Source organism: Macaca nemestrina, chromosome 8 (genome assembly GCF_043159975.1).
Source record: "Macaca nemestrina isolate mMacNem1 chromosome 8, mMacNem.hap1, whole genome shotgun sequence".
Classification (NCBI taxonomy): domain Eukaryota; kingdom Metazoa; phylum Chordata; class Mammalia; order Primates; family Cercopithecidae; genus Macaca; species Macaca nemestrina.
This window is the reverse complement of record NC_092132.1, coordinates 55,294,958-55,537,400: the sequence shown is the minus strand read 5'-3', so window position 1 is coordinate 55,537,400 and position 242,443 is coordinate 55,294,958. Positions and strand designations below refer to the sequence as shown.

Genomic DNA, 242,443 nt, shown 5'->3' with positions numbered 1-242,443 from the left:
TGAAATTCTGCTAAACTTCCCTAAACTTTGTGAATATGAGTAATAACTTCTATACTTTGGAACACTGACTTCCATTCTTTAGAATCTGTGCTTCCCAAGAAGCCTGGCTTCAAACTTTGCACTTGAATCCACTCTGTTTAAACTAGATTCTGAGTCAGACATGGTGGCTCACGCCTGTAGTCCTAACACTTTGGGAGGCTGTGGCAGACGGATCACGTGAGGTCAGGAGTTTGAGACCAGCCTGGCCAACATAGTAAATCCCGTCTCTACTAGAAATCAAAAAAAAAAAAAAAAGGTTAATCAGGCAATCCCAGCTACTTGGGTGGCTGAGGCAGGAGAATTGTTTGAACTCAGAAGGCAGAGATTGTAGTGAGCCAAGATCACACCATTCCACTCTAGCCTGGGCAACAGAATGAGACTCGCCTAATGTCTTTTTTCTGCTCCAAGATCCCATCCAGGATGCTGCTGAGGTGTGGAAAATGATTCCCCAGCCTATGGGGCTTGGGCATGCTGAGTGTTTTGAAAATTGAAAGGCCTCAGAAACAAGGTCCTGTCTAACCTTGTGTTGTTTCCCCAGCCCACTTCACCTCCCAGGACAGGAAGGGACTCTCTCTGGAGTTTCCTCATCTGTTCGAAAAAGTGTCTTACAGAAAAAAAAAATAAAAAAAAAAAAAGCACACAATTGCCTTCTATCTGCTTCCTAAAATCTCATTATCTATTGCAGAAAAAAGACAAGAATGCAACCACACCTGGACAGGCTTGTTTTTAACAAGGTAATTCCTGCCTCTGGAGCTGAGAGAAAAGTTCAAAGAAAATCCTTTACAAGTTAATTACTGTTCCCCAGTCCATGCGTTCTCCCTAATAGTCATTTACTGCCCCTCAAAGAATTGCCTATATCCCCCAGTGCCTCCCTCCCCTAGGAAAAAGGGCATATAAGCTGTACCCCATTGGAAGATTGGGGAAATCACTTTGTGATTCCACCACATTAATACATTTGTATGCCTTTTCTCCTATTAATCTGCCTTTCATCAATTGATTTTCAGCAAACCTTCAGAGCAAAGGGCAAAGGGGAAGTTTTCCCCTGGCCTCTATAATACCACATTACATTTGGTTGACCTGTCTCCTCAAACCTTTGCATGCTTTTTGACCCATCAATGAAAACACCTTTGCAAATATTATGACAGTGAGAGAACACTAGCATGACTCATCCCCTCTTGCTTCTAGTCTCACAGGCTGGCTGTCTTCACTCATTCCTGGGCATAGACCAAGCTAATCATGGGAAAATTTTAGTATATGGTTTAATTTTGAAATAAGGATCATAATAGTCCTTCCCTAAAACTGACCCCTGCCTTGCTCAGAGACCAAAGCTGGCTTTGTAAAATTAATGAAAGTTTACGACTTTAGGATTGTGGGAGGGATCTGAATTCTGCTAAAATGTAGGCATAGCTCCTATATTCCCTTACTGCTCAGGAGTGGAGTCATGTGGCCAGAGGTTACAAGATCTGTGACTTCCCCACTTGCTCCTATAGATAGTGTCACTATTGTAGAACCTAAGATTGGTCTTCTGAGATGTTTTTCAGATTTTTGCAGTCTGGCAACTGACTGATCCCACCCAGACCCATGACTCATGACTCAACCGGTTCTACGGCTCTCACTCAGAGGCAGACACAGCACACAAGGACTGTTTTCCACACCCCTATGATTTCATTCCCACCCAATCAGCAGCACCCATTCCCTATTCCCCTGCCCACCAAATTATCCATATAAACCCTATCCTCTGAGTTCTTGGTGAGACTGATATGAGTAATAACTCCAGCCCTTTCATTCGGCTAGCTCCACATTAATTAAACTCTTTCTCTACTGCAATACTGCAGTCTCAGTGAACTGGTTTTGTCGGTGCAACAGGCAGGAAGAACCCATCAGGGGATTACACGAATTCAATATCCAAGAATTTATTCTAAGGAAATAATCATAGGTGTGTGTAAAGATTAAGCCATGATGATATTCACTGAGGCATTGCTTAAAAACTGTTGAGAAACAAAAATTTTTTGCTTTTAGGGGTTATATCAATCCTTATTTGCCACTAGAAGTTAAAACTGAGAAGTCAAGAATATATTAATTCATTTAAAAACAATAATGAAAAATACATCTTTATGAAGTTAAGATGTATTTTTCATTTTTCATCCAAAATGAAAAACAGTTGATGAGAAGAGCCACATTATTTTACAGTTTTGCATATCTATTTGAATGTTTAAAAAAGTAAGTAAATAGAAGCAAACTGAGTTTTCATATCTGCATTCAATCTGTTGCAAAATCACATGTCATGTAGCCTCTGGAAAACTCCACTGTTCACCTGTGAGCGTATGAGAGTAATAAATGCAATAACATCTCAGAATTATTATGGAAATAGTTTTGACCTAGCAGACCCCCGAAACGTCACAGAGTTTCTGGGTGATACTTTGAGAAATGCTGGCTTAATACAACAAAAAGTTTAAAACAACATAAAAATTTCAAATAATCAAAGATATTATAAATGACCCTCAATACTATTAAATGAGAATAAACACAATTCTTATTAACTAAATCATATGCATATTTTTATCTTTTTATTCTCTTATTATGCTGGCAGAATTACCCCTTCTCCTGCTAAGAATAATCCTTTGTTTCTGCATTTCTCCTCCAGCTTATTAGATGACTCTCCCTCTCACTTCACTCCAACCGTTCCCTTAGATAGTTTCCTTCTAGAAACACTTAAGGCTCCCAAGAGTTTCTCATTTAAAAAAAAAAAAAAATCAGCCCTTTCTGTCTACTTCTGTCTTTCTCTTTCCTCTTTCCATTAACAGAGAGGATTTTTTCTTCTTTTTACCTCCCTGCTTTCTAAATTCACAGTCTAGTGATTAGGTGTTCAGATTTTGTTTTTCGGTAAACTAATTACACATTCTGTTTTGGAATTTGCTTCTTAAATATTTATATGTCATTACATGTAAATTACATTATTTTTTAAACTATTATATGGTGCTTCATTATATTGATGTACCAATATTAAATCTATTTCCTCTTGATGAACATTTCAATTTTCCTAACTTTCTGCTATTAGAAAAAATATGAATAGGTATGGCGTATATATTATTATGTTATTCATTTATATGTAAATGAATTTATATAAAATATAAATTTAAATTAATTTATATACTTTTTAAAAAATTTTACTTTAAGTTCTGGGATATATGTGCAAAATGTGCAGATTTGTTACATAGGTATACATGTGCCATGATGGTTTTCTGCACCTATCAACCTGTCATCTAGATTTTAAGCCTCACATGCATTAGATATTTGTCCTAATGCTTTCCCTCCCCTTGCCTCCCACCCCCCAACAGACCCCGGCATGTGATGTTCCCCTCCCTGTGTCTGACTTCAAACCATACTACAAGGCTACAGTAACCAAAACAGCATGGTACTGGTGCCAAAACAGAGATATAGACCAATGGAACAGAACAGAGACCTCAGAAATAACACCACACATCTACAACCATCTGATCTTTGACAAACCTGACAAAAACAAGCAATGGGGAAGGGATTCCCTATTTAATAAATGGTGCTGGAAAAACTGGCTAGCCATATGCAGAAAACAGAAATGGGAATCCTTCCTTACACCTTTACAAAGATTAACTCAAGATGGATTAAAGACTTAAATGTAAAACCCCAAACCATAAAAACCTTAGAAGAAAACCTAGGCAATACCATTCAGGACATAGGTGTAAATTTTATATATATGTGCATTATTATTATTATTATTATTATTATTATTGAGACAGGGTTTTGCTCTTTTTGCCCAGACTGGCATGCAATGGCATGATCTCAGCTCACTGCAACCTTTGCCTCCCAGGTTCAAGCAATTCTCCTGTTTCAACCTCCTGAGTAGCTGGGATTACAGGCACGCACCATCATACCTGGCTAATTTTTTGTATTTTTCGTAGAGATGGGGTTTCACCATGTTGGACAAGCTGGTCTCAAACTCCTGACCTCAGGTGATCCACCCACCTCAGCCTCCAAAAGTACTGGGATTACAGGCGTGAGCCACTGCACCCAGCCCATACTTTTTAAGTATTATGGCACAGGTCTAGAAATTGAACCACTGGGATCAAAGAGTATGAACATTTTAAATGTTAGTGAATGTTGGCAAATTCTCTCCTAGGAGTTGGTATCAATTTACATTCCCACCAAAAACTTAATTATGGCTGGACTTCTTGGGAGAGCTGTCTATAAAAATTATCACTGTTACACTTCCCCAGTCACTTGATTCACTCCTCAGTCCATTTAATCTGGCTTCTGTCTGAACCACTCCACTGAAATTGCTCTTGCCAAAAGTGACTAACACACCCTCCTAGTTTCTGAATCCAGGGGAAGTTTTTCAGTCCTCTTCCTATGTGATGTGGCTGAATGCCCTCTCCTTTTCTAATGGTTATCTTCCCTTTTGTGACACTAGATATTCCTGCTTTTCCTCCTATGTCTTGGTCTTCTGGTCAGGGGCTTTAGGTGTTTATTCTTCTTACTCAGGTTCAGTCTGGGCCTCATCTTCTTACTCCAAACCCTTTCTCGGATCTACCTCATTCGCCTGCATGGTCTTATTGTCATCTAGACATCAGTGCTCCCAAAGTCAGCCCTTTCTCCTAAACCTGAGATTCACTTCATACCAGACCTGCCAACTGGCATGCTCCACAGCAATCTCCATATTCCAAAGCTGACCTCTTCATTCCTCACTGCAACATACACCCCAAACTTGATTTCCTTCTTATGTTTCCTTTCTCACCATCTATCCACCATCTATACCACCATCTATCCAGATGAACTTCAATCTTCTGTCCCTCACTTCCTTCTTTCTCTCTATGCTCAAACCCCCCACCATCCATATCCAGTTAATCACAAGTCCTATTGATTCTACCCCCAAAATATTTTTGTTTTCAGTATAGCAATGTCAGGGGCATGTGAACCAGAGCAACCGTATCTTGAATAGGAGCTGGTAAAATGAGGCTGAGACCTACTGGGCTGCATTTCCAGATGGTTAAGGCATTCTAAGTCATAGGATGTGATAGGAGGTGGGCATAAAATACAGGTCATAAAGACCTTGCTAATAAAACAATTTGTAGTAAAGAAGTCGGCTAAAAACCACAAACCAAGATGTCAATGAGAGGGACCTCTGGTTGCCCTCACAGCCACAATCCCACCAGCGCCATGACAGTTTACAGATGCCTTGGCAATGTCAGGAAGTTGCCCTATATGGTCTAAAAGGTGAGGCATGAATAATCTACCCCTTGTTTAGCATATAATCAAAAATAACCATAAAAATGGGAAACCAGCAGCCCTCAGGGCAGCTCTGTCTATGGAGCAGCCATTCTCTTATTCCTTTACTTTCTTAATAAACTTGCTTTCACTTTATGGATTCTCCCTGAATTCTTTTTTGCATAAGATACAAGAACCTTCTCTTGGGGTCTGGGTCTGGATGCCTTTCCTATAACAACTTTTTCCATCTCCACTGCACTACCTTACTTCTGATCAACAGTATCTCTTTATCAGATAACTGCATCCACTTAAACATTCATCTAGTATTAAAAGCAAATCCACCCAAGTCACCCTCTGGCTTACTATACTTCAGTGACTTCTCATTATGCTTAGAAGAAAAACCTGCAGGAATCTGCTAGAATGAGTTAAGATTTGTTGGAAGGGCATGACTGTGTTTTAGAATGTGAGGACATGAGATCTGGGAGGGGCTAAGAGCAGAATGATATGGTTTGGTTTTGTCTCCACCCAAATCTCATCTTGAATTGTAGTTCCCATACTCCCCATGTGTCACAGGAGGGACCAGGTGGGAGATAATTCAATCATGGGGGCAGTTACCCCCATGCCATTGTCATGATAGTGAGTAAGTTCTCACGAGATCTGAGGGCTTTATAAGGGGCTTCCCTCTTCCCTGGACACTCTTTCTTCTCCTTCTTGCCACCATGTGAAGGACATGTTTGCTTCTCCTTCCACCACTATAAGTTTCCTGAGGCCTCCCTAGCCATGCTGAATGGTGAGTCAATTAAACCTCTTTCTTTTATAAATTACCCAGTCTCAGATATGTCTTTATTAGCAGCATGAGAATGGATTAATACACCTACATAATAGAATATTTATATATCCTTAACATGGAATTATAGAAAAAGTATCTAATGTCATTAAGAAGTGAGCAGAATATATTTAGTGAAAAATGTGAGTTTCCAAAAAAACATATTCACTATGATTCAAAATGTATAAATTATATATGTACTATGTGTAGCATATACAAAAAATTTAGTAGCAGTCACTAGATGTTGAGACTGTGATCATTTTATCTTAACCTTTTAAACTATCTGTACTTAAATTTGTTTCTGCAATGAACAGATATTTGTTTTGTAATAGAAAAATATGATGCTTTGAAAAGAATGCTCTTCAACAATATGTAAGCTGACCATGCATCAATAACATAATACTGCTCTTAAAATGGTAAACTCTTGCACAGGGATGAAATTAGTAGCTTCTTCATGGAGAGAAAAAATCAAACCTATTATTTCTAACATTTTCAGATGAATTATTTAATAATTAGTATTCCTTTACCAGAAGGCAAAAAACAAAAGTCTTCAACTGAAGTGATTTAAAGAGCTTCCCTCTCTTTGCTGATATCTCTTGTGCATGTGTAAAATAATCATTAGGGAAGAGCACTAATGCACTTCAGAGCCCTCAAGTAACAGCCCTATTTGGCAGCCATTAAAGGAGTTAGGCTTCTAGGAGTCCACCAGTAGGACTAAGACTGAGCTGAAGCTCCAGAAAACAAGAAAGCCAGTGCATCATCTGCCAGGTAAGAGAAGAAGCTTCAGATTCCAAAGGAAATAATTTCACAATTGCTGTTCTTCACACTGGTAAAACCCCTCACTAACTGTAACTATTTCCCATATGGAAAAACCAGATCTCCTTTTCTTTCTTTTTTATTTCCTGTCCCAAACCACAGCCCCTCTCTCTCACTGCTTCTCCCTGAGAATAGATGCAAGATTCCATGTGCCCTGTTTTAATAATAAAAAAAAAAAATACTGAGCAATTAGACACAATGTTCTGGGCTTTCCAATCATATCATGGGCAGAACCTGTGCTTTTCTCAGGTCAGGGCTCCAAAGAAAACTCCACTTCACTAATCAAAGAACTCTCTTGTGGACACAAGACTGCAATCTGACTCAGCTAATGCCCAACTCAAGCTAGATGGGGCAGAGGCAGCATGACTGGATTTTCCCCCAGGAGAATGAAATTTGACTATTTCTATCAATTACCAATCATAGTAACATAACTCTTTGATTGTTTGAACAGAGAGAAAAGTACAAAGGGTACTTTTCTTTGGGGAATTTCTAACAGCTGTTCTTACAAAACCAAGTGGCATATGTAATGTATTTGCTCTGTGAAGCTTTCAGTTATCTTTAAAAAAATGCATAGTTTTTACTGATTTATGATGTGGTTAGAGAGTAAGCATGTGGCTTAAACGATCAGGTGTTCTGATTGTTCAGAAAGGATATAAATAGATTGATATATCATGGATTCATTTTCCTGCAGTTTACTAATCTGAAATATTGTTCCATCCTGTTGACCTTGTGTTTTTGCATGATTGATTGACTGATTGATTGACTGATTTTGAGACAGAGTCTCACTCTGCCACCCAGGCTGGAGTGTAGTGGCACAATCTGGGCTCACTGCAACCTCTGCCTCCTGGGTTCAAGTGATTCTCACGCCTCAGTACCCCAAGTAACTGGGACCACGGGCACATGCCACCATGCCTGGCTAATTCTTGTATCTTTAGTACAGACAGGGTTTTGCCATGTTGGCCAGGCTGGTCTCAAACTCCTGACCTCAGGTGATCTGCCCGCCTTGGCCTCCCAAAGTGCTGGGATTACAGGCGTGAGGCACTATGCCTGGCCAGATTTATTAAGATAAATCTGAGTAACCGTGTGTTCTGGATTTTGAAAGAGAGAACCTATTCTTTGCATAGGCTGTCAAACCTTAATTTTTGTCTTACTGAAATGGAGTAAGAACCATACCAATTTCTATACCATGTCCATATCATAGCTATGAGTGTTTTGAAAGTTCTTATGGCTGCAATGTCCTCCCCATTAACTTTTCATTCAATGAGTTTGCAGTGATTCATATGTCATGTCTGGTCTGGATGAAAGCATTTTTGAGCCTTAATACAGACTGTCTTCAGGGACTCAGAGAAAACCTCTTGTATGTTTGCATCCAGGTAAACTTAAATTTTGGCATGATTATATTTCAATTCAATGACAATATACAAAAATGCATCCTTAGATATTTTTGAATTTAAAAATAATAAAGTATTTGGTATGTTAATATAGAAAAATACAATACCAGTGAGTGAACTGTAGTGAATTTAGTACCTCTTACTGGAAAATTTTCCTTGAAGAAAAGCCAACCTATCCTTTGAGACTGTAAATTTTTCACTTGAAAACATTGTGGAAATTCCCAATGGAGTAGCAGAGAAATAAGGATGTAAAAGTAAGGGCTTAGCTGGAATCCTCGGCACACTCTGCTAAGAAAGACACACACATACACACACACAATTGCCTTACACAGCATTATCCACATTGTTAGGTTTCATGACTTCTTGCTGATGTACCCCCCTCCCCAACAAGAAATGTAATGATTATATATACTATTTACTCATTCCAGAATTGATAGTGAACACTAAGCATATGCCAGGCACTGCTCTAGAGAGTAGAAATGCAATGAAAAACATAAAATTCCTATCTTCAAGGTGTTTGTATTCTAGGAGGAGAGACTGGCGATACACAAACATTGTCTTTTGTCAGAAAGGTTGGAATGTATGAGAATGTATCTAAGTAAGAGATTCTGTTAGATAGTGATTCATGTTATGAAGAAACCAACTTAGAATAATAAGTTTCAGATGGATTAGGGGAAGAAGGACCTACTTTAGGTTAAAAAATTGTTAGCATACTTTATTTAAAAGCAAGCCCTGAGAGATTCTCCCGATGAAGAGAAGAAGCATGCCAAGTAAAGATTTGGAGGAGGAGGAGCTCTTAAGGGAAAACAACAGCCGATGTTCTAATGGGGGATTAGCTTCCCATGTTTAAGGGACCAAAAGGAGGCCAGTGTGATTGGAAGGTAGTGAATGAGGGCGAGGGAGCTATGAACTGAAGCAGAATAGTGTGCAGAAGCCAAAATAGAACAGGGCCTTTGGTGAAGAGTTTGGATTTCATGTTATGTGTAATGGAAGCCATCGGTCAAGAGAAACGATATGGTGTTGTCCGATTTATGTGTTTGAAGATCACTAAGGCTGCTGTGTAGAGGATGAACAGTGAGGGACAAGAGCAGGGAGAGCCATTTAAGAGACTGCTCCAAAGATGATGCCTTCTCCGTCAGAGGAAGGAATGGTCAGATTTCAAAAGCAGAACTCATAAGATTTGGGAAGTTTCTTAAATTACTTATTAATAAATGCCCAGCAATTCAATGTTAGGCTTCCTCCATCTTTCTAAGATAGAGTTTATCATGCCACATCAGTTTAAACTTCAAACGTCCTAAATATTCATAGGATAGAGGCCAATCTCTGTATTGTAAAACTCCTTAAAGTTATATTATATATTATCTATTACATAATATATATTTATTTATATATAACTGCTAACTTTAAGGAGTTTTCCTATATATATTAGTTATATTATATAATGTATTAATATATGTTATATATATTATAGTATATATAATAAATATATTTTATAATACATTAATATGTTATATATAAACACATTAATAATATCTATTATAAAGGCCAGGCACGGTGGCTTACACATGTGATCCCAGCCCTTTGGGAAGCCGAAGTGAGCAGATCACTTGAGGTCAGGAGTTCGAGACCAATCTGGCCAACATGATGAAACCCCATCTCTACTAAAAATGCGAAAATTAGCCAGGCATGGTGGTGCACACCTGTAATTCCAGCTACACAGGAGACCGAGGCACAAGAATTGCTTGAACCTGGGAGGCTGAGTAGCAGTGAACCACAATCGCACCACTGCACTCCAGCCTGGGCAACAGAGCAAGACTGCATCTCAAAATAATAACATAAATTATATTAATATATAATATGTATATGCCCATTAATTAATAAATGTATAATATATATACACAGACATTTTCAGGTTCTATTCCTAATACCACCCTCTCTGTGTCCTAAACTTCAGCTGCACCAGGTTACTAGGTCTTTCTTACATTATTGTCTTGCACATGCTGTAAACTTTACCTGCCATGCCACTTTTTCCTCCTCTTTCATGTACCTGAGGAACTCTGAGTCATCATTCCAAACCCAAAAGGCACTCCCATAATCCCAGAGACAAGTTACTTGCTGCTTCCTCCAGGAGCTCATTGCAGCCCAACTAATCTTTTACATTGCATTTTAATTTTCTTCAATAGGCTAAGATCCCTGGGGCAAGGATTATGTTTTATTTGCATTCCTAGAACTTATGTCTCTTGAGTCCTTTAACTGCTTGTTGAAATGGATAAATGAATGAGTAAATCTTGCTAAAAATAGTCATTGTATTCATTTGGTGACAGCATATTAGAACCTTCTAGAGAATTATTTAACTACTCTTCACATTGACTGTTGGTTTGAGAGTTGCCAAGAAATGTTTTCACCACTTCTTGTGCGGTCTTATTAATAGCATTTCCTTTCTTCTCAAAACCCACAGGTGTGATTTCAACACAAGACGACTGGTCTTTTTGCTATAATGCCGTGGTGAATGTGCCACATCCAGTGATGGAGAACCAGCAGAAGGCAAGCAAGACGAGAACCAAGAAGAAAAAGTCCAAATGAAGCAGAACACCACTTTATTGAATGGTTTCTGTCTCACGTGGGGCATATGGTTGGCTCAGGTGTATTTGTGTCTGTCAAGGGAGTTCTGATGCATACCGCCTCTTACGGGCTTTCCCTGATTATTTGGCCATTGCTGGATTTTTTTTCACTGTTTGGGGCTTTACATTATGCAGAGCCAGGAAGCTCATTCCGAAGTCAGGAGCAAGCTGTACATACATCATGGAAGCCTTCAGTGGATTAATTCTCTCTACCCAACCTTGGTCGTCTTTACTCCTCACTGAGCCAACAGGACATGTCATAAAGGCAATCAATCAAATTTATAAAATATGTCATCACACCACTTTGACCAGACTGTGAGTCCCCATATGAGGCAGTGAATTGGATCCTGGCCACTTGCCTATGTGAATGTAGTACTTTTCCCTTCAGACTCTAATCAAGGAGATTTCATAGGCTTTTTGTTTTTTTTTTTTTTTTAGACAAGAGTCTCGCTCTGTCGCCCAGGCTGGAGTGCAGTGGTGCAATCTCAGCTCACTACAATCTCTGCCTCCTAATTGCAAGCAATTCTAATGCCCTAGCCTCCCAAGTACCCAAGTAGCTGGGACTACAGACATGCATCACCACACCAGGCTATATTTTTTTTTTTTTTTAAGTAGGGACAGGGTTTTGCCATGTTGGTCAGGCTGGTCTCAAACTCCTGACCTCAAGCAATCTACCTGTCTTGGCCTCCCAAAATGCTAGGACTACAAGCATAAGCCACTGAACCCAGCCCATAGGCTATTTTTAAAGTCCTATCAACCTAATATTTTAAATTGAGCTGTGAGCCAATCTAATTGTGGGAAGTAGCTGTTTCTACTTCTAGTAATATTCAATTTTTTAACTTAGAGCCTTTTATCACCCTGAAAGTTGTATTCATTTGTTGCAGATTATTTTAATTACAAATTTTATTTGGAATTTTATTTGAATTACATTTTATAAAAAATAATTGGTCACTTCAGGTTCATTCGTCACTAATGGTTTATAGTTAGTGGGTGATGAACCTAGAATGAGAATCTAAATCTTGATAGTTTATTTCTGTTCCATTGCATTTCATTATGAATCATCCATATGTTAAAAACTGTGGGAATATAAAAATAAAGTCTTGCTCAATGAGCTAAGACACATATACATAGCTTAAGCAAAAATAATATTCCATCAGAAATGTATGAACAAGTACTGTAATATTTCAAAGGTGAGACAGAGAATATATGAATTACTTTTAAGAAACAGTTTCTTAGAGAAGGTGACTTAAAGATTGGATTTTGACAAACAAGAAATATTAGGATATATACAAGAGAGCATTTCATGAGCAGAGTGAGCAATCTAACAGTGGGAAGTGGTCAGGAGCAAAGGCATGGCAACAGAGAAATAAGAGCTGTTTTCTATGTGAATGGCGCGCCTGGAGTTGTATTAAATACAAGGTAGCCTTAGTTTTCTCCACATAAGTAGAAGCAAAGCCTGCTGTGGTTCAGCTCAGGCCTTTGGACCTAACTCTGAGATCTCCTTTATGAAAATTTTCAGAGCTCATGGAGCCACTCTATCATAGGGTAGGGAAGGGTAGGAAAGATAAACTAAATAGATAAGTTTAAGAACTACTATGCAAAATCTATTTCTTTAGCATATAGAACATAGTTTCATCTTTTTAAACATAGATTTAAGAGTTTTATTTTTTAAACAATAGACTTTTGTCCTATTGAAAGTTTTCCATGAACACTGATTCTTGGAATAATGTGTTCCTGTGATGTAATTAGCATAATGTAACATTTCACTTACTATATTCATTTTCTCTATTTATTAACTGCCTAAGTTTGAAGTGGGGGAACAAAGTGCAGTATATCTTCACGTATGCCAAGGTCTTCACCCTCATCTTAACTATACTGTAGGTGGCTATTTCAATATTAAAGGTAAGACCAAAAGTTAAGTATATGTAAGTAAATAAGCAAAAAATACTCATGGAGTTGTTAAATAAATATTGGTTATATATCAGTGAATATTAACTACTATATTACACAAATATTAACCTATGATATAGTTTTTAGAGACTAAACTGATTAGTAAATTCTAAGTTAGCTAATATTACAATTTAAAGAAATGTAAACACATATGCAAATTTGTGAAGCATTTCATATTTTTGAGGATCATAAAACTACCTATCAAGTACTATGCTTATTACCTTAGTGATGAAATAATCCATACACCAAACCCCTGTGACATGCAATTTACCTAACAAACCTGTACATGTACCCTCAAGCCTAAAATAAAAGTAAAAAAAAAAAAGGCCAGGTGAGGTGGCTTATGCCTGTAAATCCCAGCACTTTGGGAGGCTGAGGTGGGAGGATCCCCTGAGACCCAGCATTTGAGACCTGCCTGAGCAACATCTGAGCTCTATTTGTTGCTCATCTCTATTTTTAAAAACTTTTTAAAAACAAGTATCAGAGCTTACTTTAAAAAAAAAAAGAAAGAAAATGTAATGACATGTCAGATGTAGCCACTATTAAATGTCCTAACTATGAAAAAAGTAAATCTATTTAACTTTTCAATTTTCAGTGGCTTTTTGGCACAATTATCTCATTCAATCATCAAAACCAATCTGTAGTATAAGCAAAGCAAGTATTATTCCCACTTTATAGATCAGGAAAGTGAGAATTAAGATGACGTTTTTCCCAAAGTTACCCAGGAAAGCCATTCACTAAACCTTTTGCTTGAAAAATGCTAGCTCTGGGCCTGGCACAATGCTAAGTGCTGGCTATACAAAGACAGATAAGACATACCCCTGTCCTTCAGGAACGACAACGCCATCTTGAACATGTCTTCAAAATCTTAGATATGTATAAAACAAACTGCCAAGGCAACAGACTCCGTAAAAACACTATAACACCAAGTCAGGAAACAGATTCTAATTCAACTCTAGTGGTTTAGATCAGTTTGAAAATATTACTGAAACCATGCCAACTTTGTTTTCTCAACAATTAAATAAAAGTGACCCTGAGGTGAAATTCTTAGGACCTTCCAGTGTCAAAAATTTAATGAACTGTGTAGAACATTAAGGATTGATACTTGAGGCCAGGCATGGTGGTTCAGGTGAGCCTGTAATCCCAGCACTTTGGGAGACCAAGGCAGGTGGATCACCTGAGGCCAATAGTTCGAGACCAGCCTGACGAACATGGTGAAACCCTGTCTCTACTAAAAATACAAAAATGGCCAGGTGTGGTGGCTCATGCCTGTAATCCCAGCACTTTGGGGAGCCAAGACGGGCAGATCACTTGAGGTCAGGAGTTCGAGATCACCCTGGCCAATATGGTGAAACCCAATCTCTACTAAAAATACAAAAATTATCCAGGTGTGGTGGCATGACCCTGTAATCCCAGCTACTAGGGAGGCCGAGGCAGGAGAGTCACTTGAAACCAGGAGGCGGAGGTTGCAGTGAGCTGAGATCACGCTATTGTACTCCAGCCTGGGTGACAGTGAGACACCGTCTCAAAAAAAAAAAAAAAAAAAAAAGAGAAAAGGAAGAATTGATACTTGGAGGTCCAAAGTCAAATTTATATCATTGTGGCCAGGTGTGGTGGCTCAAGCCTATAATCCCAACATGTAGGGAGGCCAAGGCAGGAGGATCACTTGAGCTTAGGAGTTGGAAGGAAGTTACAGGGAGTTGTGACTGTGTCACTACACTCCGGCCTAGGCAACAGACTGAGACTCTGTCTCTAAAAATTAAAATTAAAAAAATTTTTTTATCATTGTGTGATGAATATACCATGTCTTATTAGCTTGCTACTTTGGTAAGGTACACACTTTTTAAAAACCATTCTGATAACAGCGGTTGTTTTATTTGTTACTAAATGGTTTAGACCATGCAAATTAGCACCACCGAAAGCTCAGATAACTCAAATTAAATAAAAAGTTTTGAGACACTATTTTTTCACCAAACATGCATTGAACTCTCAGAGGAGAATAAAATAGAAAGAAGCATTCTTGCCCTCAAGGAGATCAGATTAGGGATAAAAGAAGAAAACGAAAACATAAACAACCAAATATAATGTACCTGTCTACTAGGAAAAATCAGGTCTTAGGAGCTGGAAAATCTTCACCAAATCCAAAATGAAAATTAGAGAGAAAGTGGCATTCTGACTCTCAGTTTTGTAAGCTCAAACACAGATTTTGGCATTAGGCTGAGAATAAACTTTTTTGTTAATAAAATCAGAATGCAACGCCATTTTTAAGGACAAGTAATAGAACTGTTGCTGGGCTTCCATAATATCTTGAGGAATACTTTCTCTTCTAGTAGTCAGATTTGTGTTCAAGCCTAAATTGTAAATAAAGGAACGTAGATGGGGGGTGTCTGGTCATCTTCCCAACAGAGATACTGTAAATGAGGCTTTAGACTTGAGTATTTGCCCAAGAAATGCATGAATGGATACTACAAGGGTCACTTCTCTGACCTTCTGCCACCAGTTTTAATTAGCTCATTCTTTAGGTATGTTAATACTTCCTGGAAAACTAGCTGTTTTTCAAATTTTAAACTATTTCAGATGTACAGAATATAACAAGGATTTCATGTACCCACATATAAGGTGTTAATATTTTACCATATTTGTTTCCAGATTTTTTTTTTTTTTTTTTTTTTTGAGACAGGGTCTCGCTTTGGCACCAAGGCTGGAATGCTGTGGCATGATCATAGTACACTGCAGCCTTGAACTTCTGGTCTCAAGCAATCCCCCTGCCTCGGCCTCCCTAAATGCTGGGATTACAGGTGTGCACCACTATGCCAGCCTCTTTGAGATTTTAAGAAATAAAACACTATAAATAGAAGGAAAGCTTCATCTCCTCATCTTTCTCTCATCATCACCACCTTTTTTCTCCTCAGATTAAACAACTATCCTGAGGTAAATATGAATCATTTCCAAGTAGTTTTTACAAATCTGACTACATATGAATATATCCATACATAATGATGTCATTTCATAAAACTACAGTGATGTCATTTCATATGAAACTACACTGTTCATATCCATTTGCAACTTGAGGTTTTGTCTCAACTTACTGGATGTGTTGAGGCACATCCATGTCTCTATGTCTCGCTGCATTTGGCATAGTGCACACGGTAGAAAAGTGGAAGAAGCTGAACTCTACCTCAGGAGGGGAGTAGCCTATTTCTTTAAGACAACTGCAAATCTCTCCTCTAATCCTTCATGTCATGACTTTTTCCCCACTCTTCCAGTAAGTTTTTATTATCAGTTAAGTCATGATTCAGGGTCCCAGGATGAGCTCACCATGTACCCAAGTCTCCCTTTATCGCCCTGGGAGAAGGACTTAGGACAGAGGAAAGGTGGGGCAGAACCCATTCTCATCCTTCCAGGAATTGTGGCTTCTGGCCTGTGGTCACCCCAGGTTGAGACCCAGGATATGAAGCTGGGGGACTTGTCCACATTCCCACTCCCGTTTGCACACAGAGACATCCCTCTCTTCAGCCATCATCACCTTTTCACAGTGGTAGAAGTCCGGGTAGTTCTGCCAGCAGTTCCTGATCTGGTCCTGGTTGGGGAAGCAGCTGTCAAAAGCGGCAGTTCTGTAGTTCTTGACGTGGGTCTCGATGTATTCTGCTATGTTGCTAACTCCTAAAGACGCCCCTGATTACCTCTCAGCTCAGTGTGACCCTCAGCAAAGACTATCGTGACTTTTAATTCATTGGGCAGAGAGAAATCTTATTATCAAGCTCTTGAAAGAAATAGCCTTTTTGCCCCTGGTACTATTCATACAACTAACACTTGCAAAAGGTCAGGGAAAATGAGTAGTGTACATTAATAGCCAGGAAGAGATTAAAATTGAAAAGATGGCCCTACATGTCTTGGGAAAATTGTCTTCAAACTACTGATCCTGTGAAACATTTTGAGAATGTTGTTATATTTGAAAAAGCTCATTGAAAATACCTGGGGAAATTTTTGAAAGGCAAAGAGTTAGAAAATGAACTAACCTCATATCAAGTTAAAAAGCTTCTGTAGAGCAAAGGATACAGTCAACAAAGTGAAGAGACAACCCACAGAATGGGAGAAAATATTTGCAAACTACCCCTATGATATCCAAGTTGTAAGACAAACTCCTCTTTACTCTTCCCTCTCCTCTCCCCAAGCAAAGAAAGAATTCTCTTCTGGGGCTGTGAGCTGTACTGCCTTGGGATGCAGGGAGGGGTGGTATGCACACTCCTTTGACCACCCTGGCTGATGTCTCACTGGGTCATATGCCTGCCAAATCTGATCCTGAGCCCAGCACAGCACCAGGACTTGCCCAGGAATCGCAGTTCTTGTGGCCTAGATTACCTTTCAACTTTATTTAGGACCCAGAGCACTTTAGTCCACAGTGGCGAGGCTTGCCAGAACACAGGTTCTGACTACTGGGATAGGCTACCCACTCTGGATAGAGCTGGTCTAAATGCTCCCTCCATGGGTGCTGACTGAGTTCTGTCCCATGTTGCTTTTCACTGTGACAAGGTAGCACCGAGTTCCAATGCAAAGTCCACAGATGCTGCACTCTCCCACCCCCAAATGCACAGCCTGTCTTTGTACCATGTGGCCGCTGCTAAGGAATGCTGCAAGAGCACCGTCAGCAATTTAAGGCTGTCTTTCTTATCCTATTCAGTGCCTCTTTCAGTAATGTGAGGTTAAAACCAGGTACTGTGATCATGCACCTGCTTGTTTGTCATGTAGGTCCTTTTTGTGTAGATAGTTGTTAAATTTGGTGTTCCCACAGGGAAGACTATTGGTGGAGGCTTCTATTCAGCCATCTTGCTCAGCCTCCACAAATGCTTTCTGGGAATTTTTTTTAAAGCAGTCAGGTATAGAGAGAATAAAACAGTGATTACCAGGGTTGGAGTGTGGGATAGGAATTGGGAAGATATTAGGCCAAAGCATACAAATTAGCAAATATATAGGATGAACAAATGGAAAGATCTAATATACAATATGAGGACTATAGTCAATAATAGTATGTTATATTAGGATTTTTTCTAAATGAGTAGATTATAGCTGCTCTTGTCATGGGGGATAAATGAGTAACTGTGTGAGATGATGGATATGTTGCTTTGTTCCACTATAGTGACCTTTTTACTGTATATGTGCATCTTATAACATCATGTTCCATATCTTAAATACACATACTGATTTTTTTTAAAGAGTCAGCCTTTTCCAGGATGTGGGAAAGGATTTGCTTGTAGCAGCTAAGTAACATCACATACTGTACGTAGTTGCTGGTCAGGATTTACATAGCAAAGCACTTATGTGGAAAAATGCTGAGTAGACAAATACAAAGAGACACGAGCCACCTGATGAGCATAGCAAAACAAGCTGTGAAAAATAAGTACACATACATACCCTCTGCTCTAATGTTCTTAAAATCCCCTCCTGTCACACACTGCAGTTCCCTGTTTGGCCATCTCAGCTGCCCTAAAGCTGGCTAGAAAAATGATGGGCAATTAGAAAGCTGCTCAGCAAACCAATTACAAAGAGAAATAAGAATATTAGAGTATGGACAAGTTTGGAAGAAGATTTAGGGGAAACCTTTCTAGCTTGAAATGGTGAATATTAAAGATGGAGCAGTTCCCACAATCATTTGAGTCTATTTTTTATTGAAATGATAATAACAAATTAGCTTTGCTAATCTGATTTCATTTACTACAACAAACTCTATGAAATTTTTGCTGCTGATGGTATCATTGTCCTTATCTTTGAGATGGGTGAACCAGATCATTCACAGCGATGTAAAAGGGATTTATCCAAGACTATATGCCAGTGAGTGGGAGAGTTCAAGGCTCAATCTCAGACTTTGTGTGTGTGTGCGTGTGTGTGTGTGCAGTGATGGGATCATAGATGACTACAGCCTAGAACTCCTGGCCTCAATCTCCCACAGTGCTGGGATTGCAAGTGTGAGCTACCACGGCCAGCCAATCTCATGTCTTCTGACTCCAGCTACTATGGCATTTCTGCGACACTATGCCTTTTCTTGCCAGTGATGAGTGAGGTCAGCTGCTACCCAGTAAATGAAATGGCTCCAGTTTTTCATTTCCTCTTGATTATCTTGTCTAGTGGTTGCATTAAATCTGGAAATACTTGGTCCTGTCCGCCTCCAGCCTACTGTTCCCCTGACTCCTGATAAGTGACTAAACAAAATGACAAGTGCAAGGGGATTTCCAGTCCTATTAGCATGTTTCTTTGTGGTCTTTGATTTTTCAAGAGTAATGAGAAAAAAAAAAGCCTCTTCTATATGCAATCTGAATTTCTCTCCCTTTCTTACCATGTGTAATTACACAGAAATACCAGTTGCTGTGTTTACACAGCACCCAGCTGATAACAGCGAAAGCCTCTCATTCTTCACACCCATTTCCCAGGCTCTTTCATATGGGCTCAAGAGAAGGGCACCTCCCCTGCAGTTTAAGCATGATCCAAGTGGAATGATTCACACCAGGCCCTGCTCTTCTTTTCAATGTAAGTAAATCTGATGTGTATCTTACAGAAACGGTTATTGGCAAGAATTCCTCCCCTGTCCCACTCATGTTCTATATTCATATTTCTGAGGATATTCACAGATCTCTACCCAGATTTAAATTAAGGGAAGTGCATCTTAAAGCTTCTTAAATCTATGACAGACCTAAGATCCTGGGCCAGAGACTGACCAGAAACAAGCAGGACGTAGGGTCTGAAGAAGCACATTCCTCCCTCAGGTCCTCTGCACACCTTCCTTCCCCTTTAATGGGACAATCAGGAGGCAACGTCATATCTGTCCTTCTTGAGTTCTTGCTAGTTTTTTTTTTAAATCTATTTATTTATTTATTGACTGGATTATGAGACCAGCTAATTTTTTTATTTTTGGTAGAGAGGGTTTTTTTTACCATGTTGACAAGTCTGGTCTTGAACTCCTGGGCTCAAGCTATCCTCCTGCCTCATCCTCCTGAGTAGCTGGGACTACAGGTGCATGCCACCATGCCCGGCTAATTTAGAGATGGGGTTTCACTATGTTGGTCAGGCTGGTCTTGAACTCCTGACCTCAAGTGATCCACCCACCTTGACCTCCCAAAGTGCTGAGATTACAAGCATGAGCCACCGCACCCAGCCCCATTAGGTTTTGAGTTTGTAATCTTAATTACAGTATAGTCATATAAACATTAGTTTTTCTTCATGAAATAACTGTAATTGAAAGTCGTTTCTTCCCCTGACTATACACTATCCTTTCAGGTTATACTTGTGTTTTGCTGTTCTTGCTGCTGATGCTTTATGGATTTCAGAATGAGGGAAAGGGAAAAAAGCATAGGGAAGCTGATCCTCTTCCACACCCAGAGGGCCATTTGGCTGCCTCTCTTCCAGCCACAAAAGGAGATAGAACAGACATTCATGTGGCCGAATTCCTAATTTTCCATTATAGCTGTCTGCCTGTGTGAAAACAAGGATAAAAAACAAAGACTTACGTTAATCTTCGCTTCAGTCTATTTGGCACTTCTTGCACTTCCAAGTCTGAGGGATGAGTTATCTACCACAGCTAGGAAAATTTATCTCTATGCATTTACATTTGAACATTTTTGCCAACTAAATAAAAGATAGATTGCTCTTAACTACTGCAAAAAGATGATTACTTTTTTCTAATATATAAGACTAAAATTTCTGCCCTATCTAGTTTTTTACATAGAAAGATTAATTTCTATGAACCATTGCAAAGATAAAAAGAAATTTTCTGATTAAAAATATTTATTCAATGTAAATACTATAAAGAGAGGATTTTAATATCGTTTCTACCAATGTAACTTGTCTTAATGGAAAACATCAGTGGATCATGGCTTTGAGAATCTCAGACTCATAATAATTACCACCTGTTGTGTGTTTGCAATGTGCCAGACATGGTAGTAGTCATCAGGATTTCAGAAATAAGTTAGATGTAATTCTGTCCCCAAATAATTTATGCCTAATAATAAAAACAGGTTTATGCCCACTTTGGAACTAGTTGGAAGCCAAGTTTTTATTATTTATTTATGAGACAGAGGCTTATTCTGTTGCCCAGGCTGGAGTGCAGTGGCACAATCTCATCTCACTGTAACCTCACTGTCCCAGGTTCAAGTGATTCTTGTGCCTCAGCCTCTCGAATAGTTGGGATTATAGATGTGCATCAACACACCTGCTAATTTTTGTATTTTTAGTAGAGACAGGGTCTTGCCATGTTGGCCAGGCTGGTCTCAAACTCCTGGCCTCAAGTGATCCATCCACCTCAGCCTCCCAAAGTGCTGGGAGTACAGGCATGAGCCACTGTGCCCAGCTGGAAGCCAAGATTTTAATGCAAAATAAGAATTATCTAGGGTGAAGCTATAATATTGTGAAGGGAGTACAGAGCTGGCTTGAGATTAGAAAGGTTTTCTAGAGAGGTCACCCTCCTTGGGCCCAAGGGCATGCTCACTCACCAGCTGTGTTCCAGCGTCTGTGTGCTGCTCCTGCCCTCCTGCCTCTTCTCCAGCTCCACCGCTGTCTGTTCCAACAGAGCAGACACAGCGTCCTGGTGCCTTTGGATAATTTTAGCCCTGAGTATTTAACCTGCTGTGAGCAGAGCTGAGCCTTTGGTTTGGAAACCTTGTAGCCACAGGTAGCAAGGAAAAAAATTTCCTTTTTTTCTTTGTTCATACCTAGTCCTTCACATCTTATTAAAAATTTTTTTAGGTAAAATAAATGCCTATGAGAAAGAGGCCAGGCATGGTGGCTCACACCCATAATCCCAGCACTTTAGGAGGCTGAGGTGGGCAGATCACTTGGGGTCAGAAGTTTGAGACCAGCCTGGCCAACATGGGGAAACCCTGTCTCTACTAAAAAAAAAAATCAGCTGGGCATGGTGCTGTCGCCTGTAATCCCAGCTACTCGAGAGGCTGAGGCAGGAGAATCACTTGAACCTGGGAGGTAGAGACTGCAATGAGCCGAGATCACGTCACTGCACTCCAGCCTGGGTGACAGAGTGGGACTCCGTCTCAAAAAAAAAAAAAAAAAAAAAAAAAAAAAACTATGAGAAACAAAGACAACTTTTTAAAAACCTAATCTTTATCAAACATACATACCTAGGGATTTATCCTAACGACAAAATTTAACAGAATTGAAAAGATAAGTGTGGCAATGTTAACTTGTTAACTATACTTTTATTTGTGAGAATAAAAACAAACAATAACAAAATAAACTATGCATCAACTTGGTGGAGAATTCCATGGCTGACAAAAATGATATTCCAAAAAAAATAGAAAAATATTTATGATTACATATCAAATGAAAATAGCAGAGCCTGACACGGTAGCCTGTGCCTAGGATCCCAGCTATTTATGAGGCTGAGGCAGAAGAATCGATTGAGGCGGGGTGCAGTGGCTCACGCCTGTAATCCCAGCACTTTGGGAGGCCAAGGTGGGCAGATCGCCTGAGGTCAGGAGTTCGAGACCAGCCTGGCCAACATGGTGAAACCCTGTCTCTACTAAAAATACGAAATTATCTGGGCATAGTGGAGGATGCCTGTAATCCCAGCTACTTGGTAAGCTGGAGGAGAATGGTGTGAACCTGGGAGGCGGAGCTTGCAGTGAGCCGAGGCCACGCCCCTGCACTCCAGCCTGGCCAACAGAGCGAGACTCTGACTCAAAAAAAAAAAAAAAAAAAAAAAAAATCGATTGAGCCCAGGAGTTTTTGAGTCTGCGGTGAGAGCTATGATCACTCAACTGCACTTCAGTCCAAGTGACAGAGCAAGACCTCGTCTCTTAAAAAGAAGAAAGAAAAAATAAGAGAATACAAAAGAACATTTGTAGTATAGCATGTTGGGTCAAAAACAGATTTTTGGAATATGACAATCCTGATCCAAATCACATTTAGTTACTTATGAACTGTATGACTTTGGGCATTTTCCTTATCCATAAAGATAAGGCTCTGTTTTCTCATTTGTAAACTAAGAATACCAATAGCACTAATTCTATCACACAGGAACAATTCTTTTGTTAACTGAAATTCACATTTAAAAATTTTATTGGAATGTCCCCATTAAAAATACTCATTTGAAAGTCATTTACACTAAAAAAATTTCACCTTCTTTGCAACATACTTTGTATTTTAGATTTAAATTTTGTGTTTCATCATGAAATAACTGACAGAATCTACTGATGTGTTATCATATGTTTTGCAGAACTCGATAACTCTACAATCTTCATGGTGAATAAGCCTTAAAAATTAAAACTAAGCAAGTAAAAATAGAGTGCTAATTATTTAGTGAAGTTATGGCTCTCATTGTTTTTTTTTTCCATTGCATTCATGGCTCAAAATCAAAGCCATTTTTCTTATGAAAGGACAGCAATAAAGTTTCATTAGAAAACTTAAGAGATGTTGAAATATTTACAGAGTAGAAAAGAAGGAAATAATGATAAATCACTTAAAATGGGAAAAGGAAACAAAATGAGTGAAAGAGTACTTGTACAGAGAACAGATGAAATGGGTTAATGAAATGAAATAATAAATCTGTGTATAACTTTCACAGACGGCTATGATTCCAGATATGATATCTACATGCAACATTTAGTATACTTGATAGTTTCATTTTAACTCAGCAATCGTAAATCTATAAAATTTAGAAATGCTGAGATAATATGACTTGCTGTTTCTGGCTCATGGATTTGTTATTCAAGGCTGTGATACAAAATACATTATCAAGCTTACCAGGCTGCCTCTTTCATTTAGTGGCAGAAGGTTGTAAATGATACCATATTCGCCTACAAATGTTAACTAGCTCATTCGCTCCTGCATCATTGGCAGCACTTGATGAATATCATAAATACCAACAGGCATTTCTATTTCCTCTTTTACAATAAGTTTATTGAGATATTTATACTCTTTTACCTAGAGATGTTTTTGATTATCATCAGTGCTACAAATTGGGACAATTGCAGTAGTACGTCCCAAGGGATTTCTATCCTGATAATTGGGGGTGGAAGTAGATGTGTTTGTTAGTTGGAAGGCACAGTTAAAAGTAATTTTAGTGGGCCCAGTGCATCCACCTACAGTCTCAGTCACTCAGGAGGCTGAGCTGGGAGGATCACTTGAGCCCAGGAGTTTGAGCTCAGCCTGGGTAACACAATGAGGCCCCCACCTCAAAAAATAATAATAAATAAATAATAATTTTAGTTTCTCATTCACTTGATGCTTTTCGTGATCAAGTGAAGATTGGGCTAAAGATTCCAGTATTAGGAGGTTCCTAAAGACAGTTAAGAGTTGTATTTTCACAGGATCAATTTTCCTGGGGCTTAGGGTGATCTTAAAAGTCACAGTGAGCTCTGAATTTGTTGCTACACAAGCAAAACTAATCTTATAAATCTGGACCCAATGCTATATATCACTTACATAACAAGATGGGGCCATGCAATGGAGTAGAACAAGGTGACTATAATGGAAGAAGCTGTAAACATCTTAACCTGGGAAAACAGTAGAATAAAGAGCAGTGTCAGAGAAAATAGGCCACGTGGTAGCTCCAACATTTATGTAATCATTTATTTCGCTTCCTTGTATCCCTAGCTAAGCCCCTTCTTCCTCTGTGTGTGTGTGTGTGTGTGTGTGTGTGTGTGTGTGTGTGTGTTTGGTTGTGTATCCTCTTCCTGATGAGATTCCCTCTTTACACTGGTACAATCAACTCCTTAATTGGAATTAGAATTTATCTGCCTGGAATTTATACATATATCTTGGGATTAAATTTACCAGTAAAAAAAGACCTTCAAGTTTACAGAGACTATATGGTAAGAAATCTAAGCTTAATTTTCCTTTCATTGCACTATTTGACTTACGATGGTAACCATGCAAATGGATTTATACTTCAATGTGTAAAATGAAAGAATTTTCCTCCTTCACTTCGTACATGTACACATGCACAAAACAGACACTTAATGAATGTTACTTTCTGTTTCCTTTTGTAGGACAGTGTGTTAGCCACCTATTCAACACATTAAGAAATTAATAGGCAAAGCAAAAGACCAAGAGAGAATAGAGAGACTAGCTCAGTAGTTAGAAATATGAGCTTTGGTTTCAGACCTGATTTTGAATTCTGGCCTTACCATTTAGCAGCTCTCTGTCCTTAGAAAAATAACTTAAACTCTGATTCTCAGTTTCCCCTGGTACAAAGTGAGGATACTACTACTTAGCCCATAGGATGTTTGTTAACAGTAACAAGCTATTGCATGCATGCAACACACAAAGCACAGTTCCTAGAACATAATATGTACTCAATTATGAAAAGAATTTTAATTTCTTTTTAAAAAGGCATACCCACTAATCATTAGAATAAAACACAAATCAAAACCACAATGAGATATCACCTCATACCGATTAGGATGACCACTATCAACAAACCAGAAAATAACAAGTATTGGTGAGGATAAGGAGACATTTGATTCTTTGTGTACTGCTGGTAGAAATGTAAAATGGTGTAGCTGCTATTGAAAACAGCATGATTTCTCAAAAAACTAAAGATAGAATTACCATGTGATGTAGCATCCCACTTCTGGGTATAAATACAAAAGAATATAAAGCAAGAGCTCGAAGAGGCATTTGTTCACCTATATTCACTGCATCATTATTCACAAGAGCCAAGATGTGGAAACAGCCTGAAATTCTGTTTGTAAATGAATGGATAAAGGAAACGTTGCATATACATATTTAGCTTTTTAAAAAAGAAGGAAATTTTGTTATATGCTACAGCATCGATGAACCTTGAAGACATTATGCTTAGTAAAATAAGCCAGTCACAGAGGAAAAAATACTGTATAATTCCACTTATGTAGAGCTATGCAGAGTAGGGGAAACCACAGAAACAGCAAGTAGAATGGTGGTTTCCAGGAGCTGAGTGGGAGGTGAAATAGAAGTTGTTATTTGATGGACAAAGAATTTCGGTTTTGTAAGATGAAAAAGTTCTAGAGATCTGTTACCCAGTAATGTGGATACAGTTAACACTACTGTAATAATGCACTTAAAATGGTTAAGAGTAGCCGGGCGTGGTGGCTCACGCCTGTAATCCCAGCACTTTGGGAGGCCGAGGCGGGCGGATCACAAGGTCAGGAGATCGAGACCACGGTGAAACCCCGTCTCTACTAAAAATACAAAAAATTAGCCGGGCGCGGTGGCGGGCGCCTGTAGTCCCAGCTACTCAGGAGGCTGAGGCAGGAGAATGGCGTAAACCCAGGAGGCGGAGCTTGCAGTGAGCCGAGATCGCGCCACTGCACTCCAGCCTGGGTGACAGAGCGAGACTCCGTCTCAAAAAAAAAAAAAAAAAAAAAAATGGTTAAGAGTATAAATTTATATTATGTGTTTTTCACCACAATTTTACCAAAAAAAATAGGGCACACTGAAAAAAAAAAAGTGCATCTGTAAGGATGTTCTCTATAGCTCTTCTCCAATGCCAGAATAGAGAATGGGGAGGAGAAAGGAGAGATGAAAATAAAGTCAAAAACCGTTTTCACAGTTCTTACATTATGTGTATGGGATTCCTTCAGGTTAATTAGGAAAGAAAAATCTGTGTAATTGATAGCAAAGCTAATTTGAAGCATCCTTTCTCCCTCAGCTTTGGGAATACTCAAAAGAGGGGACTAGAAATCACCCATTAGAGATAAGAAATGTCTGTGAATGTATTTATACAAATGCTTTGCCTTAGAATTGGAAATAAGAATAGTTAAAAGGAAGGAAACAAAACTTTGAAAGGGAGGGAAGGAAGAAGGCACTGCAGAAAAAGCTTATAGTTTGGAGTCAAGATGATGAGTTTGAATCCTCTTCCTACTTGGTTATCCTCTCTGGGGATGACTTTGTCAGTAAAAATGGTGATGATCATACTTTTCTAATAGAGGTGTTGTGAGAACTAACTCAAGATATTGTGTTCAAAATGTTCTTTTCATCTCATGAAACACAATCCACATTTTACTTGTGATTTTACAGACAGGCAAACTGTAGCTAATTACCACCCCAAGGAAAAACAGTAAGCAATTTCTACCTTCCTACTCACTGGGCTACTCATTTATTATTTTGACACTTGTTGTTAGTCTTGTTAATGAATGTCAATATTAATTCACTATGGGAAAGGGTGGGAAATTTCTGTCTTCAAAGTGAAAATGTGACAACAAACCCCCTGGGCATTAAAGGAAATAAATCAGAGCATTTACTAAAACAAGGAAGCAATGTAATGTTTCTTAAGGGCAAATAAGTACCTCGAATCATAGCTCAACAATGTGATTCTATTCATGGTTCTCCCTCTTTCTACAGATAATCTAAAATATTTAAAAAGGTAATAACCAAACTCACTTCCAAAGACAAAGGAGGGAATTTCACCATGAAAGAGAGGAAATGAAAGAATTTTTTAATAACGAGGCTGATAGAATTATGGATTTTTTCCAAAAAGGAAATAACTAAATTTTTTTCCTTGGGGTTTTTAATGAAAGGTCTTCCACATCCTAAAGTATGATGGGGGGAATGTCCATTGGAATACCTCTTGGAGTTAGTTCACAATACTTAGAATTAATGTTTCCCAAAATTGTGTTTCAGTAATGCTGCTTCCTATGTTTTCTTTTTTCTTGTATGTTGTAACTCCAACAACAAAATACACTTAGTCGTTTTATTACCCTTGACTAACAGATTTGGTTGGTGAACAAGAAAAAACAGAAGAAAATCTAAGTAGAACTCACTGGATATTAACAACCATGTGCCATTTTCTAAAATAGCCCAGACTTGTCTACAGCCTTGTTTCTTTTGTTTTGTTTTGTTCTCGCTCTGTCACCCAGGCTGGGGTGCAATGGTGTCATGTCAGCTCACAGCAACCTTGGCCTCCTGGGTTCAAGCTCAGGTGATCTGCCCACCTCAGCCTCCTGAAAGGCTGGGATCACAAACGTGAGCCACCATGGCCAACTATAGTCTTGTTTCTTGATCAGTTTTGCTTGTTGGTTTTTTTTATTGGCAAAGAAAACTCATCAGTTGGGGGTGTGTGTGTGTGTGTGTGTGTGTGTGTGAGATAACCCTTTCTCTGCTGGAGTTGGTTTACTTTACCTACTGAACTTTTAAAAATATCTGATTAAATATTTTATATTAATATTTATTTTTGCTTTAACATGAAAATTCAACCAGTATAATTTGGGCAGGGGGGTGCATACTTAATATTAAAAGCACTCACTTATGATCTTAATGAGTTAACTAAAGGAAAGTTATTAAGTAATATTACCATAGTAAAAGTAAAATAATTAAACAAAAGTTCAGCTCTATCTTCCAGTGGTTATTGCTTTTATTAGCTCACAACGAACCAACATTAGTTTCTTTTGCCAGTGTCTCTGAATACTAACTACAAAGCAGTTCCACTGGTTTCCACTTCACTGATCTACTCTTGATTTATATCAACAGTGAACCTTTCACTTAGTTACCTCTTAAACTTGCTTTCCACACATCCTGTTTATGTGCAGTCAGCAGGAAGAAAACAAGAATGTGCATATGAGCAGGAAGGGAAAGATGAAGAAATAAAATGCTTTCAGAAAAGTAGAAATTTCTATGAAAGTCCCCAGCATATTTTTTTAAAACACTGGAAACAGTCTTTGTGAATCATCCAATCTGTTAGCTGTCATCCAGCAAATCCTTGAAGATGAGGAACTTGAACATTTAAACAGAAGTCGATGACACATTCTTTGTCATGTTTTCTTATTTCTCTAACTAAACCAAGAGTTTGCCATGGAGATGTTCTTGAATTAGGCTTCACATCCATGGCATTATGGTTTAGAGAAATAAACCAGACTCCCTAGAATTGGAGTCTGGATTCTGGCTAGACATGACTGTCTAGTGATGTGACCTTGGCAATTTTCCTTAATTCACACGGCCTTACGTACTCTCTGGAGTTACCTAAAATTTCTGCCTTTAGAGATTAAGGGATACTGGATTTAACAAGAATTCATAAACCCATAAACAAGAATTCCAGAGATAAAGGGATAAACAACCCATAAACAACCAATTCCAAATTGGATTGATTGCCCTATTGGATCAGGAAGAAGCAGAAAGCTCCACCATGAGGTGTGGGAATAAAGAGCAGATATAGTTGATTGAGGTTGAAGCGTGTCAACAAAAGGAGAAAGGTGGTGGGTTATCCTGGCATCTGTATACTGCTCTTCTTTACCCCAAGGCCATTCACGGTTGGCTGAGATACCCAGGAGTAACATGGCTTGAGAACAGGTTTTTGAAGGATGAAAAGAGGATATTTGCCAAAAGTGTCACCAGGAAGCAGGGAGAAAGCCTTTGTCCTGGTACTTGGCAATAAAGTTCAAGAGTAAAGACTGTATCTGAGATTGCAAAGAAAGAATAGCAGGTTAAATATGGAGGCATGGACATTATAAAAAGTATATCTTTATTCAAGTAACACATACTTATTGTTGAAAAGTTAAAAGGTACAGATAATCACAAAATAAACTCACTACAGATAAGTGCAGAAATAAGCACTGTGAACATTTTGCTGCACATCATTGCAGGCTTTTCATAGATAAACCTTCTGCAGGTATAAAAAGTATCAGATTCAAATATCTGTGGGTTGTGCTTGCTAGACAAGTCTTAAGCTGTGTATTGTTAAAATAAACTTTATATAATTTATCGTAGCTTATTCTGAAAGGGTCAAGAAATCAAGATAGCTGTTTCTCTTATTTCCATTAAAAATCTATTCATTTCATGTTAGGAGGACAGTTAACTTGTTACCAAGCAGAACTGTATTTAAAAAATATTTGAAAACTGTTCATAGCCTATATGTATCTAGTCCTGGTTAGAGATGAAGCTTCACAGTGCTATTTTATTCATCACATTAACCAGCTATAAAACACAGGCCTTTATCTATAGCAGACAGATAATTTCGGGATTTATATACAGATACCCTACAAAGTCACATGATTTTAAAATCAGTGTTTTGTTATTTATTTATTTTCAGATGGAGTTTCATTCTTGTTGCCCGGGCTGGAGTGCAATGGCGCGATCTCAGCTCACCATAACCTCCGCGTTCTGGGTTCAAGTGATTCTCCTGCCTCAGCCTCCTGAGTAGCTGGGATTACAGGCATGTGCCACCACGCCCAGCTAATTTTTTATTTTTAGTAGAGACGGGGTTTCTCCATGTTGGTCAGGCTGGTCTTGAACTCCTGACCTCAGGTGATCTGCCCGCCTCGGCCTCCCAAAGTGTTGGGATTACAGGCATGAGCCACCACACTCAGCCTTCAGTGTTTTATTATTAAGAACTCTCAAGTTACTTGTAAAACTAATCTAATTAAAAGTGGGTCTAAATATTTTCCAAAAAATAGGTTTATGTTCTATATACTGGTTTTTAATTGAGGTGGAATTCACATAACATAAAATTAATTAACATTTTGAAGTGCACAATTCAGTGGCTATTAGCATATTCACAATGTTGTGCAACCACCACATCCATCTAGTTTTGGAAGTATTTCATCAACCCAGATGGAAACCAGACCCACTAAACAGTTGGTCTCCATTCCTCCCTCCCCCTACTGTCTGGCAACCACTATTCTATGTTCTAGCTCTAAGGATTTACCTACTCTGGATATTTCCTATAAATAATCATACAATGTCTGACCTTTTGTGTCTAGCTTCTTTCACTTAACATAATGTTTCTGAGATTCATACATACTGTACTATGAATACTTTTGTAAAAAGTTTTAATACTTACTATGGTTGAATAATATTCCACTGCATATATATATATACACACACACACACACACACATATATATACACACACACACACATATACACACACACACACACATATGTATCTCCTGATTTGTTTATCCAGTCATCTCTTGATGGACATTTGGGGTCGTCTGCATCTTTTGGCTATTATAAAAAGTGCTGCTACGAATGTGCGTGTACTTGAATTAGTCTGAGTACCTGTTTTCACTTCTTTGTTAGTTTAATTATAAAAAGCATACGAAATTTTAATTAGAGGAATTTGTTCTAATTATTTTTAAATTATTGGTGTAGGATTCCCTAGTTATTTAGACTATTTCTCCTCTTCCTAAAGAGAAAAAAACAAACCAAAAAACAAAAAAAAACCATATTTTCCAAAAGTTGGGAAACAGCCTATAGCTACAAACACAACCAGTCCAACCTCCCTCTAACCCCCATCCTCACCCCCACCCATGTCTTGCTCCCATCTCCCACCCCAACACTCACTCTAAAAAGTTAACCATGGCTGGGCACGGTGGCTAATGCCTGTAATCCCAGAACTTTGTGGGGCTGAGGTGGGCGGATCACCTGCATTCAGGAGTTCAAGATCAGCCTAGCCAACATGGCGAAACCCAGTCTCTACAGAAAGTACAAAAATGAGGCAGGCATGGTGGCAAGCACCTGTAGTACCAGCTACTCGGGAGGCTGCGGCAAGAGAATCACTTGAACCCAGGAGGCCGAGATTGCAGTAAGCCCAGATTGCGCCACTGTACTCCAGCCTGGATGACAGAACAAGACTGTCTCCCTTAATCAGGCTAGCTAAGCGGCCCATGGAAGGTAAAAAATAAAATTCATTTTAAGTAAAATTTTCAAAATGCTTAAAATATACACAAGTATTAGGTCCACTAGATCCAATGCCTTTATGTCAATAGTAAGATGCACATACAAGACTTGGTGAGGATATAATTGTTTGCTACAGACAGTCCCCTACTTAAGATGGTTCAACTTGCATGTTTTCACTTCACAATAGCTCAAAAGTGGTTCACTTTCTGTACATTCCTCAACTTAAAATGGGCTTGCTATGGTATTCTCAACTCATGATGGGTTTATCAGGATGCAACTCCATTGGTAGTCAGGAGCATCTGTATTTGCACATATCTAGGTAATGCTTAGCATTTCCAGTTAAGCTTCCTAAATTTATTTTAAATGGTTGGTATTACTTTGAATTGTGTTCACTAATACAATGTAACAAAAATGTTTTAAAATACAATGATAAATAAGTTTAAGCAGATTTTAAATGGGTTAGTGAAAGCACCAGAGTATTTCTGCCATTTTCTTTAAGGAAACTATGCTTATTTTGGAAATGTGAAAGTCTATCTCAACAGATTTCCTCTTTGAATAGAGACAGGGCCATGCTGTGTCACTCAAGCTGGAGTGCAGCAGCACGATCATAGCTTGCTGTAACCACGAACTCCTGGGCACAAGGGATTCTCCTGCGTAAGCTTCCCAAGTAGCTGGGATTACAGGCATGTGAAATTATGCCTGACTAATTTTTTTTTTTTTTAGTTTAGTTTTTGTAGAGACAGAATCTCACTGTGTGGTCCAGACTGGTCTCAAACTCCTGGCTTTGAGTGATCCTCCTGCCTCGGCCTCCCAAAGTGCTGGGATTACAGGCATGAGCCACCACACCCGGCCATCAACACATTTTTTATTACACTAGGCATTTGGTTACATTTCTTTCGAATTTCAGCTTTTGTTTTGAATAACCTAAAAGTGCTTCTCACAAGGCAAAAATAACATTCCATGTTAAGTTCCATAGAGAATATCACTTTGGATGCTGCAAGCTTTTGCCTTTTAAAAAAAATTAGAAGTTTTAATGGATGAAAAGAAGCCAGAAAAGGAGACTGAGAAGAGCTGGAAATGTAAGAGGGAAATCAAGAGCATGTAGTATTGATAAAGCCAGGAAGGAGTTTCAAAGAAGAGAAACAGTGATTACAGAAGAACCAGGGAGAGAGGTGCTTGTTGCACATTCCCACCTGCTGACCTCACTTCCCCTCCTCTCCTGAACCCTTTCTCTATGCCTGAAAGCACAGTCCATTCTCCCCTGGCTACCAGTATCCTCCTTCATTCAAAAATTGTTATGAATGGCTGGGCGCAGTGGCTCACACCTGTAATCCCAGCACTTTGGGAGGCCGAGGCGGGTGGATCACGAGGTCAGCAGTTCAAGACCAGCCTGGCCAACATGGTGAAACCCCATCTCTACTAAAAACTACAAAAAGTAGCCAGGCATGGTGGTGGGCACCTGTGGTCCTGGCTACTTGGGAGGCTGAGGCAGAAGAACCGCTTGAACCTGGGATGCAGGCATTGCAGTGAGCCGCAATTGTGTCACTGTATGTACTCCAGCCTGGGCAACAGGGTGAGACTCTGTCTCAAAAAAAAAAACAAAAAAACAAATTGTTATGAACATGGGAGGTTAAGGACACCATTCCTATTGGGGGGAAAAAAAAGAAAAAGAAAATGGGAAGGAAATGTACGTGTAATAGCATATCTGAAAGAGCTTTGGAATATATCTATAGGACACCGTGTACATGATGGAAGTCAGAGAAAATGTCTGCTGGTCTAGGTGACTCAGATGTATCTTTCAGTGGAAAAGAGTTATAACAACATGGGTCAGATGTGACAGTGAATCTACCATCTCAGCAGGAGGTACTATTACATGTGAAATGGTTCACCAGCAAATTCTTCATAATTTGCGATTCATATTGCCTGTATTTCATCACCAATGATTCACTCCTCATTCTCTGACCTTTAGTTTCCCCCTCTGCCTTAATGCCCTTGTGCTGTGAACATTGTGCAGAGTTCTTTCAAAAGCTCAGATTTTAAATGGACAGGTACACAAATTTGTAGCAGAGGTATAAAATAAAAAACAAATTGAGAGTCATGACTGGACCTCTACGAATAATGCTAGGGTGCCAAATCTTTAAATGAGTTCATGAAGCCAGGAGTTCTAGGTAAGCCTGGGCAACATAACGAGATCCTCACTTCTACAGAAAAAAATCAAAAATCAAAAAAATTAGTGAGGCATGGTGCCACGCGCCTGTAGTCTCAGCTACTCAGGAGGCAGAGGCAGGAGGATTCCTTGAATTCAGGAGTTTGAGACTGCAGTGAGCCATGATTGCATCACTGCACTTCAGCCTGAGTGACAGAGCAAGACCCCATCCCTAAAAATAAATAAATAAATGAGTTTAGACTTGAGAAAGCAATTGTTGAGAAATAATGAAGACAAGAAGGATTTCTTATCATTAGTGATGGTAGTGCAATGTTTAACAGGTGAAAATAAACACTTAGAACTACACAAGTTCTGTCTGATCCTCTTCTTTTCTATCAAGAAAAATAACTTCAATGAAAACTTTCAGCACTTGGAAAAGATAAAACAAGCACATTTAAGAAAGACCCAAAGTTCATTTGATAGATGAGGAATATGAAGTCCATTTAGTTATTTTCATTGTTCAAGATAAATAGTTTTCAGAGTACTAAAAGGAGTTGTCCATGTCAGCACAGGTCTGTTCTCAGTAATCTTTTAAGAATTTCAAAGAAGGGATATAAGCATGATTTAATGTAAGAGCAGAAAAAAAATTCTATCTTCTAAAAAGCACACACTGGACAAGGTTGCTGTGATTCCCAGTGCAGCTTTCTAGTAATTGGTTACCATGGAAAGGAGTAAGTGGCTTCCTGACACAGCTGGTTGACTGGATGCATGCATTTACCTTTCTTCCCAAATCCCATAGAAATGTCAGGAGAGTAAAATTAAATAAAATTAATCTCAATACATTTTAGAAAATTCAGAAGTGGTTATTGGAATATATTGAGGAATTTCTGGAATATATTGATGCTGAAATATAACAGAGTGCATGAATCCAGACCCATGAACAAGAACTTTAAAAATAAAAGATTGCCCAGCAGAATTCAGCAAAAGTCTCACAATCAAAATAAACAGGCTGACTGGCAGAAGGAAGCCCTGGGCAGGGGCCAGGCAACAAGTAAAGGCAGAGCTGGTCCTCGTGCCACCTAAGGTCCAATGCGGATGTGTGCCCTAGGCTGTACATAGTGAAAGCTTCTGTATAAAAGATTCTCAACATGGACACTCAGTCCAGAGAATTAGGGCCTCGCCACCAGCTAATGATAGCTGCATATTCTGTAAACAAACCATACTCACATCTTAAAAGAAAAGCCCATCTTCTCTCTGCCACACATAGCTGCTTGAGTCGGACCTGGTTTACTCCAAACTTAAGCTTCTAGCCATGCAAACAAGAATTCTTTTATTTTATTTATTTACTTATTTATGTTTAACTTTTATTTTAGGTTCAGTGGTTCACGTGCAGGTTTGTTACATAGGAAAACTCGCGTCATGGGGGTTTGTTTTACAGATTGTTTCATCACCAGGTACTAAGCCAAGTACCCAACAGTACTGATCTTTTCTGATCTTCTCCCTCCTCCTACCCTCCAGCCTCAAAGTAGACCCCAGTGTCTGCTGTTCACTTCTTTGTGTCCATGTGTTCTCATCATTCAGCTCCCACTTATAAGTGAGAACATGGGCATTTGGTTTTCTATTCCTGTGTTAGTTTGCTAAGGATAATGGCCTCCAGTTCCATCCATGTTCCCACAAAAGACACAGTCTCATTCTTTTTAACAGCTGCATAGTATTCCATAGTATATATATACCACATTGTCTTTATCCAGTCTACCATTGATGGGCATTTAGGTTGATTCCATGTCTTTGTTATTGTGAATAGTGCTGCAGTGAACATTTGCATGCATGTCTCTTTATGGTAAAGTAATTTATATTCCTTTGGTTATATATCCAGTAATGGGATTGCTGGGATGAGTGGTAGTTCTGGCAAACAAGAATTTTTACACTCTCCAGAAACCAATAATCTTCAAATTAGTATCCTGTCTATTAAAATGACCAAACAACCAAGAATCAACAAACAACCAAAAAGATGTACAGAGTGGCCCGGCACCGTGGCTCATACCTGTAATCCCAGCACTTTGGGATTACAGCCAAGGCGGTCAGATCACCTGAGGTCAGGAGTTTGAGACCAGCCTGACCAACGTGGAGAAACCCCATCTCTATTAAAAATACAAAAATTAGCCAGGCATGGTGGTGTGCACCTGTAATCTCAGCTACTCAGGAGGCTGAGGCAGGAGAATAGCTTGAACCTGGGAGGCGGAGGCTGCAGTGAGCCAAGATCGTGCCACTGCTCCAGCCCGGGTGACAAGAGCAAGACTCCATCTCAAAAAAAAAAAAAAAAAAAGAAGAAGAAGAAGAAGATGTACAGAGAAGCAACAAACTCAATAATCAGAAACTAAAACCTGAGAAAATGCAATATAGGGCACAGAATAAGGTGCTGAAATAAGTATGTTTAATGTCTTCAGAGAGGTTCTAGGGGGTTCTGAACCCACAAAAATTAAAATAAAAATGGCCACTAAACACTAATAAAGATGTTTAAGATTATTAAGATATTTACAATAAGAAAAAGAGTTGGAAAAAAGGGAAGCAGTGATCATTCCAAGTCAGTATGAACTGATGAAGCACAAGTCATGCCTCAATCATTTCATTTCCTGTTTTTAGAGGTCATCGGACTAGTAGATTGGGGAATGCCAGTGGCATCATATGTCTTGTGTCTGAAAAGCCATTAAATTATTGTTTCATGATACTGTACTCTAAAAGCTAATTGTATCTTACCAGTGATTGATGGTTAGAAAAGTAAGCTAACAGAAATTTCCATCACCTCGTATACAAATTTCTAATTATCCCTCTAGATTGTAAACTTCTTGAAAGAATAAAACATTTTCTGTATCATATTCAGCCTATCTCCATTGCCTAGAACAATACTCAGGAAATGACAGAGACTCATTAGAAATGTATTGAATGATAATTAAATTTAATTGTAATTAATGCAAAGTCTGTGTTTAAAAGCATGTATGAGATGAAAGGGAAGTAGCTGTCTTCTCAGTTCATTTGGGAATAATTTAGGGGTTTTAGTTGATTGTCTACTTAATGTTGTCAATATTGTGACATGGTGATTAAGAGAGATATAGATAAAAGGCTATGGTCATTGACAAATAGTGCAGAACACAGGTACAAGAGCTCTGACAGAGTGTATTTTTCCAAACAATATATTTCATCCCACATGCTTTCTTACAATGTGACTTTGACTTTCACACTTCTCCCACTGACTGGTGGCGGTCTACGTTTCTACCCCTTGAATCTGTGTGGGTTTGTAACTATGGCAGAAGTATGACCATTTGACTTGCTAGGCCAGATCATAAAAGGCCATATAGCTTCTTCCCAGTTCTCTTGGGATACTCACTCTTGAAACCCATGATGTTACATCAACAGCCCCAACTGAGGTCTCAATTGACAGCCAGCATGAACCGGACATGTAAGCAAACAAGCTTTTAGATGATTTCAGCATTAGCCATTACGTCATACCAGCCTTCAAATGTCCCCAGCTGAGGTCCCAGACAGAATAGGCAAGCCATTCTTCTGTGGTCCTTTCAAATTCCTGACGCACAGGATCTATTTGCAGAACAAAATAGGTTTTGTTTTATGCCACTAAAATTTGGGGCAATTTGTTATGGCAGCCATTGATAACTGGAACAATAAGGAAATAGATATGCAAATGGTTCTGTATATACTCAACAGAATATTATGCTGCCACAACTAGAAGAGTTCATGTTGAAATAGAATGTTTATTATTATTATTCATTTACTCATTAAAGAAACATTTTTGGCCGGGCGCGGTGGCTCAAGCCTGTAATCCCAGCACTTTGGGAGGCCGAGACGGGCGGATCACGAGGTTAGGAGATCAAGACCATCCTGGCTAACACGGTGAAACCCCGTCTCTACTAAAAAATACAAAAAACTAGCCAGGCGAGGTGGCGGGTGCCTGTATCCCAGCTACTCGGGAGGCTGAGGCAGGAGAATGGCGTGAACCCGGGAGGCGGAGCTTTCAGTGAGCTGAGATCTGGTCACTGCACTCCAGCCTGGGTGACAGAGCAAGACTCCATCTCAAAAAAAAAAACCAAAAACAAAAAAAACATTTTTGAGCCCACTACGTGCTAGGGGATGTCTGAGGATACAACACTGACCCAAACAAAGTCCCTACTGAAAGTCCTCACCCTGGCCTGTACATTTTGATGTCTCCCATTATTAAGTCCTCAGTTTTTATGGTTTTAACCACTGATGATGTTCAGAATTCTGTCTTCAGTTCTGACCTCTATCTTGAGCTTCACACCTGCATATTGAATGCTTACCTGCTGTCACTAGTTGGCTATCCCATAGGCACCCTAAACTTTAGTCAGTGTCACTAACACCTACACATGGTCCTGAACCAGCACCCTGGGAGTTATTGAAGATTTCTCTCTCTCCCCTCATCTCCCGCGACTTGACAACCTTGGCTCTATAGCCACAGAAGCCACTGAGCTTACAGCCACATTATCTGAACGCATCCCCTTTTTCCATCGCACTGCCACTGCCTGGGTTTATGTCATCATTTTCTTGGGTCTCCAAAACAGTTTCCTAATTAGTCTTTCTGCCACCAGGAGCCTCAGATTACTACTATACAATGCTGTTATAATGCTTTTTCATAATATACAAATATAATTGTTACTATCATGTTTAAAATGTTTCACTTATCCTTCTTCAGAATAAAGTCCAAGATTCTTATCACTGACATATAAATGGAAGGAAGTTACAGAACAGCATGCAGAGTATGATCCCACTTTCTAAACATATGTAAACATACTCACACATATATGGGTATATGTATGTTTATATATGTATAAAGTTACTGGATGTTCAATAAAATGTCAACAGGTGTAATCTCAGAATGAAAGATTTCAGATGATTATTATCTTTTTCTTTGTACTTGCATGTATTATTTTAATACATACAATATGAAAACCCTTTTCAAAAAATGAACGTTTCATTTTTACAGAAACAAGAAAACATTAAAAATATTAAAGAAAGAGACTCTTTGATATCCAGTGTTGGCCTGTTCAGCTTTGCAGTTTCCCTCTCTTCTCCCAGTCCCTGATACCATGTTGATCACTTTCATTATCTCAGCAAATTTGCTCTCCAGAGCCTCCAGTCCTTCAGACATCCAGCTTCTGCCTGGAAAGCACTTTCCTTAGCTTTTTGTTTGGCTGATCCCTACACACTGACCAGAGTTGAAGTCAGTTATCAATACTTACAAGAAGCTTTTTCTAGTCAGTCTCCTCTCTAAGCTCCTATGTTGACTTCTACCACCACCTATTACATTGCTCCATAACCATCTATTGGCCTCCATCTTTATAGTTAGTCCTACACACCAAGGTATCCACAGAACCCACCACAAGTCTAGCATACTGAAAGCATTCCATCAAATGTTTCTCAAGGAACTCAGTGAAATACTATTTGGGGGAAACAAGAAGGGTCAGTGGGAAAGGTTTTGGCATTCTGCTCCTTGGGTTCAAACGTCTAGTTCTGTCACTTTCCAGCTGTGGGACCCTAGAAAAGTTACTTAACCTCTTTGTACCATAGTTGTGACATCTATAATATGAAAATAGTAACTATGTCATAGGGTTGTTGTGAAGATTAAGTGATATAAAGTGTAAACAAGTTCCACTGATGGCTTCACTACTGAATTCTACCAAACATTTAAAGAGGAACTAATACCAGTCCTTCTTTAACTTTTCCAAAAAATTGAAGAGGAGGGAAACTTCCAAACTTGTTTTACAAGGCCAGCGTCTTCCTGATACCAAAGACCAGTAAAGAAAATTACAGGCCAATATTCCTGATGAACATGGATGCAAAAATCCTTAACAAAATATTCACAAACCAAATTGAACAGCATATTAAAAGGAGCATTCACCTTGATGAAGTGAGATTTATCCCTGGGATGCAAGGATGGTTCACCATAAGTAAAATCAAAAACTGTGATATATCACATCAACAGAATAAAGGACAATAACCATATGATAATCTCAACAGATGCAGAAAAGTTATTCAACAAAATTCAACATCCTTTAATGATTAGGAAAAAAAACCTCTCAAAAAATTAGGTATAGAAGGAATGTACCTCAACACAATAAAGGTCAAATAGGACAAGCTCATAGCTAACGTCATACTCAATGACCTATAATCTTCTATGAATTATAAAGAAAATTTCCACACAGTGCAAACCCTATCATCGTGTCATTTGTGAAAACATGGATGAACTTGGAAGACATTATGTTTAGTGAAATAAGCCAGACACAGAAAGACAAATACCTCACTTATGATCTCACTTATATATGGAGTATAAAAAAGACAAACACATAGAAACAGAGAGTAAAATGAAGGTTACCAGAGGCTGCAGTGGAGTGGGGAGACTGAGGAGATGGCAGTCAAGAACGCAAACTAATAGAGCTTGAATATTGTCTTTTTCACACTCTGCTGTATTCACACGAAGTATTTTCAGTTATTGTAATTTCTACTTTTAGTGATCCTTTAGAATTACAGTTTTACTAAATGTTTCCTTAGCAAAATTTCTGACTTGATAAATACCTGTTGTATAAAATGAAGGGGAAATGAAAGCAACTGAATTTAACAGAATTAAACATAATTGAATTGAATTCCGAAGTATGCGAAGGTATTAAAGTACTTAAATGTAGCTATATTATTGTCACTAGGGGGAGCTCAGCACTTAATTTGTATTCTAAAAGAGTCCACCCTGCTGGCAATCAAAACAGCAGTTTGTATCCCATTGTGCTGTGTGCGAGGAGCTTCTAAAGAAACTAACAGCATTATTTTCCTAGAAACTGAAAGCGACTGAATACATTAGCTCTCATGCTTTTCACGCCATTTGTAGCAAGAATAAATGGTTCGTCTCTGTGGCGCCACTGTCAAAATAACACATACACTTCTTTGAATGCAGCTCCAAAATGGCTCATGCTTTCTGCAATGGTCCAAGATGGAACAGAGGAATAAAGATTAGAACACGATGATTGAAATATGCTTCAGCACAGAGATCTCAGTGGGAGAGTCTATGCAGGTCAGACAGCAGAGTAACCACAGGAACAAGATCTGAACCTCAGGAGATTCTCCACCTTTAAATCTGTATCATTATTACATGTGAACTTCTTATAAGTATACTTGTTACAATAGATGCCTTTTTTTATAAGCAAGGGTGCAAGGGAGACCTCTATTTTGTCGCCACTCCTTATGGCCAAAAGCCATGAACTTTGGATTCAAGCTGTTCTTTAAAAAGCTTAGATGAGATGTTTAAAAGACAGTAAACCTTTGCCACGTCCTGGAGCTGACAGATTTGGAACAAAAATAAAAGATGGAACTAGTTTTCACGAGAATAATTGAATCAAATGAGCCTGTAAATAAAATTAAAATAATAACATCACATATTTTTTCATAAGCCTGATTTCTAGTGAAGAAGTTAAAACATAATAAAAATAAGAGATCCAGGCATTCCTTTTTACTTTCCCAGCCAAGAGCCAGTAAATACGAGCCTCAAAACACTCCAAACATGGCTATGTGCAAGGCCTGAGGGGAGGTGTTGAAATTCATGAAATCACAGACATAAAATCTGGAAAGAACTCCAGAGCAGCTGTCTACCACTCACCTACACAGAAGTCCCTCATGCCATCTCTGATCCCTGTGCCTTCTAGGGCAGTTGTGCTGTTCACATAGCAAGAAGGGGATCCCACCCTGTGTTCAGGCAGCCTCATCCCATTGGATGTCTCTGCTTCCGCCAGAGAAACTCTTCTTCAGAAGTGGAATTTCCTGCTGTATAACATCATACTTTTATTCTGATTCTGCCTTTTGGCAGAAGGTTAAAAAGTATCTTTTCTTGTTCTCAGGGAAGGTGTTGAATATAAACACGGACACAAGTCCTCCCCAGCTACCACCTTCTTTTCCCCGGTCTTATGACCCCTACCACCAAGACTTTTTATATCCAGGCAAAATATTACAGGTTTAATGACTTTTTAAAATTAAGATGTACTCTTCTCATTTTTTCCCTTGGTACAAAACTTTGGAGAAAAATTAGAAAATTCAGACATGCTAAATGAAGAAAATGACCTTACTGCTCAGAAGTAATCTTAGTTATCTGATTTTCTATGTCAACATACATCTCTGTATTAAATTTTTTCATAAAATAGGATATTATTATTTTCAGCTCTTTTTCGTATAATCAATTAATCAATTACCTACAAACACATTTCTAAAGCTGAATAATACTCTACTGGGTATTTGTACCATATTTATTTAAATAATTCACTACCGTGGGATATTTAGGTAGTTTTGAATTTGGGCTATTAGAACAATCACTAAAAAATTATTGTAGAAGCATTTTTTGCAAGACACTTGTATTATTTTCTTCCATATTCATTTGCTAAACTAAAATTTCTAGTTTTTAGCGGTTAAACCTTTTAATTCAAAAGAAAAATATGTTATTTCCACAACAACTTCTTATGAAACATAGTCCAACTCCATCACTGTCCTCATCGACTTCAAAATTGTAAAAAGTGTACCTCTCTTTGGGCACTTTTTCTGAAAAGCTGCCTCTCTCCCTCAGTATCATTTTGTCAAAGAGGTTACCTGAGCTCCTGGTCTAGATTAGGTCTCTGTTATAATGCCTCAGCACACCTTTTACTTGTCCTTCATGGTATTTTTCATTATTGTAACTAAGCAGGTGATAGTATGATGATTTATTTAATTCCTGGCCTGTTAGAGTCCCACAAGTAGAAACCATGTCTGCTATTTCAGTGACTATCAAAAAAATATGTACTAAATAAAACACTTATTGAATAAATGGAAATATTTCTATATTTTAGAGCAGAGTGTATGCAGACCAGTGAAGTCTACCACATGATTTAATGTGCTATATTCACAGCCCTTATTCTGCAGGGCTGGCAGAAATTTATATTGAGGGTTTCTACTTCTTGTCACCTCACCTCCTGATGAGTCATAGTTTAGGGATTTTCTACACAGGGCTAAGGCATTGAAGAAGTCCTTCTGGTCACTGATCATCTGTTCATAGACATTACCTGGCCACTGTTCCTCTCTGCATGGCCTCTTTACGTCTGTGGCTTTTCACAGCTTCTGTGATATGTCTGGGACATGCTGGTGGGCATGTAAAGAAGTCCTATTTTAAGGTAAATAAAAGCTGGCTGAAAACTTTTTGTTCTCACTCCATAGCTGTTCTAACCCAGGTGCTTAACATGTGAGGGAAAGGTATTCAGATGACTCTTCCCTCAGCAGCCATCCAAATGCAGAAATCACCCAGCTGAGCCCATCAACCCCTAGAACAGTGAGAGATAATAATAAGTCACTAAATATGCAGTAGTTTAATATATAGCAAGAGATAACTAGAATACACCACTTGGGAATATAATTTGACAATATTTATTAAACTTTTAAATTAATACATACCTTAACTCCAGAATTTCATATATTTACTCTATAGATATACGAAACACATACAAAGTAACATGTAACAAGATATATGCTGTAGCTTTGTTTACGTTAGCAAAAGACCAGAAATAATCTATACGTCTCCACAGAGGACAGGTTAAATACGGTCTGGTAAAGAGAAACAATGGAATATGCTATTTAAAAGAATGATGAGTTACAGTATACACTAATATGAAATCATATGGAATAATCCCCAAGTTATTTGTCATTTTCACAGCAAAGTGCAGGACAGTATGTTTAAGGTGCAATCATTTGTGCAATAAAAATAATATGCATATGTATACCTTTGTAAATGCATGGAAAATCTCTAGAAGAACACTTAAGAGAATGGGTAACAACTGTCTCTGGGAAGGGGACTTGGACATTTGAAGGACAAGGCGTGAGAGAACAACTTTTCATGTAAACTTTTTCAATTCTGTACTATGAGTATGTATATATTATCTGTTCAAATAACTTTCACATAAATGACCCAGTTACACCAGTAGACTATCTTCCTTTTTTTTTTTTTTTTTTTTTTTGAGACAGAGTCTTGCTCTGTCATCCAGGCTGGAGTGCAGTGGCTTCTATCTCAGCTCACTGCAACCTCTACCTCCCAGGTTCAAGAGATTCTCCTGCCTCAGCCTCCCAAGTAGCTGGGATTACAGGCATCTGCCACCATGCCAGATAATTTTGTATTTTTAGTAGAGATGGGGTTTCACCATGTTGGCCAGGCTGGTCTCAAATTCCTGACCTCAGGTGATCCGCCTGCCTCAGCCTCCCAAAGTGCTGGGATTACAGGCATGAGCCACCATGCCCAGCCACTATCCTCGTTTTAAAGATGAGAAAACTAAGCTCTAAGAGCTAAGGTGATTTGTTCAGCATCTGAGAGCTAGCCAGTAACAGAGCAAGGTCTGGAAATGACTCCTCAAGTGGAGCTCTTTTGTTTGGCTAGAATCCCTTAAGTTTATCACTTTTTAGTAAGTCCTTTATTTTAGCATTTCCAGGAAGAATATTTTTCAGCCTGTTCTACTTCCAGACTAAAGTCCCTTAGAACTAACTATATGTGTGTTGTATTAGTTTCCTATTGCGGCTGTCACAAATGACCACAGACTTAGTGGCTTGAAACAACTCAAATTAATTTTCTTACAGTTCTGGAGGCCTTAAGTTCAAAATGAGTCTTACTAGGATAAAACCACAGCATTGTTAGAGCTGCATTCCTTCTGGAGGCTCCAGGGAAGAACCTATTTCCTTGTTTTGCCCAGCTTTTAGAGATGGCACGCATTCCTTGGTTCATGGCCCTGTTCCTCCACATTCAAAGCACATCATTCTGACTTCCACTGGCCCATTTCCTTCTTTGATCATCTTTGATCTTCCTGCCTCCCTGTTTTAAGAATCCTTGTGATTATATTGGGCCTACGTGGATAGTACATACAGGATAATCTTCCCATGTCAAGATTCTTAATTTAATCACGCCTGCAAAGTCCCCTTTAAGATGTAAGGTAACATTCATAGGTTCTGAGGATTAGGATATGAACATGTTTGAGGGGCCATTATTCAGCCTACCACATTAGACCTAAGTTTAGGGAAGTCTCATAAATGATGTCTCCGTTTCTCCATCTATAAAGCAAGGATAAGAATGCTACCTATTTTATATGGTTATTTTGCAGATTACATAAGTTAATATATTTAAAGAGCATGGAACATTGCCTGACACATTGTAAGCACTGGATATATGTTATCTGTAATAGTAGTTATTGTTTACTGACCCTCTAGTTGATAGCATGTTAGAGCCTTTCATCAACAAGATTAATAATCTTTTATATCTTCCTTTAGATCTAACATATGCTAAGAATATAAAAAAAGAGGCTTTTACTTAATTTTAGCAAAACACAGTGTAACAAAGTCAGTTTTGAGGGAAATAACACACTCAACAGATGAATAGAATTAATTTAGAATAATAGCTAACATTTTATATAGTATCTTCCATCTGTGCATTTTCAAGTATATAACATACACAGTGAGCCCTTGTAATCAATCTGAAGTGTTTGTTGAGAATTTACTTAAGGCTCTGTACAACAGGGATAAAAAAGGCAGAGACATTTCAGGTTATCCTGGATTTTAACAGCTGAGATAAGTGAATCTCAAGGAGACCAACTTGCAGTGTCACACAGCCAGAACTGGAGCTGAGAATGTGACTCAGGAGATGAACTATAAACAGAAAAAAAAAATGGGAAAGACACTGCACTATATGATATAATATGTGCTAAGTGACTATAAGTGTGAAGAGATTTCAGATTAGGAAGAATCCATTAAGATGGATGGATCAGAAAAAGTATCATGAATAAAATGCATAACTTTTGGAAAAAGAGAGTAAAGAGAGAGAAGGGAAAAGAGAAATTTTGAGTGTGAGCCAAGACACAGAAGAAAATATCCCAGAAATGTGCTGGAGAAAGTGTGCATTGAGTATTTATTTGTAATGAAGAGCAGAGATAGAAAGAAAGCAAATGACTTCTCCATCACTTACACCGTGGGGCGAGGATGAACGAGAACTACATGTGGGAAGGGAGGCTTTTGGCCAACTCTTCCACAGTGCAGGGTGAGGTCTATAGGACGCCCCATCTCCCAGGCCATTCCTGATGCAGCAGGAAGCCAAGCAACAAGTGGCCAAAATAGTTCATTTTAGAAGAAGGTAGAGACAAAGTTGTCTTTCTTGAAGCTTAAGACATTACGTAAGCTCTGCTTCTTGATATTACAAATACACGTACCTGGCCAGGCGCAGTGGCTCACGCCTGTAATCCCAGCACTTTGAGAAGCCGAAGTAGGCAGATCACAGGAGGCCACGAGTTCAAGACCAGTCTGGCCCACATGGCAAAACCCTCTCTCCACTAAAAATACGAAAACAATTAGCCGAGTTTGGTGGTGCATGTCCGGAATCCCAGTTACTCAGGAGGCTGAGGCACAAGAATCACTTGAACTCACCAAGTAGAGGTTGCAGGGAGCTGAGATCACGACTCTGTCTCTGAGAGCAAGACTCTGTCAAAAAACAAACAAACAAACAAACAAACAATCACCCGGCAAAACAAAAACAAATACACCTACCTATAAGGTAGAGTTCAACATGAAAGCTAAGGCCCAGGAAAGTTTGATAACTAATCTTCGAAAGATATGTAATTACTACGATTATTGGACATTTCAAAAATGCTGAGAACTGTGCTATCACTTGTTTTACATATATTAAGCCCTTTTAAACCCCCCTGAGGTAGGCATTATTATCACACAAAATGAGATAGTTATGAGAAGCCAGAAAGACAGCCAAGAAGTTAGTGTTCGTCCTCTACATAGCTGCACTGCACTGAGCACCCTACATTTCCCACCCATGGCAGCCTCTCTCCATTCAGTGGTGGATTCTTGACATATGAAATAAATTCTTCCCTAGCTTTTTGTTTCTTGAAAAATATTGCAAGAGATTTCTGTAAACTGACAAAGTCCCAGAAAAAGAAATGTAATAAATGCTAGATAATCTCTATGTTGAGTAACCTCAAGACCAAGAAGCTTGATTCCTCTACATCTGTACTGATAAGATGGCAAGGAGAGGGGAGAATGACAGCAGTGTTTCCTTTTCTTTTTGCTTCCTCCAATCAGATACAGCTGAATCTAGCAATCTTTGTCTGAGGTGCATACCAAGAAGTTGGGAAAGGTTTGGGATAGATCGCAGATGAGTCAGGAACGATTCTATCTCCTATTGCCAGGAAGAAATAGCTGAGCACAGGTGGGCAACCTGAGCCCCATGTAATTCTGTTATAGCTAAGAGGACCCAGAATGTCTGGGTCATCAGCTTATTGACTGCTACCTCTAATGCTAGAAGAAATGAGTGTTTTCTCTATGAAAAAAATTGTTGAAATGCATTTAAAATTTTAATGAAATTCTTCCCCACGCTACCCCCACCCAACTCCTCTTCCAAAGCAAAAGTACCCAAAATATATGGCTTTGTGATACCCTTAGTGTCTCAGTATTTTTATCATATGCCTCAGGCCAAAAGAAATACCTAATAGGCCAGGTGCTGTAGCTCACGCCTATAATCCCAGCCCTTTGGGAGGCCGAAGTGGGCAGATTACTTGAGGTTGGGAGTTTGAGACCAGCCTGCCAACATAGTGAGACCCGTCGCTACCAAAAATACAAAAATTAGCCGGGCCTGGGGGTGCATGCCTGTAATCCCAGCTACTTCACAGGCTGAGGCACAACAATGGCTTGAACCCAAGCGGTGTGGGTTGCAGTGAGTCAAGATCGCGCCACTGCGCTCCAACCTAGATGACAGAGTGAGGCTCTGTCTCAAAAAAAAAAAAAAAAGAAAAAGAGAAAAGAAAAAAGAAATACCTAATAGGTAGGCTTATTAGGTAGTTAGGGCCAATTTAATTTGACAAATACATTCTTATGTCTTATCAATGTAATGGCCATTTGAAAAAAATCAGAAACATAAATAAAAGAAAAAATTATACTGTCATTTTGCTCTTAAAGGGCCTCAATTACTTACTGAGGGGATGTGTGTGCTGGCTGGGGATTGGGCAACTTCTCAAAACTCAGACACCACCACCCTCAGTTTCTGGTTACACATGGATTTTTCTAAGAGTAACTACTTTTTATCAGCAACTGCTTTTATTTCAGCAACAACTGAAAATGCAACCTCGCAAAAATATTACAGGATGATTAGCATGATCTAATTTTAAAACTGAACTATTTTCAGCTTGGAATTTACAAATAACACTGTGATCCCCTGTGAGTTCATTGAGGGTGCTAAGGCACACAGTTTGGGATCTGTGCTGGGAAGTTAAGCTACTGAGGTTGAAGTCTTAGAAGAGTACATGAAGTAGAACTTCCCCATTTTCTCAGTATTTGTTCGTTTTCCCCGGGGAACACATGTTCTAGAGGAGAACACAAAAAGGAAGTAGCAGCCAGATGCTGAGATCCACCAGGTGCTGAGATTCCACCAGGTGCTGAGATTCCACCAGGTGCTGTTTTTAGTCTGATCCTTAGAGAACCATCCCTGCCAGGCTCTCAGACCCACCACTGCTTGCCAATATCTAGCATGGAGTGGTGATTTTTTCATCAGGCTATCTCTTTTTATTCATATAATCCTTTCATTAAAAAAACTCGATGTTGTAGAAAGAGAGCTAGATTTACAGATGATTGATTGGGGTCCTTTTTGTACCACGTCATAAGTAACCTTGGGCAGGTCACTTACTGTTTCCAAACTTTAGTTCTGAGGATAATCCCTTTCCATGTGCAATCCAACATTTTATTTTATTTTGTTTATTTTTTGAGATGGAGTTTCACTCTGGTTGCCCAGGCTGGAGTGCAATGGCGCGATCTTAGCTCACCGCAACCTCCGCCTCCTGGGTTCAAGCGATTCTCCTGCCTCAGCCTCCTAAGTGGCTGGGATTACAGGCATGTGCCACCACACCTGGCTAGTTTTGTATTTTTAGTAGAGACGGGGTTTCTCCATGTTGGTCAGGCTGCTCTCGAACTCCCAACCTCAGGTGATCCACCCGCCTCGGCCTCCTAAAGTGTTGGGATTACAGACAGGAGCCACCGTGCCCGGTCGCAATCCAATATTTTAATTGTAACTATATAACACATTTGAATGAGGCAAAATATCTCTAACTCAATGTGTATAAGAATCATTTCAGGGCCATGGTTAAAACGCAGAAACCTAGGCTCAATTCTCAAATATTCTCATATAGCAGGTCAAGGATGGGACCCAGGAGTCTGCCCTTTTAACACGCAGCCCCCACCCCACAGTGACGTAGACTCAGGGAGGCTAGGAGTTGAAAACATTAGTAAAAGGTATTGTTTATTTAAATAGTTGCATGTATATAATTTCATCTTCTCAACTAACCCTTTAAAGTAGTTGGACTGGCATTATTTTCATTTTACAGAAGAAGAAACTGAGATTGTAAAAGTAGGATGACGGTGGCAGCCCCGGATCTTACATGCAGGTAGGGCATTGGCATGGCAACCTGGCCAGAAAGCTGGAGAACTGGTTTTGCAGACACCATTGCATAGCAGATACACTATTTCACTAAGATTGGATGGAGCTTGAGGCTGCTGATGGCCTCTCCCAAGGTCCCACACCTCCCAAGGTCCTTGGCCCTATTCCATTAAGCGGTTTGCCCAACTTCTCTCAGTCACTGTGAGGCAGAGTTAGAACCAGAGCCAGAACTCCTAGTCTAGTTCTCTAACCATTACTACCACACATTGACACTACGTTTGTTTTTGGAAATACAATATCTGTCTGACTTTATGCTATCTTTTTAGTTAACACTCTGCCTTATTTACCCTTAGTAAATATAGAAAAGTAATGTATTCTTCAAAAGTAAGGTATTTAATCAAGGCTTAGGGAACTTTTTTCCTAAACGTTTACTTTGCCTACCCTAGAAGGGGTCACTAACCAATATTATCGTTATTAAAGTAATAGCATTAATAAAAGACCAACTTTTCTGATCTTTCACTCTGTGCCAGGTAGTATGCTAAACCCCTTTACAAATAGTATGTCTAATCCTTACATCAGCACAATCAGAAAAATGTCATAGCTTCATTTTAAAGATGAGGAACTGAGACTCAGCGAGACCAAATAACTTAAATTCACATGGCTTGCTAACATACATAGAGTCATCATTTAAAACCGGGTCTCTGGGATTCTAACTTCCTGATATTTCCTCTGTATCACTCCACCTCCTTGTGTTAGTAGATATTATTCTAATGATCAGAGCGACTGAACTTGTCTTATATATATATATAACATACCTAATACGTAAATGTCTGTCCAGTAAACTGCATATTCCCTGAGGACAGCATGTCTTATTCATTTTTGGATTTCGCGTACCTAACAAAGTGCCTGGCACATAGCAAATGCTCAATAAGTGTTTAACAAATTTAAAAAAATTTGAGTATACAGATATATCTAATATTTCAAACAAAGCATACTTTAAGACATTTTTAGTTTTTCTCAATCAATACAACTTTGGACGAAATAAAAAAATCTCTGTCAAGCTACAGTTTTCACAAAATATAAAACTTTCTTTGTTTCCTAATAGCTGAGCTACAAGTAACTTTCTCACAGTTGGGGAAAGATCATGAGGTCACTCAGTCCACCCTGGAATGGAATGCCCACTTGTTGCTTGTTCAGGGAACTGATGATGCCAACAATTCTTTGTCTTTGGTATAATCAGACTCTGAAGTGGGTCCAGCCCACTCGGTACAGGCTGCCAATGCAGGCAGCATCACTTCCAGATAATTGCCCTCGGCTCTGCTGACTCGGAAAATCAACTCCCAGTCAGACAGGGGGCCCCTATTCAGATAGGACCAATGTTTCTTAACCTGTTTTTAGGGGTTGGGAGGTGCTGGAGGAGATGCATGAAACACTTTGAAATAAAAGTGGATTCATGTGAACCCTGAAGCCAATGTCAATGAACACCTAAAATAAGATTAAAAGTAAACTATTTTGCAAAACCAAGCATTTTCTTTTCCCACTTTTAAAATATTTTCTCCTGGAAACGATTTGAGTTGGGTAAAGTATAGCTTTCAGTGGCTTATCTAATAGATGGAGAGACATCAGAGTGATTTCTGACACTCCTTATGACCCAAAATATTATTCAGCAGCAGCTTGTCCTGGATATTTGTTCATTCTATTGTTGGCATTGGCAGATCTGGGGAAGTTCGTATTTCCATCGAAGAAAAATACAGATTAAAAGAAAACTACATAGTAAAATTTTATTTCCACTGAGTGAGCTTGACAAGCTATTACAACTTTCACTCCTAAGCTCAATGTATAAGATGTTAGTTATCTAGAGGTTATAAATCACTTCCTACACATTTAAAAGCAGCAATACATGCTGAGTTATGGCTATGAAGAATCTCCCTACAGCTGTTCCAAGAGTCAAGACAGTGCCCTGACCACCATGTTTACAAGCGTTTTTGACTTTGCAGTATCTGCAACTACAGATGGCACACACAAAGTATCCCCAAACACTTTTTGGCAAAACCAGTTTGGAAACCTTTATCTTACTCATGAGGCATGTTTCTGTTATGTAACACAGCACACTGTGAAGAATCACAAGGCCTGGAAGGACTGTACCCTCTCCGGAATTTCTAGATCAGAGGTGAAATAACAAAAGAATATGAACTGATAAGACTATAAAGAGAAAATGTTTTATCAAGTTGTAGTTGAGGGAAATTGTAGTGATCCACCCAAAGGCCTGTTATTTGCTCTGGTAAATATTATCATTTTACTGTTTTACAACTGAAGAAGCCAAGTTTGGGAGAATATAAGTAACTTTCCCAGTAGCACTGCTAGATAATATGACAAAGGTAAGATGACAAAGTCCAATGATCCCATATTCCAATACCACATGGATTCTAACATCCTTTCCTTAACTGAATATATGTGAAAAATACGATTGTTTAGTTATTTCAGATACTATGGGAGGCAACATTAGTGTGAATAATAGAGTGTAAATAAAAGAAACATTTTCTTAAACTTTGATATGTGTTTCCATATCTGTGTTTGAATATGGATGTTGCTGAAATCCTGAAACTTCATAAAACTGCCTCATTCCCCAAAGTCAGGATAGAAATTTAGGTATTTTGATTTCAAAGAAAATCTCATATTTCTTTCCTTTTCAATGGCTTTTGGATTTGGAATTTCCAAGGCACAAAATGAGATTAATGTACTTATGGGGATAAAATAACTGATTGGAAATCAGAATTGTCTGAAACACATGGTTACTGTTTTGCAAAATATAATCTAGGGTTATACACAAGAAAGGTGATAATGTTAACAGAGAAGTTACTAGATCTGAGCTCGTGAAAATGTCATTGGAAAGTTAAAGACAAAATTTATTTTAGATAAGTCTGTATTGTTTATGCATTCACAGGACTAAGTAGGTGATACTTTAGTAACATGCCTTGCTATTTCTAAATCATGGAGAGACAGAGAATGCTTGGAACTAAAAAGGAAGTTGAACTAATTAATCTGCAGTGATGTTTTCAGAATGAAATGTTATATTCTACATTTCGGAAAGAATTACACTTTGCAGCCAGCTAAAGATCTTGGAAAGGAATACAAATATTAAACATCCTGACAAATACGTTCCTATCTACAAGGTATTTAAATTCCTACAGCATATAACAATGGAAAATCTAGATAACTAAAACTGTATTACACGATATGGGGTTGTAGTTTTCATTAAATAATAATACAACATCAAAAATATTAAACTAACAATAAAAGTAGTATATACTTTTAGAAATTAAAAAAATTAAAAAGAAAATTTTAAAATTCAATATACTGGAAGGTAAAGAGCAAAAACAAATATCAAACCATGCCAAACACAGATAAAGATAACACGTTGATATGTTTTCTTCCTATCTTTTTTTCAACTGTAAGGCTTGGGCATTTTTTAATTCATATAATTGAAACCATGCAAATCTGTACACTTGTTTAGAATTCTGTGTGAATCTACCCCATCTTATTTAACCATTCTCCTATAGTCAGACATACAGAATATATTTATTTTCTTCAAATATAAGTAACATTGTTACTACAATTATATTGAAAAAAAGATTGTTTCTAAGAATCTTTTGTTGCTAGCAAAAGATGGTTGCTAGCAAGAAGATCAAACTATATGTCATTGAAAATTTTATTCAACATTACAAACTGTATTTCATTACTTCTATGATGAACTTTTTAAAATATTTTTAAATTTCTGAATCTGTAATGCAACATACAACCAACCCATGCTGTTAAATTTCACTTTTGGCTAGGCAGTAGTTTTCATTGCCTTTGTCTGTGTGAACTCAGTGGGTACACCTGGTAGCAACAACTGGATCACAGTACCCCTCCACATTTTGGTTCACAAACTCTAAAGGGGATCATTTGAAGAAGAAATAACAGTCTTGGCTATTCCCTCAGAAATTTCTATTGACATCCTTCTGGCAAGATCAGGAACACACATTTCAAAATTTACATACTGGGATTTAGCCACTCTCACTGAAAGAAAGACATAACATTTTATCCTTGATAGCACAGGAGACAAAATTATTTAGAGAAATGTGTACACAAACAACTCCAATAAAAGAGTAACACAGAGATTTGGATTCTGAATATAAAGTTGTTTGCTTATATTTTTCGTTTTATACATGCATTAGAAATATAAATAATAAAAATTCATGTCTAAAGAATTCTAAAATAACTAAGTATAAAACAAATATTATAAATAAGAAATTATTGTGTTAAAGTACCGGCAGCTTTAGTTCTTCCTTAGTGATAAATAAAGTTGCATCTTAAAATTGAAGGAGTTAAAAAAATATGACATTCTGACTACTGACTATTTAGGTGAAAGGCATTTGAAAAACAGCAGGTGCAAAAAGATCACTCTGAACTCTGTGCTGTTTCTTAAATGCAGAAGATGAAATTCCCACGTGAAGGATGCAACATCCTTATCCTCAAGGACAAGAAGTCAAGACCAAGAGAATTATATACAGACCTGTTAAAAGAATTCTTATCTTTGAAGCTCCCTACATAATTTAGTTGCGTCTTCACAATTATTCTTTGTCCAATTCAGTATGTAAGTAACTGACACTTAACTGGTTCTTTAGGTCTTCATGTCTTTATGAAGATGCCAGTGCAATATAAACTTGTATTAAATAGATTTGTGTGCTTGTCTTCTATTGATGTATCTTATGTCGATTTAATTTTCAGACTCAGCCAGGATCCTAAGAGGATGGTGGCAAAGTTTTTCCATTTCTACGGTTTCTTGGAATAAAGATGGGAATCTAAAAGACAGGAATGCCTACTTAGGAGGCTGAGGTGGGAGGATCACTTAAGCTTGGGAGATCAAGACCAGTCTGGGCAACAAGGCAAGACCCCATCTCAAACAAGCAAACAAGACTGGGTTGCTCCACTTGCTCTGGAGCCTGAGGAGGTGATCCTGGGAGAACTGACAAAAGCTGGCAGAAGGCAGGAATTCTTAACAAAGTCAGTTATCCTGGGTCTCTGTCTATAGTGTCTGGTTGAGAGAGGAAGACAAAAAAATTTTCCTTATTCCTTCCTTTCCAAATTCAGATTGGCAGAAGAAAAATCAGTTCTTTGAATTGTGACCCTTTTGAATTTGGATCTGGCTACTCCTTGGTCATTGATCCACACTTTCAGGAATGGTCCTTGTTTTCCTTGTTTCTCTTTGGTATTATTTGTTATAAGGAGCAAATTCACAGTAAGATTCTCCTTTTATTTTATGTCTTGAGAGCTCAGCTTTGTGACTAGTGAAAATATTATCTCTGCTCTCTGCCAGGCATTGGGGGTGCAAGTTGTTAAGCTTGCATCAGGCGGCTCAGCTAGCCCACTGGCTAGGTGTCAAAAATACAAAGTGTCTCTTAGTGTGACTGACCATGCCATCTCTCAGGAGAATTTGTCTTAATTGTCTCAACCTTCCATGCCTTGTTAACAATGGAGGGCTTGGCTTTCTCAGGCTATTTTTAGGAGTAACTTTGGATCTTGAGGTGGACTGCATCTTTTGCACCCTCTTTGGAACGCATTCTTGCATTTAAGATTAAAAGACTTCCTGATTTTAAGCCATAAAAAAAGCTTAATAGTTTTTAGTCAAAATTAAAGTAGGTATAATTATTTAGTAGATTTGCTTTTTTTTTTTTTTAACTGAAAGTATTTTTATGGATAGCTCTCATTCTACAAACAAAGAAAAATACCACCAAAACTGTCCTATTGTTACCTATGGGAAGATATGTTTTAAAGCAAGAAAATAAGTGCTTACATAAAGTATTATCTCAGGACAAATAAAAACTAACCTAAATGTTCTTTAAGGTCATGAGATCTGAGATAATCCCTGGTTTAAAAAAAAGCTAGTTTAAGGTTAGTGGTTTAATTAAAGCAGGCATACCTTCAGAACTGTCAACATTAAATATAATGCATACAACTTATTCTACCTGGATTTACTAATAAAAAATCTTACATATGTATGATTGTAAAATTATAAATTCAATATAAGAATAAAATGTACAATAAAAGTAAATTACCTAATGTATGTCGAGCATGACAGTAAAACAGAAAAAGGAAAGGCTGAATGTTTAACTTCGTAGGTGCTTTACTTCAATAGTGTTTAATACTTGCCTAATATATATAGATAAGGATAAAAACAGTCAGTAAAACAGTAAGTTAATGATGATATGTAATGTCTCATGAAGTGTTCACAAACAATTCAAGTATAATTGTTAAAGTAAATTAATAAATGTAAATAGAACAGTTTATAAATAAACTTTTCAACACTGATATGTTTTATAAGCCATGTCTACCTAAACATAGTTTCCAGAATCTTTTCAGTGACTTAAAACCTTAAGTTATATTAACTGAAATGATGGATATTCATGGAATGTCTAGATCATTTCCAAATAAAATATAATACTCAAACATTAATTGCTGAAAATAAGTTTGTCTATGTTTGACTTATTGTTACAGAGGAACAAAAAATATTTGGGTCTATTAATAAACATATCCTGTGCCACATTGACAAATTGTGCTGTAAGACAGCATTTATTTCCATAAATTAAGAAATAATATATTCACTGATTTATGAAAGACAATGCTTGCTTCCGAGTTCTCACTAGAAACTAAAGTCACTAGGAGTTAAGAATCTAATTAATGTATATACTCAAAATTACTAGAAATAATAGGGGAAACAACTTTGTATACAAAGTACACAAGGAAAATAAGATATTTTTGGTAAGAAAAGTTATAAGATATAAAAGATATATTTTTGTTATGGAAAGAGTAATTTTGCTTTAGTTTAGAGGTATTTCAAAGGTTGTTTCAGAAAGAATCAATGAATAAAAGATAAAAACTGAAAGAATACAGAAAGTCAAAAAGAGAACAAAACAGGAAATCTTATATAATCAAGCTGAGTAAATTGAATGAATTTACTACAAGTTTTTTTAGAATAAGCCTTAATATAAGGCGTAAACTGATGTAAAACTAGAATTTGGTTTTCTCTGTTAAAAGAACAAAGTTTACTTGGAGATTAGTCTGACATTGATAAGAAAATTATAAAACCATTTTACCTTTTAAATAATTTGCCTACAAAACAAAGATTTTGTGTTTTTTCAAAATAATTTCTTGTGTTTCATGTTGTCTTTTATAAGGTCTCAACAATTTTAAAAAACTGAGCCCTCTCTGTTAAAGAAGTTAAGCTTTTCCCTACAACCTTTTTTAAGTTTCCATATTTGCCTTTAAAATCTTTTGTTACTCTGGTATGGTTTCACAGTTAATTGTGATCCTCTTTAATCAAGTGTTTAAACATTTTGACACTTTTGACAACTTTCTGAAATCAAATTTTTCTTTTCTTTTTTCTTTTGAGAGGGAGTCTCACTCTATTGCCCAGGCTGGAGTGCAGTGGCACAATCTCAGCTCACTGCAACCTCTGCCTCCAGGTTTAAGCGATTCTCCTGCCCCAGCCTCCCAAGTAGCTGAGATTACAGGTGTCCACCACCACACCCAACTAATTTTTGTATTTTAGTAGAGACGGGGTTTCACCATATTGGCCAGGGTAGTCTCGAACTCCTGACCTCAAGTGACCCACCTGCCTCAGCCTCCCAAAAGTGTTGGGATTACAAGCACGAGCCACTGCACCCGACCAGAAGTGTTCAAAATGGGATCCTGAAATGTCTCAAAAGCATTTATCCTCCTCCTTCTAAAAAGAGAGATCCTAAACTAGGCTTATTTGGTATGCTAAATGTACATGATATGCATTGTTAAATAATAAATTATATTTAACCTTCTTTGAGCTATATTTGTTGTTATTAATATTACTATTTTCAAAATACTCATATTACTAGTTTCCTCTAATATTTGACTACAACTCTCCAAATTAATATTTCCAAATTTCTCCCATCCTTCTGACTTGAAATCACTAAAAAGTTAAAATTGCCCTTTTCCTAAGACCCTGAAAGCTGAAATGGACAACCTGATATAAACTTCAGAGAAATCATTCTATGAGATCATGTGTGAACAACTTTCATGCCTGCTGCTATACAGATCACTTAGAAAGTTCATCAGAACACCCAATGGCATTACCAGAGATATTCAGACTACAAACCAGGAAATTCATCACAATTGCCACTACTTGTCCTCACTCCTCGATCTAAAGATGCTTAGAGCCCAGCATTTAAACATCTTCTCAACTTACTGCCCATTGGACTCAAAAATTGGGTTTACAACTTGCTCCAACTATTACACTTTTCCTTTTTTTCTCCCCCCCAAAGAAATGCCTCCTATATAACACTTGTTTGCTCACATCATCTAGAGGCCTAACTTAGATGGGAGCCCACCTACAACACTGCCTCCTAAAATGAGATACAGCTGCTTAACTGGACTGAACTATTCTCATAACTAAGACTGATCCATTAAGATTTGGGACAATATACTTAGAATTGTTATCTTCTGCTTGCTCCAATTAATGTTCTTCTCTCCCTTTGCAGATATTTTGCTACTCACCTGATTTTTATCTTCACAGCTAGTGATTCAGCTTTTTAATAACTTCTAGGGAAGTTCCTGAGGGAGGAAAATGTAGTTAAAATACTGGCTATTTAAGTTAAAGGCACTGGAAAAACAGTAGGTGTACTCTGATCTTTGTGCTGTTTCTTAAAAGCAGCAGATGAGATTCCCATGTAAAAGATGCAACATCTTTACCCTCAAGTACAAAATCAAGAGCAAGAAGTTTACACATAACGTGATAAACTAACTCTTCTATCTCCCCAAATAATTTATGGTTTCTTCATAACTTACTATTCTTTAAGTGACTGTGTTTCTTCAGGTCTTTGTTTATGATACCTCCAATGCCACCTAAAACTTGTACTAAATAATTTTGCATGCTTTTCTCCTATTGATCTGTCTTATGTCAATTTAATTCTTGGACTCAGCTGGGACCCTAAGAAGACGGAGGTGGAATTTTGCTGCCCCTACAAGATCAATGACGTTTTAGATCCAACAAAGCACAGTGTATTGCCAAATTACTCTTCAAAGGTGTTATATAAATTTACAAACCAGTGAAGTGTGATGGTGGCCAAACAGTTAAAAATTTTTAAATTATATTAAAATATTTTAAAATTCTATATTACATATAGAATACATTAGGAAATGAAAATAGGGTAATATAAAATACAAAAACTTATTAAAGCATTCATATTATGAAAGATTACTTAAATATAAATTTACACACATCTTTCACCTTGTGCGAATTAGGTGCATAAGAAATATTTGTTGATGATAATGTGCTTCTTAATGCTATAGCAGCAGTGTTAAAGTATAATATTATTGAGGTAATAGTTAAACATGACATATTTTGACATTAAAATAGTCTGCCTTTTGGCCAGGTACGGTGGCTCATGCCTGTAACCCCAACACACTGGGAGGCCAAGCTGGGCAGATCATTTGAGGTCAGGTGTTTGAGACCAGTCTGACCAACATGGTGAAACCCTGTCTCTACTAAAAATACAAAAAGGTTAGCTAGGTGTGGTGGTACACGCCTGTAGTCCCAGCTACTCGGGAGGCTGAGGAAGGAGAATAGCTTGAACTCGGGAGGCAGAGGTTACGTGGGCCAAGATTGCGCCACTGCACTCCATCCTGGGCGACAGAGACTCCGTCTCAAAACAAAAACCAACCAACCAACAAACAAAAAACAGTCTGCCTTTTAAAAGGTATTTATAGTAAAGAAGAACTTACAACAGATTCACCCTCACACCCTTCACAACTAATACGTCATAGTTTTTCTAAAACTGTGTTTCTTTAATTGTCAGAATAACAGCTGGATTTAAATTAAGATGAAGCAAGATCTGGAGGTTCTAGAGAATATAATAATAAAAATATAGAATAAAATAATTTAAGCTTTCATTTATTAAGTATCTATAGAATCAGGCCAAATACACACATCGTATCAAATAAAAATTTCATGCAGTAGGTATTATTATCCCTAGTTAACAGAAGATGAAACTGAATCTCAGGCCAAGTATTTAGAGCGAAATCACAGTGGCAGTCAATGGCAGAGAGAATTCAAACTTAGGTCGCTCTAACTTTGAAGCATTTTATAGTTTATTTTAATCATTACATTCCCAATTTGTAACTAAATACTAACTCTCCTCTGTACCCAAGCAAAATTCTGATCTCCAAATTACAGACACAAGACCTAAAGAAAATACTTCCAATATGTAAGACAAATGATTCATATCCCTTATAAACAAATCGCTCCCACAGACAAGGCTAATGATAGTCACAGGTATGACCAGGCAAGTCTAGGAACATAAATACAAATTGCTAACAAATAGTTAAGTAAATATTTAAAACATTTTATCTTACTAGTGACTGGAGAATGGCAAATTGAAGTAAGATACCATTTTTATTTATGAGACAAAAATTCAAAACATCACAATGGAGGCCAGGATTTGTGAATTAGTACCTACAAAAATATGTATTACTATTTTTGGGACTATAAAACAGTACCTATTTTAAAAAGTCAAGATACAAATACCTTTTGGCCTATTGGGACTATTTCTTGGTATGTATCCTATAGAAATATTAACTCAAGTGGGCCAGGATGTATGTCTGACAATTTTTTTTTTTTTTTTTTTTTTTGAGACGGAGTCTGGCTCTGTCGCCCAGGCTGGAGTGCAGTGGCGCTATGTGGGCTCACTGCAAGCTCCGCCTCCCGGGTTCACGCCATTCTCCTGCCTCAGCCTCCCTAGGGCTGGGACTACAGGCGCCCACCATCACGTGGTCCAGCTAATTTTTTGTATTTTTTAGTGGAGAGGGGGTTTCACCATGTTAGCCAGGATCGTCTCGATCTCCTGACCTCGTGATCTGCCTGCCTCGGCCCTCCAAAGTGCTGGGATTACAGGCGTGAGCCTCCGCGCCCGGTTTTTTTTTTTTTGAGACAAAGTCTTGTTCTGTCGCCAAGGCTGGGGTGCAGAGGCATGATCTTGGCTAACTGCAACCTCCACCTCCCAGGTACAAGCAATTCTTGTGCCTCCCGAGTAGCTGGGATTGCAGGCATATGACACAACACCCAGCTAATTTTTGTGTTTTTAGTAAAGTAGGGGTTTCGCCATGTTCGCCAGGCTGGTCTGGAACTCCTGGCCTCAGAGGGGTGATCCACTTCTGTCGGCCTCCCAAAGTGCTGGGATTACAGGTATGAGCCACTGTGCCCAGCCATATGTTCGAGAATATTCTTAACAGCAGTGTTGAAATTATAAAAGGACAAATTAAATCAGTTGGGGACAGATTAAATAAATTGTGGCACATTCATTAGAATATAATTCACACTTTTAAAATAATGAAGTAGATATACAAGTAGTGTAAGGATATCTGGATAAAAAAGCAAGTTGCAGAATAATGTGTTAGTTATGATACAATATGGTTAAAAAAATAATGTATGTCTGTATTTTACAACAAAAGGTATAGCAGGATAGAAACTGAATTGTTAAAAATGGTCACATCTGGCTAGGTGTGGTGGCTGATGCTTGTAATCCTCGCACTTTGGGAGGCTGAGGCGGGATGATCACTTGAGCTCAGGAGTTCAGGACCAGCCTGGGCAACATGGTGAGACCCTGTCTTTATTTTTAAAATAAAACAAACAAAAAAAAAAATTAAAGAAAAAGAAAAAAAAAGGTTACATCTAAGGAGGGAAAGTTGCAGGGAAAAGTAAAGAAACATCCTAATTTTGGTAAAATTTACTAATTTTCAACTATTATCATCATCATAAAAATATTTTTAAGTAAAAAAGATAAACTTTTATTATTTTATTTTTTATCGTACATTTTTTTGAGACAGGGTCTTGCTCTGTTACCCATGTTGGAATGCAGTGGCACTAACTCAGCTCACTGCAGGCTTGACCACCAGGGCTCAAGTGATATTCTTGCATCACCCTCGTGAGTATCTAGGACTATAGGCAGATGCCACCGTGTCTCAATAATTTTCGCTTTTTTTGTGTGTGTGTGGAGACTGTATTTCTCCATGTTGCTCAGGCTGGTCTTGAACTCCTGGGCTCAAGCGACCGGCCTATCTCTCTCTCCCAAAGTGCTGGGGTTACAGGCATAAGTCACCACACCCGGCCTGAGAGAAACATGTTTAAAAGTGAGAGAAGTACATTCCTAAACGTGTTGCATGGATAGAAATTGATTTGAGAAAAATCTCAAGGAGATCAAGTTAAGGAGACAGAGTTGCAAACCATTTAGTCCGACTGTCTCACAGTTAAAATTCCTCCAATTTGAAGATGCTATCTTCTGTTACCTGACTTTCTCATTGAAATTATTGGAGCGTAATTTATATACAATAAATTTCAATCAGTTTGAAGAGTACAATAAGTTTTTACAAATGACAGAAACACTACTATACATTTAGTTTTAAGGCTTCTGTGTCACTCTTGCTATTATTTCAGGCATATTTACACTTTAACAGAATTCTGTTCACATCCTTTAAACCAAAGGGATAAAACTCTTGTTAGGATTCTTCTACTGAAGCACTTTATGTCAGGACAAACTATCCATGTGCCATAGCCCAGGCCACTCATGAAAGCAAGATACAAATAAGTATCTGAGATCTCTAGGGTCTAGACGAGTACTCAGATTCTAGAAGATAAATTACCCACTGGAATTCCCATTCATTTCCTATTTGTTCCCAATTCACTTGCCCCTGTCAATTCTCTATGCCCCAGCTTCTCAGTTCAGTAGCCTCAGTTTGATAGTTCACTTTTTGCTCCCTTTGATTTTGGGTAACCTGTGAACCCTCCCCCTATTTGCTGTTTTCACCTTGGCTGGCTTCTACAGTATTTGCTCACTTCATTCACAGGTGCATCTTCTACCCCCACCTAGCCACTTGGAATAAACTGTCTAACCCCCAGCATGAACACTTAGAACTTAGCTCAATTTTTTAAGGATAAAAAATATTTAGGGACTTTTCCCTGTCAACTCACATCATACTGTGAAGAACTCTTCTGTGTTCATGGCTAAAGCTGATCCTCTGTTCTTCCTTTTACATCTTTTAATTTTATATTTGGTTTGCTCTTAATACTAACTAGGCTCTTTGACCCAATCTCTAACTGAGCAATCTTTAAACTTAAATTCATATTTGGGGGTAGAGATATATTATTATTATCATTTCTTAAACAGGGTCTCACTCTGTTGCCTGGGCTGGAGTACAGTCGTGAGATCCTGGCTCAGTATAGCCTTGACCTCCCAGGCTCAAGCAATCCTCCAGCCTTAGCCTCTCAAGTAGCCAGGTGTGGTGTTTCACGCCTGTAGTTACCCAGTTAATTTTTTTGTATTTTTTGTAGACAGGGTTTTGCCATATTGGCTAGGCTGGTCTCGAACTTCTGGGCTCAAGTGTTCTGTCCGCCTCAGCCTCCCAAAGTGTAGGGATTACAGATGTGAGCCATGGCACCTGGCCTAGGAAATGACATTATAAACATCTATTTCAGTTGACCTTTTTTTCCCAAGCAGCCTGCATTACTTTTGCAACTTACTGTATTATGAAAAATCACTTTAAGACAAGAAGAGTAAGATGGAAAGTCACAGCTATTTCAAGGGAATCATTTGCCAGATCTTGACTTCATCTTCATGTGAACTGTTTCCCAAGAGATTTTTACCATGGCTCATCTCCCTCATTACAAAAGAAAGGCAAATTTCTCAATCATCCTGAACTTTACTATAATGCTTCAAGTATAAACACCTCCAGCATACAAAACGAAAGGAAAATCTGAAGTAGTAAAGTTGGCATTGAGAAAGTGGATTATTCTAATGACAGGGTAACAATAATCTTTGCAAGTGAGGGGTTTTCCCATTCTTTTTTTTTGAAACAGAGTCTCGCTCTGTCACCCAGGCTGGAGTGCAGTGGCACAATCTCAGCTCAATGCAACTTCCACCTCCTGGGTTCAAGGGAGCACACCTGACTAATTTTTGTATTTTTAGTAGAGACGGGGTTTCATCATGTTGGCCAGGCTGGTCTCAAACACCTGACCTCAAGTGATCTGCCCACCTTAGCCTCCCAAGGTGCTGGGATTACAGGCATAAGCCACCATGTCCAGCTGGGTTTTCCAATTCTTTGCTTTCAGCAGAACTGGAGGAGGACATAATCTATTATGTCAGCTGACATATATTAAAAATAACTCTTTTTCCTTTTCTTAAAACTACATGTTAGAGTTGTGAGAAAAAAATAACTTAAGTCATTATGTGGGTTTTCTTTTTGAGGCATAACTTGGAAAGACTTCAAAATGACATAGCTACAGTAAAACTTTTTACATTTGCATCTACTTATTTATGTAAGCACAGTTTCTCAGGATGTAAAATATGCATATTAAAAAGTAAGAATGGAATTTATGCTGAAACTTGTCTCATTCTAGCAGCTAGTAATATTCATCAAGGTAAAATTATCCTAATTTGAAATTTAAAAAAATAGATCCACCCATCTCCTTAAGGGTGAAATTCCAATAAAAATTTAGCTTTTGTTTCTAATAATTGCATACATTTTATATACTATACTTCTCTTATGTACCAATGTATTATTTCATTGAAAACTCAAGAAAGAAACTTTAACACTCAGAGCTTTAGGATCACAAAATGTCATTTTGTAATTCAATTAATATGGATATTATTGTTACAGAAAAGTATGATAGGGTGATCAAAATAACATTTTCAAGCTTAAAAACTACATTAAGATAACAGTATAAAGGGAGAGTAGAATGAAAATCTGAGCTCAAAGAGAAGGAATTATGTGGTAATTACGACTGTTAAAGGGGAAATTGTTCATTCATATAAAAACACTTTTATTATGGAAAATTTCAAACATATACAAAAATAGAGAATGATATAGTAAACCCCTACCACCTGGCTTTAACAATTACTAGTATTTTGCCAATATTATTTCATCTATTCCTCCTTTGTTTTTTTGGCTGAAGTTTTAAAGGCAAATTTTAGATATCTGTTTATAATAAATCATGTATTTGTAAAGCAAATTACGACAGGTATTAATTTAGTATTGTACTTTGAGTTAATTAGAAACATTACAAAAGAGTAATATTTTTTAAAGTCCTTTTTTTTTTGAGACAGGGTCTCACTCTGTTACCCAGGCTGGAGTGCAGTGGTGCCATTTTAGCTCATTGAAATCTCTGCCTCCTGGGTTCAAGCAATTCTCCCACCCTAGCCTCCTGAGTAGCTGGGACTACAGTGCGCCTGGCTAATTTTTTGTAGTTTTTATTGAGACGGGGTTTCACCATGTTGGCCAGGCTGGTGTCAAACTCCTGACCTCAGGTGATCCACCTGCCTTGACTCCCAAAGTGCTGGGATTACAGGCGTGAGCCACCACACCCAGCCTAATGTCAAGATTTTTAAATGTCAATATTTAAAATATATAATATACAAAATTTACAATATACAATAATTAGACTATTTTGTTGATTCTAAGAAGGACATTAGTTAAAAAGGATAAGCATGACACATTGCTCTTCTTAAATTATTTTGCTTTTAAAAATACATATTTTGTTTTGGACATAAGTATAAATTATAACAAGAGAAGAATATAATATTTTGCAGCTTTAGATGCCTTGTGACATCATTATAGTCTGTCCCTTCTTTACAATTCCAAAATACAAGAATTCTGAACACTAAATTTTTCGTAAATTTAGTGTATGCTTATTGGGCAGCAGAATCCACCAGAAATGATGTGAAGTTAATTCACTTACTGTGAATATATTTTTTATTGCAAATATATTCACTATGTTTGACTAGAGAGTGCTGCCTCAGACCCTGATGGAGTATTACATGCATGATGAAAGGTAGCATATGTTTTTTAAAATGTCTGAAACATTTTTAACATGTGACCTCAAGGGTTTCAGGTAAGATGTTCTCACTTGTAAGTGGGAGCTAAACTATGAGGATGCAACGGCATAAAAATGATATAATGGACTTTGGGAACTTTGGGGGAGGGCGGAAAGGGGATGAGGGACAAAAGACTACACATTGAGTACAGTGTACAATGCCTGGGTGAAGGTGCACCAAAATCTCAGAAATCACCATGAAAGAACTTATCCAGGTGACCAAAAACCACCTGTTCCCCCAAAACTATTGAATTTAAAAAAAATTTTGGCCGGTCATGGTGGCTCACATTTGTAATCCCAACACTTTGGGTGGCCGAGGTGGGCGGATCACAAAGTCAGGAGTTCGAGACCAGCCTGGCCAATATGGTGAAACCCCATCTCTACTAAAAATACAAAAATTAGCTGGGTGCGGTGGTGGGTGCCTGTCATCCCAGCTACTCGGAAAGCTGACAGGAGAATTGTTTGATCCTGGAAGGCGGAGGTTGCAGTGAGTTGAGATCGTGCCACTGCACTCCAGCCTGGGCAACAGGGCAAGACTCTATCTCAAAAACAAAAAGCAAACAAACAAAATTTATTTTTTAAAGTTTCAGGTAACAGGTTGTGAACCTGTAGTCATATATTTAATTTAGCTGTAAAAAATTGACATGGTATATTTTCAAACCATTTATTGCATTATTTACTTTGCAGTTGGCAGTCTGCTCTCTGTTGAGTTAACGAAATGGAATATAGTATAAAGCAAATAAGCACCATATTCACATAGCCGAGGGCCACAAAAGCAGAAAGAACTATGCTTATAAGTAAAAATACTAGGATCTTTAAATGTAACTCAGCTAACACATGACAACTTTTTTTTTTTTTTTGGTATTAAACTTATTTTGTCTAAAATATAATCAAATGCTAAAAGCCTGTATTATTATTAGAACCATTTCCATCTAGAAATAGCAACTGATTGGTGAAATCACTAAAGAAACTCCATGCTGGAAATCTTAACCATTTGAGTTATTTCTTAAACTCCTCTTTGCTTCAAATACCTCATACTTCCCAAGCCCTACAGTCCCTCCTTCAAATAATATAAATGGGACCTTTATGGCTTAAGTAAACAATGAAACACGCTTTGTCTTTTAGAAAAACGTTCTGCAGAAATTTTCCAAAATAGAAATAGTATGCCTTCTTCACATTTTGACTGTGGCAAATGTTCTATTTGTACAATCTAAAAAAAGTTTCAATTGTTCAGTGTTATATCTGACAATCTCCAAGAACCAAAACAATAGTGGGTGTCAAAAATAGGCTGGGCACAGTGGCCCACACCTGTAATCCCAGCACTTTGGGAGGCCAAGGCAGGGGGATCACCTGAGGTTAGGAGTTCAAGACCAGCCTGGCCAACATGGCGAAATCCCGTGTCTACTAAAAATACAAAAATTAGCCAGGTGTGGTGGCAGGCACCTGTAGTTCCATCTACTTGGGAGGCTGAGGTAGGAGAATTGTTTGAACCTAGGAGGCAGAGGTTGTTGCAGTGAGCCAAGATAGTGTCACTGCACTTCAGCCTGGGCAACAGGGCAAGATGTCATCTCAACAACAACAACAACAAAAAGTAATAAAATAAAATAAATAAAGCCACAGCAGTAAGCATGTGAATAACAAAAGAATCTTAAAATTTGTTAGGCCAGGCGTGATGGCTCACGCCTGCAATCCCAGCACTTTGGAAGGCTGAGGCGGGTGGATTGCTCGATTTCAGGAGTTTGAGACCAGCCTCGGCAACAGAGCAAAACCTCGTCTCTACTAAAAAAAGCTAGTTGTGGTGGTGCATGCCTGTGGTCTCAGCTACTCTGGAGGCTGAGGTTGGAGAACTGCTTGAGCCAGGGGAGGTCAGGCCTGCAGTGAGCAGTGATTGTGCCACTGCACTCCAGCCTGGGGGACAGAGTGAGCCTGTCTCCAAAATAAATAAATACATAAAAATAAAATAAAATTTGCTTAACAAAGAGCATAACACTAAAAAATAGCAAAAATTAAAGTATTATTTAAGCCAGCTTATTGGATTTATGCTTTTTCTTAGGTGTTCAAAAATCAATTCTAGTTCTTAATAAGAATTACCTAAGTTATGGAGTTGTATTTACTAAGATATCTAAAATTAAAATAACATCATCAGGATGCTAATCAAAAGTTGTAAATTCTAAGATCAGTGAAAAATGTGAACCATAAGGTTTTATACTTTCTTCTAGTCTGGCAGGAGGTTTGGTTATTATTTTATTATAATTCATTTCTAGTCTCAGAACTGTTGTGTTAACTGAATAGTCACAGGACTAGGAAGAAGGGAAGATACTTTTTCCCTCCTCTTTCTCTAGCCTAATATTCTGGCTAATTTTTAAGTGATTTTTCTATTAATCACATGCCTACTGCTGTGATTTTACTTTTCACTGGACTATACTGCCTCCAGCCCTACTTCAGAGTGATCACTCTATCCCCTTATCCTCACCATTTAACAATCTCTCCCCAACATTTGTCCCTCATCTGTGGCAGTGCAAGAACCATGGCAGTCAGAGGTACCAGGGTAGTTGCAGTAGCAGCCACCGATTTAAAATAAAAAGCAGTGGAGAAGCAGACCACAAACCAGCACCAAGTCAACCAACAGGCATAACCAAACTTCTCTTGACTGCTGTCTAATGTTCACTGTCCCTTGACCCCATCTTGTCCTTTTTTTTTTTTTTTTTTTTTTTTTTGAGACAGAGTCTCGCTCTGTCGCCCAGGCTGGAGTGCAGTGGCCGGATCTCAGCTCACTACAAGCTCCGCCTCCCGGGTTTACGCCATTCTCCTGCCTCAGCCTCCCGAGTAGCTGGGACTACAGGCGCCCGCCACCTCGCCCGGCTGGTTTTTTTTACTTTTTTTTTTTTTAGTAGAGACGGGGTTTCACCGGGTTAGCCAGGATGGTCTCGATCTCCTGACCTCGTGATCCGCCCGTCTCGGCCTCCCAAAGTGCTGGGATTACAGGCTTGAGCCACCGCACCCGGCCGACCCCATCTTGTCCTAAAACATACACTCTGAAAAAGGCATGTAAAGAGTCAGCTCTGGGAGTTCCAACAGTAGTGAAAAGTAGTAACATAACATCATCATCAAGGAAGATATCATAACTGCTAGATATTTATGCTTAAAACAGTATCTTGTAGCATTATACAGGTTCATATATATAAGATCATTTCCCATGCTCAACAATTTTCTAAGGCAGGTAAATCCGGGGAGGAAAAGTAGAGAAACTGAGATATGCAGTGATTTGTCCAAGTATACATGACTAGGTGCATATGGCACTGATGTTTTCAGAGTATAGTGGTTTAGAGTGTACTGGGGGTCCAGACTTTAAAGGTTGGAATCTTGACTTCACCATTTCTGAACTGTGTGATCTTGAGTAAGTGATTTAATCTCCTTACACTAGATTTTCACTGGGTTGTGTCAGGGATTAAATATATTAATATACATAAAGCACTCTGGGATAGTGGTCAAGCAAAGTGTGTGCTTCTATTCACTTCCCAGGAAATAGCATTTTCTAATCCCTTGATTTGTTTAAGTAAAAAGAAAAGTCAACATTTTTGCTTCTGGCTTATACTGCTTGTCCAATCTTTAGATAAATAGCCAGGTAAGATTCTAAAAGAAGCAACTAGTCTGGGAGAAGCAACTATCCTAGGAAGGCACTAAATATAGAAGGTAAAAAAAGTAATCACTCACCAGTAATAAGCTCAGAAGGCAAAAATCCACCTGCTCTCAGAATGTAAATGAGAAGCCTGGTCGCTCTCTGAGCTGTTCAGGCTGCACCCTCTCATTCTGCATTAAGTAGTAATCCACCCATCCTTTAAAAACTACTGTTAACACTCTATTATCTGAAGGTAACTCAAGAATTAGATCCTCCTTGGCTTCGTTTATGTCCAATGATATACAAACATGATTTGTTATTATTAGGAATAAAATATATTTTATAATAAAAATATTTCCTTGGTGGTGTGAGGCTTACATGGATTAATATGTATAATGCTCTTAGAAGTGTTTGATGAGTATTCCAGAAGTGTTAATTATTAGTATGTGCCCTCTTCCTTATTTTCACCCACTGACCCCTGACAATCATGCCAGTCACACACTCAACCCTGCTTTTGGCTGTTTTCACTAAATTAACATAATACCTCTGGGACAACAATCTCAAGATGTAGTTCACTGTTCTAACTTCCACATTATCCGAGGTCTCATTAAAGGTTCATCTAGGGAAGAAGCCTGTGGGGCATTTGAGATATCTGGAAGTGGCTAGGTGTCCTTGCTGTAAACCCAGTCTGTGTCCTCGGGTAGAGCCCTCCCCCATTTCAGTGAGGAGCGGAGTCCTTGCTGAGGGCTTTAGGAATGGACTGTTGTGAGCTTTCCTTCTCACTCCCGTTCCCATCCAGCCCCTTGTGCTCCCATTACCAACCACGTTTCTAAATTTTCATTTGGATTGCTTTATTTCTGATGTAGCTTAGCTAGCCATGAAGCTCTGTCTTATTTACATAATTATGAGATTGATTTTTAAAATATATATATAAGAGAAATATGAGTCTTAAATTTTTCTTAAAAATTTTTTTCTAGCTGTTTGTCCACGTCTCCATGTTTCCATTTTCAAAACAAATTAGTTTTTCTTAAGACATTCTCTGCAGAAAGACAACACTGCATACTCAAATTCTTTAATTCATTTAAAGATTGTGTGATTCCAGATAAAGAACTTGTTTTTCTGGTAAGAAATAACTTACCTTAAATGAATTCCTTACTTCTCTTAAAGCAGGGAGGAGCCTGATCTGTAATATAATCTGTGGATGTAACATTCGTTAGAACACAACATGGTTTGCTTTCCACTCTTTCATTTAAAGAGTTTTTTATTAGACCTTGGCCATATATTTGGAGAGAAGGAAGAGAACTGTGATAGAGATATGGCCATGACCATCTAGTTTTCTCAGTGGAAAACTGGATTTGATACAAAAAGACCTCAACTCTGAGCCAACCCAAACCTGTAGTACACTGGGGGATAAAAACACAGAAAAGAGCCAGGCGTGGTGCCTCACGCCTGTAATCCCAGCACTTCGGGAGACTGAGGCGGGTGGATCACGAAGTCAAGATATCAAGACCATCCTGGCCAACATGGTAAAACCCCGTCTCTACTGAAGTACAAAAATACAAAAATTTGCTGGGCGTGGTGATGCGTGCCTGTAGTCCCACCTACTTGGGAGGCTGAGACAGGAGAATCACTTGAACCCAGGAGGTGGAGGTTGCAGTGAGCCAAGATCGCGCCACTGCACTCCAGCCTGGACGGAGCAAGACTCTGTCTCAAAAAAGAGAAAACAAGCAAACAAACAAAAAAACACAAAGAAAAGAGTTCAGAATGGGGCTTACCTGGTTTAGATGTTTAAGTTAGTAAATCCCATGTTTTATGCCTAAAGGCTCAACAGGAAGGAACATAATTAAATATGTTATGATATAAAACAATAGTGTAACTATTTGGAAATTATTAAAATAAGATTTTAAGAGAATATTAATAAAAGCCAAATTTTGAAAGTATGTATATATATATCCAGTATATGTTTATATGGGTACATATATGTATATTACAGAAGGAAATATACAAAAGTATTAACAGTTGTTACATTTAGCAGTATGATTCTTATATCTCTAATTTTCTTTTATTCTTTCTTTCTTTCTTTTTTTCTTTTTTTAAAGAGTCTTGCTCTGTCATCCAGGTTGGAGTGCAGTCACGCCATCTCAGCTCACTGCAACCTTTGCCTCTCATGTTCAAGCAATTCTTGTGCCTCAGCCTCCCAAGTAACTGGGACTACAGGCGTGCACCACCACGCCTGGCTAATTTCGTATTTTTTTGTATAGATGGGATTTCACCATGTTGGCCAGGCTGGTCTCGAACTCCTGACCTCCAGTGATCCACCCACCCTGGCCTCCCAAAGTGCTGGAATTACAGGTATGAGCCACCACATCTGGACTCATTTCCTTTTTTTTACAGAAATATATGCCCTTTTTCTTAATTTCCTGTAATAACCATCTATTACTTCTAAAGTAGAAATTTAAATATATGTTAATGGAAGAGGGTTATTAGCTTAAACATGTTTGAAAATTATAGAGAATAAATGTTTTTGTTTTGTTTTTTGTTTTGTTTTTTTGAGACGGAGTCTCACTCTGTCGCCCAGGCTGGAGTGCAGTGGCCAGATCTCAGCTCACTGCAAGCTCCGCCTCCTGGGTTCACGCCAGAGAATAAATGTTTTAAAAACATTCCAGGCTGGGCATGGTGGCTCACGCCTGTAATCCCAGCACTTTGGGAGGCCGAGGCAGGTGGATCACAAGGTCAAGAGATCGAGACCATCCTGGCCAACATGGTGAAACTCTGTCTCTACTAAAAGTACAAAAATTAGCTGGGTGTGGTGGCACACGCCTGTAGTCCCAGCTACTTGGGAGGCTGAGGCAGGAGAATTGCTTGAACCTGGGAGGCGGAGGTTGCAGTGAGCAGAGATCATGCCATAGCACTCCAGCCTGGCAACAGAGCAAGACTCTGTCTCAAAAGAAAAAACAACAACAACAACAACAACAACAACAAAAAAAACAAAAAACCTCTCCAGATATTTGATAAAGCCACAATGTCTCTTCCTAATAAAATTCATTTTTCAAGAATTACTAAACTGGCCAGGTCAGTGGCTCACACCTGTAATCCCAATGCTTTGGGAGGCCAAGGCAGGAGGATTATTTGAGGCCAAGCGTTCTAACCAGCGTGGGTAATGCAGTGAGACTCTGTTTCTACGAACATTTTTTTTTTTTTTAATCAGCCAGGCATGTTGACATGTGCCTATAGTCCTAGTTACTCAAGAGGCTGAGGCAGGAGGATCACTTGAGCCTAGGAGTTTGTGAGGCTACTGTGTAGCCCAGGCAACAGGGTAAGACCCTGTCTCAAAAAAACAAACAAAAACAAACAAACAAAAAAACAAGACAATAAAAAACAAACAATCCAATAATGGGCAAAAGATGTGAATACCCACTTCACTAAAGAAGATATATGAATTGCAAATAAGCACATAAAAAGATGCTCGGTCAGGCGCAGTGGCTCACGTCTGTAATCCCAGCACTTTGGGAGGCCAAGGCGGGCGAATCACGAGCTCAGGAGTTTGAGACCAGCCTGGCCAACATGGTGAAACCCCATCTCTACTAAAAATACAAAAAAGTACCTGGGTGTAGTGGCGGACACCTGTAATCCCAGCTACTGGGGAGGCTGAGGCAGGAGAATTGCTGGAACCCTGGAGGTGGAGATTGCACTGAGCCAAGATCGTGCCACTGCACTCCAGCCTAGGCGACAGAGTGAGATCCATCTCAAAAACAAAACAAAACAAAAAGATGCTCAACAGTATTAATAATTCATGAAAAGCAAATTAAAACCACAATAAGATGTCACCACATATCACCAGAATGTCTAAAATCAAAAGACTGACTAGCATTAGGTGTTGGCGAAGATACTGAGTGACTGAAACTATCAAGCATTGTTGGTGAGGATGGAAAATGATACTGGCACTTTGGAAAAGAGTCTGGAATTTCTTATAATGGTAAACATACTCTTGGCTGATAACTCAGCATTCCCACCCTTAGGCATTTCCTCAAATAAAACAACATATATATTTACCCAAAGACCTGTATACAAATGTTTAGTTTTTAAAATTTGTATTTATGAGCCCCAAACTGGAAACAACTCCAATGTCCTTTAACTGGTAAATGGGTTGTGGCAGTTCATACAATGGAATTCTACCTCATAATAAAAAGGAGGGCATTCCTGGAAAAAAGGATGCCTGGCACAAAGGCTCAAGACAAGAAATAGCTTGGTGTATTGATGTAACTACTAGGATTTCAGGATTGCTGGAAGGTTGTGTAAGGGGTAAGCCATAGTTAAAACAGACTACATACATTGTAGAGTATGCTAAGACATAGGGCTTGTATTCTTGGTGAAGGGCATAACTTCTACAATGGGATTTGGGCAGAATAAGATAAACAGGCAGACACTGAGATGAACAGAAAAGAAAATATTTGTTCAACGAGCATGAGTTAGCATATTGTCAAGGAATCCTAACCTGCACAGGTAGGCTAGGAAGTCAAAGACAGGGAAGGGAACAGTGGCATCCTTCCTAATTTTCCAGAAAGTATAATTTACAGATATACGACAGGTAAGCTCTACATGTGTTTCTATGTAATTTCTGCATGCTTGCATTAGATTTACAGTTTCTCTTTCAATGTTCAAGTTAACACATTATTAAAATCAGAGTAGTGACTATATGGACACTATTAGAAATTCAACACTTTCCAAGTAATCAAAAGACTATTGAGGGAAAAAGAACATAATATTTTCTTCTGTCGATAGAGTTAACAGGGCAAGTGCAGTGGCTCACGCCTGTAATCCTAGCACTTTGGGAAGCCAAGGTGGGCAGATCACTTGAGGTCAGGAGTTCGAGACCAGCCTGGCCAACATGGTGAAACCCCATCTCCACTAAAAGTACAAAAATTAGCTGGGCATGATGGCATGCGCCTGTAATCCCAGTTATTTGGGAGGCTGAGGCAGGAGAATTACTTGACCCCCAAGAGGCGGAGGTTGCAGTGAGCTGAGATTGCACCACTGCATTCCAGCCTGGGTGACACAGCGAGACTCTGTCTCAAGATAAAAATAAAATATAGTTAATAAAGTTTTAACGCTATTTTACTCCAGGTTTTGGCAATAAAATATATCTTCATAAGATGAAGCTAAGAAGCATAACGCATTTCTATGTAAATGAATTACACAGAGTTTATAGGCCACCATTCAATTTAAGAAATTTGTTGAACAAATAAAGCCCATTAGGATGGGTTGGCCATAGCTATAGGAGTGTCCCAGATAGAAATCTAAAATAGGAAGTAGCTGGATCATGCTCATCAGGGAAAAGCTGGAACTAAAGAAGCAGAGGAGCTAGGGGAAGCAGCCATCAGAGCTGTTCCCAGAAAGACAAGTTATAGTAATGGAGACTTCTTGCTACATGTTGCCTTTACACCAAGTTTCCCTGGCAGTCCTGCGTGCTCTGCATCATGTGAACGGAGTAACCAGACGGCCATGCTGGAAGGAAAGAATGCATATCTAAAGGAATGAATAAGTAGGGGACTGAAGAGAGAGTGTAAGACAATGGATCAGTTCCAATGGGCTATACCACTTCTCTAAGAATATTTAACTAACTGGACTCATGTAACTTGTGGCTGTGACATGTATGTCTAAACTTAGCTCAAGCATGGCTTTGTCCACCTAGTGTCCCAATTCTGGTAACTAGGTTTCTATTGCAAGCCAAAACTCCTGTGTCCACTTTCACTTAATTCAGATTTAAAAATAGGTCTGCTTTGTTCCATGTGTCAGTGTCAAATGTATTGGTTTTCCTAACAGTTCAGTCTATTTAGAACTTTCTTGGCTTTTGCTAGTCCTACTCTCATGGAATGGAATTCTGACTCTGAGTAATGAATAATTAAATGTAAATGATTCTGCTAAAGTGGTTTCACTGGCTGTAACTAGATGCCAAATAATAATAAAGGTATTAAGTATTATGCATACCAGTAGTGATTTCAAGTTCAAAGTTCTGGCTTGATCCTTTTGGAAAAAAAATAATTTTACTGTGCCCGAGGAATGATGGTCATTTAGAAACCACATAATATTAGACTAAACTGAGCCAACTATTTCAAGGGGGTGAGAAACAAAAAATTCTTTACTTATCACCTTTGTATCCATGATACAAGTAAATGTTATTATAATTAATAGGAAATGATTAATAAATCCAATCAGAACTCCTAAGAAACAATAATATAATGAAAGATTAGAAAGACTTGCAAATATTTAATAAATAAGTGAATTGTAGGTTAACATATCAACACAAGCTGATATTAGAAAGACCTCTTCCTCCCAATACAAACACATGGATCAAATATAATAATGGAAGATTTGGTTGTAATGTCAAGCTTGAAATTGACAGGAAAATCTCCAAACTAAATTCCCTGCATACAACCATGAAATGGAAGAAGTTCAGCCACTGACCCTGCCTAGAAAACTGCAAGTAAGCTTTGCCCCCTGTCTAAAATATTGGGTGGAAAAGAAGTCACCCACTGGAAGCCAGCACCTCTGCCTGCGGGTAACTGTGGAACAATCCTAAACTGAGATGTTTGCATTGTAACTGGTCCAGGTATGGCGAAATCCATCAGCCTAGGCAGGGGCAAATGTAAAACTACCCTATGGTTCAGATTCCATATCCTGAGTACATAACAAGAACGCCCAAATCAAACCCCTGCTGGAGAATTTACAGTTGGAGATTATAATCTGCTTCAGGAAATGAATGAATCACTGTAAGACAGTATTAGCCAGACACAACAAATAGGAAAATCCGTAAGCCAAGGAAGAGAAAGAAGGATATAGTTTAGTTGTAAAGATACTTTGACATAAATATTTGTAAGGAAGGAAAGAATACAATGACAATGAAAGAACAAGGCTGTATGGTAAGAGTAGGCAGATTTGTACAGGAGCCAAATAGAATCCTCCTGCAAATAAAATATATACTCATGAGAAAAAAAAATACTTAAATGGATAGAGTTCAAATCTCTTTTCTTTCATTAGTTTATCTACAGCTCTGGTGGTCTTTTGTTACTTAACTCTGGAGATTAACTCTTACATACATGTTTTTTTAAACAGGAAAGACTGATTTCCCCTGCTACCCTGGAATTGCACATAGAAGACTAGATATGCTTTACACCCTTCTTTGGAAATTGATTGCTAACTCTAATTTTGAGCGCTGGATGCCACACTAAATTTCCAGCATACTTGGCAAGAGTTTTCATTTAATTCTATTAAATTAACATAGAAATACACACAAGCACATTTCTTAGCACTCTCCCAAAAAGACACACTTTTCAGACATTCTAGTTATAGTAAAGTAACAGGTAATTAGTTAATCAAATCATCATTTTAACTGTGTTATGACTGGTACATATTCTAAAACAAAATTTTAAAAATAATTTACATTTATAATTAAAGCTATGATTTCTGGTACTTATAAAATCTGTTTTTAGTCTCAGAACAAGGAAAAATATGGATATTCTAGTAATACTATGTAATTGATAATATCACTATTACATAAATGACAATTATCTTATTTTTAAAAGAGTTTCGCAATTTACCTTAAAATGCCAAGTTAATAATTACTCTCCTACCACAGAAACGTATCAAGAATAAATTATATAATGGTGGAAATTCATGTTTTCTTTGCAAATAACCTTATATTTGGTATATTTGGCATTACAGTTGTTTCCTTCAATTCTATAAAGAATAAATGCAAAATTGTAGTGGATGTTCAACAGGAATGAGAGTCTTCCAATAAGTCACTGTTACTTGTTAAATACCTCTTGTGACTAATATCCAAATCAAGAAGCCGTGTAACAATGAATATACATACTATACATATGCAAGAACTGCTAGGTCAGACAAACTTTGACTGGGGAGACTAGTCTTTTAAAATTAAAAGAGAATAAAGGGCAAAATAGCAAAAATATACTTAAATGGAAAAAAATCATATCAGTGTCTTTATAAAAGGCATCCTATTCAGTGGCATAAATTTAAATTCTGAAGGCTCTGGGGTGAAATGTGGAAAATGGGTCCCTTTCCAAATATAAGTTTGCATCTTAAAATTTTCCCTGATTTAAAGGACAAATTAGCACTGAAGAAGATGATTAGGTAAAAAGAACATCAAAAATACAAAGAACAGTTGTATTCTTTTTTTTTTTTTTTTTTGAGACGGAGTCTCGCTCTGTCTCCCAGGCTGGAGTGCAGTGGCGCAATCTCAGCTCACTGCAACCTCCACTTCCCAGGTTTAAGTGATTCTCCTGCCTCAGCCTCCTGAGTAGCTGGGATTATAGGCATGTGCCAACATGCCCGGCTAATTTTTGTATTTTTAGCAGAGACAGAGTTTCACCATGTTGGCCAGGCTAGTCTCAAACTCCTGGCCTCAAGTCATCCACCCAACTTGGCCTCCCAAAGTGCTCAAAGTGCTGAGATTACAGGCATGAGCCACCGTGCCCGGCCAAGTTGTATTTATTCTAACGTTTTTTTAAAAAAGATAAAACAGATTAAGGGAAGGTAATGTACTTTGCAAAATACTGATTAGATAGGTTTATACAGCACCAACCATACAGCAATATTTAAATCAAACTCTGATTAAAATAAAATGAAAATAATCAATTTTCCAATGGTGAATATTCTTAATAACTTTGCTAATAAAGGCTGAGAGACTGAATATGCAAATGGACAATGGCCAAAACATATATAAAAATCAAACTTTGACCAACAACCTTTAAAAAACCTGTCCAGGGAAGCAAGCCCCTTATCTACAATAAACAGTCCAGAAAGTCAGTCTGATATAAGTCAGAATTGCAGGAAGCCAGGTTGCTCTCTCTAGTGAAAATCCAGGAAGCTAAACAAAACCAAATCGTTAGGACTTGATTAATAACTGACAGCTTCCCTAATTGTCCACACTTCCAATGTAGAATCAACTAGAGAAAGCCGAATATGCACCCTAATCAATCACATAGATGCTTTGCTTCTGGTGTTTGCCTGTATCCAGCACCCCCATGCCAACAGTCTCTGATCAGGGCATCCCAGAAGCTTGTCCACTCTTTTGCCTGCTTCTGAGTGTCTGCCAAAATGCCAGTGAAAATGGCTGACTCCCTTGCTATAGCAAGCTCAGAATAGCCTTTACTTTTCTCATTTAATTGGTCATTTATTTCCACAAACGCATGTAAACAGAAGGTATTACTAAAGTTAGTATTTCATAAAAAGTTGACAATCATTTAGCCTTATCATGAATCACGCAATGTATTAAATGTTTTTGTACGAGTTATCTAATTTAATTTCATAATAAATATAAAAATTGTTACTGAAATTGATATATTACTATATTCATTTTACAGATGAGGGTATTGAGGCAGAGAATTGAATAACTTGTTTAATACTGAGATAAGGGTCAGCGCAGTGGCTCACATCTGTTGTAATCCCAGGCCTTTGGGAGGCTGAGGCAGGAGGACTGCTTGAGTCTAGGAATTTGAGACCAGCCTGGGCAACACAGTAAGACCCTGTCGCTATAGAAAAATGAATCAAATAAATAAATAAAATTATAGAAAAAATACTGAGGTTATAAGTAGTAAATCAAGGGTTAAAATCAAGATAATTTGATTCCAAAGGGGACAGCTCTTAACTACTGTAGCAAATTGTACTTGAAATATGGAGATAGGTGCATGTTTTAATTGCTTTCAGAAGAAAATAAAAGCCACAAAATTAACATTTTATTGCATTTCAAGCTCATATGTGGTCACAAAGTACTATATAATAGTAGAGGAAAAAAAATTGGAATTCATTTATATCAACCTCTTTCTTTTATAAATAACCTAAGTGACACTGAGAGGAGTGAAGTACTTTGATCAGTATTATATATCTATTTAAACAGACAACATGAGATTAAAGCCCAGATCTTCTGACAGCCCAGATATCCAGCAGGCTTCACGGGGTACAGAACATTTGCCTGGTGAGATATATAATTCTTCAAAAAACTTTATGCAAGTGTGTAATGCTAGCACATTCCAAACATATTACATAACATGCATAAACACTTATCTTTCATGGAAATAATGAATTAATGTTATTTGAGAGGTCACTGAAATTCAGCAAGTATTTATTGAGTGCCCAATCATGTTCGGTATTGTTCTAGATACTTAAGTTTCATCAGTGAACAAAATGAAAAATACCTGATCGTATTTGTTTACATTCTAGTGGGTGGAAACAAACATTACACAATAGGTACAAGAAGTGGGCAGATTCTATGTTAGACACCGATAAGTGCTATGATAAAAAGAAAGTACAGCAGAGTGAGCTTGGGAGTACCATTTTGGGGCCTGGAGGGCAGGTCAGTCTCATTGAGAAGGTGAGGTAGTTAGCTATGCATATAGGAAAGGAAAGTGTCCCAGGCAGAAGGAACAGCCAATGCAAAATTCTAAGGAGCAAGTTCTCTTCCTTAGAATATCAGGTTGAAAATCGTCGACAAAGTGGTTCAATGCTCTAATTTGTTTTGCCCAATTCAATCAATTGTGCAGAAACTGCAGGTGACTTTTTTATTAATGTTTTGAATCATGGGACTGAGGTCCCTTCACTAGATTTTCAATTTATTTGGTAGTGGTGGGAGTTGGAAGGAAGAGCGTCAAAAGGGGAAGAGGTGGTGCCTGGGCATTGATGTTTTTAAAAGCTCCTTGGGTGATTCTAATACGCAGTCATGGTTGAGAACCACTATTCCAGTATAGGTGAGAAAGAGAAGGGTGTTGTTTTTGTTTGTTTGTTTGTTTTTCATTCCTGTTCTTAGTAGTCTGCTCAATATGCTCACCAGGCTTGCTGCTCCAGTTGTCACCATCTGGAACTTCAAAACCACAAATCGCCTTCACAGAAATCCTAGGACCTCACATCAACCCCACTGGAGGTGAAACATAGGAGAGGTCATATTTCTCCTTTTTGGCTCCACTTGTGAGTTCCCCATAACACCAACAAACAAGACTGTGTATGGGTGTGAGACGACTGAAAAAGTTGTTAGAGAATGAGAATGTAAGAGGAACAGAGAGAAGATGGTAGCAACATGGTTGGCATAAAGTGCCTAGCAAAAAGTTTTAAGAACAAGTCTCTCTAATATTCAATTTTAAATCTGGCACTGTGGTGATAGAAAATATCTCATCTCCTCAAATCTTCAGTAGAGTCATTTCATTTACGTGTGTTTGGCACATTTTTGGCATACAGTAAGTGCCTGTTAGATGAAAGAACAAATGAACTCAAGGGGGCTGAATGCAAAAAGCAACAGGCCCCCAAGCCATCCCTTTCCATTCCCTCCAATGTTGTTTCCCAGAGGCAATCACATTAATCTCATTGTTTTTAGTTACCCTATCTGTAAACAATCTGCTCATGCTGTGAATTTTTGATGTCTCAATCTTAGATGTTGCATACTCACTTCCTGCCAAGATAGATAAAGATTTAACTACATTAAGCCACCACAAATTTTCCCTACTCATAACAGCTAATAAATTATATCACTAGTTAGCATTCCACTTATTACATTTGCAATTTTATATAATATAACTAAGCTCACAGTTCTTGCTTCAACATAAACAATATCTCTTCACTTTCCCAGATAAGAATTTTGTATCCCTTACCCTTGTCTTCATCTCTGGTTCCTTTATCACACTATCATGCTTCACATTTACAACCTGTTCTGTAACTATAGTTAAACAATTCTTGCTTTGCCTACAGGTGGACTGTATTTTTGAAAATCAGTAAAGGATATTTATGCCACATCTGTGTAAACAGTATTCACTGTCCGGGAAAGTTACCTTCTATGTCTCTACTTGTTTTTTTGGTATAGCTTCTTGTCATATACCCCACTCAACTAAATTATAAATTGCCTTTTTACTTTGTCTTGAATTGTCTTCCTTTATGGCATCATTAGACTAGGTTCTTCCAACATTTCCAGAATACTAGCAAATCCAGGAATTCCTTTTTTTTCTACAGGCAGTTCTTACAGTGCTGAAGTCTTTCAATCTGTATAGGCAGGCTTCCTGTTGCGTAACTATCCTGGAAGTTGCATTCATTGCATTTCTGAATTTGTTACACTGTTTCACAGACCCAATCCACTCCATTTCCTTCAACAAGTCCCTTGTTTGCTTGGCCTGTATTCTCAAGAAACATCCTAAAAAAGAATATTAGTGAGGTAAAGCTTTCTCAAAAGTTTGTGTTTCATTTTCTTTTTCATTCTGTCCACATATTTTATCAATAGTTTGGCATGGTATAGAATTCCAAGTTCAGGAGGCATGGTGGCTCACACCTGTAATCTCAATATTTTGGGAGGCCAAGGACGGAGGATGGCTTGAACCCAGGAGCTCAAGACCAGCCTGCACAACACAGTGAGACCCTGTCTCTAATTTTTTTTTTTTTTTTTTTAAGGTGGAGTTGTGCTCGTGTCTCCCAGGCTGGAATGTAATGGTGTGATCTTGGCTCACTGCAACCTCCGTCTCCTGGGTTCAAGTGATTCTCCTGCCTCAGCCTCCCAAGCAGCTGGGATTACAGGTGCCCGCCACCATGCTCGGCTAATTTTTGTATTTTTAATAGAGATGGGGTTTCACCACGTTCACCAGGCTGGTCTCGAACTCCTGACCTCAGGTAATCCACCCGCCTCGGCCTCCCAAAGTGCTGGGATTACAGGTGTGAGCCACCATGCCTGGCCCTGTCCCTATAAAAAATAAAAAAATTAGCTGGCATGGTGGCTCACACCTATAGTCCCAGCTACTCAGAAGGCAGAGAGAGAGGGAGGATCACTTAAACCCAGGAGGTCAAGGCTTTAGTGAGCCATGACTGGGCTGTTGTACACCAGCCTGGGCAACAGAGTGAGACCCTGTGTGGACAAAACAAAACAAAACCAAAAAAACAAAACAAAACAAAAAAATGGAATTCTAAGTTTAAAGTCATCTCTCCTAGGAACTTTTAGAGTTTCTTGTATCTTAATACTCACTCAAAAGTTTGTTGCCAGCCTGATTCTCATTCCTTTACGGAGTACTTGAACTTTCTCCCTGGAAGCTTTTAGAATCCTCTCTTCATCCTTGCTATCCTTAAATTTCATGATATATCTATGTATATACATATTTTTCTTTTTTCTGTTCAGTACTCAGTAGGTCTTCTACATTTGCAGAATCATGTCTCCCTTTAGTTCTGAAACTTTTTTCTTATTGAGCAAGTTTCATCCAACCACTTTCTCTTTTCCTATTTTTCTGATGTTGAAAATGTACATTCTTAGGATTTATCTTTTCTTTCTCTGTTGTTCTCTACTTTTCCTCTTTTCTTTAATCTTGTAGTAATGCAAATTGAGCCTACCAACTGACCTTACAGACTATGAGACAGAGAAATAAATCTCTCATGACTTATGTTTATTCCCTCCATTTAGTTAAAAGGTTTATCCAACATCAGCCCTGCTGGGTTTAGTGGGTGAGTGCTACCTATGATTGTGAGTATTCACTCCTACTACAAGTCAAGATTCATTCTCAGTGCTGTGTATACAGCAGTGAACAAAGAAAAAAATTCCTGACTTCTTGAACTGACTTTGTAGTAGAGGGACACAGACAATAAAAAAATTAAAACGTTGCATGTCTAGTATAATTCTGGAGTCAGCAGCTGTAGCTGCAGCTTTCTGATTTTGTAGGCAGCTTTTTGTTCAGAGACAGGCAGCAGCTTCTTTGGTGGCTTGCTCTTATAGTATGACTCTAGGAATTTTTCTCAGAGTTCTACGTTTCTTCAGCCCTCCTATGATTCAGTAAAATATGTAATACTTGTTGAGAAATTCTTTTTATCCTTAAATTATAGAGCACATAGAGTGATTTCTATGAATTCTATTCTCTGTAACTGAACCTGAACCTGACTGCTACAGTAGTCACAAAAATAAATTGTACTTTTCAGCAAGAAGCCTCCTTGGTATTTTTCTGTCTGTCCTCTGAGACCAAACTGTAGGGGCAAAGCTCATTTAAGTTCCCAGCACAGGCCCTGACCTCAATTTTGTATGGACTCAGGGAAGCTTTCCTACTATTTGCCATCTAGACAGATAATTTAGCTGATGAGAATTCCAAGCTGACAGCTAAACGGAATACTGTACCAAAAAGTATCAATGAGCAATCTGGGAGGCTGGGGCAGGCGGATCACGAGGTCAGGAGATCGAGACCATCTTGGCTAACACAGAGAAACCCCGTCTCTACTAAAACTACAAAAAATTAGCTGGGCGTGGTGGCGCACGCCTGTAGTCCCAGCTACTTAGGAGGCTGAGGCAGGAGAATGGTGTGAACCCGGGAGGCGGAGCTTGCAATGAGCCTAGATCGCGCCACTGCATTCCAGTCTGGGCGACAGAGCCAGACTCCATCTCAAAAAAAAAAAAAAAAAAAAAAAAAAGTATCAATGGGCTTGAGGATTATAAATCTGAAAGGCATATGAGCTTCCCAGAGCTTCAGGTTAATAAAGGAGAAATATACAAATGTAACCAGGTTAAGCCTAAAATTTGATATACCCACTTTACCATTTGATCTGAAAATACTGCAAGAACACTCAAAATGAAAATGAAGACATCAAGCAAAAATTTATATATGCTACTTATAAACATTCTGAAAGTGTCAGATATTACGTTTACTAGAACCCGCTGAGTTTTACACTGTCAAATTACGGCCTTTTATGACATGGGCCGTTGACAGATTTGCCTAGAATTTATGAAATACAACAGTTTATCCTGAATAGTTTACATTAGATTTGTTTTTGAAAAATGCATAAACATACCATCTTAGTCACCTCAGGCTGCCATAACAAAATACCCTAGACTGTGCAGCTTAAACAACAGGAATTTATTTACTCACGGTTCTGGAAGCTGGGAAATCCAAGATCAAGGATTGGTTGATTGCCAGCCAATTTGGTTCCTGGTGCGTGCTCTGTTCCAAGAAATGGTCAGTTTGTCCATTTCTTGGAGAGCCAGAGAGAGTGAGCGCTGGTGTTTCTTCATCTTCCTATATGGCACCAACCCTATCAGATTAGGACCCCACCCTTATAGCCTCGTTTAACCTAATTATCACCTTATAGGCCCCATCTGCAATACAGTCGACACTGGGGACTAGGGCGTCAACGTAAGAATTTTGAAGTAGACACAGTTTAGTGCTCAGCACATACTTTCCAGAATTTTGCTTTTAGAAAATGTACAAACATTTTATAATATTGATAATCGTAAAAATTAACCTTTATTTAGTGATTAACATGAGCCAGGTACTATGATGTCTTATAAATGTTTTCTTATTTAATCTTTACAACCAATGAGATAAATTCTATTATCCTCATTTTACAGACGACGAACTGATGCACAGAGGTGCTAAGTAACTTAACCAAGATCACATGGCTAGTACAGTAAAGATTCCAACACAGAGGATCCTCTTAGCTACTATGCTATAATTTAACGTATAAAATGCTCTTACATCATATATCAGTAAGAAGAGTTGTACAGTAAGGATTTTACAACAGGTGACACTGGAGACTGAGAAGGTACCATGAACTGCCTCAGTTGAGTGTGTGAGATAAGCCCTACTGTAAATATACTACTGTGGGCACTGAAAGGAGGACTCAGTTCCTATCATGTAGGTATTGGGAGTTTTAGCTTATATACCAATTTGCACTCTCACCAACAGGATCTGAGTTGTTTCTCTACAATCTCACCAACTCTGGGTTTTATATTTAAATAAGACCTTACCTACAACTTCAAAATAAAAATATGAAAATACCGATATAACCCATCTGCTGTAAGAATAATCCTCTATGTAGTCATTGTGGCCTGTTTTAATCATGTCATTATGAAGTGCAAACCACGACAACAAATTCACAAGGTGAAATGCAAAGCTAAGATTAAGGCTAAAATTTGATATGCTCGCTTTATTATTTAACCTGAAAATACTGCAAGAACACTCAAAATGAAAAAGACATAACGGAACAATTTATACAAAGGTCTTATAAACACTCTGTAAGTGTCAGATATTATTTAAATTATCTGGATTGGGGAGAAGGCAAAGCAAGATGGCCAGATAGAAGCCTCCACCAATCTTCCTTCCTGCAGGAACACCAAATTGAACAACTACCCCTACAAAAAAGTACTGTCATGAGAAACAAAAATCATGTGAGCGATCACAGTATATGTTTTGAACTTCGTATCACTGAAAGAGGCCGTGAAGAGGGTAGGAAAAACAGTCTTCCATTGCCAACACAACCCCTTCCTCATTCCCTAGCAGTGGCCCTATGGTGCCAAGAGAGAACCCATGCACTTGGAGCAGGAAGAGTGCAGTAATTGTGGAAACTGGCATGGGAACACAGTGCTCCCCTGTAACAATGGAAAACACCACCAGGCAGAACTCAGGCAGAACCCATGAAAGGGTCATCTGGACCTGCCCTAGCCAGAGGGCTCAGCCCACCCCAGTGCTCAGATTGCATTCTGGCAGACCTCATACCACAGGCTAAAGTGCTCTGGGGTCCTAAATAAAGTTGAAAGGTGGTCTAGGACATAAGGACTGCCATTCCTGGGCAAGTCCTGGTGCTGTGCTGGGTTTGCAGTCAGTGGACACGGGGGGCACGTGACCTAGTGAGACAGGGCAGCCAATTAAGAGTGCCTGCACCACCCCTCCTCATAACCCCAGGCAGCAGAACTCCAAAGAGACACCTTCCTTCTGCTTGAGGAAAGGAGAGGGAAAAATAAAGAGGACATTGTCTTGCATCTTGGACACAAGCTCAGCCACAATAGGACAGGCATCACGCAGAGTCCTGAGGCCCCCATTCCAAGCTCTAGCTCCAGGATGACATTTCTAGATATACCGTGGGCCAGAAGGGAATCTGCTGCCTTGAGGGGAAAGACCCAGTCTTGGCAAGATTCATCACCTGCTGACTAAAGAACCCTTGGGCCCTGAAAAACCTGCAGTGGTAACCAGGTAGTACTTGCTGTAGGCCTTGGGTGAGACCCAGTACTATACTAGCTTCAAGTGTGACCAAGCATATTCCCAGGTGTGGTGGCTACAAGGACAGACTATTGCTTGAGAAAAGCAGAAGGAAGAATAAAGGGGTCTCTGCCTTGCAGCTTAGGTACCAGCTCAGCCACAGTGGGGTAGAGCATCATGTGGACTCTTGGGGGTCTCAGATTCCAGGTCTTGTCTCTTAGATGGCATTTCTGGACCTGCCTTGGGCCAGAGAAAAGTCCAGTGCCCTGATGAAAGAGTCCCAGACCTGGCAGCATTTACCAAATTGACTGAAGAGCCCTTGGGCCTTGAATGAACAACAGCAGGTAGCCAGACAGTACTTGCTGCATGCCTGGGGTGGTGGTGGCCATGGGAGAGACTCCTATGCTTGTGGAAAGGGAAGGGAGAATGGGAAGAACTTCGTCTTGTGGCTTGGGTGCCAGTTCAGCCACAGTAGAATAGAATACCAGCTAGATTCCTAAGGGTTCCAACTCCAGGCTCGGGCTCCTACATGGCATCTCTGAATGCCCTCAGGACCAGGGGGATCTTACTACCCTGAAGGGAAGGATATAGCCTAGCTGGTTTTGCCACCTGTTTATTGTAGAGGCCTACGGCCTTGAATGAACCCAAGTGGTAGCCAGGCAGTGATTATTGTGGGCCATGGATGAGACCCAGTGCTGTGCTGGATTTAGGTCTCACCCAGTGCAGTAACAGTGGTGGTAGCCACAGGGGTGCTTGTGCAACACCTCCTGCAGCTCCAGGCAGCTCAGCAGAGAGAGAAAGACTCCATTTGTTTAGGAGAAAGTAAGGGAAAAGAACAAGAGGCTCTGCCTGGCAATCCAGAGAATTCTACCGGATCTTACCCAAGACAAGCAAGGCAGTAACTCTTTGAGTCTGCAAGAGCCATAGTGTTACTGAGCTTGGAATGCCCTCTAATCCAGATATAGCTGTGGTGGGAAAAAAAATTAGATCACAATTCCCAAGTCCTTTTGAATAACTGAAAAGTCTTCCCAAGAAGGGTGAGTACAAACAAGCCCAGACTGCAAAGACTACAATAAATACCTAACTCTTCAATGTCCAGACACTGACGAACATCCACAAGCATCAAGACCATCCAGGAAAACATGACCTCATCAAATGAACTAAATGAGGCACCAGTGAAAAATCCCTGTCCCACAAAGACAGAGATATTGCGACCTTTCAAAAGGAATTCAAAACAGGTGTTTTGAGAAATCTCAAAGAAATTCAAGATAACACAGAGAAGACATAGAGAAGGAATTCAAACAAAGAGACTGAAATAAGTAAAAGAAACGAAGCAGAAATTCTGGAGCTGAAAAATGCAACTGACATGCTGAAGACAGCAGAGCCACTTAACATCAGAACTGATCAAGCAGAATTAAGTGAGCTTGAAGACAGGCTATTTGAAAATACAGTCAGAGGAGACAAAAGAAAAAAGAATAAAAAACAATGAAGCACACATACAAGATCTAGAAAACAGCCTCAAAAGAGCAAATCTAAGAGTTATTACTCTTAGAGAATAGGTAGAGAGAGAAATAGGCATAGAAAGTTTATTCAAAGGTTGTGCAGGATCTGCATTTTATGCAAAAGAAAAAAAAAAGTTTATTCAAAGGGATAACAACATAGAACTTCCCAAACCCAAACTTAGAGAAAGATGTCAATATCCAAGCACAAGAAGGCTACAGAACACTCTCAGAATTAACCCAAAGAAGACTACCTCAAAGCATTTAATAATCAAACTCCCGAAGGTCAAGGATAAGGAAAGGATCCTAAAAGCAGCAAGAGAAAACAAACAAATAACATACAATGGAGTTCCCATATGTCTGGCAGCAAACTTTCCGGTGGAAACCTTCCAGGCCAGGAGACAGCAGCACGACACATTTAAAGTGCTGAAGGAAAAAAAAAAATTCTACCTTAGCATAGTACATCTAGCATAAATATCCTTCAAACATGAAGAAGAAATAAAGACCTTCACAGGCAAACAAAAGCTGAGGGATTTTATCAACACCAGACCTGTTTTACAGGAAATGCTAAATGGAGTTCTTCAATCTGAAAGAAAAGTATGCTAATGAGCAATAAGAAATCATTTGAAGGTACAAAACTAACAGGTAATAGTAAGCACAGAGAAAACACAGAATATTATAGCACTGTAATTATGGTGTGTAAACTACTAATATGTAGAAAGAGTAAAAGATGATCCAATCAAAATAATAACTACAATTTTTCAAGACATAGATATTACAACAAGATATAAATAGAAATGAAAAAGTTAAAAAGGAGGGAGACTGAATTAAAGGGTAGAGTTTTTATTAGTTTTCTTTTTGCTTGCTTGTTTATGCAATCAGTGTTAAGTTGTCATAAGTTCAAAATAATGGGTAATAAGATATTATTTGCAAGCCTTATGGTAATCTCAAATCAAAACATACAATGGACACACACACACAAAAACAAAAAGCAAGAAATTAAAACATACCACTAGAGAAGACAAGAAGGAAGGAAAGAAGGAAGAGAAGACCACAAAGGAACCAGAAAACAAAATGTCAGGGGTGAGACCTTACTTGACAATAGTAACATTGAATGTAAAAGGACTAATATCTCCAATCCAAAGACATACAGGGCTGAATGGATAAAAACAACACCCAACAATCTGTTGTCTACTAGAAACATACTTCACTTGTAAAGAAATACATAGGCTGAAAATAAAAGGATTCAAAAAGATATTCCATGAAAATGGAAACCAGAAAAGAGCAGGAATAGATATACTTCTATCAGCCAAAATAGATTTGAAGACAAAAACTACAAAAAGAGACAAAGAAGCTCATTATATAATGATAAAAAAGTCAATTTAACAAGAGGATATAATTTTAAATACATATCACTCAACACTGGAGCAATCAGGCATCTAAAGCAAATATTATTAATGCTAAAGAGAGATGGACTCCAATAGGATAATAGCTGGGGACATCTCAACACTCTACCTTCAGCACTGAATGAATCATTCAAACAGAAATTCCACAAAGAAATACTGGACTTAATCTGCATGATATAACAAATGGACCTAACAAATATTTACATAACATTTCCTTAAAACATTCAAAAATTTAAAGTATAATAATGTAAAATATCTTCTCAGACCACAGTGGAATACAATTAGAAATTAATAACAGGAGGAATTTTTGAAACTATACAAACACATGGAAATTAACAATGGCCACTGAATGGCCACTGAGTCAATGAAGAAATTAAGATGAAAACTGGAACTTTTTTTGAAACACATAATGGAAGTTCAAAATACCAAAACCTATGGAATACAGCAAAAGCAGTACTAAGAGGAAAGTTTATAGCTATATACTATTATCAAAAAAAGTAGAAAAACTTCAAATAAACTAATGATTCACTTTAAAGAACTAGAAAAGCAAAGGCAAACCAACTGCAAATTAGTAGAAGAAATAATAAAGATCAGAGGAGAGATCAACGGAATTGAAACGAGGAAAACAATAAACAAGATCAATGAAACAGAACGTTGGTTTTTGAAAAGATAAAATTGACAAATCTTTAGCCAGACTGAGAAAAAAGAGAAGACCCACATAAATAAAATCAAAGACAAAAAAGGAGACATTATAACTAATACTGCAGAAATTCAAAGCATCATTAGTGGTTACTATGAGCAACTATATCCCAATAAATTGGAAAACCTAGAAGAAATGAAAAAATTCCTAGACACATACAACCTACCAGAATTTAACCATGTAGAAATCCAAAAACTGAGCAGACCAATAACAAGTAATGAGATCAAAGCCATAATAAAAAACTCTCCCAGCAAAGAAAAGCCTGGTACCCAATGGCTTCACTGCTGAATTCTGCCAAACATATAAAGAAGAACTAATACCAATCCTACTCAAAGAATTCCGAAAAATAGAAGAGGAGGGAATATTTGCAAACTCACTCTATGAGGCCAGTATTACCCTGTTACCAAAACCAGGCAGACACATCAAAATAAATAAACAAATAAAAATAAAAAATAAACCGCAGTGAATACTGATGCAAAAATCCTCAACACGAAATACTAGCAAAGTGCATTCAACAGCACATTCAAAAGATCATTCATCATGACTAAGTGGGATTTATCCCAGATGCAAGAATGATTCATCATATGCAAAACAATGTGATACATCACATCAACAGAATGAAGGACAAACACCATATGATCATTTTAATTGATGCTGAAAAAGCATTTGATAAAATTCAACATCCCTTCAAAATAAAAACCTTAAAAAAACTGGGTATAAAACTCAACATAATAGAATCTATATACAGCAGATCCACATCTAGTATCATATTGAATGAGGAAAAATTTAAAGCGTTTCCTCTCATACCTGGGACATGACAAAGATGCCCACTTTCACCACTGTTATTCACCATAGTACCGGAAGTTCTAGCTAGAGCAATCAGACGAGAGAAATAAATAAAAGGCATCCAAATTGGAAAGGAAGAAGTCAAATTATCCTTTTCAGATGAGGTGATCTTATCTTTGGAAAAACCTAAAGACTCCACCAAAAAACTATTAGATCTTACAAACAAATTCAGTAAAGTTGCAGATAAAAAATCAACACATAAAAATCAGTAGCATTTGTACTGCCAACAGTGAACAATCTGAAAAAGAAATCGAAGAAGTAATTCCATATACAATACCTAGAAATAAAATTAACTACCCAGAAATTAACCAAAGTGAAAGATCTCTACAGTGAAAATTATAAGAAATTGATGAGAACACAAAAAAATGGAAAGATATTCCATGTTCACAAATTGGAAATATCCATATTGTTAAACTGTCCATATTATCCAAAGCAATCTACAGATTAAATGCAATCTCTATCAAAATACCTATGACATTCTTCACATAAATAGGAAAAAAAAATCCTAAAACTTATATAGAACCATAAAAGACTCAGAATAGCCAAAGCTATCCTGAGTAAAAAGAACAAAACTGGACGAATCACATTACCAGGCTTCAAATTATACTACAGAGCTACAGTGACCAAAATGACATGGTATTGGCATAAAAACAAGACATAAAGATCAGTGGAAGAGGGCCAGGCACAGTGGCTTATGCCCGTAATCCAAGCACTTTGGGAGGCTGAAGCAGGTGGAACCCTTTGTGTCCAGAATTGATGGGTTCTTGGTCTCACTGACTTCAAGAATGAAGCCGCGGACCCTCGCGGTGAGTGTTACAGTTCTTAAAGATGGTGGATCCGGAGTTTGTTCCTTCAGACATTCAGATGTGTCTGGAGCTTCTTCTTTCTGGTGGGTTCGCGGTCTCGCTATCAGGAGTGAAGCTGCAGACCTTGGCAGTGAGTGTTACAGCTCTTAAAGACAGCGCCTCTAGAGTTGTTCATTCTTCCCGGTGGGTTCCTGGTCTTGCTGGCTTCAGGAGTGAAGCTGCAGACCTTCGCAGTATCACAGCTCTTAAAGGCAGCATGGACCCAAAGAGTGAGCAGCAGTAAGATTTAGTGCAAAGAGCGAAAAAACTAAACTACCACAGTGTGGACATGGACCCCAGTGGGTTGCCACGAGTTGACTCGGGCAATCTACTTTTATTCCCTTACCTGGCCCCACCCATATCCTGCTGATTGGTCCACTTTACAGAGAGCTGATTGGACCGTTTTGACAGGGTGCTGATTGGTGCATACAATCCTCTAGCTAGACATAAAAGTTCTCCCAAGTCCCCACTAGGTTAGTTGGATAGAGTAGCAATTGGTGTATTTGCAAACCCTGAGCTAGGCACAGAATGCTGATTGGTGTATTTGTGATCCCTTAGCTATACATAAAGGTTCTCCAAGTCCTCACTAGACTCAGCAGCCCAGCTGGTTTCACCTAGTGGATCACGCATGGGTGCTGTACGCGGACCTGCCCGCCAGTCCCTAGCGGACCCTGCACTCCTCAACCCTTGAGTGGTTGATGGGACTGGGCGACATGGACCAGGGGGCGGTGCCGGTCGGGAGGCTCGGGCCGCGGGAGAGCCCACTGCGAGTGGGGGTGGGAGGCTCGGATATGGCGGGCTGCAGGTCCCCAGCCTGCCCTGCCGGGAGGCAGCTGAGACCTGGCAAGAACTCGAGCGCAGTGCTGGTGCGCTGGCACCCTCTGCAGCTGCTGGCCCGGGTGTTAAGCCCCTCACCACCCTGGGCCAGTGGTGCTGGCTGGCTGCTCCGTGTGCAGGGCCCACAGGGCCCGCCGAGCCCGTGCCCGCCAGAACTCGCACTGGCCCACGAGCACCACGCGCAGCCCCGGTTCCCTCCCGCGCCTCTCCCTCCACAGCTCCCCGCAAGCAGAAGGAGGCGGCTCCAGCCTGGGCCAGCCCAGAGAGGGGCTCCCACAGTGCCGTAGCAGGCTGAAGGGCTCCTCAAGCACTGCCAGAATGGACCCCGAGGCTGAGGAGGTGCGGAGAGCGAGGGCTGCTAGCACGTTGCCACCTCTCACCTTGATGTCAGGAGTTCGAGATCAGCTTGGCCAACAGGGTGAAACCGTTTCTACTAAAACTACAAAAATTAGCTGGGCATGGTGGCTTACACCAGTATTCCTAGCACTTTGAGCACTTTGGGAGGCTGAGGCAGGCAGATCACTTGAGGCCAGGAGTTTGAGACCAGTCTGGCCAACGTGGTGAAACCTTGTCTCTACTACAAATACTAAACTTAGCCAGGTGTGGTGGCATGCACTTGTAATCCCAGCTACTTGAGAGGCTGAGGAAGAAGAATCGCTTGAACCCGAGAGGTGGAGGTAAAAGTGGGCCAAGATCTCACCACTGCACTCCAGCCTGGGCGACAGAGGCAGACTCCATCTCAAAAACAAAAACAATGGAACAGAATAGAGAACCTAGAAACAACTCCATACATCTACAGTCATTTTTGACAAAGGTGCCAAGAACATACATTGGAGAAAGGACAGTCTCTTTAATGAATGGAGCTGGGAAAACTGGATAGCCATATGCAGAAGAATGAAACTAGACCTCTATTTCTCACCATACACAAAAATCAAATCAAAACGGATTAAAGACTTAAATCTAAGATCTGAAACTATGAAACTACTAAAAGAAAACATTGAGGAAGCTCTCTAGAACATTATGCTGGGCAAAAGAGATGTTGAGTAATACCCTAAAAGCACAGGCATTCAAAACAAAAATGGACAAATGTGATCACATCAAGTTAAAAAGCTTCTGCACAGCAAAGGAAACAATCAACAAACAGACAATCCACAGAATGGGAAAAAAATATTTGCAAACTATCCATCTGACAAGGGATTCGTAACCAGTATATATAAGGAGCTTGAACAACTCAATAGAAAAAATTATAATAATCTGAGTTTAAAAAGCACAAAAGGGCCAGGCACAATGGTTCACACCTGTAATCCCAGCACTTTGGGAGGCCAAGGCAAGAGGATCACTTGAGGCCAGGAGTTCAAGACCAGCCTGGGCAACATGGTCAGGCTGTTTTTTTGTAGAAACCCCATCTCTACAAAAAAAGAAAATAAAAAAATAAGAGAAAATTTAGCTGGGTGTGGTGGTGCACACCTCTAGTCCCAGCTATTCAGAAGGCTGAAGTGGGGGGGATTACTTGAGGAGTTCGAAGCTGCAGTGAGCTATGATCAAACCACTGCATTCCAGCCTGGGTGACAGAGCAAGACCCTGTCTTAAAAAAAATTTTTTTAATGGGCAAAAGATGTGAATAGACATTTATCAAAAGAAGACATACAAATGACAAGTATATGAAAAGGTGCTCAACATCACTCATCACCAGAGAAATGCAAATCAAAACTACAATGAGATATCATTTCATCACAGTTAAAATGGCCTATATCCAAAAGACAAGCAATAACAAATGCTGATGAGGATGCGGAGAAAAGAGAACCCTTGTACACTGTTGGCAGGAATGTAAATTAGTACAGCCACTATGGAGAATAGTTTGGAGATTCCTCAAAAAACTAAAAATAGAGCTACCACATAATCCAGCAATGCCACTGATAGGTATATACCCCAAAGAAAGGAGATCAGTATATCTAAGATATACTTGCACTCCCATGTTTATTGCAGCACCGTTCACAACAGCCAAGATTTGGAAACAACCTAAGCATCTATCAACAGACAAATAAAGAAAATGTGGTTTATGTACACAACATAGTAGCATTCAGCCATAAAAAAAAATGAGATCCTGTTATTTGCAACAAAATGGATGCAACCGATGTCATTATGTTAAATGAAATAGGCCAGGTACAGAATGACAAACTTTGCATGTTCTCACTTATTTGTGGGAGCTAAAAATTAATTGAACTAACAGAGATAGAGAGTAGAATGATGGTTACAAGGCTGGGCAGGGTAGTGGGGAATTAAGGAGTGGAGTGGGGATGGTTAATTGGTACAAAAGTATAGACAGAATTGGATCTAGTATTTAACAGCACAAGAGTGACTATAGTCAACGATAATTCATTAAACATTTAAAAATAACTAAGAGTATAATTGGATTGTTTGTAGCACAAAGAAAGGATAAACATTTGAGATGATGGCTACTCCATGTACCCTGATGTGATTATTATTGTATGCCTGTATCAAAATCTCATGTACCTCATAAATATAAATACCATGTACCCACAAAAAATAAAAATAAAAAAAATTAAACGAATTTTGTGGATTAGATTGGCACAACTTTCAGGAATTTATGTGTTTATTTTTAATTTTCGTGGTTACATAGTAGGTGTATATATTTAAAAATATGGAACGCTTTCACGAATTTGCATGTTACCCTTGGGCAGCGGCCATGCTAATGTCTGTATTGTTCTAATTTTAGTACATGCGCTGCAGAATTAAGCACTGCTTTCAGGAATTTAAGTACTTTATTTTATTATTATTTTTTTTGAGACGGAGTCTCACTTTTTGGCCCAGGCTGAGTGCAGTGCTGGATCTCAGCTCACTGCAACCTCCGCCTCCGGGTTGAAGCCATTCTCCTGCCTCAGCCTCCTGAGTAGCTGGGATTAAAGACACGTGCCACCACGCCCGGGGCTAGTTTTTGTATTTTTTTAGTAGAGACGGGTTTCACCACGTTGGTCAGGCTGGTCTGGAACTTCTGACCTCAGGTGATCGACCAGCCTCGGCCTTCCAAAAGGAATTTAGGTACTTTAAAATGCTGTTATGTATGTTAATGGAAAAGTAACTACATGCTTCATTTTCAGAACCAACCACATTCAAATGAAATGAGCGCGTCGAACCGACAAAAGCTCAAAAAGAAAAAAAAAGAAAAGAAAAACATAATTCTTAAAAGTGGTTAATATACTCTTAGATTGCATAACCCTGGTGGCAGTCTGAGTCCTGATTTTCTTTTAAGCTCCCAAGACTCCAAAATACCTGCTCATTACAAGTCTGTTCAGTGACAACATTCAGTAAAACTTAACATTTGTTTTACAAAATTATATTGAAATATATAAACGAACGTGTATTTTAAGCACAAAAATACGGCTTTTTTGGAAGCGGAGCTAACCATTTCCGTAGAAAAGCAGATGCAATCACTCTCTCCTGGGTTTTGTCCTCCCCACCTCTGATTTTTGACAAACCGAAAAAGGACACTCACTACAGAATACTTTTCTGACTCCCTATTGCATCACAAACGCCTGCAGGGGCTTAAAAAGCAGCAAGCGTTCCCGCCCTTCCCCACAGACCGGTGTGGTCTGGGGCGGGCCTGAGCACCTGGATTTTCACCCAGCGTGCTGGTAATTCCTACACTTGTGTGTGTTTGAGAGACATAAAGAAGAGAGGATGACCTCTTCCCGGAAGCGGGACTTCCATAAAAGAACCGTCGGGGGCGGGTCCCGGACACCTGTGGTTTGGTGAGTCCCCCAGGTGACTGTGATGCGGGGGTCAGGGGTGGAGGCACCCGGAAGCTCCCGCGGTCTGCACCCCAGCAGCGCGAGGAAAATGCCCAAAGGTGGGTTCTCAGGCGTGGGAAGCTCGACCCTTCCTGGGGTCCTCGGCGAGGTGGCCGAGAACGCGCCTTACGCCAGGACCTCCGCCGGGCCGTCTGGGTGGCCCGAGTTCTCAGCAGCTTCTTTTCCGCTCGTCCCTCGGCCCTCTCGGCGCGCACCCACCAGCCTCACCAAGTCGCACACGGAGGGGCGGCGGGGACCAGACCGAGGTCCAGGTCCCGATTGCTGCCGCTGGGGCCGCGCGGTTTGCCGGCAGACCTCGGCTCCCTGCCCGCGCAGCCTCGGCTCCGTCAGGCCCGGCCCCTCGCCCAAGCCCCGGCTCCACCAATCGCAGACTTCGCCCGCCGCCGCCGCACCTGCGAGGAGGGGCCCGCGCGCCGCCGCCGCCGCCGCCGTCGCAGCGTCCCCGCCCTGCTCCGCCCCTACCGCGGCGCCCGGAGATCACCCGCCTCCGGCGCCTGGCTCCCCACAGGCGAGGAGCGGAAGCCGCTATCTGGAGGCGGACTCCGGCGCCACAGAGCCGGGGCAGCCGCGGCAACGGCGAGGTGCGGGGCAGGGGCGCCCGGCAGACCCCGCGACCCCGAGCGAGCGGGCGCCCGGAGCGGGCAGCCTCGCCGGGGGAGGCGGAGGCGGCCACGGCGGCCGCGCTCGGGCGCCCCTCGCGCAGCGCTCCATGCCCGTGTGGTGCTGCCGCTGCTCCCTGGCCGGTCATTTCAGGTGACTTCCTCGCCGAGGATGGGAGGGGAGCAGGCGGGGATGCAGCGCTCTCGAGCTCTTTGGCCTGGCCGGAGTCGGGACTGGGGTGGAGGGCGAGCGCCGGGACCGCAGCGTCCTACCGCCTCGGCCGTCCTGCTGGGCGTGGGGGTGGTGTGGGGTGCGGTGTGGCGGGGTCCTTGCTCCGGGGAGCCTTGCGCTGTTGTTCCCTTTTCTCGCGCTGGACCGCGCGGGTCACGGGACTGCGGGACTGGCTAGGCCCGGGCTGAGTCGGTTACGGCGAGCTGAGACTTCCCAGTAGTGCAAAGTTTTAGCGAAGGTTTCTACAAAGTGCCTGCCTCCCTAAAAAAAATTATTTCTTAAAAAGTCTTCTAAATAATGTAATGAGTGGGAGGAAGGTAGGGAACTACATTTCAGTGTCATCTAGTTACAAATAGATTCTGCCTTGGTTAAGATGTTAGCCATGGTAAGTCATGTGTGTTGTAGAAATTTAAAGAATGAGGCGATTTTACACTCACCTTATGGAGAAAGTTTTTAGGGATGATAAAAGATAATACGTTTCTAAAATAAAAGTATGTTTTCTAGATCTAGCACATTTGGTCAACACCTCAGTCATTGGTGGAAAGACCAGACATTAGAAACTGATTTTAACCCTGGGGTGAAGAATTGTTAAGCTTAGGGAATACCTTAGTACCTTGCTTTACATATACTGATGTTCCAGAATAATTCTATGTAAGACTTCTTTCCTGGTAAAATATGAAATTATGATCAAGCGTTCCTAAATTACGGGTTTTCTAGATAGAATTTAGGTAACACATGAACTTAGATGGAAAGAAAGGTATATCATTTCTCTAAATTTTAAAAACTAATATTCAGTTACAAATATAAGCAACAAATCACAGTAGTATGTGTGACTGTCATCAGTAGAGATCATAAATACGTTTATATCACATTGCAGTTGTAAATATAGAAATGCTGTGTATACTTATTCAAAATTATAGTAACACATTACTGAATTTATTGAATGCAGTGGAGAAGCACATGTACAATACATATCACGTTTATTTTTTATGACTGTTTTAATAGAATTGGTTTTCTTGTAAATCCTGTGTATATTTAAGAACAGTATTCAGAGAAGCGGTCAAGAAGCGTCATCCTGTAGTAAAAAAGATGTAAGACACAGAGAAAGTTCGGAACTTCTTTTTTAATAGTGATAATCCAAGCTTGTCTAACCTCTCAGTGAGTTTAGAATGAGTCTCTTAAGTTGTGGATATTAAGGAAAAATAGTTTCATATAATAAACTGCTCGATTTTAACTTTTAGGTGAATTTGTTGACTACTAAGACAGCGGTTTGAGAGTATCAGATTCTCTATGGAAAGTTTTAGGAAATAGGTTCCCCTAGTGAAACTTGTTAAACTAAATAAAGCCCATGAGAAACTAGCATGCGTTTCAGAAAAATATTGTGTGAAAGCTATTTGACACCTTTTGATATACAGTGTAGAATTCATATTCTTTTGACTAACTCTGGGTGGTGAATACCATTTGCTTCCTGCTGTGCACAGAAATTTGGAGTAGGGAGTGAAAACCAAGTATTTGCTATGTTTTGGTCTTGAGGGACAGAAAGGAAAACAAGCTAGCTGCCAAAGATAAACATTATGATTAATAAACCACACTTTTTATTGCAAAAACAGTTCTGTTGTGTCTAAAGTTTTTTTTTTTTTTTTTTTTTTTTAATTGTTTACCAGCTCCTTCAGGAATATGTTTCTGATTTACCAATGCTATTTCTCGAGCAGTTTCAAGTCAGGAGTTCAGGTCAGCATGGCCAACATGGTAGAAATCCCGTCTCTACTAAAAACACAAAAATTAGCTGGGCATGGCGGTGTGTGCCTGTAATCCCAGCTACTCGGGAGGTTGGGGCAGGAGAATAGCTTGAACCCAGGAGACAGGTTGCAGTGAGCTGAGATCGCACCACTGCACCCCAACTGGGCGACAGAGTGAGACTCTGTCTCAAAAAAAAAAAAAAAAAAAAAAAAAAAACATTATAAAACAGATTGTGGCATCTGTATTGTCTAACATCTGAATGGATAAGTAGTGAGACAACTGTCCTAATTTTCCAACGGAAAAATCTTCTTTTGTGTTCTGGAAGATGAAGAGTGTGACTGACTTCATTTGTGGCTTTAGAACCTTCTTTCCATGTGGTAGTATACATTCGATAAATTTTAGGATCATGGTTCCAAAGACTATAAAAATTCAGTTAGTAAAACATTTCATTTTAGTTTGAATGATCATTTAAACACGTGCTTCTGCTATAGTATGGAAAAAGTCTTTTTGTTGTCCAGGTACTATGTCTACACTCTCCTTTGAAATGTTCTCTGAAACTTTGTGCTGTAATGTTTCAAAAACAAAAAATGGATGGCCTCTAAAAGCATCTTAAATGTCAAATAGGCTTTTAACTTGCTTCTTAACAATAGAATAACTAATTTTGCATGTAAAGTGCTGTTCTTTAGTAGTTGCTAAATGTAATTGTGCATATTTTCCAATTTTAATTTGTGTCTCAAAGAAAAAGTGGATTTTTATTACTCAAAATAAGTTCTTGTTTTAAATAGAATATCAAATTGGAAATCTAGAGATTAACACTGTTCATAGACTTGTGATATACTGTGCATGTACTATAAAACATGTACAGCAATACTGAGTTTACAACTTAAGCTCTGAATTTTTTAGAAAGAATAATTATTAAAAGTTTTGTTTAATGTTTTATGTAAAACCAGTGAATCACACTTTCTGTTTTTTGTTTCCTTGTTTTTCTTTGTGTTAAACCACTATCAAATAGTAGGCAGGTTTACTGCAAATAGTTTATCACACAGTTTATACCAGTGGCTCCTGAAAAATCAGAGCAAATTACCTATACTGTGTAAATTTAGATAAACTAATGTGTAGGAAATTTGAATAAACTAAACTTTGGTTCTTCATTGCTTGAGGGCTGCACACGCAAAAAACTACTAGACCTAATATATAAATGCAGTGTTATTGCAGGATGCAAAATCAACATACAAAAGTGAATTGTATTTCTATACATTAACATTGAACAATCTGAAAATTAACAAAGGAATTTCATTTATATAATAGCATCAAAAAAATGAAATACTTAAGAATAAATTTAATAAAAAATGCAATACTTGTACACTGAAAACTACAAAATGTTGAGAGAAATTCCATGCCTTTGCTATTGTGAATAGTGCTGCAGTGAATGTACACATGCATGTGTCTGTATAATGGAATGATTTATATTCCTTTGGGTATATATCCAGTAATGGGATTGCTGGGTGGAATGGTATTTCTGTCTTTAGGTCTTTGAGGAATCACCACACTGTCTTCCACAATGGCTGAACTAATACACTTCCCCCCAACATATAAGCATTCCCTTTTCTCTGTAACCTTGTCAGCATTTGTTATTTTTTGACTTTTTAATAGCCATTTTGACTGGTGTTAGATGGTGTCTCATTGTGGTTTTGATTTGCATTTCTCTAATGAGTGATATTAAAATTTTTTTCGTGATTGTTGGCTGCAGGTATGTCTTCTTTTGAGAAGTGTCTGTTCATGTCCTTTGCCCACTTTTTTATGGGGTTGTTTTTTCTTGTACATTTAAATTCCTTATAGATGCTGGATATTAGACCTTTGTTGGATGCGTAGTTTGCAAACATTTTCTCCCATTCTGTTGGTTGTCTGTTTACTCTGTTGGTAGTTTCTTTTGCCGTGCAGAAGCTCTTTAGTTTAATTAGATGCCATTTGTCAATTTTTTTTTTTTGCTTTTGTTGCAATTGCCTTTGGCGTCTTCCTCATGAAACTTTGCTTGTGCCTGTGTCCTGAATGGTATTGCCTAGGTTGTCTTCCAGGGTTTATACAGTTTGGGGTTTTATATTTGAGTCTTAAATCCATCTAGGGTTACTTTTTGTATGTGGTATAAGGAAGGTATCTAGTTTAGATCTTCTGCATATGGCTAACTAGTTATCCCAGCACTATGTATTGAACAGGGAATCCTTTCCCCATTGCTTATTTTTGTCATGTTTGTCAAAGATCAGATAGTTACAGGTGTGTGGTCTTATTTCTGGGTTTTCTCTTCCATTGGTCTATGTGTCTGTTTTTGTACCAGTACCATGCTGTTTTGGTTACTATAGCCCTGTAGGATAGTCTGAAGTCAGGTAAGGTGATGCTTCCCGCTTTGTTCTTTTCACTTAGGATTGCCTTGGCTATTTAAGTTCTTTTTTGGTTTCATACGAATTTTAAAATAGTTTTTTCTAGTTCTTTGAAGAATGTCATTGGGAGTTTAATGGGAATAGCAATGTATCTATAAATTGCTTTGGGCAGTTTGTATGAATTTGTATGGCCATTTTAATGATACTGATTCTTCCTACCCATGAATATGGCATGTTTTCCCATTCGTGTTAGCTCTGATTTCTTTGAGCAGTGATTTGTGTCATCTCTGATTTCTTTGAGCAGTGGTTTGGAGGTTTCTGATCAAACTGACTTTGATCAGAAGCCTCCAAAGGTACAGGAGAACCTAACTTTTGCACATACTTTGGAGAAATATCAGGGACAGAGCAGAATATAAAACATGTGAAATGCAGTTGCCAAGAGGTGGAAGCAGGCACAGGCAAGACAGCTGATGCATCTGGATCTGATCAGAGGCAGTAGTTGGAATGAATCAGAAATCGATGGATTGAGCATATAAAACTTCCTCCCAAGGGTAGGCTTGCACTGTGAGAAGGGTTTTCCCCTCATAGCCATGTCTGATTGGTGTCTGTTTTGGTCAAAAGAGGCTATGTAAGAGGAAACCAAATATTTGGGGTACAGGTTACTTTTTTTGCTTCAAGAAAGCTCTCAGTGTGTCCTGAGTAAGTCTGCCCTATCCTATGGTAGATTGGGAACTCTGAAGTTTATAGGGAAGTAGAAATTCCTGTCTCTGCCTGATTCTTTTCTTTGTGTCAACCTCCTCTGGGATCAGTGAGTTCAATCCTGTGAAATAACTGATCCATCCCATGCTTGTTTATCATTTGAGAGGAGTAATAAACACACCCACTAGTAGGTACTTAATTTAATACTTCCAGACATTGTGGTTGTTGCTGACTGTATGAAGATAAAATTAAGGGATTCTATTCTAAAGTAACTGTAGTATAATGCAGAACATTAGCTGTTCAGGAGATACTCCATGTATTGCATGAAAATGTGAGAATGCTAAAACTAATTTCTAGAGAGCCAATTGAGAAAGAAAAATTGGAAAATAACATTAAGATATAATTTTAATATATTTTTGAAATATATTTAATATATTTTTGGTAACATAGCGAGATCCTGTCTCTACCAAAAAATATTTTTTAAATTAGCCAAATGTGGTGGCACACCTGTAGCCCCAGCTACTCTGGAGGCTGAAGGAAGAGGATCACATGAGCCCAGGAGGTGGAGGCTGCAGTGAGCCATGCTTGCGCCATTGCACTCCAGCCTGGGTGACAGAGCAAGACCTTGTTTCAAAAAAAAAAAAAATATATATATATATATGCACACACACACATAGTATATATATGTAGTATATATGTAATACTTTTCTGAGTAAAAATGTATACACCTAATTTCTTATACCAAAATGCACAATTTATAATGTATAAATACCATAACTTTTTCTTAAAATGTGTATGACTATATATTGTCTTTAATGCACTCACCTTTTAAAAAGAAAAATGTAGAGGAGAAACTAGCCCTTTCTAGACTAGTTTCAGAGAATTATGAACTCCCCAACACAATGCTGTCTTTGATCTTGAGAGAGGTGCTTATTTCATAGGGACTTGACTACAAGATACTTGTGAGAGAAAAGCAGCTATTAATATTTGGAATTTTTGAGAAAAGCAGCTGTTAATATTGGGGATATTTGGCGTTTAAGTTGGTATAGGTTGACATGTAGCGAAGCTATTAATTTGAAAGCATTGGTCGGAAGGATTTTCTTTCTTCTTTTATGAAACGATTAAAATATTTTATGTCAAAATCAACTCAGAGTAGAGATTGATTTTTGTAAAGGCTATATTGACTATATCTCTTTTTATTCCCTTTTTTTAAAAAGAAACTATAGTGACACTGAAACTGAAGGAGAGATTTTTAATTCCTTAGTGCAATACTTTGGTGATAATTTGGGGCGAAAAGTTAAAGCGATGCCATTAGTTGAAGAAACTTCTTTACTGGAAGATTCATCAGTGACTTTTCCTGTGGTAATAATAGGTAAGTTATTGTATTTTATCTTTTAAAATTACATTTATGACCCTTAATACTTTTATAAATCTACAGTTAGTACAAGTTCTTAAGATTTTATTGAAAAGTGTTCTTAGGTGGTTTGATATGCTAAAAAACTAATAACCAAATCTTTGGAGAGTAATTGGTTTATCTGATTTTAGCATCTGTGTTAAAATGCAGTGTCTTTTTACTGAAGAACTGATATTACTACATTATTTTAAAATACCTCCTACATTTGTATTAATTATATGACAGTGTCATGGTGATGTGATAATATTATTAGAGCTCTGAAGAGTGTTCTATGTATATTATTGGATAATACCTTACAACTTTGTAGACTTCTGATGTTGGTAGGGCAGATACAGAGAGAGAAACTGACACAGATATTGAGTAACTTGTGCAAGTTAGTAACTGGTGCTCAATTAGCAATGACATTATAGTACTCTAAGGTGATGTTTATAATTACTTTAACCACAACATTACTATTTTATATCCTTTGTATCACCTCAACAGATAGGCATATAAAATATTAAAAATTTAACTATTAATACAACCTAGTTCAGATTTAGAAACTTTTATAATTTAGTTTTATTGCATGCATTTAATTACTTGTTATGTATATTTTTCATCTAATATACAAACGCGAGGAATTCAGACAAGGAATATAGGGTGAAGCTAACTAAGACAAAGGAGAGAGTTAAGGAATATAGGTGGCTTGGTGGCTTATGACTTCCTATGTTTCTTTGATAGTTTATTTCAAAGTTAGTAGGAAGGGGAGAAAATTCATGTCTTCTGGCTTGTGGGAGATACTGTAAAGGAAGGAAAAGAGGAGAGCAAAATTGTTCGTCTATACTAGGTTCTATACTAGATTCTCCTCTACAGTATATGATAGAGATGACAGTTTTTGTAATAGTTCTCAACCAAGAGATATCAGGGACCATAACGTTATGTTTCATTTTCCCCCTTACGTCTAACCTTGGTTTTCTGTCCTGAATGAATGGAGGAACCCTGTCTTCTTGTGTGGCTAGGCTGTGGGAAGGTTAGAAAAGAAAAACTTAACCTTCATTTGCACCTGCTCACTCCACTCCCCACAAAACAGCCTATCCCCGTTTTGCCTCAGCTAGCTGTGAGTAGCTTAACCTCGTGTGTATTTATATAGTGTCATTACTGTTGACAATGGCACCACCAGCCTGAGCATAAAGAGCTAATTAATATATGTTTTCTGTTGCTGCTGTAACAAGTTACCACAAACCTAGTGGCTTTAAACAATGCGAGTGTGTTATTCTACTGTTCTGTGGGTCAGGAATTCAACATGGGACTTCCTGGGCCAAAATCAAGGTGTTGGCAGGACTGTGTTGCTTTCTGGAGGCTCTAGGGAAGAATGTTTCCTTTTCCTGGCTCCCTTCTGTAGCTTCAAAATCAGCAATGTTGTTTCTTAGCCTTCTTTCATTGTCATGTCCCCCTTTCACCAAAACTGAGAAACGTTCTCTATTTTTAAGGACTCTTGTGATTAGATTGGGTCTACCTGGGTAATCTAGGTTACTCTCCATCTCAGGATCCTTAGTCGTATCTACAGATTCCTTTTGCTGTGTAGTAACATTTGCAGGTTCTGGGGGATAGGTCTGGGACATCTCTGGGCGCAGTGGATCAAGCCTGTAATCCCAGAGCTTTGGGAGGCCAAGGTGGGCTGGATCACCTGAGGACAGGAGTTTGAGTCCAGCCTGGCCAACATGGTGAAACGCTGTCTCTACTAAAAATACAAAAATTAGCCAGGTGTGGTGGCGGGCAACTGTAATCCCAGCTACTCGGGAGGCTGAGGCAGGAGAATTGCCTGAACTCAGGAGGTGGAGGTTGCAGTGAGCCAAGATCGTGAGAACTTGGGCGACAAGTGAAACTCTGTCTCAAAAAAAAAAAAAAGAGGGCTGGGCCTGGTGGCTCACACCTGTAATCCCAGCACTTTGGGAAGCCGAGGTGGGCAGATCACAAGGTCAGGAGATTGAGACCATCCTGGCTAATAGGGTGAAACCTTGTCTCAACTAAAAATATAAAAAATTAGCTGGGTGTGGTGGCGGGCGCCTGTAGTCCCAGCTACTTGGGAGGCTGAGGCACGAGAATGGTGTGAACCCGGGAGGCGGAGGTTGCAGTGAGCTGAGATTACGCCACTGTATTCCAGCCTAGGCAACAGAGCGAGACTGCGTCTCAAAAAAAAAAAAAAAAAGGAAGATTAGTTCTAAATATTTTTTTATTTTTCTTTCAGTCTTTAAGGCTTCCTATTCTAGTATTATAAGTTGAAATCTTCCTCTGCTTTCTCTATTTCTAGTATTCTTATGGTTTTACTTTTCTTACATCTTTGAGTATATTTTATTTGGGGTAACATATTAGGCAAGGAACAGGATTTTTGCTTTGTGGCTAGCAATTCTCTCAGTTGGATTAAATTTTTAAAAGGCAGAGATAATAAAGAAGTGGCAATCCAGAATAAAGGAATTGTTAATTCATAAATGGAAGTAGTTCAAGTAATCCAGTTTGGTTTTAGTTAAAGCATATAAACATATAGGAAGGCGATATCAGCATTTAGGACTGGAAAGATGGTTGAGACTAGAACGTGTGTAATCACCTGGCGGTTTCTTGCCTGTTGCACAGCCAAAACCAGTTCACTGAGATCATGGCATTGCAGTAAAGAGTTTGACACAAGGCCAGCCCATATGAGAGAACTGCAGTTATTCAAATTAGTCTCCTTATAAAACTCCTGATTGGTCGGGTGCAATGGCTCATACCTGTAATCCCAGCACTTAGGGAGGCCATGTTGGGTGGATCACGAGGTCAAGAGATCAAGACTGTCCTGGCCAACACGCTGAAACCCCGTCTCTACTAAAAATACAAAAATCAGCTGCGTGTGGTGGCACACACCTCTAGTCTCAGCTACTTGGGAGGCTGAGGCAGGAGAATTGCTTGAACCCAGGAGGCAGAGGTTGCAGTGAGCTGAGATTGCACCAGTGAACTCCAGCCTGGTGACAGAGCAAGACTCCATCTCAAAACAAAACAAAAAACAAAGAACGAAACGAAACTCCTGATTCCTCCTGATGGCTTGGAGGTTAGAATTTTTCAAGGATAGTTGGGTGAACAGGGGACTAGGAAATAGGGTGCTGCTGATTGGTTGGGGATGCTGTGCTAGGGTTTCGAAAATGATTCTCTAGTACTGAGTCCAACTCTGGGTGGGGAGCCACAGGACTGGTTCAGTTGAGTCTTGGGTCTGAGTCTTGAATCTTGGGAACAGTAGAGTCAGACAGTCATCAGAAATGCAAAAGTCTGAAAAGACATTTCAAAAGGCCAACCTCAGGATCTACAATAGCGATGTTACCTGTAAGAGCAATTAGGGAAGTCACACATCTTGTGACCTCTGGCTACGTGACTCTTCAGCAGTACAGAATTATAGACACTCTGCCTACATCTTAGCAGAATTCAGGCACCTCTCATAATCCTAACCTTGTGGCCTTTCATTAGTTTTAGAAAGGCAGTTTAATTTTGGGAAGGACTGTTACCATCCTTAAACTATAAATTCCTTCCTTGGTTAGCTTTGCCTATACCTAGGAATGAGTGAAGACAGCCAGCCTTTGAAGCTAGAAGCAAGATGGAGTCAGCCATGTTAGATTTCTCTCACTGTCATAGTCTTTGCAAAAGTTATTTCAAATGGAGAACACTGGATAGTCAGAAACAAACTATTAAGACCTTTAGAATGGAAGGGTAACATGATGAGGATTGTGTGTTACCAAAACTTATCTGAATGGAGTATGTGAAATGATTGGAAGTGGGTGAATCTCAGGGCAGAGAAACAGTAGGAGACTTGTCTTTTAGGTGAAAGTACAGGAATGAGAATAGCAAAGACAACTGACAGGATATGGGGGGCAAACTAGGTTTAGAACCAGAAACTGATTAACTTAGAAGTTTGCTAGTACCGTATTTTGAGATTGGATAGGGTTAGAAGGAGAGGGCACCTCAGTGAAGGGACTTATGAGCTTGCTTTTGAGCACATTATGTTTAAGTTATTAGTGGGCCACTCTGTCAGGTAGAGTCAAGAAATAGAATGGAAATGTGGAATATATCCTTGGGAAATAGGTCAATTTAGAGAACTGATTTTGGATGTCAGTAGCATAGAGAGTTGAAGCCTTGAGTAGATGAGATTCCCAAAAGAAAATAAGAGAGAAAGCAAAGGTAAAAATCTCATGAAATACCTGGTTTTAAGAGATTAGAAAAGGAAGAATTGGTGAGGGAAAAGAGCCATTTTCAAAGTAAGAAAAAAGCCAAGGAATGAGAGTATTAAAATGCATGACCTACCCCTTTCCACCTTTTATTTTTAATAGGAAATGGACCCTCAGGAATATGCCTTTCTTATATGTTATCAGGCTACAGACCATATTTATCATCAGAAGCAATACACCCAAATACAATCTTAAATAGTAAATTAGAAGAAGCAAGACATCTTTCCATTGTTGATCAGGTATTATTTCTTACATGTCAATTAAAAAAATTTGTTTATGCTGAAACAAGACTAGTTTTTATTTATATAAGCTTTGTTTCTTAGTTGAAACCCTTTATTCTAAATAACACCTTGTATCATTTTTATTTTAGATTCGTAAATATATTCTGAGTTACTTCTGTTTATTTTCTTGAATTTATTAGAGCAGAGTTTTCTGAATTATTTCCTAGTGGAGATTTAGTAGGTGCTCTGTGGTCAAGTTTGGGAGTACTGCTTTTTATCATTGGAGCATCATGGTAGACATTAGAATATACTATCTGGGAAATGCTGGCTTTTTTCAAACTCTGTCTTCCTTTTGTTCATTCAGGACTTAGAATACTTGTCTGAGGGCCTTGAGGGCCGATCATCCAATCCAGTTGCAGTGCTTTTCGACACACTTCTTCATCCAGATGCTGACTTTGGGTATGATTATCCATCCGTTTTGCATTGGAAATTAGAGCAACATCATTATATCCCTCACTTAGTTCTTGGTAAAGGTCCACCTGGTGGAGCTTGGCATGTGAGTATATTTTTCAGCATTTTAGTGTATGTGAATTATTTGTCTTGATAAGACCAAGTTGATTCTTAAGCATTATGATAATGTTATAAATGATGTTTATAACATTTTTATTTGAGAAGAATTTTAATGCTGTTCAGTTAGTTAAATATGGGTTTATTACTAGTAGCAGTAAATCAAGCCAAATTTTATTACCGGTACAGTCTTAGAATAAGCATGTCTCTATACTCTCTTACAAGAATTATGTAGAAGACATTTCAAGAATGTTTTGTTTAATAAATATTTAAAACTCACTTATTCATTTTAGACTTTACAGAATCTCACGTAGTATTTCAAAGCAGTATCCATTATTTTCTCACATTTGCAGAATCTTAAGTGAAAAAAGTAAAGGAGGTTGTATTAGTCTGCTTGTCTGTGATAACAAAATGCCACAGAATTGATGGCTTAAACAACAGACTTTGTTCTCACAGTTCTGGAGGCTGGAAGTCCCAAGATGAAGGTTCCAGCCAGTTCAGTTTCTCATAAAGGCCCTCTTCCTGGCTTTCAGATAGCTGCCTTCTCAGTGTGTCCTCACATAGCAGAGAGAGAGAGAAATTTTCTCTTCTTATGAAGCCAGTAATCCCATTCTGAGGGACCCACCCTCATGACCTCATCTAGCTCTAATTACCTCCCAAAGGCCCTGTCTCCAAAAGCATCACACTGGGGGTCAGGACCTCAACATAAGAATTTTGAGGGTAGATACAATTCAGTTCATAGCAGAGGTTAAACCAGAGAACCAGTGAATTAAAAGATTCACTCAGTACATTTCATTAGTGGGCCAATGAGTAATAATCGTTCATCCTTCCTGTGTTCTTAGCAGTTAACACTGTGTCCAGTGTGTAGTGAGTGTTCATTGGTTATACAAATTGATGTTAAGTAATTTAGTTTGCTATGTTATGAATTACAGACTTCATGGGAACTTTAATATATCACATACCAAAATTTTAGTAGAAACTTCAGTTGGCTATTCGTATATTAGTGCACTTTTGCACATCTGAAAAGTTGTTTATGTTTATAAAATGACTGTTTCAGGATATTGGGACATTCCTAGATTAAATATATCATGGGTTTCTTTTAAAATCTTTATTCTCTTTTTAATAATGAGTAGCAACTACTAAATTATTTGTTGCTTTTAGCTTAAGTTTTATGATGTTTACTTTTTAATATCAACTTTAAGCTTAATTTATTTACAGTAAGCTGCATCCATTTAGAATGTATAATTTGATGAGCTGTGACAAATGCCTGTAACTGTGAAACCACCAATACAAGATAAGAAAGAATTCTGTCGTGCCCAAACCTTAAGTGTTTATATTTGCTGTTAATTAGTAGCATTCTTTAAAAAAAAAAAAAAGCCGTAATGTATTTGGAGGTGGGGAGGGCATTTAGACTGCCTTCTCTGAATTCCTGAGGTTTTATTTTACTTACATTTTTCTGTTTGAAGAATATGCAGGCAATAATTGATGTTTCATTTCTTTCACTTATGTATAAAAAAGTTAAAGTATGGATAAACCCTGATTACCAAAAACACATTTTGAGCCAGTGGTAAAAGTTAAAATATACCTAAAAGTTGCTGATTTTTTTTCAGGCATGTATTCACTAGAATAGGGCTGTAAGTAAGTAATATTTCAGCTGTGTACCAGTTGTCAGTCATCACCTCTGTGAAGGTTATTGAAGGTCAAGACATAATTACTTGATCCTATCTGCATTCCATATCTTAATCTTACTGTGCTTGCCTGTAGTACTATTTATCTGTTTATGTGACCATCTCCCCTGCTATGGTTTATGTACATCCTAATTAACCTGAGTCATGGCTTAAGATGTAAACTTCTTGAGTCATCACCCCTCTCTCCTACTTATCTTCATATAGTTCTCTGTTTTCTCTTGTGATCTAGTTTCTCATCACTCTTCTCTCTTCCAAACTTTCTGTGGCCCCTTGAACCAATTTAGTGGTAAACAACTTGTTTGCTTTGCTATATCTTTAACCATTCAGTCAGATGCTGCTTCTGCTCTCTTTCTTGAAAGCTTGCTATTTCCTAAAGGTACCATTCCCACTGCAGCCCTCTGAAGTGGAGCCTATTCATTCTCCCATAGCCCCATGTCCTATCAGGTTGGCTAATAAGGTTGGTCTTCTCTTCACACCCCTATGCACTTGTGTAAAAAGCCCTGTTCCATTGAACAGGTCATGCCATTTTCTAGCTTTTCTACCATTCCAGACTGTCTCCAGACTGTGTCCATTTCTGACTTTTTTACCATTCCAGACTGTCTCTAGTTACTGAACCTGTGGCACCTAATTCATGGTCTTCCATTATATCCCAAGTTTTATTATCACCTTGAATAATTTTACCTCTACAAACATGACACAGAACCAAGATCGTAACCTTTTAGTTTCTTGGTCTCCTCATTCTCGACGATGTTGTATTCTTCATTGGCTACTGACTCCAGTGGCTCCATTGTAGATCTTACCTCTCATAACTACTCAACTTGTAAAAACCTAAATTCTCAAATGTCTTCCTTTCTGATCACAGTTTCCTGTTCTTCAAGCTTATCACCCAGTTATGCACACTATACATAATCTTTGAATACAGAGCGTGCTCCTGGCCATGATCTTCATATTACTTATCCAGCCCAGCTTCTATAGTCCACTGAGTTAACTATTCTCTTTAATTCCCTTAACCCATTGTCCTTCTATCACATGGGTTTGTCAGATAGGCAGTTCATCTAACTATCCACTTGATCTTTTCTTGAGCAGTCAGACCCCCAGAAAAAAATATATATATATACAACTGTGAAAATATTCTCTACTCTCAGTTGGGGCCAAAACATTACTATAAGCTTCGATATTTCCTTCTTTTCAAACCTTTATCTCTTTTTCCTCTTTCATGCTGAGATAGAAGTGCTCTTGGTTCTTATTTTACAGAGAAAATGTAATCCATTAGGATTGAACTTCCACAATTTCACGCTCAAACCTAAAACTTACACATTAATGCTAATTCTTTTTTTTTATCCCGTTATAACGGAAGAGATATTACTACTATCTAAGGCTCACCTTCCAGCTACATTGTGGATCCCTATCTTCCCAAGAACATTATTTATTTGATTTTCCCTATTTCTTTTATAGCTTCAATTTATCCGCCAGCTTCTATTGGTCAGTATGTAAACATGCTGAAATTATTTCCATCTTTAAAAAAATTTTAGGTGTCAGCTGATCTTCATCCTTTGGTTTCTAACTGACTTCCTGAAAGAGTTGCCTATACATCGTCCTCCCTGCTTTGCCTTCTGCTCCTTAGCTTACTCACTCTACCTTCTGCCACTGGTTTTCCTTTGGAACTATTTTTTCTGAAAGTCAGTAACTTCCTTTTTTGCTTAATTTGATGATGAGTCTCTAAATTTATCTTTTCTGACCTTTGCAGCTTTTGACAGTGTTAATATCTTTCTTAGATTCTCTGAATCTTCAGTCTCCTTGTTTTTCTTCCTGTTTGGTCACTCCTTTTCTGATACCGTTGTGGATTCTTGTCTTTTTTGTTGGTGTTTTTGAGACAGCGTCTCACTCTGTCACGCAGGGTGGAGTATAGTGGTACAGTCATAGCTCACTGCAGCCTTGGACTCCTGAGCTCAAATGACCCTCCTGCCTTAGCCTCCCAGTGCTGGGATTGCAGGCATGTGGCACCACACCCAGCTGACTCTTATTCTTTAAAAATGTGCTTCTGTAGACCTTATCCCAAGCCTGGGTCTTTTCTTCATGCTCTTCATTCTCCCTGGGTTATCTTACCTATTTCAGTGGCTTGCATATTGATATTAATTGATTCCCAAATCAGAATTCCCAAAATCAAAACCAGCCCAGATTGCTGTTTCTCATATATTCCCTTGATTATTCTGCAGGTGTCCTGAGACTTAATGTGCCTAAAGCTAACTATCTTTATCATCAAGTTCCTTCAATTTCCTTGTCATTAAATGACATTCTTATGTAGTTACTCAAGCCAGGAACCTGAGAGTCTTCCTTGATTTCTCTTTCTTCAACTCTCATTTCAAATTAATCACCAAATCTTTTTCATTTCTGATTTTTGGGTCCATCTATTTCGTTGCTAATACTGGTCACCACTGTCTTTCACCAGAATTACTGCAAACCCTTTCTAAATAGTTTTCTTACTCGTTTTGTCTCCTCCAATCCATTATCCATACCAAAGCCAGACTCATCCTTCTAAATTACCTGTCTGAGATGTTACACCAATGCATAAAACTCTTCAGTTGCTCTCCATTCATCTAATATATAGTTGTAGACTTTGTAATGTATCTCACCATAGTCCGATCTAGCCCTTACTTAGGTTTCTTATCATACTCCTCTTTTTATCTCTGACATTCTGTTCTCTAGCATGCTTTTGTTGGGGAGTCCAAGTTCATTCTCAGACTTGATTCAGTAGGATTCACAGGACTCAGTAAAGATGGTGTACTTGTGGTTAAATTTTACTACAGTGAAAGGATACAGATAACAATCAGCAATGGGAAAAGTCTCACAGGGCAGAGTCCAAGTGTAAGTTTCTAGATATCCAATCATAGTAAAGTCACAGGTGTGGTGTCTAGGGATGTTTTCTGTGGGGTCAGTCATATAGGCCAGCAGCTCCCATGTGACTTACTTATGCCTCCCAGAACAAAAACTGATATTCACATAAATCACATTGTTACGATAAACTGTCAGGGTTACATTGGTATAGCATCGCCAAGGCCTTAGGCGTGCAAAACCCATGCTCATCAGGTAGAGTATTCAAGGGCTCAGAAGTTATTTCTGAGAAGGTGGCAGCCAAGCTTGGTCCTGAAGACAGGCCTTTCTCGGTAATGTGAAAGGTTGGAACAACGCAGGCCTGCTGAGTTAATCTTATCAGGCACAAGGCTGAATTTCTTTTGTCTTCTTGAAGGACATTCATATTCACTGTCTTTATTAAGCTGCCGCGTGAATTTTTATTTGGCCTTGAATGTTTTCCCTTTCTATTGGTACACTCCTCAGCCCATTTGTGTCCTTGAAGAACCAGATGCTTTCTGTATGCTCCTACAGTACTTCTGTTTAGTTTGCATCCTTTAATACTCCAGTCTCCATGACAGCTTGTCATGGCATATAGGTTACATGGGGAAGAAAGAAAGGTAGGAGAAAAGAGATCAAAGCACTAGGGCTCTCAACCAACTGGAAGAACTTGTGCAGTGGGAATAATGTTAAGAAATTGTTGTCAGAAAGTGAAATAGTGGTTTTTTAAGGTTTTAGAGTTACAGGTGAAACTCTCAGGTTCCAAATAATCTCCTATAGATAACACATTCTTAATAGCTCCTTTTATGATGATTCCAGGTTCTGAACCTGGTATCAGGGCTAGCCTCCCTCAAAGCAGGGTGGCAGCTTGCTGCATTCTCTTTCTTGGGTGATTTGTATACAGTCACAAATGATGCTTCACAGGGCCTAGCACATAGTAAGTACTCTGTGAATGTCAGTCAGTTATAATAATAATAGTATGTCCCGTTTTCAAACTGGGTGTTATAGAAGCAGGGCAAGAAGTTAGGAGAAAAGAAGCTACTGCCTAAAAGAGTTGATTGAAAGAGATCATAAAGGTCAAGATATAATAGATAATTGGCCTTTGGGCTTTTCTTGCTTTGTATTGAACAAAGCAGAAATAAGTAGGTCAAAGGAGCTTGATAGCAAGCAGTGCCTCAGCAGTGGGTATGTTTCTCAGGCATCCACTGCCTATTTCTGTATCTTTAAGAAGAGATGCTGCTGTATCCACATCAGCCTAGATTTTAGAATTATAATTGATGGAGGGGGCAAAAGCTTTGTTGCTAATTTTAAAAAAAAGTTAATATTAAAATGAAAAGCCATCTAAAATTTTGGAACTTAATGAACATTTTTCCTTTTGTTCAAAAAGTGAATATAGTGAATTTTTGTTTCCCTGACATAATATTGTACATCTGAATTATGTTGATCATAGACCAAAGTTATCAACATTGTGTAGGCATTGGGTAATATTGTAAATCTGTTTTCTAAATGTGTAACTATATGAAAGAAGGTTGTTGGGATAATATCAAATGATGAAGGCATATGAAAGTTTATTGGAGTAATGTTTTTGAGGTAAGTTATCCAACCATTTAGGACTGTGGGAGCGTACCTTATCCAGAGTCATAATTATTGTAAATGAGATGGATTTGGTTAAAAAATAGACAAACAAACAACAACAAAAATGTTACTTCTTGTTTTTTGACTGTACTTTTTTTTTCCCTTTAACTCTGATAGAATATGGAAGGCTCCATGTTGACAATCAGCTTTGGAAGTTGGATGGAGCTACCTGGACTTAAATTTAAGGACTGGGTATCAAGTAAACGAAGGTAAAGATTAAACTGTATTAAAATTCTTTGGTGTACATTGAAAAAGAGAATGTGGAAAAATTTCAAAATATTTGTGATTTTGTCATGGCTGAAGAATATAAATGTACATGTCTTTCAAATAAAAATGTGTCCTTGAAGCAGTGATTATAATATGCTAGTTTTCATTTAGAGATGTTATAAAACTAAGCACAGAGGTAAGGGATTATTGCAGATTGGTTTCCTGTGACTTTTTGTTAATCATGGATTTATCTACTCTTTTGTTAAATCACTCTCTGTTTAGTTACTTTCTCATCCATCCATATATTATTTTTCATACTTTATTTTAATGAGTTGATATATAATTTTATGCATATTTCTTATATGAATACCTAAACTCTGCATACCTAAAGTGTTTGACTTTTAGGGTAAAGACTGTATATTGTATGATTGATAATTTAAAATTATGGATAAACTAGAATCTGGCTTATGGATAGCTAATTGGGTATGAAGGGACATATTTAAAAAAAAAAGTCTAAGAGTAGAACTGAGGGCCTGGCACAGTGGCAGCATTTTGGGAGGCTGAGGTGGGAGGATCACCTGAGGTCAGTTCGAGACCAGCCTAACCAACATGGTGAAACCCCGTCACCACTAAAAACACAAAATTAGCGGGGCGTGGTGGCACATGCCTGTAATCCCAGCTACTCGGGAGGCTAAGGCAGAGAACTGCTTGAATCCGGGAGGCAGAGGTTGCAGTGAGCCAAAATCACGCCACTGCACTCCAGCCTGAGCAACAGAGCAAGACTCTGTCTCAAATAAAAAAAAAAAAGTAGAACTGAGAAGAAATCTCATCTTGGAAAATTATAAATTTATTTGTTTTAAGGGAAAGATTCCAAAATTTAAAAAGAAATATGAAAATCCTATCATTTTCAAGGATAGTAAATATTAGAGAAGAATTACTAATACAGAGAATCTACTCTAATTTGACTACTCACAAAAACAGTAAGTGAAGCAAGAAGTCACGTAACCTTTGTTAGAACAGGGATATAACATTTGAGTACTTCAATTCCTGCTAGATAACAACCATGTTAATTCATAGAAATTTTCCTTAATTTGAGGAAATTCAGGGAGAGCAAATTTATATCATCATGGGTAATTGAGATTAAACCTTTCAAAAAATTCATTTTAGATTTTTCAAAAGAATTATATATGGGTTTGAAACTTGAAGTAAAATTAGGCAGGTTGTACAGTTCTTGATCTTCGTAAGTTGGCAAGTGAAATTGCTTAACACATTCTTCACTTTGTAAAAGGGTAAGAAAGAGAAAGCTTTATGATTTATGTACCAGAAGCATTTACTTTTCTAAATTATGAATATTGTGTTGAAGTAATATGTGCAGATGAATTTTGTGATAAATTTAGGTTTAGTTGCTGCCTTTGCATAGTGTTGAGAGAAGACTCTTAGGTCTCTAGAGATTGGTGGAGTTTGAGTTCTGACTCTGTGACTTCTAGTGTTGTGATCCTGAACAAATAAACTAGTCAGTTTTCCATCCTGTAAAATGGAGATGATAATACAGCCATGTATTGCTTAATGATGGTGATATGTTCTGAGAATTGAGTCATTAGGTGATTGCATTGGGCAAACATCATAAAGTGTACTTACACAAACCTCCATGGTATATAACCTGCTATACACTTAGGCTATAGGATATAGCCTGTTGCTCCTAGGCTACAACCCAGTACAGCATGTTGCTGTACTGAATACTGTAGGCAGTTGTAACACAATTGTGTTTTTGTATCTAAATATAGAAAAAGTACAGCAAAAATATGATATAAAAGATTAAAAATGGTATACCTGTATGAGGTGCCATACCAAAAATGGTATACCTGTATAAGGGCACTTACCATGAATGGAGCTTGGAGGGCCAGAAGTTGCTGTGGGTGAATCAGTCAGTGGTGAGTGAATGTGAAGGCCTAGCACATTACTGTACACTAAGGTACACTTTTTAAACACTGTACCCTTAGGGTACACTGAATTTATTTTTTAAAAAGTAATTGTACCACAACTTTAAGATGGCTATGATGTCACTAAGCTGTAGGAGTTTTTCAGCTCCTTTGTAATCCTTTATGGGACCATTGTTGTGTATGCTGTCCTTTGTTGATTGAATTATGTGACACATGACTGAAGAAGTAAAAATCGAAAGTTAATACTAAATCTTAATTATAATTATTAAATTTTAAAAGAAAAATTTTTGCGAACTTCCCATTACAAGTTACAAACAGTCCCTGATTAATAATGGTTTGACTTAAGGTTTTTAGACTTTAAGGTGGTACCAAAGTGATGTGCATTTTATACAAACTATACTTTGGATACCAATACATCTATTTTGTTTTTCACTTTCAGTATAGAATTCAGTAAGTCACATGAGATACTCAACACTTTATTATAAAATAGGCTTATTGTTAGATGATTTTGCCCAACTGTAGGCTAGTGTAAGTGCTCTGAGCACATTTAAGGCAAGCTAGGCTAAGCTTTGATGTTCAGTAAGCTAGTTATTAAATGCATTTTTGACTTAAAATATTTTCAGCTTACATGATTGGTCTTTCAGGACAAACCCCATTGTAAATTGAGGAGCATCCACATCATGAATTATGTCAAGTAATTTGTTTCTTATCTCTGATTGGGGCAGGGGATTTTGCTTGTTGCTTTGAACTTTGGAAAATGACATATAGACTAATGCAAGTTTTTCATAAAGAACAGTTATGTTTTAGCTCTGCTTATGAGTAGGAAAACACATAGAGTGAAATGTCATCTATTATTTACCTAGATGTAAGATGACTTTGTTTAGCAAAAGACAGATCTGAATTATTTTCAGTTATTAGGAAAACAGCAGTGTATTAAAATTCATTTCAAGATGGTATTTTTAATTTTAAGAAGCATAGATATTACAGTTAGACCTGCTCAGTGATTGTCATGAAAATAATTCAGTTGATAGTTATAGATTATAATTGTGAGATAAAGTAGTCCAATTTTCAAATATCCACATTTTAATACCTTCATTTAATGAAAGTTTTATCAAGCAGTGTGTTTGAACAGACACTATTCATGGCATTGGGGAAACAAATGCGTTAAATATAGTCTCTGCTCTCATGGAACTACTTCTTCTTTTACTAAAAGTAATTCATGAAGATTTTTTACTAAAAATAGAATTTTTTTTTAAGTGTTAGGATAATGTATAGCTAAGATAGCCCAGCAGAATTAAAAAACTATAAAAGCTTACTAGGTAGATGATAATCATGTAAACTGAAAGTAGTATCCTTATAGGATATTTTTCCTTTTCCTTTTTTAGGAACCTAAAAGGGGATCGAGTTATGCCAGAGGAAATAGCTCGCTACTATAAACATTATGTAAAAGTCATGGGTCTTCAGAAGAATTTCAGAGAGAATACTTACATAACTTCCGTATCAAGACTCTACAGAGATCAAGATGATGATGATAGTCAAGACAGAGATATTTCAACAAAGATAGAGAAGTCAAACTTTATCAAGAGAAACTGGGAAATTAGGGGTTATCAGCGAATAGCTGATGGTTCTCATGTTCCCTTCTGCCTCTTTGCTGAGAATGTAGCACTGGCAACTGGAACGTTGGATTCTCCTGCCCATCTGGAAATTGAAGGGGAAGATTTTCCTTTTGTGTTTCATTCAATGCCTGAATTTGGAGCTGCTATAAACAAAGGAAAGTTGCGTGGCAAAGTGGATCCAGTGTTAATTGTAGGTTCTGGGCTTACTGCTGCTGATGCAGTACTGTGTGCTTACAATAGTAATATCCCCGTGATTCATGTGTTTCGCAGACGAGTAACTGATCCAAGCTTAATTTTCAAACAGCTTCCCAAAAAGCTGTATCCTGAATATCATAAAGTTTATCATATGATGTGTACTCAGTCATACTCTGTAGACTCAAATCTTTTATCTGATTATACCAGCTTTCCTGAGCACCATGTGCTTTCCTTTAAGTCGGACATGAAATGTGTTCTCCAAAGCATTTCTGGATTGAAGAAAATATTTAAGCTGTCTGCAGCAGTAGTATTGATAGGTTCTCATCCTAATCTGTCTTTTCTGAAGGATCAAGGGTGTTACCTAGGCCATAAGTCAAGCCAACCAATCACATGTAAGGGTAATCCTGTGGAAATAGATACATTTACCTATGAGTGTATAAAAGAAGCTAACCTTTTTGCATTGGGTCCTTTGGTTGGAGACAATTTTGTTCGATTTTTAAAGGGAGGGGCACTGGGTGTTACACGCTGTTTAGCTACAAGACAGAAGAAAAAGCATTTGTTTGTTGAAAGAGGAGGAGGAGATGGGATAGCTTAAAGCAAGTTTACAAGTAATTAAAATGGACAGTTTGCTGTTAAAGATTTTTAATAGTGGTTTTGCAGTGTGCTGGCTTGAATTTTCTGGACTTAACTGAAGGAGAGCCTCAAACTATAGTAACTTCATTTTTAAAAGTTACTAGAATTTGGTATCTTGATTTATATTGTAATGTTTCAAAGGTGTCAGTGTCAGACAAATAGAAACACTGCCAACTTGGTGTATCTTAAGCTTTCACTTAACTAAAACATTCTTTTCTTCCAAAACTTATTTTTCGTGATCGTTTTTGGTTATTTATTATACTCAATTCCAAAATAGTACAGCCTTGAATCTATAAAACTGTGCAGTCATTATGCCAGAAATTATCTTAAATATATAATGGGCCACCTTGCTGTTCAAAGGGTGGTGCAAGGTCCTGCAGCATCTTCTTCATCTGTAGCTTGTTAGAAATGGGCCCTACAACTTCCTGCATTTTAACAAGATCCCCAAGGGATATGTATGCTCATAAAAATTTGAGACACACTGTGTGTTAAATGAAAATGATACAAGGTATGTATACTGGGGGTGGGGTGAGGGTAGGAGGCATTTACAACTCAGATTTTATTTATTTTGAAATTATCAATTGTATAAATCTAATTTATTACCAAATAGGGTCTTTTAAAAAATATTTTTATTGTTGAAACCTTGACAGGTACTTCATATTCTAATAATTTCAACAGTCCAATAATGTGTTATACACTTTGACATCCAAGAACTCACCAAGATATTTTTCAGAGATTTATTCTAGATTTAACTATCATAGCATTTAACGAGTCTGATTTGTAGTTCAATAAATTGTGGGTTGAACTACTTATCCCTGTGTGAACACTGAATTACTTTCTGTCACTGAAACTAAGGTATTTGGGTGTGGTAAGTACTTCTAAAATTGTTATACTGTTTGGGCATTGTCTGAATTATTAAAGGTTAAAATAAAAATAAAGTCAACATTTTTCTTTTCCATTCCAAAGGTGTACTTAGAGATCTATAATAGTATTCATTGGAGATGACATAGCAGCTCATATCATGGTTTATTGGATTTATGTGTTCTAATTATCTTTATATAAGTGTGTTTACTGTCTGTGTTTTCACACAAACCGCTAGAATTTTTAATGTTAAGACAAAAACATCTTCTGAAGTTCTCCATTGCAAATTGAATTTTTCAGTCATTTTCTCTCTTTTTTATTTTTTGGTACAATTACTTCATCTGGAATGTCTTCATTGAACTTCTCGTTATTCTATTTTTCTTAGAATTAAAAGTGGATTACGTGTGTTTTTCTGTTCATTTTATTGCAGTATTAAATGCTTAGCTTATTACAACCATAATTCACTATACAAATATTATTGTATAGAATATATTTGCGTCATCAACTAATTGCTTCAGATGAATTCTTAGACTCTTGATAACATCACACCTAATTTAACTTGATTTTACAAGCTGTACAATCCAATTTTAGTTTTCTATTGTGATAACTTTTTTCAAACCAGTTTCACATCTTAATGAAATAACATTCTCTGACTGCACTTGCTTCAGTACTCTCTTGCTTGCCTGTTTTTGACCTCTGCATGAGTTGGATTAGATGTTTTTCTTACTGTCACTTCTAAATAGAAAATGACAGTGTTATAAAAAAGGGAAGGATAAAACCTTTGACATCCCCTTGTGTCTCAAAAGTCCACACTTACTCAAACAATGGCTTTTTTGTGATGAGGGTATTTGTTAAAAAAAAAAAAAGAGAGACTTCAAGAAAAATAAAGGTTCAGTGGAGCTGCAGATAAACCTGGTGAATCATTTCATCTTTGGTAATCTTCCATTTCCTGAGTTCTTCCTCAACCCAGGCTGTCCTGTATGGTATATAACATTCAGGCATTTTCTCTGATATACTATACTTTCATACTCTATAAATTTCTGTCCCATAATTCCAACACTTTACATTTTTACTTTAGTATCGACTAGCTATATTCATGGAAGGGAAAAATCACTAAATACTTGTCTAGTTATAGCATGATGTGAGCATCTCCTCTTCATCCCTCGATGCCTGGCTTGGTGTCTGGCAAACAGTCCATAATTAGCAGATGTTGAAAGACTGTTTACAAAGCAGAATTTATTTGGGGATTTAAAGTGCAATGATACAACAAAAAGATTTAATTACAGCTTCCAGTGTTTTGAGTATGTGAACCATATCCAACTTTTTTGAAAATCTAAAGTTTTATGTAATACATTGCTGTGGCATCAAATTTTAGTTGTTTGTATTAGTCAATAGGAAGTGGTGGAAAATTTCTAAATCAGCTATTAAATAAAAGCAACTTCCACTAAATCTCAGCATTTGGAACACTGGAGAACCCAGAATGGAACAAAATTAGACTGAATGTAAATGTCATTTAAAAATCTAACTGGGGCTGGGCACAGTGGCTCACGTCTGTAATCCCAAAACTTTGGGAGGCTGAGGCAGGTGGATCACCTGAGGTTAGGAGTTCAAGACCAGCCCTGCCAACATGGTGAAACCTCATCTCTACTAAAAATACAAAAGCTAGCCAGGCGTGATGGTGGGTGCCTGTAGTCCCAGCTACTTGGGAGGTGAGGCACAAGAATTGCTTGAACCTGGGAAGCAGAGGTTGCAGTGAGCTGAGACTGCACCACTGTACTCCAGCCTGGGCCTCAGAGTGGAACTATCTGAAAAAAAAATATTAAAAATCTAACTCAGTTAGAAAGGCTGCTTGCTGCATAGACCCATTTTGATCTGATCATACAGCCTTTTAAAAAGTTGTGTACATTCCTTGGTGTGGGGGGATAAAGGGTCTGAGTCCCCTAGGGCTAGTCTGAAGAGTATGTGAAATAAGGATTAAAGAGACACCCTGATTATTTTGAACAGCCCCCTCTCTGCCCCCCGCATGCAGGTTATTCAAGAGAAATGGTGTCTTTGGGGAAGGAACCGGGTAAAAAAGGTAAAGATGATGACTGATAAAGCATAAAAAGAATGAAAACCTTCAAATTAAAAATAAAAGGATGGCATCCTGGTTTTAATCATGATGGAGTAATAAGAATGGGGCTTACCCTTTACTGTAAGAATCAACTACAAAACTCTTGAAAATACATAAAGCAGTGTTTTCACACAGTTGTAGACAGCAGTCCAGGACTGATTTTTAAGATTTTTAAGAGAAGTAACAAGCGGTGAGCTCCATAATCACCCTTTCTGCTTGAAGGTACTTTGCAAACTAACATAAAGTGGAGTATGTCTGGTTGGAAGAAAATAACACAGTATAGGGTTCCTGCTAGAATTTGCTGAGCAGAGTACTGGGGAGGAGGAAGCTGCAGAGAAGCAGCTGCAGAAATCTGCATAATTTTCTTACATGTGGCACAATACTAAACAGTACAGGGAGAAACCATGGGGCTTTAGGGATTAGCAGCTCTAAGTTAGGGGTTGAGTGGAGACTTTGAAGGTATTCAGTTCTGGAAGACTTTGGAATTCTGGCCAAATAGCAGAGCCACCACCTCAAGCGTTCAAATGAAACCCCAAAAAGGCTATGCCTTGCCAATAGGGGTACCTTAATTTGCCCCAAACTAAGCCGCAACAGGATCAAGCAGGTCTGTGAGTAAACTGCCTGCCAGCACAAGACTTGACACTCCTCAAGGAAGACAAAATCCAGACTAACAACAGCATCAACAATGTCCAGCACACAGTAAAAGATTACTGGGTGTCCAGACAAGAAAATGTGACACAACCAGAAAAAACAAGCAATCAAAACAGATCTAAGAATTGATACAAATGTTGGAAATCGCAGACAAGTACTTTAAAACAGTTAATATGTTCAAAATATTAAAATGACACTAAAGAAGTGGGGAATCTCAGAAGAAATACTAAAAAGTGAACATTGTATAGCTGAAAAGTACATTCTGAAAAGAAAAATTCACTAGATGAGCTTAACATACAGGACACTGGAGAAGAAAAGATCAATGAACTTGAGGACAGGTTAATATAAACTATCCCAACAAAGCATAAAGAAAACTAAAAAAATAATTGTAAGACTTGATGGGATAATATCAAGTGTCTAACATGTATAGTTGGAATTCAAAAGGAGAGGAAGACTGAGCCAGAAAAATACACATTTGGAGAATAAAAAGCAGAAAAATTTCCAAATTTCATTTAAGAAATCTACAACCCATAGATCCAAGAAACTCACACTGCAAACAGGATAAAAAGGAAATCACACCTATGCACCTAACAGACTGCTGAAAAGTAGGAAAGTTTAAAAGCTGTCGGAGAAAAAAGGGAACAATGATAAGAAATACATGACTAGGAAAAATGCAATCAAGAAGACAGTCTTAAATATCTTTGAATTGCTGAAGTAAAAATACTGCCAAACTAAAATTCTATATCCAGTGAAAATATTCTTCAAAACAAAAGTGAAATAGTCATTTTTGGATATGTGAAAGTTGAGAAAATATGCTGTCAGAAGACCTGCACTGCAAAAGGTGGAAATTCTTCACACTAAGGTACATGATACCTGCATGTATCTACATGAAAGAAAGAAAAATGCCAGAAATGGTAAATAAAAATTATGTATTTTCTCATTTCTTAAATTATTCAAAATCCAGTTGACTGTTGAGAATGTGTTTAAGCATAAACAATTTAAACAAAAAGTAAAAAACTGTATGATTTAGGACATGTAGAGTAAAATATACCATAATTATAGCACTGTACAGAAAGACAACGAGAAGTATACTTCCCCCCTCCACGCCCGAGAGAGGGTATCACTCTGTCTCCCAGGCTTGACTGCAGTGGTGTAATCTTGGCTCACTGCAGCCTCAACATCCCAGTCTCAAGCGATCCTCCTGCCTCAGCCTCCCAAGTAGCTGGGACCACAGGCAAGTGCCACCACACACAGCTAATTTTTTGTAGAGATGGGGTTTTGCCATATTTGCCCAGGGTGATCTTAAACTGAGCTCAAGCGATCTGCCTGCCTTAGCCTCCCAAAGTGCTGGGATTACAGGCATGAGCCACTGTATGCGGCAGAAGTATACTTTTATCAGGTGTATACATTATACAATTAGTGGTGTGTTATTTTAGATAAGAATCCATATCCTTATGGTAACTACTAAAAACAAGTAAAAGGTACAACTATAAAGCCAATAGAAGAGATGAAATGGAATACTAAACAATAACTCAAGGCAGAAAAAGAGAAACAAGGGACAGTGAGAAAATAAGCATGATCATATACTCCAACTCAACCACAGCAATAATTATATTTACATACAAGTGGCTTAAGCACCACACACTTAAAAGCAAAGATCATTAAAAAGCAACAAGGTTTACAATAGCTTTATCCAAATATAAAGATACCAATAGGTTATAAGTAAAACTGGAAAAAGACATACCATGAAAACACTAATAAAAGACTTCAAGTATTAGAGATAGATATTTTATCACGAAATGTTTAGTTAATGGAAAACATATCAATTCTAAATGTATATGCACCTAATTATTGAGTTTTAAGATACATAAAAGACAATGGAGAACTAAGGTGAGACAAACTCACAATCATAGTTGGAGATTGAGTAGACAAAATCAAAGGATGTAAGAGATATTCAATGGCATTACCAACCGCTGATCTGACATATATAGAAAAACTACACTCCTAAACTGCAGAATACTCATTCTTTTTACATGCAACCAGAATATTCACCAAAACGGGCCAACAATATGCTTGCCCATAAAACAAGTCTCAAAACATTTAAAAAGATTAAAATATTACTGAATATGATCTCTGACCACAGTGGAATTTTAGAAATAGTATCATATAGAAATAAATAAGAATTAACTATTACATCTTTTGGTAGATGGAAAAATTATATTTGGAAATTAGTCCATATGTCAATGAAAAAAAATCACAGGGAAATTGGGGCATTTTTTGAGCCAAAAGATCACACAAGTAACCAAATTTATCACATGCAGCTAAAGAGGTGTGTTGAGTGAAATTCTAAATACTCAGTTTTGAAGATGGGTTTAAAATCAATGATCTACAATGGACTAGGGAAAAGGGGCAAATTAACCCTAAGTAAGCCGAAGGAAGGAAAGTGAAAATCAATGAAATAGAAAAACGAGAGGCCAGGCGCAGTGTTTCATGCCTGTAACCCCAGCTACTCAGGAGCCTGAGGCAGGAGAATCGCTTGAACCTGGGAGGCGGAGGTTGCAGTGAGCCAGATCGGGTCACTGCACTCCACCCTGGGTGACACTGAGACAGTCTCAATAAATAAATAAATAAATAAATAAATAAATAATAGAAAAAGGACATACACTAGAGAAAAATTAATGAAATTAAATGTTCTTCAAAAAATTTTAATATAATTTATAAAGCTCTAGCTAGATAAGAACTAAAGAACACAAGATTCAGATAACAAGAGACTCCACGACATATTACAGCCATTTTAACACAAATACTATAAACTTTTATACCAATACATTTCACAACTTACTGGAAAATGTGAAGTCCTTAAAAGACACAAACTACTGAAACTACTAGAGGCAGAACATCTATAGCTCCTTGAGAGAAAAAATACAGACATTTAACATTGCATTGATAGCCACTGTAACAGGTAAGAAAAAGAAAAGACAAAAACAATTGGAAGGAAGAAGTAAAACTGCCTGTATTCACCAATGACATGATTGTGTACTTAAAATCCTAAGGAATCTGCGGGGAAAAAAAAAAAAATGCCAGAATAGGTGAGTTTAGCAAGTTCACAGGATCCAAATTCTATACACCAAAAGTAATTGTATTTTCATATAGAAGAAATAAATCATTGCAAGATGAACTTTTTGAAAGTATCATTTACAGTACCAAAAAAATGCTTAGGGACAGATTTAAAACAGATGTCCAAGCCTCTACAGTGAAACTACAAAACAATGTGGAAAGAGTAGATCGATCGAAGTAAATGAATAGACATATTACATGCATGGAATGGAAGACTGAATATTTTTAAGATGTCAGTTCTTCACAAATTTATTTTTAGATTCAGCACAATAATTCTAGCCTATTTTTGGGATAGAAATTGACATGCTCAGAGGACTGATGTATCAGACTTCTAGACTTCCTACATAGTCCTGACTTACCATTTTTCGACTAGATGGTAGTATAAGAGTGATACACATTCAATAGAAAGCCTACTTTGAATTTTGTTCTTTTCCCTGGCTAGTAATGTGCCCATACAATACTTAATCTTGCAATGCTGGACAGCAGCAGCAAGCCGCAGCTCCCAGTCAGCCACAGCATCAGGAGGGTAAAAACTGATTCTTGCTCTTTGTGAAGAACACTATTCCTGCTAAACCGTCAGTGTCAGTGCCCTTAGTGCCTTCAACCAATGCTTCTACTCAAGCCTAATCAGTAGGGAAATTGATAATCCTGTTGCTGTAGTATTCCCCATCATGCCGCAATTTTAGTGCAATGCTTCAAACATTCTTCAGGCCCAGTGTGCTTTCAGCTGTGTATGTTAATAAGTAGCTATACAATCATTCTGTTTTTTGCTTTCAGTTTAGTATTTAATAAATTAGATGAGCTATTCAGTACTTTACAATGAAACAGTCTTTGTGTTAGATGATTTTGCCCAACTATAGGCTAATGTGTCATGAGTACATTTAAGGTAGGCTAGGTTAAGCTATGATGTAGGTTAAGGTGGATTAAATGCACTTTTGACTTAAATTACAGTATTTTCAACTTACGTTGCGTTTATCCCAACTTAAGGAGCATCTGTGCAGCTACAGTAATTCAAGGCAGTGTGGTATGAGTGCAAGGATGGATAAACATTTCAATGTAACAGAACAGAAAGTCCAGAAACAGATCCACCATTATGGTTAACTGATTTTTTACTAAATGGCAATGTAATTTAATGAGGAAGGGATAATTCTTTCAATAAACAGTGTTACAATGACTGGATACTTGTATGGGGGAAAAAAGAACCCTGATCCATAATTCACAACATACATATCAATTCAAGATGGATCACAAATATAAAAAATAAAGTTTATATAATAAAGCAGAATACCTGAAATCTTGGGGTTAAATTGGAGAGAAAAAATATAAAACATAAAAGAAAAAAATAAATTTGACCTTCAAAATTTAAAACTTCTATTCATCAAAAGACATAAAGAAAATAGTCAAGCCACAAACTAGGTGTAATATTCTCAATACATACATCTGACAAGAGACTTGCATCTAGAATGTATAAAGAATTTCTATGACCCAATTATAGTTATCAGGGATATACAAATTAAAACCAAAATGAAACATCACTACACACCCATTGGAATGGTTAAAAGGAAAAATACTGACACCACCAATATTTGTAAAGATAGGAGGTACCAGAATTCTCATTCATTATATTCATAAATTTACAAATATAAAAATTGCTATAGGTAGGGCAGTCTTAGAAAGGGATTGTGGGCATGACAGAGACCAATATTAATCTGTCCATTATATTCCTTAACTGTAAAATGGAGACCATATGTTCCACCAGCTTCACTCGGTAATTATGATACATGGCTATTAACAGACTCAAATGACTCCATTTCATCAATTAATATGCCCTGTCAATTCTACTTCTAAGGTATCCCATGTTCTCTCCAATGTCATACCACTATCATAATTTAAGTGTTCATAACTCTCTATAATATTTCAATAATCTAACTGATCTCAATGCATATAGTAGAAATTGCAGACTGACTCACCTAATTTCTGCTCCCTAGGAAGGCTGAGAAGCTTTAAAAAAAAAACTTCATTTCCCTAACTCCCTTGCAGCTGGAGTTCCACCTGCAAGTAGCCAGAACTTGGAAGTAAGTTTAATTTGGTTCTGGCAAGTAGATGCACTTCCACAAGATTTGGAAGGTGAGAGTGATGTAGAGGCCAACCTCTTGTCCCTTTTGTTGCTTCTGTTTACAAGGGAAGTCATGGAAATATGGCCTCCATTCCTCACTGTTCCATTTCTCATTCTCCAGACAACTAAGCAGTTGTAGTGATTCTTGATTGGAGCTTCCTTCTTGCTGGATCACAGGTACATGAATATATTCTCGAACACAAGAGTTGAAAATCACTTGTCAATAAAGTTTGAAAAAAGACATTCGTTGTTTCTTACCATCTCCCTTTAAGGTAGAAAAAGAAAACAATCTCACCATTTCTACTTTTTAAGTAGGAAAACTAGGACTCTAAATAAGCTCAAAACAGACACACACCCAGCTCAGTAAGACCACCAAAAATGGATACAGGTCTTTCCATTCTGGTGAAAACTAAACCCATGTTTGATGAAGTCTCCACATGGTATTCAGTTTCTAGTACTAGAACAACATGTAGGTGACATCTGCACCACTGAAGCCATTTTGTTTGGATCACTAGAGTTTAGGTAAGACTACAGCAAAATGGAAAAGAAATAATAATAAAAAATATATTGATATTCCTATAATTTTTAATCTACTAAGTAAAAAAGCAAGGTGTAGAACACTGTATATGTTATGCCATCATTTGTGTAGGAAATTATTTAAAAATAGGAATTTGAATAGGACTCAAAAATCCCAGGAAAGATTCATAAGAAATGAGTATCATGAATTTTTTCTCCGGGGAACCAAGTAGCTAGGACAATGGTGGAAGGGTGACTTTAGTCTTTACCTTATGTACATTTAGAATTTTGAACTGTGACTAAATAACTATTTAATAAACAAAACACATTGAAAAATGAAAAAAAAAAAAAGATGCAATGAGAAAGCCTGAAAACAGAGTAACTGTTACACACAAAAGAATCAAAGTTTTGTGCATTTTATTTAATAAATTTAGGCCATAAAATATTGTAACTTAAATCTCTTCTATATACTATATATATTCATATAACCTTGTTGGCCTGAAGTAGATGTTTACTAGGAAGTTTTTCCATGGCTTCTTTTTAAAATCCTCAGTTATCTTCTCCTTTTTAAATAAGGATTGTATCTGCAAAGAAAGAAATGGGGTTAAATGATATTTAGATAAGGGATAGTATTTCTTTTAAAGGTAAAGGACTTTCAAACTGTAGTCACACTTTGGCAAATAGGATAGGAATGACAATTTTGTCCTTAGGATCAGATATTAATCACTGACATTTTTATTTTCATTTATCCCTTTGATGTTGCTTTGATGAAAATATGGTAAAAACCAAACAAAAAAATCAACAATAACAAAAATCCTGTAAAGCTTTAAAATAATTAATGAAAACAGTTTAAAAATGAAGGTATGTTTATACTTCTTTCTCTATGGCTTCAAAGATCCCCATTCCTCCCCTTAATGGAAGCATATCATCTGTATAAAAGAGCATAATCTACTTAAATGTAATTAGCACTTTACAACATTTTCTCCTACAGCAGTTAAACAAATATGGCTGAACAACTTATCTCATTCGACTAATGACAAATCAGTATTGTTTGTTAACCTTTTTTTTTTTTTGAGACGGAATCTGGCTCTGGAGTGCAGTGTCATGGTCGCAGCTCACTGCAGCCTCCGCCTCCCGGGTTCAAGCGATTCTCCTGCCTCAGCCTCCTGAGTAGCTGGAATTACAGGTGCATGCCACCACGCCTGGCTAATTTTTGTACTTTTAGTAGAGACGGGGTTTCTCCATGTTGGCCAGGCTGGTCTTGAACTCCTGACCTCGTAATCTGCCCACCTCCGCCTCCCAAAGTGCTGGGATTACCCAGCCTGTTTGTCAACATTTTTACCAGCAATTTATACTCTCAAGTATGAAATTAGAGAATCAATCTAATTTGCTGCAAAACAGACTCAAAAAGTATTTCTTCGTTTTGTCTTTAAGTTGGGAAAATATTCCTCTCCCCTAGCTGATATCTACCTCTACAGTATTGTATTAGTATTTCAGAGGCAATTATTATAATAGGTTTGTTAGGTCTGCAGGAATGCTGAAAATGTATTAAATCAGAATTAAATTATAATCACATAGTACAACTCTAAAACCTCCCATAAAAAACCTGCTGTGAAACTCTAATCCAGCCTTTTGTTTTTATGCATGTGCCAATTAAAACTAAACAAATAGTCTGGCATTTTACTTGTCTTAATTCAAAACTCAATCATAATTCTACTCAGAGCTGAAAAATCTCACAAATTTACACAACAGTTTCACACAATTCAGGAACCGTCTTTTTGCCTGAATGCCCCCATACAAATTTTAAGTATCTTACGACTTAACCCCAAACCTCGATGCTATATTCAATTAACCCAATCGAGAGGTGCTTAAGTAATAAAAATAAACACTTATGTTAGGTGAAGGGACTAGTTGTCTATGAGGACACAAGAAACAAATTCTTAATTTCTATGAACAGAACTAAATTTTATATACATCTCTCAAAGGTACATGAGAAAGCTGAATCAAACTTTACCTAAAAAGATCATCAGCAAGAGACTCTTCTTTTGCATGTTGATTTTGTACCTGTCAAAATTAACATAATATCAAACATTTGCTCAGTGGTGAATATATAGTTAATGAATTGCTATAGTGATAGGTCACTGTCATCTTAGAGATTTCCACATCGGAGGTCACCAAGTCTATGAGTTCTTGCCTCTGCAATATTTCATTTAACGGATCTTCTATATTTTCACTCCATGCTAGTATTATTACAAAAGAGCTCTAATTAAACAGCTTTCTCCCACCAATCTCCACTCAAAGACAACCAATGTATATTGCTAGCTTGCTGAGTTTTTAAACACTCTTTCCAGCAAAACCCTTTTACTAAATGAGATTTCAGTGCTTGGGGATCAGACCACTGATGAGACTAAGAGGGCAACATTTACCCCACCTTCAACTACAGCAGCTCCACAGTTAAAGGGGCTCCTGTGTTCTTGGTCCCAAATCAGGGCTTAGAGGCTGCTGCTAAATTACCTCTCCTCTAAAGTCCTTTTAAATACAAACTCAGTAAACTACTACAGCACCTTACAGAGTCAAAATCAAAAAATCCCTGTGCTAAGTGCATCTTCCTGAAGTCCAGCTATGTCCCTATCATATGCCATTTGAAACCCTTCAGTGACTTCTCCCACCTACCAAGGAAAACACAAACCCTTGCATGTGACCCGCTGAAATGTGCAAGGTTCTTCATAACCTGGTTCCATTTTACTTTCCTAATCACTTCTCAACCTCCTCTTCGTGGGCTCTGTATGCCGGTTAAAACTGAATCACACAAAAAAGAAAAAAGCAAAACCAAAACAAAACCCCAGAATCATCTCCTAATAAATATTCTGTGACCTTCTATCTGCTTTTGTTCATGTTTCTCCCTCTGCCAAGGAAGTTAATTCCTTTTTTTCCCTCTTCCCACATGTAATCATCTTTAAAGGTACATTCATTCAATACTTATTTAGTGCCTCTTTAGCAAAGGCTTCCCGATCCCCTTCTTTCAAAAACAATGCCTGCTATGAAGAACTCTCCCAAAACTTCAGCTACAGAATTCCCAAGATGCTTATCAATTTCTACCTTCTGTTTAATTATTTATGTTTGCACCCTATCCTCTCTAAAAGACCACAAGTTCCTTAAATACAGATAGAGTAAGTCCTGACTTAATGTTTTCGATAGTTTCTTGGAAACTGCAACTGTAAGTGAGATGACAAACAGCAGGTCCTTGAATCATGTTGTTTTGTTGTACTAATGAGAAATAATACTGTTTATGTCATTTCGCTTAAAGTTGCAGTTTCCAAGAACCTATTGACAATGTTAAGGACTTACTGTGTTTATTTTTACTGTTACTAACTTACATTTGAACGCTTCCATAAACTCTCTCTCTCTCTCTCTCTATATATATATATATAATCTCACTTCATTTTCATGTAACTTCATTACTACTATTATACTATTATCTCAATTTTAACCAATGAGGTAACAGAGACTTAGGTTAGGTAACCTGCAGAAGATAAGGGAACTCAGATGGAATAGCTGGGATTTGACCAGGTCTACCTTATTAAAAGCACTAGCTCTTAACCAGGCTGCCTCAGGGCTTCTGAATCTCTAGAGCAAGCCTACAGGAGTGACTTGCAGGGATTCGATCTTACAGACTGATTTTTCTATCATACAGTGAAACAAAATTACATCTTATCTTTTCAGATTTTCTAATAGGGATAGCAGAACATAAATGGGAAGACATAGTTTTAATAAAACAGTTGTCAAAATAACTACTGGTATCATTTTTCTAAATATTCTTAGAGGTTTCCTGGGGAATAATTTTAAAGCTGTAGCATAGTAAAGAAAAAACAGTGAGGAGAAAGCAGTTTTTTCACATATATTTTAGTAAAAACATATAAAATAGTATTAAGAAACAGAAATGCCTCATATTACTGGCATTTTTCAGAGGTCTGCAATAACTACTACTCATAGTCTTTCAAATTCAAATCAGGTTGGATACAGTTCAAATAATTTTTGTTTGATGTACACAATGAAAATATCCTGAATTCAAGGGAACTTCAGGAACTGACGCAGTGATTATGAAAACTAAGACTGGTGGGTCTGCAGCAGAGGCAGAGAAAGAAGGGATGAAAAAGAAAAATAGGAAGGGAATATAGAAAAAGAAGAGCTGCACCCAACAGGGAAATGAGATGGCAGTACAGAACATTTACATAAATAAACAGTAGCCACGCAGCAAAAGAAAGTCAAGTCTGTTATAGAGTAAGTCCTACCAATAGCATCTAAAATGACTCTAGCAAAAAGAGAAGTGATTTGGTGAAATCATCTAGAACACAGTCCATCTAATTCCTAATGAAATAAGCAAAAAATAGAAAACAGTCAGCAGATGTATGATGTATCATCATTCTCTCAACTTCTTCCCCATCTAAAATTAATCAAACAAAACTTGACTGTGTTAATTAATGAAGGAAAAGAGTTTAAACCACGTCATACACTTAAAAAGTGCAGTTGTGCAAAGAACCAAATGATTCTGATGCAGCTGATTCCTAATACTGTCCCAATCCATTAAAAGCGCTACAGAACTGGTCAAACCTGAGGGTTCTTACTAATGCCCCAAATTTGGGGAAAAGGTAGCGTCAACAGGGAAAACAATTGCTAGTAGGTTGCTGGGAAGGGACTAATGGTATAGAAGGTGAAGAAGTGGGGCTGACACTGACCAAACACATAGGCTCCAAGGATCTAACAAATTAGGTAAACAACCCAATAATGCTAGGTTATTCTCTTTTAGCTAGGGCACACTCTCTGGTACAGGACATTTAATTAAAATCCCAGGAGACAGCTAGCCCAAGCTGCACACAGCTCCAGCTGAGCCCTTCCTCTCCCAGATTCAATGTCTTCAGACAACAGAAACTAGATGGGACATGCCATGTGCCATTGACTGTTTCAGCATGATGCCATGCTGACAGTGAGGCATGAGGGAATTCTGTTCTTTAATTTTTATTTTATTTATTATTATTATTTTTGAGACGTGGTCTTGCTCTGTCACCCAGGCTGAAGTGCAGGGGCTCCAATCATGGATCACTGCAACACTGACCTTCTAGGCTCAAGCAATCTTCCCACCTCAGCCTCCTGAGTAGCTGGGACTATAGGCACACGCACTACTATGCCCAGCTAATTTGTTGTGTTTTTTTTGTTTAATTTTCATTTATTTATTTATTTTTTTTTGTAGAGACAGGGTCTCAAGATGTTGTGCAGGCTAGTCTTGAACTCCCAGGTTCAAGTGATCCTCCTGCTCCCAAAGTGCTGGGGTTATAGTCATGAGCCACACCATCGTGTCTGGCTGAATTCTGTTCTTATGGGCAAGTTAAGAATGTTATAAGTAATTTTGATTATACTCAACTTCTGTCTCACAAACTTGCTTCTGAATGCAATCCCTGCATAAGATGGCATATGATCCTTTATGTAGCAAACAGAGTATCTGGATAAGACATTTCCCTTTACCCAAGTGAAGACAAAAACAGGAAAGGGATACTGGAACAGAACATGCAGAAAACAGATAAAGAACCTAATCTGCAGGAAATAATAATCTATGAATAAAAAGCAAAATAGAAATATGAAAGCAATGAAATAATGACAAAAAATTAGATGTTAACAGAACAATGAAATGAAAAAAGAACAAATGCTAAGTAAAAGAACCATAGTAACAGCCTTTCAGAATTAAATAAATTAGAAATAGCTAACACTCTAACACTTTCCACTGTTATAAATGATTTATATGTAGTATCTGATTTAATCCTCCCTCATATGTCTGTGAAATAAAGGTACTACTATTATTCTCATTCTGCACAGATGGAAACAGAGACATTAAGTAATTTGCGTAAGGTCACATACTTGGTGAGAAACATTACAGACACACCTGAAATGTAAATTTTTGATACAGTGAAAGAGCCTAAGAAAACCACAGTGAATGCAGAAAAAATAGATGTGGAGGACAAAGGTAATCCAATAAAACGATAGTTATGTCTTAAATGTAGAGAGCCCAGCAAATACAAAATATTTTTAAATATATAATAGAAAAAAGTTGCCTGAGAAAGAGAATTACACCTGCAAATCAAAACAGCATACTATATGTCAGGAAAAACTAATGGAGAATGATCGACACTGAGATGTATTCTGACTGTTACTGGCTTTCAAGCTTAAGAAAGATGGCTGTGGTCATGCAAGTCACCTAAAAAGGGGACAAATAGGACTGGCATAAGGTGAGGGAAGCTAGGTGGGAGGAAGTACTAATAATCTCCTCACTTTTCATTGTAGGGAGCCAACAAATAATTGTATATGTGAAATTAAATATGAAGTTTAAAACAACTACCAAATCCGACTTACAGTGATTTTTATAGTTTTCTTCCTTAATATTAGACAGATCTCACAAAATATCTTGGAGGGAAGAAACATTTATAGAAATTCAGCAATGCCTTCATTTTAACTTCTTCCTATCAATGTCTCCCTTCCTTCCCAGTCTGTCCCTGCCTCTCAGTACTCCTCAATGAAGAGATATCTGGAATGTTGTTCACTTAACTGTTTAAACAGGTAATTTCTGGGCTTTAGGTTTTCACATCTTCATTCTTTGTGTACTACCATAGTTCTGTGGAATGCACATGTTATAAAATAATAAAGCCAATTTATTCTTTAAAAAAGGAAAGGAAAAAGGATGTGATTTCCATTCTTTCATTTTTTAAAAATAAGCATCCTGAATGACCTTAACAACTCTACTTCATGAGTGACTTTCCTAAATAACCCTTTTTAAAAATAACTGATAGAAAAGCATTTTAAAAAGCAAATTACACTACACCAACTATAAAGCAAAACAAGGAACGCTGAGAGATTAGCAAGGACCACAGTCAGCTTTTGCGTTGCCCTGTGAGTATCTGCAAGTCATGAAAAACCTGAACTCTGCTTTAATGTCTATATGGGGTATGAGTGATACGAAAGAAAACCCAAGATGGTGACTTTAATAAAAGACCCAGCACTAAAGGAAGAAAGAGAAATAAACCTTACAACACAGAAGGAGCTAGCAAAGAAACTTGCCCATCTTTTCTGGCACTTAGTGAAGGAAAGAAATAAAAATCTCATTTGAAGTTTCTAATGATAAGCTGGCCTTCATTCACTCAGGCTTCTGGTCCAAATATTAATACATACTAACTGTCCGGGTGATTCAAAGAATCACAAGAAGATATTTTAATTTAAAGTGGTCTCATATTGGTAGAAGACGACTGGAAGATAAAAAACATACCTTTTCTAGGGGAAATAAACCCGAACTTAAGGCTCAAGAAAACTTCACAGATTGAGTTCCAAAGAAAACAATCGGTTCATATTCAAAAATCACAAAGCACAAACTTGAAAACAAGGTACTGTAAGAGCAGAAAACAGATCAAACATTTTAGTAATGGTATCATTAGGCAAAGAATATAAAAGGAGAAGCTTGAAAAAGAGCAAGGAACAAGAAGATTTAGAAAGAAATAAAACAGACTTCCAGTAATGAGAAAATGAATGAATGGATGCAATGCCAACTAGAGTTGAAGACAGAAGTAGTAAATTGGAAGATGATCTGCAGCAGTTGCCAAAAATATAACCCAGAGAAACAAAGACATGAAACACACAGGAAAGGCAAATGGAAAAGAAAATTTAACTGACATTAAATTCGAATTCCAGAAGGAGATAACGAGGAAAACAGCAAAAAGGTAACTAATATTCAAGAAAACGAACGAGAAATTTTCAGAATTGTTAAAACAGAATCTCCAATTTAAAAAGGCCAGTCCCTTGACATACTATTTAAGTGATATATTTGTAATATCCTCCACATTCTTTTAGTTTTCCTTAAATTTTTGTGGCTTTTATCTCCCCCTTTTCATTAGGATGTGAACTGAATTTCTTAGGTCTCGCTTTTTTTTTTTTTTAAACAAAAGTAAATTTAGTATTCCTTTAAAGCAGCATTACAGAAGGGTATAGATTAATGCTGTGTAACTCAGGAATTTTCCTGAATGAATGACTTTATGTCACTTATTTTAATTTGGTTTTAAGAAGAATTTGCTTGAAGGCCACCATAAGGGACCAAAGTGCAATTTAAACAAGTTTCTGGGCCTCACTTCCTACTAACCTCCATTTCCTGCCTTAGCCACTCTTCTAGTTCTGTATTCTTTCGAGCATGATGAGGTATTAGATCTGATCCTCCAATGATGTGTGGAAGTTTTCCTGCTCCAGGATATGTGACCTATTGAATAATAAAAGTAGTACGATAAAACATATTAACAACAAAGATGACCATTTTAAAAAAAAGATTAAAAAGCAAAGATGGTAAATCACGCATATGTGCCAAAGACGTTTATATTCTACAAATAAAAGTTAGAGAGCAATAACTCTGTTCTAAACCCATCTGTTTTCGCCCTTATCTTTTATAGTTATTACTATATACAGATCTGGACATGTCATGGGATTTATGTATTAAAAATAAGTTAACACTTTTAATTTCCAGTTTTTATTTTAAAATGGCCTTACCTTATCATTTAACAATTAAAGCAACTCGAGATGAACACAAACACTAAAATTTACAGCACCACTGTATTTTGTTCTAACGACTTCAAAGCTTAAGCTCTTTCTAATATTGATGAAAATTTAAATCTTTTTCAAAACTTTCCAGTTCACTGAGTCATAGCAGGAGATGTTGGGGATGCCAACAATTTACACTTTCAATTGATATTTTAATTGTTTACAAGTAAAGAGGTGCTTTAAGAAACGCAAATTCCATGTGAAAATGCCTATCAAGATCATTGTTAATACTTATTAGTTAATACCATTGTTAATAGTAACAGTTCCTTAATATTTGTAACATGCTTTTAAAATTCCAACATATGAAGTAGAAAGAGAATTTTAAATTTCTTTTCACCCCTAAGCAGTATTTTAAAAGTTTAAAAAGCACCATATCATTGATTGGGAGGGTTGTTTGAGACAGGGTCTCACTCTGTCATCTAGGCTGGAGAGTGCAGTCTGAGGAGAGAGAAAATCACCTGGTGACCATTGAAAAGGCCCCAGAGACAAAACTTCTCTGAGCAATTTAGAAGGGAGCAAAGACCAACTGGTGACCATCAAACAAGCTAACCGGAGGCAAAACTCCTTATGTGGGGAATTTAGAAGTAATCAAACTTCCCCAGTATCTAAAGTCAGCTTCTGATTCCAGGCCTCTTTCAACTTTTATAAGTAACTAAAATTTTTACACATCTCTGGAATGCCATGCTGAAACTCATTTTACAACAATCCCAAACTCCCACCTTAAGGTCCATAAATGCTCCTAAGGACAATCCGCCATGGTGTGCTCAGTCCTCTCGCTGAGGCGCTGCTCTGTATTCTTCTGCAGTGTTCTTCCTTTCTAATAAACTTTCCTTTTTCAAATCTATACTGTTGTCGGTAAATTCTTTTTACCAACCCATGAGTTGACCACTTCCCAGTGCTGGGGCTCTGATACCTGGCCCAGCACAGTGGTGTAATCTTGGCTCACTGCAACCTCTGCCTCTTGGGCTCAAACGATCCTCCGACTTCAGCCTCCTGAGTACCTGGGACTACAGGCAGACGTCACCACACCTAGCTAATTTTTATATTTTTTTGTAGAGAGAGGGTTTCACCATATTGCCCAGGCTGGTCTCAAACTCCTGGGCTCAAGTCATCCACCTGCCTTGGCCTCCCAAAGTGCTGGCATTACAAGTGTGAGCTACCAGGCCCAGCATGACTCGGAGATACAAAAAACTCAGACAAATTCCTGTATTAATATCAATCCAGTTAAACATCCTCCTGTAAAAATTTTGAATTGGATTTCTTCTATAGTTTCAGAACAGATTACTTGGTTAAGGATAGCAGTATTTTTAAGCATTTTAAGTATTTCCAAACCACTTTCCAGAAATTTATATCACTTCATACTTCTTCAATTGTTAATACACCACTCTGTGCCAATAGTAAACATTACTGCTGTTTCTTTGTAAAACTATAAAAAAAGTATTTTGAATTTTATGAGATCTTGTAACACAATATTAAACATGAAGTAACCATGTAGTAAAAATGCCTTTGTGCTATTCATGAACCTCAGATACAGGGTGAGAAAAAGTGGGTATTAAACAAAAAGCTATCGTGGTGCCATTTAACTGGAAGATATTTCCATTTTCTGCTCTAAGTAGAAGAGATTCTTCCCATCGAATGGAGTTCAGAACCCTTTAGATACTATTATAGTAGGTAGAACTAATTTAACTGTGAAATGTTAATAGTAAATGCTCACAGTAGAGAGAAAAACCTCTACTACCTCAGAGTCATGACAAGATCATGTTACAGAGGAAAGCAGTTTTCCACAAAAATTACTTTTGAATAATTACTGTACTCTGATCAAATGGATAAGTAAAGGTTAGCAGTCAGAAGTAGGTCTGGAGCAAGAAGCAAATGTAAGACAACAAAAGAATACCTACTGGATAGAAGTCTTTTTTTAACCATTACCGAAAAAATAAGTATCAGTTCCTTAATGAGCAGAAACTCAGGTCTGATGATCATACTCAGCATACATATTTATATTGTGTTTTATACGTAAATATAGACTATAGTTTGAATTATTAAATATGTTCAGTTATTTTAAATACATTTTAATCTTCATAAAGTCCTGAGCTAAAGAACCCTCTTAGGGTAGTTGTAGACCAATATTAGACTAACAGAGAAGATCCTGTGATTATCAACAAAAACTTTCTGCTTACGGTAGAGAAAACCAGGTAAACAGCAACTTGTAAAGAATTCAATCTTGATGAAATCTATTTCATTCTAGGTGTCCAATATATTCATTAACTGTAAGTTCATGTCCTTCCTAGAAGAATTTTTTCAAGCATTTTAAGCAGAAGAAATAATATCAGTTTTCAACATAAACTGCTTTTATTTTCGTTTAGCATCATTGGTATCTCTAAAAACATTTCAAACACTGACCTGTTGTGATACAGTTGAAATACCTACCTTTTTGAATTTCTTGAAATTGTTAAGTTGACCATAATCATTTATGCCAGATGGATTTCTGGAAGTAGAGTTTTCAATCACCAGTGATCTAAATTCAGTCAATAACAACTTTCTTGGAAGCATCTCACTATCATCCTGAAGTTTGTCATTGTTCTTAGATGGGGTTAAGATGGATAGGTAAGAAAGAGAAGCAATAACAAGGAAAAGTCACTTGTCATTTGGGAATCTATAGAAAAAAGTTCAAATACCTGAAAAAATTAGTAAAAATGTTTTATTTCTCATACCTGAATTTGTATTTGGAATCAAATCATATCTAATCCAAAATCAGAAAATTACTCAAATGCTCTCTAACTTTGGAAACATTTATACTCATCTGTGATAGAAGGCTAAAAACTGTGAAGTATTTTTAACCTAGTAGTTATTCTAATAAATATCATCTCAGTAAATAATTTACCTCCAGATATATATTTTATTGACATAAAATCTCAGCATTGTCTGCTTTTCATTAAAATTGTACACTGAGATTATAAAATACCCTGTTCTACAGATCCTCATCTACTTTTCTTAAACTTTTGGGATTGTCAATAGTTTGTATTTTTTATTACTCTTAATATCTCAAAAAAGTCAATCATTAATTCTGGACATACTATCTCATTAACTGACAAGCCATTTTTAATTCAAGATTAATGACTGTTAAATTCGCCTGAAAAGTCCTTCCTGTTATCCTTCAATTGCTGGATGAGATTCTTGGCTTCCTGTCATTTACTATTAACTAGTCAGTTACACATCAACATTGTTACAGCTGCTTAAGGCTGACATCTTAGTTCTTTTAACTGCTGTAACTATGTAATTAATATGCAAGTTGCTAATAGGTCTAAGATAAAAGCAGTCAAAAAGGAAAAAAAAATGGGGAAAGTCAGAAGAAAAGGTTCATCTGATAGTGACAGAATGTAAACAGCACATTATTAAGAACAGCCTACACTTTTAGAAATATTTCCCACCCATCACTCTATCTGATATAAATCCTGCTAGAAAAGCATCAACCTCATTTTATAGAGTATTTGAGGTTCTTAAATGTGAAAATGACTTGTTCAAGGCCACATATCTAAGGAGTAGAAGGCAGGGAATTAATTATACCCTGGCTTCTCTCTATACTCTTCACTGCATCATGGTTATAATATAATCGATCCAGGCCGGGCACGGTGGTTCACGCCTGTAATCTCAGCACTTTGAGAGGCCAAGGCAGGTGGATCACCTGAGGTCGGGAGTTCGAGACCAGCCTGACCAACATGGAGAAACCCCATTTCTACTAAAAGTACAAAATAAGCCGGGCCTGGTAGCACATGCCTGCAGTCCTAGCTACTTGGGAGGCTGAAGTAGAATAGCTTGAACCCGGGAGGTAGAGGTTGCAGTTAGCTGAGATAACACCTTTGCACTCTAGCCTGGGCAACAAGAGCAAAATTCTATCTCAAAATAAATAAACATAAATAAATAAATGAAAGAAATAATAATATGATCGATCCATTTCCAGGCACAATCATGAAGTATGCCAAAATTAAGAAAGAGAAATAATCCAAAGAATGTAAAATGACAAAAACTGATGAGATGACAGTCTCTGTAAGCCAAATCTGTAAAAAATTAATAAAACGTTTCTCACAGATATTTCTTCTTTAGTTGACCATAGTGATCCTTCCTTGAGTTCACGTTTCTTCCCAATTTCATTTTCTTGCTAAAGAAATAAAATAAAAAATACTGTTCATAGGAGTTATAAAATTGTACCTTTATATCACTTCTTGACCTTTTGAATAAGATGAAGTGTTAAATGGTTCCTTTCTAAAAACTTAAGAGATATTCATGTTATGTATAACCAGGCATTTGGCTTTCAACTGCTTTCCAAAAGAAATTATGAGATGAAAATATATGTTGAAAGAGATACTGTAGTATCAGGGCAAAGAATTGGAAGCAATCTAAAGCCACATAAATCACATGCTTAGAGAATATTTAACAGTATGGGAAAATGATTATAAGTAAATTAAAAACGACTACAAAATTTCACTAATAGTCTACAAAATAAAATGTAAAGAGAAAATACTAAAATATTAACCATGGTTGTCTGTAGATGGTAGGATTATCAACAAACTGTCAGTTTGTTTTATTTTATACATGTCTGTATGATCGTGTATTACTTTTATAATCAAAAAAGAAACATTTTAAAAGAATTCAAGTTTACAATAGTGTCTTAAATCACACTTAAAGAAGAAACAGGTACTTTAACTGTTTAAGATATTTGTCTGGAATAAAAGTGGACTGCCTTGCATATAGTCACAGTACCTTTCACATTAACATGTCTGGATCATGTTCTGGACGAAACAATATTACATAAATGGGTAATGAAAAATGCTTAACTTGAGATACAATTCTCTTGGATGCAAAGTGGGGGACCTAACATTTTACATCACATTTTCAGTAATACAGCAGTAAGTCATGAAAGTTTTAAAAAGGAAGTTGGAAAGGGCAGAAAAACAAATGTACTTTGTGCTTGCCTACAGAGTAAAGAGGATATTTTAATCAATAGGATTAAATGTATGTTCCAGGCCTATCACGTGCCATTTTACTTAGGCTGAGTACTTTCACATAAAATTTACAGAAAGTTGTTAACACAATCAGAACATTTCACTCCCTTTATACATGAATACAAACTCCCTTTACGCACCTTTTCCCCATCCTGCCCTACTCTCTCAAAGTTGCTCTTCCTCCTGAAGTTTTGATTTTCCAACTCAGAGAATCATAAAACCTACCTAGATACTCAGACTATAAGCTTGGAAATTATCTTTTATCCTTTCCTATCTATTTATTTCCCATATAAGCAAATCACCAAGTCTTGGGGATTCTACCTCAATGCCTATCAAACTTCTCTTCTCAAACTGCCTTTCATGGTAGATGCCCAATGCCTACAATCATGGAATAACTCAGTGAATTACACAGTGAAAGCTGACAAAAGAACAGTCAAAAGAGCATGGCAGATCTGTGTTTAAGTCCCAGTTGTCAAACCTAGCTATGTGACCTTGGCAAGTTACTTAATAACTCCCACTGTCAGTTTCCACACGTGTTCAATAGGTGTGTTTAACTACTGCATTGTAGGTTTGCTGTAAATATAATAAAGGTATCCAATAAGTGGTAGCTATTACTACAGGATACTGGAAAATGCTATAGTTTTAAGAATTTACTAATGAGTATTGAAAAAACGCTAAATAAAAATGCTTAACTTGAGATAGGAGGGTGGAATGAAGTGAAGAGAAATATACTATAGATACAGGGGATGCTGTTAAGAAGAATGTTAAGGATCTTGAGTCAGTTTTGCATTTTATGGAGACTGTGAAACTGAAAGTAAGGCCAAGACACAGCTATCTATGCATAGCTATCATTCATATAAGGATAAAATCCTAGCAGGAATATTAAGCTAATAATTTTCCATTTCAGCTGATAGGAAATCTTACAGACATGCTATAATCTAAATTTAGATCCAAAAACAGAAATGACAGTTCTACCATCAACATCTTTTGGAAAGTGCCTTTCTGAAATATAGCTAAGGATTCCAACACCAAAGAGAAGTATCACAATTTTTGCCTTCAAAAAGTTGCAAAAAAATTAAATTAAAGGATTAAGAAGTATTTTTCTCTTGACAGTCACTTCTGCAGCTAAAAAAATTAAGCACCAATTCCTTTAATCCATGAGATTAACAAGGACTTTCAGACAAATTCTTAAAATAACAAAAATAAAATAATTTAAAACAAACCCACATTGAGTAAGGTTGATGGATTTTATCAATGTCAATTTCCTGGTTGTGATACTGTGCTATAGTTATGCAAGCTGTAACAATCAGGGGAAATTAGGTAAAGGGTTCACTGCATGTGAACAATTATCTCAAAATAAACAGTTTTTAAAAATAACCTTACATTGAAAACACAAACACTTTTGTACCTATTACAGATTCTTACTAAAAATATTATAGTGCTAGAATACAGTGATTTAACCTGTAGCAGTCAATCCCATGGTATCCCTGGGGAATTGGTTCCATGACTTCCCATGGACACCAAAATCCATGGATGCTCAAGTCCCTGATAAAAAATAGCATAAATTTTGCATATAACATAGGCACATCCTCTCATATACTTTAAATCATCTCTAGAATACTTATAATACCTAATACAATGTAAGTGCTATGTAAATAGTTGTTAGGTAGGAAATAATAATTTTTAAAAAGTTTGTACATGTACAGATGCATTTTCTTTCCCAAATACTTTCAATCACATGCTGATAAAATCAGAGGATGTGGGACCCATGGATACAGACGGCCAACTGTATCTCAATCACAGATACTGCAATTAAACTGCTATTCTCTCTCCAAAAGCCTACTACAACATATTTTGTACTGTAATTTTCATTTAGAATGTCACGAATTCTGAAACAGTAAAATAAAGGAAAAGTGGAATTATGCTATAGGATCACAGGGCAAAATAAAATAATTATATTTCCTGATATCATTATACCTCATATAAACCTTACATATTAAATGAAAGTTCTGGTCTATGAAAGACTGTCTGATGGCTCCCATGTCAAGAGTGTACAGTGCTCAGTTCTTGTGTTTCCCCGTCAGTGCTCTAACGCCCAGTGCCCTGAGTGACATAAGCCCTGGGAGAATGTGCAGTGAAAATAGGTCTTCAGGAAAATTCATTAGCAGTCATCCAGGATGAGCCAAAGAGAGCTGTTACAAACTAAAACCACAACCATCTCCAGACAGATTTGTGGCCACCGTAGCAGTGGACTAATCTGGGATGGAATTTAAGGGAAAAAAAGGGGGGTGGGGGGAGCTACTTAAAAAAAGATTAAAGTCACTTTGGGAGGCCAAGGCGGGCGGATCACGGTCAGGAGACTGAGACCATCCTGGCTAACATGGTGAAATACTGTCTTTACTAAAAATACAAAAAATTAGCCAGGCGTGGTGGCGGGCACCTGTACTCCCAGCTACTAGGGAGGCTGAGACAGGAGAATGGCATGAACCCGGGAGGCGGAGCTTGCAGTGAGCGGAGATCATGCCACTGCACTCCAGTCTGGGCAACAGAACGAGACCCCATCTCAAAAAACAAAAAAAGATTAAAGTACGTACTAGGACAAGAAGACTGAAGAAAGTAAGAACATGTCAGAGAAAATCAGAGGAGAAAAGAGCACAGCAAGGGAAATGCATTTCCAAAGCTGTGGCCAAAGTAATGTAAAAAGTGCCTAACTTTCTAAACACTTACCTGTAATATTAAGTAACTGAATACAGATTCTGAAACAGTCTGGAACTAAAGTAATAATGTAAATCCATAATGCAACAGAATAAAGATAGCTTTACAAACATATGCAAATGTATTAAACTTAGCAAATAATGTCTTGTATTTCAACAAATGTCACATTAAACTAATTTACCTAGCTCTCCACCATAGTAGAAATTGATACAGAAGTGACTTATAGAATATATAAATCTCTTGTTTCACTTAGTGCTTCTGTGAAATGAAAGTAGTCTTAAATCCTTCACAATAAAAAAAAATAAAAACCCTCTGTCTCCGAAGTTCTCACTCTGGCTGCAAAATGGAATCTGGTAATTCAACATTCATTCTCTCTTTGTTCCTTAAATACAACTCTTTATCAGGGACAGCAATGTGCCAAGTTTAAAACATTTCCAGACTCTTCTAGACTGAGGATAGAGAGTGGCTAAATTATATCCAATTCTGGCCAATAACAAAAGTTATTAAGTTGGGTTTCTGAGAAAGCTCCTTAGAAAACAGGTAAGAATTCAGCTGGAAAGGCCTTTACCCTGTCCCCTCATCATCACATTCTTCCTCCCTGGAAAGTAGACTTGATGGCTGGAGGTATCCTCTCAAAGAGCAGAAAGACAGACACCTAGTAAATTAATACCATGGAAAGCAGCTCTGATAATCTACTTCCAGGCTACTTTTATAGGGGAAAAAAGATTCTATCTCATGGAAGCCACTGATTTTAGAATTTTTAAAAATATCAAAGGAATTCTTAGCTAACACAATGAGGGAACTTATCCTGGGAAGGAAAATCAGATATACTGAATGAAAATCTCTGGGGCTCTGGCCCGGGAATCTATATTTTCAAAAAGCTTACTAGCTGACTCCAATGCAGCTGGTCCACAGAAGGGCATTTAGGATCACTCAGAAGAAGTAACAAATAATGGGGATACCCTTGCCTATATGAAGATAACAATATACAGGCCAAATAGGACATAACGTTCTGTTTTTTGAGGAGTAGTTATAGATTTATAAGGTCCTTGATAAACTCTAGGTTCTCAACTGCTTAGCTAATAAACTATAACTTCCATTCACTTAATCCTATCCTTTCGCCTATTCCTATCCTTATTGTGCAGGTGTTATAGGAGAGGATTACCACAGCCATGAATGAGTGGAGCTAATGAAACCATGTTGGAGATCAGAATATTAAAATTTTACTTCATCAGGTCTGTGCTCTCATCTAAAGAGCTACCAAATCTATAGCCAGATCAACTTACTGATGTATATAAAAAAGAAAATAATCTGAGGTGTTTTCATAGATCAAAATAGGTAAGACAAATTATCAACATTCATGAAAATAGACAAGGATATTAAAAAACCTAAATGAAAATGCAAATTCCTAGTGATGTCATATCCTAAAAATTTATTGAGTAGATACTTAGTTTTACTAACTTCATCTTTCTGTGCCTGTTTCTTATACTGAACCATCTCCTACACTTATCATCACAGCCAAATGTCTTTTATAATAGTACAGCCTAATTTGGAAATCTATTAAAACAATCTTATATGAAAGTTTAATTTGTGGTCATTTATTTTACACTACTGAAGAATCACTGTACTTTTAACATTTACCACTCACCTTATCAACCTACAAATTCCTATAGTACTGAGTGTTAAAAACATTAATGGATGCTCATACTGTCAATACAAAATCAAAAGTACCTTTTAACATTCTAAGCTTCTATGTACTATACCTCTCATTTAAAATGTTACTTACAGATATTTTGCTACTTTCTGGTACTGCTTCATCACTGAAAGTATCATTTGTTTCTATATCCATCCTTGGCCTTTTTCTAATATTGACATCTTCCTCTTGTTTTTGAACTTTCACACCAGTTTCTAATTCTGGTTTTGTGTCCTTGAATAACTGTTCCAATACTTCATCTTCTATGGCCACATCATCCATTTCTCTTTTTTTATTTGATCTTAGCTTTTCTGAAGCATGAGATTTACTGGCAGAATTTTTCACACTGGATTTTAAATCTGTATCTGTAAATAAGTTATCATCTGAGTTTGTGTCCACAGGCTCATTCTGAGATAGATGCTGCTCCTTATTTTGCCATAATGAGGGTGTAGCAGGTTGTGTTTGTTCTAAAACAGAACAAGACATTTCTATTCTTGCTGATTTGCATGAAGACATTTCTTGATTTTCTTCATCCCTTTCCCTTAGATTTAAAAAAAAAAAAAGAAGAAAACAAAACAAGAAAATGAACACAGCTAAGTAATCTTTTAGTTTGGCAAAATTCATCACTCCCTCCATTTAGTTCACAATGTACTCTTGATTTTATTAATTAACACTATTACTGGAAATCAACAAATAGACCTTTGAAAACAGTGCAGAACTCACATTTCTGCTGTTTTGATAGAACTGATGGACCCTGTGGCTAAAGCAGTATGGTGATCGCTATCTTCTCTGCTTAAGTTGCATTAGTTGATAATTACAGGAAAAGGTAGAAAAATATAAAAATACAAAGAACATGTTGCCAGGAAACAGCAGCTTACTTTATAATGTAGTAAGGTTGTGGGCAGGGAAAATTACCCTGGGAATATAACCTGATGGGTTAATGAGAGACGGATTTAAGATAGTAAGTCGGAGTGACTAAATCTACAATACAGTACTGACTGCATACTGCAAATGCTATGTGAATATATCACTAAAAGTTTCCTATACAATACTGTATCATTCATTCAATAAATACCAAACACTTTATGCAAAGTGCACTAAGCCCATAGAGGACACAAAGACCTGGGACTCTGTTCTCCAGGAGTTTATTGGATTCATGTTGAACTAGAATAGTCAACCCAATGTTCTATTAACACTAATTTAATGCCAAGGTACCGGACAAACCAACCAATCAAGAGGTTTTTGTAATAATTTAGGTGGTCAGAATTTGAACCTGGCAATAGATGGAAATGGAGGGATTGATAGACACTGAAAATAACAATCAAAAACACTGATTTCAGGAGCCAGAGGACAAAGAGTCAAAAATTGTAACAATGTAAGCTATTTTACTAAAAAAAAAAGAAATCACACTGGGTGAGAGGACAGAAAAAGTTTTTAGGTCTATTACTGGGGAAACAGCATGAAACCCCTGTGGAAAAGAAGTAAAACTTAAAGGAAAAGTTAGGGCCAAATATGTTGATTGTCAGTAATAAAGTCTCAAAACCTGAAGGTAGAGTATAAAGAGCAGTAGGGGGAAGAAAAGAAGTCCTCCAAAGTTCATACAGAAATGGGAGAAATAACATCATCTTTTCTGAGAAGCTTAACAGGGACGGTATAAGACAAAAGGCAGTAGTAGCTAGAGGAAGAAACCAGGTCAAGAGAAGGTTTTCAAAAATAAAGGTGAGATTGAACTTTTGAAAACAGAAGAAAAAAATCTAGGATGATCAATATATTCAAAATATGGAAATTGAGAAAGTAATTGATGGAATATGGTATTAGAGGGAGTGAGAGCGGTTCTCAAGGAAAACCAGCAGAAATGTGATTTTAGAACTGAGATGGGAGCTTAGTTCTTATTGAAGAGAATTGCGGCAAGGAAAACAACACGTAAGTATATGCATAGAAGGAGATAAAGGAGAATCTGTCTAGTGGCTCTAGTGAAGGAGATGAGGGACATTTCTGAGAGGGAAAGGGGTCAAAAAGCTGCAGCAGAAGCAGCATACTTAATCAGCACAGACTAAAGACAATACCATTCTACAACAGGATAAAAAAACTTTCATATTTTTTTTCCAGAGACATGAGAGAAGTTATCAAAAACAGACCTTTTTTTGGTAGACGGCTGAAAGTAGTTTCTGATGGAGTTGGTCTGCTGCTGCTGAGAAGCCCTATCTTTACTTTTATTTATACTTGGCAATTTAGTTGGTGAAAGCTGATAGTTTGGGATTCTCATCTTAGCTAAAGTATTTGATATCATACTATTATTATTGGAGCTTGTTTTGCAGGACTCCTTTATAGTGGGTGTGTCTTGTGAAAGCATTCTGATTTTTTGTTCCATTTTGGAGACTTTGATTTCTTTCGGCCTTTCACTCAAATCCCTGTAGAAAAAGAAATGAATGCAAGGTAAACAATCTAGTTTACAGCAACTTTAATATAGAAACAAAGATCGTTAAATAGTTCTAATGTAATATAATTTTAAAAGATAATTTTTAGACAAAAATACACTGAATATATTTTACCATCCCAGGAAAGCAATTCCTTTATTACCTGGGCAAAGGATGATACCTTATTCTTCTTCACCCCCTAGAGCACATATTGTTGCTCTACTATAGACGACTGACAAACACACAAAGAATACCAACTGAGGATAGCCTATTATAAGTTAAACTAGGTAATAATCCTAGGCAATTTCTGTTTTGTTTAAAAATTTTTAATTATTCCCACATAAAATCACTATTATTATGGTACTTTCATTATTATTTACTATTATATTATTATAGTATTTTTTATTAAAAATGGAAAATCAGAATAAAATCACATATAAGATATTCAGGTCACTGTAAATGAACTGATATGATTATATTTCAGTCAGATGGCAGGCTCTAGAATAGAACATAACTCTAGATTACCAGAAAAATATTTTAAACACACATGCACAGAGTATACTTTTACATACTTTTTACTTTTACAAAGTATGGTTAAATTAGACACTGCCATTGCTATTCTTATTTTACAGGGAAAAAAAAAAAAAAGGTCAGGCTGTCATTCAAGCAACTTCCAAAACCTTAACAATTTCTCTTGAAAAAGTTAAATCTGGCCTCAATATGAGTGTAGCAAAAATTAAAATAAATATGGTTTAATATAGTGGTATCTTAAGTATCTTAATATGAACACTTCATTATGTAATATTTAAAATAAAAAAACACACTGTTATAAACAGAAAATAACAAATAATATAAAAGCACTAACCCCTCCCATTCAAAAAAACAAAATAAAACCCCTCTTCAGATAAAGAACCATAGAAAAACTATCTTTATGGACAACTATTAACTATTTAAATAGGTAGATAGACACATATAAAGTATCTTCAAAATTACAAGTGATATTCAAATATAGGCAACATCATACAATACAAATACATGTATTTCAAACTTATCTCACCAGTTACAAATAAATTGAACAACTCTTTCCAGTCATCTATGTACATTTGCAAGGAATAAAAAAACTATCCTAAGACAGGAGTTGCCAAGCTACAGCCTGTAGGCCAAATCTGGTCTGCCACTTATTTTTATAAACACAGTTATTAGAACACAAAACTTTCAATTACAGTCACCGACACCATATAATGATATTTCTGTCAACAATGGACTGCAACATACGATGCTGGTCCCATAAGTATAAAGAAGCTAAAAAACTGCTATCACCTACTGACAGCACAGTGCAACCCATTAAGTGTCTATGGTGATGTTGGTGTAAACAAACCTATGTTGCCAATCATATAAAAGTATAGCACAGTAGCACATACAATTAGGTACAATACATAATACTTGATAATGATAACAAATGACTATGTTACTGGTTAATGTATTTACTATATTATACTTTTTATCATTAGAATGCACTCCTTCTTTTATATATATATATATACACACACACACACACACATATAAAACTTTAAAACAGTCTCAGGCAGTCCCTTCAGGAGGGATTCCAGAAGACATTGTTATCATAGGAGATGACGGCTCCATGTATGTTAGTGTCCCTGAAGACCTTCCAGTGGGACAGGATGTGGGGGTGGAAGACAGAGATTGTGATGATCCTAACCCCATGCAGGCCTAAGCTAACATGTATGTTTATGTCTTTGTTTTTAACAAAAAAGTTTAAAAAGTAAAACAAAATATAAAAATTTGAAAACAGAAAAGCTTAATGAATAATATGAAGAAAATATTTTTGCACAGCTATACAATATTTTAAGTATTTTAAGCTAAGTATTATTAAAGTTTACAGAGTACAAGTTACAGTAAGCTAAGGTTAATTTATTATTGAAGAAAGGTTTTTTGTATATAAATTTAGTGTAGTCTAAATGTAGTGCTAATAAGGCAACGATCATGTATAGTAATGTCCTAGGCCTTCACATTCACTTACCACTCACTCACTGACTTACCCAGAACAGCTTCCAGTCCCACAAGCTCCATTCACGGTGTCTTCTTACACAGGTATACCATTTTTTATCTTTTATACAATATTTTTTCTGTACCTTTTCTATGTTTAAATACACAAATACTTCCCATTGTGTTACAATTGCCTACAGTATCAATACAGTAACATGCCATATACATGTGTAGCCTAGGAGAAATAGGCTATACCAGCAGTTCCCATCCTTTTTGGCAACAGGACCAGCTTCCTGGTGAGGTTCTGGGTTTACCGGTGTGGGGAGAGGAGGGAAACAGTTTCGGGATAATTCAAGCATATTTATTGTGCACTTTATTTCTATTATTATGATATTGTAATATATAATGAACTAATTATACCACTCACCATAATGTAGAACCAGTGCGAGCCTTAAGCTCGTTTTCCTGCAACTAGACAGTCCCATCTGAGGGTGATGGGAGACAGTGACAGATCATCAGCCATTAGATTATCATCAGAACCTAGATCCCTCACGTGCACAGCTCACAATAGCGTTTGCGCTCCGATGAGAATCTAATGCTGCCGCTGATCTGACAGGAGGTGGAGCTCAGGCAGTAATGCGAGCAATGGCGAGCAGCTGTAAATAAAGATGAAGTTTTGCTAGCTTGCCCGCTTATCACCTACTGCTGTGTGGCCTGGTTCTTAACAGGTCATGGACTGACACTGAGGCTGAGAGATTAGGAACCCCTGGCTATCTATACTATATAGCCTGGCATATAGTACTCTATATACATAAACATAGGTTTATGTCAACACACTGTTAAATGTTCACACAATGCCGAAATTGTGTAAGGAAGCATTTCTTGGAAAGTATCCTTGTCTTTAAGAGACTACGTATTGTCTCTTGAGAAAGACCACATATCATCTATGGCCACTTTCATGCTACAATGGCAGAATTGAGGAGCTGGGACAGAGATCAACAGTCCTCAAAACCGAAAATAACTACTCGCCGCTCCTTTACAGAAAACCTGCTGACCCTTGTCCTAAGATATCATTTTCCCGGGGCTCCCACTCTCCCATGCTTTCTCTCTCAAGAGACAACCTGATAAAGGTATTACTTCCTGAATACACTATTAATTTATTGATAGAATAATAACAATAGTTTGGTGACAAAGAAGCTTTACCATGTATCTGCTTGCTCTGATTCTGTGTCAGCTACGCATGTTGTAGTGTTCACTGGGGCGCTTGGCATTAGTTTTTCATCAACTGACAAGCCTTGTGAAAGGCTTGGTCCTGGAGTTGTTGTCTTTAATCCTGTAAATCACACAAATAGGAAGAAATAATCACAACTGCGAGATACAAGATGAACATCTGGTCACTTAAAACTGTTAGACTATGCCATGCTGAGGGGATTAACTAGGGAATACTGCACATGGTTTTCTCCAATGAGTGGCACCAACAAACACAAAACAGTCTATAAGCAGCCTGCTGGCATCTATGACGGGCTTATCTAAACCAAATCATTTTTAAGCTACATCAGACCCTTTGTGCTACAGTATTATCAACTGAAAGAAAAATAAAATAAGCAAATTCTAATTCAAATTATCTTTTAAGTCAGTGGGCCAAAAAATTACATTTATTCCCCCACAGAAAGTATACACACCCTACCATCTATACAAATCAGAATCAATGGGTTTTATTTTCATAAGGAATACATTATTTGAAAGAAATCATGTAAAACCATCTTAGACATAAACTTTTGGCTACTCCAGAAAACCATAATGATTACCTCATCTTTTTATTTACCAGTTCAAGTGCCACCCTTCTGGAATACTTTTTCTTCTTAACACTTTTTAAATGTTTATTATCATTATTATTATTATTATTATATAGAAAGAGTCTCGCTCTGTCACCAGCCTGGAGTGCAGTGGCGTGATCTTGGCGCTCGCTGCAACCTCTACCTCCCAGGTTCAAGCGATTTTCTTGCCTCAGCCTCCCGAGTAGCTGGGACTACAGGTGTGCACCACCCTGCCCAGCTGTTTTTGTGTTTTGTATTTTTAGTATCACCACGTTGGCCAGGGTGGTCTCGATCTCTTGACCTCGTGATCCGACTGCCTCAGCCTCCCAAAGTGCTGGGATTACAGGCATGAGCCACCGCGCCCGGCCTGGAATACTTTTTTTGAATCTCCCACACTGAATTAAGAGCTCTCCAATTCTGCTTCCATATCACCATGCACATCATTCTATTAACAATTCAAGCCAGGTGCAGTGCTTCATGCCTGTAATCCTAGCATTTTGGGAGGCTGAGGCAGGAGGATCACTTGAGCCCAGGAGTGTGAGCCCAGCCTGGGCAACACCGGGAGACCCCATCTCTACAAAAAATAAACAAACTCGCCAGGCATGGTGGCACACACCTGCGGTCCAAACTAATTGGGAGGCTAAAGTGGGAGGATCACTTGAGCCCAGGAAGTCAAGGCTGCAGTGAGCCATGATTGCACCATGGCACTCCAGCCTAAGACCCTATCTCAAAAAACAAAAAAACAATAAGCAAAATTCACTTATGACTAGCTGGTTAACCTGTGTCAAGTCACTTAACTTCTTTATGCTTCCATTTCTTCATCTATAAAACGAGAATAATTATAACACCCACCTCACAAAGTTGTTTGGAGGGTTAAATAGCCCCTGGAAAAATGCTTGGAACATAGTAAGCACTGTGTCAGCATTAGCTGTTATCATTATCATCACTTTACTTGTTTACTTGCTACTTTCCCTTGTTAGACTGGTGTATCCTTGAGAATAAGGACTAAGTCTTGCATATTTCTATATCACCAGTACCTAGAGTGATATTTGGTATAGAGTAGATATAAAAAAAGTTTACAGATTAAACTGTTAACTGAAAAAATTTTTAAGTTGATGTTTACTAAATACCTAAGCTAAATTATTCCGTTAGGTCCTTGTGACATAGGATGTGCTTAATAAATATTTATTACTAATTCTAAATTCAGATACTTAAATGACTTCTGCCACTTTCCCGACGTGACCTCTAGAAGCTCACCGGCATCTCCTTTAAGACACATATCTCTAGAATTCATTTTCACTTGCACATAAGTTTGGAAAGAGTAACAATTATAAATGTTTATATAATCACTGAGTAATTTAATATAGGCTTGGCAAGGTGGCTCGCTGCTGCTCAGCACTTTGGGAGGATGAGGCAGGAGGACTGCTTGAGGCCAGGAGTTAAAGAGACCAGCCTGGTCAACATTGTGAGACTTCATTTCAACAAAAAAATTAAAAACTAGCTGGGCATGGTGGTGCACACCTATAGTCCCAGCTACTCAGGAGGCTGAGGCAGGAGGATTGCTTGCGCCCAGGAATTCAAGGCTGCAGTGAGTTACGATCATGCCACTGTACTCCAGCCTGGGTGACAGAGCGAGACTTTATGAAATAATAATAAGCTGATGACCCAAAAATAACGGGTGTTTGTTGACAGATTACTTACAATTTTCTCCTTGTTAAAAATACCATAAAGGCAGGAACTTGGTCTCATCTATTCACCTCTTTATTTCAAATGCTTGCCATAACACAAGTATGTAACAAATGTTCAATAAATATTTGTTGAATAACAAAAGAGTGAATATAAAAACAAAGGAAGGAGGAGAGAGAAGGGAGACGCATTCACTCTTTTCCCCCAAAGAGGTTGTGCTATAAAATTATTTTAGTATCAGAGGACTATGACTTGGAACCCACATAAACCTACCTACGAAAATGTGCTAGTAATACTACTTACAGTGTACTTTTTAATTCACTTTCATGGCTCTGTTTCTATATGAAATAACACATTAGAAAAAAGTACTAGTCTGGTAGTCAGAAAATCAAATTTTAGAATTGGCTTGGCCATGAAGTAGTTATAGACCTTAACTTTTCTCAGCCTTGATATACCTTATCTTTTAATAGAATGATTAGATGATCTCTAAGTCCCTTTCATCTATAAACACAATTTCAACAGTGGGTGACAAAATTTTGTTGCTCCACACTGGAAAACATAATCTTGTGTACCAATAGCTTAGTTCAATTATGCAAAATATTTATACCTACTACAAACAAGTACCATGCTTGCTGCTGTTAGGGGATTCCAAATTAGTAAGAGCCTACAATATATCTAGTGGCTGAAAGAGGCGTGCAAACAACTGGTTATATCCAAAGTAGGAAGAAACTCCGGCTGGAATGCAAAAGAGCTACTGAGCATAGAAACAGAATAGTTAAATCTGACTTGGAGGAGTTGGGAGGGAAAACAATTTAGAAGAACCTCACGAAGGAGGTAATCATTTGTAGAATGAGTCAGATTTTGACGAGCAGTACTGAGCATTCTAGGAATGGAACGTTATGATCAAGGTGAGGAAGTGTGGGAACTATAAAAAATATGGCACATGTATTCTGTAGAGAGGCTATGTAAAAAAGGTGAGGATGGGAGGAGGAAGGCTGCAGCTAAACTACTGGGGACTCAGAAGTCTAGACAAAGGGTCTTGGAGATTTATTCTGTGGATAATAAGAGCTAGTTAACGTTTTTCAGAAAAGAGAAGGTAATTTAATAGTGGCATAGTGAAATATTAACTGTAGAGATGAGTTTGGAGTAAGGACCATTACTAGGGCAATTATTAATACAATCAGCTCTCCAGAGAGAAGGATGTAGAGGGTTCAAACAGGGCACTGGCTGTGAGAAGGGGACAGTCACAGACCTCTTGAGTAGAAGCTGTAGAGTGAGAATTTCAGGTCTTGGTGATAAAACGGAAAAAGAAGAATAAAAAATGACCAAAGTTTCCAGTCTGAGTGCTGCTTCTTTTTATATAAAAGAAGACTCCTCTCTAGTTCATTTCTTCCCAAGATTATTCTAATTTAGTGGTTTCTGGAGTTTGTATCGGAAACAGGAGCTTAAAAATCAAAACAAACCAAAAAACTCAGATGTCTACGATGCATTTCAGAATGTTCTGAATCATGGAGAATGTACATTTGAATTAAAGATTGCTTCTGAAGCATAATATCTAGTTGAGAATTGATTTGCTAAACAGAAACACAGGACAGTGACCCCAAATGGGTGCTGAGACAAGGGGAGCTACTAACTTAGACCTAATCACCATTTTTACATGTTTGTTGTAGTTAAAGCCTAAAATTACTGATACTGGTCTTTTTTCTGTAACAGAACAGAAATCTATCAACAAAATAATATGTACAGCACCTGCCAGTTCTAAAGGTTGGGCATATTTCTAATAGACAAGGAAGGAGTAGTTCCTCCAAGAATATGGCTCTCTTTGGCGTCCACATTTAAAAAGTTCCCTTGCCAGGAGTCTGAAGAGTTGGTCTTTAGCTTTTCACTCTATGGATGAATTCTAGGAATTTGGTGAAAATATTAATCATATCACAATTCCACCAAAATAAGTTATTTGGATATATTTAAAACTTCACAAGCACTTAGGACTGTGTGTATTTGAAGGTTACCTATGTGCAGACACAAACATATCTAGTATACTCAATGGGATAGGATAGAGATAGCACTTGAATAAACATTCTTATCCAAATAATAAAAAAACAGCCTGTCAAATTGTATCAGATGTCTATCCTTTTGCACCAGCTCCCAATCATCCCTACACCACCATTTCTCAAAACGTCACACATTAAAATATAAGCCATTTGCACTGCAATGTAATAATGTCACAACAGCTTTAAGACTCAGTTTGAACCAATTACTTGCTATGTGACCTCCAGCTAATTTCCTAACCTCTCTGTCCGTCAGTTCCCTCATCTACGAAAAGTAGATGATGCCCTTCCCTCTATCTTATAAGGATTGTTTTGCAGATTAAAGTTTGATGATGTACGTAAAGTGCTTAGTCTAGTCTCTGCACACTCCAGAGGCAGCAGTTATTATTACTACTCATGGTTACTAATGATCGACATATCTAATAGCTTCCTGGTCATTAGGCCTAACAGCTAACTCCTTCCAAAGTTTAGCTTAGCACATTCCTTACTTGTTTAAACCAAGGTTGCAGAGCATGAGGAGATACACAGACTGACTCCATAGTGGCCATTCAATGGACTACAGTGAATGGTGCTCCTCGGAGTGTGCAATGCGGTGGTGCCGTTCTCTAACTTGTCTCTTTTTGCCCAAGTTCAATAGCTGCTGATGAAATAACTACAGAACAAATCCAGGAAGCAAATAATTTTATATAGGAATACAGAATGGATGCTCTGAGAGTTAGGCAAATTAGAAAAGTTAGTAGAGAGAATAAATGTAAAAATCTCCAAGGTAAAAAAGCAAGAAGAAAATAAAGAAACCATTTTTACAACAGCTTATTAAAAATTTTTTTTTAACTATGGAAACATGTTTTAAATAATAAAGGGGAAATAGTGACTGTCTCTGAATACATTGGCTTTCGTGATTAACACTGAGATTATTATAACGCACGTTCTTCATCTCAGTAAATGGCACCACCATCCACCCAGTTACTTACGCCAGGAACCTAGGAGTCGTTTCTAACTCCTCCACAGGAAAGTCCCACCAGGTCTAGTTCTAAAATATATCCTGAACCTGTTCATTTTTCTGCATCTCTACTACTATCATGCTGGTCCAAGGCACCAGGCTCTTTCACATCTAGATTTCCACAACAGCATTCTACTCATATCTCCTCTTACATTGCTGACCCTTAGAATTCTCCACCCAAACCTAAGAGTGATCTGTTCCTTCTATCTGGAATTATCCACCACCCAGATCCTCACAAAGCTGCCTTTTCTCATCATTCAGGACACACAGCTCAATTGTCACCACTTGAGACTTTCCTTGAATACCTATCTAAAACAGCCTACTACCATCACTATTACATATCTCACCTTGTTTTACCTGTCTTTATATTTGGCTCGATCTGAACTTATTACGTATGTTTGTTTGCTTGTTTACTAAATCCTGATCTTCAGAACATAAAGTTTACAATAATAAGGATCTTACTTTATTTACCACTTCATAACAGTGTCTGCTACATGGTAGCCAGAAATATTTACAGAATGAATAAATGAAAGTATAAATGGATGAATTTTAAAATATGGTGAATATGCTCACCCCTAGCAAGTATATAAGCAACGTATATTTAGCTTATCAATTTACATAATAAAGTTGTTAACGAATCAATAAAATCATGCTTTAATTACCTGTACTGGGATGGCCCCGAGGATCACAGTAATTCTTTGTAGTCATGAAAATCACCGCCAATCCAATTTCTGCTTCAGGAATAGGTCTAAGACCTTGCCTATTAGAATAAAATAGTTGAAGTATGATAATATATTAAAACTAGCAACTTTTATTAAGACAATGTCAAGATAAAGCAACCTCTTTTTTTTTCCTCCCAAATAATTTTATGGTATAGACAAAATTTCAAATGCAGAGTACTATAATAGCTTACTCGCTGGGGCACTGTTACATTGACGAGTCTACCATCTTTCATTAACTCCATTAACTTTACCTGTAAAAGAAGGGGCTAAAGAATATAGATCTTCCCAGCTGTACAATTCTACAATTTTGGGAATAAAAAGAAAACAGTACTACCCACATTAAACAATAGAACAGGCTTTTATGGCCAGGCATGGTGGCTCACACCTGTAATCCCAGCACTTTGGGAGGTTGAGGCGGGTGGATCACCTGAGGTCAGGAGTTTGAGATCAGCATGGCCAACACGGTAAAACCTCGTCTCTACTAAAAATACAAAAATTAGCTGGGTGTAGTGGTGCACACTTGTAATCCCAGCTACCTGAAAGGCTGAGGCAAGAGAATCGCCTGAATTTGTGAGGTGGAGGTTGCAGTGAGCTGAGATCATGCCACTGCACTCCAGTCTGGATGACAGCATGAGACTCCATCTCAAAAAAAAATAAAAAATAAAAAATAAAAAAAAATAACAACAGGCTTTTACAAACAAATCTATGGATACTATGATCCTAAGATGAAACTTCAAAGAGAAGAAAAAAAGAAGGGAGAGAGGAAGGATGGAGAGAAGTAGATAGAACTATACCTAACGTATATCTATACATGTGTTACAACTTTAAGTATAGTAAATCAAATCATTTTGCCAAATTTACATGTATTAAGGTATCTTCACATTAAAGGAATCTTACAGTGAACCTATTTTTTGTTGTTCTGTAAGGTCAATGACTGATTTTTATATAAACAAAAATACACCATTTAATATCATATAAAAATAACACCTCAAATTTTAACAAAGAACTACGACATGTCTTTTAATACTCATTGTAAAGTTGTTGTTGTTGTTGTTGTTGTTGTTTTGAGATACAGTCTCGCTCTTTTGCCCAAGCTGGAGTGCAGTGGCACAATCATGGCTCACTGCAACCTCTGCCTCCCAGATTCAGGCAATTCTTGTGCCCTTGGTTTCCCAAGTTGCTAGGACCACAGGTACACACCACCACACCCAGCTAATTTTTGTATTTTTAGTAGAGATGGGGTTTCACTATGTTGGCCAGGCTGGTCTCGAACTCCTGGTCTCAAGTGATCCGCCTTTCTCAGCCTCCCAAAGTGCTGGGGTTACAGGCGTGAACCACCTTGCTTGGTCAAGATATTTTAAATGGTTAGTTTGCAAGGTCTTTTTCAAATGCTTAATGTGTCTTTTTGTGTGTATTGAGCTTACTTAAATAGGATTCGGTTACATGTGCAATTAAAGTACTAGACTAAAAAAATAAAATTTTAAAAAGCTTTATAATCGAGTGATCACATATACCTAACTATAATTCAGGTAATTCAAAACTGGTATTTTATTACTCTACTAACTTTTGCAACTATAAATTATACTATGTGAATTAGTTATGAAGAATGGTTACATAAAATAGAAACGTTTTAATACATATTTAATAATGCTCTACAGAAATTACATCACCCTTAATGGAGAAACACTGGAAGCATTTATTTTAAAGTCAACAGTGAGATAAATGTGGACATTATCACCACTTCTAGTCAACACTGTTCTGGAGGTCCCAGTTGGTATGAAACAAAGAGACAGAAAAAAGAGGTATCAGAGAAATAAGGATTAGAAAGGAGGATGGAAACATTCCTTATAGATGATATGATTTATAGAAAAGACTACAGATAAATTATTAGGAAAAAAGAGGAGTCTGGCAAGACGGCTGGATATAAGATGAATATCTGAATGTCAGCTGAATTTCTTTACAGCAGTAGTGAACTAGAAAAAGTAATTAAACTGACAATATTCACTTATAATAATACCAGAGAATATGTACTAGCTAGGAATAAATACAGTAAGATATTCAAGATCTCTATACACAAAGTATAAAATTCTATTAAGAGATTTCAAGAAAACCTAAATAAATGGAGATACCACATTCAAGGATAAAAATAATTAAAATTTACATAAATTGTTCATTCTCAAGTTTACTTGTAGATTCAGTGCACTTCCTAATCAAAATCCAAACAAACTGTAGCAAAAGATGATTCTAAATGTAAACGAAAAAATAAAGGGCCAAGAATAGCCAGGATGCTTCCGAAGAACAAAAAAAGACTTGTTCTACCAGCTAGGAGGACTTCATGGAAGTTGTACTAATTAAGACAATGAGGTATCGGTACAAAGAAAGGCAGACTGATGAACGAAAAAGAATAAAGTCAAAAACACAGAAGTGCATGTACGTAACTTTTGTATAAAACAGAATTCCAGATAAGTTAAAAACAAATGTCAAAAACAAAAGATGGTATCGAAATACTAGTAAAAAACATAGGTATCTTTAAAGCACTGACTAACACAGAAAAGATTTTTACTATATAGCAGGTCCTTGAACAACGTCATTTCATTCAGTGTCATTTCATTATAACATCGGCCAAGAAAAAAAACTGATTCCGAACCAGGGCCGCTGTCTGTGTGGAGTTTGCACTCTCCCCCAGTGTCTGTGTGGGTTTTCTGTGTGTACTCTGCCTTACTACCACATTCCAAAGATGTGCACATTAGGTGAACTGGTGTGTACAAATTGTCCCAGTCTGAGTGACTGTGGGTGGGTGTGTCAGTGTGCTCTGCAATGGAATAGTGTCCTATCCAAGGGTGGTTCCCACCTTGCACCCTGAGCTGCTGACTAGGCTCTGGCCATCCACAACTGTTAACTGGATTCCGGATGACAGTCATTTCACACAGGAGAAAACTGGGCTAGGGGTAACCATGTAAGTTATTTTCAAAGATCTGGCTGGTATTTTAGATGATAGATTTTTTTCAGACACTTACTGTCTGAAAAATAACTAAATAAATAATTGGTGAACAAAATAAATGTGTATTATGCACAGATCAATAATGAGCATGTGTCACAGACCAAGGATTATGATTCATCCAATTCTGTGCAAGGCTGGCGAACAGGTCAGAAAAGAAGGAAAAGCAGGAGGAGATAATAAAGAGAAAATAATTAAATTAATAACAGGAAGAGTTACCAAAATTTGAGCTGAGATACCAGAAAAAGGCCTCAGCAAGAACAAAAATTAGGGTTGTATTGTTCCCCTGGACTTCTAATCTTCTCCAGAAGACACTTAATCTTTACCACAGATTTCCTATACTCACTTCTGACATCTAATCAATACAGCCATGGCAATCACCGATCCCAACGTTGCCCTGTTGAAGTTCGGTCAATAGCTGGCTTTACTGGACATTCTGCTTCATATAATTGCTCCTTCATTGGCTTGAACTAAGTTAACAGGTATTATTTTAAGTGACAGTCTTTCTCAAAATATAATACTGCACTCCCTCCAAAAAATGTATTGTGGCCAGGTGCGGTGGCTCACACCTATAATCCCAGCACTTTGGGAGACTGAGGCAGGCAGATGACTTGAGCTCAGGAGTTCGAGACCAGCCTGGGCAACATGGCAAAACGCACTCTCATAATAAAGAAATTAGCAGCAGCATGGTGGCGTCAACCTGTAGACCCAGCTACTTGGAAGGCTGAGGAAGGAGAATTGCTTGAGCCTGGGAGGTGGAGGCTGCAGTGAGTCAAGATCACACCATTGCACTCCATCCTGGGGCAAGGGAGTGAAACCCTGTCTCGACCCCCACCCCCACTAAAAACCCAAAAAACCATATCGTAACAGGAGCCAAGTGTCACCTCATGATCAAGGTACCAGCGTCTGAGCTACCTGGTACTCCAGTTACTTTTTTTTAACCTCAGGGTCAATATATGCTGAAAGTAAAGAGCCTGGACTCCAGAATCCAACTGCCTGGGCTCACATCCTGGCGACCGTGCTCACTGCCTCTGCTATATGCAAACCCCCTTCTGCCTCAGTTCCCTCATCTGCACAGTGAGGACCACAACAGTAAATAAAATATAGGTTGAGGATTAAATGTTTATACATACATAAATTCTTAGGCCAAGACCTGCTATGTAGGATAATTTTTTCATTATTATTATATATTACTGCTGTTGCTCTGCCTGGCACATTCTTTGTCTGGCTCTTTGAAAAAGTGGTCATAGGTAAGACATTGTCTAAAAGAGGCCTTCTCTGTTTAGAGTAAGCTTCTTCCCCACTGCCAGGTTACTGCTTCCTTTATATACATGTGTAATGATTTGTTTACTTGTCTTTCTGTGTCTCTCCCTCTAGACAGTAAGCTCCAGTGATGGCAGGGACCATGACTATCTTGTTTTTCATTATATTTCCAGTGCCTAAAACACAATGGAACTACAGTAAATTTGTGTTGTAGTAGTAAGATAGTATTTTTGTTATACAGTACATCTTCTTTTTTACAGTAGTTAATACATCTCAATTAAGTAAAATATTTATAGGATAGATGACTAAAATTTTACTTTCTATTTCAGCAAGCCTGTAAGAGAAAAAAAGAAAATCCCCATGGTCAGAAGGATTCCTGGGACAGGAAAAATGAATCTTTTGTAAGAAGCTGGCTGTGGACTTTTCAGGCATATAAACACTTTAGGACTCACCTTCTTTTTGCTACATGAAGAGCAATTTAGTCAGAAGACTGCCAAGCCTGGTATTTCTATAATACATACTGGCTTCAACAACGCTAAGACTATTAATACAAACTAAGGTCTGAGGAAAATCCTTCAGTTAGCTCTTTTACAGTCTCCCTCCACACTACAAACATCATTTCAACCAATCTGCCTTTTTTTCTGCTTTCCCATAATAGCCTATATAAGGAGAAAAATGTTTGTATGTCTTTCTAATGGGTAATAACCATCAAAGGGCAACTACATTTCAACGCTAGGCAACTGCAGAAAACCTTTCACCTTTGAGTTTTAACTTTCTCAAATGCAACATATTCTGTAAAAAAACTTAACACTACTTTGTTAATTTACAGAGGTAAACTCTACAAATTCTATTAAAATAACAAAAGAGCATAAAATATTTTTGAGTAAAACTGTCATGAATAAAGATATTCTATATCTAATATACCAAGTCACAATTAATTTTCAAGTATACTACACTATAAAACCTTTTATTAATTCTTGTATCAGCCGGGTGCAGTAGCTCACGCCTGTAATCCTAGCACTTTGGGAGGCCAAGGTGGGTGGATCATCTGAGGACAGGAGTTTGAGACCAGTCTGGCCAACATGTCGAAACCCCGTCTCTACTAAAAATACAAAACTTAGCTGGGTGTGGTGGTGCACACTTGTAGTAGTCCCGCTACTAGGGTGGCTGAGGCAGAGGATCGTTTGAACCCAGAAGGCGGAGGTTGCAGTGAGCCAAGATTGTGCCACTGCACTCCAGCCTGGACAACAGAGTAAGACCCTGTATCAAAAAAAATAAAAACTAGGCCAGGTGTGGTAGCTCATACCACTAATCTCAGCACTTTGGGAGGCCGAGGCAGGTGGATCACCCGAGGTCAGGAGATCAAGACCAGCCTGGCCAACATAGCGAAACCCTGTCTTTACCAAAAGTACAAAAATTAGCTGTGCATGGTGGCGGGCACCTGTAATCCCAGCTACTCAGGAGACTGAGGTAGGAGAATCACTTGAACCCAGGAGGCGGAAGTTGCAGTGAGACAAGATCGCGCTGCTGTACTCCAGCCTGGGTGAGAAGAGCAAGACTCCGTCTCAAAATAAATAAACAATTAAAAAAAAAATTATTGTATCTACTTTTACGTTGTTAGGTGAAAAGCAACCAAAAAGGTTAAACATAAAATCTCCTACTTGCAGTTTTCTACTAATAAAGAATAATTCTATACCTTTGGAGCATATCCATTATTGACTGAATCCATTTCTTCTGAGAGTCAGGAATTAAGGTCTGTGAGTTTGTTATTCCTATATCAACAACACACGTTTCCGGAGCCAAAAAGAAATTATGTTCTTCTTCATTTTCTTCTGTTATCAACCTAGCTTCCCCACCTCCAAAGACAACTGCAGAACTCAATTTCTTATGCTAAAAATGGAAGGAAACATTTTAAAAAGTAAAATGTAATAATGTCTTGAACACATTCTTATAAGAATTTGATTTGGGAAACATAGAAGTACAATTCAAGAAGACTTGGTGCTACTTCTTGAGTAGGTAATTTCAGCTCCCACTCTGAGAAAGTCCCTAGTTCAACAGGTCTCTGCAGCCCTGAACTGTTACACTCTCTGTGGTTCCTCATCACACTTCCTAACAGCACTGTAACTGTGGGCTTACCTGCATTTCTCCACTACAACATAAACTCTCTGAAACCCCATTTTGGCACACAGAACATATTCAACAGATTGAATTTCTTTAGTTAGCTTACTACCTAAAGAGGTTTAGCTTACTAACTAAAGAAGTTAAAACTAAGTTTCCTGTCCTCCTCACTTGTGTAGTTATGAATAGGCCAGTTATCACAGATTTTAAGAAACCCTGTAATCACAGCCATGATCACTGACTGGGCAAGTCTGGTGCCTAGGCAGTTTTTTATTCTACTTCACACTTTTACACAAAATCCCAAAATGAAATACATTAACAACTATTGATAAGAGTTAATAATGTATTCTAGTTTGTAATGTATTCTTTAGGAAAATTTAGCTTATAACATAATTACCTGTTTGGCACTCAAAAATATAAATGTTTTCCCTTTGAAGATTTGTTTTCTTTCCTGTCGTCCTGACAGATCAACATTTTTACTTCCAATAGACGGTTCATCAAGAGGTGGGTAAAAACTGTAAAAATAATTAAAGTATATTCTAATTACATACTACTATGTTTGCTATTAAATTTGTAAATGGAGTGACTATCTGACACTCAAAAGGCATAATTTCCATAATACCATTATAGTATTTTTTTTTTCTAAGTAAGAATTTTATCTGGGACAAAATGACAAAAAGCATCTAATTGCCTTTTCTAGAAATACAGTGGCAGGTGACACAAAGAGCTAGAATTGATCATTAATACCTCAAAATAAATAATCCAAGGTAGACAATCATAACAATATGAACATTAAACACACATGACTCAAACAAGGTACTGAATTACAAAAGGTTGAGAGAAACATCATCCATAAAGATCAAACTCTATTAGCATCTTGTGTTTGCTTAGGAGCCAATATCTATTAAAACGCTCATGTTTCAATTCTATTAACACAATCTATTATGAGTGTTTTGTTAGAGTTCTCTTTGGAGAAGTTCAGGAAATTTTTAAACTTACATTATTTACTCAGTTTAAATAAAATTTACAAAACAAGACTAAAGAATATAACATTTTAGCTCTTTAATGCTATAAGAACATCTTAATCATCCATGAAAATAAAGGAAAATAAGAAAATGGAGAAATATCAACAGCCTCTCATCAGTCTAGAGTTTCAACTTCCTGTATAATCAGATCTTTTGCTACAGCTGTTCATAATTGACCAGCATTTCAACTTCTCTCTCTTCCTTTCAGTAAAAATTACTAACCCATGATGATGATGATAAGGGAACAATGTAGGGAGGGAGAAATTCACAACCTGGACAATCAGTCACAAATCAAGAGTTAACTATCTGCAGAGATCAACATCCAGCATGGTAAAAACACTGTAGTCATTAAGAGTCACTATCCAGCATTTTAGAACTAATTACCTTACATCTTTCCCCTGGACTTCTCCTTGGAAACATACATGTTTCACAAAGGAAAGCTGAGTTATGATTGAACAGTTACATTACTTTAAAATTTTTTTCATAACTGATGCATGTATTTTAATTTCACTACAATGGATGCTGTAAGTCTATTTTGAAGTAATGATTTCCGGAAGCTGCAATCTCAAATGAGTTATCTGCAGGCAAGAGCAGACTCACTTGGCAGGACAGAATGCAGGCCACTGTGTTAGTTCTGGTTTTTCTAAATAACTAACTTAAAAATTCTATTTATTTTACTTTTAAAATATACAGAGAACAGTGGAAACTATTTTAACTGTTAACAAAAACTAAATCTACAATAAGAGCACTGGAAAGTTAATAGACATTCGGACACATAAAAAGGATCAATTTTAGTATCTCTTTGAATCTTTTTTATCCCTTATCTCGTAATAAATATTCCCCCATAATTTATACTTCTTTTTTAGTGTAAAACCTAACTAACACTTTACTTATATACAAATAACTAGTTTACCAGTTAGTCCACACAATAATGTAACAACACTAGGACAGATTACAGAGCCAGTTACAGACAAAAACAGTAAGTAAATGTTTAACACATATGACTATGTGTTACAGTCATATACGACTACAACACTATGACTGAGTAGATGTGACATTCTTCCTGCTTTCCCAAAACACTAAAGTTGAATGATTTTTAAATTATCTACCGCTTTATATTATTCACACTGTCATTCTTAATTATGCCATAGATAATAGTTTACAGTAGCCAAGGAGCAGCTAACTGTAGCTTAGTTCAATGAAGTCTGAGCCAGGTTCCTAAACATACGTGTACGGTAGCCTGTTAGGCCTCTCTAACAGCTCCACCAGAGTTCTAACTTTATTAGTGTGATTCTTTTAACAGCTGACTCCTCCACTAAGTGCCATGAGGGCAGAAACTGTAACTTTTTTTGGCTCATCATTATATCCTCAAGTCTATCTTGCCTGACATTACAAAATATAAATAAAAATTCAACCTAATAATTGAAAAGTGAATAAAAAGTATAAACATCTTTCAATTCCCTCAAGTATAAATTTGAGTATTAAAATTCCAGAACTTGTACAATATATTTTGGGTTTGTTTGAGAACACTGATAAATTTGAGCCCCAATACTTGGTAAGATCAATCTTGAACAAAAAAATACAAAACTGTATTATCTAGAAGCTAACCAAATGCTGGCTATGACACCAACACGAATTATTCTTAGTAATACATATATCTGATATATGATAGATACATTCATACATAATTAATACAGTGATTAAAAAACACTGTGTTCTAGAACTTCAAATACCTACATAAGCCTTTTTCTTTTTACCAGTGTAATGATGAGAATGAGAAAGAAGAGATTAGTGATGAATGTGAAGAGATCATTAAAAAATCAGTATTTCTGAAGCATTACATTCTAGAAGTTTTAAAGCATTTCTGACACTCTAGTAATTTAATAAACTAGTACAAAAACTGGAAAATAGGAAAGTAACCTGTCAGAGACCTAGGCTAGAGGCATATTGACTGAATATAATGACACTACAAATAAAAAGTGATCTCCAATTTCTATCATTAAAAAATTAAAATGTTTTGGGTTCATTTATATAGAAACTTCAAGAGCTACAAATAATTATGTTTTATTACATAGTAACTAGTACATATTACGAATCATACATTCTATAAAATGTATCTAGAAATTTTGCTTTTTCCCTTTTCTACTTAAATTCGTTACATGATCTTCAATAAATTTCATATAACCTACAGTATATCATCTTCACTTCTGTACCAAGATTTTGCAAATACAGAATTTTTCTGAATCCATGTATAATTCTGGCTCTAGAAACTGTATCCCAAGCCACACATATTTATTTGTCCAATATCTGGACAGCTGCTTATTTCATTAGTCCTGCAAGCACATGTTCATAATTTTTAGAACCATTTACTATATGGCTTTATTTATTTATTTTTTTGGTGATCTGGAAAAGGCTAGACTACAGTGACATCCACAATTTGCAAATGTGAGGTTCTATCTCCTGAAAAAAATTACTAATACTAGCTAAATTTCTTGCCTTCGATTTAAATTAACTATGTAAGGTGGCCTCTATAAGCTTCCTAAACTGTCAAACTTTCATTTAATGAGATTATTTCAGGCCAATGTGTCTTTTGGGTCTGAGATTTGACTACCAGCTGATAAATCAACCTGTTCCTGTTTCAAGGATGCTGGCAGAAGACAAACACTCCTGAGTCACAGCAAAGCAAGCAGCATGAGCCCCAGTATGCTTGCTGCAGGTCTCCTCTCTGACCAGGTGCCACAGGTAAGACGTAGGGGGTACATACAGTGGTGTGTGTTACAGGAGAGAGGAACACTGAACTTGGGAAACCACCAGTATTACAACAGGCCATAAGCAAGCCTACATTTTGTCACAGGAAGGAAACATTCCTTCATCCCTCGAGGTTTCTCACTGCAAACATACCCTCGAGAAATGGTCTGCGTAAAGGAGAGTCAAGGCCTTGCATTCTTGGCCTATTCAGCAAATTGTTTACAAATGCAAGGGACCCATGGAGGACTCCACCTCTCAAGAGTATCTCCCTAAAACAATACTTGTTGTTTGAAATAATTAATACACCATCCTACAACATGACTCTGTAAAAACTCAAATAAAAGCCAACTCCCCCTCCTTTCTAGGGGATAATCTCCTTACATTTAGACAATCTCCTCTATTAGACCACAGATTATCAAAATTGAACACTCCTTTTAAATGTATTCTTCTAAAAATGACTTCATCTACTTCAGCTACTTTGATGACAGTCAAGGAAAATGAGATATTGCAAATCATTTTGTGTACATGAAGTTATAACTGTCATATCCTGTTTCTTGATAACAGTGCAAAGATGTACACATAGCTGTATTAAATAAGACTGTACATTTTATTGGAAAAAAATATTATAGTATGCCTCCTAATTTAAATCCAGGACTAGCAGTCATACTTTTTTGGAACATTAGAGGTACTTACGTAATCAATGGAGTCACCACAATTTATTTCATATCCCTTTCATAACCCATTCCTTCTACTAGTTAATGTTTATAAATCAAATCTTTTTTCTGTTAACTGAGTACTCAAATGAGCTTTCAACAAGCACATCAAAATGGATCCAGATGGGTACAGGACTCTATTAAGGCAAATAACTACATACATTTAAAAATTTTATTATCAATTGCCATCATCAAACATGGGCTAATAGAATAAATAACCTGTTCTAGTTAACACCGAATTAGGAGTTATTCAACAATCTCATGGTAGGGATGCTGCATAGTCGTCATGTACATTGATACAATCAAAAACTGAATCTAGAAAAAAATTATGTTGAACTTGATCAAAAACAACCCTAGGTTAAACACAACTGACAATCTGAACAAAAAGAGGAATCAACAACTAATTCTAAAAACTCCAAGACCACAAAATATATCACTAGTAGTGAAAACTTATCAGACTCCTCTACCCTCAAGTATAATCTAGAATTAAGAATAGTTCATTATCTGTAGCCAGAGTCATTATTTACAAGATTTTATGTACTTCCTCAGGGAGACTTATCAAGAGGCTTCAGGGAAAATTGTGATTCTGTTAAAATACTATGCAATTTTGTAGTTATGTCGGTGAAGTTTCTTGAGGAGAGACCAGTGCTTTCATCTTCTTCTTCTTCTTTTTTTTTTTTTTTTGAGACACAGTTTCACTCTGTCGCCCAGGGTGGAGTGCAGTGGTGGGGTCTTGGCTCGCTGCAACCTCCACTTCCTGGTGTCAAGAGATTCCTATGCCTCAGTCTTCCAAGTAGCTGGGATTATAGGCACCTGCCACCACACCAGGCTAATTTTGTATTTTTAGTAGAGACAGGGTATCTCCATGTTGGTCATGCTGGTCTCGAACTCCTGACCCCAAGTGATCCGCCTATCTTGGCCTCTCAAAGTGCTAGGATTACAGGTGTGAGCCACCAGGCCTGGCCTGCTTTCATATTTGCAGGAGTTCAGTCAGGGTGGTGGGAAAAAATGTAGAGGGATGAAAACCTTGGAAGGCCAGAAGGTTTTACATTTGAAAGCAGCCAAATTCTCTTACACAATGCCTGAAAGCTTAGATTAGATAACAAGGGATGTAAAGAAACTGATCTAGGTAAGTTACTTAGCTCGGAACCTGGCCTTTTATCATTCGTAGGACTGCTCTCTCCGGATGGGAACCATGTTAATTATCCACAACTGCATAGACTCAAAGCCTTTGTCATTAAATCTATACTGAATAAATGACCACAGCACCAGCTAGTTGGGCTGTGGCTGCTAACTCTACAGCACCCTCCTCAGTGTCTGTGGGTGGCTCAGCCCCATAGCTCGCTCTTTCACTGGATACCTGTGTTTGAGTGCATTTGTTCATCTGTCGCTGGGTCAGGGTCTGTGGGTCAGACCTGGCACATATTCAGGGGTCTTGGACTCAAAAAACGTTAAGAATCCTCTATTTTAAAATCTGAGCATCTTTTTCCAGAGTCCAAATATATCGCATTATCTGCCAACTGGAGTATAAAATACAAAAAAACTTCCCAGATAAAAATTATAAACAAAGAGAAAAACCTGATTTTTGGTTATTTTTAACAGCTATTATCAGGTATAAACGGTCCCTAAAAAACGAACATTAAGCAAAATAGCTTATAACAGCTCAAAACAGATTAAAATTAGTAGTAAAATTTCTAACTGGCATAACATTTTAATTTTTTTTTTTTTCAATTTTAAGTTCTGGGATACATGTGCAGAACGTGTAGATTTGTTACATAGGTATACATATGCCATGGTGGTTTGCTGCACCTATCAACCTGTCATCTAGGTTTTAAGTCCCGCATGCATTAGGTATTTATCCTAATGCTCTCCCTCCCCTTGTCCCCCACCCCCCGACAGGCCCCGGTGTGTGATGTTTCCCTCCCTGTGGCCATGTGTTTTCACTGTTCAACTCCCATTTATGAGTGAGAACATATGGTGTTTGGTTTTCTGTTCCTGTGTTAGTTTGCTGAGAATGATGGTTTCCAGCTTCATCCATGTCCCTGCAAATGACATGAATTCATTCTTTTTTATGGCTGCATAGTATTCCATGGTGTTTATGTGCATGGGTATGGACATATACCCAGTCTATCATTGATGGGTATTTGGGTTGGTTCCAAGTCTCTGCTATCGTAAATAGTGCTGCAATAAACATATGTGTGCATTTGTCTTTATAGCAGAATGATTTTTAATACTTTGGGTACATACCCAGTAATGGGACTGCTGGGTCAATTGGTATTTCTGGTTCTAGATCCTTAAGGAATCACCACACTGTCTTCCACAATGGTTGAACTAACTTACACTCCCACCAACAGTGTAAAAGCGTTCTTCTTTCTCCACAGCCTCACCAGCATCTGTTGTTTCCTGACTTTTTAACTCGGCTAGGTAGGTATTAGTCTCAATTTTGAAATGAGTAAAATGGAGCTCAGAAAAACTGAGCTACATTCCCAAAGCTATGGTGCTGTTAATATTCTGGACTATGTGGCTCCCAAAGAGGGTTGCTGCACCACACAATTCCAGAGCTAACTGTGGTGTGATGCCCGGACCTGACAGATGTGCTCTTCTGATCATACCTCAGTGCCATTTACTGTCTTTCCATTTTTTTTCTTTAAATATTAGCATATATTTAACATTTGTTTCAGAGATACAGAATAACCAACAATTAAATTTGGGAAACTCTTTCTTTACATACTAACAAAAAATCTTCCATTAATAATACTTAACTATAACAGCAACTATTACATTCTGAAACAAGCATTAAAGAGGGACTCAACCTAAATAAAAATCAATGCTATCATATATTATAAGTGATATCTTGTTATATTTAAAATACATAATATACCTTTCAATTTGTGGAGGCTGCTTCTTGGACTGAACTGCTTTCAGGAATTCAGTAAAATATTCTGGCTTTACAATTGGACGTCCACAAATAAGTGCACATATAGTCTAAAATGAAGAAAACATGTGAATATATATATATTCATATGCTACCATTTTTTTAAGGAAAAGTTTTAAATTATAAACTACAAAGAGGCTGTTTACATTCATAAAAAATAATGTTTTCCCTTTCATCTCTCTAAATTTATAAAGAAGCCACAATCTATAAAACAGAAGTCAGTCTTTGGTCACTGCATCATTTTAGAACATAAATCACAATATAATCACTCAATTATAAGAAGTCACCAATTATAATACTAATTTTTAAAACTGCTTTTTTGGAAGGGGTGCAACAATATAAAATAAAAGTCAATTTTAAAATGCATTCCACTTTCAAAGACATTAAAGTGTTAAAAATTATTTAAGAATTGAGAAAATGTAACATCTGCTGCAGGGAAGACAGTATTAGGAGATGAACATGATATATTTTTAGACTAACTGTCTTTCAGAAAAATTATAACTATGCAGTAAAGCCTTTCTGAGAAAGTAAATAAAGAAATCACTTTTGGTAAAAGCACAAAATAAGTATATATAAAGTGGAAAAAAAGAAATTTAAACTCACATGTGAATTAAGCTGTAAGTCTCAAATATGATACATCCAAAAAACATGACAAACATTAGAAAATACTACAGTGGGTAATGAAAATAAAATTCAGAATAATATAAATATGCTTTTTTATTTTTGAGACAGGGTCTCGCTCTGTTGTCCAGGCTAGAGTGCCGTGGCGCGATCCTGGTTCACTGCAGCCTCAACCTCCTGGGCTCAAGCAATCCTCCTGCCTCAGCCTTCTGAGCAGCTGGGACTATAGGCACATGCCACCATACCTAGCTAATTTTAAAAATTTTTTGTAGAGAGGGAGTCTCACTATGTTGCCCAGGCTGGTCTCAAATTCCTGGGCTCAAGCAGTCCTCCCACCTCGGCCTCCCAAAGTGCTGGGATTAGAGATGCAAGCCACAACACCCAGCCATGAATATGCTTTTAATAACACAGGGTACTTCATTGTCTAAATAGGGGCAAGCAGATTTAGAGTGTCTCTCAAGTATGGAACCTGCAAGATATCACCTTCCAAAGTGAAAGAAAGAAACTAGCATGAACCAGTAATGTGCAAATCAACACTGTACTGAGTAATCTCTAATACACGTGACTTGGGAAATTAATTAGTCCATGCCTCAGAAAACAAAAGTTGAACTGAAAGGTTTTTTTGTTCTTCTTGTTGTTCTTGTTTTTTTTAAGTAGCTAATAGCAAGAAAAAAATGGTCTTTGACTTCCTTTTTGGCTCTAACATTCAATGACTTGAAAAATATAAGCTAATTGTACTTTCAGAAAACTTACCAAAAAAATAATATAACAACAAGGTTTTCTATTTTGGCATATGAATGATCAGGAATTTTTTTTTAACAAATTAATCTGTAAACCATGTTGGTGTGTGTAATAAAGCAATTCACAAGGTGGTCATCAGCATCCCACCCACTGGAAGTGCCAGGTCTGTCACAGACGTAGTAAAATATCTCTCAAGACAATCTAACTACCTTTGATCTTATTTCACACCAACCAAGCAAGTGTATGATTACCTACTCTATTTCTTAAGTAATATCTTAAAGAGGACTGTGCTAGGGCCCACACTTAAATATTGTGGTAAAGGTGCAACCCTTCTGAAAACCATAAATGGACACTTTGATTTGTAAATCTACTATTTGTGAGTTTATATGCATATACTAGTACTCTGGAGGCTAATCACACTGCTGAATTTATAAAATCAACTTCATAAACTTGCAAAAATAAAAAAACCCTTGATTACAGACAACCCCACCAAAGCACAAGTTGAGTTCCAGCTGAGCAGCAAGCCTTTCTCCATGATAACTCTTTAGCTATAAAATATAATTCTAGTTTAATTATATTAAATACTAAAGGATTTTTAATAAAGGAATCTAAGTATTTGTGGTTTTTTACTATAGATATTAATCTAAAAGAATCCCACAAACCTATAGTCAACCTGTTAAAAAGGAGATGAATCACCTGGAGACTGGAGGAAGACAACTTGATGGAAGAGACATGAGATGCTAACTTTGAAGACTGGCAGTTAATCTCTAGTTGCGTTGCTTTAAGACTGAAAACACAAACTAGGCACTGTCATAACCTTCTTGGTGGAAGGACACCAGAATCACTTTTTAAAATGCTAAACAAAATGTGAAATATAATTTTAGTTGCTTTGGCTTGTCTCAGATAATAAACAGGTTATCTGAAAAGCCACTCAAGACTAAACGGTATACAAAAGGACGGAGTGGGTATATATACATCTACAACTAACAGTTCTGATAGTCTTAAAGTAATTTAAAAAAAAATTCTGTGTATAGTGGGTAAGCTTAAATTCAAAGAACTTATTTTAACATAAGAACAAGATATTCAACCTACTTTAATGGTAACTTTCACTGATACCATGACAAGGTGAGTGCATTCTTCTGTCCAATTGTTTACAGTAAATCCTCCAAGTTGCAATATAGCTTGATTTAAAGCAGTTTTCCCAGACACATCTAAACAAGAAGAGCATGCAACCAAAGGCTCATACTCTACTCTGTAAATGAGAATAAGTTAAATAAAGTTATAGTATCATAGTTGCAGAGATGGCAACTTTTAGCACTTTAAAACTTTAAGCTCACATCATATACTGTTATCGTAACTTTTATTTATTGTTACCCTTTGTAACCTATGAAATTATCAATTCCTCATCATTATTAAGCTTTGTAACCTAGAAAATTATCAATTCCTAAGTCCTGAGTCCAAATGAAGAAAAAACAATGACCAAAAGTTAACATTATACTTTCACCAATGAGGAATTGAAGAAATATAATTTCTCATGAAGTCCCTCAGGGCCCACTCAAACTCCCATCACCATGACGTACAAAACGCACTAACCACCCCCGGCACAGAGTCCAATACTGTGCTAAGTAGGAACTAAATTACACTGTTTTAAATTCATTAATCAGAAATATCATTTTCCTTTAGGATTTGGCTGAAATAAAGCTGTCCATTTTAATATCAATTTAAACATTTCTTACCTGAATTCACTTTCAAACACTCCAAAAGTAATACTATCCCCCGACTTCAAAGTTCGGGAAAAGCCATTCTGCATTTTTTCCTCATTAACAGAGGTACCATACTTAGAATTATCTTTTAATGTCAATACAGGAATTTCATCTGTTTGACTCTGAAAAGTTAGAAAATAATTTAAAGTCTTTTACCACTCAGTACATTCACTTCTCAGAGAAAAAGGTTTTAAAAGAAAAAACAATAGGCAGGTGGCAAACCTCCCAACACAGCAGAAAATTACTGCTTTCGTTGCCTTGAGAGGAAGATCCCTCAACTAACAATTCATATTTCCCCTTAGGGAAGTTTCTTAATCCAGGATTACCCCTCCCAGAACACACATTTTTTTACTTGTGTACATCAGTGGGGATTTTCCTGACCCCTCACACACATTCGAGAATTTTTTGCTTTGGTGCAGTCTGTTTCATTAAAAACATGACAATTTCATTCTTAGATCTTTTTTTGTTTGTTTTACAGTATCAAAACCACATTGCAAAAATTAGTCCCATGAGAATATGAGGTTATAGGCTAGTGTTTCTGACTTACAGTAACAATTTTACTTTTTCTGCAGAAATTTCAATGTTTTTCTATACCTAAAAGAATAGAAACAAAACCTAAATAAAACTAACAAATTCAGATCGCATATATGCAATCTTTGATTAAAATAATGACTTATCTTTCTTATTCCACCAGCGTTATCATGAGTACAGATATTTATGTACTTTTTTAGCCCTTTTATCACCCACGCTTGTGATCAAAACAAACTCAAAGCCATTTAAACGAGCTGTGGGCCTAAGTAAGCATTTCCCTAATAAAACAAATGAATTCCCATTGCAAAAACTTGTGTTATATGAGAAATGCCCGTGTCCACACAGCTACATAACCTCTTTAAGAGCCAGAGCCATGAAGAACTGTTCATTGTTCTATTCTCAGGGTTGGCATAGTTACTGACACATAAAAACACATTACTGCTAACAGCAAAAACAGCAATTACTTTTGCACCAAACTAATAGTAAACAATATTTAGTAAGCAAATAAAAATAAATATATCCTACTTCCTCTGAGATTCTAACTAACTAAAACAAAGAGTAAATTACTGAAATAGAAACTTCAAATCTCAAAATAAACAAATACCACTGGTACCACTGCCAAAATATAAGTATTTAATTTTGTTAACATTAAAAAAGTCTACACAGCTCTATAAAATGACAAGTCCTGTGATCTCTCTCTCACATACACACCAAGAGAGTATTTTGTGCAACCCCCTTACTGGAAACTAGTGAAACAAAATTAGTAACATACCAGGTTGGTTACCGAAAAGTTAGCAGTTAACACAGCATGATTTCGGCTGATTGACTGATCATTTTCAATTAGAATGGCACAGTTTTTCCTTCCAACAACGTACTCAACGCCAGTCAAAAGTCTGTATGGCTCTCCTGAGACAAATTTTTTTTAGAAAAAGATAAGTTGATAGACACATACACATGTACACGAACACACACATACATGTAAGTATATATGATATAGGTATGACAAATATTAAATAAAACATCTTTATTTTGTTATTCAAATGTTACTCAACTTTATATATGTCAAACTTGTGTTTTCAGTAAAGCCTCACTGAAGGATACCAAAGGTTATCTAACTATGGTGTTTCAGAAGTAACAACAACAAAATTTAAAACACAATAAAAAAGAGAAAAGAAAAGGTTATCTAGATAGAAGGCTACATCATTTTTCTAAAGGGAAAGCAATGCTGAAAGAAGTCAATGTTCCCTCAAATTAACTTAAAAACTTAATGTATTACCTAGCAACAATCACAATATTATGTTTGGAACTTGATAAACAAAAATATCTGGAAACTATAAAAAAGATACTCAAGCCTGTAATCCCAGCTACTTGGGAGGCTGAAGCAGGACAATTGCTTGAACCCAGGAGATGGAGGTGCCACTGCACTCCAGCCTCGGTGCCAGAGTGAGACTCCGTCTCAAAAAAACAAAACAAAACAAAGATAGTCAAGAAAAATGTGAATAATATTATAGGAGCTTGCCCTACCAGATGGCAAAACATGTCATAAAACTAAAAGTATGGTATTGGACCAGGAGTGAACACCACAGACCAACGCAACAAAGTCCAGACTAAGATGCACGTGTACATTTTTTGCAATTTTGTTTTTATCTTAAGGAGAGCATCTCCAATCAGTGGGAAACGGTTATCAGTTTCTTTTAAAATTGCTGTAAATCATAAGTTGTTGGAATAACAGTATATATACTGGAGACATGCGGAGTTCCGTCTGGGAGCGTGATTTCGTTACCCAAGTGGCAGAGAGATTAGGGCAGATAAAGAGTAAGGAGTCCAGGAGAGCCAGGTCTCCAGGGACGCCTTGACCTGTGAGTTTTCACAGTATATTTATTTAGTTTGGCCGTCTCCACACTCTCTAACCCTGCCAGTCCATTTAGTCTCTACATAGATCTTTGCTAATCATCATGTAAACTTCCCGAGGACAAGACCCTTCACACCCACCACAGGCAACCAATTAACATGTGATCACATTTCACACAGCTGGAAATGAAGGGGAAAAAATCGACTTTTCCCGTTGTTCTGATGACATTGTGGAAAAGGAGTCTGAAACAAAACTGAAAGTAAGCCTTCTCGTGGTAGTCATTTCCCCAAACTGTCCGGTAGTTCTTCACAAAAGTCATGTGTGGCCCCCGTGTGGTCCGCCCATGCTAACTTCCTGCCGGGGGTTCCCACTAGGCGCAGGCTGCCGCTCACCCGCAGGCCATCCAGCCCGGGCGCTGCAACCTTGCCGCGGTGAGGCTGGGAGGAAGGAGGAGTCGGGGGAGAGGCGCGGGGGACCGCCACCAGGGGGCGCAGCAATCACCCCACCGCCCGCGCTGCATTCCGGCTCACAGCCGCCGCGCCACCGGGAAAACGCGCTTGCCATACAGTGAACTCGCCGCTTCTGCGACCGCTTCCGCAGCCTCCCCGAGCGGGAACCGACGCGACGCAGGAATCATCACCCGCAGGCCCTCCCCCGAGGCAGTCGCTACCAGGAAAATGGACCCCGAGGCTTCCCTTCCGCCCTTACCTCCTGCCGGACCCGCGACGGGCAGCAGTTTCCACATGGGTCCGGCTCCTCAGGGCTGAGGCCGGCGTGCAACCGCGTAACCGGGGTGGTAGACGAGCGCGGATACGGCGCCTGCGGTCGGCACGGGCTCCGGGACGTGCGCGCTCCCGGGAGCCACGCAGGCTGCCTTGGATGAGGCGGGAGTGCGACTTGAGCGCTTGGCCGCCACCTGGTGGTTGGAAAAGGAACAGCACAATCGGTATTAAAATGTGCTGCGTTAAAAGGGCACGTTTCTAAGGTGTCGCCGAATATAAGGTTACTACCTTTCCTGATTATGAACGAAAAGAATTTAAAAAACTAACTCCAAAGCAACATAAGGAACGTTTTTAATTAAATGCATTAAAATACTGACCAGTTATGTAGTTTCGTGCGTTTGCAATTTCTTAAATTGCAGGTGTTCTTTTGGATTCTAGGGATGGTGATAATAATGACGAAGATAAGGATTTCACCTCAAAGTAAACTCATTATTTTTACTCTTTTCTAAGTTCAAATCAACTTGTCCTAACATCTTTATTTCATAATGCCACCGTTTCATCTAATCACATGCTAACTACTGGGCAGTCTCCTGTATTTTCCCTTCCTTTCCATTTCCACTTGTCTCAAGCTGGTTCAAGCTCTCCTCCTAATTCCAGTAGCTTCCTAACCCATCACCACCCACGTCCCCCATAATGTAGGCTACATCCTGCGCACTACCAAATAAACATCTGAGAGCACACTCCTGATCACATACATTTTGGCTTTCAAAAGCATTCTGTAATGGGGGGAAATGTCACTTTCAAAAGGCTCGTTTAGGCTCAGCACCGTGGCTCATGCCTTTAATCCCAGCAGTCTGGGAGGCCAAGATGAGAGGATCACTTGAGGCCAGGAGTTTAAGATCAGCATGGGCAACTTGGCAAGACCCTGTCTTTATAAACAAGTTTAAAATTAGCAGGGCATGGTGGCATGGTCCTGTATTCCCAGCTACTCAGGAGGCTGAGGCAGAAGGATCACTTGAGCCCAGGAGTTCAATGCTGCAGTGAGCCATGATCATGTGCCACTGCACTCCAGCCTGGGCAATAGAGCAAGATCCTGTCAAAAAAAAAAAAAAAAAAAAAAAAAGCTGGTTTACCAATCTCTTTATCATCATAAATGCAAAATCCTAAACACAGTGTTAGCAAATTGAATCAAGTAGTATTAGGATAATCATAACTAAGAGGGATTTATCCAGAAACAAAAGGATGGGTTAACATTGGGGAAAAAAAATAAATGTAATTCATCAGAATAATTTTTAAATAGGAGAAAAATCATGATTATCTTGATAGTTGCAAAGAAATTGATAAAATTTAACACCCATTTATGATAAAAACCTCTCTGCAAAGTAGGAATAGAGAAAACATCCATGATCTGATAAAGGACATTTACAAAAAAAACTACAGCTTACGTTATACTTAATGTAAATTATTGAACATTTCCCCGTGACATCAGTAATGAAACAAGGACGTACATGCTCTTACCACTTATTTTCAACATGGCTTTAGATGCTCTAGCCAATGCAATAAAGGAGAAAAAGTAACAAAAGACATTAAGTTTGGAAAGGAAAAAATAACAGTCATTATTCACAAATTACATGATTGCCTATATTGAAAATCAAAAAGACTGTTGGCAAACTATTTTAATTAATAAATCAACTTAATAAGGTTCTAGATATAATATCTAGATACAAAATTTAATTGTATACTTATATTCCAGAAAATAAATAGAAAATTACATGTATAATTATAATGGCACCAAAATAATCAAGTACTTGGTATTACATCGATCAAAATATGTAATACAAAATATTATTGACAACATAACATTATTGATGGAAAGTTTTTTTTTTTTTTTTTTTTTTGAGACGGAGTCTCGCTCTGTCCCCCAGGCTGGAGTGCGGTGGCGCGATCTCCGCCCACTGCAAGCTCCGCCTCCCGGGTTCACGCCAGTCTCCTGCCTCAGCCTCCTGAGTAGCTGGGACTACAGGCGCCTGCCACCGCGTCCGGCTAATTTTTTGTATTTTTAGTAAAGACGGGGTTTCACTGTGGTCTCTATCTCCTGACCTTGTGATCCGCCCACCTCGGCCTCCCAAAGTGCTGGGATTACAGGCGTGAGCCACCGGGCCTGGCCGATGGAAAGTTTTTAAAGTCCTAAATAAATGCAAGGATAATGGATTATATATTATTGTTAAGATGTCATTTCCTCCAAAATTGATCTATAGATTCAATATAACTTCAGTAATGTCTCAAATGCTTTTTTTTGAATAGAAATGGTTAAGCAGATTCTAAAATTTATATGGAAATGCAAATGCCTAGAATAGCCAAGGCAATTTTGAAGAACAAAGCTGGAGTATTTAAATTATGAAATACTGAGATCTATTATAAAGTTACAGTTATTAAGTTAGTGTTTGCTTGGTACAAGGATAGAAAACAGGCAAATGAGTCAGAATAGAGGGCCCTAAGAGAAGTGGACACATAAGGTAATTTGATTTTTCAAAGATGATTACAGGGCAACAAAGGAAAGTCTCATGTGCCCCCACCCCACCCCACAAATTAATGATCCCGTTTATTAACATGACACAAGAAATGTGTTCACATAACACAAGAAATGAAGACTGATCCCCCTAATTCATTTAGATGAATTAGACTTCATCTAAATTCCAGATGAATCATAATTTAAATATGAAAGTAAAACAATAAATATTGGTAGAAGAAAACATGATTTCAAAGTAGGCAGATCTTTCTTAAGTAGGACACACAAAAGTATGCCCTGCATCATCGAATCCCTAAATGTCAGTGATTTAGTGAAGCATCAGCATTTTGCAGGAATTTTCTTCCACACTCTGAAGTATGCGTATCTCACCAACGCCTCCAACCTGTTTGCCAAATCCTTGCTCATCCAATCTGGCGAGCATCATACCATCACTGTAGTAGAACAGTGGGATGTTCTGTAGCATGTCCAGACACTTCAGGTCTCTTGGGACTACATTATGCTAGAGGTTAAGGAGATACAACTTAGCTCTGGGTCAACTTTGCAAATATTTTCTAGTATTTGTTCTAATTAAATATGAGCACTTTTGGATTCTACTTTCTGATAAGGTTGGGGAAACACATGTCATCATACCAAACACCCCAAACCTGTTGCCTAGGGTCATGTTGCTCTGCTCTTGTAAAGATTTCACATCTGATACGGCAGCTCTAATTGGGGTTATTACTTTGTTGATTGCAGTAATCAGCTGTTTATTCTCCAGGAACTGTCAGGCTTTTGTAAGTCAAGTATGGTGAATTAAATGGAGATATAAAAGGAACCAAAAAGAAAGCACTAATATCTATCATTCCTCTATATTGTTTTTGCTCACTGTCGTGGCTGTGCAATTTCAGAGGCTGCTCCCTGTTGGCCTTGCCCACGTTGATAGCTCTTACCCTATAGGCCAAGGAGCTGATGTGAGTATTGTAAGAACTACCAAGGATGTTCATTTCGATTATATATTTGGGAACTAGGGAAATGACCACCACGTAGGTCTGTGTGTTCAGTGGACCCACTGTGTGCCAGACCTGGACAAGGACTCCCTTAACTCTCTGGCTTCTGAATACCTCTGCTTTAACCAGGAGCCATACTATTTTGGGTTCATGTGTATCAATAATGATCATGTCCCACAGCCCTCCAAGTATGTGGGCATTCTCTTTTCCTCAGTGTATGATTTTCCAAGTGAATGGCTATAGGTCCCTTAAGGGAAAGACTGAGAGTAGGATGGGGTGCGGGGAGGTTATTACCATATATTCTTGCTATGGGATTGCAAGATCCTTCTTCCTGGCAGTCCTGCCTCTCCACCAGTCAGTGGGTTCTGGATTGGTAAAGTGGCTCAGGTCATGATATTCAGAAAGAGACCGTGACTTTCTCTCCTTGGTCAGGATCATTTCGTGTAACTATCCACCCTCTAGACCTTCTTTTTCTATTACCTACTGCAGGTATGACCATGTCAGTTGCCCATATTCATTAAGGACACTGTCACGTATGTGAGAGATTTTACTCCATCTCAACTCTTGCCATCACTCTCAACTATGCTGAAAACTCACTCTAGGCTCACCATTCTTCAACTATCTCAGCTTCTGTGACTTTCATCTCTACTCCACACATACCACCCTCTCGGTTGGCCACACTTTTGATCTTCACATCATCAGAACCTTCTTCACCCTTATTCTCCTGCTTTCTAACTGGAGCTGCCTGGCCTTCCCACTTCTTTGTATGTTCACTTCCATTGCCCCTCTTTTTAACCTCACCCAGGACTCCAGCCTCATGATCCTTCCACTTTACCCAGGTGTCAGTCTCCTTCCATCCTCCTTCATATCCGGGCTGGACATCAGGATCGATAGCTCAGTAACTTTGCTGTCAGTCAGCTTCTCAGTACTGAGCTGTAGCTCTCAGAAGTACTTTTACTCTGAGATCTCTCAGCTCCATAGCTCACTTGTCTGGAAGCCCTAACAAACTCAGAACTATGAGTCAATCCCACAACAAATTTCTCTACTGAGACACCTGAGTAAAATCTGTCCATCTTCAAAAGCCAATGCCAATCCATAAACTCTTATATCAGTTGAACTACAGAATACAATTGATCAGTGTCTTTTCCTGCTTTTAAGAAAATCTATTCTCAATAACTCTGAAGAGCTATTTGACACATTTGCTGAACTCCTCAGATCTGATCATCTCCTGCTTTCCTTCCAAGAAAATGGTATCGTATCTTACTAGAAATTGATGCAAGAACTTCCTTACAATTTCTGACCTTACACTGCTGCTGTTCGTATCACAAGACAAGCCTCTTGTCTTTTAAAATCTGTACCCATGCCTTATCCTTGCCTTCTTATTTCTGGTTTAATATGATTTTACTATTCAGTTCAGGATCAATTTCTCCATGTGCTTACACCCATCTCCTCTCATTTACCCAGGGTTTTGCTTTATCAGTTATCCCTTTCTCCTACTTGTTTTCAGTTTCTCCCTTTGGTTCCTTTATCTTACCCTAAAAATATTTGCCTTGTCCTCTCCCCCAAAATTCCATTAACCCTGCCATTAATTTCCAACTAATGTTCAGCTAAAATATAAGTTCAATAGTGCTAGACTTAATTACACAATGGGTAACTAACAAAGGTAACTCAGTCTCCTCTTATCCATAAGTCTCTGAGACAAGTCTCAATCAATTTAGAGGTTTATTTTTGCCAAGGTTGAGGACAGGCTTGGTAAAAAGACACAAGCCACAGTAGAATGTGTGGCCTGTAATTTTTCCAAGGATTTTGAGGGCTTCACTATTTAAAGGGGAAAAGTGGTCAGGAGGGGAAAGACAAAAAGAAAAAAAGAAGGACGGTATGGTCACACTCTTGTGAATCCACACGTTGCACAAGAAAGGGAGGGGAGAGAGGGAACAGTTGATGTATTCATATCGTGCTCAATAAATCTGTGCTTTACATAAGATAAAGTAAACATAGAAGAAGCAGCAAATATGCATTTGTCTCAGGGTGAGTGGGTTGGGGGGCGGCAGGATGATTTCTAGTCTCCTCTTGTCCCATACCTGTGAAGATAACGTGTTAATTTACATCATCAGATGAGGGAGGACCCCTGTGGAGATACATGGCCATCTGTCAGTTTAAGACAAAAGGAAAGGTAGTTTTTTCATGACTCAGTTTCTGAGCTTAACTCTTCCCTTTTGGCATAGTGAATTTGGGGTCCTCAGATTTTATTTTCCTTCCACAAGATACTATAATATATACATGGTAGTTGTTAAGCAAATGTGAGTTTCCTTTTCTTCCTTTCTAGTTCCATGAGGGAGGAGGTGGTGTCTAAGACATGTCTGTGTTCCTACTGTCTAAATCACTTTTGTGTCTCATATTTACCATAGTGATGAACACATGGAAGATACATAACTCTTTGTTAAACTTCATTATTCATTGAACCTCTTCCAACTTTTACTTAGATTGCAACTGTGAAGGTCGTTGGGGTGTGGGGTGTGAGTGAATGAGAAGCATGTGGTGAACAAGTGTTGATTCAAGGTGTATCTTTATTATTATGAATATGTCTGATAGTAAGGAGCAATGAGTTCTGTTTTTGTGTCCCAATGCTCATTCTACTTTACCATAATGGTTTTGCTATAATAATTATATATTTTACTAGAATAAATAATTTAACTTCTATGTGTCTTGTTTCATCTTTATATGGGAATATAACAATATATGTATGATTAATCTGTGCATAAGAAATAGAATTGACACATCAATGGATTCCTTGAATCATATTGGCTGTTTGATCATAGTTTTTTTTTTTTTTTTTTAATTTAAAGATAAAAGAATGTAAGACTCCAAATTGCAGAGTATGAGATTTGGCTTCACTGAATGAGAACAAATAAGTCTGTGTAATGGGATCATGGGCAAGCCTCCCTTGCAGAAGTCATTCCAGAAGCGAATTAACAATTGCAAAGCACTTTGAAACTCTGAAGCTTAATATTTACCTAAAATATGTAAATTAGATGGAGTATTCAAACACCAGAGATACATAAGAGTTAATATTATATATATATGTTATATATATATTTAAGTTATTTTCATTTTAACAGTATTTCACAATGACCTCCTTAGTACCACACCAGGTTACCTGTAGCAACTCTATCAAATCTAGTTTATTTGCAAAATCACAGATTTTTAGAACTACAAGTGATCTTATAGTTCTACACTTTTCTCATTTATGCAAACACCCTAGTTTTATAAGGAAAATAAAGCTGATAAAAGTTAATTTGTCCGGTAGCAGAAAGCCAATTTGTCACAGAGTTGTGACAAGAACAGTATCATCAGGTGGTTTGCTTCTCATTGCAACTCTCTTTCAATCCCTTCAGCTCCCAAATGGAACAGACTTAGTTCCTGGAGCACAGCACAACTCTTGAGCAATTTCTGTAATGTACAATCTTGGGAGTGAAGGCAGGATCAAAAACCAGAGAGGCCTAGCACAGTGGCTCACATCTGTAATCCCAGCTACTCTGGAGGCTGAGGCAGGAGGATTGCTTGAGCCCAGGAGTTTAAGGCCAGTCTGAGCATCATAGTGAGATCCCATCTCTAGAAAAAAATTAAAAGCAAAAATCCAGAGGGAGGAACATTATTCACTGTAGCTCCCTTTTCCCCGACTCAGACTTGCCCTGTAAGGATGTCAGTGATCACTTGTCTGGCACCTTCCACCAGACGTAAGCATGACTCTCCCTTTCAGGTGGGCCTTACTGATATTCTTCAGTAGTGAGTCAGAAATCAAAGAGTGTCTCAGTCTATTTATTCTATTTCCAAAATAATATGGAGTAACCCTGTGGCCATTTCTGAAAGGTGTGGGTCTTCCTCACCGCAGCAGCACAGGCTGGTATAACAACATGGCTTTGCGGCTGGATGCCAAGGGGTTTACTTGCAGCTTACTGCTGTTGGGGATGTCCAGTTAAACACAACATTTCCTGCCATCCCAGTAGACTCACAGGCAATTGACTAGAGATTGTGAAGACAAAAATAAATCTCACACTTTATATAGACAAGCAGATACAACCATTTCATACATGTTCTTAAGAGGAACAATAATTAGTCCTCAAGTAAGAGGACTTGACAGCACCCTTTGTCACACCTTGTTCATTCCAAATTCACTTGGTAATTAGGGTGATCACCCATATTAACTAATTGGGTTGATTTAAAGGAAAAATTAACTTATTTTATCTTTATGACTGGGGGTAGGTTTCAACTTGAAGCTAGGTAAACAGCTGAAGTTAGGCTCCTACTTTCCCACAGAAATAGGAGATAGGATAGGGGCACTATCTTCTTTGATTATTACTTTGCAAAGGAGTGGCTGTAGGGTCCTTAGACACTGCTGCATTGTAAGGCTGGCAAGAGGCTTACTTAGCCTTAAATAAAAAAAGATTTGCATACATTCCAAAGAGACAACGAAAGAATTTGCAAGGACAAGATTTATAAAGCAAATGCTCTAAGAAAAGGGAGGAGGGGAAACCTCTTCCTTTATTTTCAACAGGGAGAATTAAGCCTCTTATTCTTAATTTGTGTTTGCCCTTACATTCCCAACCTGGCTAAGCCTGATCACCCTCTTCAACCTCTTTTCCTGGGGCAGAAGCTGTGAGCCTTAATTTCATTCAAACACAACTCCATTTTGGATACTGCGTGTCTTTTTTTAATTTTTAAAATTTTATTTATTTATTTATTTTGACTCTAACAAAAATATTAAACTGCACTGGCCAGACGAGGTGGTTCATGCCTGTAATTCCAGCATTTTGGGAGGCCTAGGCGGGCTAATCGCCTGAGGTCAGGAGTTCGAGACTAGCCTGGCCAACATGGTGAAACCCCATCTCTACTAAAAATACAAAAATTAGCTGGGCTTGGTAGTAGTTATCTGCAATCCCAGCTACTTAGGAGGCTGAGGCAGGAGAACCGCTTGAACTCGGGAGGTGCAGTTTGCCGAGATCACGCCACTGCACTCCAGCCAGGGCAACAAGAGCAAAACTCTGTCTTTTATATATATGTGTATATATACATATTTGCACTAAGCATAATTTCTAGACACCAATGCTTTCGGTAAGGCCTTTTGTAGGTTTTTTTCTTTTTCTCCCTTAGGGTAGTTTACTTCATGGGTAATCATCCTGTTGAATTTGCTTAGTAGTTATAGCTTGTGATTCTGTGAGAAAAGAAAAATCATTACATAGTGGTATCAGGGGTTCTATGCTGATTCTGGGCTAATTACTGGCCATTCTCCATGTGCATGATGATAGTGAGCATTTGCTGGCTGTTTTGTATGTGTCATGTTCTGTTCTAAGTGCTTTAAATATATTATTTCATTTAAATCTGAGTAGAAGCTTTTGAGGTTGGCACTCCTACTATTGTATCTGCATCTCACAGATAAGGGAATCAAATTAGAAAGTTTGTAACTGGCTAAACATTATACATCTAGTGAAACATGTAGCTTGGCTTGAACCCCAGAAGTCTGACTCCTGAGGTTCCACCCCACTAGCAAAGAGTAAAAAACAGTGGCTGAAAGCAGGGGCCCTATAGCGTGACAAGGCTGGGTTCAGATTCCATCACCGTTGTTTACTAGCTGGACAGTTTGCCTACCTGTGTTGTGCCTCAGTTTCCCAAATGCTGCTAATGATAATATAAGCCTTATAAGTGCTTGTGACAATTAGTGAAACGTGTACACAGACTGTGTGCAGAATCTGACACACAGAAAAAATTGAGAAATACTAGCTTTCATGAGAAATAGATCCTCAGACACTGAAGTTATGTTCCATGGCTCCCCCTCATGGAAATACTGTAACTTAGTGCATTTTGAATGGCCTCTTGGTTTTATGCCCCTTGTCTGTTCCTTAGTAGCGCCTATCACTGCTGCACATTCTCCTCTAAATTACTTTTGTGATAATCCCATTAGAAAATGGTAACAGTCTCAGTACCTCATTCAACAAAGTGTTTGAGGGCTCACCATGCACCAAACATTGTGCTAGATATGAGGGACAGAAGGATGGTAAATTTAAAAAGATAGGCACCCCACCCTACAGCCTCTAATATGTAAGAGAAAGACGCAATTGCAATTGTAATAAGAACCCCAAAAGGGAAATTCAGTGCCCTGTGAAAACATATAGCTAAGGCAAGGGCTGATTTACCTGAAGCTGGTAAATTTCAGGGCCTCTCGCTTGCACAGCTCTTCCAAGGCCCCAGGGCAATTTTTTTTTCCAGTCAAATTCACAAAAGTAAGTTATTTTAACAAACGGAGTTAAAATAATTATCTTTCCATTCCTATTTCTGTCAAAATTCCTCTCATGTTGGATGATGTTGGAGGGGTCACCAGCAGTTTGGGTGTCTGCTAAATTGAATTGGGGAATTAATTTATTTCTTAGATCAATTCAGAAATACTTGTGTGGTTTGTGTCACTTCAGTATAGAGTTAATGCTAGTTGTCCCTCTGTGGGGCTGTCTTCCAGCAGACTGGATTATACTTTCTGCCCACCTTGTGATGTGTACGTGCAGGGCCAGAGGTGGTACTGAAATGTAGAAGTGTCCAATGGTACCCAGCTCTGGAAGTAAATGGGAATTGGAGGAGAAGCAAAGTTTGAATTGTTTAAAGTGTATGAAGCCATAAGCTAGTACCAAATTACGTAAAACTGTTAGCAGAGGATATGGTTTCATGGATGCAGAGTCAAAACAGAAGTTTGTCCCTGTCATGAATAGTCACAATGTAGTGTTTACTATTAGGAATGCACCATGCTTTTTTTGGTATATGATAATAATTGCATGCAACAGAAATTTTTAGAAATTCTGTGTTGGCCAGATACAAATCTGTAGTGGTCCTATGAATGGCAAGTCTAAGTGTGTGTGAGGCATGATTTAGCACTTGAACTCCCTATTCTCTCTATTAAAAATATACGTATAAAATCTTCAACAAAGGAAGAGGTGATCAAAGAGAATGCAGCCCCGAAATGTAGGCGGAAATTACAAATAGAGGCGTGTTACATATTTAAGTAATTTGAAACATTACCTTATATTTGTGTGAAATTTAGGATACTGTGAATCTTTTGGAATTTGTCATTTGTTATAATTTCTTTTTATATTCTAAGTTAATATTTATCTTTGCATCTAATTTTGTATTCTTTTTCTTAAATGACTTCCCAAAGTTTGTAAGCCTCAGATACCACCAAACTTGGATGCTTCCCTAATGGGAAGACCTGAATTAGTGTAGAAATCAAGGTAACTTTTCCTGAGAAAACAAAATTAAAGCTGACCCCTGATTATGGGGTCAGAGGCAGCCATACTAGGGTGATGATGTGAAAGTAGGGAGAGGAGGCGTGTGTGTGAGGGAAGCAGCCATTGCTGGAGTGTAGGAGTCTGCCAGGCACTAAGGCTGAACCATCAGATAGGAAATCAGAAGAATAGCACCAAAGGGAGAGATCTGTCCTCATGATCCAGTCACCTCCCACCAGGACCCAATTCCAACATTGGGGATTACAATTCGACATGAGGTTTGGGTAGGGACACAAATCCAAACCATATCACTAATGTTGCAACTTCTTCTTAGAAACAAGATGAACCGCACTTTTAGGCCTTTGGATTTCAGAAAATATTAAAAATTAAAAATAATGTAATCATTTTTTCTGTTGATATTCAAGACACGCTAGTAGTATCAATGTTCAACCATATATTCAAGGATGAAGGTAATATTTTATTTTATTTCAATTCCATTCTTAGCCCTATTCATCCCTCCATGATTGTGGGAATTGTGAGAAATTCAATCTTAGTCATCTTTAGTGCCCTGTCTCCTTTCTTCCCTTTCGGTATCATAAGAAGGACCCTAAGTCCTATACAGGCCTTTAGGGGAGGCCTCTCTGATTTTCAGTTCCTAGTGGTTATATTTTTCCTAACCGGTTTATTCCTTTGAGGTTCCAACCCTCTGCTTCTCTACCAAGCTTGGGGAACATAGTAAAACAGAACCCAGAGTCCAGGCTGCCTAAGTGTTTTATGTAGCTATTTCCCTCTGACAGATTGTACAGTGTGGGTGATGCAGTTTTGATGTGTGTCCCCACCCAAATCCCATATATTGAAATGTAATCCCTGGTGTTGGAGGTGGAGCCTGGTAGAAGGTGATTAGATCACAGGGGCAGGTTTCTCATGAATGGTTTAGCACTCACTATTCCACTTGGTACTATCTTTGCCATAGTGAGGGAATTCTCCTGAGATCTAGTCATTTAAAAGTGTGCCCCTTTGCCTTCCATGAGTGGAAGCTTCCTCAGGCCTCCCCAGAAGCAGATGCCACAGTGCTTCCTATACCGCCTGCAGAACCATGAGCCAATTAAACCTCTTTTCCTATAAATTACTCAGTCTTCGATATTTATTTATAGGAATGCAAGAATGGACTAATACGGGGGGTCTACCTAAAACTTTTGCAACCTTCTTTTTCATGTCTAGTGTATGGTTGTGGTAGACAGAGTTCTCAAATGGTCCCATGAGTCCAGTCCCTGGTATTCATGCTCTGTATAATTCCCTTCCCTTGAGTATGGATAGGAACTGTGACTCACTTCTAGTTAACAGTATGTGGCAAAGGTGAAAGAATTTTGCAGATGCAACTAAGATCCTGTGAAAGAAAAACAGAATATAGGGACTCTGCACTCACTATGCCATAAGGAAAGTTAAGCTTGGGAACTCAGTCACCAATACTGTCTTTTTGTTGTTGTTGTTCCCAAACCAATAGCTGTAATTTCATAATCCCAGGACATAACATCATTTCGTCTACTCCCTCTTTTCACATGTTTATTTTATCTTATGTAAAATGTAGATTTACTGAGGCTAATCAGAGTCTCAAAAGACTGGAACCATCTGCCTCACTGTCTACCCTCTTTTCCTTTTTTTTTTTTTTTTTTCTCCTGCTTGCTCTTCTTTTTTAAATAAAGAATTTCCCAAAACCCCCTTTGGAAAAAGCATAGGTTACAGATGCTTCTGTGAGTTGCATTTTTTTCCCCAGACATGTCCTCAACCTTGGCTAAATGATCTCTAACCGACAGAGACCTGCCTCAGTCACTTTTTGGTTTGCAGTCCCAAGTCAGTTGATTTTATTTAATCAAAAGGAGATTAAGACTATTTTCAGTGGGCCTCACTTAATCTGATGATTGTCCTTAAAAGATGGGCTGGGGCCTCCCTGAGGTACAAAATTATCCTTGCTGGCTTGATGTAGTAAGCAGTCTACTGAGGAAGCCCGCATGGGAAGGGATGGAGGTGACTTCGAGAAGCCGAAGGCAACTCCAGCCAACATCCAGCAAAAATCTGGGGCTGTCAGTCATATGGCTATGAGGAAAATAATTCTGCAAACAATCTGGATGAGCTTGGGATCAGATCTTCTCCAGTTGGGACTCCAGATAAAAACAGCCCAGTTGACACCTTGATTGAAGTCTTCTGAGACCCAGAGCCAAGGATTCAGCTAAGCTGTGCTTAGACTCCTGACTCCTGTGAACTGTGAAATAATAAATGATTGTTTTAAGTTACTAATTGTGTTACTCCATTCTCACAATGCTATAAAGACATACCTCACACTGAGTAGGTTATAAAGAAACGAGGTTTAATTGACTCACAGTTCTGTAGGCTATATAGAAAGTATGACTGGAGAGGCCTCAGGAAACTTACAATCATGGTGGAAGGCGAAGGGGAAGCAGGCTGTCTTACACAGCTGGAGCAGGAAGAACAGAGAGGGTGGGAAGTGCCACACACTTTTAAACAACCAGATTTCCTGAGAACTCTATCAGGAGAATAGCACCAAAGGGAGAAATCTGCCCCCATGATCCAGTCACCTCCCACCAGGCCCCAATTCCAACACTGGGGATTACAATTTGACATGAGGTTTGGGTAGGGATACAAATCCAAACCGTATCACTAATGTTGCAACTTCTTAGAAACAAGATGAACCCCACTTAAAATTTGGTTTGGAAGTCAAGAATGACAGTGCCCCTATACATATATCAAGAGCGTAGCAAAAGGTTTATTATTGATATATGCTCAAGGTTTTTTTTTTTTTGGGAGGACAGAACAGGCCTCCTAAGTTAGTCTAAAAGTTATTTAAGAGAGCAAGTGTTCTGGGCTGAATTGTGTTACTTCTCCTTTCTCCCAGCCAAATATATACATTGAACTCTTAACCCCCAATACGTCAGAATGTGACTATATTTGGAGATAGAGTCTTTAGGGAGATAATTCCAGTTAAATTAGGTCATTGAGGGTGGGCCTTAATCCAACACGACTGGTGTTCTCATAAGAAGAGGCAATTTAGAAATTGAAAGGTTCGGCCGGGCGCGGTGGCTCAAGCCTGTAATCCCAGCACTTTGGGAGGCCGAGATGGGCGGATCACGAGGTCAGGAGATCGAGACCATGCTGGCTAACACCGTGAAACCCCGTCTCTACTAAAAAATACAAAAAATTAGCCGGGCGAGGTGGTGGGCGCCTGTGGTCCCAGCTACTCGGGAGGCTGAGGCGGGAGAATGGCGTGAACCCAGGAGGCGGAGCTTGCAGTGAGCTGAGATCCGGCCACTGCACTCCAGCCTGGGCGACAGAGCGAGACTCCGTCTCAAAAAAAATAAATAAATAAAATAGAAATTGAAAGGTGCACAGGAGGATCATGTAAAGACATAGGGAGAAGATGGTCCCACAGTGGCTCCACAAGAAACCAGCTCTGCTGACTTGTGGCCTCCAGAACTGTGAGGAAACAAATTTCCATTTAAGCCACCCAATCTGTGGTAGTTTTGTTCCTGGACCAAACTGAGGGTCAGCTGCTATTTCTTGCTGCCAGTAATGAGATGCCGATGAACTGGGGAGGAAGAAAGTTTTTATTTCTGTAACCAGTTACAGGCTTGGAAATTATCACCAGACCAACTCAAAATTACAAAGTTTTTCAGAGTTTATATACTTTCCAAGCTATATGTCTACATGTAAGTGTACATTCATCTAAAGACATAAGTGATTAACTTCTTTTAATCTATAACTAAGGTCTGAGTACTGAAGACCTTCCTCTGGAGCCTCAGTAAATTTACTTAGTCTAAATGGGTCTAGGTGCTGGGTGATTACCCTTATTTTGTCTCCTGCTAGATTACAGAGGTTTAGGGAGTTCCTTCAGTCCTCCAATAGACTTGTTTGTGGAGGCCTGGGGAGTTTCTTCAGGCCCCCAATAAAACTTGTTTAATCCTGAATGGGTCCTGTTAAGAATCCTTCATTATTTTGTCATGCTTTAAGTTTAAGGCCCAGGAAAGGTCTAGGAAAAACTGCTGATGGGCTTTTGTTACATCCCAGCCTTTGTATAAGGACATTGGTTTTTTTTTTTAGCTTTTAATATTTAACTTATCCACTCAGTCACTACTGAAACAGTTGTGATGGAGGCCTGCATTAGTGAAACCTGGCCTGCCACACTTTCTCGTGGCAGCCCTAGAAAACTAATATAGCAAGGAAAAAATGTTTTGGGGTTTTTATAATGGTTAGGGGATTGGGCTGGACAAACAGTTTCCACACACAAGAAAGGGCTTGGCTGCCAGAGCCAAAGGAGGGAGCGTCTGGGCTTTCTTATCGACTTGCCCAGATGCGGGAAACAGGGGAAGAACTATCAGCAATCAAACGTCAAAAAAGGGAGTCAGACTTTTATTGCAGCTAAGTTTGTGGTAAACACTATTTCAGGGCACCATCTAACTCCAACGATAGTGTCTGTGTCACTTTTCTTGAGGTCTTTTTCTGAAGCAAGCCCTGATGCTACTGTCACAGGTCAGAGTGCTGGGGAATCAATAGTCCTGGCCCTCAACCGTTGGCATGAGAGTTTGTGTGCTAATACCCCAGCTTCCTCATCCCTTGGATGGGATTTCTCTGAGGCGTGGGTTCTCCATTTCCACCCAGAGTTTCCCCTGTGGCATTAAGCTCTAGTAGCCCACTGCCAGACACCTGGATGACTTACCTGGGTTGCCTACCTTCTCTTCCCTGCTAGTGCTTCCCCAGGTTCTCAAATGGGTCACTTGCACTGGATACCGGCCTCAGAGTCTGCTTCAGGAAAATCAACACTGAGACAATGAATTAATACTGCTTTCAGGGCACTGTCGAGGCCTTCCAGCCAAAGATAACCAGGGACAAATCTGCAGTTGACAAATAAACCAGTTGGGTTTATTATTTTTTTGCAGTGAAGGACACATGCCATGAAAAATTATAGGGTGTCTCAGTAAGAGGTGTTAGAAAGAACTTCTTACAGGGTTTGGATTTCAAATGATTTAGGAGATGGCCTAAGGAAGTTGGGGTTCACTCTAGAATGGATGTTGTCAGAAAGGGCGGGCAATTCTGTGAGAATCTCAATAAATCTTACTTATAATGAAGGAAGATTAAGTCTATAGGTAGAATGAGGTTAAAGTTGTAATTGGAAAAGAAATAGCAACTCATTTTGGCCAAGAGACATTGTGTTTGGTGTTTTGTGGGTGGCACCATGAGTTGTTTTTGTTGGTGCTTAGAACTATGAAGTTGACTTGCTTTGCCTCACCTTATTATGATCGCAGAGCAACCTTGTCTGAATTGGTATTCTGTGTGAAGGTTTAAGTTTAATAGATTAGTATGATCTAGCTGTGAGTCCCGGGCCAGGTTCTGAATATCAAGGGCTGCCTTCTTTATCAGCATTTGGAAAATTCCAGCACATAGTAAACACTCAGTATCATCTATCACCAGCCTGAGCCTGGGGCCTCACACCCGTCCTCTTTTATCTAAAATCCTGAATTAGCCATGAATATTCACATTTTACGAATGAGGAAAGAAATGTGATCTGAGCTAATGCCTTGTGTCAACAGGTATATTACACTAAGATGGAGAATGATATACTGAATCTGCGTTTGCCTTTAACGTGTGTATAACTTCGAGAAAAAAGCCAAGGTTGGGCGGCGGAGCCACGCTGCATCTCGGCGACAGGGGGCGGTGTGTCCTGCGAAAAGTCAAAACGCCGGCAGCTGGCCTTGGTGTTTTTCAGGCTCTTAGCCTTACGGAAATTACATCCAAAATATTATTCTGATAATATGTGACTTGGCGCCACGCGGACTCCGCACTTAAACACGCACTTAAGGGATAAACATATACTACTGAAAAAGGTTTTCGCCCTTGGTGGGCAGTGTAGGGGACGCGCAGCTGCAATCTGCAAACCTTTACAGGGCGCAGGGGTTCGTCCACCCGCTCAAGGACACAGAGACCTCCGTGCTCTGCTATACAAAGCACTCCCGGCCGGACCAGAGAGCAGGAGAGAGCATCGGCCAGGCAGAGCTAGGCGGCGCCCTCGGCCCGAACCTGAAGGTCAGGGCCGCGGGGCGTCCTCGCCGCCTGGGTCCCAGTCCCGGTCCCAGCTCCCGGCAGCCCAGGCAGCGATCCCAGCCGCAAGAACTTTGTTCTTTTTGTCCCGCCCCCTGCGCTGTACCGCCTTCGCCGCCTTCCGGCCCGAGTTCCGGAGAATCAACATGACGCTGCAGGCCAGGGTTTTCTTTGCTCTGGGGTCGCGGCTGCCCTGTGGCCTCGCTCCTCGGCGGGTAAGGCGGCCGGGGTCGCGGGACAGGGCGTCCCGACGCGCAAAAAGAGAGGACAGGGCGTCCCGGGGCCTCGGAGAGCGAGGACAAGGCGTCCCGGGCCTCGGGGAGCGAGGACAAGGCGTCCCGGGACGCAAAGAGAGAGGACAGAGCAACCCGGAGCGCGGAAGAGAGGACAGGACGTCTCGGGGCGCAAGAGAAAGGGCAGGAGGTCTTGGGGCACAAAGAGAGGACCCGGCGTCCCAGGGGCTCAGGGAGCTAGGACAGGGCGTTTGGGGGCGCAGAGAGAGGGCCACCAGGTCCCGGGGCGAAGGGCAATGCCAGGAGTGAGCACCGGGGCCCAGGTCGTATTCCACTCTCAGATGAAGCCCTGATGTGTGTAGGGGAATAGGGAAGACACGTGATTTTCGAAGTTTTCACAGTTCTGCAAGTTTCCAACTTGTGTGTAAATAGGTAGGAAGAGGTAGGGAAGAATATGGCCCTCGCCCGTCCATTAAGGGGTGAGAGAGGGACCAGGCCGAGCGAGCACTGGTCTTTGACGTAGTTTGTTATGAGGAAAGCCCATCTATGTGTTATGGAATTAAACACTAATACAAACAAATTCTCATAAAAATGAAACAAAAACAAAACCCCAGCTGTTTATAGACTCACCTTCCCAGATGTATAGCTGGGAGAGGTCCGTCTCACCCTGGCTTCCCCCCCTCTCTCGCCTACACTCCTGTCAGCATGTCTCCATTGCACCCATAATGGAAATAAAATACTGCGAGTGAAAACAGGAAGAGGAAAGAGAAACAAAAACAAACAAAAAAAAAACAATATCCAAGACAAGCCCTCCGCACATCTAAATTACAAAATTGTAATAAGTAAACTGAAAAGCACGTTTTCTTTAGCCAGGCAGAAAAATTAATACCTCAACTGTGAAAAAACTTCTTTTGATTTGATAGAATAGACAGCCATGGTGTTCTTTTTCAAAAAATATGGGCAGCAGTAGTTCCAAATAGGAATACAAAGAATTAGTATGGTGGTTCCCTCAAGTAAGAGATCTTTCTTTTAAAAAGTGAGATTTGTTCAGGGTTAGGTGTTTGCTGAGTTTTGTTTTTTTTTTTCCTCCCTGTGAAAACTGGGTTATAGATCATTTTAAAGGAAGCCTATATTTTCTGATTCTTTCTCAGAGACATTTCTCATTTGAAACCTGCAACAGCTCTGTGATGTCTTCAGAGATTTTATTTTTTAACACACATCATTAGGATTGTAGTAATAAGGTCACACAGACCTTATCCGAGCTCTTCTGACACCATTAGACAATACAGTTTGAGAGGGAGAAAATGAACTCATTTAAAACTTAATTGTAATCTGACAATTTTGAAATTTCTTTGCGGAAAAAAAAAGTGGCAGTTTTGAGGATCGAGGTTGGGAGGCAAGAGAGGCACCTGTTAGTGTGGTTTGTCCCCTTCCTAGCACATGTAGCCTCAAGTTTGAATTCCTGGGAGAAGAGAAGTGTTTACATCTGTGAAGTGGGAGGTGGTTCCAGGGAACATCATGTTTTCGTGGGCAAATACAAGTTGTTATAATTAAAACCCCTAATTTGAATATTTTTGTTACCAAGAACCAAGGCAAATGTTTCATTTGTTTTAAAACCTATTTGTGAATTGCTCTATTAAATTGTGCTGCTGACGAGTAGACCTCATTTCAATTTAATAAGTATTTATTGAGGACTGGCTTTGTGTCTGGCCCTGTGCTATGCCCTGGGACTCAAGATATAAAAAATATGAGCCCTGCTCTCAACTGCTGTCAAGTTGCTCTCAGTTCTATTGAGGAAAACATTCAGTCATTCAGTTGTTTATGAGGAAACACTAATTAATTAAGTACCTACTAAGTGTTGGGCATTCTTTGGCAATTTGTGGTTGAAAGACATTCCTACCTTCAATGCAGTATAGTCTCATATATGTTTTTTAAGCCACAAGTAATAACGAATGAGTAGGCCTTAAAATCAATTTAATGGAGCAAAACAGCCCTTTGGGAGGCTGAGGCGGGCAGATCATGAGATCAAGAGATCAAGACCATCCTGGCCAACATGGTGAAACCCTGTCTCTACTAAAAATACAAAAGTTAGCTGGGCGTGGTGGTGTATGACTGTAGTCCCAGCTACTTGGGAGGCTGAGGCGGGAGAATCGCTTGAACCCAGGAGGCGGAGGTTGCAGTGAGCTGAGATTGCGCTACTGCACTCCAACCTGGCGATAGAGTGAGACTCCATCTCAAAAAAAAAAAAAAATTGGAATAGAATAGGGTATATCTAAATTCATCTCATGTAGTAAGGTTGTTTATTTTGTTTTATATTTTTATATATTATTTTTTATTTTTACATATAATTTATATATATTTATGTAATAAAATATATATTTTATTTTATATATTATTACTTATATATCTCAAAGAGTGAGACTCCATCTCAAAAAAAAAAAAAGTAACTATCAAGAATAAAATCACTATTTTTAGAAAAATGGTTCCTGGCCTCTATTATTCAGCAATACAGTTAAAAAAACAAAGTAACATATGACCTCAAACTGGCCACCCAGAATTAACTAGGTTTAACATTTGGTGAACATCATTCCAGGCATCTGTTCTGGTAAAAGGATGGATAGGCATAATTTTACTTGGATGTCACATTTTCCCTTAGAGTGTAGTCAACTTTGTTTCATTGCTTTCTCATGATGAATATTGTCTTGGAGCAGTATAAAACCAGCTAGATGTGTTTTCTATATATATTTTTTAAAATCTGGAAGCCTAAGTATTTCTTTATTCAGTGTAAAATTCTGGAATATAAGCTGTATGCAGGCAAATATTTTCTTCTGTTTTGTTCACTGTTTATACCTAGAACAGTGCTTGGCATAGAGTAAACATGTAACAAGTATCTGTTACATGAATGAATATGTGTACTGTGTTGCTATGAACATGCGTATGTTGCTATATAAAACAGATTTCTTGCTATGTTTCACAGTCAAAGAAATCTGAAAAATGGTACTCTAGTGAGTCACCAGCAGACATCAATAGACTGTGAAGATGCAGATGTGTATTATAATGCGTATATGACCCAAACTGCGTACCTAGAGGAGGCAAGGTAGGCTTCATGGAGGAAGTGGCCCCAGTAGCCTACTGTTAAACCAGGAGATGGAATTTGTGTGGTCCCAATGGCAATACAGACCTAAGGAATAGCATGTATCAAGAAGTGAAGGAGTGGCTTATTTATAAAAATTCAAGTGGTTTGGTATTGTGGAGTTGGTGAAGTATGGGAACAGAGAAGCGTGTGGAGATGAGATCAGTCAGGTTGCTGGGGGACAGGGCATGGTGGGCTTTTCTTATTTATGTAGAAAATTGAGCATTTACTTTTTGCTAGGCACCTTACTAGGGATATGAGGGTGAGAAGAAGAGCTGATCCCTGCTGTCAGGAAGCTTAGAGTCCAATGGTGTTATGGTGTGATGTGCTGCATGTTAGGTTGGGTGTTCTTGCTTTTGGGGGGGATCCCAAATAAATAGCATCCGTTTTTTTCCAGTCTGAAAAATGAGTAAAGGTGGAAGCCAAAGTATCACTTTTATTGTGGTTTGTGAGAGGCAGCTGGGCCCATCAGCTGCATCTCCCGAAGTAGGCAGACTTACATAACTCTGGAGGAAGGCCGAATATTGCCCTCTGAAGGCAGCTGGCTCCCAAGAGGGAGACCAAGGAGGACTGTTCATACCCAACGATCCTGTCAAAATTTACCGGTCATATCAACTGTCTCTGCAGGGACAGATTGTACCTCAGTTTGTGTTGTTATAAAGGAACACCTGAGGCTGGGTAATTTATAAAGAAAAAGGTTTGTTTGGCTCATGATTCTGATGCCTGGACAAGTTCAAGACTGAGCATCTGCATCTGGTGATGGCCTAAGGCTGCTTGCACTTGTGGCAGAAGGTGAAGGGGAACTGGAGTTTGCAGAGATGGAAGTAAGAGGGTCTTGGGAGGTGCCAGGTTCTTTCCCAGCCTGCTTTAGTGGGAACTAAGAGTGCAGACTCACTTGCCACTCCCAGGATGAGGATGGTACTATGACGTTCGTGATGGATCTGCCCCCATAACCGAGGCACCTCCTATTAGTCCCCACCTCCAACATTGGGGATCACATTTCAACATGAGGTTTCAAGGGACAAGCATCCAAACGTCCCTAGCAGGTTGACTGGAGTTGTACTACCTGAGCTTCTCTCAGTAGGGAGATGTCAGGACTGGGGAAGAAGCATCTCCTGCTCGTGGGGGAAGTATGTCCAGTTTTATGAGAGTGTTGTTGTTTGGTATATATCAAAGCTGAGACCTGAAGGATGAGTAGGAGTTAGCCAAAGGGAGAGATGTAAGAATGTTTTAGACAGGAGAGTAGTCCATGTGAAGGCCCAGCATGGAGGTTATCAGTAGAGAGCAGGGAGGCAGGAGGTGAGAGACAGCTTAGTGAGCAGCCTGTCAGCTGTGTTAAGGAGTTAACACTTTGTCCTGAGGGATGGGAGTGGAGACAAACGGCCAAACCCTGAGTAATCCTCTCATCTGATGAGAGGTGATCATGACCTCAACAAGGGCATGCTTTGGGTTTGGAGACACTCAAAGTTGAGTGATATTTGGGAGGTAAAATCAGAGGCCTTGGTGATTGGTGGTGAGGATGCGAGATAGGGCTGAGCTCAGAGTTGACATGTTGCCATCAAAATTGTGAGCAGAAATACAATATCCTCAGGTAAGACTGGAGGTAGGGAGACCAAACATCAAAACACCAGTGATGAGGGTCTGAACTGAGTGTAGCATTAGAGCTACTGGGGACTAAAATGAACTGGGCTTGGTTTGAATGTATGGGGCAAGACGAAGCCCAGATTTCCGTCTTTGGCCCCTGAACTAAGGACAATGCCACTCTCCTGAGTGAGGACATTAAGAGGGGACTGGAAGGAGAAGAGGAGTAAGTGACATCATTCTTGAAATGTCAGTAGGATCTGGGACTCCTCAAGTGGTATATAGATAATTAAGCTACAGAGGTGGAGGAGAGAATGTTAATTCTCCCTGGGAGTGTTAGGGAAGGCACCAGAGCTCTCACAGCTGGGTTTCAATGATGAATGTTGGGTGACGATAGGGAGCAATTTGTGTAAAGACAGGGAGGTAGGAAAGAGTTGGTGTTTGGGGAACCCTGAGTACTTTGTTTTCCTGAGTGTAAATTTCAGGGGAGATGAGGCAGGAGAGAGGGGCAGGAGCTAGGTCGTGAAGACATAGCTGTGGGGAGCAAAGGAATCTGGATGTTCTGCAGCTACCAGGAGCCGTTAGAAGATCTTAGGAGAGAAGTAACATGAGCCCGTTGATAGTCATCTGGAGATCAGTTAAAAGATGACATAGAGTAGGCCCTCAATGTTTGTGAATATTGTGAGTTTGGGGTTTGAAATCAGGTGGTGGATAGAGAGGGACACTGGGGAGGTAAAAGGCATGGGGCTTAGAGATGGATGGGATGTATCAGGTGAAGAGGAGGAGAGGGAGTCACCGAGGTGGGGCAGGGCAGGGCAGGTGGTGGGGGTGGGGTTAGTGGATGAATCTTGGCCTTGTAGCTTAAGTATGCATCTGAAGAAATTTCAAACAAACTTCCTGCCCAAACTAAAAAGCTAACTTTATAGTATTACCAAAAAAAATCTAGATCTCAGATATCTCCCAAAGGTCATGATAATGACATCAAAAGAGGAGGGAATTTAAAGTTATCCAGAGTTTCTTATAGCCCATGGTAGAAAGCATGCCATTGATGTTTAGCAACTTTTAGTTTTTGCAGAAAATTCTAGGTAGAAAATGATCAGCATTCTCAGCTGTCCACAGCTCTTTCTAAGTTGATGAATCATTCTGAGATCGAAGTGCCAGGGTAATGATAAATAAGTCTAGAATAAAAAGTCAACTGCACTTTGATCCCTTGCAGTCTGGGAAACTCTCACACTGCATTGTAACGTGAAAGCAGTGATAGAACTGTAGGCTTTCATAATTGCTGGAATGATGAAATGATGTTGCCATTTACCTTTAGCCCTGATTTATTCTCTGTGCTTCAAAACAATATTTCCTACTGCAGCTTAGATACCTCTACCTGACTATTCCAGAAGCATCCCAGGTGCAGCATTTCTAATGCAGAACTCATTATCCTCAGTGCTGCAACTTGGTCTTCTCATGCCAACCCAGTCATTTCAGTTACAGCATTACTCTGCATGCAGTCACTTAAAACTGGAACTAAGTTACCTTCCGCAGCTCTCACCTTACCAGGTCTGGCTGGTTGGCTTCTGGGTTCAGGCTAATTTACACTTTAAATGTGTGTGGAATGTGTTGTCTTCTCTTAATTTCTGCTGCCCTTAGTGTCTCTCACATAGACTAATGACTTCTGTCTGATGGGGTCTCCATTTCCTTTTTTCTGGCTCACAGTTAAATCTTAATTTTTCTAGAACACAAAGGCAGTGCAGATGTAACAGGGATATTGAGGTAAAGGTGCGAGGTAGAAAAATCTCTCTCAGTTCTTTTCAGTAAACAGGAGACCTGTTTATATGCTTTTAATGAAATAGGCAAAAATGTGATAAAATAGATCAAGAACAAAAGCCCAATCTCATGTTGTTGGGCATGAGGCAAGAAGAAATCATGGATCTAGTGGATATCCTGAATACCCTGACTTGATCATTGCACATTCTATGCATGGAATAAAATATCACGTGTACCCCACGAATAGGTAAAAATGTTATGTATTAATAAAACCTTAAAAAAAGAAGAAATAATTGGACCAGGCAGTATTAGGTACAGTGGTAACTCATTACGTCCTCATTTATGGGGACCTTTGTTCTTGCAAGCAGTTTTATTTGCTAACTTCCCACCAGTTCACATGATAGCATCCTGGGCTAAGCATCACCATCTCTTGCCTGGCCTGTTATACAAGTGTCCTAATAGTTTCCCTGCTTCCAACCTTGCCCTCTACACTCCATGGCAGCCAGAACAATCCCTTAAAACTTCAGGCAGATCATGTCCCTTCTCTCCTCAAAACTTAGAAGATGTTTCCCACTTGACTCAGAGTAAAAGCCTGAGTCTCCACAGTGGCTGACTCAGCCTGAATGGTCCAGTCCCCTTTACCTCACTGACCTCTTCTCCTGCCCCTGTCTCCCTCCTTCCTTCTTCTGCAGCCACACTGGCTTCCTGACTATTACCCCATCCATAAGCATGCCCCCTGCTTAGGGCCTTTGCTCCCAATCCCTTTTGCCTAAAACCCTATGATTCATTCTTCTCCTTCACGTCTTTGCTCCAATGTCACCTTCTCAATGAGGCCTTTGCTGATGACTCTATTTAAAGTAGCAATGCTCTATCCCTAATGGCTGCCTTATTTTTTCCCCACACCACATACCAACTTTTAATATACTACATATTTAACTTAATTTCTGTATTCCTCATTCCCTCAAGGATAATCTTGCTGAGAATAGAATATTGTGTCTTTTTTTTTTTTTTTTGCTGCAGTACTGCCATGCCTAGAACAGTGCCTGGGGTGTAATATATGCTCAATAAACACTTGCTTAAAATGAATAAATGAATAAACTCTATATCCATCATAATGTCATGTTTATCCCTAATACTTTTTCATGTAAGCAAATTCTCAAAACAAACTCTTTGCAAGAGCAGAGATTCTAATTTTTGGTTTAAGAAAGATTGTCATTATAGTTTTGGTTAACATGCTAGGAGATCAATAAGAGATGACTCAAATCAGAGGCAGGCAGGAGTGAAGACCCTAGCTGAAAATTTCAAATTGCCTCTTAGCTCTGTGATTTCATCTGTTTTTATTTTGTAGTATCGGGGAAGCATCTGTTCAGTCTGCATCTAACTGCAGACAGATAGGCACTGTAATAAAATGAGATGTACACCCTAGAGCATAGAGCACCGACATTTTCAAGGACTCATGTTCACTGATATAAAATGTATCATTACTCAAAAATGTAATTTCTGTCTTGCTTCTGGCAACTGCATAATTCAGCTTAGCCATTGGAGCTTGGAGTCCAGCTAGGCAGTTTCTTTTATATTTGTTCAGCCTTACCTTCATGTTGCTGTGGCAACAAGATCTGTGCTCTGCAGAAGCTGAGAATATCAGTGGCCTCTGTTCAGTGCCCTGCTATAAGTTAAGGAGCAGGCAGATGTGCTTAAGCAATCTACACAGTCATAGAGCATGAGTTAACAAGGCCTTTGGCAAACCTTCAGTGTGGTAGTCAGTTATTTTAATGTCTGCAGGGCAACTATTGGCATTTGGGGTGAGACAGTTCTTCATTCTGCAAGACTGTCCTTTTCTGCACTGGAACATCCAGTAGAACATTCCACCTAACTATCCCTTGTATTTGCAGATGCCTCCATCTAAGGACCACATACACTCTGCTGAAGTGGCAGTGGTCTGGCCGTTGGAAAGAATGCATGCATGGCACAGAAAAGTGCCTTCTAGCAATCGGACAAAATAAATTGGGAAGTAGTTATGGAAGGCTTCCTGTGTTGAGGGAGTACATAAGGTGTTTTGGGAATGCAGATGTACATTTGTCAAACTCATGCTTTGAAAAATACGGTTGTCTAGTGTTTACCATGCTGACATTTTAATATGACAGTTAAGTCCCAGTCTGCAAAACTCTTATGTGAATTTGAGTTGGAGTAAATTTGATCTCAAAAATATTCATTCAGCCTGAACCAACAGATACTTAGAAGCTCTAAGAAAATAGATATGGAAATATTTCATTATTTTTATAAATATAGTTCACACTTTAGTGTTTAATATAGTTATGCTTCAAGTAAGGTATATGTCCTTATCATGAAATTGATTCTATGCCATTTTTTTTCTTGCTCTGTTTTCTTCTACACACTTCTCATATTGTGTGCTTGCCTATATGATTCAATTTTGTGTTAGCTATTGTTAATGAAAAAAAAATGTATGAACATGTTGAACATTCAAGCAATATAAAAGGATATGCAGTGACAGTGTCATAAGGTTATTATTACTATGGTTATTACTATGAATAGTTTCTTGTGGATACTTCTGACGGTTTTTGTGCATATGTCAACATATGTATGAATATATCCTCATTTTAAAAAACCATACGAATGGGAGCATGTTACATGCATTTCTCTACCTTGAGTTTTACACTTAACACATAATGTCTCACATTGTTGGTATCCAACAAATACTTATTGAATAATTAAAAAATGATACATCTATAGCAATGTTTACATTATATATAGAATGTATATACAATATATACATTCTAGCTCCTTCTTTTGGTAGATAATAGATCCATATAACAGTATTTTGTAGTATAGATGTGCTCTAATTCATTGGCTATGTCCCCTAAGGAAACACACATAGATTGTTTTGTAGTCTTTCTATTACAAACAATGTTTTATTGAATCTCTTTGGCTATTTTGAGTCTCTTGCATTTTCATACCAATTTTAGGATAAGCTTGTCGACATTCACAAGCTGATTAGGATTTCGATAGGGATTTTGTTGAATCTGTGTATCAATTTAGGAAGTACTGTCCTCTTAACAAAATTAAGCTTTCCAATCCATTAACATAGAATGTCTTTTTATTTACTTAGGTCTTTAATTTCTTAATGATGTTTTGTAGTTTTCAATTTATAAGTCTTGTCTATTTACTTCTTTTATTAAATGTATTAGTATTCTTTTCAATATGATTATAAACAGAATTGTTAATTTCATTTTCATCTTAATGTATATCTTTGATCATAGCTACTTTTCCCCCTGCTTCTTTCCCAGATGAATGAGTATATATATATTTTAGATAAATTCCTGCATGTGGATTTGCTGAGTCAAAGAGTATTTGTATCTAACATTTAAAAAAGTGTTGCCAGATTGGCCTCCTAAGAAGTTGCCAGAATTCTTATCAACAGGTTGTAAGGGTGGCTTTAATCAGCTGTTTCTTGTATTATATATGATAAAATTTGAACCTTACTGGTCTAGTAAGAGAAAAATTGTGTCTCCTTTTGTTTAAATATGCTTATTTAGTTATAAATATGGTTGTATATTTGTTTTTTGTTTGTGTGGAGTACCTTTCTAAGCCCTTTGTCCAGTTTTTCTATTTGCAGGTAACTCAATACTTAACATAGATTGATTTAGATTTTCTTTTCTTTTCTTTTTTCTTTTTTTTAAGAGGGAGTCTTGCTGTGTTGCCCAGGCTGGAGTGCAGTGGCACGATCTTGGCTCACTGCAACCTCCGCCATCTGGGTTTAAGAAATTCTCCTGCCTCAGCCTCTGGAATAGCTGGGACTACAGGCGCATGCCACCACGCCCGGCTAATTTTTGTACTTTTAGTAGAGATGGGGTTTTACCATGTTGGCCAGGTTGGTCTCAAACTCCTGACCTCAGGTGGTCCACCTGCCTCAGCCTCCCAAAGTGCTGGGATTACAGGCGTTAGCTACCGCGCCCAGCCTGATGATTTAGATTTTCTATTCTTGGGATGGCCAACCAAATGTTACATTCAGTAAGACAAGCATTTACCGAATGCCTAATTGGTGCCAGAAATTGTACTGTAGTGATGAATATAAGGTAGTGTCCCTGGCTTCCTGAGCATCCTGATACGTTGATATGAATTGCGGCAACTCCTTAGCAGGCCAATTTGGAAGCCTTCCATTTGCCTGTTTTTAATAGGGTGCCATTTAAAAAGTGTTGACAGAGATACTGACAATGTTGTCTGGTTTTGAAGGCCAATTCTGCTGGGTTGAGAAAGACAGTGGTTGGTTCAGGTCAATGAGAAAGCAGGAACAAAGGCCAGATGGTGAAAGTAGTTGACAAGTTTTTGGAATGCTGAGGGCTTGGTAAGTGTAGAGTTTACTTCTACATGGCAGACCAATCATGAGGTGGGGCTAGGAAAGTATTAATACATTGGCATCATATTGTCCGGTGGCTTGAATGCCATGCTCAAGAGTTTGATTTTTTTGTCTTTTTGACTTTGGAAGGCATCCATGTTTTTGAGGAGTGGAATTTTAATGTGGAGGACCCATCCATAATGATGATGACGATGATAAATAGCTAAACTAAGTGCTCAAAAGATAATTCATTTAGCCTCACAACTCCCATATGAGAGTCTGTTATTTTATGAATTTTATATATTTGAAACTGGATCTTCTTAATAATGTACCTAACACATTAAACAATTATTTTTGTAGAAATTTCTTTTACATGAAATTTAGTTATGGTGCCAAAAAAAAAAAAAAAAAAAAAAAAAAGCCTTGCCTCTTCTTTCGTTTTTTTTGTTTGTTTGTTTTAGTTTCTTGTGTGTTACTTAGACTAGGCATCTAGGAGTCACATACTCAGATGCCTGAAGTCCTTGAAGGCCCTGTTTATGAAAGGCCACCCAGTGAAAAGGGCTCACTTTTCCTGTGTGAGTCAGGGCTGGGCAGAGCTCAGGCCTTGTCTCAGCAGGGCTGTCATAGTCGTACTTAATCATGTGGGAAGGTGTGCCCAAGTGTTGGTAGAGCTTCTGACTTTTATGTGAATTCTTCCATTATCTAAATGTTGGCTCAAATTTTAAAAAATTTGGGCAGGATAACAAAACATATTTGGCCTAGAATCACTAATCTACTTCTGTTTGTGATACCCTAGACATTTTAGATTAGCCAAATTATACCTAAGTAATTTATGTATATATCTCATGGATATACAGTCCTTATCCTTGAGGGGAAGGTGCAGTGTCAGGACTCTCGGAATTGCCATTTTGAAGATTAAAAGTGTGATCATGTCTTATTAGTTTAGATGCTGTAATTTTGGAATACATGAAGGAGGAAGCTATTGTTTATATGATGTGGGAGAGGGATGAGTATGGTGAGGAAGGTGGGTGATAGCTAATTTTTTGTGGGAGAGATTTAGAGCTTGTAACAAAAATAATTCTGTATTGCCAAAGTTGGAAGACTCTAGAAAGTTTTAAGAATTTTAGGTCACTAAAGATCTCCAGAGAATCAATCTTGATATGAAAGGTATTATTTACATTTTTGAAAAAAACTTATTTCTCTAAAAACCATAAAGCAGGACTTGAAAATCTTTAAAAGCCTGTTTGGTATCCACTTTTTATAATTCAGAAAAGTCCAATCAAAATACTGTTTCAGGTTATTAAGGATGCTTCTTTGTAGAAACAGGGGATTGAGTATGATGTGACCCTGTGACATCTGATCATCTCAGTGGGTCTTAATGTTGAAATGAACATCTTCCTTTTAGGCAGAGAAGATGGCTTGAATTTATATTAACACATATGCTGTGTATTGTTAGGGGGTAATGAGAATTAAAATAGCTTATCAATTTCTTCACTTTGGTGGGGAAGTGGAATCATAAGGTTAGTATTCATCAGATCATATAAGAAAAAAAGTGCTACGTAATAACCTGTTACATTGTAGACACTAGGAATTATTTTTATCACATGTGACGTTTTTACCTTTATATCCTTTTCTCTACTGGTGAGGAGGTTGAGGAAATGTTTTAAAATAAATTTAAAAATAAAGTTTGTATGCAAATATCTTGTTTAATTATTTTCATGAAGTCCCACATCAAATCCCCTATACACATTAACATTAAAAAGTTAAAAATTATGGTAAAGCCTTCAGAAAATTAGAATACTTTTTTCATTATTATTAACGACAAATTTACCATTCTATTTGAGTAAACTTGTTGATTCATCATCTTAATGTAATAGTTCTGAAGGCAGGTGGCAGCCTTAAGGAAAACTGCCACTTATGTAGAAAAAGATTATTGTGGAGTTGCTTGGATTACTGTGCTTTGGCAAAAGGATGTGAAAAGAAAATGCTTTGTCAATATGAAGCTAAAATAAATATGATGACTATGGAGCATAACAAGTTTTACAAATGTATCTTCAATTATTTTATACATGATCTCAAATTTTGTCTTTCAGTAAGTTTTTTTCTGCTTATAAAGATCTAATCATACTTACTGGATAGATTTGGAAAGTACTAAAAGCCAATCAAACAAACAAACAAACAAAGCAAATAATTATCTATAATCTCATCACTTAGCCATAACTGTAAACTAATGGGTGGACTGTGAAGTCAGATACTGGATTTAAGTCTTTATTCCCTATTATTATTTATTTTTAAAAGTTAGCTACTTGACCTTTCTGTGCTTCAATTTTTTTCATCTATAAAATAGGAGTAACAATAGAATTTACCTTATAGAGCTGTTTTGAGGACTGTATGGTAAATATTGAATCTACTACTTACTGTTGTTATTTCCTTCTAGTCTTTTTTTCTAAGCATATATTTTTATTTGTAGTTAAAAAATACCGTATATTTGTTTCTTTTTTTTTTCATTTAACATCACATTATAAACATTTTCTTGTGCAGTTTCCAGTTGATGAACAGCCTCGTTCTAAATCATTGACCACATTTTCTTATTCTTTCCTTAGGATAAATTTCAAGATATCCTGAATCAACTGATGACAGTCTATTTAGCTTACAGGAATACTCTGGAAGGAAATGGCAGCTTCTGGAGTTTTAACTGGAGTTTTAATCTTGCCACCATAACCTAATGGAATATCACATAACCTCCCTGGTGTGATCATTAAGCTTAGCAGGATCTCAGAGAATAGACAGAGGAATATGCAAGCTGGTTATCAGAGAAGGCTCTGGAGCCTGTCAGTCTGTGTTTGAACCGTGGTTCTGCAACTTTGGCAATATATATATTTTTTATCACTCTGAGCCCTTTCTATACAACAGGATAAAACTAATACCTATTTCCTGTGGTTGTTGGGAAGATTAAATAGTTTGATATGTAATCCTGGCAGGTGGTAACCACTTAATGAATGTTAGCTCCTATTGTTCATTATATTAAATACCTAAAGTTTGTTTTATGATTAAATGTGAGAGAATGGCAGTGATGTTTGCATGTAATGTAAGTACAAGCTGTTACATATAAAATAGGGCAATACAAATATTTTTAACTCTGAAATGTATTGATTTTTCCCTCCATTTAAAATAAATAACAGAAATATTCTGTTTCATGTTTTGTGGCCAGAAGCTAGCATGTGAAGAGGCATTTGATTTAATAAACCTTATAGAGAATTTTTAACAATTTTCTTCAGTGATTCAAAGGTGGATTTTTATCCAGATTATTTTCGTTGAAAGACAAAAATGCTTTATGTTAGTTTTTAAAAAATTAAATTTGGTCGGGTGCAGTGGCTCATGCCTGTAATCCCAGCACTTTGGGAGGCCGAGGCAGGCGGATCATGAGGTCAGGAGACCGAGACCATACTGGCCAACATGGTGAAACCCCGTCTCTACTAAAAATACAGAAATTTAACTGGGCATGGTGGCGCGTGCCTGTAATCCCAGCTACTCTGAGGCAGGAGAATCGCTTGAACCCGGGAGGCGGAGGTTGTAGTGAGCCGAGATCATGCCACTGCACTCCAGCCTGGTGACAGAGCGAGACTCTGTCTCAAAAAAAACAAAAAACCAAAAACCAAACCAAAACACAACAAAATTAAATTTAAGTAAAACACCTGCAGATAATAATGTAAGCATTTGTAGTGTTTACTATATGCGACACGCTGCTCTAGGTGCTTTACCTATAATAACTCATATAATCCTCACAATGCCATATGAAGAAATTTATTTTATTGTCCTCATTTTGTAGATGAAGGAACTGAGGCACAGAGAGGTCAAATAACCTGCTGAAGGTTATACAGCTTGGGAGAAATTTCTGTGCTATGTAATCCAGCTCCAGAGCCTGTTCTTTTTAAATCAGAAAGCAAAGAATAATAATTAAGTACAATACCAATATGTTTGCAAAGAGTTTGTGTTAATACAAGAATTTGATTACTATTAAATTCAAGAGCATGTTTTTAAAAATGCATCTGTTTTTTGGAAATATATGTATGCAAATTTCAATTCATTTTTTCCCCTTTTAGTTTTTCAGTTATGGGACAAAAATATTATATCAAAACACTGAAGCTTTGCAGTCTAAATTCTTTCCACCCCTTCAAAAAGCAATGCTACCACCTAATAGTTTTCAAGGAAAAGTGGCATTCATTACTGGGGGAGGTACTGGCCTTGGTAAAGGAATGACGGCTCTTCTGTCCAGCCTAGGTGCTCAGTGCGTGATAGCCAGCCGGTAAGTCCCTTACCTCAAGCCTATTGGTGATGCTTTTGAAGAAACTATTCTGTGCCATAGTATTGAAAACACTGTTTGCCCGAGTTGTTTGATTAGCATCTTAATCTTATATGAAATGCTAGAAATATTCTTTAGATTATTTAAATAAATCGTTTTGAAAAAGTCAGGTACTATTTGAGATGAAAGAAACAATGAAAACTGTGGAACTGATGTTTGGGTAAACATCCACAATTTTCATTATTTTAATTTCCCCAATTCAGTGGTAGAATATTTCTTTTTCTGTACACGAAGATGAAGTTAAAAAGCTTGACATGCAGCCAGGTGGGGTGGTGTGTGCCTGTAATCCCAGCTACTGGGAAGCTGAGGCAGGAAGATCGCTTGAGGCCCAGAATTTGAGACCAGCTGGGCAACATAGTGAGACCTTGTCTCAAAAGAAACTTTTTTTTTTTTTTTTTTAAGCACTACATGGAGGTTGCTTTGTCTTCAGTGGGAATGATTATGGTTACTGCTTTAATTAAACATTAAACTATGAATATATTTTCTTTGTAAAGCTGGCTTATTAAGGAATAATTTAAATCTGTGAGTAGAATGTTAAAGTAACTGGTTTAAAAGTGACTAATTCAATAAATTAGTATCAATATATAAAAATGATCTAAATTTGACTTTTAGAAAAAAATTCACGTTGATTTTTGTATATAAATAACATCTATACTTTCTCAGAAATGCTTTTCTTTAAGCTATGGATTCTCTGTATTCTTCAATTAATGAAATTGAAAAATATAATATGAAGTCATACAAGGTGTTTATTTCTAGGAAGATGGATGTTTTGAAAGCTACCGCAGAACAAATTTCTTCTCAAACTGGAAATAAGGTACATTAAAAATCAGTTATTTAATTTAGATTTAGGAATTATAACATGTTCAAATAATTTGTTCATGTGTTTGGTTTAAGAAACCTGGAAAATGTCATTTTCTTTTTGTTATTTTGCAGGTTCATGCAATTCAGTGTGATGTGAGGGATCCTGATATGGTTCAAAACACTGTGTCAGAACTGATCAAAGTTGCAGGACATCCTAATGTAAGTGTAGTGATGACGAAGCCGAACTGCCAGACACTTGATGTTGATGACACCCAACAACTTGTACAAAGGAAATAAAATGTTGATATTGATGTAGGACAGGCAAGTCCCAGTCTGGGGCTTAGCCTGGGAAGGTTCTTGGCTTTACCCAGGAAAGAATTCAAGGATGAGCTGGTGGTAGAAGAGAACAGCTTTTCTGAAGCAGCAGCAGCAGTGGAATGGATTTGTGACTGTTCCTTCAGAGCAGGGCAACCCCATAGTCAATGTGCTGGGCATAGCAGTTGAGAGGCAGTTTTATAGTCATATTTGTACCCACTTTTAATTACATGCAAATTAACTAGGTTTATGCAGAAATTTCTAGAAAAGGGTTGGTAACTTCTGAGTCATCAGTTCGTTGCCATGGAAAGGGCAGTAACTTGCTGGCATTGCCATGGCAATGGTAAACAAACATAGTGCATTGGTGGATATGTCTAAAGAGGGGGTGCTTTCATCTAGGACTTGGTTTAACTAGTCCTCAATCTGGTCCTGTGTTGGAGCTCTGCCTCCAGAATTAGGCCCGCCTCCTACCTCAATATGAGCAAGTGCTGTGTTGAGAAGCACCTATTTTCTGTCCCTCGGAAAATGCCAGTTCTGCTAAAGCAAAGAACGGAGTAGAAAGACCGCTACACGACTTCCTTTCAGGAATACTTAAAGAATCCATTTATGATTGATCGGAAAACAAACTTGATTTCACTTTATTTAATAAGATTATGAAATAACAAGAGCAGTTATCCAAGAGCACAGCATTGAGTTTAAATGATTGATGCTTTTTGCTTCTGCTAATAACTTTTGATTGTCTTCCTCAGTGGAGAACAATATAAACATGAAAAACTGTAAGAAATTCAAAATTTCTCCTTTTAATACCTGAAATATGCATGAATATTTTGCTGTTGCTTGGTATATTTACTGGAGAGAAGCCATTTCTTCCAGTAGTCTCAAAGATAGCACTTTCTATGATATTTTCAGAACCAATAACATTGAATCTCCTGTAGAACTAGCCAGAATCTTTATTGATGGTAAATAGATAATCAACCACAAGCTGCTTTGGTTAAGTTAAACTAAAATAACACCAGAAACAAAAAGGCATTTCTTGAGATCTTTGAAATAAAATAGAGTCACATGGTATATATGTTTATCTGTATTAATTTTCTTTTTCTTTTTACCTTTTAAAATTTTATTCATTTATTTTGAGACAGGGTCTTGCTCTGTCACTCAGGTTGGTATGCACGTGGCACAGTCATGGCTCAGCAGAGCCTTGACCTCCTGGGCTCAGGCAGTACTCCCACCTCAGCCTCCCAAGTAGCTGGGAATACAGGCACATGCCTCCACACACTCAGCTAATTTTTAAAAGAAAATTTTTGTAGAAATGAGGTCTTGCTTTGTTGCCCAGGCTGGTCTTGAACTCATCCCAAAGTGCTGGGATTACGGGCATGAGCCTCTGCACCCTTTTAGTTTTCTTAATAACAGAATCTACCCTAATTTAAAGACGGCTTAGGATTCTGAATTTTGGTAACTAACATAGGAGGTTTTCACAGACTCAGACTACTAAATCTCATGGTATTGTTTCGTAGGTAACTGTGAACTTCAGCTTTATTGTATTATTTCTATTAATATATTTCAGAAACAAAAACCCTGCAGAGAAAATGTTTTTCCTCATCTAAAGTTTCTGTAACTTGCCTTGTCCATTTATTAGATTGTGATAAACAATGCAGCAGGGAATTTTATTTCTCCTACTGAAAGACTTTCTCCTAATGCTTGGAAAACCATAACTGACATAGTTCTAAATGGCACAGCCTTTGTGACACTAGAAATTGGAAAACAACTAATTAAAGCACAGAAAGGTATGTTTATTTGCTTTTCTCATATTTATTTGACTCTTATGTGTGCAAGGTTCTGTGCTAAGCTTTGTGATACTTTAAAAGTCAATGAGACAGTCTACACTTGTACAACTCACAATGTAATGGAGAAAAATGATATTTAAATAATAACTATGTATTACAATTTGAGCAGTAATAAATGTATGTTTCAAGTGCATTGGCAATCCAGGGACAGGAATGACTAACTCTCTTTAGGGTCAGTGATCAGGTTGAGGAACAAGATGCAACTTAAGCTGGAAGTTCAAAGATCTAGATGTAGAGAAAGAGGAGGGAAAGGACATGTGAATGTCCATGGATAGAGGCCTGGTGGAGAGGAGGAGCATAAGTACATAGGGAATGATGAAAAACTTGATGTTATTAGAGATGGGGAGAGGAGTAGGAAATGACTTTGGGAAGGTGAGTTGGAGTGTAATTGGGAAAGTTCTCAGTACCAAAATAAGGAGTTTAATGTTAATTCTGAAAGAAATAGTAAGTATTTTTGTGTAGATTTCCATTGAAGGTGGAACAAAGAATGTGACTTGATTGGAAAGGTTAGTGACAACAAGATGGATGATGGAAGGAGTGCTATTCAGGAGGATTTGATTTTTCTTTTAGCATGTGGCTAGATTGCATGGGAGATAAAGTAGAAGATATTTAGAAGATGAGATCAACAGGCCTTATTGATTTGATGAGAGTGTTTTCAGATGGGTTGAAGAGTCTGAATGACGTTAATACCACTGAGATTAAGAACACTGGAGGGAAGATATATTTAGAAGTAACTTACTAGGAGAACATTTTTGTTAGTATTACAAATGAATTACTTTACAAAAGTTCATAGGTACATGAATAGCAAACATGTCTAATGTATACATCTAGAACCAGCATACATTTATTCACCTGACAGACACTTACTAATGACTTTTGGGTAGCAGGCCCTATACTCATGCTCAAAGCAGAGGTGGACAAGATTCTGTCCCTGAATAATTTGGGGAACTTGAAGGATGGGGGTATTTTCTGAGAGAAGGTGGAGAGTGTTCTAAACAAGGAAAATAAGGAAGAGTTCTCATGCTCCTCAGAGGGTGTCCTTTGAGGGCTGAGGGGAGGAAAGAGGGCATGGAGCTGGCCAGGTTCCTCCCTCTGGTTCAGAAACCTTTGCCTTACAAGGTTCAATTTCTTCTTTGTGCAGCGCAAGTGATCCTAGCACCAGCTTGAGATAGGGTATAGGAGCAGAGAAATGCTACAGAGGCACTAGCTCTGTGTGTGTGTGTGTGTGTGTGTGTGTGTGTGTGTGTGTGTGTCTGCTTCACACACATACACTAATAGCTTCCATCCCTTCTATGCACTCATTGAAATTGAAATTCCTGGTTACTCATTTCCATGACGGCAGAATGGATGTGATTTGTAATTGGAGTTTGGATGATAAGTGTTTGATTTGATTTTTTTTTTCCGTGGGGGGCGGGAAGATGGATAAGAGTGGGAAGGGGGACAGGGAAGAGTGTGACTCCTCTCTCTTCTCTTCTCTATCTGAGGAACCTTGATCTCTGTATCTCTCCTGTGTCTCTGCCTCTGATTCTCTCGCCGTACCCCTTGCTCATGTCTCAATCTCATTCTCTACTGCTCTGCCTCTGTCAGCTCCTCATTTTTAGTTCTCTGTTTCTCTCTTCATCTGTCTCTTTTGTTTCTTTGTCCTTCTTTGCCTCATTGTCCCTTATTTCTTCCCTTGCTCATCTCTGTGACACTCGATTTCTGTCTGACTCTCCCTTCTTTCCTCATTATTGTCTTTCATTTTAACATAGACGCTGATCTATTCTTGTTCATCACATTGGATTAAAATTCTATGGGCTTCATTAAAAATATATTAGATAAGATACCTTTTTAAAAGATGGAAGCCAGTTTTTATTCTTCCAAGATTCCTGTCAGTTATTGATGCTGTAAGCTGACAGAGCTTAGAGAACTTGGACCACTGGACTGAGGGGAGTAAACGATAAAAGATTTGTCCTGGTACTGGATCGACAGTCAAGGAACTGAAGCGTGACATTTTTAACAATATCATGTCTTCCAATCTTGCACCATTTATTTAGGTCTTCTTTAATTTCTGTCAGCAGTGTTTTGCACAGGCATTGTACAAGTTTTTTTAACTTTCTCCCAAAGTACTTAAATTTTTGGTGCTATTGCAAATGGCACTGTTTTCTAAATGGTATTTTCTGGTTCTTTTCTTGTAGTATTTAGAAATACAATGGATTAGTTTTGTGTATTGATGTTTTCCCTAGGAGCTTGCTAAACTCAATGGTTATTACAGTTGTTTGTTTGTTTAGATTCCTTTGGATTTTCTACATTGGTAATACTGATAATGAAAAAAAGACATTTTTTATATTTTCCTTCCCAATTGATAAGCCTTTTATTTTCTTTCTTGCCTTATTTTACTGGATGGGACTTTCACTAAAATATTGAATAGTAGTGGTAAAAACTTAGATTCTGCTTGTTCCTACTATTAAGAACAAATCAAATACATGAAGGAAAGCAATTAGTTTTTCACTATTAATTATGATTTACCTGTAAGTTTTCATAAATATCCTTTATCAGCTTTAGGAAGTTCTCTTCTATATCTAGTTTGCTGATAGCTTTTTTTAAAAGTTATTATTATTATTATACTTTAAGTTATAGGGTACATGTGCACAACGTGCAGGTTTGTTACATATGTATACATGTGCCATGTTGGTGTGCTGCACCTATTAACCCATCATTTACATTAGGTATATCTCCTAATGCTATCTCTCCCCCCTACCCCTACCCCATTACAGGCCCCGGTGTGTGATGTTCCCTGCCCTGTGTCCAGGTGTTCTCACTGTTCAGTTCCCACCTGTGAGTGAGAGCATGCGGTGTTTGGTTTTCTGTCCTTGTGATAGTTTGCTGAGAATGATGGTTTCCAGCTTCATCCATGTCCCTAAAAAGGACATGAACTCATCCGTTTTTATGGCTTCATAGTATTCCATGGTGTATATGTGCGACATTTTCTTAATCCAGTCTATCATTGATGGACATTTGGATTGGTTCCAAGTCTTTGCTATTGTGAATAGTGCCACAATAAACATACGTGTGCATGTGTCTTTATAGCAGCATGATTTATAATCCTTCGGGTATATACTCAGTAATGGGATGGCTGGGTCAAATGGTATTTCTAGTTCTAGATCCTTGAGGAATTGCCACACTGTCTTCTACAATGGTTGAACTAGTTTACAGTCCCACCAACAAGTGTAGAAGTGTTCCTATTTCTCCCCATCCTATCCAGCATCTGTTGTTTCCTGACTTTTTTTTTTTTAATACTTTATGTTCTAGGGTACATGTGCACAGCATACAGGTTTGTTACATTTGTATACATGTGTGATGTTGGTGTGCTGCACCCATTAACTGGTCATTGACATCAGGTTTATCTCCTAATGCTATCCCTCCCCCCTGCCCCCACTCCACAACAAGCCCCAGTGTGTGATGTTCCCCTTCCTGTGTCCAAGTGTTCTCATTGTTCGATTCCCACCTATGAGTGAGAACATGCGATGTTTGGTTTTCTGTTCTTGCAGTAGTTTGCCAAGAGTGATGGTTTCCAGCTTCATCCATGCCCCTACAAAGGACATGAACTCATCCTTTTTTATGGCTGCATAGTATTCCATGGTGTATATGTGCCACATTTTCTTAATCCAGTCTGTCATTGATGGACATTTGGGTTGGTTCCAAGTCTTTGCTATTGTGAATAATGCCACAGTAAACATACATGTGCATGTGTCTTTATAGCAGCATGATTTATAATTCTTTGGGTATATACCCAGTAATGGGATGGCTGGGTCAAATGGTATTTCTGGTTCTAGACCCTAGAGGAATTGCCACACTGTCTTCCACAATGGTTGAACTAGTTTACAGTCCCACCAACAGTGTAAAAGTGTTCCTATTTCTCCACATCCTCTCCAGCATCTTGTTTCCTGACTTTTTAATGATCACCCTTCTAACTGATGTGAGATGGTATCTCATTGTGGTTTTGATTTGCATTTCTCTGATGGCCAGTGATGGTGAGCATTTTTTCATGTGTCTGTTGGCTGCATAAATGTCTTCTTTTGTGAAGTGTCTGTTCATATCCTTCGCCTACTTTTTGATGGGGTGGTTTGATTTTTCTCTCGTAAATTTCTTTAAGTTCTTTGTAGATTCTGGATATTAACCCTTTGTCAGATGGGTAGATTGTAAAAATATTCTTGTAAAAATATTCTCACTCTGATGGTAGTTTCTTTTGCTGTGCAGAAACTCTTCAGTTTAATTAGATCCCATTTCTCAATTTTGGCTTTTGTTGCCGTTGCTTTTGGTGTTTTAGACGTGAAGTCCTTGCCCATGCCTATGTCCTGAATGGTATTGCCTAAGTTTTCTTCTAGGGTTTTAATGGTTTTAGATCTGACATTTAAGTCTTTAATCCATCTTGAATTAATTTTCGTATAAGGTGTAAGGAAGGGATCCAGTTTCAACTTTCTACATATGGCTCGCCAGTTTTCCCAGCACCATTTAATAAATAGGGAATCCTTTCCCCATTTCTTGTTTTTGTCAGGGTTGTCAAAGATCGGATGGTTGTAGATGTGTGTTGTTATTTCTGAGGGCTCTGTTCTGTTCCATTGGTCTGTATCTCTGTTTTGGTACTAGTACCATGCTGTTTTGGTTACTGTAGCCTTGTAGTATAGTTTGAAGTCAGGTAGCGTGATGCCTCTAGCTTTGTTCTTTTGACTTAGGATTGTCTTGGAGATGCGGGCTCTTTTTTGGTTCCATATGAACTTTAAAGCAGTTTTTTTCCAATTCTGTGAAGAAACTCATTGGTAGCTTGATGGGGATGGCATTGAATCTATAAATAACCTTGGGCAGTATGGCCATTTTCACGATATTGATTCTTCCTATACATGAGCATGGTATGTTCTTCCATTTGTTTGTGTCCTCTTTTATTTCACTGAGCAGTGGTTTGTAGTTCTCCTTGAAGAGGTCCTTTACATCCCTTGTAAGTTGGATTCCTAGGTATTTTATTCTCTTTGAAGCAGTTGTGAATGGGAGTTCACTCATGATTTGGCAAATGCACCTTGTTTCAGAAGTGGGAAGAGTAGAGCATAGTGGAAGGCTTTCCTTATTTGTCAGTAGTGTGAGTGCAAGGTGTATGTTGCTTAGCGTATGTATATAAGAACCACATGAGTACATTTTTTATATTGTGTCTACATATTTTTTCTAGAACAGTGGGTGCATCTAAAGAATATTTTAAAACACATTTTTAGTTATCTGTTGAAATTTATTAAGGCAGTATTAGTATCCTTTTAAAATCACTTTTTGTAGAGTCATCTCGTTTGATGGGAGAGTTCAACCTCATCGTTTAAAATTTCTTAGAGCAACTGTGTACCTTATTTGGGTGTTTTTTGAAGATAAGGTAAAGGTAAAGTGATTTGGGAATTTTGAAAAGGAATTTTTTTTCTTTCTAAGTAGTAATTAGAAATGTCTTGGCAAGGCAGTAGTAGTTACATAGTAGTTAAGAGTGCAGGCTCTAGAGCCTAACTGCCTAGTTCCAATCCTGGTTAATACTTGTTAGTCCTATCAACTTGGACAGATCAGCTTGCTGTGCCTGTCTTTTCTGTAAAATAATGTTAATAATAAAGCCTTTCTCCTAGGATTGCTCTAATGATTATATGAGCCAGTGTCTGTAAAATGTTAAGAATCGTTCCTGGGCCAGACTAGTACTCAGTAAATGTTAGTTATGAAAGAAAATGTTAAGTTTCCTCCAAGGTGGGTGTATTTTTACATCTTTTACAAGGGGACCATCAACTATCTGAAACTTAGGTTTTGACTCATAATTAAAATTGGTTAGAAAAACCAGAGCCCTGATATCACTTATTATAATTAAACTTAAAAATAACAGCCTACATGAGGGATGTATTTATATTAAATGTTTAAATGAGAAAAGTGTTTCCTTAGTAGATAATATTATTTATATAAGGTTATTCTAGTTTTTAAATGTTATAGTCCTATTTTGAGTAGCTTTTAGAGAATTAAAGATTTTTAGATTTTCATATGGGCTCTCATTGAAAAATGGCTGGGAGACAGGTATCCTCTGTGCTCCCATCAAAAAGACAGAGAAGTTTGTCTTCTTACCATGATTGTCAGTAAGATTAATTGCTAGCAATAATAGTAGAAGAGTTAGAACTGCAACAACAGCTCAGTTGTGTATTTAGGCATACAAGGAGTTCAGTGTTGCTTATATGTGATGTATAATGCCTGAAGGGGTAGGAGATGAGGCCAAGCAATGTGGACTTTATCCTCTGGTGATAGGTAAAGTTAAACAAGGATTAAAAAAAATTCTTAAGATACTTTATTTCTGTTTGCTGGAAAATTGACATAATACACTATGCTAGTCCCCCATTGTGGCTACAACAAATGACCACAAACTTAACAGCTTAATATGTCAAACACTTATAATTTTATAATTCTGTTTTTCACAAGTAAATGCACAGAGTTGCTTGCCTGGTTTCTCCGCTTCAGCTCTTATAGGCTAATATCAAGGAGTCACCCAGCAGAGCTCACGTCTTGGAGGCTCTAGAAAGACTCTATATCCAGGCTCATTCAGGTCGTTGGAAGAATCAAGTTCCTTGTGGTTGTAGGACTGAAGTGTATATGTTCATGGTTGCTGTCAGCTGAGGGCCACCCTATCTCCTAGGGACCTCTCTCTGATCCTTACATAGGGACTGGTACATCTCAGAGCCAGTAATACCACAATATGTCTTTCTCATGCTTGGGGACTGACTTTCCCTTCTACCACATCTCTCTTGCCTGCTCCTTAAAATTCATCTTTCTGACTACAGCCAGAGAAAGTTATCTGTTTTTAAGGGTTTATGTGATTAGACTGTGTTACTTGGATAATCCCAGAAAGGTCCCTCTCTTAAATTCTGTAATCTTTCTTAACATCTTCAAAGTTATTTTGCCATGTAAAATAAGAAATTCAGTTCTTAGGAATTAGGGCATGGGATCTTTAAGTGGGGTCATTCCGCCCACACATATTTCTTGTCTTGTTAGAAAGGAAACCCTCAGAACAACCAGAAAATTTTGAAATAAGTAAATAATCATGTAATATCTGTAATGTAAAACATGCTTGCTTAGAATGGCACCCTTATGCACTGCTCAACCATGTGTAGCAGCCCTGACCTACCGGCGGTTCAACAAAGTCTTAGATGTGTCCATGAAACTAGGGGACTGGGATGCCTGTTGGAGTCTTGGCTTATACAGTTACCTTCCATTCTGGTGATGTTTCGTAACACAACTTGCCAAATTATTAATACACAGGTAGTAAATGGCAATCTTTTTGCATGAGAGCAGAAGAGTAATAGGTGGAATCAATAACAGCAGTAAATTAACAAGTAGTTCTTAGAATCTAATGACATTTGCTGGACACTTCTTACGTTCCTGTTTTACAGGAGATAAATCTAGGGTCCAGAGCAGGGATGCGACTTCCCCAAAGTCTCATAGCTATACAGCTAGTAAATAGTGGAATCAATTTCTGAGCCCAGGTGTCTGTACTATTCCCCTTCTGTTGGTCACTGGAACTAAAATTGTTTAGTGAATCTTTCAGTTTTCATAGTTTGTACTGAAACCAGATTTTAGAGCTTTTGAATCTTTTAAATCATAATCTTGCACATATCATAGCTTTTTTGATAGATAATATGATTTTTGATGTTCTTTTATTACTATTTTTTCCATTTCAAAATAACGAAGGATGGGCTAGCATATTTATTTCATTTATTGCTTCCCTTCTCTATTTTCTTAACCTCATTAATAATATAAATTCATTTCTATTGTATGCTCTGAGCTGTTAGAAACTTGCCTTTTATAAAGCTTTTCCATGGGCAGTTATTCTAATTGAAATAATGGGACTCTGTACAAGAAGGAAAATAAATGTGACTAACCCTGGGGATCTAGGAATTCTTTGCTTTGCACTTTAGCACCACTGTTCATTTTTCTGAAGCTACTAATTGTTTCACCTTGCGGCATTAATGCTATTGGAACAGTGCAGTTTCAAACTTTCATCTCCCTTTTACACTCAGGAGAATTAAAAGCCACAGTATCTCATTCTAAGAGGTGGGCTACCCAAATTTTCTAGGCTGAGAAAATAAAACCTAAAGGGATAAAGAGAATAGTAAAATAACTTTCATTTCAGCATCTAAATTGTGTTAGGATGGCTTAACTCCTTTCCCACGCTTGGAGAAATGTATCTGTTCAGTCTTAGTTGAAAGATAGTGCACTTTCCATTGGAGCATTTGCTTTATATTTGTCACTTTTAAAGCAGTTTTTTTTTTTTTTTTGTAATTTTGCTATAAGAATGATGCAGTTAGCATCTGTTGTCAGTGTACTGTAATGGAGCTCACTAATGTTCTACATTCCTCCTCTTTCACAGAGTACGATTTTGGAAGCAAAGTAATTTTCAGCGATCTGAAAGCCTGTTTGATATATAAAAGGAGTTACCAGAATGACTAACATAACCACTCTTATTTTTTCCTATCCTCAAAATGGTACTCCTGCCCCCTCCTCCACCCCCGTGTTTCCCAGGATGTGCTGAGTTTTCTTTCTACTCTGGAAAATGCTGAGAGAAAGAGAAACTAAATATATGGAGCAGAGAAAAAACTTATCTGAATATTCTTCAAAATACTTTCCTTGTAGTCCTTCAAATTTAACTTTCTAAAAGTATTTACTGTTATGTAAAAGATGTAAACTTATTTTGATCCTCTTGCAAATATTATTGTCTTATCCAGTGTTATGAATAAATAAGAAGAGAAAAATCACTGATTTCTCAGGACCTAAAGATTATTCTTTTAAGCCTGCCTTCCTTCCTTCCTTCCTTCCTTCCTTCCTTCCTTCCTTCCTTCCTTCCTTCCTTCCCTCCCTCCCTCCCTCCCTCCCTCCCTCCCTCCCTCCCTCTTTCTTTTCTTTTCTTTTCTTTTCTTTTCTTTTCTTTTCTTTTCTTTTCTTTTTCCTTCCTTCCTTCCTTCCTTCCTTCCTTCCTTCCTTCCTTCCTTCCATCCATCCATCCATCCTTCCGATGGAGTCTCGCTCTTGTGACCCAGCCTGGAGTGCAATGGCATCATCTTGGCTCACTGCATCCTCTGCCTCCTGGTTTCAAGTGATTCTCCTGCCTCAGCCTCCTGAGTAGCTGGAATTACAGGCATGCCCTACCACACCTGGCTAATTTTTGTATTTTTAGTAGAGGCAGGGTTTCACCATGTTGGCCAGACTGGTCTCAAACTCCTGACCTCAGACGATCTGCTCCTCTTGGTCTCCCAAAGTGCTGGGATTACAGGCGAGAGCCACTGTGCCTGGCCTCATTCAGTTAATTTATTGAGAACCTGCTGTGTCCTAGATACTATTGACCACTATATGTACAGTGTCACTTTTTAATATAGCTTTTATACAGTTATTTTAAAAAGAAATTTAGAAAACAAGAAAAAATATTTTATATTTACCTGCATATTTACTATTTCTTTCCTTTTGACAATCTGTTTCTCTATAATGTCATTTTCATATCATCTTGATTTTTGAAGGATATTTTTGATGGATATGGAATTCAGAGTTAACAAGCTTCTTTCGGCACCTTAAAAATGTAGCTCCATTGTCTTCTAACTTATATTATTTTTAGAAATGAGAAGACAATGAAAATTTTTATCTGTGTTTGCGTATTTTTATTGTTTATTTTTACCTTTGGCTGCTATTAAGATTCTATATATCACTGGTTTTCAGTTATTGATTATGACAATGTCTTTATTTTTTTCCCCCTGTTTATCCTGCTTGGGATTCATTTAGCTTTCTGCATCTGTAAGTTACAGTTTTTACCAAATTTGGAATTTTTTAAGTCCTTATTCAAGTACATTTTCTTCCTCTGTGACTCCAATTATACGTTTGTTAGAATGCTAGATATTGTTCCACAGGTCAGTGATATTCTGGGTTTTTCCTCAGATTTTTTTTCCCATTTGTCTTTCATTTTAGATAGTTTATATTGCTGTGTCTTCAGATTCGTGGATCTTTTCTTCTACAGCTAAGCTTATTTGTTCAGTTTTTCATTTCACATATTGTATTTTTCTGCTTTAGAAGCCGTATTGGTTTCTATTTTGTATTTTCCATTTTTCTCATCATATAATATTTTCAGTGAAATCTTTAAAAATATTTGTAATAGTATTAAAAGGCTATTTGTCTGCTACTTCTGTCTTCTCTGTCATTTCTGGGACTCTTTGTCTATTAGTCATTTTTCTCCTTGTTAGGTTTCTGTGTCTTTATGTGTAGTAATTTTTTATTGCATGCTGTGAATGCTATGTTGTTGTTGTGTACTTGTGTCTGTGTGTATTTTAATTTTTTTTTTTTGAGGTGTGTGATTTTTTTGTTATTTTGGAAAGCTTTTAAATTACTTGTGCATCAGCGTAATCATTTTAAGGGTCATTTTAAAGCTTTATTTCAGCAGGTATATAGTAGTCTTTACTTTGGGGCTAATTTAACCCTCCTACTAAGTCATGTTTTTTTTTCCTGAGCTCTCTACTGAAAGCCCTGAATGTTAGTGAAGCTGCTTAGAACTCACATGTCTCCCAGCCCTATGCGAGCTCTGGGAATTGCATCACTTATAGCTTCCTGATAGTTGTTCTCTGCTAGGCCTCATGGAATCTCACACTAAACATGTATAGCTTATTATTTATCTAAAGACTCATTGAGATTCCATGCAGCTTTATGGAGTTCTGTTAATATCTCTGCCTACTTTCCTCCTTGGAGGAACTCTTAGAAACCTTAGTTTCCTCAGGCTCCCCAAACCGATCTCTATCTTCTTAACTCGGTGTGAATGCCATTTTCTGCTTAGGTTCCTCCTCCTCATCCTTCCATCTATATAGTACCTTTAGGCAGAAATCTAGAGTATTTCAGGGCTTATTCATTTTCCTTCTCTCAGAGATCATAGTCCTTCCCTGCCTGCTGTGCAGTATCTGTATATAATTGTAGCATATATCTTACTCAGTTTTCTTGATGTTTATAGCAGAAGGGTAAGTTCATTATGGCTGGAGGCAGAAGTCCCTGCTAGTTTAATTTTAATTCTGATTTATTCTTATTCAAGTAGTATTTAGTTAATGGGAATTCTGACCAGCTGATTATACAAGGTGCAATAGGGGCATGCCTCTGAGATTTGGGCTTTTGTATTGACTCACCAGGCATGCATTCCAAGTAAGTGCAGACTGGGCCATCCTAAATCACAAGATTAGTAGCAAGACATATCAATTTTCTTATTCTCTCATTAATTTAGAGTGAAGTTTTAAAAAATACTTCAGTTTTTCTTACACTGTCTTTAATCAGATCCCATTTTTATAAATCATGTTTTCCTTATGTGAAGTGATACAGCTATATTGCTAATCAACTGTATCCTTTTAAAATTTCAGGAGCAGCATTTCTTGCTATTACCACTATCTATGCTGAGACTGGTTCAGGTTTTGTAGTACCAAGTGCTTCTGCCAAAGCAGGTGTGGAAGCCATGAGCAAGTAAGTACTTCCTTGTCAATCCTGTTGCTGAACGTAACTAATACAGTTTGGTGGCGCAGGGAACTAAATTCTTGCTTTCTGGTGTCCATCCAGAGAAAAGTAAAACAAAGACTTGGATTCACCATGAGACACGCATTTTATCTCCCAGATAAGTCTTATTTGTCTATAGCAGCATTGTCCTGTGGAACTTTCTGCAGTGATGGAAATGTTCTGTAAATATGCACTATCCAATAGCCACATGCAGATATTGAACCCTTGGAATATCCCACTATGACTGAGAAACTAAATTTTAAAAATTAATAGTTGTATATGGCTAGTGGCTATGTATTAGACACCACAGGACTATAGCTTTTTTGCTCTCCCAAAGATCTTTATCAGTGCCATCCCTAACCCCTCTCATAAGCACATCTTTATTCTTTTATTTCACATACTATTTAAGGTTAATGGGACTAACACAGACTATGAGAACTTGCCAAGTCCAGTGGCCTTCTCTCAGCAGAGTATAACTGCTTTTTTTTTTTCTCTCTGAGACAGGACTTCACTCTGTTGCCCAAGCTGGACTGCAGTGGCGCAATCATAGCTTATTGCGGCCTTAATCTCCCAGACTCAAGCAATCCTCCCACCTTAACCTCCCAAGTAGCTGGGACTACAGGGAGGTGCCACAGTGCCTGGCTAATTTTTAAAAATTGTAGAGATGAGGTCTTACTGTGTTGCCCAGACTGGTCTGGAACTTCTGACCTCAAGAAATCATCCTGCCTCAGCCTCCCAAAGTGCTGGGATTACAGGCATGAGCCACCATACCCAGCCATGATTGCTTTTTGAATTTGTTCTCCATTGTCTTTGTTAAAATGGGGATTCTCATCATTTCATTGCTTGTCTGGCTTGCTGTAATCACGGTATATTTCTTTGCTACCAGTCTCTTCCCCCTGTATTTTTTATTCACATTTTCACCAGAATTATCTTTCTAAGAACATGTATGTCTGCTCACGACACTCCCCAGCTAAAAATCTTAGATCATTTCCTGTCACTCTTTGGAATAAAAGCCAGAACTCACTATGGCATTCTGAACAGACTTGTCTCTGGCCATTGTTAATTAATTTATTTATTCAATAAGTATTTATTATATACCTTATATGTGCTTCGTCCTAGGGATATGATAGTGATGGAAATAGAACAGTCCTCATTGTCAGCTGAGTTTAAATTTTTTACTATTCCATTTATTATTTCCATGCTTTAATTTCCATTAACTGTTCCATGTTTCCCTAAACGTACCATACAGCTTTCCTATGTCTATGCCGGAGTTATATTGTTGTTGGAATTTTGCTGTGATGTTTTGCTTACTTCCTTTGGGATATTTTCTCTGTAATCATTTCCTCCTCTCTGCCTTAAAACTTTGTTTAATCCAATCTAGTGAGAGGACAAACACTAATAAGTAGATTCTAAAATGAAGGTATTATACCAATATAGCAGAGGCAGAGAGCAGAGCATGGCCGGCTGGAGTGCAATGGTGCGATCTTGGCTCACCACAACCTGTACCTCCTGGGTTCAAGTGATTTTCCTGCCTCAGCCTTCCAAATAGCTGGGATTACAGGCATATGCCACCATACCTGTCTAATTTTGTACTTTTAGTAGAGATGGGGTTTCTCCGTTAACATTAAGCAATCTGACTTCCCCACTTCAGCATGAGTTCTGTGAGAGAAAGGGCCATATGTTTGCATCCTCATTACCCAGAAGGTTCTGGTCCATAGCTGGTGCTCCATGCTTGTTCAGCTGAATTATGGTACTCTTCTTTTAGTAATCCCAGAGCATTTTTAATATTTAAGTCAGTAAATACACATTAGTTTGAGACAGAAAGAAATATTTATTCACAAGCTGAATCTTAGTCTGAATAGAGATAATTACCATTTTTAAGGTCATGTGGTGTTGGAAATAAAGGATGAGAACTTGACTATTTTGGCAGCATTTGTTCATTGTCAATGTTTTTTTTGTGAGAACCCTTCAATCTTGTTAGAGGTTTTCATCTCATGTCCTTTAAGAACTGATTTGGTGCTGCTTTTATTGTGTTCCTGCATATAATAGATGCTCAGTAAACATGTGCCTTCCTTTACAGCTTGAGTTGCCATCAACCTTCTTCTCATACTTTATAGTACACAGTCATACTAAATAAGGCATTGTAGGTTCCCAAATTCTACATGTTGTTTGGGCCCTTGTCCTTTACTCATACTGACCCATATGCCTTGGCTGTCTTCCTTTCTCCATCTGTATTAGTCCGTTCTCATGCTGCTATGAAGAAATACCTGAGACCGGGTAATGTATAAAGAAAAGAGCTTTAATTGACTCACAGTTCCACATGGCTAGGGAGGCCTCAGGAAACTTACAATCATGGTGGAAGGCACCTCTTCACAGGGCAGCAAGAGAGAGAATGAGTGCCATGTGAAGGGGGAAGCCCCTTATAAAACTGTGAGATCTTGTGAGAACTCACTCACTATCGCGAGAACAGCATGGGGAAAACTGCCTTCAGGATTCAGTTTTGTCTACCTGGTCCCACCCTTGACATGTGGGGATTATTACAATTCAGGGTGAGATTTGGGTGGGGACACAGAGCCAAACCATGTCACCATCCTACCTCCTTAATCTGTCAGCTCCTCCTTTCTCCTGCCTTTTGCAGCAAACTCCTAATCCTTCTTCACCCGTCAGCTCAAATGTTACCTCTTCAGAGAAGCCTTCCCTGTCACTCCCACTTAGGTTCTTCTTTTAAGCAGGTATGGCTCACATCACACAATTCCCAGCCTAGTAACTAATTCATTATATAACCAAGCTCACCTCTCTTGAGAGGGAGGGACTGCTCTTTTGAGAGCAGGGACTGACTTTATTTGAGACTAAGCAGTATTTATAGTATTGATACATGGTAAGTGTATGATAAACATTTGTTGAATGAATAATAATAATGGCTAACATATTGAATATATTGTTCTTAGCATCTTAACATGCAGAGCTAACTGTATGAGGTAGATTCATTATCAGATTACAGTAGTTCTTCAGTATATCAGCTAGCTTAATGACAGTTGAAAGATCATGCTAGCAATTGAACAAATGTATCTGACACACCTCTGAGCACAGAGAGGATGGCTTTTCCTCTAGGCAGATTTTCTTAACAGGTTGCTCAGTTTTTCATAGGATAATATAGACTCTGCTCAGTACAGTAATTCTATTAAGACATGAAGCAATTTAGAGTAGATACACTATAAATAAATGCCCAGGGTAGCTATGGCAATGAAGTTTGTCAAAAACATCACTCAGAGAAGCAATTTTTATGTATGTTCTGTCTGAAAGATATACAGCCCACCCATTTCTCTAAAATACATTCATGGATTAAGTCAGATTAACAGGCTATCTTTAGATTACATGTACCCTATTCTGTAGAACTGGGTTTACTGAATTGACCTTTGAAGTGATGCTGTAAGACTGTATTAATGGATGTCTGATAGATTCATAGAACTTAGCCCATTTTTAAAATTATTATAGTTTACATTCTGGGATACATGTCCAGAATGTGCAGGTTTGTTACATAGGTATACATGTGCCATGGTGGTTTGCAGCACCCATCAAGCCGTCATTTACATTAGGTATTTCTTCTAATGCTATCCCTCTCCTAGTTCCCCAACCCTCGACAGGCCCAGTGTGTGATGTTCCCCTCCCTGTGTCCATGTGTTCTCATTGTTCAGCTCCCACTTATGAATGAGAACTTGCAGTGTTTGGTTTTCTGTTCTTGCGATAGTTTCCTCAGAATGATGGTTTTCAGCTTCATCCACTTCCCTGCAACGTATATGAACTCATCCTTTATTATGGCTGCATAGTATTCCATGGTGTATATGTGCCACATTTTCTTTATCCAGTCTATCATTGATGGGCATTGGGGTTGGTTCTAAGTCTTTGCTATTAAGAACAATGCTGCAATAAACATATGTGTGCATGTGTCTTTATAATAGAATGATTTATAATCCTTTGGGTATATACCCAGTAATGGGATTGCTGGGTCAAATGGTATTTCTGGTTCTAGATCCTTGAGGAATCGCCACACTCTCTCCCACAATGGCTGAACTAATTTACACTCCCACCAACAGTGTAAAAGTGTTCCTATTTCTCAACATCCCCTCCAGCATCTGTTGTTTCCTGACTTTTTAATGATTGCCATTCTAACTGGCGTGAGATGATATCTCATTGTGGTTTTGATTTGCATTTCTCTAATGATCAGTGATGATGAGCTTTTTTTTTTCATAGTTTGTTGGCTGCATAAATATCTTCTTTTGAGAAGTGTCTGTTCATATCCTTTGGCCACTTTTTGTTGGGGTTGCTTGTGTTTAATTTGTTTAAGTTCTTTAAGTTCTTTGTAGATTCTGGATATTAGCCCTTTATCAGATGGATACATTGCAAAGCTTTTCTCCCATTCTGTAGGTTGCCTGTTCACTCTGATGATGCTTTCTTTTGCTGTGCAGAAGCTCTTTGGTTTGATTGGATCCCATTTGTCAACTTTGAACTTAGCTTATTTTATCTATTGCAAGGATACGGTATCTTAAGGAGATTGTTATACTACACAATTTTCCTTTTGTAAGTCTAGAAAGACTTAAACAATTTTTCGTATTAGAAACAATTGTGCTTTTCCTGAACAATTAGCTTGCTTTTTCTTTATGGGTACTGTGGATTGTGTAACTGATTAGGCTTACCTTTTTTGTATAGAGTCATGGGATGAATAGATACCAGTTTGTGATGTGACTGTTGCAGTTATATGGAATGTCACACACTTCAGTAAATTTAGATATTAACTTCATTCTTGGCTCCATTATATTTCATTATCCTGGCTTTTCTCTCTCTTTATCTTGCTTTTTTTTCTTTCCTTCTTTCTTTCAAATTATCCTGTCTTCCTCATTTGCATTATATGTATTCTTTTAAGCTACCTTGTCATTATTTGAAATTACATTAAGTATATATACACACAAATATATGTATGAATGTAAATTCCTAAAATGAATTTAGATTTTAAAAGAGCTATCTGTAAAGTAAGCTTTTAAAACAACTTCCTTTGAAGTTCTTTGTTTGCTATTAGTGTTATATTTTGCTTCAGGACATTAAGCAAGATTTTGTTAGATTCCTATTTCCTTTCAAGTTTAGTTCAACAATTATATTACAGCCTAGTTAGACATGGATGTGGTTAATATTTTCAGTCGATGTAATCTTTTACTCAAATAAAACACTTTTGATGTTATAGACATTGTAATCCAATGTACAGGGCTATGAGTAAAGTTATAATGAACTTTGTAACTATAAGACTCAACTCCAGAAAATGTGAGGGAAGGGCATAAAGCACTCACGTTTTTATGTGAGTAACGAATACCTACTCTAAAAATGTATATTGACATTGGACTTCATATTCTAAACTACAAATGGTAGGTGGTATAGCATAGTGGTTAAGGACACGAAAATGTAAAGGGTAGGTTGTACAGTAGAGTGACTAAGGGTACAGACTGAAGCTAGACCTCTTCAGATTGACAAATTGGCCATTTGACATAGAGAAAATTATTTAACCTCTCTGTGCCTTAGTTACATTATCTGTAATATAGGGAGTGATAATAGTACCTACATCTTGGGGTTGTAATCTCTGACATGTAGTAAGCATCTAGTGAGTCTCAGTTATTACTGTTTTTAACATATGGTATAATATCTCAGAATGTATGTTGTTGATTTTAATTTTTAGGTCTCTTGCAGCTGAATGGGGTAAATATGGAATGCGATTCAATGTGATTCAACCAGGGCCTATAAAAACCAAAGTAAGTTGTATTTTGCTTGTTATCACATTGTGAATGATAAATAATGAAACACTGATAGATATATTCTGGTTGTTGTGTAAAGGACTTTCCAGAGATGCCTGGGTTTAGAGCCCTGGTTCTAAGGAAGAGGCCTTTGCCTTTATTCATTATCGAATATAAGAAATAAGGAGGCGGGCAGGAATATAGCAGCTATGCAATTTCTTCATAATGTCAATTTCAGTGTCTTAATCTTTTGGGATCTTTTATGCCATCAGTGTTGGCACTTTATCTGATTTGCTTCAGTGGTTATTGTCCTGTATTTGTTAACTTTCACGACATTTTAAAGGCTCTTACATTGACGTCCTTTTTTAAAAAAAAATCAAGGAAATGTAACTATATTTATAGTTTGAGAGATGCTCCAGTAACTTATTATACAGTCTTTGTCTTGCTATAGGTAGGTAGCATTTTCCTTGACTCATGCTTGTGCCCTTTCACTCTCAGTCAATTATGCATGTCATCTAACGCCCACATCTCTCTGATTATGAATCCTTCTGACAGCATGGATTTCACCTGTAAGTAATAATCCTTGCAGATACTCATTGCAACTTGTAATTATCTCTAATGTTGTCACAGATGTTGCTCAGAATGTCCACAGCTTCTCTGCGCTCTCATTATTCCAAAATAACTTCACCCTCACACTTCTCTTGGTTTTTACCTAAAGCAGGTATTTATAATGCCTACCAGATGTAATGTTGAAAGGTCAGGCAAAATTTGGTAACTTGTTTCACTTGTGTAAACATATTGGAAAATAATACTAAGGGATATTTGGGTTATAGGTAGCTCTGGGTATTAAGTAATAACTTGGAAATGTCCATATTAGTTTATTTAGCAGTTTAAAGGATGGGAAGTAGAAATAAAAACTTCCTGAGTGATTGCAACTTGATTGACTATCTTATTTATCTGACAATTCAATACTAAACAGTCTAATACAGTTAGTGGAAAGAAACTTAAAAACATAACATTAAAATACATGATTCAGGGTGGCCATGTCCTAAGCATATCTGAAAAGAGGCTTATAGACACAAATGCTTCTCTCCAGGATACCAATATCTAGGGAAAAATCACCTGCGTTTTATTTATTTATTTAACCTATCTTTATTGACTGTTCACTGTATGCAAGGGTACTGAGAAAGATACAGAAATATCTCTAAGAAAGTGCTTACCACTAAGTTTATAGTCTAGCCACTGAGATAGGAGTTGTACCCAAATAATAACTATTTACTGTTAAAGAGATTAAAAGAAAACTGAAGTGTAGAAACTCCCTAGCATGCACTTTTTAGAACCAGGATTGGGACCAGTTGCTACCCCTTGTCTCTGGGCTTTATACCCTCCTGGGAAGAACTGGAGGTCTCTCATGGAGTCCTCTGAGTGTTTGTTCTATCTTCTGGCCATGTTATTGAGGAAAACTGTCACCTAAACTTCAAGGCACTAGTACAGAAAAATCCAGTTGTTTTTATTAATCAGTGCACATCCATAATTCATCTTGGTTTGTTCCTTCACATCACTGACAGAAAGCAAATTGTTTGGCAAATTTAGTTATAGTTTTTCTCTGTCTAGAATCTAATTGAATTTCTACATCCTTATTTTCTTCCTTTTCTAATATTTTGGGATGAAAGAAAAGGAATTTCCTCTTAAATATTTCCCATGAGCCACTTTTCTGTGTTTATTAAATGAAAAGCCAGTAATACCACTGCCTTTACCACCTAAGCTTGTACATATTTCAGAGTACCTTTATATACATTTTTTTCATTTGATGCTTATAACAGTTTTGTGAGGTAGCTAAGATAGATATCCTCATTTTACATAGAAGAAACTAAGATTAAAAGGGTTATATTTTCCAGTGATGTATTTTTTTTTTTAAAGAAGAATTTGGTGAAATTGTTTTTTACTTACAAAGCCTGAGGTTTTAAGCTGCATGGTAGCATGCCATTTTATACACATTTTTTTCTTAAGTAGGAAAGGAGATGATTGAAAAACCCAACACAACCCAATTGTTTTCTTAATTTCTAAGGGTGCCTTTAGCCGTCTGGACCCAACTGGAACATTTGAGAAAGAAATGATTGACAGAATTCCCTGTGGTCGCCTGGGGACTATAGAAGAACTCGCAAATCTTGCTGCTTTCCTTTGTAGTGATTATGCTTCTTGGATTAATGGAGCAGTAAGCATTGTTTATTTCTCTTCACTTTTTTTTTCAGGAGTGTGTTTGGGGCAGGGAAGTCTGTTCTGGAACCAATCCTGACAATGCTAAATGTAAATATGATTTAAAATACGTATTTAGCTGTAAATAATATGAAAATATTATATATATTGTTTAAACTATGACATTTATTCAGTGATGTATTAGTCCATTCTCACACTGCTAAAGACATACCTGTGACTGTAATTTAGAAAGAAAAGAGGTATAAGGGAAGCGCAAGGAGTCAGGGAATTCCCTTTCCTAGCAAAGGGAAGCCCTGACAGATGGTACCTGGAAAATTGGAACACTCCCACCCTAATACTGCACTTTTCCAATGGTCTTAGCAAACGGCCCACCAGGAGATTATATCCTGCACCTGGCTTGGATGGTCCTATGCCCACAGAACCTCACTCACTGCTGGCACAGCAGTCTGAGATCGAAATGCAAGGCCACAGCAAGACTGGGGGAGGAGCATCTGCCAATGCTGAGGCTTGAGTAGGTAAACAAAGTGGCCTGGAAGCTTGAACTGGGTGGAGCCCACCGAAGCTCAGAGAGGCCTGCCTGCCTCTGTAGACTCCACCTCTGAGGACAGGGCATAGCTGAACAAAAGGCAGCAGAAACTTCTGCAGACTTAAAGGCCCCTGTCTGACAGCTTTCAAGAGAGTAGTGGTTCTCCCAGCACAGAGTTTGAGATCTGAGAACGGACAGACTGCCCCCGCAAGTGGGTCCCTGACCCCTGAGTAGCCTATCTGGGAGACACCTCCCAATAGGGGCCGACTGAAACCTCATAAAGCCGGGTCCGCTCTGAGTTGAAGCTTCCAGAGGAACGATCGGGCAGCAACATTTGCCGTTCTGCAATATTTGCTGTTCTGTAGCCTCCACTGGTGATACCCAGGCAAACAGCATCTGGAGTGGACCTCCAGCACACTCCAGCAAACTCCAGCAAAACAGACCTGCAGCTGAGGGTCCTGACAGAAGGAAAACTAACAAACAGAAAGGACATCCACACCAAAACCCCATCTGTGTATCACCATCATTAAAGACCAAATGTAGACAAAACCTCAAAGGTGGGGAGAAACAAGAGCAGAAAAGCTGAAAATTCTAAAAATTAGAGCAGCTCTTCTCCTCCAAAGGAATGCAGCTCCTCGCCAGCAATGAAACAAAGCTGGATGCAGAATGACTTTGACGAGTTGAGAGAAGAAGGCATTAGACGATCAGTGATAACAAACTTCTCCAAGCTAAAGGAAGATGTTAAAACCCATTGCAAAGAAGCTAAAAACCTTGAAAAAATATTAGACAAATGGCAAGCTAGAATAAATAGCATAGAGAAGACCTTAAATGACCTGATGGAGCTGAAAACCATGGCATGAGAACTACGTGACACATGCACAAGCTTCAGTAGCTGATTTGATCAAGTGGAAGAAAGGGTATCAGTGATTAAAGATCAAATGAATGAAATGAAGCGAGAAGAGAAGTTTAGAGAAAAAAGAGTAAAACGAAATGAACAAAGCCTCCAAGAAATATGGGACTATGTGAAAAGACCAAATCTACATCTGATTGGTGTACCTGAAAGTGACGGGGAGAATGGAACCAAGTTGGAAAACACTCTCCAGGATATGACCCAGGATATGACCCCAACCTACCAAGGCAGGCCAACATTCAAATTCAGGAAATACCGAGAATGCCACAAAGATACTCCTCGAGAAGAGCAACTCCAAGACACATAATTGCCAGATTCACCAAAGTTGAAATGAAGGAAAAAATGTTAAGGGCAGTCAGAAAGAAAGGTCGGATTACCCACAAAGGGAAGCCCATCAGACTAAGAGCTGATCTCTCGGCAGAAACTACAAGCTAGAAGAGAGTGGAGGCCAATATTCAACATTCTTAAAAGAATTTTCTACTCAGAATTTCATATCCAGCCAAACTAAGTTTCATAAGTGAAGGAGAAATGAAATCCTTTGCAGAGAAGCAAATGCTTAGAGATTTTGTCACTACCAGGCCTGCCTTACAAGAGCTCCTAAAGGAAGCATTAAACTTGGAAAGGAACAACTGGTACCAGCCACTGCAAAAACATGCCAAATTGTAAAGACCATTGATGCTGGGAAGAAACTGCATCAACTAATGAGCAAAATAACCAGCTAACATCATAATGACAGGATCAAGTTAACACATAGCAATATTAACCTTAACTGTAAATGGGCTAAATGCTCCAATTAAAAGACACAGACTGGCAAATTGGATAAAGAGTCAAGACCCATCAGTCTGCTGTATTCAGGAGACCCATCTCATGTGCAGAGACACACATAGGCTCAAAATAAAGGGATGGAGGAAGATCTACCAAGCAAATGGTAAAGAACAAAAAAAGCAGGGGTTGCAATCCTAGTCTCTGATAAAACAGACTTTAAACCAACAAAGATCAAAAGAGACAAAGAAGGCCATTACATAACAGTAAAGGGATCAGTTCAGCAAGAAGAGCTAATTATCCTAAATATATATGCACCCAGTGCAGGAGCACCCAGATCCATAAAGCAAGTTCTTAGAGACCTACAAAGAGACTTAGACTCCCACACAATAATAATGGGAGACTTTAACACCCCACTGTCAACATTAGATAGATCAACGAGACAGAAAGTTAACAAAGATACCCAGGAATTGAACTCACCTCTGCACCAAGCAGACCTAATAGACATCTATAGAACTCTCCACCCCAAATCAACAGAATATACATTCTTCTCAGCACCACATCACACTTATTCCAAAATTGACCACATAGTTGGAAGTAAAGCACTCCTCAGCAAATGTACAAGAACAGAAATTATAACAGACTGTCTCTCAGACCACAGTGCAATCAGACTAGAACTCAGGATTAAGAAACTCACTCAAAACCGCTCAACCACAAGGAAACTCAACAATCTGCTCCTGAATGACTACTGGGTACGTAACAAAATGAAAACAGAAATAAAGATGTTCTTTGAAGCCAATGAGAAAAAAGACACAACATACCAGACTCTCTGGGACACATTTAAAGCAGTGTGTAGAGGGAAATTTATAGCACTAAATGCCCACAAGAGAAAGCAGGAAAGATCTAAAATTGACACCCTAACATCACAATTAAAAGAACTAGAGAAGCAAGAGCAAACACGTTCAAAAGCCAGCAGAAGACAAGAAATTACTAAGATCAGAGCAGAACTGAAGGAGATAGAGACACCAACAACCCTTCAAAAAATCAATGAATCCAGGAGCTGGTTTTTTGAAAAGATCAACAAAATTGATAGATCACTATCAAGACTAATAAAGAAGGAAAGAGAGAAGAATCAAATAGACACAATAAAAAATGATAAAGGGGATATCACCACCAATCTCACAGAAATACAAACTCCCATCAGATAATACTATAAACACCTCTACACAAATAAACTAGAAAATCTAGAAGAAATGGATAAATTCCTGGCCACATACACCCTCCCAAGACTAAACCAGGAAGAAGTTGAATCCCTGAATAGACCAATAACATGCTCCTTAATGAAGGCAATAATTAATAGCCTACCAACCAAAAAATGTCCAGGACCAGACAGATTCACAGCTGTATTCTACCAGAGGTACAAAGAGGAGCTGGTACCATTCCTTTTGAAACTACCCCAATCAATAGAAAAAGAGGGAATCCTCCCTAATTCATTTTATGAGGCCAGCATCATCCTGATACCAAAGCCTGTCAGAGACACAACAGAAAAAGAGAATTTCAGACCAATATCCCTGATGAACATTGATGCAAAAATCCTCAATAAAATACTGGCAAACCGAATTCAGCAGCACATCAAAAAGCTTATCCACCATGATCAAGTTGACTTCATCCCTGGGATGCAAGGCTGGTTCAACATATGCAAATCAATAAACATAATGCATCATATAAACAAAACCAAAGACAAAACCACATGAATATCTTAATAGATGCAGAAAATGCCTTCGACAAAATTCAACAGCCCTTCATGCTAGAAACTCTCAATAAACTAGGTATTGATGGGACATATCTCAAAATAATAAGAACTATTTATGATAAACCCACAGCCAATATCATACTGAATGGGCATAAACTGGAAGCATTCCCTTTGAAAACTGGCACAAGACAGGGATGCCCTCTCTCACTACTCCTATTCAACATAGTGTTGGAAGTTCTGGCCAGGGCAGTCAGGCAGGAGAAAGAAATCAAGGGTATTCAGTTAGGAAAAGAGGAAGTCAAATTGTCCCTGTTTGCAGATGACATGATTATATACCCCATCATCTCAGCCCAAAATCTCCTTAAGCTGATAAGCAACTTCAGCAAAGTCTCAGGATACAAAATCAATGTGAAAAAATCACAAGCATTCCTATACACCAATAACAGACAAACAGAGAGTCAAATCATGAGTGAACTCCCATTTACCATTGCTTCAAAGAGAATAAAATACCTAGGAATCTAACTTATAAGGGATGTGAAGGACCTCTTCAAGGAGAACTACAAACCACTGCTCAATGAAATAAAAGAGGACACAAACAAATGGAGGAACATTCCATACTCATGGATAGGAAGAATCAATGTTATGAAAGTGGCCACACTGCCCAAGGTAATTTATAGATTCAGTGCCATCCCCTTTAAGCTACCAATGACTTTCTTCACAGAATTGGAAAAAACTAAATTTCATATGGAACCAAAAAAGAGCCTGCATTGCCAAGACAATCCTCAGCCAAAAGAACAAAGCTGGAGGCATCATGCTACCTGACTTCAAACTATACTACAAGGCTACGGTAACCAAAACAGCATGGTACTGGTACCAAAACAGAGATATAGACCCATGGAACAGAACAGAGCCCTTGGAAATAATACCACACATCTACTACCATCTGATTTTTGACAAACCTGACAAAAAAAAAAAGAAATGGGGAAAGGATTCCCTATTTATTAAATGGTGCTGGGAAAACTGGCGAGCCATATGTAGAAAGCTGAAACTGGGTCCCTTCCATCTTATGCAAAAATTAATTCAAGATGGATTAAAGACTTAAATGTTAGACCTGAAACCATAAAAACCCTAGAAGAAAACTTAGGCAATACCATTCAGGACATAGGCATGGGCAAGGACTTCATGACTAAAACACCAAAAGCAATGGCAGCAAAAGCCAAAATAGACAAATGGGATCTTATTAAACTAAAGAGCTTCTGCACAGCAAAAGAAACTACCATCAGAGTGAACAGGCAACCTACGGAATGGGAGAAAATTTTTACAATCTACACATCTGACAAAGGGCTAATATCCAAAATCTACTAAGAACTTAAAGAAATTTACAAGAAAAAATCCATCCCATCAAAAAGTGGGTGAAGGATATGAACAGACACCCCTCAAAAGAAGATATTTATGCAGCCAACAGACACATGAAAAAAATGCTCATCATCACTGGACATCAGAGAAATGCAAATCAAAACTACAATGAGATACCATCTCACACCAGTTAGAATGGCAATCATGAAAAAGTCAGGAAACAACAGGTGCTGGAGAGGATGTGGGGAAATAGGAACACTTTTACACTTTTGGTAGGACTGTAAACTAGTTCAGCCATTGTGGAAGACAGTGTGGCGATTCCTCAAGGATCCAGAACCAGAAATACCATTTGACCCAGCCATCCCATTACTGGGGATATACCCGAAGAATTATAAATCATGCTACTATAAAGACACATGCACACATATGTTTATTGCGGCACTATTCACAATAGCAAAGACTTGGAACCAACCCAAATGTCCATCAGTGACAGACTGGATTAAGAAAATGTGGCACATATACACCATGGAATACTATGAAGCCATAAAAACAGATGAGTTCACGTCCTTTGTAGGGACATGGATGAAGCTGGAAACCATCATTCTGAGCAAACTATCGCAAGAACAGAAAACCAAACACCACATGTTCTCATTCATAGGTGGGAATTGAACAATGAGAACACCTGGACACAGGGTGGGGAACACCACACACACGGCCCTATCATGGGGTGGGGGAGGTGGGAGGGATAGCATTAGGAGATAAACCTGATGTCAATGACCAGTTAATGGGTGCAGCACACCAACATCACACATGTATACATATGTAAGAAACATGCACGTTGTGCACATGTACCCTAGAACTTCAAATATAATTAAAAAATAAAAAGAAAAGAGGTTTAATTGACTCACAGTCTGCATGTCTGAGGAGGGCTCAGAAAACTTCCAATTATGGCTGAAGGGTAAAAGTCATAACTTAACATGGTGGCAGGCAATAGAAAGAGAGGGAGAGAGAGAGAAAAGGGAGACAGAGAGGTGTGTGTGTGTATATATGTGTGTGTGTGTGTGTGTGTGTGTGTGTGTGTGATGGGGAAAGAGCCCCTTATAAAACCATCAGATCTTGTGAGAACTCACTGACTGTAACAAGAACAGCATAGGGGAAACTGCCTAGTCCAATCACCTCTCACCGGGTCCCTCCCTCCACACCTGGGCATTATGAGGATTACAATTAAAGATGAGATTTTTGTGGGGACACAGCCAAACCATATCAAGTGATAAATTAATAGATGCAAGTTACCTTGATAGATATACCTTTAAGATGATCTTCAAGATTGGGTAGATTTTTGAAATTGTGGAGATGTTAGAAATAGAATTATGAACTGTGTAAATCAATTTAGGTTTAATCATGAGTTTTATCTTTAAAATATGGGCTTGATTTAAAGTGCCAAAGAGATATTCCATCCAAAGTATGGGAAAATGGCTAGTGGTTCAGAAACTTTTTAAAAGGAGTAGTTTCAGAGTTTAAAAATTTGTTTTTTCCAGGTTGTTAAATTTGATGGTGGAGAGGAAGTACTTATTTCAGGAGAATTCAATGACCTGAGAAAGGTAATGCCATTTTGTGTGTATAATGTAATATTAGCAGCTCAGATACTAAGCTTTAAAAACATGTAAAAAGCACATTAAATTGACATCTTTTTGTGTTAGGTCACCAAGGAGCAGTGGGACACCATAGAAGGACTCATCAGGAAGACAAAAGGTTCCTAAGACCACTTTGGCCTTCATCTTGGTTACAAAAAAGGGAATAGAAATGAAACAAATGATCTCTCATCTTTTGACTATTTCAAGTCTAATAAATTGTTAATTAACAAACATGCATTGAATATGTATTCTGTGCCAAGCCAGTGATAGCCATTGTATATTCAAAGATGAATAAAATGAAATATAGTCCTTCAAAACATTAAAAAAAAAAAAAAAAAAAAGGAGGCATGGGGAGAGTAGGTAGTAGGTAAAGATTCCTCTTTACCACTAAAAAGTGCTTAGAAGTGCAGAGAAAACAGATCTTTGTGGCTTGGAAAATCAGGAGAAACTCAATGGTGGGGGTAGTATTTGAGTTACATATTATACTATACCTATACTGATAGGGCCTAAAAGAAAGAAATTAGAGGATACACACTAAATATAATAGACTTTGCCTTTCCAGTATATTTTCTTTTCACTGGACTTGTGAATTACTTCTTTGGGTAACTCAGTATTAACTCCTATTTTTAATTTTTACTAGGACCTATTTGTAGCCAGGCATTTCATTTAGTACTGAATAAGCTATAGCCCTTGCCCTTTTGAAATTCATTATCTAGCAAGATAGTCAAACTTATAAATAATTTATGGTACATTGTGATAAGTATTATTCCAGCAGTATTTGAGTGTGGAGGAGGAAGTAATTCATTCTGTCTCCAGAGTTTAGAGAATGTGATGCCTAGGAGATAGCACGCCATCCCAGCTGTAAAAGAAGAATAGATTTTTCTGGGTAAAAAAGGTAAACAAAGTCTATAAAATATTTTTGTGTATCATTTGATTAAATTTCCTCTTTGGTTTGACTAATTTGTCATCCTGAAAATCAAATAATAATGAATCCAAAGTCTCAAGTCTACAGAGCTATACTTCTGAGCCTATATTTTTAAAATGTCCGTTTTGCTTTCCCAGGAGTCACTTATAACATGTTCACTAGACTGACTATCGCCATTGCCCAAGTTGACAGGAGAGGAAACCAGCTTCCATATTACCTCATCTAAATAAATCTGCAAAGGAATCCAGTTTTCCTGTTTGAGTATATATGCCACAAGCCCCATGGAAACCCCAATTACATTGACAGTTAATTGTGTACATAAATTACATTTATTACATTTAATTGTGTACATGTAGGGGAATGTTATAGGTTTGGAATAAGTGGCCTGACATTTCTAATTATACTGACTTTCACTGGGCTTTTTAGGCTGTTACACTTTTTCTCCACATGCTTGCAATACAATACTCTCAAAATAAAATGCAGACAGTTACCTAGTCTCCATTTTACCTTTTGTACTAATCGTGTCTATTAGTCTGTTCTCATGCTGCTAATAAAGACATAACCAAAACTGGGTAATTTATAAAGGAAAGAGGTTTCATTGACTCATAGTTCAGCATGGCTAGGGAGGCCTCACAATCATGGCAGAAGGTGAGTGAGGAGCAAAGTCATATCTTACGTGGTGGCAGGCAAGAGAGCTTGTGCAGGGGAACTCCCATTTATAAAACCATCAGATCTTGTGATGCTTATTTACTATCACATTATTGTGTTGATATTGTGTCCACACACCATTAGTGATGGTTTATCACTCATTCCATTTCCAAACCCACCTTCCCACCCACCTCTCACCAAACACACAAAGACACTTTCCCTCCACTGATTCCACCAATATAGCCGTGTTTCTCTTTCTGGTTAAATTGATACTAAATGTTTACATTTATATAACTTAATACATTTCTTTTTCCAGTGTTGTTTTAACCTTTTTTTTTAAAAAAAAATTCAGATTACATGATAAATCGGATCCTTTTTAAGATAAATATTATTTTTAGTATTCTGTTGTTTTGATGTATCATAATTTATTGGAAATAGGATTATTTATAATTTTATTATCTTTTTAAATTTTTATAAAGACAGTGTCTTGCTATATTTATCAGGCTGGTCTTGAACTCCTGACCTCAAGTGATCCTCCTACCTTGGCCTCCCAAAGTGCTGGTGTTACAGGCATGAGCCACTGAGCCTTTGTTTTAAAATTTTTTGTTTTTAAATGTTTTTCAAGAATGCTGATGCCTCCCTTGCCAATGCATTTTAAAATTAGTATTAATATTACTTTTGATTGGAAAATCATAATTGAATTCATTTATGGGGTACCCTGTACATTTTAGGGGTACAGTGTGATGTTTTGGTATATGTATACTGTTAGGCAGGAGTCTAGACCCAACATGGCGGCATTACCCGGTGTAGCAGGCCTTTTGTTAAAGACTCCCTTCACCCTTGTACATACCCGCAGACTTACATGCATCAGAGTTCCGGCTGGGCAACCACACTCCCCCATGACCTGCAGCTCACCTGCATTCCACAAGTTTGTAAACAGCAGTTTCAGTTAACAGTTTCCAAAGACCCCTTCCTCGTGACCCTTACTCAACTCCTGCCCTAGTAGTTCCAAGACCCCCCCAGGCCCTGTTTGCACAACCAGCTTCCCTACCTCTCAGGCTATAAGAAGCCCCTACCCTCCTCCCTCAGCGCAACTTCCTTGGCCTGCACCTTTGGACCGAGGAACCTCGCCCACGAGTCCTAATAAAAGCTATTCTCACTGCCATTTGCCTTGTGTCTTCGTTCCCAGTTCGGCTCCAGCCTCAGTTTACCTTTACATATACAATGTGGAATGATTAAATCAAGCTAATTAACATATCTATCACTTCTCTTACCTATTGGCCTTTATGGAGAGACATTTGAAATTTACTTTTATTAGTTATTTTTAAATATACAGTACGTTATTATTGACTATAGTCACCCTGCAGTAGATCCTAAAACCTGTTCTTTCTATCTGAAATTTTGTACGCTTTGATCAGAAACCCTCTTCTTCCCACTCCCTCAACCTCTAGTAAACCATCATTCTACTTTTTTTTTTTTGAGATGGTGTCTCGCTCTTGTTGCCCAAACTGGAGTGCAATGGCATGATCTC

The 242,443-nt window shown here is 38.1% G+C and overlaps 3 protein-coding genes, 2 long non-coding RNA genes and 1 other non-coding gene across 17 annotated transcripts; 2 read left to right on the top strand and 4 right to left on the bottom strand.

Moving 5' to 3' along the window:
• Positions 1–18,387: 18,387 nt before the first annotated feature.
• On the bottom strand, positions 18,388–95,399 carry LOC139355621 (uncharacterized). 6 transcript variants are annotated; one of them, XR_011606396.1, is made up of 9 exons: positions 70,446–70,487; positions 69,809–69,865; positions 57,686–57,742; positions 46,111–46,164; positions 45,897–46,016; positions 42,726–42,980; positions 41,300–41,463; positions 24,312–24,382; positions 18,388–20,348 (listed from the first exon to the last, which is right to left on the bottom strand). It is a non-coding gene; the product is annotated as an uncharacterized lncRNA (long non-coding RNA). The 6 variants fall into 6 exon arrangements; XR_011606392.1 differs by lacking the exons at positions 69,809–69,865; positions 70,446–70,487 and adding an exon at positions 95,219–95,399; XR_011606395.1 differs by having other exon boundaries at positions 69,809–77,564.
• LOC112429415 (U6 spliceosomal RNA) lies at positions 94,451–94,555 on the bottom strand. Its single transcript, XR_003021620.1, has one exon. It is a non-coding gene; the product is annotated as a U6 spliceosomal RNA (small nuclear RNA).
• A 26-nt stretch (positions 95,400–95,425) lies between the features above and the next one.
• Positions 95,426–119,273, top strand: LOC105497287 (oxidative stress induced growth inhibitor family member 2). Of its 5 annotated transcripts, XM_011768298.3 has the most exons (7): positions 96,629–96,840; positions 98,120–98,186; positions 102,487–102,641; positions 107,012–107,148; positions 107,495–107,686; positions 113,988–114,079; positions 117,403–119,273. In XM_011768298.3, the coding sequence occupies exons 3-7, from the start codon at positions 102,575–102,577 to the stop codon at positions 118,421–118,423; spliced, it is 1,509 nt and encodes a 502-aa protein (XP_011766600.1). In that variant the 5' UTR covers positions 96,629–96,840; positions 98,120–98,186; positions 102,487–102,574; the 3' UTR covers positions 118,424–119,273. The 5 variants fall into 5 exon arrangements, with proteins under 5 accessions (XP_011766601.1, XP_011766603.1, XP_011766599.1 ...); XM_011768299.3 differs by lacking the exons at positions 96,629–96,840; positions 98,120–98,186 and adding an exon at positions 95,426–95,564; XM_011768301.3 differs by lacking the exons at positions 96,629–96,840; positions 98,120–98,186 and adding an exon at positions 95,523–95,662.
• Positions 115,305–177,730, bottom strand: LOC105497284 (nibrin). 2 transcript variants are annotated; one of them, XR_011606384.1, is made up of 17 exons: positions 177,579–177,730; positions 175,791–175,924; positions 174,461–174,609; positions 173,817–173,976; positions 171,309–171,412; positions 164,339–164,456; positions 163,520–163,713; positions 157,503–157,600; positions 151,493–151,622; positions 148,004–148,276; positions 145,959–146,406; positions 140,542–140,613; positions 138,885–139,037; positions 136,009–136,122; positions 129,850–129,899; positions 128,325–128,419; positions 115,305–127,584 (listed from the first exon to the last, which is right to left on the bottom strand). XR_011606384.1 is itself a non-coding variant. In XM_011768293.2 (16 exons), exons 1-16 carry the CDS (start codon positions 177,613–177,615, stop codon positions 128,389–128,391), a joined length of 2,265 nt encoding a protein of 754 aa, XP_011766595.2. In that variant the 5' UTR covers positions 177,616–177,730; the 3' UTR covers positions 115,305–128,388. The 2 variants fall into 2 exon arrangements, 1 of the variants encoding a protein (XP_011766595.2); XM_011768293.2 differs by having other exon boundaries at positions 115,305–128,419.
• Positions 177,731–189,999: 12,269 nt separating this feature from the next.
• Positions 190,000–194,702, bottom strand: LOC105497283 (uncharacterized). Of its 2 annotated transcripts, none has more exons than XR_011606907.1 (3): positions 194,588–194,702; positions 193,103–193,185; positions 190,000–190,633 (listed from the first exon to the last, which is right to left on the bottom strand). It is a non-coding gene; the product is annotated as an uncharacterized lncRNA (long non-coding RNA). The 2 variants fall into 2 exon arrangements; XR_011606906.1 differs by lacking the exon at positions 194,588–194,702 and adding an exon at positions 194,320–194,440 and having other exon boundaries at positions 193,103–193,277.
• LOC105497282 (2,4-dienoyl-CoA reductase 1) lies at positions 194,542–239,570 on the top strand. Its single transcript, XM_011768292.2, has 10 exons — positions 194,542–194,696; positions 209,644–209,846; positions 210,660–210,717; positions 210,837–210,923; positions 212,656–212,803; positions 224,275–224,374; positions 230,127–230,199; positions 232,250–232,396; positions 239,244–239,306; positions 239,406–239,570. Exons 1-10 carry the CDS (start codon positions 194,628–194,630, stop codon positions 239,463–239,465), a joined length of 1,008 nt encoding a protein of 335 aa, XP_011766594.2. The 5' UTR covers positions 194,542–194,627; the 3' UTR covers positions 239,466–239,570.
• Positions 239,571–242,443: the final 2,873 nt, after the last annotated feature.

Bases quoted from the DNA above. Each gene is read 5' to 3' on its own strand.
- LOC105497282 (XM_011768292.2), top strand. From the start codon at position 194,628: ATGACGCTGCAGGCCAGGGTTTTCTTTGCTCTGGGGTCGCGGCTGCCC. The intron at 210,924-212,655 runs GTAAGTGTAGTG...TCCATTTATTAG, and splicing joins AAGTTGCAGGACATCCTAAT to ATTGTGATAAACAATGCAGC. The intron at 239,307-239,405 runs GTAATGCCATTT...TTTTTGTGTTAG, and splicing joins AATTCAATGACCTGAGAAAG to GTCACCAAGGAGCAGTGGGA.
- LOC105497287 (XM_011768297.2), top strand. From the start codon at position 96,334: ATGCCCGTGTGGTGCTGCCGCTGCTCCCTGGCCGGTCATTTCAG. The intron at 107,149-107,494 runs GTATTATTTCTT...TTGTTCATTCAG, and splicing joins ATCTTTCCATTGTTGATCAG to GACTTAGAATACTTGTCTGA. The intron at 107,687-113,987 runs GTGAGTATATTT...TAACTCTGATAG, and splicing joins CACCTGGTGGAGCTTGGCAT to AATATGGAAGGCTCCATGTT.
- LOC105497284 (XM_011768293.2), bottom strand. From the start codon at position 177,615: ATGTGGAAACTGCTGCCCGTCGCGGGTCCGGCAGGAG. The intron at 174,610-175,790 runs GTATGTTACTAA...CTAACTTTTCAG, and splicing joins ACTTTTCGGTAACCAACCTG to AGTCAAACAGATGAAATTCC. The intron at 148,277-151,492 runs GTAAAGCTTCTT...CTTTTTCTACAG, and splicing joins TCAGAGCAAGCAGATACATG to GGATTTGAGTGAAAGGCCGA.